Source organism: Chrysemys picta, chromosome 3 (assembly GCF_011386835.1).
Source record: "Chrysemys picta bellii isolate R12L10 chromosome 3, ASM1138683v2, whole genome shotgun sequence".
Classification (NCBI taxonomy): Eukaryota; Metazoa; Chordata; order Testudines; family Emydidae; genus Chrysemys; species Chrysemys picta.
Window position 1 is genome coordinate 128,845,737 of NC_088793.1, and position 272,472 is coordinate 129,118,208.

The following is a 272,472-nucleotide window of genomic DNA, read 5'->3' on the forward strand; positions in this document are numbered from 1 at the left end:
CAAGCTGCTAGCCTACCATATGCAACCTCACTCTGTCATCAATGACGACAGGGGCCCTGTGGATAAAATAATATGTGATCATGTAATTAAGGACTATATCATAATGCATCACACAAAGGGCCTAAATTAATGTTGCACGGGCAACGTCAATTCTGGCATTTTCTAACTTCTGAGTGCTTGATTTTGCAACCTTAATAGTGTTTGTTATTGTAGAGTGTTGTGTATATTATATATAATTTATTACGTCAGAGGAAGCTTCTAACTAGGTTGGTAAAAAATACATTCCTGCATATGCAGTGTCATTTTGTAAGAGCAAGACACAGTCAGCTCCCATTCTGCAGAATGTCCTACAAGCCTCCCGCTGTCTTGTGTATGTTTGAGCTGGATAGCTTGCCCTTGCTCTTGCCCTTCCCTGCCAGCAAACACTCCGTTTTTCTGCTCCTGTGTTCTCTCACTCTCTGTGTCTTTCTGAATCTTAGCAAATAATTAACAAAGAAAAACAATAAAAATATCGAGAGTGTTTTTCTGATTCTTCCAACAACCCCTGGCAGTCACACTCCCAGCTTACACACTAGGCTCTCCCTACAGTGCCACCCAAACCACTCATCTTGGCTTCCCCATCTGCTCCCCAACCCACTGTCCATGCACACCTCTGATGAAACAAAGCTAAAGGAAGGAGCACATGCAACTTTCCTCTCCAGCGATATGTGTGGAGCTTACAAAACTGTGTAGTGCTGCATTTCCCTCTTGGCAGAGACAGGAAGTCTGCAAACTGTCCATGGTGTCACGGTGTCTCACAACATAGAATCCTGCCTAGCAGGATTTATGACTTTGTTTGCCCTCTCCAGAAGAGTTGCAAGTCACTGAAGACTGGAAATGTTCATCAATTTATGTTTTCTTCTTTGTGGGTTGTTAGGCAGGGTTTGATGGGGGATTTTGCAGTAAATTTAGTGCTTGTGAATGAAGCAAGTTTAATAACCCTGAAGGTTGAAGGACTTTGGCCACAGAACAGATATGACATGGGCAGTGGCAGTGTAAGCTTCTTCACTGCCTCACCCGTGACCTGGAAGGACCACGTCTAAAGTTAAGAAGGTAGCTCATTCTCTATCTTCTCTCAGTCCTTTGCCTCTCTCTGATGAAGTGGGCTGCAGCCCACGAAAGCTTATGCTCAAATAAATTTGTTTGTCTCTAAGGTGACACAAGTACTCCTGTTCTTTCTGGTGAGACTGACTACAAAGGGGACAATGGGTGCAATTATAATGGTGGCTACAGAGATCCTGTCCAAGAAGAACCAGCTGAGACATCAATTCACTGTACATATATTACCAAGCAACAGTCAGCTGGTAATGACTTTTGGTTAGTCCTCAACTAGGCCAGATATAAACCAGTGCTCCAAGTTGCCCTAGAGAGAAAGGCTCCATACTCTATTACCAACCTGTTGAACACTGAGCCCTCTGATTGGATGGCTTTACTGATGTAATATGCCTCTTGTGTATAATGCCCCATGACATCAGAAAGCAAATATGTGTAAAGTGTAAGAAGTCATGATAGGAAAACATATTTAGACATCAAGCCTGCCATCTCATGAGGTCAGGATTTCTGGAACCTCCTGGTTATGGACAGGTTAGGGATAGTGTGACCACAAGAATAGCTTTTATTATTAATTATTATTATTATTTATTTGTATTACAGTACAGCCTAGGAACCCTAGTCATAGACCAGAACCCCATTGTGCTAGGTGCTATACAAACTTAACAGCATTTTATTTCAGCTTCTGGTCCTGGCCAGGGTTTGTGGAGGCATATGAGCATTGATAGCTGTGTATGGGGGAAGGAAATAGTTATCAAAACTTCCTGGAACTCCAGAAAGATTCAGCTACAGTTTTGCAAGAAGGCTTGGGCCATTCCTTATTTTATCTAAACTGATTTGCCATCCCTAATGTACAATATAGCATACCTTCACCAAGCTGCTACTCATTTCTCTCATGTTACTGCCATGTCCTTATCAGATGAGCAAGATCAAACTTGCTTGAGAGTTGCATTGCAATTCAGCTACTCTCACATGAACACTGGTAATATTAACCCCTCAAACGCCATCCACTTGATTCTTCACTTCATTGTTTTGCTTCTATTTGGGAGGAGGCAGGGATAAATCCTTGCTTTGAAATACAGTTTTAAATTATTTGTTCTTTCCTACTTCTTATTTCTGAAACAGAACATTTATCAGTAATAAATGGAAGAATCTGTCCAAGCTATCAGGAAGCTCAGTGTCTCCTGCTAGTTGTTTTTAGGATTTTAAAAACACTCATCTCTATAATCCTTATAATGGTTGTTGCACAATATAACCAAGTATGAACTGAATCCCTAACAAATCAAGGGACAAACCCACATGCCAGTGCTCAACCTGAATACCTGGGTTGGGTAATGGGGGAGGAACTCTTCCCATGCTGCAGAAAGCTGAAGACTGCTTTGGCCTGCTGGCTGACCTAACTCTCTGTGCCCCCACCACATCATGGAAGACAGGAATATCCATGCAGTGATGGATCCTCTGGCATCATGCTCATTCATTCTCCCACCCTATTGACCTCTTAAGCACTGCTACACAGGGAGGCAATGCAAAGTAGGGCTGTGTTATGCAAGGAGCACATGTCCCCTCCAGCCCATCCTTGGCCACTGAAACCAAACTAGCTCTGCTGCCAGCCAACCCTCCACAGCTCTTTCAGCAGGGACAGAATTTGCCTGGATATGAAGTTTCAAAGACAACTGTCCAGGGACAATGGCTCTCAGACTGTGGGCCATAGGCCAGTAGGAGTTCACATGGCCTTTTCTAGTAATCCACAAGACCATGAGAATAAGCACAGACCACCACGTGGAAGGTGGAGGACTAGGAGATGGAAGGTGAGCTGTGCAACTAGAGAATCTCTTTCCAATAAATGATCCAGTAAATGCAGTGTCTGAGGACCAATGACCTGGTCATCATCTGGTGCAAATCAACAAAGCACCAGTGAAGCTACACTGATTTACACCAACTCAAGATTTGGCCCTCAGGCTTACATTCAAATTTTGGACTGTATTACAACTACAGAGGGGAGAATAAACCAGCAGCCATAAGTACCCACAGGGGGAACAAAGATTTGATAATGGGCTCTTCATTCTAGCAGACAGAGGTATAACAAGACCCAATGGTTAGAAGCTGAAGCTAGACAAATTGAGACTGGAAATAAGGCATACATTTTTAACAGGGAGGTAATTAACCACTGGAACAATTTGCCAAGGGCCATGGTGGATTCTCTATCACTGGCAATTTTTAAATCAAGATTGAATGTTTTTCTAAAAGTCATGCTGTAGTTCAAACAGGAATGATTATGGGGAAGTTCTCTGGCCTGTGCTTTGCAGGAGATAAGACTGGATGATCACAATGGTCCCTCCTGGCCTTGGAATCTATTAATCTATAAACTGCCTTCCACGAATACACCCCCAGAGGCATCAGTCGGAGTTCAATGCTTGAAGAAGGGCATATTAAGATTTGGTTGCATCACTTTATCTTGGTTGCAGAACAGCACTGAGCAGAAAAGGTAAGTGGGGGTACTAGTTCTGATAAGTAAGAACTGACCCAAATTTGCACCTGAACTCAAACTGATACTTTTCTGTGGTCTAAAAACATTCCTTTATTATTTCATTTCAGTATTTTTGTCTTCTCCTGCACTTCCTAGTTTCAACAGGGACAGGAAATGAAGTATCGAAACATCACAACAGAGGCTAGTCTCATGCTCCTGTATTTCCAATCTGGCCAGAACCAGGGACTATTGGCATTCCTGTCCTCACGTGATTTCTGACCTGGTTTCAAGCAGATTCACCTAATACGCTTCAGATGGTTTATTTAAACCCTCCTGAGGTTTGCCCATCACTAGCTGTAAGCTGGTGTGACTCTCCCTAGATGGCTTAAAGCACCTCAAAGCCAGAAAGGTCATATTTGCTGTGTACTGTTTAATACAGTCCTGCTTGCTTTCTCATGAGTGTATTCTAAATTGCCAGAAGGAAAGAAATCTGGAGTGAAATGAAAGGACACGTTTATTTTTTATATTTATGACAGCAATAAAATCCCCTAAGGCAATGCCCTTTGCATTTAATATAGAGAGTACCAAGCGTGGCTGGATAATGGATATTTTATGAATGCAGCTTACCTTGAACAATTGATTGCTTAATTATGACGTAAAAGATTGAAGCATATAAAAGAGTCATGGTAAGAAAGTACAGAAATCATTAAGGGTCATGAGTGGTGTATGATTATATATCCGTTTCAATACGCTAGTAGCTAAACGATAATGTCTTGCATCTTCTGTGCACAGCCTCTTGCTTAAAAGTACAATTTTATAAAATTTCTTATTGTATCACATTTTCTGCTTATCCAGGACAAAAGGAGCCCTGTGCTCTACTTTGTAGTTTATCTTTAGGCCAGACCAGCGGGGGGGGGGGGGGGGGGGGAGGTCTTTGTATATTTCTGTTTCCGTGGATAATATTTTTCTTGCTGGAAGAAGGTAAAGGGTGTATGCAGGGAACTGTTTCCTCTAGGTCCTAGTGCACTTCCGATGTTAACCTCCTGTCAGCCTTTAAGCCATGAGAAAAAGTCAGTTGAACTGCAATTTCACAATGGAAAAGTGCAAACACTGTGTTTTCTTTCTGCTGCTATTTTCCAGCCCTGCCTGGCTTTGTCTGATTCAGTGTGATCATATAGCTTAAATGAAATGAATAAATAAACAAGAAGCAAAAAGAAAAATGAAATAGATGGGTCAGTTACTACTTAGTGATGTTTCCCCGGGTGTTCATATTTAGCTACTCAGTCCACTGTTATCAATAATAAATGTACAAGGCATATCAGTGCTTCAAGGAGAATGTTCTCACACTGGCCTGCTATGTGCCTGATCCTTAAACAGCCAAAACTCCCATGGAGAACTGGGACTAAAAGGCTAAATTCATCCTTGGTGTAAACTTACTGAAATCAATGAAGTCACATTAGGGATGAATCTGAGCATAGGCATGAGATCCTCAACTGGTGTAAATAGACATAGCTCCATTTAATTTCTGGGCCTGCATGGTTTTCTCCATGAAGGATACCATGGTTAGCCTCTTCAATCAAGGAAACTAATAATTTACTCATAGATACTATGGGCCTCATTCTCATTTATTTTGAGGCTATTTTACACCCCTCTGGCAATGATAGGAGGCCTCTAAGTGGGTGTAACTATCATTTGTACCCACCTTAGGGCCTCTTTACACTGCCAAAGAGACATAAAGTGGCCTTAGTGAAAATGAGAATCAGGCTCCATGTGACAAGAAATAACAGTCGGGGGAAATTGTATCCTTGAAACATTCTTTATATTATAGAGAAATTATCTACCCCTTTGCCCATACATGCCATGCTTCTGAAGTGCTTTGCATGGATGGTAGTCGCTAGTATTTGCAGCTTGATTTTAAGATGGTGCTGTTGATACTTAAAGCCCTTATCATAGAGGGACATGACAATATTCAAAATCTTATTGGGTCTGGTTCTCTGCTGCCTTGCCCTTTTGTAGCCATTTAAACTAGCATATAGTGGGCATATAATGCCACCATGATCTGACAGCATTTTACACCTACTTTGCACTCCCTTTGCACAGTTGCAAATGACTACACAAGATCCAGGGTCACGGAATCATAGAATCGCAGGACAGGAAGGAACCCCGTTCCATTTCAACCTGGCAGACATCTACTCACCGATGCCAGCGAAGGCATCGACTGGGCAGGACTGGGTCATGGACAGATGGGACCAGGAGCGACGGAAGCTCCCTAAAAGTGTGGGGGGGGTCACCGGCGCCTGGACCGTGGCCCCGCCCCCACACTGCCCCTTTCCCCCCGAGGCTCCTCCCTTGTGCCACCCCTTCTCCCCAAGATCTCGCCCTCATGCCACACATTGCCACCAAGGCCCCACCCCCAGTCGCTCCTCTCCACCTGCTCCCCCTATCTCTTGCCCTTACAGCCAGTAAAAAGTGATGGGGCCATGGCCCGCCTTGTTCCGGTGCCCCTGGGCTGGGAGGTGACAGAAGGGTCACACTTGAGGGGAATGGTCAGAAGAGTCTGTCCCCTCCTGAGCCTGGACTGGAACCCAAGATTCCTGGGTCTCACCATTCTTCTGGTGTCAGCAAATATCACACTAGCAACATGTGTGTCTCATCCCCCTCTAGTGCTAGTCTTCCACTACTGCTTTGAATTACTCCATTAGGTCAAGTGGCAGAGGTCTGTGTGTGGATCTAAAGTAGGGTGACCAGACAGCAAATGTGAAAAATCGGGACCGGGGATAGGGGGTAATAGGAGCCTATATAAGAAAAAAACCCAAAATCAGGACTGTCCCTATAAAATCAGGACATCTGGTCACCCCATCTAAAGGTTGACCCATGTGTGTCTCAGCATGATGCCACATGAGGGAATTTCTGTTTATCTGTTTGCTTTTTAAAACCTTAGGAAATTACACTCCAATAAAACTACATGGAAAGAAAATTATTAATGTTGCAAAGTCAAGCCCTTAGAAGTTAGGAAATGCCAGAATTAAGGTTGCCTCTGCAACCTTTATCCAGCCCATTTGTGCATCTTTAATTACATGATCACATCCTATTTATCTTATTAATTGTTCAGCTCTGCTGCAGCATGGCAAATATGATTGTGACAGAGTCCAGAAGACCTCCTTGTTTTCCAGCCAGCAAGGAGTCAATTCGCTGCTTGGACCTCAAGATGTGTACATGGTGGAGTAACAAGTCAGGGCAGAGGATTGATGGCTAGTTGGACTCTCAGAGGAAACTATAATAATCACTCTCTAGAAAGGAGGAAGGCCTTGAGAAAGGTTTGCTCCGCACGCAGTTAGCACAGGGCTGATCTATACACCAAGCTGGGAATTTCTGTCTGCTTTCTACCTATTATGTAGAACCATTGTTTTGATGTTCTTACAATCAATGTACTCTAAAATCTCAAGAATCCAACCTAGAAGAGGGCAGCTTGCTGAGTGGAAAGCTCTTCCTTCGCTATTGAGCCAGTTGATCCACTGCACCCACTTACACTGTTTGTTTTTATTTTTATATCCCCCTAGTATTTATTTTTCATGAGGAGGCGCAAAAGCAGGGCCAGCACACCAGATGGGCAGCAGGGGCACATGCCACAAGCCAGGCAGGAGTCGAACCTGCAATTTCCTGATCCGTAGTCAGACGCGTTATCCGTTGTGCCACTGGCCCTTGGGTGGGGGTGGAGCTTTGTTTCATTACACTCCCATTCTAGCAAGGTCACAGTCAACCTCAAACCCTTATGGCATCTAATATTATATTATCAAGTTGTCGGAACGAGATGATACATGTCTCTGTTGACGTTACTGGTGTCCACTCCATTAAGCCATGTCTTTTCTGCCTAGCTTTTTGCATGACCATACAAGGGAGTAGATGGCAGTGAGCATTCCCCTTTTTGTGGCTATGTCTCATCTTATGCTCTCTTAATACCCAAGGGTGTAGGTGAGTGATGCATGCAGAGACATTGGAAAGTGTAAATGTATGCCTCATCCAGAACTTCTTATCTGGATTAGCACCGCCCAAGAAGACTCATGTTTCCAATCATTTCATTGGCCTCACTGAGATGAGACGAGCATTCATTCAGCATAACATAAGAACATAAGCTTGGCCATACTGGGTCAGCCCAAAGGTCCATCTAGCCCAGTATCCTGTCTTCTGGGGGCATGTCTACATATATCTCTGGAGCGATAGATCCAGCGGGGGTTGATTTATCGCGTTTAGTGAAGACATAATAAATCAACTGCTGAGAGTGCTCTCCCATCGACTCCGGTACTCCACTGGAGCAAGAAGTGTAGGAGCGTCACCAGTCAACCTACCGCAGTGAAAACACCACGGTAAGTAGCTCTAAGTACGTTGACTTCAGCTACACTATTTTCGTAGCTGAAGTTGCGTAACTTAGACTGACTTAGCTTGCCCCCTCTCCCCCCCACAGAGTAGATCAGGCCTGACAGTGGCCAATGCCAGGTGCTTCAGAGGGAATGAACCAAACAGGTGATCATCAAATGATCCATCCCCTGTCAATGCTTCATCTAGGTCATTCCATGGGTGACCTAGATGAAGCTGGGGGATTAAAATCTTTCCAAATATTGCTAGATATATTACACGGATTCTTTAGGCAACATTTGCCAGAAGTGTTTATATTTGTGACACTGTATTAGATGAGTCTTATGTCTAGGAGGGAGTTCTCCCTGTTCCACTGAACTGCAGTCTGCTCAAGATGTCTAGGATCCCAGGTGCAGCAACATTTCACTAAAGTTGTGACAACTGGACCAAATTTTATTCAGCTAAAGAAGAGACAAAAGCATGCTGTTCCGAGACAAGGGACGGGAGAAATATGGTACTACTGTACTAAGGAATAAATGGTCAGAGGCAGCAATGCATGCTTGATTTGTTTTAAAATAATACATAGAACTTACTTGATCTTGTGTCAATTTCTAAAAATGGGTCTGTCTGATGCTTCAGATTTCCGGAGTGGATGTGGAAATAAAGGAACTGTCCTATACACATTATCAGGGTTTCCAAAGGCTTAGGACTGATTTATTTATTTTGGGATAAGCGTTCAATTTTGTAAATCTAGTGGTAATGAAAGAGATCACAGTAATTCCAGTGTTTGCTCCCTGGGTGTAGACAGAGGAGCTGTCAGTTCTGCAGAGGGGGAAAAATAGCTAGACTTTGCAACTTTATCTGAATCCTGTTGCGAGACACTGAGAGGTTAGTTAGATGGGCATCTATTTAAGGAATGGAAGAGCTTATGGGCACAAATGTTGTATCTAAAAGGCAAATTTACAGGGACAAGAGACAGGCTGACAGATCCAGTGAAATATGGGATCCATTTCTAAGAAAGTGGAAGGATACATAGTATAAAATCATTTAGGAGGACAGAAGAGTTTATTTAGGGAGAGTAATCATATGTTAGTAAGAAACAGGCACCATCAAAGATATAGTCACATTAACTGTGGCCAGCCAAGTTGCGTACAGAAGTAAACTGAATGCTGACCTGTTACAAACATATAACTTGTATTGTGAACAGATCTGAATATAGGGAGCCAATTTCTATTCTTAAGGTACGTCTACACTGCAATGTAAGACCAGGATTAGTGGGTCTTGAGTCAGCTGACCTGTGTTAGAGACCCTGGGGCTTGAGCGTCTACACAAATTCTTAACTCTATATTAACAATTTTCTAACCTGGGCTTGAACCTGGGGCCTTGGCACCCACACTGCAGCATACAGACCCAGGTGAAACCAACCATACTGCCCTCCTAAAATATGGCCACTCTAGCCCTTTGAACATGATGCATTGTGGGAAAACTTTACTCCCCACTCTGCACATTAGAGAAAGTTTTAACTGCCTGCCAACACAGCCTGCTGGAGAGTCATTTAGGTCTGCGCACTTCCAGCTACTGGAGCCAGCAACATGGAGGAGGTGCCTTTTAAAGAACTTGCTTGCACTTTCACACTTGTGTCAGAAAATGGGCAGAGCTTCCTTGAGGAGTTGATGGACATTTTGGCTGTATTTTCTGACCCACTGTAAGCACCTAAGGTAATTTATGCTGGAGCAGGAAGAGAAGGAGGAGGTACCAGAGGAAGAAGAGTACCCTGGCATGGCAGACTCACACTGGCTGATGCGGCTCAGTACTCTCAGCATAGACATTGATACCCCCAACGTAGACCAGTGCTTCTGGTGCAGGGCCACAAGAACAGACTATGGGATCGCACTGTCATGCAGACCTAGGATGACCAGCAGTGGGTCTAGAACTTTCCCATGAAGAAAACTACATTTCTGGAGCTCTGTGAGCAACTTGCCTTGACCCTCCAACGTAAAAACACACACATGAGGGCACCCTCCCTATCCAGAAGCAGGTTGCTGTAACTATCTGTCTGGGAGCTGGCAACCCCAGACTGCTACAGATTCGTTGCCAACCAGTTTGGTGTTGAAAAGTCAAACATAGGCAAAGTGGTGGCACAGGTTTCTGAGGCAATCAGGTGCATGGTTTACCCCAAGGTAGCCAGCATTAAAGATATTCCTGAAGTGACTGCTGGCTTTGAGAGAATGGGGTTTCCAAACTGCACCGAAGCCACTGATGGGATTTACATACTCATAGTTTGCCCTCCTTAAGGAGCACATGAATACATAAACTGCAGAGGGTACTACTTCATTGTTATGCAGGGCCTTGTGGACGACAGAGGCAGATTTATGAATGCCAGCATGGGCTGCACTGCAAAAGTTCATGATACCAGAGTTTTTTGCCGATTGGGAGTCTATATTCATGGGCAGGCTGGGACACTGTTCCCACCAAATGACATTGTCATAAACAAAGTTATTACTCCCACTTTAGTCTATATTGTTATAGGGATGCTTCAGTCCACAGAGGCTCCCTGGACACAGCCTGGTTAATCGCAGCTATAGAGTGCAGAGACAATGGAAAAATTTTAAATTATACGCTTTCTCTGTTTTATAAAAATTGCGTAACTACTTGGGTTGGGAGTGGTGGGGGAGCGGCAAGTGCTACAAGAGGCTTTTTCTATCATTTCAGGCCTTTCACATTTTGGAGGACATAACTGGTCTTCTGGTGCCCTATTGGCAAAGGGAGGTGTTACGCCATGGGAAACCACCAGTGTATGCAGCTGAAGGATTCAAACGGATAGTGACTGCATGGCACATCTATGAGTGGAGTGGGCTGGTCAGCTACCGAAGTGGTCCTGGAAAATAGACCCTTCCCTGCAATGTGACTGCCTATCTGGAGTTCCTGCTTCAGGAAAAGTTTGCAGCTATCAGCACCTGGGATTGGATCAGAATCTATGAGGAAATTAACAGGATGCTGCATTAGCATCCACATGGTTTATTTACCTTGATATGGCTACATGCAAACATGCAGAACTCCAGAGCCTTCCTACTCCCCACCCACAGCACATTTCTGGACAAAAGCTGACGCCCAAGTTGTACTTGGGACAAATGATTTTGTCACCTCTAGACTGCATGGACTATCTCTAACTGAAATGGACCAGATTTGGAAATTTTCCCAAATACACACACCAAGTTCACTCCATAGACAGTTGAGTGATTACAGAGCAGCAAACTGAAAGCCATTATTACTTTAAGGAAAACAGGAATGACTCTAGCAAACATTTGTGCCTTTTCAGTACAAATATTCTTTAAAGCTGTTCTTTGTTGTTTGCAATTCTCGGTCACCATCTTGAACGTGACATGGTGGAGAAGAGGGGAATGCCAAAGTGCTGGGATATAATCCACCATTAGCAGATGCACGTGGGAAGCCGGGGCTTCTCATAATTTTTGCACTGGTTCTTAAAGCGGAAACCCCTCCTATTACTGTAGTAATAAACTTTACACTGGAGTCAGAAACTTACCGGGCTCAGAGGAGGTTTCTGGCACCTCTCATTTTTTTGCAGGCTTGGCTGCAGAGTGTTCCTTGGGCAGGGCATCAAACAACTCCTCTGAGTATGGACCCAGCATTTGCTGTTGATCCTGTTCCACAGCCTGCTCTAGGACCGATTTTGGAAGCAGTCACTTCATGCTCCTCATGTGGAGCCGGCTGCTGGCTCCCATCATTCCTCATTCTGGATTCAGGGGACAGCAGGGCACCATCCCAGCTGATCAGGTCGTCATGCATCATGGATGGCTCTGTGCTAGGTGCAGTGCCTGGCACCTGGTCAAACTCCCCATAAAACGGGCATGAAGTCAGCCCCAGATGCAGTTCTGGTCCCTGGTCTTCCAGTACTTGTTTTTAAGCCTCCTATTCCACTCCCTCCACAGGTCACCAGTCTGGAAAATTTGCAGCACTGCCAGCTTTTTAGCTATCTACTGGTACACATGGTCATTCTGGGTACTTTTGCTAAAGTCCACAGGTCTACTGGTCTTGCACCAGAGAGTCACCAAAATTTGGCTGTGCTCCTGTGACCATGATGAAGTAGCACACTTTGCCAAAGGCTTGTTCTCTTTGGTCTCCGCTGCAATCACAGAATGCTCTCTGATGTGCGTTTGCAGCTCAGTGGTCAGAAGACATAGGAAGGGTTAACGCTGGCTCACTGAGTTGCTGAGTTGTACTCCAAGAGGGAGATAGGTTTCCATTTTTAGTTGAGTGGATTGGAGATTTTTGGAATAGAGAGGACAAAGGATGTTGGCCCATGGGATTGTGGGATACTTTTGGTGGACTCCCAGAACATGAGTTAAGCAGGGCTGTGTCATACTGCAGTGTCTATACTGTATATTTGTATATAAAGTATAGTGTATATTTGCAGTGTCTATACTGCAAAGCAATATAGTACAGCAACATCAGCACTCTGCTGCCAAGAAGAAAAGGCTGTGGTGGCTTGTGTACAGATCAAGTAAACCACCGATGAGAACGCTTGACATGTGTATAGTCTCCCTCACACCACTGGCTCATTTCAACCAATAGAGATGAAGCATGGAAATTAACTGGAGAGGAAGGGTAATGATTGGTTGAGTTATCTCAGATGTCACAAAGATGCATCTTCAACCTTAATGTTACTCTTAAGAGCTACCTGAGCTAATGACATGGCCCTGACTATAATCATAACAATTAGGTAGAACTATCATTGATAGTTTATCTTAATTATAATCTAATTTATTCAGATGTAGCCTATGCGTGAGATTACACTGAGATTCAATTATATATGAAAGTGTAAAGAGTCTGTGCAATTCCTTTATTAAGATCGAGGCACCATAAATGGTGAGACGCATGCTGAATTCAAAAAGTGATCATTTGCAAATGTTTATTCTGGAAAAGTAAGAAAGTATTTCATCCAGCAAATGACCTAGAAAATCCATTTGTCCCCTGAAGAACAGTTGTACCAGATTTGGAAACTAAATTCACTAATTAAATTCTGAAACACGGGAAGTTTAGTCGTCCTTCCCAAAGTACAAATCTCAACTCAGCCTTAACTGTGGAGGTACCACTGGCCAAATACACCACTTCATTGAGCTGAAATATTACTTTGGGGGAGGATGCTTCCTTTAAGATCCTTTATTTTTGACCATTTTCCTGCTGCTGTGCCCTGTTCCCCACATCACCAAGCAAGGGCCCCACGTCTCAGCAAACGATCTTATGGCAAGGCACTCCAGAGGAACTCTCTCTGAAGCCTGCCACTGCCTCTCGCTCATGTAGCCAGAAGTTATTACTTGATTCATTACAGGAAATGTCTTTCCCTTTGGGCTGTTCATGCTGGATCCACAGCCCTTCCTGCCCATGCTAGTCCTGCAAGCAAAGAATTAATTTTAAGATCCAAACTCAGACGTTCACAAATGGCAGCCATGTCATGCCAAGCTACTGCGGTCTGCCAAGTTCATATACTCTGTCATGAAGTATATAGTTAGGAGTTCTTCATTCAGGCCGTGTCTACAGTATAGGGACTAGAGTTGCATAACTTTGGCACCGTAGCTATTCTGGCATCACCCCGTAGTGCAGATGCAGCCTACAGCAATGGAAGGGTTTTTTCCACCAGCATAGGAACACCTCCACAAGCGACAGTAGCTAGGTCAATGGACGTATTCATCCATCAACCTAGCTGTGTCTACACTGGGGGTTAGTTTGGAACAGCTACAGCACTTGAGGTGAAGCTTATGTTGACCTAAATGTTAAGTGTAGACCAGGTCTAAGTCACCTTCACAGATGACTCGTTGACATAGCCTTGCCATGGATATAACATGGCTGTGCCCCAAAGCTTAGAAGGGCTGAAATATGTGATGGTTTGAAGGCAGGACGGGGGGAAGTGCTGGCAGTTCAAGATATTACTCTACAGGACTCACATGATCCACTTCAGCTACCTTACCACTATGCTTCAGTGCAGAAAGAGCTCTCCGCATAAAGCAGGAGTGGAGGACTGCAGTGTGCCCAAGGACGGCAGATGGAATCTCCAACAGACTAAAGAGAATGCTTGGCTCACCAGCAGAGCTCTGCTGATGTTGAGTGCTGATGAATCGCAAGCACCCATGTGAATTTCCTTAACAAACATACGCCCTTTTTACCAAATGTAGAAGAGATTTCACAGTGTGTGTGATCCAAACAGTAGCCAATACGCTTCTCATTATCTGCTCAAAGACTGCTCTGCTACATAGCACTAAATCTAGCCGATTTGACTGAATTCGGGTGCAGGCTGGAATATTAGTTGCCATATATGTATCATCTTTTACTAATCCCAGATACGGCCAGCCAGTCAGAACACAGCCACTCACCTGGACTGCAGTTTAGCCCATAAGCTGTGATGCAATTAACCCTTTAATTGCTGCAGCACACACATCTAACAACTTATGTAAGGATTCCCCAATCAGGATTGCACCAAGAAGTTTTAAAAGCTCTCCATTTAGGGTACAAAACAGCCTAAACATCAACGATTATATTCTCTCCAGAAGGACATTCTGGCTATTTCTGAATGGCTGCCTTAGCAGCATGAGGTGAAACCATAGTAGAAATGTGGGCACAACTGCCTGATGTTATTGATTCCAGTCAACAAACGGAGCAGTGTAATCTGTCTGCTTTTGTTCCGTTCACTTGGTGGTGTGTTCTCATTAGCCCCCCATGGATAGTCAACCTGTCAGGAGGTCTGCACTCCAACTGCCTGACCTCTGACTTCAACTCATTCTTCCACAAATTAATTTCCCAAATTGACAAATTAAAGTGCACAGAATGCCCAAGGTCACTAAATCACACTGGGTTCTGGTAAATGTCAACCAGCATTGGAAGAAAAAGAGGAGGGTCTGGGGGGGGCGGGGGGAGAAAGAAAAACAAAATGCTTTAATTGGAAAGAAATGAAAGAAAAATCAACATCTATATCTCTGATTTGAACATGTGACTGTTGGTTTGTCTCATTAAAAATAGATTTTGACAAATCAAAGCAAATGGACTAGGACAAAGCTAATTCCCCCTTGGGAAGGATGTCTTGTGAAGTGGGCACGACTGTGTGGTTTACCTTGTCCTTGGAGAATGATGGGCCCTATGTGTAGGCCTGAAATGCTTCTCCTAGGGCCCCTGCTTCTATGTGGTTGGTTAGGGTTTATAGATTGGAAGAGTTAAGTGAGACAATTTGGACTAGATTCTTGTACAGTTCCTCACACTGCCTAGTATCTTACTTCTGTGAATACACCATTTGAGATCAATGGAACTACTCATAGAATGAGGTACTACACAGCCCGAGTGTCAGGATCTAGTCCAGAAGTCCCGCAGTACGCAGCCCACACTACAGCGTGGCATATAGCTGTGTCACCCCAGGAGCACCCCACTGTGAACCACAGTTCTCTCTCTGCTTCCCCCTTGCTAAACTTAATTGCAGTAGCTTTTCATGATTTCTTTAAAATAAGAGTTTCTATGGAAATAGTGAAAAGTCTTTAAATGTAAGTCTGTCATCGAAGCAGCTGTAATCTAAACATTAGTGTAAGAGAATCACAACCTGAAATTGACTGAAGTCATTTATCATTTACTTCTGGCCTAGACCAGCAGTAAATTGGTACCTCTGCTCTAGCCACTGACTGGGGGGAGGTAGAACCAAGGCTCTGCCCATTCCCCACCTCTCTCCAATCACCGGCTCTGGGGAAGATGCTAGCAAATAAGCAGCTCCATTTATTCCTTCAGAGCCAAATGTAGTAGGAAGAGAGCCTGAGACATAAGCCCTTGTATCAGAGGCCTGGTATGAGGCAGGACCTGCTCACAGAATCTGGCAAGAACGGGGCTGATATTGCAGAAATACACATTCCTAAGAAGTTCTATGCGCAGAGTATTCACACAAACGCATCCTGATATTAAGTGGTACCAGAACATCTCAATATCAAGGATGGTACAAAAACATTCCCCAAGGATAACAGGAACACACTGATCCCTCCTAATAGATAAGGTCAGGTTGTCAGTATGTAATAGAGATGTTTTGATCAAACCAACATGTACAAGGTGATAACTAGCCACATCGGGGGCAGTAATTAACTATGTCAGAGGCAGTCCATAACTTGTCTGTATCAGGGTATAAAGATGTATCTTAGAGGGAGTATCTTTGTCCAGCCGAGGGGAGAATGGAAAGTCCCGCCATTGACTGAGCTGCATCCATTGTCACGGGCATACATGTCTTAGTGTCCTCGTAGAGTCTTCCAGATGCTATTACCGTGCTTTGTCAACAATAAACCTGGCCTGACACCTTCGTACCTTAACGGATCTTGTGGTCATTGGGCAGTTCACTTGAGGTCTGCTGTGCCAGCTGTCTGCACAGAGCTGGGACAGCACACAGGGAGAACACACACACGCAGCCAAACATCTGACCACAGCAAGGTACAGGTGGCACATGTAGGAGCGTTAGGAAGTGGGGATTCGTGCTCCCCAGACAGATGTATAATCCAAGTAACAGTGTAGCCCAGGGGACCAAATTCTGACACCCTTATGCATGTACTCAGCATGAGTAAGGGTCACCGAATCTGGCCCAGAAGTGATGAAAACAACACAAGCAATGGAGATGGAAACCTCTGGACTGGCATGGTTGTACAAAGATCAGCTCAATATGGGACTTTTTTTAAATTGTGAAATTCATTTCCATGCAATTGATTAGTTTTACATAGTGTTAGCTGGCACTACGGGGCCAGACTGGGTTCAATATAATAACAAATATCGTTTACCCACTGGCACTTACTGGTGTCACAAAATACCCCCACAGGAAATCATGTATCCTGAGCTGCCTGATGTCACAGAAAGTGCAAGGACCTGATTCTGATCTCTGTTACGCTCATATAAATCAGAAGTAAATAGTATAAGACACAAGTGTACTGCCAGTGCAAGTAAGATCAGATTCAGGTCCCAAAATTCAGAGATGCATAGGTTTTAAGGCCAGAAGAAACAGTTACGATCATCTCCTGAATAACGCAGGCCATGGAATTTCACCCAGTGATTCCTGCATCAAGCCCATAACTTATGGCTCAACAAGTGTGGATGGTGGGCTCAGTATATGGACTAATTCAATAAAAATGACTTGTCGAGGTTGGACAACATGGGTGATGCTCATCCCTCATTTACTCCCACTGGCTTTAACTGAATTGCACCAAGGATGAATTTTGCCCTACGTAGCCTATCAATACTCTGCATCAGTAACACTGCGTAAAAGCAAAGCACATCTGGGACATCAGAAAGATAAAGATGAACAAGAGCAATGGGAATTTAAAAATGCACTGAAACAGAACTTGGTTTTATATTGTAATGATGATACTCAGGGTATCACAAGGGTATTTTATACAGCACTGAATCATGATGGAAGTGCAGTGACTGCTGACACAAATGAAAGTGCAGTGTTATCTGTTAAGCAGTACCTTTCACCTGGGCACACCCCCCCCCCCCCAGGAAAAGTCTTAGTTTATGCCTCTTTGAAGGAGTAGCATGGTACAGTATCACCAGGCTTCCCACACTCCTGCCCCCCAACCTCTGTGCAGTTCTGAAGTGACAGTATTTGACACAATATGGGCCCAATGGTACCTGGTCTTGAACTGACAGGGCTACTAACTACTAGTGTCTACTATTTCTTAATTAAGGACTAGAATGTGGCGTTGCCACAAGCTCTATGTATGTAGCAATGCCACCCCAGAAGACGCACAGGGAAAGTGTCTAAGAGGCACAATTCCCTCTCTGCATCCCTTTTGCTCCAGGAAAATAGTAATCTGCTGCTAATCTAGATCAACAGCACCTCTGTACCTGCTTAGTTGCACTGGCTGGTGCCTAGTGGATGAACCCAAGGGATGATGCCCACATACCTTGTCCAGGGTGGGGAGCAGTCCATGTACAATGCCCACTTACTCCTGTGCACCTAGATCCAAGGACAGGGTGGCCTCCACATTACCATAAACAGGATTCTTCCTGACAGCAGATTGGGTCGTAGGCAGTCAGGCCCAATGGTTGGAGTGGGAATCATGCCTAATAGTCAGAATCCAAATGCCAGAGCCAAGAGTTGAGGAAGAGTCTGAGTCAGGAGCCAGAGCTGAAGGTTGGAACCAAAATATGGGGTGGATCTTCAGGGACTTGGGTAATTGCAAGGTTACTAGGTTGATCCATTTCTCAGTCTTGAAAGGGCCCAGATATTGGTGGTCCAGTATGGCTGAGGGGTGAGTAGATTTCAGATTATGGGTGGACAGCCAGACTTTGTCTCCTATGGCAAGGTCGAGGGCAGCCTGGTGGTCCCAGTCAGAATGATGTTTATACACTTCCTTGGCTGCTTGTAAGTGCTCTTTGAGTTCCTGGTGTGGCATTATTGTAAGCAAATGCAGCACATGGGAGCAGAGACGACCAATTGTCCTGGTAATAGTTCAAGAAGCAGTGCAGATATTGTTCAAGAATCCAGTTGACCTGCTCCACCTGTCCGTTAGTGTGCGGATGATAGGCAATTGAGAGGAGAGGCTCAATCTTCAGAAATTTTACAAATGCCTACCAGAACCGGGAAATGAACTGAGACCATGATCCAACATGATGCCTGATGGCAATCCTTGGAGCTGAAAAATGTTTTCCAAGAAGAGACAAGCCATTTCCTGAGCAGTAGGGATGGTACGGCGAAGTGTTCCATAGTTAAGAAGTCAACCACAACTGGGATTGTTGTATATCCCTGGGAAGGCGGCAGCTCCACAGTAAAGTCAACAGAAATGGTAGCACATGGTTGAGATGGAATGGACATGGGCTGGAGAAGGCTGAACAGTTTTGAGCAGGGACACTTGGTCCAAGCGCACAAGTCACAGGATCTTATGTAGCTCTTGATTGAGGTATGCAAGCCTGACCACCAGAAACTTCTTGTGATTAGACTCCAGGTCTTGAGGTGGCCAAAGTTCAGCCTTGATTGCCTCTTTGGGATGTAGATACGGTTCTGACGGTAGAGGACCCCTCTTGGAACCTACACCTGGAGGCATCAGGTTTCTCCAGAGTCTGGCAGATCTGAGTAGCGAAGGGGTCATTGGGTAACAAGGTACGAATTGACTCCATTAGGCTGTTGTCTACTGTCCCTGTAGGGGAGCGACCTGTATCTGCAGTGTAATGACCCATATCTCTGGCAGGGGAATATTGGCTGGGGAGGAATCCATACTAACCACTGATCTGGACCCCTTGTTAGCCTAGTCCCCCTCTGTTTACTTTGGGCTGCTCAAACTGTCAGTGGATTGGGTCATAGGCAGTCAGGCCTAGTGGCTGGAGCAGGAGTCAGCCTAGGGGCTGGAGCGGGAGTCAGGCCTAGGGGCCAGAGTCTAAAGTTGAGTCAGAGTCAGGAGTCAGAGCCAAGGGTTGGAACCAGATTACCAGGCGTGAGGAAAGGCAGAAGTAGGACTGGTTCTGAGGCAAGAGCTAGGCTGGAACAGGATGGGAACAAGGCTGGGTGCAGGGCAGAATCTGGGCCGGAGCAGTGGAAGAATAGAGCAGGAGCAGGGCTTGGAGAGATGAGCACAGGGAGGAAGAGTCCATGGGCATGTGTACTGAACAGCCAGCAAGCGATTGCTGCTGTTAAGTTTAAAAACCGGCCTGCTGGTTTCTTCAGCCAGTCAGGCAGGGCAATCCATCAGGCAGCCTCGCTGGCTGCTTAGGGCATCAGAAGTACTGAGCAGGCACAGCTAAGGGCCTTACTCCTGACACTTCCTTCCCTTTATTCCCTCCTCGCACATACAGCTCAAGTCAGAAGCTAATCCTTGTCTGGGAAGGAGAGAGGTGAGGACTGTAACATTACCTTTAATGGGGCATGGCCAGATTCTGTCACTTTTACTCACACTGAGTAGTACCTTACTCTCCCAGTAGCTCCATTGAAAAGAATGGCATTATTCATGGAGTGAGGTGCGACTCCTGGTTAAAGTGGCAGAATTGGGTTTAGTGGTTGCAATCTGCAATTGCATTACAGGTCTGAGCTTGTTATTTTATCAATATAACACTTTATCACATGTAACTCATATATGACAGAGACCAACAAATAGGAAAAGTTAATCCACCTTTATTGCTTATAAGAACATCCTTCCAATGAGTTATGTCTTCACTGGATTGCAGTGTAGTGCTATTCTGTAGTCATTGGCAAGGAGGGAATTGAAGGTTAACTCCTGCCTGTATTAAGACAAAACTATACTTTTGTGTAACGTGGGTTTGTATTCCCACTAATCTTCTGAGTCCTGCTGTATCATAGAAGAGCTAGGGGAGGTACTTACTGGCTAAGGGGACTAGAAATGGGAGAGAGAGTCTTGTTTCTTTAGGTCCCTGGTTTATATTTAACCCAGGTTGGTAGTTACCCAAAAGTTACCATCTGATGGCTGTGGTGTGACATTTGTTTGGTGGTCCAGCTCAGCGTGAAGCGAACAGGTGTCTACATCATGAAAAAGCATAGCACACTTGGCACCATTGTCAGCCTCAGCAGGAAGGCCGAAGAGAGCGACTGAGCTGCTTCTCTCTCTCCTCAAGATGCTCTTCACGGGTCAGGGTTCAGGTAGTACACTGGAGAAAATAGCATTGTCCCTCTGCATGCTATACCTCTTTTGTGACTAAATGCAGGCCTTAGGCCTCCAAAATAGCGCCATTCACCAGTGTTAAAATCACTTTGGGCCACACTCTGTAGCTTTATTCACACAACTCATGCAGAATAGTACCTTACTCCACAAATAGCCCCACTGAAGTTAATGGGAGCATTCAAGGAGTGTGGTGCTAAGAAACTGCAGTAAGGGTGTCAGAATGTGGGCCATTAAATCAAAACAGACTAGATTGTCTCATTAAGCCCAGCCCTGAGCAAGAGGTGGTATATCAGCTGTGCCAATCAAAGGGTGGCCAAAGGAGTAACTGTGACCCACAGACATACCTCTGGGTTACCATTCCTCCTTGGCTGCCTTCTTGCTCACAGAGGAGTAATTATTTATTGCTGCCCTGTACCAATAGTAAATTACTACACCCCCCACGCCCCCTGTACTGACTCAGCTACTCTGGCCAGCGAGTAAGGGGATGGAGCCAAGACGTCACCCATTCCCTGCCCATCCTCCACTCCTGGGAAATAGTAAAACAGTGAAATAGTCCCTCTTACTCTTATATGCCTGGACCTAAGCTCTGGGTAGCCCACATAGTCACACAAGGGGAATTCTTACTCCCTTGCACAGGCATGTAGCCAGAGTCACAGTCTAGCCCAAAGTAAATATCTAGGTAACCCTTCATGGTAGGATAATTTAGATATGAAATGGTGCGTATCTCCTTTAAACCGTTTGCTTTATTTTCCCTTCCTGTTCCCAATAGGTAGAATATAGCACTACAGCAAAGAATCATTCTGAGTGTTTTCTTATTTTTTTCCACCTAACATTTCATGTTATACCCTGCATTAATTATCCAGCACTTCCAACATCCAGCATTTCAACTCACAAAATTTGCTCCTCCAAAATGATCATGTCAACAAAAATGTCTTAATGTTACTTTTAAGACCACTAATTGATTCTGCTGCCCTGATATCCACTTGCAAGGCATTCCAGAGCCTAGGAACATTAACAAGCAAATGCTCTGGCACCAGCTGTCTTAAGCTTAACTCTAGTCTCCACCAAAAGGCTGGCATTAAATGTCTTCTCATTTTACATGTTTTCATTTTTACAACATTCCATAGTTTTGAAGCTACTGTAGGTTGAGTAAGGAGTGGATCTGGTGACCTAAAAATTTAATCTTACTTCAGTCTCTTCTTTTTGCGAGAGGGAGGGAGGTGACTATGATGGAAAAAAATTCTTTAATATGAAATTATATGCATAAGCTTCTGTAGAGAACAATGGGTACATGACATGGATTCATCTCACAAGACATATATATGAATCAGTGGGGTAACAAGATTTATTTCCCTTCCCCCAGGACCTCATCTAAACTAGGGAAAAGAGGTAAGTTTAGTGAATATGTTAGCTAAAATATATTAATTAACATTTATAAGCACTACTTAGCACCTAATATAGACAAAGACAGAGGTGTTTAAAAACCGTGATAGCTAAAGTTGATTAGACGAGCTAACATGTTTTTAAGCACCACTCTCTTCATCATAAGTGTTAATCAGTGTCTAAATCGTATTAGCTAGCATATTTGCTAAACTCATCTAATTTTCCTAAGCTAGAAGGGCCCAAGAGGGCCTAGAATAGTAGTGCAATTTTTAAAGCATTGCACTGACCATTTTGAAACATGCATACAAAATACTAACCCTTAATTTTAACATGTAATTCTTCCAGTTTCCTTGCTGTGCTAGGTTGTAGCAGTATTTTTATGAGTGTACCTGATATATTTTGGTAAGGATTTCAGATGAGTGTTCTGCAGCAAATATTTGGTATGTTATCAAAGTTGTTAAACAAACACAATTGAAACTCCCAGTGCCACTATCTAGCACTCACATTTAATTCCTCATTACATTCAGTGACTTCAAATAGAAATTCGGCCCCGCTCTATAACCCTGTTTCTTTCTGGAAAGCATGTAGTTTGCACATTAAGGTAAATACTACAAACCACAAAGAGAAATAAGAAAAATCCACTAGTTCACATTATTGGCTAGATCCTAGATACTGTAATTTATACCAATATAAATCTGGCGTAACCCCATTAGCTTCTGTAGTGCTACTTCAGATTTTATACTGGTGTAAATGAGATCGGAATCACTTTAGAGCAGACTGCTACTCACAATCTCTAATGTATGTTACACATGGGATATATTGTTTTCAGGGCCATAAACTAAACACTAAAAATCAAATAAAAAAACAAAAACACCAGAAAGTTAGAAAAGAAGGAAAGATCATTTATAATAACCAAAGATTTGTACTTCAAGTAACCCAGCAAACTTGTCAGGCTTACATGCATAGCCAAGAAAATCAACCCTAGACCCCAGAAATTATGCTACATATCATATAACCCACCGGCATGTTAATACCCTTTCCTTTTTAAATCTTTGGTCTCCCTTTGGAGTCTACCCTTTAAGTGAGGATCAGACTGACATGTTGCAGGCTCAACTTTCTTTTTGAGCTGGCAAGTCATCCAGGAAGGAATGGGTAGGATGTCAATCTTGGGGGATATGCAGAAAATTCCAGACTGGAATCTGCACATCGTCACTTTACAGTGAGATATAATAAATTAATATCTCACACTCACAGGGCAAGATCCTCATTGATTTCAGTCAGATATGCTAAAGGGCTATGTTGATTTATACGAAGTGAGGTCCTGGTCCATAATACTGAAGACTTAGGACCTGACTAACTCTGGACCAGATTCTTTTCCTTTCTTTCTTTCTTTCTTTCTTTCTTTCAGCAGCTATCATCATAGTACCTAAGGGTACATCTACACTACCCGCCAGATCGGCGGGTATCAATCGATCTATCGGGGATCGATTTATCACGTGTAGTGTAGACTCGATAAATAGATCCCCGATCACTCTCCCTTTGACTGCTGAACTCCAGCAGTGCTAGAGGCGGAAGCAAAGTCGACGAGGGAGCCACGGCCATCGATCCAGCGCCGCGAGGATGCGAAGTAAGTGATTTTAATTCGATCTAAGATACGTCAACTTCAGCTACGCTATTCTCATAGCTGAAGTTGCATATCTTAGATCAATCCCCTCCCCTAGTGTAGACCAGGCCAAAGTGCCAAAGTCAATAGTAACAAGGAGTCCGGTGGCACCTTAAAGACTAACAAATTTATTTGGGCATAAGCTTTCGCAAGTAAAAAAACCCGCTTCTTCAGATGCACTCCATGCATCCTCATTGTTTTTGTGGATACAGACTAACACAGCTACCCCTCTGATACTTAAATCAATAGTATTACTCTGGATTTACACCAGAATAACTGAGATCACAATCTGCCCTATATGCACAGCAATTAGTACTGAACAACCTCTTCATACTCTTTGCAGATGTGCAAACACAGAGACACTTGCTGAAGGGACAGCCACTTCCAGGCATGACTGTTTCTCTGTCCCCTGAGTCCATTGTGTACCTGTTTGTAAATTGTAAGTACGTGAATTTTCTCACATGAATCCAGTAATGGCAAATAGCTTCTTAAAAGACTCTCTACAAAAACCTCACTATTTTTCTCCACTGAATTTTACAATCAGAAATCAACAGAACATGGGAAAGGAGGTGGCAGACATTGCTAGTAGACAGACATTGACCCAATGAAAACTACCCCTGAAATTAGCACAGGTTGGCTACTTTCTCTTACTGGAAGTGTTAGGGCTGGTCTACACAGGGAAATTTACCAGCATAATTATACCAGTATAATTATACAACTGTAGTTATCGAGGTATAATTCCCCATGAGGACACTTATGGGCTTTGGAAATGGTATAAGCTAAACTGGAAAAAGGCATTCTTAGTCCAGAATCAGAGCATCCACACAGGGAGTTATACCCTTATAACTGCAGTGGTATAATTGTGTTGGTATAATTATGCCGGTAAATTTCCCTGTGTAGACCAACCCTTAGCACCAGAGGGGTATGAAGAATGAATTACCCTCTCCCATCTAGAAGTCGTCGGGCTAGCTGAGATGGGACATACTAGAAGTACAGTATGGAGAAGCTTGCACCATCACTTGACCATGCTATTGTTGTTCTGTAAATGAATACAGAGCTTTGATCTTCAGTCCTGTATCACTGACATGCACTAAATTGAGTCAAGAAAAAATATCAATAAGTTAACAGGGTCTGATTCAACTGAATCAGGCTATTAGGAGTTGACCCTGCAGTCCTTCATTACCCAAAACCTCTATCATAACATATCAATTACATTGAGTTTACCATTAGTCCTAAACTTAAGCCACTATCCTGGCCTGAATAGCCACAGCAGTACTAGAGAGATGTGAAGTGCACAGCAAGAATGGCAGTGGCTGGAGGTGTTCTGCCTGTAGAGGGAGACAGAATGTCTCCTGCCATGGCGGGGAACATCTTTTGCACCTCTTGAGTTTGAGGTGCAGCATACGCTGCATTCTGGGTTGACTGCTTTCCATAAAGAGGTGCAGAAAGGGTTGGGGGCATGGCTTTGTCATGCTCCAGAGCCCTCTGGATTTCTTGTCCCACTGATAACACAAGCATGTTAACACCCCTTGTCCTTAATGACAGCTGCCTCCTGTACAGATGTGGAAGATAGGGGATATTTGAGCTCTCTTCCCACCCTCACACTTCCCCATAAAGCCTGCCACAATATGGATCTTAGTGACTTACACAGCAATGATGTAATTGCAATGGCAAATGCCAGTTTTGCAAGGGGTGGACCTTATAAGGTTAAAAAAAGTGGAGAATTTGGGAAACTACCTACCTCCTGAGTTTATGTCATGATCTGTGTATACGTGCATCCAAGTAGTACACCATAAGTAGCACATTCCTACGGGGAGCAATTTAATACACTACACCATCCTCCATACAGTTACAGAACCCCAATGTGGCCCTCTGGCCAAAAAGTTTGCCCACTCCTGCAGTAAAGGATTATGTTTTTCCAAATAACACATAAATGAATCCTAAAAATGTTTACCTACACCATAATAAACCTCTTCTACTAGTGACTTGGCCCCACATTATCCTTTCCCCTTATAGACACAGAGGGATGCTGACCAGACAGATTTAACTAGGGGGCACAAAAGGTTGTGAGGAATCTCCACATCCATAGCATTGTTTCCCCACTCCATGGATCCCATGGAAGATCTTCTGAGGGAGGAAGCTTGTGGGCTTCACTTGTAAAGTGGGGTACCACTTCAGTCCCAGCTTAGATGGCATGGAGCTAGGACTCACAAGCAGAGCAACAATTGGGACAGGAGGTGATAAGCCTCTGAAGCAATAGCTCTTGGAACAGCAGCTGCTGTTGTATTTTCTAAGACAGCTGAAACAGCTGGTAAGCTGTGAACTGGGCTTGTTGCTATTAAAACAGCCGTATCAAGAAGACCCCCTATCTTCCCTCTCTTGTACAGAAGGTGGCCACCAGTGATTTCAAGTTTTAGCAGAACCAGCGAGGAATGGTAAGAGAGAAAAAGCTTTGAGAAATTGCACCTCTATGGGTTTCCTGGTGGATGGACCAAGAATGGAGCCATTTTCTGAGGTATACTCTCCCTGAGAAACATGCTTCAGTTACTGTTGACTGAAAAGCTCTCAAGAGCCATTGTGCCATTGATAAGTCACCTCATGCCTGCAGAAAATCTGCCTGTTTGAAAGGCACACTGGATATATAGTTCTTGCTGGGGAGGCGCTCCTGATGTGAGGGGGTACAGAGAAGTTGCATTGAGGGGTAATCCTGCCATGGGACAGGGGATTCCCTCACAGCAAATTGCACCCTGCTTCTTCCATCCCTCTCCAAATTCCTTCTCCTTGAGACAATTGGCAGGAAACATGAGATCTGGCTGTAGTTTCCTGGGCTCCATGAACCCTTTCTTGGGGTGTTTTCATTGGGGGGACAATCTGGTCCATGGTACTTTTTTGTGCTGTGACACCAATCAATGTTGATTTGTGTTTGGGGAGAGGTTCAGATTTCAATCAGGAAATCTTTGACCACTAACCAAACATTTTCAGCGTTTACTAGGGATGGCTCTGGTACACATGAATCATCCTAAAAAGAAAAGAAAAGAAAAGCTTGGTGTGGGCTGGAAATGAGTCCCCCCAGTGCTTTGAAATCTGCACTGTTTTGATTTTTAAAACACATGTTTAACAAACATAACTGTGATAATTAGGAACATGTCAAATGCTTGTGCTTCCTGTTCAAATTTCCGTTTTTATTTCTGAAGTTCAAGTACATCTTGATCGCAGTAGATAAAAGTGAGAAGTACAAAAGAGGTGTAGGGAGGAGAGATGGGGAGAACACAGAACAGAACTGAAAACTAGCATCACTGAAAAACATAGTGGGGCTCTGTTAAATAATGGGGCTGACTCGACAGCTCCCCCATCCCCAGGAGAAACTGATTACATTTAAGAACCTGGTTCCCATTTACACTATCAGGCCATTTTGCACTGCTCTGGCAGACCCATGTTGAAGTCATTTTTAATGGATTAATTTCTGATTGCTAGGAGGAGGAGTATTTTCATGACCCTGCCTCAACTCTCTACTTCCCTTCCCCTCCCCAGTTGTATTTAACAATGATATTATTTTTATTCATGCATTAAATAATACAAAAACTAGAGCTTGCTGTAAGTCGCAGCTTGCCAATGTCTGCTCTGCCTCCTGGCCTGGAGGTCTCTGCAGCCGCACACCACTATGACAACTGCTCCACACAGGGGCTGCGAGAGGCAGCTAATCTGTCCTGCCACTCCCCCCTTTTCTATGCACAAAGGAGGAAATTTGTGTGTGGAAGTGAACTACCCGCATCCAAAACAGTTTGTGTACAACACCCTAACACACCAACTTTGCCACCACTAACACCGACATAATTACACGTGTAGGAGGATGTCATTCTAACCCCTTCGCACCCTCTCAGAAATTGCACAGCTACAATACAGTTCGTTGCAGCTTGTCAATCCGGGTTTTGTTCAGCTGTTCCCCTGTGTAGCTGAGAGTAGCCAGCCTTATGGAATGAAAGGAACATATTGACTTGTTAATCTAATGTTATTGTATTCCCTGGAAAGCAATTGGAGCTTGTGAGTTGGTTCAAATTAACCCAACCTGACTATCCAGGGGTTTTTTTGTTTGTTTTTTGTGAGCATGTTTACCCTGAGAGAGACCATCTCTGCAAAATGTAAGTATAGAAATGATGAGAAACATAAAAATCCCCCAAAGAGGAAGTTAATTATCTAGTGTTACAAGATACCATGTTAGAGGTTTTAGAAATGTGGCTACCTTGCTTTCTGTGATGACTGGCATGTGTGTTGCCTTCCTGCTTATTGCTTTCTGCTCCCCGTTCCTGTTTGGTTCCTGGTTCCTGCTCCCTGAACTCAGTTGTCTAGTTCCCGTGTGTATGTGTACACAGTGTTGCGTGTTTGTAGTTACTTGGGGTCTGCTGCTACATACCTGCCTTTGGACTATTTTGTTCAGTCTGTTGATGACTTCACTGGTTCATGGTTATTACACATTTTGATTGACCACCTACCTGCATTTCTGCCTTTCAATTTCCTTGTGTTTTGGGATTGCTGTTCTGGGGTGCATCGGAGTGTAACAGTATAGCAATGAGTGCTTCTATTCTGTACCCCATGCTGACTGCATATCCTTCAGCTGTTGACTGACGATATTTTATTCAGAATGTTCAGAAATATGTACAGATCATGCAACTCTTCGATGCTACTAGGTTACCCTTGCTGCTGAACTGCTTGGGCTGTGATGGCATTGATATTTGTGATGGACTTCAGTAGCGCAAGTCCTTCTTTGACGGAGCTGTGCAGCACCTCATCAAGTATTTTGGGACTGGAGTTTCTCTTCTGCCAAAGAGGAAAACATTTTTTCAAGCTCGCCAGCAGCCCAACAAAACCTTCCATGAGTTTGCATATCATTTTCAGCAGTTGGCCCAGGACTGTGAATTTGGGGAGGTTATGATGATCGTGCTCAGGGATATTTTTGTGATTGGCGTAGCCAATGACCACCTGGGCGAATGGTTACTGGCTGAAGTTGCTAGAACTCTAACTTTGGATGCCGCGGTTGCTAAGAGTGAGGAGAGGGCTCTGGCTGAAAGGGGTTCTGTGTCTCAGATTGCTGCTACCTTTGTATCTACACTTGCTGCTCCTGCTTCCACCACCGAGAGTCATACAATGCTGCATCCCCCTGCTCCACAGCCTCAACAGTAAAAGTTGTCAGCTCCTTACTGTTTCCACTGTGGTAATATGGGTCACTTGGCCAATTTCCCTGCCTGTCCAGCTAGAACTGCAAGGTACCGAGCTTGTGGGAAGGAAGGACACTTGAAATTAGTGGGCCACATTACCCTGGTTCACCATGATGAGAAGCCTGAATGTTGAGCCTCTAAATGTGAAGCCGCATGAGACTACCTTTAGACCCTGATGTTTCCTTTAGTACAATATTCTCATGTGGCAAGGTGCTGGAACTGGTATTCTGTATCGTAGACATTAATGGTACACTGCTGAAGTGCATGGTACTGAGGGTAACGTTCTCCCTTCTGGGTTAGTTCATAATCTGGACATTTGCCCAGCTGCAGTGATTATACAAGATTGGAATTTGTAAGCTTTGCAGACAGTGGGTGAAGCTATATGCTCTTTGTTCTACAAAGGCATAGCCTTGACTACAAAGTTGGACATTGTAAAAGGTGTCACTGCGAATGCTGTTCCTTTATTGTGCTACAATTTGTGCTTACAGCTTGATATTATGCATGAATTCACACCAGACACCTCAGGTGTGGTTATGTCAACAGATCATTCAGAGACCCCATTATTTATTTAATGGTGATGGTGTCTTCGCATGAAATATGTGTACTCTCTGCAAACACCAAACTCTTTGCACTGCCTGCCTGTTGTGGACCTCCTGCATCAGTGGATAAGATCCAACCAGAACTGGTATCATTTGGGTGGTGGAAGGGCCTACATATCAGAGCTCTCCCCCCACCCACTTATCATACACAAGAATGGTGACATTTGACTGTGCACAGATTTTAGGGCACTTAATAAATATGTGAATCGTGAACAGTTCCAGTTGCCAACCTTCAAAGAGGTGACATGCCAGGTAAGTAGATCCCAGATTTTCTTTGTGTTGGATTACCAATCCGGTTATTGGCAAATACCTGTGGCTGAAAGTTACCAGTTTTTACTGACTTTCAGCTAGCCATTTGGGAGGTACTGCTATCAACAACTCCCCTTTGGGTTAGTTTCTGCTCCTGGGGTATTTCAGAAGGTGATGTCTTAGCTCCTTGATAATATCCAGGGTGCATTTTGCTATTTGGGTGACATTCTGATCTTTGCAAAGACCCTTCCTTAGCATAATGCTATTCTGGACCAGATGCCAACCCAACTCTAACAAGCTGGCATAAAGTTGAATGCAGCCAAGTGCAGTTTTGCAAAAGATGCTGTAGCATTTCTAGGGCGTTCTCTGTTGGTTGATGGTATGAAACTGACACCTGAATTGCCAGAGCCTCTCCATCCTCCACACAGAGGTTGGCACACATAGCTCAGAGGGATTCTATGGTGAACATAGGAACTGGCCTAATGGATCAGACTAATGGTTCCTTTAGCCCTGATTTCACGGGGGCTGTGAGCGCTCTGCACCTCTGAAAATCAGACCACTTGTATATGTCTAAATATGGATTTAGATACTTAACCCAAGTTTGGAAATTTTTTCCCTTAGGGGTATGTCTACACTGTGAAGAAAAACTCATGGTGCCGAGTCTCGTAGCCCAGGTCAATTGACTCTGGTTCATTGGACTCAGGCTGTAGGGCTAAAAATAGCAGCATAGACATTCAGGCTCAGGCAGGAGCCTGGGCTCTGAAACTGGGCAAGCGGGGAGGGTCTCGGAGCCCAGGCTTCAGCCCATGCAAGAACATCTACACTGCTATTTTAAACCCCACAGCCCAAGACCTGCAAGTCTGAGTCTGAGACTCAGTGCTTTGGGTTTGTCAGTGCTGTGTAGACATACTCTTAGATGCAAACATTTAAGCTGTCTAAAAAATCCCAACAATCTCAGAATAATCTTGTTCCACAAGGCACTACAAACCATGACAAAACATTTCCTCTAGGATATCCTAATGCTGTATGGTAAATAACTAAAGTGACCACTCAGGTCTTCCCCAAAGAAGGACTTGAAAAATTGACTCCATATAGAGCTAGAAGAAGGACTAAAGACAACTGCTGAATCTCAACAATGGGCCATTAAAACCTGGAACCAAATTTCATGACTTGAGCCCATCACCATTAAAAATGGATTTTTCCTTGTCAACTCTTTTAAATCTACGATATTACTACTAATGATCATTGATTAATGTATTAATGATAAATTTAATAATAATCTAGCAATTTTTTTCTGAAAAAAGAAAAAAATGTGTAGGTAGAAAAATATCAGAAAATATCAATTTCCAAGAGTGAGAATAATGCAGATTTGTTATTTATTTTATTCTAGAATGCTCAGTTCAGATGCTGCAGCATTTGGTTTTCAGTGGAGGTGCCTGCTGCTTTTTGCCTAAAATTGAGCTGACAAGAGATCAAGTGTCCCGCCCAAGATCACCCAGCAAGCCAGTGGCTCAGATGGGATTATAGCAATTCAAGATACTTTGTGGCTCATAGTCCATTCTTGTAAGCACCAGACCACATGGCTCCCCATCAAAATATGATCTGGTGGGATAAAAATATCCACTATTATTTAATTTTAGACCAACTGGAATACAGTCTACTAATAACTAAGGCTGTTTATGCCATATCCACTGCAAAGGGTCATACAGGCCTTCGGTAATGCCATTGATAAATTTCTACACCCTGATTCTACATAAGATTGGAGCTGTTGGTGTACAAAATAGTTAAAGATCAAAACTTGCAGGGTCAGCAAACACTTACATAACCCTACATCACCATGCAATCAGCACATTCAATAATGTGAAACAGACCAATCATTCCAGTTTTGATCATACAACTATTCTTCTATTCTACAAACATTATGAGCAAATGTACACAACTCTAATGAGCTTGATGTATTCTGGGATTACATTCCTTAAAAAAAAATATTATACAAGTTTAATAAACAATACATGAAATCAACAGTGTGCATTCAGCAGTGTTTTTATTGCAGAACAAAGCAAGTGGGCAAAGTTAAGTTTGGATAGATGACATAAACTGAGTGAGAATGAAGGAGGATTTTAAGGCATTTGCAAACCAATCAGTTCCTTTAACTAGAATTTTTAAATGTGTGTGCGCGTGGTGGTCTTTTGTTTTGCCTTTTTTTTCTTAATACATAGAACTTTAGTAAAGGAATTGTCTTTTTTGTTGTTGAAATAGACTCCACTGACACATACTTTTAGACTGAACTCTTCCATAAAGTCTTTTGTCTGGGACTAAAATATTAAATGCCATGAAGGACTAGTGAGGTATTCATTAACTTTACAATGCAGTTACTGTAGCTTGAACAAGCATTCTTCATTGTTGATGGGCCATTGTTTAATGTCCAGGGTTCAGTAGCATTCAGATTTAAAGGAAAGCAAAAGTCTAGGGACAGATACTGAACTTTGGTGCACCGTAAGTACTGTGTCCTCAAGAGATACTGCGTATTGACCACAGAAACAACCGATGTCATGCTGTTTATAAATATTTCACAAAGATCTTTAAAATGTGCATTGATCATGACTGTAATGCGCCCCACACATCATGGCAGTGACTTTCTGGAAATCAGGGATAGTCATGTCAACAAGAAGGTTAAAAAAATTAAAAAGTATCATCCTGCCCAGAGGGATTTTACAGGAAATGTGCATTATGGAAGCAGGAATGAGTGAACCTCCTTCACTGGAGCTGAGGGTGCTCATGATCTCTGAGAATCAAGCCCCTTACTTAGCAGCTTGAATATGGATTTAGGGATGGAATTTTCAAAGATGCCTAAGGGAATTAGGAGCAACAGCCACTTGACTTTCAGCTTTCTTGCCACCCTAGGAGCCCAACTTTAGGTGTCCTCTTTTCTCTCTGTGACTCAATTTCCTTGTCCAAAGAGGAATGACAATACTTGCATGCCTCACAGGGGTTGTTGGGAGGGTAGCTTCAAGTTCGTAAAGCAATTTGAAACCCTCAGATGGAAGGTGACATAGAAGCACAAAACATTATTATTATTACAAGATACTGTTTCCTGTGGTGAGGGTATTGTCCATCACATGAATAAAACCCTGCACTTTTCAGGTGTTGCTGCTTGAACATATTATGCAATTTGGGATTGTCAGTTCTTTCAGATTTAAGTTAAGGTATTATTGATGAGGTTTTCAAAGGCATTCTCATAATGGAAGAGTTACATACAACACATACACACATTAACAGAAGCTGTGATTGCATATAACGCCCTGCACACCAGGAAGAAAATCTACCTTATTATGTCATCACCTTAGACATGAGATTAAAGTAGTTTGGTGTTCAAACATGGAAGCAATGGATTTCTTTCTCCCCATTAGCGTTCCACACACTCCAGTGACAGGGAAGGTACGTGATGTGCAAAATGTCATAACTGTGCCTTCATTAGCTTCATTTTGCTGACAACACTTCCTGGGCTTTTGTGTTCGATGCAGTTTGGAAGTTGCTGTTGCTAACATAACAAAGTGGTATAGGCATATAAACAAAATATATACACAAACTAAATGTGTACAGAAACAGTGGGGAATATGTACACATACAGAGAGGACATTGAATGATTCAGACACTAGGGCATTCAAGATAGGGAAATGTAGTGTGTTGGGTGGAGGACACTGCTGGAAACGTTGCTACACAAAAATTTCATGTACAGTTACATACTCTTTCAGTACCTTTAAACCTTATGATGTCATTCATAGGTGTTCTAGCAAAGTTCTTGGTTCCTGGTCCCTGGGTGCCTGAAAACATATTGGGGTGCAGTATTGCTAACATTATGCAGATAGCAATATCTGTTAAAGTGTTGGTCTTGACATTTAGCCACCAATGCCATGAGGCAGTGTGCCTCAGTTTCCCCTTCCACACAGCAGTGTAGGCCTGTTATGCTTTTGCTGCTGTGCCAAGCTCTAAGCCTGTTTACAGGTATTAGCTGAGAAGCATCAGGTTTGTGGTACTGTCTTGTTACCACCCCTAGTATGTACAGAAGTTTTTTCCACAAATCAGAATGTCACACATCTTCAAAAGGCTTGTTATTAACATCAACTCCTTTGTCTTGACCCATAAATGAAGTAGCAGAAGACACAAGATTAACAGCCAATTTATGATGGACAGACTTTGTTCACACAGCCTGGCTTGCCCAGTGTCCACTGCATTTCCCAATCCTTTGTGTACCATGGTAGGTGCTCAGATACAGATTCTTCTGCCTTTTTGGAGAAGGCTCTTAATTCAGGCATGTGTTTGAAGATTTGGCAAGGAAAGGGTGCACTACAACCATGCCTGCCTTCATCCCCTCCCTCTGGAATCTCTTTGTGTTGGGCCCCACCCACTTGTGAAGCTTCCCAAATGCGAAGTTTTTCTTCCTCCTGCCATGAAGAGACAGTTTTATCTCTTACAAGCATAGCATGAACAACTTCTTTTAATGGAGGGCATTGGATTGGTAAGATCCCCTCGGTCACCCACTCTGTTTCCAAAAGGTCAGCTGGGTGGACTCTCCCCTCCAGGAGATCTGATCCCCAGTCTTCCCTTAGTGGCACCTTAGAGACTAACAAATTTATTAGAGCATAAGCTTTCGTGGACTACAGCCCACTTCTTCGGATGCATATGCATATGTCCACGAAAGCTTATGCTCTAATAAATTTGTTAGTCTCTAAGGTGCCACAAGTACTCCTGTTCTTCTTTTTGCGGATACAGACTAACACGGCTGCTACTCTGAAACCAGTCTTCCCTTAAAACTGATCCACAGGTGAGCGGTCTGGCATTTCAGATGCAGATCCTTCACCCTCGTCATGGGGAAAAGCCTTCCTACAAAAGGTGGGGAGACCCTCCTGTCCCCCCCCCACACACACCTTCTGTCTGGACTTCCCTCTCTGGGCTTCCCTCTGAGGCAGACACTCCTGGGTCCCCCAAAAGGGAATGTGACCCTGACCTAGTTGTGGGCTCACAGCTACCAGCTATGACAGATCCTTCACTGGCCAGCAAAATCCCCCTGCTTTCACTCGCTTGCTTCGATCTAGAGTCCTTGGGATCTGTTCCCATAGCAGCATTACCAGGACCCAAATTTCCACCTTCAGGATACATGTCTCTATGCACCTCTTCCACTCCCTTACAGCCAGTTCATGCTTTTGGGTCTCAATCTGTGCTTGTCCCTGGGCCTCAATTTCTTTGTCTTTTAAGTCCAGGGTTTGCTGGTGGGCAGCCTTTTTTTTTTCCCCCAGGGCAGCTTTTTGTGCTTCAATTTGAGCCTGTTTCTGGGCCTCAAGTTCTTTGTTTTTTAAGTGCAGTGCTTGCTGGCTCCCTCTTTCCTTCTTAGCAATTTGCAACCTGTGCAGTTCTAGCTTCTTCTGAGCTTCACTCTCACCTATTTTGCTAATTTTCTGCCTCTATTTCCCTTACCCAAAATAAGCAAACAGAAAATAACAAACCAGTAACCACTTTGTCTGTTCTCCAGCCTCCACACACAAAATTCACCTAAAATCACTACCAGTGTTTCAAAGCAATCAGCTGTGCACAGATCCTGCTGACTACACCACTGTGACGGGTTCGGTCACAGAGACCCCTTGGGACTGTAACCTGATGTGCTGGAATTACCTCTAAGCCCATTTTCTCTGCCAGATTGGGACTCCAGAACCCTGTCTTGTTGAGCCAGACATGCTAGTCTGCTGCAACACAGACCCAGGTCTGGTCCATGCCCCCAAAGCTGCAGAATTTAACCAAAAACTGCTCAGCAAGTTACTTATTTCCAGCACCCAAACACCCAGTTCCCAATGGGATCCAAACCCCAAATAAATCCGCTTTACTCTTTATAAAGCTTATACAGGGTAAACTCATAAATTGTCCACCCTCTATAACACCAATAAAGAGATATGCACAGCTGTTTGCTCCCCCACGTGTTAATCACTTACTCTGGGTTTGTTAATAAACAAAAGTGATTTTATTAAGTATAAAAAGTAGGATTTAAGTGGTTTCAAGTGATAACAGACAGAACAAAATAAGTTATCAAGCAAAACAAAACAATCAAGTCTAAGCCTCATACATTTAAGAAACTGAATACAGGTAAATCTCACCCTCAGAGATGTTCCAATAAGCTTCTTTCACAGACTAGACTCCTTCTTAGTCTGGGCCCAATCCTTTCCCCTGGTACAGTCTTTGTTAGTTCCAGCTCAGGTGGTAACTAGGGGATTTCTCATGACTGGCAGCCCCCTTTGTTCTGTTCCACCCCCTTTTATATCTTTGGCAGAAGGCAGGAATCCTTTGTCTCTCTCTGGGTTCCCACCCTTCCTTCTAAATGAAAAAGCACCAGGTTTAAGATGGATTCCAGTATCATGTGACATGTCCACATGTCCTGTGAGACTTCATTATTCATTGGCTGGCACCCACGTATACAGGAAGGCTTACAATTAAACAGAACCATTTATAAGTAATTGTCCTAGTTTATGGGAGCCATCAAGATTCCAAGCCACCATTAATGCCCACACTTTGCATAGTTACAATAGGACTTCAGAGTAATACTTCATATTTCTAGCTTCAGATACAATAATGATACATTCATACAAGTAGGATGAACACACTCAGTGGATTATAAGCTTTGTAATGATCCCTTACAAGAGACCTTTTGCATAAAGCATATTCCAGTTACATTATATTTACACTCATAAGCATAGTTTCCATAAACATATGGAGTGCAACATCACAACAGTATTGTTGTATTAAAGCAATTTCCATTAAAGAAAAATCTGGCTCAAAGACTTTAGTGGCAATGAGAACCACCTTAATTCCTAGAGTCGGGCTTGGGAAAGTTGGCACCAGGTGTCTTGGCCAGATCCTCAGCTGCTGGAAATCAGTGTCGCTCTCTGGCAGTCAGCTGATTTACACCAGCCGAGGATGCCACCAGGATTTCAAACCATCCTCCTCACGTCAACCACAAAGGGTCAGAACCGGCAGGACCACAGAGAGCCTCCCTCCAGCCCCCATGCTTTCCCTGATGATAAAGTCATCCTTTTTTTATGTATTTCAGGAACCCATTAAGTAATTATAGACACGCTCTGATGTTAAACTAAACAAATGGCCATTAACTGCCTTTTCTGAATACCAAGAAAAATAAGGGTTGGGGAACAATTGACGGAAGTTCACCAAACAGAAACTCTTGTTTAATGATCATCATTCATTCTGGGGTAGATGGCGAGGGGGGGGAGCACCTACACTTTAAAAATGGATCCTCCCCCCTCCACCCACACACACACACTTTAAGGTCTTATCCTACTGCCATTGTTCTCATTGGGAGCTTTGCCATTGACTTCAGTTGGAGCAGGATTGGGCCTTTAATTCCCATTTCCCCTTGGCCGAATGAACTGCAGCATATGCCAATGACAGCTAAATGAAGGACTCCTGTTTCCAGAGCACTGGCAGCAGCTCTTAACTCATAAACCCGAGGTAATCGACATTACAAACAGGCTTTGCCCACGGGGACCCTGAATTAGTCAATGATTGTGCTTTAATGGGTAGGAAGAGAGAAAAAATCCTTCAAAACTGTTGTAGAACAGTCTAAGAAAAGCTCTTTCCCTTTTCCAGGCAGGCAGTGATTAAAGTCTATGCACGAAAAACAGCAAGGAAGGATGTCTTGCTGAAAATGCTTTTCTTCCTGACTTTGCAGTGAAAAAGATAAGCAGAAAGAAAAACAAAAATGGTCATTGACACCTGCAAAGGATGGCACCAGCCTAATTACAGATTTTCCCAATAAAAAGGGAAGCCACTCTTCGATGAAATAGGTTAAGATTCCATATTTGTTAAGTGTTTATGTACACAAAGAACACATGTATAGCCATCTGGGGAACTGAGTCTAGCATTTAATGCAATCGATTGGCAGGGACTGCAGTAAATGTTCTAGCACTAATGTTATATAAGGGAAGATTGATGAGGTCGAGGATTCATTTTTCATATAGTCTCAGCCCTCCTACTCCTTCTCCCAGCATACATGAGAGAAGAAATGCAGATTTCCAAAGGGATTCTGATTGGGCAGGTCCTTCTTTTGAAAACTAAATAGAGGGTTGCAGACCCTGAAATCAGTTGGATTTGTACACATGCATTGGATGGGGAAATGAGGCTCTTAGCCATATATTGAGAGGGGAATAGAGCCATTTAAAAATAAGCTTGTGTTCATTTTTATAAAGAGCTACTTTATTTATTTATGTATTTGTATTGCTGTAGCCTAGAAGCTCCAGGACCCCATTGGACCAGGACCCCATTGTGCGAGGTGCTGTACAAGCACAATAAAAAGACAGTCTCTGTCTCAAAGAGTTTACATTATAAGACAGGAGACAACGGGTGGCTACAGACAGTCAGTCCATATTGATCAGACTGATAAGCTGTGGTCTCAGCACACCTGCAATCTAACTGTTGTCAAGTCTGTCTATTTAGATCATAAACACTTTGGTTGGAGACTCTCTTGGTATGTGTTGGTACAGCACCTAACACAATGGGGCCCTGATCTTGTCTGAGACATATGGGTGCTATAATAATAATAATAATAATAAATAATACCACCAAAGAATCATGTGACAGAAGGAGAAGATGAATGGGAGCCTGGAATAAAGCTAGAAAAGGAATGTGAGTGAGTGAAAGAGAGAGAAGCAGTGCAATGAATCTCATGTCATAGTTGTAAAGTGCAACACTGTAATGGTATGGTATAATGCTACATCGTTATTCATAGCCATTTTTATCTTGAATAATCCCTGACATGTCTCAGTGCATCTCATTCATGAAGGCGACACTGGCTGGGAGAAACACACTTGTATGTGCCTCAGGCGCTCTCATAACTGATGCCTGTCTAATGGTGGCTCCTGATCAATAGCATGCAGAAAGTCAGTGAGGCCAGGATTACATCTAATCTAGCTTTCCTGTCTGGTGGGGTTTAACAGTTCTCATCACTGAGGACAAGCCCCGTGGCCAAATCAGGCCAGAGCCAGAAGTCACATCATCAGTTTGCATCTCTAACACTACATAACCTGGCCACACTGGGGGCATGAGAACATTAAAGCATTGTGTCCTAGTGTTCCAAGGTATTGCACAAACTGACCTAGAATTCATACTGTATGCTGTTCATGGTGAAACAGTGAAACACATTTAAGCACACGGGGCCCTATCCTGCACCCATTGAAATTAATAGCAAAATTCACATTGACTTCAATAGAAAGAGAATCAGCCCCATCTTTTTAGGGTAGTCATTGAGCTCGTGAAGTATAGCTATTCTGCAGCATTGGAAACAGAAGGCCTCTATTGTACACACAAGACAGTCACTGAGTGTAGTCAGTCACAGTGCCAACTCTAGACTTCATAGCAGAACTGCCCTGTTCATTTGAGGTAACAGAGACCAATTTAACATCATGTCCTTGGTAGCATTGTTCAGATTCTGAGAAGTGTGTTGAACTTGCATGTGGCAAGGAAGGGGAGAATTTTACAAATCATGGAATATTGTTTACAAAACATTGCACTTGCTTGGACAGAAACCTTAACGTAATTTTGCTTGGGACTTGGAGCTGAACTCAAACCTTATTCCCAATTGTGAAACCACTAAGCCACCCAGCCTACTAGAATATCTTCTCCATGTTAATGCAAAAGGAAAGCACAAACCAGACTGCTCTGGGAGTTATGCCAAATCAGAACATACCGCAAGTAGTCCACAATGGGCAGGGTAATGTGCCACACCAGTGATTGGCAATTACAGGCAGGCACTGATATTTACAAACTATGCTTCAGTGACAGCAGTCTTTGTGCTGACAGCTTTTTTTTTTTTTTTTTTTTGGTAAACTGAACGTGTTTTTCCATCATTGTTACTTGTCACATAGCCGGTGCCTTTATGCTTCCTATTCAGAGGGGAAGGCAGAAACTAAGAATTTCCAGTCTAATTTATTTTACAGCAGAAACATTTGTAAGTCAGCCACTGAAATGTTGGACATCCATTTTGTTGATTTACTCTCCCTTATTTTTCACCAAGAGCTGTGTCATTAGAGAACTAAACTGAAAATGACAGCCATACAGACAAAAAAATTTTCCCAATCATATTTCTATTGCTATCTTCAGAGTCTATGATCCCTCCAGTCCCATGAGAACCAATGAAATTGCATGTGTTCTGAGATGGAAGTTTTCAGTTAGTTGATGCCAGAATCCACACACTGGAAGTCTTCACTAGCACATTCCATCCAAGGATCTAGCAGGGGATTGTGCTAAGGCTTCATTGTCTTATTCCTGACCAAGCCATGGGGCCATGTCCCGCCCTTAATCTGAAAACTCCCCATTGATATCAACAGGAATTGTGCCACGGACCGGCTATAGTATACTGCAAGTAGGATGTTGTCAGCGGTACTAATTCTTTTGGTTATTGGCTGAAAGTCTGCACAACTTTTGAGAGAAATGGCTTATTGAGAGGACAGGAAGGATGGTCTCATGCTTAACACTCAGGCTGGAGGCTTAGGAGACCTGTGTTCTAGTTCTGGTTCTGCCACGGATTTACGATGTGAGGGTTGGCAAATCATATGATAACTCCTCTGGGTCTCAGGTTCCTAATCTGTAAAATGGGGTTAATAATGTTTATCTACCTCAGCATTAGGTCTTGTGAGGATTAATGTATGCAAAGTGATTTGAGACCCTCACATGAATAATGGAATAGATATGCAAAGTAGTATTACTAAGGGGGAAATATTAAGCCCTCCCTGCAGTGCAACGTAAGGATCGCATGACAGTAGGCAAAAGTCAGCAGTCATCTTACCTCTGGTGACTAGCTGGGGAACAGTCTGAGAAGTTGTGATTCATTAAAAATGTGTTTCAGAAAGACTATATGGTCCTCTGCTTAAAGATGACTGAGCACATCAAAGAAGCCATCTCTATGGGTGGGAGTCTCCCAAACTCCTGTTTCAGAAGAGACAGACTGGTGCAGTTCTAAGCTATATCTGGAGGAACCCCAAAGTTAAATAATCATAGAGCTGAAGTGTTATCATGCCTGAAAATCCTTGTGCCCTTAAGCATAGCATAACGCTTGGCTAAGGACAGGGGGCCCAGCTGAAAATGAGCTCCTCACTTGTTGCACCAGAGCCCATCAGGTGGGTGGTGTAACCAGGGCCGGCTCCAGGCACCAGCTCAGCAAGCAGGTGCTTGGGGCGGCCAACAGAGAGGGGCGGCACATCCAGCTCTTTGGCGGCAATTCGGCCGTGGGTCCCTCACTCCCTCTCGGAGCAAAGGACCTGCCACCAAAGAATGAAGTGGCGGCGGTAGAGCTCCAGCCAAAGTGCCGCAGATCACGATGGCAGCTTTTTTTTTTGCTTTTGCTGCTTGGGGCAGCAAAAACCTTGGAGCCGGCCCTGGGTGTAACCTAATGGTCAGAGCCCAGAGTAGAATCAGGGTCATGGTAATGAGCTGAGACAAGGGTCGCAGCCAGAGTCGGAAGCCTCAGCCAGGTTAAACCAGTGCTGGAGTCAGAGTTGCACTAGTGATCAAGCCACAGTCAGAGTTAGAAACCACACCAAGAGCTAAACCAAGTCAAAGCCAGAAGCCCCGCCAGAGTCAGAGTTATGCCAAAGGTAAAGCTAGAGTCAATAACTGGAGTTAGGGCATGGGAGCAGGAACAAGGTATCATAGCAGGAACGAGGAGCAGGCACCTGCTGAGGAGGCAGGAGCTTGGTCTCAAAGGTCTGGCCGGCAACAGGTCTAGTAACTAGCTACTCAGACAGGGAATGTGGCAAGAACCAAAAGTTTTGTGCTAAAAGGCATCCAATCAACAGTCTGCTGCTAGTCAGCTGATCCCGCTGAGTCAGTGGGTGTAGCCCTTGTTTAAGGGATCTCAATAGGTGCAGTTTCCTTGCCTGATCTTGCAGCTTGGCAGCACAGAAGGAAACACTCTTGGTTGGCAACTCTGTGGGCCTGAGTTTGGGAGCAGTGGCTTCTCAGGGGTCATACAGTTCTTTCTCTGGGGATTTGTGCATTACCAAAAAGTTACATCAGCAAATTTTTAATAATGAAATGAGCCACCCAGTGAGAAGGAAGGAGGCCATCAGCAGTAGGTAGAAAGGCAAAGAACGGTCCTGGGAATGTTGTAAATACCTAGCTAGGTAACATGAGAGAAAGAGACTAGTTCAGATTGTGGAGAGTACTATAGTTCTGTTGTGTTTGCATATAATAAATTAGTTTTATATTTATATAGTGCCATTCATCACAGAGTGCTTGAAAGTTATACAAAATACCACACACAGCACATCTGGAAATGCAGCTGCCCCCCGCCTCCACACACACACACACACGGTGGAGAGCTGCAGCCAAATTGTGCACACCACACAAGTTCAGGGAAAGGGAAATCTGACTAGGAACAAACATCTATTTTTATAAGAAGTGCCATGGGATCTATGACATCCATGCACTGCAGACAGCATCTGTAGGGTCTCTTCTGAAAAACCTGCAACACGCTCAGAATAATAGATGGCAGAGTCAACTTTGCCAGGGTTTGAACCTGTAGCACCAGGATACACCAACCACCTTACTAGAGCCCAAGCGCAAGCCTGAGCCCTAACCTATCCTTGCAGCTGATTGCTAGGTTTCTGGTTTTTTTTAACCATTAAGCACAAATGCTTATAGGAAAAATGAGGGCACTAACTGAAAGGATAGAAAAGTAATCTTTTAGAAACAGTTAAAAGGCAAAACCACTAAGTGGTTAGTGTCATTACTCTAATATTTATGAGTTATGTGAAAACGTAAAGGTCACAAATCTTGGCTAGAATTTCTGAACATGGGAAGCTAAAGTTAGGCACCAAAAGCCATATTTAGTCACCTAAAGAATAGTCTGATTTTTCAGAGCTACTCTGTGACCTCAGCCCCAGCTGAAGTCAATGGGAGATGTATGGGCTCAACACCTTTGAAAATCAGGCCATTTATTTAGTATGGTTTTAGGCAGCTAGCTTTCGACATCCAAGTTTGGAAATGTTAGTTTTCCCCTGGTATTCAGAGAACTAAAAGGAGGGGCAAATAGAAAGTCAGAGGGAGTTTGAGCGGTTTGGCCCTTGGTGACTGGCCTGGAGATGGTTTATCAGTAATACAGAGTATAAAAAATTGATACAGACATTAGAGAAAAAGAGAATAGTTTAAACAAAGCACCTTCTGCTCAATTAGCCAAGCCAATGTGACCACATTATCCAGCCGTTACATCAGCCAGGACATGCATGTGCTGCCTGCTAAAATAACTACTGTTCTGAGAGATGAAATGAATAATTCCTTTGTCGATAACAAAAGGCCAAGTGTCTTTTTTTTTTTTTTTTTTTTTACACAAAGTAACCTGTTGAGAGTTTAGGATTCACCTCTGAACCTTCCCAGTGGGAAGGGACTTGGACTTAACCACACCAGCTACAGAATAGAATTATCCCCCCCAAAAGGGTTTAGGCGTGTTTTGTCAAACACAGTGGTTTGAATGAGCTTTCTTCTTGGCATAAGGACACTGGCAGCTTGGAGAGCACTGGTATAACCCACATACCTACTGGGTGTGTGGTGCTCTGTCCCCTCTAGTAGCACTGAGACCACTTAGAGATTAATAAATCTGCTACAGCCTTAACTAAGAATCAGGTGGTTTTTAGCTCATGCAGTAGAGGCTCATGCATTTAGCTTCAAAGGTCCCAGGTTCAATCCTGTCTGCCGCCAACAAGGGTCTGTTGGCATTACACTGGTGCTAAAAAACAGTATAACACCAGCTTTTCATTGGTACCACACAAAGTAAACAATACAAATTGTGTTTCAGGAACTTGACAATATCAAGTTGCTGTTTTACACTGGGATCAAACTTTGGTTAGTTAATTAATTACTCATATTTATTTGTAATGTCCAAGGTGGTGCAGGAGACAGACAGACATGTACAAGCAATCCTATATCTGAGAGCATTGTTCACTTTCTAATTTTCACTCTGTACCTCGCTAAACACCATCTGTATGAAACATGCTATACAAAAAAGGGACCCAGTCTTGCAGCTTTTACACATGGGAGCAGATTATGTGTAATAGTTAGAGCTACAGGAACTGTATATTTATATCTAAGGATACATTATTAGTTTGTTGTTATCTACTTGTATTATGGAAGCACCTAGGTCAGGGGTGGGCAAACTTTTCGGCCCGAGGGCCACATTGGGGTTGCAAAATTGTATGGAGGGCTGGGTAGGGAAAGCTGTGCCTCCCCAAAAAGCCTGGCCCCCGCCCCCATCTGACCCCTCCCACTTCCCGCCCCCTGACTGCCCCCCTTAGAACCCCCCACCCATCCAACCCCCCCTGCTCCTTGTCCCCTAACCGCCCCCTCCCAGGACCGCCCACCCCTAACCACCCTTGGGACCCCACCCCCTATCCAACCCCCCTGCTCTCAGTCCCCTGACTGCTCTGACCCCTATCCACACCCGCACCCCCTGACAGACCCCCCAGGACTCCCACGCTTATCCAACCCCCCCATCCCCTGACCGCCCCCCAGAACCTCCGCCCCATCCAACCAGCCCCTGATCCCTGTCCCCTGACTCCCCCCAGCCTCGGCCCCCTTACCATGCTGCTCAAAACAGCATGTCTGGCAGCCACGCCACCCAGCCGGAGCCAGACAAACTGCTGCGCTGCTCAGCAGGAGCGCACAACCCTGCTGTCCAGAGCGCTGCCTGCGTGGCGGCATGGCTGCAGGTGAGGGGAGACAGCGGGGAAAGGGCTGGGGCTAGCCTCCCCGGCCGGCAGCTCAAGGACCAGACAGGACAGTCCTGTGGGCCGGATGTGGCCTGTGGGCCGTAGTTTGCCCACCTCTGACCTAGAGACTTCAACCAAGTTCAAAGTCACATTGTGCTAGACACTGTACAAACGTAGTAAGAGACCGTCCTAACCCCAAAGCCCAAGCTAAGTAGACGAAGGAAGCATTACTATCCTTTTACAGATAGAGATCTGATGCCCAGGGCTAGTATGTGACTTACCCAAGGTTGCATAGGAAGTCTGTGGCAGAGCCAGGAAGTGATCCAGGGTATCTTGACTCCCAGTCCAGTGCCTTAATTACAAGACCATCCTTCCTTTTATGAGGACTCTTCTAATGTTGCCCAAACAATATTGTGCTGAGTGCCTTCCACTCCTGTGACTTCTGTGGGAGTTGGTGGGTGCTCAGAACCCCACAGGATTGGGCCCCTGGATTTAATCCTCCTCTTCCTCCACCCAGGGCAAACACACACATTTCTGTCTGAAGGCATTCAAGCCAGAAAGCTTTGAAGTGTTCTCTTTTGATCAGTTTCGTTTTTAGTTCTGCTCTAGGACAGCACAAGCAGAATCTTTCCCAGTAACCCTCAATGGGAGATGCAGGATTGATGCAGTGTGACACTGAACACTTCCGGCAGCAGCATACCTTCATCTTGTCTCAGAAAGAAGTAATCCCTCACACACTAACAAGCCATTAAGATTTCTTTTACTTTCAACTCTTTTTCTTACTCCAAAAATATTAGAATGATAAAACGAGCCTTGTAATTAATTGTTCTACATGTTACTATTGTCTGAGATTTTCAAAAGAGCCTAAGGGAGTTAGATACCTAAAATACCTTTGAAATTGAATGGAAAGTAGGAACCTTATCTCCCTTTGGAGCCTTTGTGAATCCCAGCCATTGGGCTTGTGATGTAAAAAGCTGAATGAAAATTGGGGAAGATCAATCACCTCGCTGAGTTCTACACTCAGTAAAGCTAGAGCAGACACAAGGGATTTGCTTTTAGGTGTTGGACATTTGTTTGGTAGGGTTTAGGGAAGATTTCTAGGGTCCATGGATATTAGATTTCCCTAGATTCTCCCATATCCTTTTACAGCATACATCCCATGCCCTCAGCTGTAGCTCTGGCCCAGGGGCAGACTGCCATGCTGCCTTTGGTGTTCCTCTCCTGTCACTGGGAAAGTTACAGTTGTTGCACTATTTAGGAGGCTGTCCTTGGGTTGGGGTCACAGCCGTTCTGAGGGGAGAATGGTGACCAGTTCTGGAGAAGGTTTCTACCAGCATGACCAGTGCTGAGCCAGTCTTCCTATTTGGGATGCCGGGCTGTTATCTTTACTAGTGGCTCTTCTTGTCAGAAGCCCTGGCTGCCATTTACCAGAGGCTTGTTGTCATGGCCTCAGGAACTGTTGTTCAGAATTTGACTGGTGCTGATACTTTAATGTGTGACATTCTGTCTGTGTAGGAGTTTCAATTTCTCCCCCAAATTCCCTATTTGGACACTGCTCTTCTGAGGCGTTCCCGTGTTTTCCTCAGGTAGGGAATTGGTCTCAGGGAAATCAGGAAGAAATTATTTCTAACGCATGGCACTTGTTTCTGCCTTGACCATCCAGCTCTGAGTGGATGTAGAAGAGCAGAGGCCAGTAGCACAAATCATCCCACGCAGTATACATCTGTGACACTGGAGAAGATGGAAATGGGAACCACTTCAGTGATCAAAGCTTTCAAAGTAAAATGATTTTCTTCTCCCCTGATTCTCATGTCTAGCAGTGAACATTAAGGGGTATTCACCTTAAAGCATAGGTACTGGTCGTTCACAGAGAGCAGATACCAGAGTTACCAAATTACATGGACTAATGGTCTCAGGCAGCATGGCAAATGCTATCTTCCCCCATGACAGTAACAGACTGTCACTTGATGGAATTTTGGGTGGTTGTTCTAAGGTCAGGGAAAGGTCACATATGGTCTGACCCTGCCAGGTGCCCAGCATCCTCAACTCTATTGAAGTTCAGTTCTTTGCCACTTCAGACCACACTGAGCCAGCACCACTTTTCACCAGGCAAAGTGAAACTTTTCTAAAATGAAATGTTTCAGAGTATCATCTCAAATATAATATTGCGCCTTATGGGCCCTACAGTGCTACACCTGCTTCTTATTTACATGATTTAATCTTTTAAAAACTTCTGATTTACTATGATCACATGATGTTCAATTCATAATTTGTTGCTTCATCATTCCTTTCATTTTGTGTTTTCTCGTGCCTTTGCCCTTGCAGTCCCTCTCGGGTGGAATGGTGCCTCTCCAGATGGATATTCACGTGGCCAGCTCTGTGCATGTTGTTTTAAATTCAAACTGAAGACCTAGCCCTTTGATCGTTAAATTTGTTTTGCCTTTGTTACCCTGCCACCTGATTTTAGACTCAGCTCTGCTTGCACAGTGCTGGGCTAAGTAAGGAATCGAGCTCTGTACATGACTGCATTAAAAATGAGAATCGTGCATGTCATTTAAAGTTTTGAAACAGAGATAATTCAGAGAAATAAATAATTAGAAGGGGAAAAAATCAATCCAGACGTAATGCCAAAGGGAAAAGACACAAAAATAATTGTCCTTTGAGCTGAGCTGGAATTTGGCAAACGTCATCATTCAAGCCGGCTGCGCTTTGTCTTCTCTTAAGATCTCCGTTAAGGTCTGATTGTCAACTTCCTAATTCCCTTGTTATTTCTCATAATTTATTATGACAAGCTGGGGGGGGGGGGTTAAACTGGACATCAAGCTATGATGAATTAAGTTTGCATCTTTCAAGCCTTAGTGGAAGAAAATGGAGACTAATTGGTGCTCCTTCGCAATATACTCTTTAGCTCCCAGCAGTCTAAATATGATATAACACACTAACCCACACCCCTGCCGCCCTCCCCTCCCCCCTGCAATGCATGTCTGTGCAATATCAATACTATAACGTGTTTGGTTTTAACAGCTGCTTGGCTATGCTGAACAGCACTCCAAAGATTATACGGTGTAGGGTAATATCAGACTCTCAAAAATTAAAGTAGAAACTATTCATAGCAGAAGTCGTTTTTTCATTGCGTTCCAAAGTATTGTCTATTGTAACTTACCCTCTTGAATGGTTGGAATGGCAAAGGAAAAGCAAGTATCATGACAGTTTGGTGCAGTAGTTTAATGAGTGTGCCCAAGTTGGTTAGATTTTCAGAAGTGTTCAGTACTCATCAGCTCCCACTGAAAACAATGGGAACTGGGGGGTGCTAAGCACTTTTTGAAAATCCTATTATATTTATACAGAACTAATCACTGTAGTATCTAGGCACTGAGATATGTACTACTTTCTTAGCTATGAGGCTTCTTAATTCTCAGGTCAGGTACTTGAAACCCCTCTACAAAATATTCAAGCAAAGGGTTGGCTTAATTTATTGGGAACTCTGTTTCCTCTTTGTAGAAAAGACAGGTGCGTCTATGCAGTAGAATGGTGAATAGGACCATTTAAGGGTTCAACTGTCAGTTTGAGTCAGTAGGGAGTTATTTTAAATACTAATTAAATGAAATATTTATTTTGGTGGAAAGAATGTAAAGAATAAAAAAAATGAAAAGAGGCTTTCTATTACACCACATGGCATGTGTACCAACTGCACCAATCTCTGGATGGCTGATCATCACTCAGAGATAAAAAGTTTTACAAACTAATTTCCTCCAGTCAGAAACCAGCTGATTATCAAAATATGATATGGGCTAAATTATATGGTGCACTCAATCCGACCCCCCACTGAAGCCAATGGCAAAACACTGTTCACTTAGGGATAGATTTTTAAAGGTATTTAGGCACCTAAAAATCCAGATACGTTCCTAATGGGATTTTCAAAAGCACTGACATGCTTAATTCCTATTGAAACCAATGGGAATTATGTACTTAGGTGCCTAGTGGGATTTTCAAAAGCCTCTATCTGCATCTTCAGGTGCCTAAATACCTTTAAAAATCTGGTCCCTAGGGCCTGATGTAAAGCCCAAGGAAGTCAATGGAAAGAACTCCCATTGACTTCCATGTGCTTTGGATTGGGACCTTAATGAGAGCACATCTGATCCCGGTTAAGAATAACTATAGATCAAAATACACACTTCGTTACTCTTGTGCACCTCTTTGAAGTCCGTGTGGTTGCAGGACTGTAACTGAGGACCAGGCCCGCCAAAAGGGGGGAGGGAAGAACGGGGCAATTGCCCAGGGGCCCAGGCAATTTAAAAGGGCCCAGGGGACCCCCGCCACTGCTGCTGTTGCGGTAGCAGTGGCGGCAGCCGGGAGCCCCGGGCCCTTTTAAATTGCCCAGGTGGGCCCAGGCCCTGTGGGCTGGCGTGATTGGCCAGCACGGTCGGTCCTGCAAGTGACAGCATCCCGGAAGTGACAATTCATCACTTCCACCCTAAGGGATGGCCCCGGCTATGATCCTGGGGCCCAAAATTGCTGTTGGCGGGCCTGCTGAGGACAGAATGTGCCCATTTATAAATACATACACTAGACGTTGATTAGATGAAGTACATCACAAATCTATCTTCTAAATGAGTCAGAATACAGCCAGTCAATAATGATAGGAAATCCAGTTTTCAGATTTGGATAACTAGAGTGTCCTCAAACCAACTCTTAAATTAGTAAAATGCATATTTAGTTACTTAATTGCCCGAGTGTCCAAATATAGCATTTGGGCATCTGACACAGAACCCGCATTTGAAAATTTGGCCCACAATGAGCAACTGTGACTCTCTTGAACCAGAATCCCTCAGTTTACTTTGCACCTATTATAGTCTATTATAACTACTTTAAAATCCACTATAATCTTCCACAAAGTGATGCAACAGAACTTTGCCACAGGGTTAATGTCCTGTGCAGCAAAAAAAACACAGGACCTCTCTAATTGAAAAGCCAGTCCCAAACTGCAGGTTTTCAGCAGCATTTATGGACATATACTGATTGGCTGGAAGATTTTTCTAGTAAAGAGAACTCATGTCTCTTTATGTGTTGAATAATTCCCATGTCCAGTAGCTGAATGAAGCTGTGGCAGGGTGCACCAGCATTACTTGGTCCCCAGTACACAAGGAATTAACATCTTAATTCTATCTTCATGTACAACTTCACTTGCACAGGTACTCAGGAGAAATATTATATGAAGCGCTGGACAGACATATGGAGGTGAGGGCAATACCTATGGAAAGGCAGGGCTTAGCACTCAAGTGCTCAGGGCTGGGTGAATATATTTTTTATATCAGTTTTGCTTATGGTCACTCATTTTAATTTATCCTGGTTAGGACTTGCTCTTGCGGATTGCTGTTCTGTTATTTCTGATGAGTTACCCCAGCATCTTATAGACTTGCCCTCATTCTACAAAAGTTTATATTGTTTATTTATTTAGATTCATAAACCACAGAAAACAGAAGCTCGGACCGCAAGCTCCAAGTGTCCTTTGTAAAAACTAAAATTCACAAAAATCACATTAACTTGCTTGGATCTCCTGCCCAGACAATCATCCTCAGATCTGGCCCCAAAGTTATATTATACCATGCCAATAAATAACTACAGCCAAGCCTCATCTCAATCCTCTCCCAAAGGCCTGAGAAAATGGATGAGATTTTCAGCAGGTGTCCAGAAGGTTAACAAACCTAGATTCTGTGGGTACATCTACACAGCAAAAAGAACCCCATGGCTGCAAATCTCAGAGCCTGGATCAACTGACTCCGGCTTGCAGGGTGCAAGTTGCAGGGCTGAAAATAGCAGTGCAAATGCTCAGGCTGGAGCCCAGGCTCTGAAACTTGGGAAGGTCTTGGAGCCTGGAGTCCAGCCCTGGCCTAAATGTCTACACTGATATTTTTAGCCCTGCAGCTCAAGCCATGCAAACCCAAGTCAGTTGACCAGGGCTCTCAGACTTGCTGTCACAGGGTTTTTGGTTTTGTTTTTTTGCTGTGTAACATACCCTGGCACACCAAGGTGAGGAAAGCAAATTTCAGAGTCAAGGGACCTTCATGGGAAACACTCTGGACTAGGTTAGGCTTCTGACTGGTCTCAAGGCATATTACCAAGTTAGGCCATTGCAGGGATTTACCCTGGGGATGACAGAGACCTGAATAAACAAAGCAAAGGCCACATCTGACACAAAAGGGCACAGTCTCCTAACTGAGCACAAATGGCAGAGAGTGCTCTTCAACATAGTTGCTCCCTGGGAATTCAATAGTACCCTGGTGTCTAATAACACCTTTCAAACATCATTCACAAACAATGGCTGCACGCACACCATCACTGGTGGAAGTGATATAATTCTATCCTGTTCCTCTGATTTTGACCTGCAACCTACTGTCATCATCTCTGTTTTGTCTGGAGTGAGCCCCAGCCAGACAGCCCTTATCCAAGCCCAAGTCTCCTGAAGACATTAGGTCACCTATTCTACTGCACTAGTGGTCAGGGAGTGGGTTGTAGCTCCTTGACTCTCAGGATCTATTCCATTCTAAGTCCCATCTCTGGTTACAGTAGCCTGGGGACTTCTCTAATTTACACCAGCAAACTATGGTACCTAAAGAGCCATACACCAGCTGAGCACAGCCTGCTCCACCCATGCCCCTTCCTACCCTGATATGCCCCATATACCAGGGCCTAGTGGGGGTGGCATAGAGCCCAGCTATGCCTGAGGAATTCTCATCTGGGCAGATCAGGATGTTTTCCAGCTCACCATGTAAATTTCTAATGAATACTGGAAAATAGAAATGAATAAATACCCCTTAACTGGTCACAAAGAGAGGCAGCTAAGAGGGGAGTTTTGAAGCTGAATAAACGTTAACAGTGAGGGTAATTAACCAGAGCAACAACTGCCAAGGGTTGGGGTAGAGTCTCCATCACTGGCAACTTTTAAATCAAGATGGGATGTTTTCCTAAAACATCTGCTCTAGCTCAAACAGGAATTATTCTGGGGATGTTCTCTGGCCTGTGTAATACAGAAGGTCAGACTAGACGAGAGGTGGGCAAACTACAGCCCACGGGCTACATCCCCCTGGCCCCGGCCCCTCCCCTGCTGTCCCTCTTCCCCCGCAGCCTCAGCTTGCTGTGCTGCCAGCGCTCTGGCCCGCCGCTCCTGCCGGGCAGTGCGGCGGCATGGCTGGCTCCAGCCAGACGGCGGGGCTGCGAGCTCCTGCTGCTCTGAGTGGCATAGTAAGGGGGTGGGGAGTGGGCCGGGAGGGTTGGATAAGCAGAAGAGGGTCCCGGGGGCCAGTCAGGGGACAGGGAGCAGGGGGCAGTTGGATGGGGCAGAGGTTCTGGGGGTGGCAGTCAGGGGATGGGGAGCAGGGGGGGTTGGATAGGTGTGGGAGTCCCAGGGGGCCTGTCAGCAGGCAGGGGTGTGGATAGGAGTTGGGGCAGTCAGGGGACAGGGAGAAGGGGGGGTTGGATAGGGGATGGGGTCACGGGGGACCATTAGGGGCGGGGGTTCTTGGAGGGGGAGGATAGGGGACAAGGAGGAGGGGGGATTGGATGGGTCAGGGTTTCTGAGTGGGGCAGTCAGGGGGCAGAAAGTGGGAGGGGGCGGATAGGGGGCAGGGGCTAGGCTGTTCGGGGAGGCACAGCCTTCCCTACCCAGCCCTCCATACAGTTTCTCAACCCCAATGTGGCCCTCAGGCCAAAAAGTTTGCCCACCCCTGGATTAGATGATCACATTGGTCCCTTCTGGCCTTGAGCTCTATGACTCAATGAACTGTATAGAACATGTAATACGTAGTCTTCAATTTTTTTTAACCTTATGCCTCTATATATAAAATGTTATTGCCCACTTATTTCATTTTCCTTTTTTCTTTTTGCTATTGCATTCGCTACTCCCTTAAAAAAAACCTCTGGAACCCGACCAAACTCCTTCAAAGTATTTATAGCAATAGAAACCAGGAGGCCGAGTTCAATTTCAGAATTCATGTGCTCAGAGCAGGTAGTGTGTGTGTGTGTGTGTGTGTGTGTGTGTGTGAGAGAGAGAGAGAGAGAGAGAGAGAGAGAGAATGTGTGTGTCCTTAGTTTAATTAGAAAATTTAATTGGATGGAGGTTGGGTCATTTTCTTCCCCTTTAGAGCTGGCTGCAATAAACAGACTTTTCTCTTTCCCTTTCATCCTTCACTGGTTTGTAGTTCTGCATCTGCTCTGCTGGCATTGTCTCCACTAACGGCCATACTGATCAGGAAGCCAGAGCCAGGAGGCAAATGAAGGGACTGCATTGATACCACTGATCACTCAGCCCCGCATAACTGGCAACTGTTTCTTTCTTTTACCTCTGGAGATGAGTTGAACAGATTGTGTAAAATTTGGTTGCTTCCAATAAACAAGGATACTGTACCATTGTGAGCCTTTTACTACCTGGTACCAATGAGGTAGATTAGGATTACATATTTACCACACCAAACAAAGGCAAAATTTCCATGGAAGCCAACAAATTCATTTATTTCAAGGAACATTTGTGTGAGAGAACTAGAGATTAAATACACTATTCCCTTCTCTTTTTCTCTCCCTCTCTCTCTCTCTCTGAGAGTGGGGATAACAGGTGTACGTACCACTACTGTAAATCTCCCAACCTATTGTCCAGTGTTACAGGTGGCAAGAGAGTGGCCAAGTCTATGTAAATTGCACAATTCCCCTAGGAAAATCCTTACATTGGAAGCTCCTCAGCACAGAGACCATTCTGCTTCAGTGTTTGGAAAGTGGACACTACTGTTAATAATAACAAGTCAAACATTCCAAAGACTGGGAGACGGGATGCTTCTCCTGTGCATGTTGCCCCAAGCCCAGTGCTGTGTCTCAGATGCTCCCATCCCAGCACACAAGCCAGTGTTATGAAGAAGACATAGACACCCACATCCAGGAAGAGTGGCTGGGGGAAACTGACCTCAATTGGGTACTCCCCTCCAAAAAGCATGAGTGCTGAGTGAGCATAAGTTAAAGCATCTCCTGGCAGTTTTAACTTAAAGTGCACAACAGTGCACTGTGACCAGATCCCTTATCAAGGATGTGGTACATTCTGGGGTGGGGGGGTTCATGTGGGTGTGTGAGCTTGCACATACATGTGTGTGTATCTATGTGCATGCTCTTACAGGGGATGGGTGTAGGGGAGAATATCTGCAGAATACCTCTGCACATCATTCCACCTTGCTGATAATTTGTTATTCTCCTGAGATGTGGCAGTCACCTACTGGTGACATTTGTGTATCCACAATACATTGTTATACATCTTTTCCTTTCTGGATTAGCACAGGGTGCTGTGGTGCCTTCCTTAGCAGGCCTTGTTACTGAGTTCTGTACTATTTCCTCCTGTAACCACTGAGTCTGCCATGTTTGCATAGCCTTTTAGAATGTTTATGATATCATCCATACACTCCTATATAGGTGAGCTACACACTGGGGATGATGAAAAAGTGAATGCTACATCCCTGCAAATTCTGATATAAATGATTTCCCTATGTGGATTTTTAAGGTGAAGGCCCCCAACATATAATTTTTCTTGCACCCCAGGTGGATCAGATACAGGCACAAGCATTTCATGCTCAGCATATCCTTCAATCTCTCTCTCTCTCTCTCTCCCTTACAACATTACAGAGTCAGCATGAGATCAAGTTCAGTTAACTTGAATGTATATCATTTCCAAGTTGAAGTCTAATCCGCAGCCTTGTCCCCAGTGAGATGCTCAGTTTACCAATCCTGTAACTAAAGCTCATTGTTATGGCCATAATAATCGAATGTATCATTTTTCTAACGGATACTTTTGGTCAACATTTCCCATTTTTTAAAAGCTCTTCCTAACCAAGGCTTAAATGCAGCTGGAGCTGCCTAGAGAAGAGCTCCAGTAAATATTTTCAGACCCACAGGGCAGAATGCCCAAGCCCGAGTCCCACCCATGGGGCTGAAGCCCCAAGCCCTGGCACCACCTGGGGAGCTGAAGCCCTGAGCCTTGGTGCCTCCTGCAGGGCAGAAACCCTAAGCCCCAGGACTCTGCAAAATACTCTGAGAATTTAAGCCCTGTCTTAAACCATCTGTTAGGTTACAATCAGGCTTCCTATGCCATTCAGCCTTCTTTAGTGCTTTTTGGGTTCCATACAAATGTGGGGGTGATTAAATTATATTTTGCCTGGCAAGATTCAAAACTTGTTCACGTCTATGAAAGAGTAATATCCTGAATGGTGGACTAAAGATCAATGTTATCCAGATCAGCACTTACATGGAAAATGCTTCACAGGAAAAATCTACTGTCCTTTCTACAGATAATGGAAACATCCCGTTACATTAGATAGAACAATTTATGTAGATAGATATATTAGGGTGACCAGATGTCCCGATTTTATAGGGATAGTCCCTATTTTTGGGTTCTTTTCTTATATAGGCTCCTATTACCCCCCACCCCCTGTCCTGATTTTTCACACTTGCTGTCTGGTCACCCTAAGATATATAGTTATATAGGTAAATATACACATGGGATATAAACCTTCATGCTTCAGGCATAAGACAGCTACTGACTAACATGGTTTAAGAAGCTTTCCCTATGGATAGTTAGTTCATAATTGTCCATTATGAGGTTTCTAACGCCTTCCAGTGAAGCATCAGATACTGACCGTTGTCAGAAACAGGATACTGCATTAGATGCACCACAAGTCTGATCCAGTCTAGCAACTCCTATGTTCTTTTAGTAACAGTTTTAACCTAATTGTTTAGTAGTAATAAAAGGAATACTGTCCCATACCATCCTGTGTCTTCATCATTCCCTTAGATTTAGCCCTGACTGAAATGTTGGGGCTGATTCTCCATTGCCCTGCACCTTATGGAGTCATTTACACCAGTGCAAAGTGAGTACAAAACACTACCATTCTGATCCAGTAGCGTTCCATACTCAATAGGCACTCACTTTGCAGTGATGTAAATGACTCCACAAGATTCAGGGCAATGGAGAGAATCAGGCCTACTGTTTCTGTCTCTTCAGCCACATTTATTTAATTGGCATTATAGGGATTTTTCTATAATGAGGGACAGATACAGTCTTCAAAGCCATGGCAGACTCAGCTCCCATTAACGTCAATAATAATACTTTCCCACTCGCCTTATGTACCTGCACAGGAAAGCAAGCTTCTGGGGATACTGCACACAGTTGTAATTCCTGTACCAGCCCCATCAGTCTTTCCAGAAGTGGACCAAATGGGGAGATAACTTGTCACCCAACCTCTCCTCCTGGCACCTTGGGGCCCTGTCCTCCATTTAGTTCTTGAAATTCCACCAGAATTTTTCACATAGTGAAAGAAGGGCTAAGTCACTGGACGTGGACTCAGGAAACATGTGGTTTAATACCTGGCTAAGCCACCGGCTTCTAAGTGACTTTGACTGAGTCATTTAATCTCTCTGTGCCTCAGCTTCCAATTCTGTAAAATGGGGATAACATTTCTGTCCATGTCGCCCATCATTACAGCATTTGAGCACCTCACAGTCTTTAAGGGATTTACTTTCACAACACCCAGGAGAGGTAGGGAAGTGCTATTATCCCCATTGTATAGATAGGGATGTGAGACACGGGCCAATTGAATGACTTGCCCGCACAGGAAGTCTGTGGTAGAGCAGGAAATTGAGCCCTGATCCCTTGGGGCCCAGGCTAGTGCCCAAACTACTGCATGATGCTTCCAGTCTTCCCAAGGTCACAGGCATGTAGTGAGACTGAATTCATAAATGTGCATCTGGTGCTAAAATACTGTGGTTTTGGGGGCCACAGAAGCAGGGGCTTCATTTGCTATGGGGCGACGTGGGCAATTGCCCCTCCCCCGACCTTGGTTCCCTTTACCAGCCTTTTCATAGGTCTATATGCTCCACTTCTACCCCACCCCAGACTTTGCAGGATATAACATGATCACATATAATGTTCTATATGCTGACACAACTTGCCCTCCCGCCCACCCAGAATTTTTTCTGAAATAATGCCCCTGCATAGACATACACAGCATTTGTATCACTGTCAGATTTTGCACATGAGGATGTTCCTCACAAGACCATTTATTTAACAGCCAGTGTGGCATCATCACTGCATGTGCACTCATTAAATTTTCAAAAAGGATACTATGTTACTTGCAGGTCACCGGCATAATTGCGGTAAAAGCTTTCCCCTGGACTCTGCTCACAAATAGTTCTGCTTCATTTGTCACTGCTCCATAGACAGAATGAGCCCTCTGTTTCAACCTACAGAATGATAACCAGCTGTATCCATGTATTACAGTTGGAGGATTCTCTCCTTCCCTCCTCAAAGGGCCTACATGGCAATTTTCACTCCAGTTAGCAGGAGTGGCTGTGGCTGCCTCTCCTGTTCCTTCAGTCAGCCAAAATAATGACAATGCATAACTGCTCTAGGATCTGAGGCTGCACTGCTGATTTGGATCAAGCCCTTAAAAGATTTGGTATATAGATCTCTAAGCACTTTACAAATAATGTATGTTTTACAGAGGGAGAAAAGATCACACAGCAACTCAGTAGCAGAACACTGGGTCTCCTGATTCTCTGTCCACTGCTTCATTCACTGCACCACATTTCCTGCTTCCAATTATGTTTACAGCAGTAAGACAATGTGGTAGAAAATCCAGCTGAGTTCTGTCTACACTACTGCTCCTCAGTTGCTACCACAGGTGGGAGGGACCCTCAATAGGTGCTACCACAGGTGGTAAATTGCAGGTTCTCATTCTGCACCTGAAGAGGCAGGTATGTAATGTTCTCCAAGCTCCCAAAGCAAGACCAAGAGTTCAGGTGCAATGGCTGAGAGCTGAAGCTTCTGGGGGTTTGATTCAAAGCCTGTTGAAGTCAATGGGAATCTTTCCATTGACTTCAATGGGCTTTGGATTGGGTCCTTGGAAAATAAATAGGGAACTCCTATCTCTGAAGCTGTCAATCCAACACATTTCATCAGCACTAAATTAATTTAAGCCTAATTTAATAAGGAAACATTGATTTAACCTTGTACCGATTATTTAGTTTACACAACACTGTATATATGGTGTCATGTTAGTTAGCATTTACAGGCACTCTAGATAGGTGCTAGAATGAACATGGTGATTGTTACACACATAACAGGTCACACTTTATATTAAGGTTCGCATTTATAAATAGTTAATAAATTATTAGAAAATATACTGATAAATGATTAATCAATTGTTATAGATTAGCAGAGTCCAATGATTCAACAAGTTGCTTATAACCATAGGTTATAAACATCAATTACACCTCTACTGATGTGCTTATAACTCCTACTATTCATGTGTGGCGCATACACATAACATTTCTTAACTATTTATAAAGCATTCATAAATGGAACCTTAATATACATAGTGTAACTCCTTAAAATCCATATCTGCTTTCCTCTTTCATTTAATCTCGTCAAGGCAGTCTTGATTTTGTCACTGCACCCATGATTTTGATGGGGGGTTTTATAGATATTAAAATGCCATCTAGAATTTGGAGTCATTAATTGATTTAGCTCTGCAATCTGAGGCTCCTATTGGTCCATGCTTTTTCTTTTTTAAACTGTTGTTTGGATGCAAGATTTGTTAATATCATACACTGCCAAAAGAGTGGAGTCACACGGCTGATTGATTTATTTTCCTAGACGTCTTGCGCAGGTCTTTAATAGCTACCCATGATTCAGAATGCAGCTAGCAGAGGACTTGCTTTCTCCAGATGTTTCTAAAGTCAGCCAAAATGGCAACACAGAGCCTGATCCTAGGTAGCTGAAGTCAGTGTGAGTCTTTTCTTTGACTTCAACAGGCTTTGGATCAAGTCCACGGTTGCCTGACTCTACTGGTTGGGGAGCTCATTACCAATTGCAATGAAGAATAGTCCAGTATTTGAGTCTCTGTTATGCAGAATTAAAAGTTGTTTATTCTGTTAAGCAATTTTTAAATTTCATTTAGAAACTTGCTAGTTTTGATTTATAACGATGGTAAAACAGTCTGGGCTGCTTGCAAGAAGAGTGCTATAGAAAATAAAGATTATATTGCATTGCTTCTATGACATATTTACCCTCATTACAAGTGTGAAATGCTCATTATCACAATTATTTTAGGTTTGAATGAAAGATGTGCCAAAAAGCTTGGCAGACAGTAAGCTAAAGTGTATATGAGCATAAGCCACCTGTTAACTCAAAGGGGAGCAGGTATTTGGAACCTGAATGTTAATTAAGTGCAACATTTCAGGTACTTAACCTTCAAGTTTCTGTGAGCCAGTAAGTTTCTTCAATATCTTTTGTTCTTTAAGGAAAGTAGGGCAACTTTGCCATGTTATGTTGCAGGCCTGAGTTTAAGGAGGATCTCTCGGAAACTCCTGCTCCCTAAGACAAAGACCAAAGGAAAGATGTGGAAATGAAAATGTTAGTCTCCAGAAAGGAGAATGCCAGCATGCCAGTATATTAGGAAGGGCCCAGAGAAATAAGATACGGCATATGTTGCTGCTAACAATGGGGCATGAGGTGGTAGGTGAAGATGAGGGCTGGAGACGGAGAAACGGTGATAAACTGTTGGCAGGCAATGCATCCCAAGTCTTCAGGGCAAATTAATCATTAAACACGCTTGCTTTTAAACCAGGAACAATATTTACAAAGGTACACCAGAGGTCCCTTCTCTGCCTTCTAGGTCCAGGAGCCCGCCTTCGGACCTAGAAGAAAGAAAGAAAGAAAGAAAGAAAGAAAGAAAGAAAGAAAGAAAGAACTTATGAAAGTTTTTTAGATTATGCATCGGTCATTTTGCAAGTGGACAGGTATCGGCATTATAGATTGGACACCAAAACTGTCTTATTACCTAGAAACATAAATGAACAGAAGGTATTAAAACTCAGCAATCCATAAACAGAAATGGATAAAACTTGAGGTTTTATTTCTCTCTAAAGCTTAGGACAAAATTGAACAGCTCAGTGGTATTGTATTTAAATTATTCCAATTATTGAAATTTTCTCTCATGTTTTTTATTATATTATCATTATTATTTATTTATTTATTTATTTATTTAAAGGCTTGGATGAAAACTGAGATCCAAGTAACTGAGGAATATTTATCAGAACTATTTTATTAATTTTTCTGATCAGATTACTTGGCCACTTTACCTATGTTTCAGTTAATATTGATTGATGTTTAAGTGAATTCATCTTCAATACTTTGCATTAAAAGTAAGTGTGGCACCAGAGTTTAATGTAATTTCCATTTTCAACACAGACCTTAACCTTTTTGGATCCATTGAGTCCTTTAATCTTTGTAGTCTCAAAAGTAATTACTATCTATTCTATCAAACTAGAGTCCTTGCTATTGTTTTCCTAAAGCAAAGGGACATTTTATATGTAAGAGTACGAAATCTTTCCCCATTGCACACACAATTTTAAACACTCAGATAAGGAAATTAAATATTGAGTGGTGTAGAATAGATTTAACCTTATTAATCTAACAGCAATTGAAACACAGGATTTCCCCTGAGGCCCTGGATTAATGACAAGCTAGGTGGAACTGGTGACATAAAGCACAGCCAAGTGCCATTAACCCCAGCCAGTCATTATTTAATCCCGTAGGAAATGCCCTGTGCAAAATTCGTTACTGCTTTTACAAAATGAAAAGAAATAACAGACATATGGAGTTGGTGCATGGATAACACCATGTCAGCTGGTATGTGTAGGGCATTTTTAAAGAATTAATGCCCTGCATATTAGCCAATCAGATTGCCTGCATCACCTCACAACATTCCACTCGTCTTACAACCTCTCCTACAATCGAAGCTGACCGGTGGACACATAATTAAAATGAATTAATGATCTGAAGCAGAAACTGTGTTTAATGAAGCCCCTCTCAGGCTTCTGAGCTGATGCCAAGGCTGTTTGCCTACAAATATTTACCAACCCTTTGTGCATAAAGGGCTTGGCCACCTGTTCTGTCCCCTCTTTAATTTCCCCTTCGCCCCCCCCCCCCCCGCCCCAAACCTGAAGGTAGCAATATCAGTTTAGACCTGCAGTTTCTGAACTGCTCAGACTTCTTGGAAGGGTTGCACAGTTCTAACAGAGATTAGGCCGATCTGCCAGTTAGTATTTGTTTCAACCTCTCTCTTTTTTAACGTCAGCAATTTTCACTTCCTGGATGTAAACTCATAACTAAATCCTGCTGCCCTTTTTATCATGAGAAGTAATTTCCCAGTTAAAGTTTCCCGCCAAAACCCTTTCAATTTGTTCATTCAAAAACTGTAGATCCTGTAAGCCACCTATATTGCTTTCAGCTACAAATAGATGCTCCAAAAAAACCCAGGAATAATAATAATAATAATAATTAATAATTAATAAAGTAAGGAACTTCTTGTGCTCTCATTGACGTGAATGGGAGTTTTTTTATTTACTTCAGTGGAGGCAGGGTAAGACCTTAAAAGGACAAGGGTTAAAAAATAAAAAAAGAGAGAAAATAAAGGAAAATAGGGAAAGATTACAGAGCTATAATGGAAATCAACAGGCAAAGGTTAAAAAGCAATCAAACACATGCACACACAAATATAGCACCAGTTAGTGGAGCCCTTACTCACACTCGTAGTCCCAATGCATCTACTCCTATGAGTAAGTGCTCGCCAATGTGAGTAAGGGCTCCACAATCTGGCCTTTTGAAAAGAATGAAGAAAATGCTTCACGTTTCATCTCTCCCCACTTCTTTGTTTATACTTTATCTAATACTGAACCGAGTCCCATGAGGTGCTAAGCATCCCATGCTAGGTTCCTCTCCCTTCCCAGCCCTACATGCCCATTCCCCAGGAATGAATCTTGGACCCTCCGTGATTCTGGGAAGAAAAGGATGGTGCTATGTAGGTGAGTGACTCCTCTCCTTCTCAGGGCCAGCTTTAGGAACTGCAGGGCCCGATTTGAATACCCGGCAGTGGTCCGGGTCTTTGGTGGCACTTTGGCGGCGGGGGGTCCTTCAGTCACTCCGGGTCTTCCGTGGCACTGAAGGACCCCCCCCACCGAAATGCCGCTGAAGACCCGGAGCGAGTGAAGGACCCTCCGCCGCCGAAGTGCCGCTGAAGACTTGGACCGGGTGAGTTAAAAAAATTAAAAAGGCGCCTAAGGCGCGGGGCCCGATTCTGGGCAATTGGGGGAATCGGCCTAAAGCCGGCCCTGCTCCTTCTCCACAAAGGCTGGTGCAGTTATGCATGGAGGACCCCTCAGTGGGCAAATTTGGGAGAACTATTGTGGCTTTAACATGTGCTACTCTAATTTGTAATAGGTGGAGTTTAATTTAATGGAATATATAGTTGTAACATTTTATATGCCATGAAAGTTCCTATAGTTCCGCAATCCGTGGGATATATTTACACTATAGAGACTATACTGGCATAGGTACATTGCCATAGCTATGCCAGCATAGCCCCATAGCGAAGACACAGCCTATACCCACAGAAGGGATTTTTCCATCACTGTAGGAATGCCACCTCCCCGAGCAATGGTTGCTATGTCAACAGAAGCATTCTTCCATTGACTCAGCTGCGTCTACACGAGGGGTTAGGATGGGATAGCTACGTCTGTCAAGGGTGAGGGTTTTTCACTTTTCACTGCCAACTTAACTTTTAAGCATAGACCAGGCCTTACACTGAGTAGCACTTGGTACTTGATATGCAAGTAAGGACTGCTGGAGCAGGTCCTGTAACTGAGATACATGAATTCTGCATTGCTGGTGATGGAGGAGGGTCTAAAACAGGCCCAATTGCTCTTTTCTATCTCTGCCTTCTATGATTCTACAGTCAGCTGTAAAGCATTTAGTCGTACTTTTCTGGGAATGGCACAACACAAAGCAAAACCGCATGGTATTACAAGGTCAAAACATGCCCATCTAACTGTACCCAAACATTCACAACTGATTGTTCTTTTGTAGATAGACAGCTTCTTCTAACTCTGACGTGTACAATGTTTTTTGGCCTCCCACCCCATGAAGCACAGGGTGAGAGGATGTACATCTGAAAGCTAGAATACATTTGAAAACCTCAGTCACAGGCTGTTATGGAGCTGAATTGAATATCAACAACATGTACAGGAAAGAATAATGTACAACTGAACTGGGGGAAGGTGGGTGGGTAACAAACATTTACGCAAAAAGAAGAACAGGAGGACTTGTGGCACCTTAGAGACTAACAAATTTATTAGAGCATAAGCTTTCGTGGACTACAGCCCACTTCTTCGGAGGCATAACACGGCTGCTACTCTGAAACATTTACGCGTGAACATATTAGATGACTCTCTCATTTCACAGTGACTTGAATGCAAAGTATTTATACGGTCATTTCCATTTATTTTCCCAAGAGGGTGCTGGGACTGGCATGGTTGTCAGAGGAGTGTGAGAAGATGCCAGCACAGGCAAGCAGTTTCCAAGGCAGAACTACAGCAATGTTTGATATTGTATTAATGGGAGTGCTGGCCATCTGGCCATTAGGGACAAGCTGCTGCCAGGGTGTCTCTCTTTTTCCATCTCATTTCAGGAGCTCTGGAGCCTAGGACAGAGACCCCCAGGGAGATTCTGGCTAAAGATCATTCCAGCATCCACTCAGATGTTTTAGAGAAAAGGACACAGAACTGATAAGGAAGGAGAATGTGCTCACACCCACACAGAGAAAAACAACAGAGAGCATAACACTCAAACGGGGGGTTAGAGACAGAAAGAAAATGAGAGCAGCTGAACAAGGGAATGGTTTAAATAAATAAGGGGGAGGAAATGGGCAAAGAAAAAGAAAAACAAGAGACACAGCACGTGATTCAAAGAAGTAAAGAGGCTGAATTGAGAAGGAACAGAGAAAAAAGGAGAGACAATAAAGGCTTCAGTGGGAATAAACTATAAAAATTAAGGATGAGAGTCAAAGACAAGAGGCTGAATTCATTAATAGAGGATTGTGGTAGACTGTGAACCTATTACTCACGTTGAATAGTACCTTACACCATTGAAGTCAATAGGTTTACATATGAAGTAAGGTACTACTCAATGTGAGTAAGAGTGCCACGCTTTGACCCTTGCTAAATAAATGCCATTCCTTTTTCATTATTCATAAAGGATGTTTAGCATAATCCCTGGGATTTTTTTAAAAAAATCTATAGAAAATTCATAGAAGGTACAAAAATAGAGTCACAATTTTGTGTAATTATGAGCTTTCCAGAAATACCAGCAAATGTAAAAGTTCACTGCTCTATCTGAAAATTGGAAAGAAGATAGAGGGTTCCCAATTTTTCTGTAAAAAAAAAATATAAACTACCTACCTATTATCCTATTCCTAAATCTAGTCTAATGAGGAAGGAAATCTCATAGGAGAGGGAGAGAGCTTTAACAAAATCGCAGCTCTTGTGATCTAATTTCCTATGTAAACTGCTCAAGAACTGGCACAACTTAATACACTGCAAAAACATTATTATTTTCCCATATTCTGACTACAATGCTTCCCTACAGCCCAACTTCCCGCTGGTGCAAATTATTTCAACCGCCTCAGGATGCCAACATGCCTTGAGGCATGGCCTTGCCATGGGCTTAGGAAAAATCAGAATCAGGTCAGAAAACAGACTCCATGGCAGGGTGAGTATGTTGGTAGTTTGGGTGTACATCTATGTACATTGGGCATCCAGAATTTGGAGCATTATCTCAGTTATGACTGGTGATAGGTGGCCCTCAAAAGGTTAGGAGTCTCATTTCAGTTTAGATAAAGTTCCAATACTTACATATAGCTTATCTGGACTTGAATGAACCTTTTTTGATCTGCAAACTGATCTGGAAGTCTAATGAGAATAGGATTTCTCTGTATATTTCTCAGACTTCCTGGTTTTACCTAATGTGTGTCCGATTATAACTGAGTATTGTTTTAGAAGGAGATGGTTCTGAAACAAAACACTGGACATTAACCTCAAACTTAACAGCCCAGGCCCATCTCTGTAGCAGGTCAAACTGGTAGTCCAAGCCTGAATACCAGTGAAATTTGGGGAATTTCAGATTTGGACAGTGAATCTTGTCGGAACTCCATAGGTTGCACATATCTCTTTCTTTAAACCATGTGGATTCCAAAACTCTTTCCATAAACTGATCTGTGCAGCCACATATTTTATAATACTAAATTGCAGACTAATGGGAAATCTCAGCATCCATCTTTATACAATGATACTTACTAAAACAGGCAATACATGTACAGAAGGCCAAATGACCAGAATATATGGAGGAACCTTTAAGCAGTAGTGCCAGAGAAACCAATTATTCTAAGCTTCATCAGGGGGTGAAGGTGGGGAGAATTCTGTTTATACCCCAAGTACCCAATTAAATTTAGGACAGCAGAAATGTCTAATGTCCATAATTAATTACATCCAACTGCTAATTAAGAAATGTCATAGACTTACTCTGGATATACTTCATTGTAACCAAGATCAGAAGGTAGGGTTGCATCCTGCATTTGTCACACAAGTAGACCTTATTCACTCTAGCAATCTCATTGAAGTCAATGGGATTGCTTGCACAAATAAGAGCGACTTCCCTGGGCAAGGGTCTGTAGGATTGTGTCCCTAATGATGTTCTTAGTGGTTTTTTAGAAACGATTTTAGCTATTCCTAGAAAAGTGGCAATGTCATAGCTTTCTGTAACAGTGATGTTGTCTTCGTATAGCACCTACTATATTATGCAAAAGAATGCTGAAGCATTACAAAGTCTGGGGCAGGCAGCAGGACGGGTCATCTCTCAGAGATACCCAAGAGTTACTGAACCTAGGGAGATGGTATTGCAAGAAGGTCTGACAAATCCAAAACTATGTGGGGGAGGAGAGCTGTGATGGTGAGTAACCCTCTGGTGTACATGAAGTGCAGACATGTGCTTTATCACACTTTTTTTTCTTCCTTGCATTTAAATGAGATTGTGTTACACTTTGCTTCCAAGAATCAGTGTGCACATTCTTTAAAAATACCCAGTCAAGTAGTAAAACTGAGGTTTCACTGAGAAAAAAATACCAAAACGTTACAATACCTATATTAATATGGTTATGATCTTATTAATTTCAGTGGAAAGTGGTTTGTTTGTATTTAAACAGTCCCCTTGCTGTGTTGGGAACCGCAGCACAATAACATTGTGCTGGTGCTTGAGAACAAGAGAGTGAAACACTCATATGCATTCAGATACTACAGAGATGAGTGTGCCATAAAATCATAGACAGATAAGAGAGAGAGTGTGAGAAACTGACAAAGGCAAAATTAATCAGTCTGGGTTCACTGTGCTGGAATAATAATTTTTTTAATGATGAAAAGGAAATTAGAAAATTTTAAGCTTTAATAATCTAAAGTGGGATTGGTAACATTGGTAAAGATTTGTATTAAATCTATATGATTTCTGTTATGAAAGAGTTTCTATAAGACTAACTAGGCAAAGCAAGTGAGAAAATACTGTAGGAAGGGGAACAATCCTGCATTCTCTCCTCAGGGAAGAACAAGATTACCTAAAATGTATTTTCAATTTCCGATTTCTAAGATTCAGCCTCTCTTTCTTACATCTTTCAAGCATTGAATTGTTTTTTTAAATAATTGTAGAAAGCTTGTGTTTACCAAAAAAACAGTTTTAAGTAATAAACATAGTTTTTGGTAAACAAAAAAAAAATCAAAAACAATTTGGATAAAAATATTAGAGAACATTTGGCAAAATAATAGAAAATTTGAATAGTAATAATTTTTTGCAAAAAAATGTTCCCTCATGGTGCCCCCATGTGTGCTAGCTCTTCAAAAAAGGGATGGAGGGGGCAGAGTCATGACCCTAACCCCCCACCTCCATATTGCACCCCAGAGTTGGCCAGGCCTGGAGTAGAGAGCACACTGCACTGCACCCTCTCCTTGAGTGGCAGACTACTTAGGGTAGCCAGATGTCCCGATTTTATAGGGACAGTCCCGATTTTGGGGTCTTTTTCTTATATAGGCTCCTATTACCCCCCCACCCCCGTCCCAATTTTTCACATTTGCTGTCTGGTTACCCTAAGACTACTGCTCTGGGGTGCACACTCCAGGAGGAATCCTCATTACCCAGTCAGAATTCTTCCTGAGGACTCCAGCCACAATACAGTCCCCACTGCATTTTCTCCAGTGCGTTTGAGAGCACCACGGATAGAATGTGGCTCATGAAATGTTAGAACTCAATCACGCAGCTGTCTCCAACATATACTTACTTTCTTCACGCAGCAGCTTGTGTTCTCTTAATTAGATGGGTAGATACATCTACAATACTTGAAGTTTAACGTAAAGAAAAAAGGCATTGAGGTGGGAGCACAAGAAGTAGAACAGAGAGGAGGAAGCAGGGGGGTTAAATAAGGGCATGAACCTGATTCTGTAGAAATGGGAGGTTTGCAACTGACTTCCGTGTAGGTTTCTTGACACAGAAGTTAAAACAAAAGAACTTCCTATTGGGTGGAAAGATTGATCCCAGACCTAAACAAATATAAGGGATTCAAAAGTCACCTTCTGCAGCTGGAAGTTACTGGCCTGCCCCGAAGACATTACTCAGGAGGACAGTGAAGTCAATAGGACTTTTCTGTGAATAAGCACTGTAGCATTTGGCCCCAAATAGAAACCATGGGCCTGCTCCCAGTGAAATCAGTGGCAAAGCTCCCTTTGATTTCAGTGATGCCAGGTCAGGCTCACAACTTCTAGGACAATTCTGGATAATTTTTGCAGTAAACTTTTACATTGCAATCCATACCAAGGCTACCACTCTCTAGATTCACTATGTATACTCTGTGATTCTGATTTCCACTGTTCAGAAAAAGAAAAAAAGAGGAAAGATGGATGATAGAGGCAGACACATCATTTTGTGCCCTCTTGTTAAGGAGGAAAGGTATTGTTATTGGATTTAGTGTCATATAATAATATGTTTTGTACCAAAAAAAATCAATCCAAGATTTAAACATAAATAAGACCTTATATGTAAAATGCACTTTGACACTAGGGGCCCAATTTTGTCATGTGATGAGTGTTTCTTGAGAGTCTGAGATCAATGGGAGCTGAAGGTTCTTGCTAGATCAGCCTGTAGCCTAGGTTTCAGCTTAAAGTTACTATGGAGCTTTCTCCCATTTTAGGTTTGTTTTTGTTTTTTAACCAAGTGCCAATTAGACGGGTTTTAAGTGAGGCTGGAGTACTTTTTGTTCAAATGAGAAATTTTTAGTCCCTTGAAGTGTAATGGATTTTAAACAGAAATTCTCTCCTGCTGTGCATTGATCAGCTATTGATTAGTGAGGGTTTGAACTAAATTATCACTGCCAAATAAAAGGCCTTCAGGATGAAGGAACTGAGCTGAGCGCAGTGTTATATGAAAAGTAAGCCAACCTTTTGTGGTGGGATCGAAAGGCCCTGGTCACTCTTGAGGGGAAAAAATGTTAATTGAAAAATTCCTTAAATAGGTAACAGCTCTGGAAGTCTGCTTTACATAAAAGGTATGAAATCCCAATCAGCCGATAAGAGAGAAAAGGAACCTTTAGTTCAAGTGGGAGTTTTCTCTCTCTAATGGTGCTGATTAATTTCCCATTCATGGATGACATAGAGTGATGGAAACGAGTCCTTTCAGAAGAAAGGACTAATGACAACTGGACCTGTGTAACCTGAGGGAAGTTTGAATTAATTGGCTCCTTGACACAGAAAGTTAAAACAAAAGAACTTCCTATTGGGTGGAAAGATTTATCCCAGATCTAGCAGGAAAACAAATATATTGGCTTGATTCAGCTTCAAAAGCCTGTCTCATTTTTTATTTTATACTTTCAGATCACTGCTCCAAAACTTTACAAAATGGGCAGTGCAACATAACTGAAATATGTTGACCACGTTCCAAAAGCTATTAATAAAAATATAAATGTTCTGAAACAATTCTTTTTCTTTCCAACCTGGAAATGAAAACTATGGTTGATGTTTTATTTTCAGATGAGTGCCTGATACAGGTTCCCCAATCCATATTTAAGAATTTAAATCAATGGCCTGCTTTGTGGAGGTGCTGAGCACCTGCAGGTACCATTGACTTCAATGTGAGATGCAGTTGCTTAGTACCTCTGAAAATCAGGCCAGAGCTTTTAGGTGCCTAACTTTAGACAACCACGTTTGAAAAGTTTGGCCCATGTCTAATACAAATAGTGATTAAATGCCCAGGAAATAAATTTGAAAATGAGATGATTTAAGTGTATAAGTACTTTCATGGGGAAAAAATACTGGGTACTAAAGGACTCTTTAATCTAGCATAAAAATGCCTAGTAAGAATCAATGGCTGGAAGTTACAGACAAACAAATTCAAATTCGAAATAAGGCACACATTTTTGTCAGTGAGGGTGATTAACCATTGGAACAAATTACTAAGGGAAGTGCTGAATTATCCATCTCTTGATGTCTTCAGATCAAGGCTGGATGCCTTTCTGGAAGACATGCTCTAGTCAAACACAAATTATTGAGCTCAATGCGGGATAACTGGGTGCAATTTAATGGCCTGTATTATACAGGAGATTAGATTAGATGATTGAATGGTCCCTTCTGGCCTTAAATGCTAAGACTCTATGTTGTTTAAAGAAGCATGTCCTTTCATTTATTTTAGGCTTTTTGCCTTTTAATTTAGAGTATCCCTCCTTTAATGTATTATGAGCAGGGTAAATCTTTAGGAGCATTAAACTGGTGTATTCTGCTTTTGAAGCACATGCATTATCCCTATTTCTGTTAGATAATTACATACAAGAATAAACTGGAGAAGAGCAGCCCAATCTTGCTCCCACCTAAGTCAACAGGAATCAATCAGGTTGTATCAGGCCCTGGACCAGGGGTCGGCAACGTTTGTCACGCGGCTCGCCAGGGTAAGCACCCTAGCGGGCCGGGCCAGTTTATTTACCTGCTGACGCGGCAGGTTCGGCCGATTGCGGCCCCCACTGGCCGCGGTTCACCATCCCAGGCCAATGGGGGCGGCAGGAAGCGATGCAGGCGAGGGATGTGCTGGCCGCGGCTTTCCGCCGCCCCCATTGGCCCGGGATGGCAAACCACGGCCAGTGTGGGCCGCGATCGGCCGAACCTGCCGCGTCAGCAGGTAAATAAACTGGCCCGGCCCGCTAGGGTGCTTACCCTGGCGAGCCATATGCCAAACATTGCTGACCCCTGCCCTGGACCCTGAAAACTATGAATCTGACAGTGCAGAAGATAACAATCTGGAAAAAAGAAAAACACACTCAAAAAAGGTCTGACAATACTTTTCACCCACTCCCAAAATATCTGCTTCATTTCTGCCTATCGAGGTTTATTTCTCCAACAAGCAGATTAACAAATTAACTACTGTATTTCTAATCTCTAGTTCGGGGGTCGGCAACGTTTGGCACGTGGCTCGCCAGGGTAAGCACCCTAGCGAGCCGGGCCAGTTTATTTACCTGCTGACACGGCAGGTTCGGCCAATCGCGGCCCCCACTGGCCGCGGTTCGCCGTTCCGGGCCAATGGGGGTGGTGGGAAGTGGCGCGGGCGAGGGACGTGCTGACCGCGGCTTCCTGCTGCCCCCATTGGCCCGGGATGGTGAACTGCGGCCAGTGGGGGCCGCGATCGGCCAAACCTGCCACGTCAGCAGGTAAATAAACTGGCCCGGCCCACTAGGGTGCTTACCCTGGCAAGCCGCGTGCCAAACATTGCCGACCCCTGCTCTAGTTTATCGTTGGGGTACGATAAACCTCAAATCTTTAGTCAGTGATGACAAGGACCAATTTTAGAATAAGAACCAAAAGAAAAAGCTCCTAAAGTTGGTTTAAAACTCTATCAGCCACACAGCAAATGCCCTAGAGTCAAGAAACTACTATCTGAGATCATGTCTACTGCTGTGATTATAGAACCTGGTTTTAAAGATAAAAATTGGACTAGCGTGTGGGATTTCCTGCCAGCTCTCTAGCCATCCAGGGTTTTGTGGGGACAGAGAGATCTACTCCTCCTTTCTGCCCATCCCTTAACCAGTCAGGCCCCCGGGGCAGTGCTGGCCTTCACATCACTGCTGATGACATGAGGAATGGGGCTCCATACAAGTCTAAGAGCAGAGTCTGAAGAAAGACTGAGTACAAGGTAGAGGGGCTGGTCTGAGTCCATGACTAGAGTGTGAGAAGCAGGAGATGCTGTCTGTAGAGGAATATCTTCTGGGTAGTGGATGAGCAACAATGGCATCTTCTGCAAAGAGGTGCAAACAACCTCACAAACGTTTCCTCAGGATCTTCCCAAGGACACAAAATAAGAAGCTGCATTTTAAATAATGTTGTGTGGTAGCTAATGATAACTTAGGTACCAAGCCACTCTTACATCATATATGAGGACATATGAGAAGTGCCTACAGGGGCATGAGTTGATCAGGAGAGCAGCCACCAAACAATTTATTTATGAGAAGAAGAAGGGATGCAAGAAGTTGCCCCATGCAAAGGCATATGTTTAATAGGGAGATGGCCAGCTCTACTTAGTTATTTTAAATGGCCCCCAAGACACTTGTACAGAATACTTTTTCCCCTTGAGGAGAGGGGAAGTCCTCTGTGTCCCTTTCAGAGCCCTGATGGTCCCTACATCTTATATATCAAAGCCTACATCGTGACCACATCCTTTCAAGCTTTGGAGTCTGTCGACTTCACTCCTCGCTGCACAACTAGTGGAGAGATTCAAGGCACTTTCCAAAAAAGCAGAGCACAATTTCACCCTGGCTGTTTATGCCTCACAACACCCATGTGAGGTAGGTATGGTAACAATATCTCTATTTTACAGATGGGGAACCTAAGGCACAGAGAGAGTAAATAACCTGCCCAAGGCCAGCAAGTCAGTGTCAGAACCAAGACTAGAAGCCAGGCCCCCAATTCCCATTCCATTGTTCTACCCACCAGATAATGCTGCCTCTCTAAGATCAGTATTATTGCACTTTTATGATGAGCCCTTTGATGATATGTTGGTATTTTAGAAATGACAGTGAGAATGTCTTTTTCATTTTTGAAAAATGAGCGTGAGAATATTGAAGTGTCCTCTCACAAAAGGATCTTTGTCTAACTGGAGCCAAAGATTTGGACCCACTCAAGACAAAATGAAGGACCCAAACACACACAAAACACACGTCTGAAAAGGAGTAGTCTATGTCACTATTTAAAATGTATTGTTCATTTACATTCCTTAATGGTTTTATTGAATTAGACCAAATTCACTGTGTAATGTACATAAGAGAGCTCATTCTAGCTTTTTTTTTTTTTTAAATCCAGGGTAGCTATATTATTCACATGAGTATTTCCTTCTGGGCCCTTAAGATGGCATAAAGATGGGAACTATAAGATAAATGTCCTCAGCAATAGATGGAAGATGAAATGTGACAAAATATATTCAAGCCAATAATAAACAGAGAGCATTTGTCTAGTAAGTGAAAACAACCAACTGGGCACAATTGTGTGATAGAGTCTGCAATCATGTTCAACTGAGACTTTTTAAATTTCCTGTTCAGGATTGGCTGGCTTATTAATTATTTAAACACACATTGAATTAACAAAATATTCAACATATGTTCTTTTAAAGTCTCTTAAATCTGACAGCATCACACAGGAGATCTGTGCAGCCATGTTCTTTGAAGTGGGAAGGGGAGGGGAGGTATTGGGGATGACTGGGTAAGTAAAACATAACCTGAAGGTGGTCGATTTAAAGCTGTGTTAGTGGCCTGAACTTTCAATTCCCAAAGGGAAAGGATGATTAATGCCACTACCAAATGTATACCCATACCTGACCCTGATCTCATCAAATCCTGCTGCCACCATCTGCTGTTTTTAATTCCTCTGCAATATTTGTATTTGCTACCTCCCTCCTACAAAGAAAGGGAGAAAAATGTCCCCTTCTTATGAATGGTGTGATCTGGTTGTACTGGCTGAACACTGGCCAGGAGGCATCTGTTGCTTATAGTCCTGACAGCATCTGCTACTATTTCTCACTTTTCCCAGCATGCTGTGAGATATGGTTTCTCCCAAAGGTGGCCTTTGTATGCACCATTGTCAATTCCATCATTGTCTGCCACAGCCTGTTCCCACGATGCAGTGGTTGTTATTACCACACTGCAAAACCTTTCTTGCTGGCTATCTGTAATCTAAGATATTGTGTGATTGAGTTATGCAGTTAACCCTTTGCCTATGCGTCAAGCCACTAAAATAAAGAAGAAATGGGACAGACCATTTTGGAAAGAAAATTTTGGGGGCTGACGATTGATAGAAACCTGAAACAGATTTTGTTTTTAAAATAATGATGGTTTGGCATTAGTAAAGTCCATGTTTTAAAATAAATAAATAAATAAAGCAAAAATGTTCTAACTATCCGTTTTAATTCATTTAAAAAAAAATTCCTATAAAGGATGCATTGTTTTTTTTACTGATTCCTGATACGGCTATTAAGCATTGTAACAAAATGTGTGTGAATGCTATTATTTATGTGTCTGATCTTTAAATACCCTCTGCTAGTGGGATACAGACTGAGGCTTCTGATAGACATAGGCGTCCCAAGCTGTCATCTTGCCTTGTCCTTCTGTCAAACAGTTAGTGTGTCAAGCGCTTCTCCTGGGAAGTTTTAGACTAAGAGACTGTAAGTGCAGAAAGGCCCAGTCTCCAGAGAGCTACTTTTAACTCATGACAATATCCTTGGTGTCAGCTCAGAATAGCCCACTATGGGGCAGGAAGAAAGAAGGCACAACAGATGTTACTAGTAAAACCACATTCACAATTCTGTAAAGTTATTGCCCCTATGCACTTATTGACCAAAAAGCTACTGAAAAGATGACCAGATTCCTAGAACTTCAATGTTAGTCAATTTTGTTCACATAAATCTCATTACATAGAATCAGTACAATTAAAATTGACATCCCATCTTTCACATGGGTATGCCCCTCCCACTCCTTCTGGTTCAGTTGTTATAGTTTGTCCTTTGAAGAGATGTATCGTTCCCTTTAAAAATATTTATTCCTAAAATAGGAAGTACATAAGAATGAGATTTGACCTCCCCAAACTCTAACTTATGCCCTCTCTCCTTTTTTTAAAAAAAGTAATTACACAGGGCTAGACTGTGAGCCACGTATAGACTCATACCTTCCTTAACAAATACTCCCAGAGATTTCAGTTAAAACTACTTGTGCAATAAAATACTACTTAGAGTGAGCAAGGGGTTGATGCTATGGTGCATAATAATTATTGGGTGACTTTCTCCACTCTATAAAATCCTTAAACAGGAAATATCATGGGGCACGTCTAAAATGCTGCAGAACCAACAACAAAAAATACAAGAGATGTGAGAAATATTACAAAATTAACTCCTCCATGAATTTGCACTGGGACCCAGTTCATCCCTTCTTGTGCTTGATTTCTGATTGTCACACTGAGGAGCATCAAAAGGTGCAAGCAGGGCACACTCTGAAAGGGGAAAATTCACCACAGGATTCAAAATACCTCATCTTGCTACAATAGACGTAGCACAGGACCATGGGTATTTCCACTGCTGGTCTCATATGAGGTATATATTTTTGGTTCCTTGGGAAAGGACCTGAGGTTTTTGGTTGCAACTTGCTTCATGTCTTGTGATTCCTGTTTTAAGCAGGAACCTGTAATTTTTTTTTTTTTACTGTGTTTTCATCCCCAGATGACAACAGCAGTGCAACCACTCTGCTCAGCTGATGAGGACCAGGGGCGAGAATGCATGAGACCTGCAGCCAAACTGAGGATGACATAAACAGGATAGTAAAGAGTTAGGGGTGGGAGTAGGCTTCCCTCACTCTCATAATGGCTGCACTGATGTCACAATAAAATGTGTATGTGTGGGCAAAGATTATAAGGGAGAGTTACTGTACAGACACACTATATATACTCTTTGGTTCTGATTCTTCATTACCTCACATCTTGGACAGTCATTTAAACCTGTGCAAAGTGAGTGTAAAACATTACCACCAATGTAAGCAAGTGGGGAATTCTGATCTGGTACCATTTTACACTCAAGCTGCACAGCTGTAAGGCTGTGTAGAATCAAGCCCTTCATAGACTGAATTGAATCTCATGATGTTAGATCAAAATTCTTCTACTGAGCTGCTATTGGGTCAGGGCAGTAATGCTAAATTGCTAAATCTCAGAGAGGGTTCCCTCTCTGTTCTCCGAAACCATGCCTGAGGTGTTTCCAGAGACAGTGGCTCATAGGAGGGAAACCCATAGTAGTATGGCTCAGTTGAAGCCATGCTACCATGGAGGCATGGTGGAATGGGAAAATTAGGATGCAGCACAGAGTCCGAGGAGTCAATCCTCTGTCCAGGAGACTCTCAGCCTCTTGTAGATACCTAAGATCCATGTAGAGATCTAGTGGGATCCACAAATTCCAAGAAACTGAGCACCTTGGCAAGGGTGTAAACAGCTTGAGTGTAAAATGGTACCAGATCAGAATTCCCCACTTTCCAGTTTCCAGTGCCTTGGGTAGAATTGTAGAAACGTGATAACGTAACCCACTTTTGTAAAACACCTAAAGATCCACTGGTGAAAAGTGGATCCACAGACAAAAAGGTGCTAAGTGCTAAGAGTAACCCACCCAAGGGTCAAACTGACCCTTGATGGATCTCTTGAGGTGGGTCAGGCTGTCCAAATGACCCAAGCTGTTGGGTTGAAGCTGAAGATTTCTCTGGAGTTTGGTGTGCAGATCCAATTGCTAACAACCTGTCTGCTTTTTCTGAGACGACTACTCATTGATGCAACGCAGAGTGCACTGAATCATTTCCACTGTAGTGTGGAATAGTATTCCTGGGTTTTTATACTGACAGCTTTTTTTCATAGACAATACTGAGCTTTTTCTATCCATTTTGTATGCAGCAAGGCAAAGGCCATATAAATGAATGCTACTATGAAAGGGTCTGTTTAGTTACTGAACTCTCATTGAGGATACAATTGATGGGCCAAACTCAGACCTGGAGTAAGGAGGCACAACTGCACTGACTTCAACAGAGAGATGTATCCTCACATCAGGTCTGAATTTTTCCCTTTGAGTGGTGACAGCCTCTACTAGACAGTTTTTCCTTAGTCCATCTCAGACTAATATTCTAAGCATTATGGGCCAGATTCTGCTACCCTTCCTCATTTTGAATAGCACTCATTTCCACATGTAGTCCTACTGAAGTCAATGGAACAGCTCGTGGAGTACATAGGAGGCAGGATTTGGCCCTATGATGATGACAGGCCCAATCCACAAAAGCATTTAAGCACATAATTCACTTTCAACATATGAGTAGCCCTCACTGAAATCAATGGAACTATTCACATGCTCAATGTTAAGCATATGCACAAATGCTTTGCTAGATCAGGGCCTATAAGAGAATATTTCGCAGCAAGCGACAATGTAATATTTTTGTGTTTTGTTTGGCAGTAGAAACATATATAGACAAGATACTGTTGACACAGGTTACACCTTTGTTTCAATGCAATTTGGACTGAGGTCTGCTGTGTCTTCCTCTCACTCTGACATTGTTTTCAGCAGCTCCATGCTCTAGCCAGACAAAAATACTACAAACATGTGCATGTAGCATTCAGTTACAAATGTGACCGGGGGCTGTTTTAGATCAAGCATTGCACTGAAAAGAAAAGGATGTACAAAGAGCTTTTCGCAAAATTGTTAAGGCTCCCATTGTACAAAAGTAAAATTACCATAAAACTACATTGAGGCGTGAGTGGCATTTATTTCCATCAGAAAGCTAGTTCAGCCACACACACAAGAGAAGGCTGACCATGATGGCTAAAGGCAAAGTGTTACGTTTTACCCAGGGTCAGGCCAGGGGAGAGAGTCTGTATGAAGGACAGTGAAACGTCACCAGACTAATTCAACAGTATTATCTTCTTTTTTTGCCGCAGAAGTCGACCACTACTAAGTACTCTCTCTTTCTCTCTCTCTCTCTCTCTCTCTCTTGTTAACAGGAAACTTTAACCTGATCGTGTGCCATGATGGTTTTCCCCCAGCTGGGGAATTTTCACAAGACAATGCTGGGTATCAAGCATTGTTAGCAAGCCAAGCACTGTTTGCGGCACAAAAACAAACTTTTCGGGGTTTCGTGAATTTTTGCCCTTTGGCAGTTTTCTTTACCCTCTTAGAACTTTTTATTATTATTATTATGTTTCCTGCTAAGGATGCAGCATGTGGTCTTCATCAGACCTGGCCTCAGGTCCTTAGCACTGCAGTGACCCTCCTTTGTCATTCCTTTGCATTTTAATTGTGCTGATTTTCTCTCCCTCCCCACACACACACTTCCCCCACCATCCCTTTTCAGGGGTGGAGATGCTGGGGGGGGGGGGGAGAGAGTTTTGCTAGGTTGTTGTTTTTCCCAGGGCTTCCCCGGCAACAACTCAAACATGGTCTTAGCCAATCAGAAAGGTTTTCAAAGGTCAGGTTGAATCAGGAAAGGAGGGGGTGGGGCTCATGCATTGTGCTCTATGGCAGGTGACCACTATGTGAGAACAAAGAGTGGGTCAGGGCTGGAGCCAGATCCCTTTTCTCAGGCCCATGTTCTCCACTCCTCACAATCTGTCTAAATTTAACTTGCCATTGAGGGCCTCGGCTGCAGAAAACAGCTTTATGTCGACTAATCCAGGCAGAAGTAAGAGTAGACACAGAGACAGGTTTGAAGGCGGGGAAACTGCTATTCTGCTCCTTTTTTTTTTTTTTTTAGTTCCCCTCTGCCTCCAATGAAAAGTTTTCTGAACAAAAAAAAATTGGTGACAAGATTAATCAGCCCGTGGAGCTGAAACACATGCTTGACTTAAACAACCTCTTTGCTGTTATTAACAACTGCTCTAGCATTTCTCTTGTTATGCTAATGTTACAGATTAGAGTAAAATCTATTCCTTCTTTGCTGAACAGGCCAATTGATAGAGGCTGATCTATTTTTTTCTCCCCTTTTAATTCTTTTTTTTTTTTCTCCAGGCACAAGTGTTTTCGGCAGCAAGAACAACAGAACGTGTAAAAACAAAACTGCACACAAAAGTGACTAGCCCTCACGTACGCTAAAATCATTAATACATACAAATATATATCAGGCTCAGCTATCACCTTGAAATAATGTTCTGGGTGTTGTAACACAGACTGACAACAAAAGACAGGAAATTCAGAGTAGCGGCCAATGTCCTACCTTTAACTCATTTATTTAACCTGCAGACACACAACAGTAAATGGGTTAAAGGAAACCTGCCATGATTCGCTTTAATAACTCGGCTGAATGAAAACGTGTTGAAGAACTCAGCATTGTTTTAGGGCTCTATCTAGTGCAATGGACTAGAGACCAACATATGTTTCTGGGGTCTTAAGAGTTAGGGATGAAGGAACTGATCCGGCTCCCAATTAAGTCAATAGGACTTTCTGTTCACAGGGAGCAGGATTGGTCCCAAAGTGTCAGCCAGGGCTTTGAATTTTGTCTTTTGTTAGTTTCTATCACAACCCTGATGTTATTTAAATATTTCTTTTTTATTTAATTTCCTCTGTCTTTTTCTTCAACCAAAAAGAAAAGGAAAGAGACACATCTTTTATAGATAGCTACGAAACTTGGATATTTTTTCAACCTAAGAGACCATAAGATTGAGTAGTATTTTGTAGGGTTGCCAACCCTCCAGGATTGGCCTGAAGTCTCCAGTAATTAAAGATTAATCTTTAATTAAAGATTATGTCATGTGATGAAATCTCCGACCAAAATTGGCAACCCTCGTATTTTGGCTTTTTCAAAACCATGATGTATGTGACACATTTATTAATTTACATGTACAGCATGCACACATTTGCACTATCACATACCCTTCACACCAGAATTGCTCAGACAGAAAGAAGTGGAAACATAAAGGGCCCGATCCTACAAACCCTTCCTTACATAAGTAGCCCATGACCAAACATATTCTCAGCCTGCTCCTATTGATATCTAAGTGAATTTGTTACGTAGAGCCGGAGCAGGTCCAATAATATAATCTCAATGACATCAGTGGGACTGAGTAAGAATACTACTCATAAAAGGGTCGCACTCATCTAGCTCTGTATTACAAAACATACCATACCATTAAAATACCTATAATGTACTGCAAGTCTAATCGGTTATATTATCCGTATTATATTATTCAGCTATGTGGCTGTCAATATAACATTGATTGATGTCAATGGACTTTAAGCACATATTTCAATTTAACCATATGCGCGCACACACACACACGAGCTTTGAGTGTCAGGAAGGTCATGATCAGGTTGCACAAACAGTCTTAATCCTGAGCCTATGATAATGCCCACTGATATACTTATAATTCCTTTCCATCCAATTACTGTATCGCCAAACTACCTTTCCTAACCCACATCCAGATGAAGCTATAGAACCTCAGCTACCAAACCCAATATAAAGAATCATAGCTATTGGGATTACCTCTGTGTCATAGGTACCTTGTTTTGGTTTTGGATGATCCTGAAAATACCATCAAACTACCATATGCAGCTCTATAAATCTCATCTCCATCACATATGGGCCACGAATCCCAGCAGATTCTCCTGTTGATCGCAAAAATAAATCAACAGTTAGTCTTATGACCCTGCATGCACCAACTGAAACAGACCTATAGCAAGTTAAGCAGCTTGTCATGCTTTCCTTAAAGGAAAATTGCATTTATTACTTAAAATATCTTAGTTGGCTAAATAAATAGTTATCAGATAGCATAGCTCTCAACATCCTAAACAGCCACTGTGTGACACAATGCAGAAAAAATGTCTAAAATACACATTTTGTGTATAAAATGAAGCCTTATTTGTCAATCGAACTATCTAGGTTCTTATAACTGTTGTAGCAGAGTGCCTACCAAAGTGATTAACTTCCTATGTCTCCTGGTTTTTCTTCTGTATTTCCCCTCCTCTTTTTCCTTGTATATTTGTATATAGGAACATAGGACTTGCCAGACAGGATCAAACCAAAGATCCATCTAGCCCAAAATCCTGCCTTAGCATGGAGTAATGGATCATTAGACGATCTCTTGAGATCCCTTCCCGACTTACATTTCTATGATTATATTGTTATGAGTTGGGTGAAACCTTGATATGGGTTGAGTTAAAAACCTCATTCAAACTGAGATGTGAATGTGCCCTTCATTTAAGATAGTTGTCAGAGACAGCTAAGGGGTCACATGTAAAACAAAGCCTAATAGTCTGCCTCGATACTAGCTCCATATGAGTATTGTGACCAGGTGGGTGGTGGGTGAGAGAATATATCAAAACTGAGAACAGACAAGAGCAGAGAGAGAGATGCAGAGGCAAAAAGGAAGAAAGCCAAGCAATTGCTTGCAAAAATCAACAGAGAGAGCTTTGGGGTCTGGTGTTGTCTAAAGAGACTGGGAGTTGTAAGCAAAGAAGCTTCTCCTTTACTTCTTGCTTCATCCTGCATTTGGAGAAGCAGGACTTTGTACATTCCTTGTAAATAAACAAGTCTGCATCAAAGAAAATACCAGACTCTATCCAGGGCCGGCATAACCCATTAGGCGACCTAGGCAGTCGTCTAGGGTTCTAACATTTGGGGGGCGGCGACCCCGGCGGCCGTCGTCGGTATTTTGGGGGCGGGACCTTCTGTTGCCTAGGGCGGCAAAAAAGCTGGCGGCGCTCCTGACTCTATCCATTTCTACTTCCAACTGGAACATACTTATAGGGTGACCAGATGTCCTGATTTTATAGGGACAGTCCCAATTTTGGGGTCTTTTTCTTATATAGGCTCCTATTACTCCCCACCCCCGTCCCAATTTTTCACACTTGCTGTCTGGTCACCCTACATACTTAGGGCCCTGAATTTTATCTCAAGTCATAAAGGGCAACAGTATGAGTCTATAAATTTCCAAATCCTCTTTGAGTCTGGCAAAGTTCTTGGCCTCAATTATATCATGTGGCTGTGAGTTTCACAAACTAATTATGTGCTATGTGAAAAAAATATTTCCTTTTACCAGTTTCTCTTCAGCTTTCTCTACTCTCCTACCCTTTGCGTTTTATTCTTCTGTGTTTTTATTTCAGCACTTTCATTTTATTTCTTTATTTGCTATTGTTTCTTTTGCCTTATGCCTCTTTGCTCCCCTCTGCTAAACCTCTTCTTCTTGGAAGCACAGGCTTTCTTTAGTCACAACAAGGAAAAAGTTTAGAGAAAATGCTGCAGCTGGACCTATGCTTAAAACTGGATTCAGTTACAAATTTAAAGGCTTATTGTTATTTTAATTACTATTTATTAGTTGCATTGCCTTATTATCAAGAAGCTCCAGTCAACATTGTGCTAGGTGCTGTACAAACAGCTATCAAAAGAGCCCCAAAGAGCTTGCGATCTAAGTATAAGGCTATAAACAACCGGTGGATACACAAAACAGATGGGGAGCACAAGATAACCCAGGAGTCAATCCATACATGGTTATGGTTGTGGATGGTGCACAGACTAGGCAAAAACATTCCATCCCCAATGTATAAAGATGTCCATGTGCCTCTCTGAGCCAGATCGCCTATGCTTCGCTGACCCCGATTTTAAAAGGGGGAATTCGACTACATTTTCTCCCAAGTGCGGGGCCCCCTCAGTCCCTCACCCCACAATCTCTCTCTTTCCTTTCTACTGTCGCACAGAGTTAGTCTTACCTGCTTCTCTATTCTTCCCTTCCACTCATCGCTTTTCTTCTACTTCTCTCTCCTAAGTCCCAGATTCCCCCCCTCCCAAGGTATGGTCCCCTCCAGATTTCCTTAAATTAGTTCCCAGATTTCCCTGCCCTGTTCCCCCAAGGTTTTCTCCCTCTGGCCTCAACCCATCTAGTGGCCCTCAAATGTACCTGCCTCCTCCCCACTACCCCTCAACTCCAAGGCCCTCCATACTTGCAGCCTCATGCCATGCACTGCTCCCCCTCTCCAGGATGGCAACATAGTCCTTCCATTGGCTGTGCTGTGCACCGCCACCTAGGAGAAAAGGCAACACAGAAGGGAAGGCAAGTGCTGTCTAACAGACAGGCAATGGTTTCCTCTGCTGGGTCTGTGCAGACTCAGCCGGGGAATCCACAAAAGGAAACTCCACTTGGGGAATCCAAGAAATTCCTAAGAAACAGCTAAAAATCTGTGACTGTGTAGGAGAGCTGTGCATCTTGAGAAGTCTGTTAGATAAACTAGGGTCAGATTTTTAAAGGTATTTAGGCGCCCAATGGAAGTTAGGTGTCTGAATACCTTTTAAAATCTGGTGCTAGATTCTTATCCTATCATACTTACGCCTCATTTAGGCAAAACTCTGATTGACATCAATGGGAATTTTGCTTAAGACCTAAGTAAAAACCAAACAAATATTTCAGAATTTCACCCACATACTTTAAAATTGTGAATTTTCGAAGTGGCTTTTCAGCAAAATGTTTCTGTCAGTGGATGAAATTCCCCTGCGCACAGCACAAGGGCCTACACACCATTTTATTACCTATCCAACATTCCAACTAGGGGAGAAGCAAATTAATACAATGGGTTAGAACAATTATTATCCAGAGCTTGAAAACTCCTTGTAACCAACCACAGTATAGAGAAGCATAGAGAAGCAAACTTGTGTGTTTGTCTTCAGAGAGGATTGTAACAAACTTGCAGCACCATAGGAATTAAATTCAGCTTTTCTCGATTTCAGGATCAATATTTTCATTATTGCACTACTTCACCTATCTAAGCCCTAACATTCACCTTCTGTGCTCACTGCTTAGATGTTCACTCCATTTGGGCTAGATTGTTGCGTTACAATCTGTCTTAAGTAAGGGGCAGTGCCTAGTTGTACTTGCTCTAGGACTGGAGTAAGGGCTAGTTGACATGGGGAAATTTCCCAGCTTAGCCATACTGGAATAATTATTCCACTATAGTTCTACCACTATAAATCCAAGCGTGGACACTATTCTGGAATAAAAATGCACCCAGACAGCTACTCTGGCTGAAGAATAAAGGGTGGAGGGCCAGGGCTCCTCCCACTCCCCACTGGCTTGCAGCTGGGAGTATTGGGTAAGTGACTGCCTCTTCTCTGCACTCTGCTGGAGTCACAGTCTGAGCAGGACCATGTAGAGGAATCATAGGAATCTTACTTCTCTTTACTTCCTGTGCAATCAAATAAGGCCTGAGACAGTCTAGCTCTAGCCAAATAACACACCACTAAGAGTACGTGTCTGCAATGGTATTATCCTTATATAAAATTGGGGCAATTTAGCCCTCTACTACATTTGTTCCCAACAACTGATACATATACCAATCATTTGTAACTGGCATCCTAGGCTTCTCCTTACCTTCACAATGATCCCTTTCGCTGGGTCACATTACAGTACATCATAGTGGCCAGGCCACTTCAACCTGCTCCAGTCTTGCAATTCTCAGAATTGGAGAAGCTTAGGTTGCAATGAGTTTTAGAGCACATACATTTAATTGGGTGTCAATAATGGTGCTTAGGACAGCCTGGACCTTAGGGCTGGTCTACCCTTAGCAATTAGATCAACCTAGCTACATTGCTCAGGGCTGTGAAAATATTCATGTCCTGAGCTCTGTAGTTAGGTCAACTTAACCCCCGGTGTAGATGTGGCTAGTCAATGAAGAATTCTTCCGTCAACCTAGCTACCACCTCTTGGAGAGATGGATTAACTACAACCATGGAAAAACCCCTTCTGTCAATGCAGGAGGCATTTACACTACAGGTTCTACAAATAAATTGGTTGCCCCAAAACGATTGGGAGCCACTCTTCCGCAACACCTATATGACTCCATTAATGAGCAGTGGGAGTTCTGTCACATTGTAGACTGATCAGTTGCTCAGATGCCACTCCCATGCACAGACACAAGAGTACTCCAAACATCAATGGACTCCGTCAGATGTCATCAGCATAGGCCTCTTTCCCTACATGGCACATGTAAGATGGCATTACTTCTTGCTCCAGTTTAGCCTTGGGGATGGAGGATGTTGGAAGATGTTGCCAAATCTCTGAGTCTAAACTCTGTGAGAACAGTGCCCCAAGATCAGGGTTAGGTGCTGCGGGAACCAATATCGGTAAAGCTCTACAGAGACTTGGGGTCAAAAGATTTAGTGCAAATACTGCCCAAACAGATGAACCAATCAGTTTTTAAAGAGAGCCACCATATTATCTGATATGTCACTAATGTTGTCAATTAATCCAATAACTATAATACCTAAAGGAGTGTGGTACAAAGGGCAGAAGCCAACTACTCTCATAAGCCAAGGACGATAGAACAAAAAATGGGTTTACAATGCATCAGAGAATATCAAAGACTATTTAGGCAAAATATTAAGAAAATCTTTATGGACCTGACCTACTGCAATTAACTGGTGTGTTACTCCAGTGTTATGTGGTGTAACTCTACTGAACTGAATGATATTACATCATTGTACAACTGGAATAGTGCAGTGGTGAATCAGGGCCATTCGGCATCAGAACATTTAAGCAACAGAACTGATTATTAAAGGAGATAATGAAATCATTTAATTAGTGATATACAAGCTGGCTGAATGAGACTGTTGTTTCAGTTCCCAAGGATTAATAAGATTTGGGGGGGGTCATATAATGTTTTGACATCATGTAGTGTCTTTGTTTTGTGTAGGTATAGCCTTAGTCAGCAATTACACCTAGGAAATGACTCAGTCAGAGAGACTTAACGCAACCATAAACTGATTTTGCTGATGATATAAGCAGTTTCTGAGAAGAATTGCACCACATCTAACAATAAGCCTTTCTCCAAGGTTTAACTAACAACACACTGGCCTTACTGTCATGCTCTGCCACTGCTGTCACCCCTCTACTAAGTGTTGGTAGATTTTTGGGTCCTTCCAAGACAATTTCCTGTTGGAGGAGAAATCAATGACACAGAGTCTGGATATTTTTGTAGTGTAGCTTGTTTCATTTACACTACATACACCAGTCCTTAAACAGAGGTGGTCAAGCAGCATGGCGGCAAACCCTCTTTCAGGATTCTCAGCAAAAACATCACTGCCCAATTCCCAGGGAGTAATTCTATCTCAAGTGTTGACTCTAGTTAGGCAGATTAAAGCAAAGAACAAATTCTCTTGATGCTTGCAGTAGCTCTCCCCAGTAAGATATGCATCACAAAAATAACACTGCAGTATTTCTTCAAAGACTAAATAGTGCTCACATACTAAGAAAAAGAACTTGCAATACTATGTCTAAGAACACCTCCTGGAAACCCTGGCCATAACCATATTAAAGAATCTAACCAATGAGAGAAAACGGTATGAGCTAGCAGTCCCAGAACAGAGTGGGAGTCAGGAACTCCTAATTTCTCCTACCAGTTATAACAAGGACTTCCTTCATGGTCTCAGGCACCCATACCCAACTAATTTCCCCTCTCTCTCACAGCACTGTTGTAATGATTGTTTAGATAGGGCTAGATCATGACTGGTTCACCACCCTTGTGCACAGGGCCTGCCTAAGGATCTGGGGGAAGTTTAGTGAGACAATTTTATGGGATACACCTAGGGTGACCAGATGTCCCAATTTTATAGGGACAGTCCTGATTTTTGGGTCTTTTTCTTATATTGGCTCCTATTACCCCCCCCACCCCCATCCCAATTTTTCACACTTGCTGTCTGGTCGCCCTAGATACACCACAAGCTTAACTGACTTATTCTACATAAAGGGTGTGGAAGCGGAGTTCAGCCACTTGTCTCTTTCAACCCTAATGTATGCTGATTTGGGTTATTGAGGATATCAACACAAGGAAAAGAGCTAAAAGCCTATTTCCTCTTAAAATGAAAGCTGAGCTTCTCCCTCACAGGGCCCAAAGGCTGGCTCTGATAGCAATGAGCCCGCCCTAGCCTGTTCCAACTCTTCTGTGGTAAGAGCTGTAGGATCAGGCCTTGTATCTGCAGTCTTTGAAGGGCTAAATGAAAGAATTATATTGTTAAGATGCACTGTATATAGATCAGCTTGCAGATTTGGTTCCTCCCACTGGCTGCTTCTGATCTTCCACTGTAGCCCATGTATTGGCAGTGCAACTCTGGCCAATATTATAAAGAAACAATTATCTCAAAGAAATTAGTTATTACCAGCAATTCATATGGTAATGATAGTGATGAGGATGATGATGATACCCAAGTGTATTACCATTCTAACTGTAGTAATAATGATACTAATCTATGTTTCAGGGGAAGGATTACAGGTTTAATCATAATGAATTGTTTATCACAGATAATGAATTTCCAAAATTGTGTCTGAAGGGGAATACAGTCCCTTGGAAAATGCATTATTCTGAATGTTTGACAATTACATTGATTTAAGTGGCTGGGCACCATATTTGCACTATTCATCTAGGAGCAGGGGGAAATATACCACTTTTATTTAGATATTCTTTAATACCTTTAAAAAAATTGGGGTGGATTTAGCAGTCCTGAAAGTGAGAGACATCACAGAAGCCTTAGTTATTAACCTGTGAAAGGACATTAATAGTTATTAACCTGTGAAAGGACATAAGAGGTTACTCCTGGATTTAATTAGTTGTGCTAGTGAGAGAGAAAGGGGAAATGTCCTGTACTAAAGAGGAACTAATGGAACTAAAGTCATCTTGGCAAATTGATTCAGGATAGCACTTAAACACATGCTTAACTTTAACCTTATGTTTAAGTCCCATTGACTTCCATTGGACTTAACCACAAATGTAAATGCTGTGCGGAATAGAGAGGCTTCAATGAATAAAAGCCCAAATGAAGATGACCTGGTACAGTATGTTATCACTAAAACGTTCATGAAACAGTACATTTTTCTAAGCAAGAGTTAAAGGCTTAATTTAATTCTCATAGAGACAGACTGGAAAAAAAGAGAAGGGATGTGATGGGGGAGAGGAAATAGAAGAGCTGCCCAGATGGGCATAGAAATCTTAATATTTCAAAGTCTGAAGAATATAGCATCCCCAAAAGAAGAAATAGATAAGTGCTACAAATATCTCTCTACTACTATGCTTAAAACTTTTCCTTCTGTTCATTGAATTTGTTTAAATCCCAGTGAGACATTCCTGGTCTTGTCGATGCTCATATGCTTTTGGGATTGATTTAAAAGCAGACTCTGCTTTGCTTCACAAAGTCCCCTCCAAAATCTATCAGGCTGCAGAAAGGCTGAAGTCAATACATGCCCTTGAAAGATAAATCTTTTGTAACACAAAGGAGAGAGTGACTAATAGATTACTGGGGCCATAACAAAAACTCAACTGATCCCCATATGGCACATTGCAATTAAAAGAGCAGGGGATGGATTGATAATTTTGGGGGGGGGGGAGAGAACAAGGGCTTTAGACAAGGAAACAAGTGAAGTGGAGACAGAAGTGATGTGTGACCATACACAAAATAGAACCCATTCCCTCTGAGCTATTCATCCCTGGGTCACTATTTCCAGTAACCCAGGTGGACCATGAACAAAGATCATTTTCACCTGATAGCTGTTTGCTGGCCTATGTGAAATGAGCTGGTCATATTAGTCCACTTCCCAGTTAACAACTGTTCCCATCATCCAAACCATCACTACAAGTGGCAATTACCAAACTACTCTCTCATCCTCTTGAACTGATACGTCCAGTTACATGTTGACAGACCAATGTAAGGACACTATGGGGAATCTTGCACTGTCATTGCCCATGCTATATCTTCTCTGTGGACAGAGAACTTCAGAGGTCCAAAGAAGTCAGTCTAGCACCTCTCATGAGCAAAATGCTGGCAAATGTCTTGTGGAAAAAATAAACCTAAGACCTCAATCCTGCCATTGGCTTGGTGAGGTTGGACTCTTATGTCTGTTTGCACCCCCATTGGTCAATGGGGCTCTATGTAAGCACAGAAGTCTGTCTATATAAAGTAACTTGTGGGATCAAGGCCTACCGTTATAATTCTGCCTATAAAAGATGAGCAAAGAGGACCAAATCCAACTTCTATTAAAGTCAATGGAATGACTCCCATCCAAACTCAAAAAATAAAATAAAAATAAAAAGCATTTAATAATATTTTCAGCCAGTTTCATTTTTAATGAAACAGGCTTATGGGGGGGCGGGAGGGGAGGCCATTGCCTGAGAAAGCAAGTGGAGTCCTAGATGTTCATATAATAGAGGAAGAAATAAAAGATGCGTTTGGAGAGGTTAATAAAGGTTGATGCCCTGGAGAGGACAGCTTTAATTATGAATTTTATCAAAGTTTCCAGAAGCAGCTGATACCTTCCCTATTAGAGATTCTCCATTATTTGTTAAGAGTCAGACACTCTGCCCCCATCAATAGACAGACACATAGAAGTGTAGATATTTCCGTGCCGGGTCAAGCCAAAGGTTTATCTAGCCTAGTATCCTGTCTTTGACAGTAGTCAGTACCAGATGCCTCAGCCAAAGGTGCAAGAACCTAGGCTCAGTCTTAACCCTATAGCTGAAAACAACAAGGAAAGAGCCACTGTTGGGTGAAAGCTATAGGATCCAGATGGCTAACTGTGTAGTGGCATCTCACAAGCTGGGAAATATCAGCCATTCTGGGATGTACCTGGAAATGCAACTGAGTAACATCCTATCAAGGAGTCACAAAACTGAGAAACACATCCAGTGAGTGGCTCTCCTGACACTGGGTGGGTGCAGATAGCTCCAGCACTTATGTGAAAAAGCCTCTTTCTGCAGCCCAACCCAAGTAAACCTAATGTTTGGGAGATGGGGTGTTATGGGCTACAGCTTGAGCGCCTCCCTTCTCATTGGGGCTGAGAGGCAGAGGCAAGGAAAAGACAAGAGGTTCTGTGAAACAGCAGATCCTTTGGTCCCACCCACAGTGCTTACTGTGATTCCTTCTTGGTCAGAAAGATACTTTGATTCAGTATCATATCTAACACCAATATGAAACACAGGCCAGTTAATGATCAATAGACAGAAAGTCACAATCAGGAAAACCCACTGAAATTAAAATGCCACAAATTTAAAAGTGATAAAAAGAAAAACTTTTTATATCAATATGAAATTGATCTGTGGAACTCACTGCCACAAGATGTTATGGAACAAAAATCTTAGGAGTCAGGAAAGGATTAGAAATTCTATTGATAATAGGAATAGCATTCATGTGAATACTAAGAATATTATCTGTGATTACAGTAACTAAGATACAGATTTATAAGCTATATCAACCTTCATCCTTTAGGATACAAGTCAAAAACCGATTGCCCAGATCAGGCAGAAACCTTCACCAGATGAGGGTAAATGTCCATTATTACAGTATTATTATCATTGTTATTGTAGTAGTGCCTAGGAGCCCTAGTCAAGGACCAAGACCATATTGTGCTGGGTGCTGTACAAACACAGAACAAAAAGACAGTCCCTGTCCCAAAATGCTTTTAAGATTTTACACCATCTTCTGAAGCATTGGTATTGGCCCCTGTCATTGATGGGATACTGAACTAGATGGACCACAGGCAGAAGTGCCCAGTCTCAGTTAGAAACAGAAGAATTTCCATATTGGATCAGACTGATGGTCCATCTAATTCAGTATCCCATCTCCAACAGGGGTCACTACCAGATGATTTAGAGGAAGGCGTGAAGCCCTCATAAAGGATAATTATGCAATAACATGTCTAGAGAGGATTTTTTTTTCCACAACCGCTGGTAATTATTGTGACACTTTGAACTGTACAGAATTTGAGTGAGTCACAATAAATTTTTGTGACTTTTAAGTTACAACTTTTTTCTAATTAGGATTTACATGAGACCACCTAGTTCATTAAAACAAAATGAAAGCCAGATTCAAACCCAGGCCTTCAGAGGTAAACAATGCATGAATTCACTGCCTCTATACTTAAAGTCTTCAAAGACTTCTACTTAAAATCCTTTTCCGCTCTGGAGCTCAGCATGAGTCTGGCTGCAGGGAGGTTTTGTGTGGTGGCCTGTCAGCTTACATCTCAAACAGTGAAATTCAACTAATTGTAAGTGTGCATTGCTCCAGCTGTATGCTACGCAGTGCTACTCATTTCACACTGGCTGCATGATTCCAACCACCTATTACAAAATACGATATCTATTTTTGGTTACTTGCAATTTTTGAGAAATGACAGACCAGGGCAAGGAGGCTTAGCTCTATTCCTGATGCATCTAGGAGGACTTTGGTACAAAAAGTTTTAGTTCACCCTCACCTACTGCATATGTGCCAGAAATAGCAGAAATCATTTGACTGTACCTCTTTTAATAAAGAGAACTAGTCTGAGAGAGCAGTATGAGGGGTATATTTGCCTTCTGACATTGATTTTATCAGCTGTAGATAACTATGCCATCAAGTCATGTTATGTGCATCTGAATATCAGAATCAGCTAGAAAAAAAGGAATAGGAACAAAAAAGAGGAATAACTCATATTTAAAGGCCCTATCTGACCCAAAATAGCCTCTGTTAGTGCTAATCCTCAGAAGCTTGTTGGGCTTTGAAAGGTCAGTAGCCAGGGAAGCTTAATTTATTCATTATGCAAAACTATTTGACTTACACTTTTCATCATCGTATTTGAGCTACAGATTGTTGTTCATAGCAAGTATTCAGCCAATTATTCAGAAGTCACAATCTGAGCTTTATGACTGTTCAACATCACATAATTTGCCTTCTGTTCCCTGATTGGATGAGCCAAGCCTTATCAATTACTTCTGTTTCTACCCAAAATACATTTTGTTTTGTCACTAAATTGAATTACCGTATATAGTATTGGGGGTAGCCGTGTTAATCTGTATCCACAAAAACAATAAGGAGTCTGGTGGCACCTTAAAGATTACTGAAGAAGTGAGGTTTTTTACCCACGAAAGTTTATTCCAAATAAATCTGTTAGTCTTTAAGGTGCCACCGGACTCCTTGTTGTTTTTACCGTATATACTCGATCATAAGCCAGTTCATTTATAAGCCAACCCCCTCAAGATGGATAAGTAAAAATGGAAAATTTTTATGACCCATTCATAAGCCAACCCTATAATTCAGGAGTTAGCAAACTTTGGCTCCCGGGCCATCAGGATAAGCCGCTGGTGGGCCGAGATGGTTTGTTTCCCTCAAGCGTCCACAGGCACGGAGGTAAACCTAAGTAAACAAAGTGTCCCAGCGCACCAGCTGCTTACCCTGATGGGCAGGGACAGCAACCGGTCGGGAAATGGTTTTTTTGGGGCCAGCGGGCCAGACCGGACGACGCGGCCGCAGCATGTTCCAGTGGGCTGGGCCGGGCGGCACAGTCGCAGCGTGCTCCGGTGGGCTGGGTGGTGCCGCCACAGCCTGCTCTGGGGGGCAGGGCCAAGCGACACAGCTGCAGCCTGCCAGCCCCGGAGCTGAAGCTGCTTCGGAAGCTGGGGGGAGAGCAGCATGGCCAGAAGTGGAGAGACTCCAGCCCTGCCTCTTCCCTTCTGGCTCTGCTGCCTCTCCTTGCTCCCTCTGTTGGGGGGAGGGGCTGTGTCCCACCTCTCCCTCTCTATACCCGCTCATAAGCTGACCCCCTTCTGTGGTGCCTCCCTTTTTTACTAAAAAAATACGGCTTATGAACGAGTATATATGGTAGTTTCTTTGTTAAACTAACATTGGTTAAGCTCAACTGTCTGTCCATGCAAATATTTGTATGAACAAAATATCGGTTGCATGAATGTTTGCAAACATGCTGAATCAAAAACCATATTCTAATTCAGTAAACTGTTCATGAACATGCTTATAAGCTTTTCAAATAGCATTGATGCAAAGCACTGCAGCTCTAGAGTTGCAGTACAAATGCACCACAGGTTGTAATGCTGAAATCATTGCCACCTGAAAGCGGTTTGGTGGCCTATGTGACAAGAGACCATAACCCAATCAATCTTCAAAAACAGCATCTCTGTTGGCTATCTAAACAGAGAGACTAATGATTTGCTAGCTATAGAGACTGAACTGCCCTCTTTTGGAGGTAATCCCTCCAGTACAGGGTTAGCCTCTACTTAGATCACCAACAACGATTCATATTGTGAAGGTAGTGAGGGAGAAGACTTCAGTCTTCAGGGCTGTGATTCTGTCATGCTTAAAAATTCAGAGAGAAAAAATGTATCAGTTCATGATTTCATATTGATCCCTTTGAACTTCAAATCCCTCCTTAAGACTCACCTTTACCATAATACCTACAAAACAATGACATCAGACAATGGCTAGGCAGGTGGTGATCTGAGACATCTATTATAATTCAGAAAAAACATGCTCATTCTATCATCTGCCCACCCCCACCCCCCAGCATTTGTCATTCACCTGTTGTGTCTTGTCACAATTGTAGATTGAAAGCTCTTTGCAGCAGAGACTAACTCACCACTGCTTGCAGTCTGAGGTTTTCTCTCTCCTTTCAGGACCCACAGTAAGGCCAGCCCCACAAAGTCAAAATCATGTGTCAGACCTCAAAAAATCATGAAATTGGCTTAAAAATCACAAGATTTTTTTAAAATAAAAAAAAATCATCTCTTTTTATTTGCCTTCTGACTTCTGAACCTTTAGGATTTATGTTTTCAACTTTTATCTGTAAACATGAGGGCTAGAAATTAATTCTATTTTTTTAATGGAAGTTGAGATTCTCACATAATCACATGACTCCAAGAACTGAGATTTTGTGAAAACCATCAAATATTACAAATCTTCCAATAAAATTGTAACACTTGGCCACACTAGATTTTCCCACTGTTGTGTGACCAGAAACCCAACATACTCCATGTGCTTAAGCAGAGAACTGAACTAGAGACTGACCTCCTACCTGGAAGTCACTCACTGTTACTCCTATAACATATCTTGGTCCACTCTGGGAACTGGCTGACCAAGAACACTATGTGTTTAACTTATCTCCCAAGAGACTGTGTTTTTACTGTGTTTTTGTACAGTGCTTTGCACAATGTGGCCCTGATCCTTGATGGGGGTTTGTAGGTGCTACTGTTATATAAAATAATATCAATGAAAATAATAATTGGTAAATCACTAGCACATCTGTCAGACTGGTATTCATCTACAGAGTCTGCACTCTCCAGCTGACTAGATGGATATTGAATAACCTTCTAGTGGTGATCAACTTGTTTTTAAGAACTCCCGTGCAGGCAGAAATGTTTCTGTTCCTTCAGATCCACTGCTGGCCCTCCTCTCAGATTAAACCAATATCACCCAATATATCAACAGTGCTTCAATAAGGTGGACATAATATTGGAAGAGAACAACAATTTAAATAAACAGTTCTGCCTGCTCACAAAGAATTCATTGTCCGAAGGCTTTTAAGCTCCCTGAAAACAGACCCTGCAACTTACTCTGCCCTCATCATGCAACACTGTTTTTCAAAGCCACTTCATTTGAAGTTGCTGATCATGCTGTATGTTGTAGATTGTGTGATCCCTTAAGTGGTGTGAGTAATATGTATTGAGTTTCCACTCTCAAGAGCTCAGTGTAATCGTGATCCTGCTACTATAACCATATACCAGGTTTTAGAGGCAGTGGTGTTTGGGATTCAAAAGCAGAAACAGTTCCAGGACTAAATGCAGTCCTCATTCTTGGGCCTCATTCTGACCCCCATCCGAAGTCCACTGAAGTCAATAGAAAGACTCCCCTTGATTCCAATGGACTTTGGATCAGGTCTTCTCTGTGGGAGGAAAGTGTCACCTGAACTGCTGCCCTTCACTCCATAATTCTGCCTTGCCAATCCATGGTGGTAGTATCCAAACTAAGCTTGCAGGAGAATTTGATGGAAGGAGGCCCAGTTGCCTCTGTTAAATTAAAAAATGAAATATATATATCTGAGAGAGGGTGAGTATTGAAAGAGAACAGAATGGAAGTATTGTTAAGAATACTTTGCACTTCCATGGTACCTTTCATCAAAGGATCTGAAAGCAATATACAGATATTGATTAACTAAGCATCACAACAGCCCACGAAGTAGGAAAGAGTTATTATACCTATTTTACAGATGGGGAAACTGCAGTTAAGTAAGATACCCAAAATCTCACAGTCATCCATTGATAGGGTGACCAGATGTCCCGATTTTGGGGGGTTTTTCTTATACAGGCACCTATTACCCCCTACCCCCGTCCCGATTTTTTACACTTGCTATCTGGTCATCCTATACACTGACAATACTGAGAATGGAATCCAGGAGTCTCAGCTCCCAGTCTCCTACCCTAACTACTAGACCACATTCCCCTGTTGGTAAATGTTTACAGTTTGCACCCAGGGTAGACTTTTACTGTAGCTATTTTAGGTATTGATATGATACAAGTAAGAGTAGTCCTCACAACTATCTATAGAAATGATCATAGAATAGAAATTCTATTTCACTGAATGAAACATTATCATCCATCTTCAGCCTAGTTGATTAAGGAGGGAAGTGACAGAAAGATGCTATATTCTCTGTCCTTTCAAGTAGCCGTGTAACAGTCTCATGAGTTTTGCTGCTACATTAAATTATATACTTTATTGTATGGTGTTTTTATAAATTAAGGGATTGATCCAAAGCCCGTTGAACCCAAGAAGATCATGGGTATGCCCTTTTGATATTGTTTCAAAGTGTATTGAACTTTTCTAATCAGGTGAATATCACCTTTTTGCAGAGGGCCAGCACAATCTCAATGCACCACTTCAATGCCAATGAAGCCCTGTTTTGAGGGCTCAAATGGTACATAGGCCTTGTGCTGGTATTCTGCAAGGGGTGAATACCCCTGTTTACAAAGTAATATGTGATGCTATAGCAAATTGAAGATGAACAGAGTAAAAACATCTTCAACTCTCCTACATTTGCCTTGAACAGCTCACACTTTTTTACATTCCCATTTCCTAGTAAAGATTATTAAAATTAGCTAATGCTAGATTACACAGAATCAGATGGATCCTGACCCTAATGTTCTGAAGAGGGTTTGTGTTTCTGAAAATGGCATCTTCAGGAAAGTTAGGGCCCCCTTGCTTCAGCAGAGACTCTAGGCTTATTCTACCTTATGTGATGGTCACATAGCACCCGGTGCATCAAGAAGCCTCATGTGTATGCAGCCAGTCTCTAATAGCATTGCCACATAGACCATGCAAGTTTGGTGGGAGGGCAATTACAAGTGAAGAAGGAACTGAACGGGGTCAGTCCTAAGTGATAAGGGAAATGGATGGGTTCTCACATCTTTCTTTACATAGTGTCTCATGAAACCTAAGGCGGGCCTGCAGTTCTTCCAGATTTCTAGCAGCTGCCATACCTTAGTCCCATTCCAATGCATAGGAAGGCCCAAGTTTCAGACCACTGCCACCACACAAACCTCTACTTCAGTGCAAAGGGACACCAAATTTCTGACTGCCAACAACCTCTGGCATGAAAGGCTCTCCAATCTTCTGGCTACCTGCAGCTGTATTGATGCTCTGAAATGAAGGACTTCCCAAATTTCTGACTTTAACCATTACTACCATCTATCTCTATGACCAAAGACCTGTATTTCTCCTTGATCAAAGCCACAACAAGCTTCAAAACATTCTTGATAATAGGACAAAGTATTATCTCCAAGAAGGCTATTTACCTTGTCTTTACCCCCCTGCAGTAATTGAAATCTACTATAAGTGCACAGTAGAAAACAGTAATATTCTATGTAAGTTCACAACACCAACGGACTGATTTTGCTGTCATTTACACCTGTTTATCGCAGGAGTTGAGTTACATGATGTAAACCTAGCATGACTAGAGAATCATGCTCCAAATATCTACCTGTGCACTCAAACTGTGCATGCTTAAGTAACATGCTCTATAGGCCAGATTTTCAGATGGGGCAAACTGGCATAACTCCATGAGTTATTACAATTTAAGAACAAAAAACTGCCATGCTGGGTCAGACCAATGGTTCATCTAGCCCAGTATCCTGTCTCCGACAGTGGCCAATACCAGAGCTTCAGAGGAAGTGTACAGAACAGAGCAATTTTGGAGAGATCCACCCTTGTCTTCCCCTCCTGGGTTCTGGCAGTCAGAAGTTTAGGATCACCCCAAGCATGGAGTTATATCCCTGACCACCTTGGCTAATAGCCATTGATGCTCCTCCATCACAGGTTAAATGTGCATTGTGTGACAAAGTACTTCCTCTTGTTTGTACTAAACTGCTGCCTACTAATTTCATCGGGTGACCCCTGGTTCTTGTATTCTGAGAAAGGATAGAGAACACTTCTCTATTCACTTTTTCCACACCATTCATGTTTTCATAGAGCTCTATCATATCCTCCCTTAATCATCTCTTTTCTAAGATGAACAATCCTAACGGTTTAGTCCTCTCATATGGAAGCCATTCCATACCCTTGATCACCTTTGTTCCCCTTCTTTGAACTTTTTCCAGTTCCACTATATCCTTTTTGAGATGGGGCGATCAAAACTGAACACAGTATGCAAGGTGTGTGTGCAGCATGGATTTGCATAGGGGCATTATAATATTTTCTGCCGTATTTTCTATCCCTTTCCTAATAGTTCCTAACGTTCTGTTAGCCTTTCTGAATACTGCTGCACATTGAGGTAAAGTTTTCAGAGAACTATCCACGAAGACTCCAAGATCTCTTTATTGAGTGGTAACAGCTAATTTAGAACCCATCATTATATATGTTTTTTAATATATTTTATATGTTTTATTATATATGGTTTTTCCAATGTGCATTATTTTGCACTTATCAGTGTTGAATTTCATCTGCCTTTTGGTTGCCCAGTTACCAAGTTTTGTCAGATCCCTCTGTAACTTTTAGCAGGCAGCTTTGGACTTAACTATCTTGAATCATTTTGTACATCTGCAAACTTTGTCACTTCATTGTTCACTCCCTTTTCCAGATCATTAATGACTATGTTGAACAGCACTGGTTCCAGTACAGATCCTTACCTTTACACCAATATATGTCCTGTATAGCTTCACTGTACCAAATATTACCCTGTGAACTTCCATCTATCTTTGTATATTTGATGCAAATACAAATAATTAAAAATTTTAATTCTATTTTGTATTTGTAAAGCATGCTTCCTCACCCATCCTCGTCTCCCTTGCTGCAGTGCTTCAGGCACTGCACAAGTACATTAAAACACAGTACAATTAAAAACAACAGAGATTAATAAAGCAATACAGTATTATTAGCGAATGCACAAAAGATACAATAAAGATGAGGAAAGTTGAAAATATAAAATAGGGAGATAAAACAGAGATGTATAAGTCAAAAAAAGAAAAAAATGGCAAAAGGGCTTAGGTAGGCATCACACATTTTAGCAACTTAATAGCCTCAGGGTCAGCAGTGTGGAGTCTGGAAAATCCTCCTGACTGATGATCACAAGATGAGCAGCCATTTCAGTAGGTGTGCAGCATCCTCATCCGCACTGCAGCTACACAGAGGGCTGCAGGAGCTATTAGTCTGAGGTGCAGCTCAAGGTCATTAACCCTCAGCCCCTCCTTAATCTCCAGGAAATGCCCTCACTGAGGTCATTATTGCTATTAGGGTGAAAAGCGTTGTATAAGAGCCAAGTATTATTATGAGAAGAGAATTAAAAGGGGAAAAGTGTGAAGATTTTTTTGTTGTAAATAGGTGACTTTGATCTGTTTCTTAAAGATGCCACATTCCAGGTGAATGAACATTGAGTTGTTTTAAACCGCTTCTTCCCCCGCTACAATCAGAACTCACTGATTTTGCAATTTGATTTGCACAGGGATTTTTTTTTTCTGAATACTGTTTATTTAAGTAATTGTCGGCTCTTTTCCTGTCCTTTTTTGACCCCAGGAAACAACTTTTTTTTTTATATGTTTCCATTCTGGGACTTCTATTATCTACTGAATAGAGCTGCATGTACTTCCGTGGAAAGACCCAGAAGAGAGAGAGTTGAACTTACTCTTGAACTAAAGTCAACTTATCTTCCATTATAAACCCCAAAAAGTCAGCTCTTAAAGCAATGCATTTAAAAGACAGTTAAAAAAAACTTCCCTTAAACCATCAGAATAAAACCAGAATGGAACTAATTAAATTAAAGGAAGGGATTTTACCGTTTGGAGGAAAGAATTCAGGCCATTATTTTGTGACATTTACTCAACATGATTTACCCAAAAAAGGAAGGAGGGGGAAAGGAAGAGAGGAGGGCAAACCAGAGCAGAAGGGAAAAAATCTTTAGGGGCAGTAAAACACTGCTGAGCAGGATGAAGGAACAAAAGGAGGGCTTTATGCCTGTCTTTTGATATTTTCCAACTCAGCAAAAAAATCCATTGTGTGGCATGAAAGAAAATAAGTTAGAGGCTTAGTGTGTGAAAGCAACTGCTTATCCATTGTTTAATAGGGGCTAATGTAATGTCACCATTTCCCCATTATGTAAGTTGTAATTTTTGTTACAGTCGCCTTGGTCAAAGTTCTCACTTTCACTTTTCAAAAGAGGGGAATACTTGTAGATGATGTTTCTTGTTATCCCCACTGTCTACCCATACTGAAACAAATACTTCTGTTAGGAAATATCAGTGCTGACCAGATGTCACTGACTTTTTTTTTTTCCTGCATGTGTCCTTAACAGCTGGCAAGAATATCAGCTCAAATTATTCACCACAAGCACAGTCTTTCTGTTTGTCTCCAGATAAAGGGATTTGAAATCCTCCTTGTCAGAAAGGGATGCTGAAAACTGTGGAATGGATTTCCACTGACAGAAGAAATACTTCTTTAATATAATTAACAAATCTGCAATAATTGCCATAGTGATCAGAAGTAATTAATGGCAAAAACAGCCAGGGGATCGGTTTGACATCTAATGTCCCCAGGAAATTTCTTAGCCAAGAACATTCTCTTAGATCCACTATTGAGTGACTCACTAATAGAGCTAACAAATCTTCGATCACACAAATACTTTTGATTTTGGTCATGTCACCTGAAAAGAAAAATCTTGGATGCGCTTACAGATAAGGGATGTCATGGAAGGGGTGGTGAGGATAGAATGCATTGGCATGAGCCATGATCTTCAGTTGCTATGGTGCTTACCCATGTATTTATACCCCCTTGTGCTGTAATCTCTTTAGATCTCACAGGTGCAGCAAGGTCAGGCCTACTCTATATTTGAATAGACGCCCTCCAAGGAAAGCCCAGGTATTACAGGCTGCATGAAGTGACACTGGTGATTAAATATGTGGCACTGTTCCCACTGAGTCAATGTTGGAACTGAGCTGCTGGAGATACCACCTTATGCATTATGCTTATCAGAATCCCTGGCTGCTTGTGGTTATTAAATATCTTATAGTACTTGTCACAAATTTCAGCTTGAGTCGTTAAAATCTGCCTACCTATATTCCCACTGTACTTACAATTATATATGTTGTTCTCCACTTCCTCTCCTCAGAACTGTTGTGTAATACTAGTGGTGCATAATGACAGCTGTGTTCTTCCCCAGAGACAGCTGCATTTCAATGGTGGGTACGTTGTCCTTCTACAGACAAAGAGTTTTGGGAGGTCTCTTTGGTTATTACTACTATTATTATCATATTAATGAAAAATTAAGATTCAGCTAGAGATTCAGCTTGGATCTGAAAACTCCCAGACTTTGGGGAAGTCAATCTGAAGTCTTCTGCTCAGTCCTAACTCAGAGTGGGATCATATCAGTGGTTCATCTAGTACAATATCCTGTCTTTGACAATGGTCAGTATCAGATGTTTCAGAGGAAGCTGCAAGGAACTCCATTATGAATTACTATATAACATGGTCCATGTAGTCAGTGGTTGGTTTATGCCCTGACGTAGGAAGGTTTATATTCCTTTATACTTTTTTTATCCTCGCTAATGTAACTGTAGCCATCCTCATTATCAATATAAACATCTAATCCTTTTATAAATCCTGCTAAGGTCTTGGAATAATATCCGTGATATTATGAGGCAGTAAATTGCCCAGGTTAATAACGCATTGTGTAAAGAACTATTTCCACTTTAAAAGTATTGCCCTTCAATTTTATTTAATGTCCCCTTATTTTTTGTATTATGAGATAGTAAATAGGAGCACTCTATTCTCTGTACCATTCATTGTTTAATATACCATTACCATGTTCTCTTTTATTTGTGACCTCTCCGTACCAAGCAGTCCCAGTCTTTTCAATTTCATACAGAAGTCTTTCTATACCTGTGTTCATTTCCATTGCCCACCTCCCAACCTCTTCAGCTATATATTTTTTGAAATGCAGAGAGCAGAACTGACAATGGTATGCCACCAATTTAGAGAGGTAGAACCGGGTAGTGGATAAGGCTCTGGACTAAAAGCTGGGAGACCTCAGCTCTGTGTGACTTTGAGCAAGTTACTTAACCTCTCTGGGTATGGCTAGATTACAATCAGAAGTGTGATTGCAGCTTGGCTAGGCATACCAGTGCTAGCTTTAAGCCAGCCAGCATGGCTAAAAAACTCAGTGAAGACAGTGGTGCGAACTAGCAACATGAATAGCTATCCCGGGTGGGTTGATACAGCCTGTGCTAAAGCTTGTACTGCATCTTCACTACTATTTTTAGCCACATTACCTAAACTAAAGCTTGATCACACTTTCGACTGCAGTGTAGACATGCCCTCTGGATGAATTCATGGACCCAATGAAGTCAATCAGATTTTTGCCATTGACTTCAGTGGGGCTAGAATTTCACCCTCAGCATCTCAATTTCCCTATTGGTAAAAAATGGGGATGGTGATACTTGCCCTCTTTTGTAAAGTAGTTTGAGCTTTATATATAGATGAAAAGTGCTATATAAAAACTAATTTGAATTATTATCCTATTTTCTGTATTATTTTCTATTCCATTCTTTATACACACCACCATTTTGTTTGCTTCTTTGCCATCTTCTGGACACTAAGTCGATATTTTCACTGAGCAGTCCTCGATGACTTAAAAATTAATAAATCATTGAAAAACGGCACTGGTTCACTGCATTGCCAGCTTTTTACCATGATATTTAATCTTGTCATCTATGCACCCACACCTGCATGTTGGGTTACTAGTTGTATCACAACCAATATGTCATAATAGAACCTGCAAAGAAGGTGAAATGGAATAATGTTTCTTTAAAATCCAAAGAAACATGGACATGTGCATGAGATCTGAGTTCAGAACATTTGGATTTTGCTAAAGTTTTGCTGCCCTGAGCCTCAAATGTTAATTTGGCGTGGCTATTTTGACTTAGAAATAATAACTGATTTCTTCATTAAAAAACTAATAAAACACATTCCCTGAATATCTGACAATGGAACATTACTGAAAACTTTTGATTCCCCCAACAGAAACCCTATTTAAAAAAAGAAGAGTCATGAATCAGTAACAGCTGCTCCCAGCACCTGTTATTTATTCCCGTCACTAACACTTCCTATAACATTTCTGAAAGAAATGGGTATCTTTCCCATATGACTGCACCAAGTTCTTTGGTACATCAATGGCATTTGGTGGTTAAATTTGATCTACAAGGTGCATTTACAGACTGCCACTTGATGGAATTTTGCAGTTATCTTGCAAATAAGATTCCTTCCCTCTCATCCCTGGATTATTTTTCTCTTAATCTAAAGACACCTTTAAAGCAAATAGACACCATACCTCTTGTTAAATATGTATTCTGTACCTATTTCTGAATGTGTACTTGCAACTAAGTCTCAAAGACATACACACTAATTGTATATAGAATATACATGATAACAGTATCAAAAGCCTTGCAATTTGTCAGATTAAGAGAAGAAGGGTGGATCAGCCATTAGAGAACTATGCTGGGACATGGGAGACCCACATATAATTACTGGCTCTGCCACAGACCCAGTGTGGGACCATAAAGTAATTCATTTAGGGCCAGATATTTTAATCTATTTATTTATTTAGGAAGTATTAGCAGATCATTACAACAGGGAGCTTTTGTTTAGGGAAACATTTTACATTGATATAATCCTCAGATCTCGCTATTTAACAGAGTGTCACCATATTGCAGAGGGAGCCTCTTTACACTATCCAGGATATATTGAAAGGTTTTTAGGCACCTCACCTCCATGAGGTAGCAAAGTGCTATTATCTCCATTGTACAGATAGAAATTTGAGGCACAGAGAGACTAAGGGAGAGATTTTTAAAGGATTATGAGGCACAGAGAGACTCGGGTATGTCTTCACTACCCGCCGGGTAGCAATCGATCCAGCGGGGATAGATTTATCGTGTCTAGTCTAGACGCGATAAATCGACCCCTGAGCGCACTCCCGTCAACTCCTGTACTCCAGCGCTGTGAGAGGCACAAGCAGAGTCGATGGGGGAGCGGCAGCAGTTGACTCACCACAGTGAAGACACCATGGTAAATCGATCTAAGTACGTCGACTTCAGCTACATTATTCACGTAGCTGAAGTTGCATAACTTAGATCGATCTCATCCCCCCCCCCCCAGTGTAGACCAGGGCTAAAGGATGCAGAGAGTTGCCTAGTGGGATTTTCAAAAGTTCCTAGCATCTAAGGTTCTTCTGGAAATCTCACTAGGCACCTCTCTGTGCCTTTAGGCACAAAGGACCTCTAAAAATCTGGCCCTTAATCTCGCTATGCCTCAATTCCCTAACTGTAAAATCAAGATAATAGCACTTTGCTACCTCACAGGGGATTTGTGAGGATAAATACATTAAAGATATTGAGGTGCTCAGATACTATAGTGATGGTGGCCATAAAATTACCTTAGATAGATATCACGTGCTGATAAGTATGGTGGGGGTGGTTATGTCCATGTGATAAATTGCAGGGCCATGAGCTAATGTATAATGTGTCATTGATTGCCTCAGCAACACTAATACATCACTCCCCACCCTGCCCCTCCTGAGAGATATTCTAATTTTCCAAACCTATTAGCAGCTTCTGATAGCCACCAGCTTTTATATTCAGCCTGTCACAAAAATGTTTCATTCTTTTGTCCCAATTAGGAATTCCACCCCCTTCAAAATAATAATTATTATGCTGGTCAGAGGCATAGGGAGCTAACATTCAGTCCTGGACCAGCACCAGATCTGATAGCTTATCACCAGGATGGGTCAGAAATGGAAGCTTTATAACCTTAAGAAAGAGAGACTCACGGCTTTCAATGGGGCACAAAGTATTTTCTTCTAGCCCCGGAAGGTCATGAGCTATAAGACTTAAAAGCTGTGACATAAAATCATAGAACTCAAAGGAACCTCAAGAGGTTATCTAGTCCAGTCCCCTGCACTCATGGCAGGACCAAGTATTATCTGGACCATTCCTGACAGGTGTTTGTCTAACCTGCTCTTAATGTTCATGTCTAGAAAAGCTGTAGGTCATTTCTAGAGGTGTTTTTAATGTGCTTGTTATTTTGCCTTCCCTCTGACCACTGTACTGTTCAGTTCATGCTAACTACCTATACAACTCAAGGTTAAACAAAATAATCTGAAAACCTTGGGAATACTTTAAAGTGATTGCCTATTGGAGATGGTCCTTGTTCAAGTTTCACTGTATATATATCATTTTTATATGTAAGCTTAAATTTCAGAAACACATGAATCTGCTCAACTCTTAACAATCTTGTGTCTATCATTTGGTTTAATTCTCATTTGATTAAAGGGATGCTGTCAATTTAAAAATTGTATGTCGCAAACAAATATCTTTACATATATTACTAATGAAATGCTAGATTATTAAAAGTGAGAGAATTTTAAACAATCAGTATGCTTGTCACTATTTATGTTCTTCATTTACTTTTTCCATTTCTCTGAGCTTGGATAACAAGAATGGATCAAGTCTGTGTTTATAGTCAGTGTCACTTTCAGATCTGGAGTGGGTTTCAAACATTGCAAGGTTATGTTTGTTTATTTTAAAACTACTGTTTTCACTGATTTTTTTTTAAGCTTATGGAAACATTTCCACTGGTCTTAGGTTTTATAAAAACTTGTTTTTATGAAATATTTATGTCAGGCCAAATTTAAGAGGAGGTTGTGCCTTTAATATAGACAGTTAAAGAATGCAATGTAGTGCATTTATCAAAAGGAAATGTCAGCAAAACTTGATAGTCTGGTAATTAGATAACCCAGATAAATCTGCCCAGTTCTGTATGCTCACAACTGCTAGCCTAGATAACACTTCCTGAAGAGAATTAGAAGCACCCTACACAACATGATACATTTGGTATAATTCAAGTTCCATTGCTTTTGCTTTCCTTGGACTTGCAGAGGGAAGGGAAACTAAGATCCAGCCTAGCACAAGCCTTCTGTGACGTGTTTCCCTATTGCTTGCTGCTCTGAACAGAGCAGCTAATGTTCACTGACAACATCGGCTATCCGCTTTTTTCAAAGAAGCTCAGAATCAGATCAGCAGCTGTGCCAAATCGTCACAATTACTGGACAATGAAGAATTCCACAATCCCTTTGATTTAAAATAAATTAAGGTAAAAGCAGTCTGTAACAAAAAGTCTGAGGGGATAACATCTGTCAGTCAGGTGACCTTTGTAAACAGATGTATTGTATATAGGAACCATCTCTTAAAGGAGCCTCGAAAAGGAAAACATTGAAGTGAGAGCCAGGTTATATTGTGATAAATACCTTTAAGGCCTGATTCTCAGTTTGACTAAAGCTCCTCTGCACAATTCGGGCAAGAGTCGTAGTGTAAATGAGAATCAGGCCCTTTGATTTTCATGGTTGCTGAAGAAGACCTGGAGGGATTATTAATAATAAACATGGGCCTTGTTCAAGGAGTCTGATTCTCTATGGCCTTGGTAATCATTTATACCAGCGCAAAGTGGATATAAAACATTACCAATCAGTTGCACCCATTTTGCACAAGTATAAATAGAGCTGGTCAAAACAAGGAACACATTTTTCATTAAATTTGTGTGAAAAAAATGTGTACTTTTTTTCATCAAAAAATTTTGAAACTGGAAATGTTTTGACCAAGTTTAGGTGTAAATGATTGCACACGGTGCAAGGTAGGGGAGAATCAGAACCGAGGACAACTTTGCTGCTAGGGAAGAATAAAAAACATGGCACTATTGGCCACCCTGTTTGGCTCAAATGGCAGCCTATGCTAGAGGGTGGCCCATGCCACTTGGGTTTGAGAAAATTGGCTAGAAAGTTCATATTACTGGTGCTCACTAAGCATGACCTATGGGTAAAGTGGAGGCAATTCAGTATTCCCAGCTTTTGTGATTTTATCATGAGTCTCACAAGATTGGTGAGGGTCAGGGGAAGGTTAATGTTTCATGATGACCTCACTATTCCTGGCTTCAAAACTCATGAAATTTCTCTTATTCAAAATGGCCACCATCTCTCATTACTTTCCATATGTCTGAAACCAACCTGCCCTCAGCCAGTATGATCACCATTCCCTACAAGCTTTGCATGTAGATCTGAGACTGCCCCTAGCAGAGAGGGTGCAAGTGGTTAGGAGATGATAAAGGAAGTCACCTTCCAAGCAGCCAGTGAGGATGCCCTCATTTTTGCAGGTGCATTTCAGGTTGAACTTGGAACCTGAAATGCACACACACAATGAAAGTAGGCAGCTTTCCCCAAAGGCTCAAAAAACAAAAGGCAATTTGTTAGATAGATAGATAGATAGATAGATAGATAGATAGATAGATCAGTACAATTTGCACCAATATAACTGCCTCCACAGTTATACCAGCATAACTATGACAGTAAAAACTCACACCTCTAACCAACCCTTATGCTGGTACAAAAACTGTGTAAACCACACCTTCATGTAGACAATAACATGTTTTGCATACCTCCTCCCAGCTGGCACTATGATAAATATTATATGCCTTGCCTACACTAGGTTGTGTCTAAATTGTGCTAGTTAAGGCATTGTGACAATACAAGATTTGCTAATGCAGACAAACAATCAATGGGATTGCCAGTGTCTTTCAGTTTAGAATTCATTTGTGTACTTTCTGAATCTTTTACTTTTTCTTTCACTTTTTGTCCCAAACCAAGCTCAGTCTGTATCTCTGCCTACAGGATGCATTCTAAATAGAACAACAGTATTCTTGGAGGGGAGTCTGCTATAATCACATTGTCTGTGCACTTATTTGACAGTATATTGTATGTATATCCTCTGCAGAATGATGTATGCTTCCATTTTGTCATGGAATGTTATTCCATCCAAGATCCATAAAATGATTTGCAAAGCAGGTTGTCATCTTGCAGATGGGCAAATTGAAATACAGGGCTTTTTTTATGTTCCCCCACACCATAGCATCAGAGCACCTCCCAAACATTCATACAACTATCCTCATAACACTACTATGAGGTAGGGAAGTATTATTATCCCCCATTTTATGGAGGCAGAGCGAGATTAATTGACATAGGTCCAAGGTCCCTCAGGAAGTCTGAGGGGAGAGCTGGAAATAGAATGCAGTTCTTCTGAATCCCACTGCAGTCCCTTAACCGCATGACCATCCTTCCCCTCCCAAGGTTACACATGAAGTCTGTGGTAGAGCCAGGAATAGAACCCCAGTTTCCTGACGCCCAGACCATCCTCCCTCCCTGTGTGCAACGTAAACACAATACCTCTTTAAAACAACTTTTAAAACTATTTTTTGCAATTAAAACTAGGACACACTCTCCATGCCCAAGACTTAATATATTTTCTATTGCTGTTGATGCTCACTGTTTACAAAATTCCTTAAACTAACAAGGTGGTGCATACTTCTCTGCTAATTATTTCATATTGTGTCAGTGCCCTTCACTTTTGAACAGTACTTATTAGTACTAACCCTATTAAACATGTAGGCGGGTGAGGCCCCTGAATATCACCATGTCTCATAAAGAAATTGCATCTAGAGTCACCCAAGCTGGTACATAAAGTAAAATATACCTTCCTGCACTAACTAATCCCCCAGAGGAGATTAACCCTGAGAGAGGGCAGTTAAACTTGCTTCCACTGATCTCTCTTTTAGGCTTTGTCACCTGGCGGGAGCAGCTTTATGTTGTTGTGGTCCATAGGCCCCATGCAGATGGAGGCAGATCAGTCGATATGCTGATTAAGGAGGGTCCTGATTCAATGCCATATTAAAATCAATTTCAATCAATTTCAATGGGCATTGGATCAGGCCCTGAATTCCCAGGTGTTCTAGCTACATTGCGCCCTTGAGCCTGTGCCTCGCACCTTGTAGGCAGAAGTGGACCCTTTGAAGCCCTAGTGGAGAGAAGGTTTCTCCCACTTTCTGGAAAAGGAGCCTTATGTTTTATCAATAGGGCACATAAAGATACATTAAAATAATTCTCGTCAGCCTCCCGTTATCTTTAAGGATGTATGGTTTATCACTCCACCAGCAATGATGGTAAGAAATAATGACACTTCTTTTTGTGAGCATTCATTCATTATTACTATTGGTATTAAGGTAGCACCTAGAGGCCCCAACAGTTGGGGCCCCTGCCCTCAGTGTGTTCGGTGCTGTACAAACCCACAATGAGAGAGAATTCCCATCCCCAAAATCTTAGGGTGGGAAGGGAAACAGAGGCACAGAGAGGTGAAGTGACTGGCCCAAGATTTTACAGGACAGCTGTGACTAGAACCCAGGTTTTCTAATTGCTAGTTTAGTGTCTGAGCCATGAGACTACACTGCCTCAAGCCAGCCTCTCTCCATACATTCAGTCAATGGTGGGTCAAATTAATAACAGATTAATTTTGTCATTAGCAGAGTTCCATGTATGTTATTGCTTATTTAGAAGCCATGTTCCTTACACTGACATTTGCAGACTGTTTTTCTGTTGTGGTATATTACTCATCTCAGGAAAATCTCCAATTAAATGGATTATATGTGGGAATCAATCCACTTAAAGTTAAGTCAAAGTATCTCATTTAATGATAGGTTTGAGGAGGAGGCTTCATAATTTAGTGTTACAGATCACCACTTGCAATGATACATTGACTATTTGTGTTCTGGACATGTTCTTCTTTGCTAATAGGGGCTGATCCGATCCCATTGAAGTCAATGGGAGTATCTCCATTGTCTTCAGTGGACTTTGAATCAGGCCAGTAATGATCAGCCACAGTCTGTTATAAAAGATCAGAATGGAAATTATTTCTTAGAGTTTTCAAAAGCGCATTGCAGCTTGCAGGCATGCCAGTTAGTATAAACTGTAACTCAGTTAAGCTGCCTTGGCATTAAAGGCCAAATTCACCACTGGCACAATGGGGGTTTGACTCCATTGTGCTCAGATATCATAGAGATAAGTATAGTGCATGTATTTTGAAACAGTAATAGATTTGATAGATAGATATACATTAAAGTCATTGGAGTTGCAATCACTTATACCATCAATCAATTTAGTCTCATATGCCTAATAGAACTCCCTCTTATTCTAAGATGGACATTTTGCTTTTATTCAGGTTTAATTTGTGAAGCTCACTTTTTATGGCTACACATGAAGGATTTGGCCACAGATGCCCATTCTGGCATGCCTGGTGCACCCAAAATTCCCATTGACTCCAAGGAGAATTTGGGGATGTAGAAATAACAGCCTGAGTCCTTAAAGGTTCCATGTATCGAACAGGAGGATGCTTGAATTGATCCTTATAAGAGAATTATATGGTATTTGTTTATATACACTACAAAATGACTGTACAGATATTACTCAGACTTTCCACAGAAGTTCACTTTTGAGGTAAGACAAGCATATGTTGTGTCAACCTCAAAGGTCAATCATTCAGAAAGGTAAGAGGGAATGAAAAGTGTAAGGAGGGATTTACATCAGAGAAGTTCTTTTCCAACCTTTCTTGCAACTTTGAGTCCTATCCCTGGTCCCCCTAATCACCTACAGAAGTATGTCAGATCTTTGATTGGCCATTGATGGCAAAATTGGATCATACATTTTTTTTGAAAGTAAAGATATCTTTTTCGTTATCATTAATAATATTTATTTTGGAAAAATATTTTAAAAATGAATTTCTTCATTAACAAAACAGTAAAAAAAACTCAAATAACATTTGCACAATATTCCATAAATACATTTATATACAAAAAATATAGTCACATAGACCCGAAGTGCCTTTGTACATATTTACCAAAAAAATTAAATTATAAAAAAATGAACATCACAAAATACTCAAGCTTTACAATTATCATGAAAATATTTTTACAGATTCAAAAAAATAACACACTTTTTTTCACCTAGTAAAAACACATTTTAGTATCAAAAAAGACATTAAAGGCAGTGTTTGTGTCTCTAATTCAAGAAAAGACTGGCTCGTAAGAATCCAAAATATACACTTCACGCAGTGCATGCTTCTTATGTAGTAATTAAGTCCCTTCATTTAAATATATATAGAAAAGCAACTGACCATAGTGCAATGATAAAATTCATAAAGGCAGTGCAACAGTTATTCTTGAACACAGATCCTTGCCTAGTGTCCATCTTGTTTTTTTGCAGTCACTTTGCTAACTTCAGTAGAGAACCAGCTCAGCCTGAATTTAGTTTCTCAGCAGCAGTCAGTGAAGGAATCTATCTCCCTTTCCTCTTTCAGCAGCATTCATTGGGGCATATCTCCTTTGAAATTGTTTGAACAACAACTTTGCCATATCACTTCCGTTTACACCTGTAGAGAGTTGAGAGAAGCCAAGAACAGAGAGAAGCAGAGTTTAGTAAAACATATAGAGGATCTCAGTGATTAAGAGATGGACAGAGATCAAGAGATCATCGGTGTGCTAGGGCAGAAAAGACGCCACAAATAAGGGATGACTCATAAATTAAAATTATACTGCAGCTGTGTCCCAATCCTGCAAGCTCTCTGTGTGTGGAACTCCCACTGAAGCGAATCATTTGCAGGATTAGGCTTTATCTTAAAAAAAGTTATCAGTTTTACAACCTCCACGCGAAAATAAACCCACAGGGCCAGATCTCACCGAGTGTAAATTGGTATAGCTCCATTAAAGGCAACGGAGCTGTGCTGATCTACACTAGCTCAAGATCTGGCTCAATTATTTTTATTTTCTTTTACAACCATTAGGCACTGTACTAACCTCAGTTGCTATGATGCATTCATCTTTCTCTTCTGATATGACATACACCGACTGGTACTTTGTGTCCTTTGAAGTGGAATATACTGATTCTGGTCGTTTTCTTTCAGAAGTATCACTATTGAAGATAAAACCAACAACAACAAAAATCAGATGGCTGCTACTAGTACCAACTAGGAAACATATACACCCTTTACAGTAAACTGTTGCCCCAGAGCTGTTATCTGAACCGTACCTCTTTAGTGGTACTGCACTTTTCTCCTCTGCCTCTGAATCGTATGTTTCACACTTGGCTTCGCATTTGCTGTGTTCCTCTTTAACAGAGTCCTCATTCTTAAGTTCATGCACCAAATTGTAATCCACTGATGGGTATCTAACTTTGTAGCCATTTTTATCAGAGTTATCACTGTGAAAGTCTACTTTCTTATTTGTGTTTTTAATCTGAGTGGCACCAATGACACTTATTGAAATGTCCTTTTCGCGTTGGCAGTTGGCCAAGTTGTTCATGGTCTCTGTTTCACTCCTGCATGCATCAGGCTGATGGTGCCTCTTTTGCATTTTGAGTCTGACACAGACAACAATAGCAGCGCACCCCAGCAATAGCATCAGGACCAGAATAATCCCAGCACATACTGCAATCCAAGGAAACTGTGCATTCTGACCTTCAGTGTACTTCTCAGTGAAGTCAACAATTACAGGTCCCTGAGGCTGTTCAGGGAGCAAAAACTGGCAGTTGAGTCCACCATATCCCCGAGCACACTCACACACATAACGGTTGTTTCTTTCATGGCAAGTAGCCCCATTGTGACAAGGGTTGTGTTCACATTTGCTGACTGGAGCACTACAGTTCTTTCCATTGTATCCTGGGGGACAGGTGCAAGAATAGTCATTAATTCCATCTTGGCAGGTTCCACCATTCAAACAAGGAAAGGAGGCACAGTCATCCAAATTATCATCACAGTGTCTTCCAGTAAAACCAGCCTGGCATTGGCATATGTAGGAATTTCCAAGATCAACACACTGGGCTCCTGCAATATTAAATATGACAAATAATAGGTAAGTGTTTTTTATAATATCAAGTAACAACTCTTCAGCTTCACAATGTACTTAAAATGATGAAAATCAAGGCCAAGACTTTAAAAAAATGGATGCCTAGAGACAAATATGGAATTAGGACACCATTTCTGAACATCCTAGCTCACTCTTACAGTTTTTACCTCTGTTACCAGTAACAAAACTTTTATTAATTTTCTAAACCTTATTTATTTTTCACCACTTATTCTGTTTACTTTTTTTGTGTTTTACTCAGCTTCATCGGTGAAACTAGACTGAATCAATTTCACACCTTGGTTTTCATGAATTGGCACAATGTTGCAGAGTTTGGATTGCAACCAATGTGGAGGAATATTTTTAAAAAACACTTTTTTTTTTAAACAAAAACAGCTTTATTACTGCTAAATAATAAAAATGTTTAGCATTTTGATGGCACATTTCATCCATAGAGCTCAAAACAATTTTACAAAGGCATTTTTAAAGTATTGCTATCCTCATTTTTTACAAATGTGGAATCTGAGGCACAAGAAGGCCAAATGCCAGATCCAAGGTCATATTGAAAGACAATACTATTTATACTGTGGAGCCATATCATGCCATCAACTTTTAAGCAGAACTCCTCAGTTTAGTCAATGGAGGAGTTCTAGATAAAAATTAATGGCACAACTCGATGCGGAGTTCTGATTAAAAACAATTGATTGACCTGGCCTATGATTTGCAATTTTATTTTTATACAAACCCTCAACTACATGACAATGTCCCTTTAAGAGACAAAGGTATATAGTTTGCCTTACCATTAGCACAAGGACTGGAGCTGCAATAATCAATTTTCTTTTCACAGTTAAACCCAGAGTAACCCAATGGGCAGCGACAGCTGTATCCACCATCAGGGTTGTCTGTGCATCGCCCTCCATTGAAGCATGGGCCATCAGCACAAGTCATAGCACTCAGCTCACAGTTTTTACCATAGAAGCCAGGTGGACAGGTACAGGAATAGCTGTTTTCAAGATCCTGTCGAAGAGAAAAGATGTATTCAATTTAAGTAATTTAAAAATCAAAATGACTGTAAAACTGTCTTTAGCTGATCAGATGTTTAAAATATCATTAACTCCTTTAACTTACAGTGCAGCTTCCACCATTCTTGCAGGGGTTGGCATCACATTCGTTGATTTCAATCTCACAGTTGGAACCAGTGTACCCAGGACGGCAAGAACAAGTGTAGCTTCCCTGGCCAGTATTGGTGCAAGTGGCACCATTCTTGCAAGGCTTATGATGGGTACAGTAATTAAGATCTGAAAAAGATTTAAAAGGAGAGACAGATCCATAAAGATATGTGCTAGTTTGCAACTGTTGCATGGCTTGAATGAGGGGTACTCTAGAAAATGCTGTTATTTTCTAAAAGACAATCATACGCAATGATCAAGAACTTACCTTGGTTACAGAAAAGGCCACCCCAGCCTTCCTGACAGTTGCATTGCCACGGTTGTTGACAGGTACCATGAAGGCAACCTGGGTATCGGATGCACTCATCACAATAACGCCCTTGCCACCCAACCCTACATCTGAAAAACAAACAAAGGATTGTCAGATTTGTACTTCCAACAGTTAGAAATCCTATCTCAAACTCTGCAAACACACTGAAGCAAAAACCAGGAATCAAGTTTCCTAAAAAGCCTTCCGTGATCCTTCATGTGGGAAAGTCACTGAGTCTAACTGTAGCATCAGTTTTCATCAGTCCCAGCTACCCCTTTCATTACCTTAAACAGAGCTATTGTTCTAGATACTTATTTTGTTTACTATCATAACAAACAGCTAACCTTACATATACTACTGTAAACTCATTAAGTTAATATTAATGACACTCATGTTTGACTTCTAGATTAATACTTTGATCTGGTATTATCTGGATTTCTCAGGTTACCATCTCCTATGAAGAAAAACACTTAAACTAACCCTCAAATGACAAATGTCTTATCTAAGTCTAGAGCATCAATTTGACATTACGGACCAAAAAAAAAAAAAAAGAAAAACCTCTGAAAACTTACTTGCATTCTCCAGGTTTGTCACAAAACCCATGTTGTTCATCACATCCAGGCAAGCAAATTGCTGCAGACAAATAAAATATATAGATACATAAGCTCCAGAGTCAAATACATCCCTTCTGAAAATACAGTTTTGAAGTGTCTTCTGGGTTGGGACAAACCCTCTTTCACTAGTTCAGTCAGTTAATAGCAGCTGAGTTAATCTCTGAAGGCTGGTGGAGTATTGATCTTGCTTAGTAACTGGGTACTTTACTTATCACTAGGGATGAGCATTCTTCTTAATACAGTTGCACACAGACAAAAGAGGACTCACAATTGCTCTCTTCCCTACAGCCCCTCACCCCCCTTTCCTTCCCAGTGAGGGTCAGAAGTCCTTTTTTCCAATTCTATGCACACAGCTCCACCTCTTAATATCCCCAGAAAGTGTGTGTGTAGATAAGAGTGGACAGCTGGTGTGCAGGGTGCCAGTGCAGGACAGCTGCTCTATTGTCTATTCTCTCCCAGCAGCTGCCCCACTGCAACAATACCCCCAACCCCTTGCAGCCAATCGGGGCTAAGACATGCTTCCCCAGCAGCCTATCCCTGCCCAGATCTAATCTATGGCACGCGCGTGATTTCTCTGCAAAAACTTTTTTTCTTATTCAAATAAATAAGTCTAAAGTTCTTCCTCCCCCCTGCAAAAAAGGGGGCGGGTGGGCACAAACATAGTAAAGAGGTAAGCAGGCCAGAAGGAGGGAGGGTGGGGGAAAAAGAGACTTCTGCTCATTATTTCGCCTGGTTATGGAACTCATTAAGCAGGCACTGCAAAGTTTTAATTCAACAAAGCTAGCTGGAGACAATGACATGCGAAAGAAAGAAAGAAAGAAAGAAAGAAAGAAAGAAAGAAAGAAAGAAAGAAAGAAAGAAAGAAAGGGAAAGGCAGTGCTGATAATCAGATTGTCTCAAAACTGGAATGAAAGGAGATGAAAAGGGGTATAAGGGAAGCAATCTGGAGCCTGGAAACCTCACTTGCTAACCAGAAAACATTCTTTTTGCACAAACACACACACACTGCTGCCTAATAAATATGTTATTTCATATATTTTAGCTGATTTTTCATAAGACACTGAGTAGACTGTACAGCAGGCATACACAATGATTCAGAAAAGAGAGGAAATAATCCGCTTGGTTACTGAAGAAGCAGCAATATACAAATATCAATAGGTGTTGACATCCCTAAACAGTTCATCAAAGAAATGTTTCCTCTCCCTCCACCCCCTAACCCTTTTGCAATAGAAACCTTTAATCCAGGGGCACTACAACCATTTAAAGCCTTACCAGGGGAAATTCAAGTCCCCAGTTTACTATGCAAAATTGTGCCACATAGGGCTGTAATCACCTTACTAGTCCCTAACACTAAGAATAAACTGATACTGTTTAATATCAGTCCATCTGAATTCACAATTTAGCTCATTTTTTTTTAACAAGGCAAACAGATAGGCTGTCTTGCACCCTACCACATCCAAATTGTTTTCTTCCTGTTACTCATCCTGATTTGTGAGGTTTGGAGGGGGGAATTCAGATGGTGAGTTATCTGCCAATATATTATTATAGACATACACACAAATTAGAATATTAGTATATACTAGAGTGTAGTAGAGTGGGGATGTGCACTAAATTTATCTTCAATTTATCTGACTTCTTTGACCACCTCAGCTGCAATCTGCTCCATCTCTGCCAGGGCTACTTCTAACATTCCAAACCTGCCAGCAGGGTCAAGCTTAGCCCTCATTTAAAGCTTACAGTCCTTCATGCAACACAAAACAAAAACACAACCTGCCTCCGTAATGTTTCCTTGTTTCCCATAAATGTGTTTTTTTCTCCTCCCAAATTACACTGATCTGGGGTATAGGGCAATGTTCAGCCTCAACCAGCCCTCAGGCTTATGATCCAGTATATCATGATCTGACAGGATTAGAAATATGTTCTTTATATCTCTAGAGAGCATCTTGGACTCCTCCTTTCCAATGGGTGACAGCACTTGTTTTGAGCCCTGTTAGGTTACAAGGCTGCATGATATCAAACCATACAGTCTTGACTTTATGATTGATGGATAAGCTACTTCAGCATTGTAGAAGTTCTATTAGTTATAATTCCTCTTTCTAAGGCCTGTACCTCTTGACTCATGGCTTGAAGATACCTTGGCTTCCTGGTAGAAGGATACCATAAATAGCCCACATATGTTTTCTTTTAAACTTCCTAAAACATTTCTAGAATAACTTTTCTATACAATGTTTGGTATAAACAAAATATGTGATGGTGTAATATGGCATCAAGATGTCATTGGTGTAAGATTGGATCATTTCAGATAACTCACTTATGGTTTTGGTACTTCTGAGTAATGAGGTCATCCCATGGCTCATGCCAATAAAACCTTTACATAGCAGCACCATACCATCATATATTCCTTCTTCCTTGGTTTTTATTCTCATCTGGGACCTGAACCAATGCACAGGGAAATCAATGGAATGTCTTCCATTGACTTCAGTGGGCATCATAATGCATGTGACTGTAGCCAGGAGAAATTCAATAGTCTTTCTTTGTGGACACTCACGATCGGTGCAGTACTGTCCCTTCCAGCCTGGGTTGCAGACCTTCTCTCCACGCTCTCCACAAGTGAAGTGGCCAAAGGCATCATCCCTGGGCCGGCAGAAGACAGAGCAGCCCTCTCCATAGTAGTGTTCATCACACACAAAGCGGTAGGAGTACTTGAGGTCAGTGCGGACGCTGCTGTGCAGGTCCTGGGACCACTCCTCCCCCACTGTCAAATGCCTCTGTGTGGCCAGCCGACTGATAAGGCGCTCTGGGTTCTCTGCAAGGAGAGGGAAGGAAGAAATGCAATTAACTAACTGTGAGTCACGAGGGTGCAATGGGAATAACTGCAATAGATTACCTAGAGGAGTTCACAGGAGGGGAGAATTGTAAGTGCAGAAATGTTAAAGCCATGTGCAAACAGGGCTCTCTTTCTTATAACATTCTTATGAAGAACAGTAGAGTGAGAAAGGGCAGGGAGAGGCTACATTAATTGAGAAAGTAAGGAAAGTGAGCCTGAGAAGTAGCAGGTTTGGATTTAATCCTGGATTTGCACCAGGGTATTTACCTGTGTTGAGGTCATCGGGAGAATCTGTATGAAGAGCCTCAATGATGAGAGAGAAAGTGCCCTGGAAAATTAAAATTAAAAAAAAAATGCGCACAAAATGAGAATCAAAAGTCAGCAAAAAAATGTGATCACAGGCAGCAGCAGCAGCCCCAGAAATATATGTGCCCAGTCAGTGAAACCCTCTAATCCCTCACTCCAGCCTGTTCTCACTTTTCTCAAGGGATTGGAAGAGCTTTTTGAAGAGTTGTTTCCTGGCCTGTTTTTTCAGCCAGTTAGTACAGGATATGGTGTAAAAAAGGGGGGGTCAGGGAGGCAGTGGGTAGGATGTGAGGGCAGTTGCCATTAATCTTCGCACTTAATTTCCCCAGTTTCACACATTGGGAGGATGACTGGAAGATCCTTTGGGAATTTCACGCAGGGCTGACAATTTCTACAGCCTGCTCCGGGCACAGAAGTGGGCAAGGGGGGATGGGAAGGGGGGAGAATCAGGACTTCCCCACACTGGTGGGACCATACTTGTGTTGGCCAGGGACAGGAGCAAGGGAACCGCAGAAAATCAAACACACCCTACGGCTCCCACCGCCGTCCATTCATCTAACCGGCTCGCCGGTTCCATAGCAAGACACAAGCTCGCTGCAGCATGAGTCTCCCTCCGACCGGCTGTCCAGAGGCAGTCAGTACCTCCTGCCATCACCCCCACCCCCCAGCCCGCTCCCTGCGCTCAGGGCACCCCGCCCCTGAGCCCACCCTGTGCTGCTGTGACGCACCCAGCCCAGCCCGTCCTTTGGATACAGACCCTTAGCCACCCCCCGCGCGCTGCTCCGCGCTCCCCGGCGCTCGCGCAGCCCCTGGTCCGTGGCGGGGCCGGCGCGGGAGCCGCCCGGGGTGGAACTTACGGGCCAGGTGAAGCCGAAGGGGAAGCGGATGGGGTTGCTGAAGGCGGGCTCGGCGCCGCCGGCGCTGTCGGGCACGCTGAAGGAGTTGGCTCCCAGCACCGGGGTGATGGCGCTGCCGTAGGTGCAGGGCGGCTCGGGGGACACGCTGGCCTGATAGTGCTTGAGGCACACGCGGAAGAAGGTCTTGCAGTCGCACTGCTGCAACCCGGCGCCAGGGCCGCCGCTCCCCGCGCGGCAGCAGTTGCGATTCCCCAGCAGCCCCTTCTTATTGACAAACTCCTGCAGCTTCAGCTCGAACACCCCGGAGCACCGCACCTGCGGGGGACAAGAGGAGCCATTCAAAAGGCGCCCGCCAACCGGGGGGGGGGGAGCATCAAAGCGGGTGCAGCCGCTGCCCTGCTGGGGCAAGCCCGCAGACCCCACACGCTCCGGCTCCGCTCCCTTAGGAGACACGCGCCCCGAGCCAGGGCCAGCTCCCCCTGGGGCTGGGGGACAAGCCTCCGCCAGAGAGGAGGCTCAACAGTTTGCCAGTCTTTGCAGCATCCCTCCCAGGTTTCCAGAGGGCCCCCACCCCACTGGTTAGCTTGGCAGTTGATATTAGCAGTTGCACTGAACAGCGCCCGGAATACAGACCCCAAGATCCACTTACCTGGCAATGGCAAAGCAGCACAGAGAGGATGGCAAGAGTCAGCATGGACTGACCTCCCATTTTGGAGAGTAGGGTTTTTCTTCTTGTCCCTTTTCTTTCCTTTCTTTCTTTCACAGGCAAAAAAAAATGTCTCTCAAGAAGCCTGGGCTGGGCAGGAGAAGCCTCTTGTCCCAGTGGAGTTGGTGTTAAAGTTTACCTCTTTCAAGAGTCTCTCTCTCTCTTTCTCTAACTCTTTTCTGGTGATGCTTTTAGGGACGCCTTTTGGGGAACTGACAGCTCTTCTGGCTGGCAAAAAAGGGGGACAGACTGTTTTTAAGACTGATATTCTAAACAACTTTTTCCTCTCTTTCTCTTCCAAGCCACGATTTTTCTCCTTTCGCCTAAAGCTTCTTCCCCCACCAGCCAAAACGGAGAAGAAGAAAAAAGCCACTTAATTCCCAACGGAGGCAGAATAAAGGCTTCCCGTGGAAGATTAAAAATCAGCGATCTGGAAATCCCTGTAGACTAGGAGGAGGAAGCGATAATTCCCGTTGCCTTCAAATGAGCAGAGCGAGAGAGGGGGTTTGTGTGTTATCTGCGTGTGTGGAGCTGGCCCCTCGCAGATCAGGGACTGGGAAGTGTCAAACAGCAGCAGCAATTTGCAGATCACGTTGGACTCTTATCCCCTTCTCGCAAGATGCAAAGATCGGTCTCGTTATTTCTTGTCGTCTTTTTTTAAGGGATCCAAGCCAAAACCAACAATAATAATAATAATCAGATAATGTCTTAATGGAAGCGAACTGAGCGCGCCTGTGTGTGCTCCTGGGTCTCTCCTTGCGTGTGTGTGATCTTTGCTGTGCCTCTCTCCGAATGTAAAGCACTATGGATCTGCCTCTCATCAGGCGCCTGCCTCCCTTATATCCCGCCGGCCGCCTGCATGGCTAATGAGATGCAAATGAGCAGCCCCCCAATCTGGCTAGAGCTGTCACAAAGGAGCCACTTTTCCAAACCGTCCTCTCAATGGATCGCCAAATGGTCAGTGAGCTGTAAAATGTGCAATCCTCCTCCTCCTCCTTTACCCCTTTCCCCTCCTGCTCTCACCAAACGCGCTCATTTACATTCCTGCAAATTTGGTAACCGCAAGAATCCCCCTTCTGCTCTGGGGAGATGGTAACACCCTCTCGCAACATGCACAGAAAGGGAGAGAGCAACACACCCCAGCAAGAAAACGAGCTCCAAGCATTGAGATCTATAATTACCTCTTGAAATGTGTAAAGCACCACTGTGCCCCCAAAAAGTAAGTTGTGGGTGATAATGTACATTTCCAGAGATATCCTTTAGCTTAAAGGGGGAGGGCGGGGGTCAGCTTGACACACAGGAGAAATCTGATCCCTTTAAATTCACACCATCTTCCCCATGGTATAAGCTGGATCATTTAAAAAAAGAAAAAGGTCACGAATATATTTGTGGGACCAGAGAAGGGCTTTGGTGTTCTCCTTCCGGTTTCTTAAAACCAGGCTACATTCGGGGAGTAGCCGGGGCAGGGGGAGAGAATCTGGTGTTTCAAAGTTTGCAAACTGGAAGGGGCAGGATGCTTACAGACTGATCATTATTCTGGATACACTATAGATATTTTCGTAGCGAAGAAAAACTGGGAAGAGCCATGTGTTAAGTTTCAGGGGGTGGGCAAACATTTGGGCTTTTACATATATATATATATATATATATATATATCTCCTCGCTGAGAATGGTTTGCGAAGTGCTGAAGGAAGCAGTTAGCAAAGCCCATTTGAGTCCCATATCCCTATATTATTATTATCAGCCTCCTCATCAACCTCTCTCCCTTTTTTCCCCTCCTTCAGCTTAGTAAAAAGTGAGTTTGGTGTGTGTCGTTCGCGTGGCTGTCATTAAGGCAGTTTGTTATTGTGTGAGGGCTGAATCAGTTGGCTCTTTGTGCTCTCAGCTGTATGGTAATGTAGACAGCACCTGCTCTCTGCACAATGCAAGGGAGAGAAAGAGCTCCCCTCGGCGCACGCTACTGCCTCTACAACAATGTCCGCACATTTTTTTAAAGAAATCCCGTCCAGCAACATCCCCCCCCCCCATATTAAAAAAACAACAACTTTACACCAACAGCCAACTTCTTATTTTTTTACACATCCATCGGACACTAGAACTTTTGTTCCGGTTTTAAAAACAAGGCCAGGAGTTTACTGGTGGGGGGAGGGCCTCTCACTGCGAGATTTCTTAATTATGGCTGAAAGTGAAAGATAAAAAGTTTGCAGGCGACTTTGGGATATAACTTGGAGATGGGTTTTCACTTTGTTTTGGGCCCTTTTCAAGCACCTAGATAGGCGCAGACGGATTCATTAGGATGCAAGGTGTAACTGTCTGTGTAAATGTCATTTTAATTGTAACACAGCATTTCAGCACAGATTAAGCTTGTGTGCAAAGGAGAGGATTTGGCTACAATAACCTCACTGTAGGTATGCCGTGCTAAAAGCCTTATTATGGCTACTTTATTGGGTTGAAACGTGCATTTGCATGGCAAAATGTGACTTTCATTGAAGCAGATGTCTTGATCACAAATTATCTTACAATGCACTGGAAAAAATTCTCAAACACTTCTTAAAGTAAAATCACTGGTTAATACCAATTAAAAGAAAATCACTAATGAATGCATTCAGCCTAGCACATCCTGGCTATTACACGACTGTAACTGTATACTTCCCAGTGCAGCATAGCCTTTTTTTCCTCTGCTGGCACCCAAACTTTCCAAGTATCTGTGTCATTTAAACAAGTATCAAAATATTCGCAACCTTTCACCTTTTAAATCTTCTTTGTTTAAATATAATTTTGGTCAAAAGTATAATTTATACCCAAATATTCCCCCTCCCCTCCCCGATAATAAAATCTTATGTGCACAGGAATGTTTGCTTTTAAACTACAGGTACTTCTGGGATAACCATTTTTAAACGTAGGATCTCATCCTGCAGTCTCCTATTAACACCAATGGGAATTTTGCCTGAGTAAAGACGGCCGGATCGGACCCATTAAGCATGTTCATGCCTAAAGAGTAAAAATCCACCTACACTTTCACCTCCTTTAAGTAAGGAACATGTGGATATGTTAACAGAAGATACTGAAGAGCAAGCGCTAGATTTAACTTGTAAATTACTCTTGCCACCTAGCGTCAATATCTTTTTTAATGGCTTGCCACTGCTTCTGAAACTTTGCTGCAGCCTCTTTTCCTTAGGAAAGCAAATCTGGTTCATATAGGTTTTCCGGGCACGTGAGAGGGGAAAATATGTTTAAAGTTGAGGTCGTCTGTAGACTGAGGTTAGAAGTGATATATCACCACAAATCTTTTAATCTGGGAGAGATAGAAAGTTCTTTCATTTGCATCGCTGTTTAAAAAACTGTAAATAAAAAGTTACACGCGCAAGGGCTTAAACCTACACACACACACAAAACTTGCCCCGAATCTTTAACATCACCCTTCAGTATCAAGTATTTGTTAAATTGACGTGGCACAGATTTCTCGATTACTGCTGCAAAGCGTAACTGAAAGGCGTCGTAAAATCCATCAGAATCCTGCCCAATGCACTTATTCTTTTCCAACTTAATTTATGCCACGCGATTCTGTGTTGGGGAAATCAAGCAGAAAGCTCCTTTTTTGCTTCTTTTCCCCCCTCTCCCTCTCTCTTTCAGATGCTGGGCTAACGGGGAGACTGTTTAACTTAAGTGTTTCTATAGGAGGCTGTTGTAGTTTAACTCCTGCCCACCAGTAGCTGGGACGAACAAAGGAGGGACTCGAGGTCTAACTATTCATCCTTTCTCTGCACTTTAATTTTCATTGATTTTAAAGACAAGGGGAGCCCTTAGGGATTCGAGCTGAAGGGGGATGACACGCCTTTAGACGCGATCAACCCCCTAGCCAGCCATCTGCTCCTAACCAAATGGCGTTTTTTCACTCCCAACTGCATGTCTCTATACTCCTCTCACACTTACATACCCAAACCAGAGCCCCCCAAATGCAGAGGCAGCTTACGTTGAAGTATGTTAAACAGACTATCGGTGGCATGGCCACAGCAGCCAAAGTCCTGAGGTTGGAGGGAGGTAATAAATCCTCACCTTCCTCGTTAAGAAAATGCTGAAACCCCCTTTTAAATACTTTTTGATAACTCAGCAAATATACAGTACAAAGTCGGACTCATTAAGGAGCGGAAGACATCCCAGACGTTGGCAATGGGGATGGAAGGGAAAATTTCCCTGCGAATGGGATTTTGTTAATTCATGAGAATCTCGTGTAGGCATCTTGCTTTTTCCAATGACCTATTAGAAAAAGAGTTCAATAAGGTAGAGAACAGAATACATTTACTCGGTTTAAACATGTAGGACTAAAAGGTTGAGCCTTATAGTTAAACAATTCTCTAGAGCTGGGATCTTGCATTGTCTCAGGCGGGCTGAAAACTGTATATTTTAATTTATAGCATCCTGTAATGACAGGCTCCCTCTTCCCTTGAAAGAATTACAGCCCAACCACAGAACAACAAAGCTGAAAACTTCCAATCAGTCAAATAATCTTTTATTTATAACCATGCCAGATTATAGACATAGTCATTGCATGTGTCTATTAATTAGGCTTAGTAACACGCATCAGTTTCTACAGGATACTGCTTATTCACCCGCTATTGGCTTGTATTTTTCTAGAAATGTATAACGCATAGCCATATGGTGCATGTCGACATATGCATGCATACGTGTATGTGTGTAGTTATGTGAAGCTGATTGGATATAATATTTTAATTGGGTAAATATTATTTACCTAAGTGTGTGTAGATGATATGTATACTACATATCAGATGACGTGCTAATACACAGAAATATTTAACATCCAAGTATATTTATAATGCATCTGAAGGTCCAGAATGGTTAGATGCGGTGAAGCAGATGCAATAGAACATAAGATCGTCTTCATACTTTATGGCAATGGAGATAAGGGTAAGTGGATGTGATTGAAAATAGTCCCACATAAACCACTGGCCTCAACGCACTTCGATGGTACTTTTTCTGATATGGCAATCAGGACGTAATGAGTATTATATCTATCCTTCTACACTTTTCTGATCTGGAAAACTGAAACTCAGCCGCCTCCTCGCTAGGAAGTGGCAGACCAAACGCTGGTGTGGGAAAAAGATTGTTTTCCCCCTGAGTGTTACGTAATGTAAGCTTTTCCTGTAACCCAGTCCTGTGTAAAAAATAGGGTGGGGAGGAGAAGGGAATGTATTACAATAAAACAATTATGGGGGTAATATGATTGTTCTGTATTTTCTGCTGGATATTCGCATGTTTTTATGTGTGAGGGGGATTAAGAAGTTTAGCATGAAGGTTTGTAGAAAGTTGCAAAGGCATGTGCTGATTAGAATAAGAAAGGGCAGTCGCGTGGCTCAGCTGGCACACAGAGAGGCCAGATGATAGATAAGCAGCTCGGTGGCTTCTCCCCCTCTTCCCCCATCCCCCTTTTTCAAATCGCAAATCATCTGCTCTAGCCCTCTCCTAGCCCCTCATTTTCATAACAAAGGTTGTGTGTTTACCTGTGATCCTAGAACCGACGGGGCATTCCTTTGTCTCCAGATCAGATTACTGCAGCCAGCTGCTCTTCAGCCCTTTCCTGTGAAAATCCGAAAGTGGCCCCTATATATGTTTTACTGACTGAACATGGGGGGAAACCTTTTTCCTTGGCTCTGGCTGTTTGTTTGGTTGTTGGCTTGTGTCCGACTCTATTTTGGTTGTGGGAAACTGTGGTGAGGAAAGTTGGTGACTATTCTTTGTGTGTGTGTGCGTGCGTGCTGTTGCTGTTATTTCAAAATGGCAAGGATTATTGGTTGAATATTCTTGCAAGGGTTGAGGTCAGTCGCGTGCCGATGTCTGCCAGGGGAACATCTGCCGGTTCCTTAGGGCAAATTTAGCAAATGTGGTGTGCTCAGGATTACACATACCTCCGGGCCATAGAAGGAACAAAACCAAACACACACAAAAAGGCACGACAATAGACTGGCCCATCTCCCCCACCAACAGATTGCCATCGATCCCCCCAAAAGAGAAGCCAGTGTGACCTGCTCCGAACATCTCTCTCTCTCTCTCTGTGTCTCTCTGTGTGTCTGTGTGTGTGTGTGTGTGTGTGTGTGAGAGAGAGAGAGAGAGAGAGAGAGAGAGCATAGCTGCACATTCAATATCTTCTGAGGCTAAACTCCAGAATCTCATAATTGTTCTTAGATGTCAGATTGCCTTTCTAAATTAAAAATAACATATAAAATGTACCGAAAGGCGTCTGTGTATATTATATATGCATCCCAACATAATTATATAAAACACACATGATCTTATAGAATACATCTCTTACATTTTCCTTTGTGTCCATGTATTTTATGCAATTTTAGTAACAATTTTAGTTGTTAATGATAACTCAGTATCAGATGAGAGAGAATTTTGCTGGGAAAGACAAATATGGACACAGGTTCTTTCTGGAAATTCAATTAGATTTTTGTTTTGTTTTGTTTTGTTTTGTTTTTGCTTAGCGCCTTTTCTTTTTATTTCTATTTTAAACGACTGGGTCAATGGTTAGAAATTATGTAAAAGGATTCTACACACAGGTTTGATAACCTGAGTCATTATATGTGACCTATTATACTTATCAATAATGGCCCAAGTTTTACAGTCCTTACTCGGGAAATCATAGGGAGTTTTGACGAAGTAAAAGACTCTAAAGTTTGACCCATCGGATAGTTCTCCAATTCTTCTTTCGAGAGAATACAAGAAGGAGGAAAGGGTTAAACGTTTCTCCTCCCTCTCCCTACTTCTTTTTAATTAACTCTAAACATCTCATCTATTTTACTCTCTAAAGCTTACTTTAAATAAAAAAAATATGAAAATGGTTTCATCTTGTTGGAAGAACTGCGGATAGGATCATTTTATTCTGATTATACCAATGGCGGGCTGTATGCACCAAAATCTCGTTACAGATCAAGTAGTGTACAAGAAACACTTGGTCATTACAAATGTCATCGCTTTAGCGCTATTTTTGGGTGGACTCAAACCATTAAAATAATTTAATTTATATTTTCCCTTTCCATTTTAGCTCCGCATTTGACTTCATGAGCACGATCATTACTTAACACATTCTGATAGAAATAGCATTTTTACTGGAACAAATCTTGCTCTCCTTACTCATGCAACACTCCCATTCACTTGAAAGGGAGTTCTGCGTGAATAAAAGGAGCAAAGTTAGGATTCCTATCAATGATTTATTTGCCATAGATCTCCTTGTGAAGTCACAGAATATGTTAAATCCTAAAGTCATGATTATGGACCGGATACTGAATGTCCAGTGGCATCGACTTCAGTAGGTACATGAATGTGATTCTAGACATTTTAGTTAGATAAGACCATTCTCTTTTTCTATCATAGTGGCTGAATCCATGGAGGGGGAGTCAGGGAAACCTTCTGTTCTTGTTGTTTGTTTGTTTTTTGCTTGAGCAAAGAGTGCAAAATCCAGCTCATAGTTACTTCAGTCTAATCTGTCTACTTGGCACATGAAGAAATCCAGAGATTGTGGCTCCTGGTTAGTTTCAATATGTGCTAGAAAAATATGATTTATTCACTGGTTATGAATTTTCAGAGAGTGGATCTAAATATTCCCATCACTGTAGCCCAATTTTAGTAACAATGTCATGTGTTCACTCACTACTATAGGGAAAGTGACCTCTTCCATGTTCCAAGTTTAATTATTCACTGTCATAAGCCCTAACATTTTAAACTCCAAATATTAACTTCATACATTTATTTCTTTATTACTGTAATTATAGCAATCTATACTATACTATACTATACTATACTATACTAAGGTTGAGAATAGTCTTTTCCTGTTATACGTATGGCCTAGTAATAAAGCCAGTTTTATACTGCAGTTTCAAAACCTGGAAGTAATAATGCTTTGGGGTTGTTAATGCTTTGGGGTTTTTTGGTTGGTTTGTTTTCTTTGCACTTTCAAAACTTCCTCCAGTTTCCATGAGGTTATTTTTATTTTCTTTGTGGATCTCTCTACGTGTCTCACACACACACACAGAGAGAGAGAGAGAGAGAGAGAGAGACTACTTTGCAGAAGGTGATTGTGAAAAGAGGATGGGTTTGGACGGGGCGGATCGGAGCTTTTGGAAATGCTCTCCCCTTTTCTGTGAGCATCTGCCTGGAGAAGAACAGATGTGGGCACCTGCGGTGACAGGCTGCATATGTTCCATCCTATTCACAGTCATTCAGACGTAGCGACAATGGTAAGCCTTTGTGTATGCAGAGTCACTAAATATATTAATCTCTACTCCCTTGAGCACTACTCTGTTTAATTTTTCACTGGCAATAACATCTGATCTAATCCTGAAATCGGTTCCCCAAAGTCCCTTCTTCTCCCCTGAAAATATGTGAAGTTATTTAAGCTTGCACCTGTTGCCTATGGGTTGGAGTAGGTTATGTGAGCATCTTGTGGGTTGAGAAAGGAGAGCTTCAGTGTTAGTATGCTGTTTGCACACACAAAGAGGGCCCTGGCATTTTTATAACGATATTATGTGTGGTCCACTGCTAGGAGAATAACCTGATAGAAACAAATGATATATGGAATGTATATGTAAAATATATGCAAGCACAAAACAATAATTATTAAATAAAACAACCAACACCTCCACTATTTCTACTCAGTGCCTTTAAAAATGGCACATAAAGTTCCCATGTATCGCTTTGTTTATTAAACTCTAGTGATTATTATAAACATCGGTCAATAGGCCACGCAGCCAAAAGGTAACATAAATCTCAGATGTAAGACTTAGATTTTTTGAACAATTTTGTTGCATGACTCTTTTATCTTATCATCTCTTATTCTATTTTGATTTGTTTTCGACCACAATGAGTCCTTTAGTCCCATTGTAGCCAGCACAATACGCATGGATATCAGGCTGTGAATGAAGACAGAAGCAGTTTAAACAAACCAGGCTCTTTCTTTCCTCTCTGCCCATTGTAATATGAATGGGCCTTCTGCATTCTGCTGCTAGGAAACGCTTTTTTTAAAGTCCAAGTCCAATAAATGGACATAGAGAAAGAGACCCCAATAAAAAAACCTAAAGTATTAGAAAAGGGAGAAGACATATTTAAGCAAATCCTTTTCACGTCAGCAAATTCTGAAATCCTAAAATGTCCAAGAAAACAAATACATCTTTTATAACGTTACCCCTTCCCTCTGCCCCACACATGTGAGGGGTAGAGCAAGCAAACAGGATCACTAGTAAGAACTGTTTTGAAACACAATGCTGCCTTTCAAAAGAAAGAGAGGCGTGCACACTGGGGTTTTATAATTTGGGATAACAGTAAAGCATATTTAGGGGGTACAGTTGGGGATAACAGCGGGACAACAGAAAAATAATAAAATACATCTTTATGCTAGGGTTACCACGAGAAGGTAATGTACCGATCTGGGGTAATAGACCTACTGTAGGCAGTGGGACGCAGTATATATACCATTGGGGAGGATATAGCGAGATGTAACAGATTAGAGCTAAGAGGTATACTGTATCGGAGTACCATGTGTATATGAAATAATAGACACTGCGATGTACCGTAAACTCCCCAGGACAGGGTGCTCTGGTATGTCTGAACAGCACCAGGTGCAATGATGCTACATATACATAAATATTGGTATCACATGACAGCAATAGGTGGGATTTACACTGGGGGAGGAGGTGCCTTGCAGTTTACAGTGTGTGTCTGGGTGTTTCTCCGCATGCGTGTGGGAGCCCCCGCCCGCGCCAGTCTCCGCAGGTCCCTGACTATCTGCGGCTCTGGGAGGCGGGGGCCGAGCATCTGGCTGGTGGGAGAGTCACGTGCTCCTCCGCAGCACTTTCCTCTGTCAATCAGCGGCGAGGCACGTGCAAGCTGCGCGGCGGGGGCAGTGCGCGTGCGCAGTCCCGCCCTTTGGGCGGAAGCGGAAGCGTGGGTGGTGCGCGGCGGGGTCTCCGGTGTGTCGCTAGGTAGGGCCCTGGGAGCAGGTGTCCCTCCTCCCCTCCCCCCGTCCCAGCGGGCCTCTCCACAGCCGGCGGAAGAGTCCGTCCTGCAGCCATAGGGGGCAGGGGCCCACCCCCCGAGCGGGCAGAGCCGTCCCGGGGCGGGCGGGCGGGCGGGTGTCTCCCACCGCCCCCGGGGCCAGCCAGAGCCAGGACACCCCCCCGCCCCCACCCACTTACCCACACTTACGGCCTGTGCCCTCGCCGCGGGGAACGCAGACAGGCAGCGCTTCCACGCTGCCCCCATCGCTCCCCGCCAGCCCCGCCCGCAGGGAGCAGCTCGCGGGGAGGGCAGAGAAGCGCTCGCCACCTGGTGTGTGTTTCCTGGCCGTTGTGCCCCGGGACCGGCCCCAGGTTAAAAGGCCTGTACCGGGCCGTGCGGACTTGGCGACAGGTGTGTTTAGATACAGTGGTGTGGGTCCGTGTGTAGACACTCTCATTTCAGGGGTTCAGCGTGGTTTGGCTTCAGCTGGAACAAGACTGTCTAGGTACAGACTTACGCCTGAATGAAATCAGTGCCAGTGTAAGCACTGCTGACACCACAGAGTTCAGGGAACAGCAAGAAACAGTTGGGGCCTGAGTCTCTGTTTTGCTGCACCTGACTCGTTATTAACTAAGTGCAGACTGAGTGTAAGTGATTACCATTCTGCTGTGGTCATGGTTTACACCTATTTTTTGCTAGTGTAAATGACCACACAATATGCAGGACAGTATAGACTGGCTGCCTATTCCCTCAGGCCTGATCTGCTCTTAAAATGTAGATGATGTAAGTGTGTCACTCCGGGGTGGTGAAAGATTCATGTCCCCAAGTGCTGTAGCTATCCCAACCTAACCCCCGGTGTCAATGTGGCTAGGTTGATAGAAGACCACTCAGGGACCTGGATTACCTATAGCAGTGGTTCTCAACTTTTCCAGACTACTGTATCCCTTTCAGGAGTCTGATTTGTCTTGCATACCTCACTTCACTTAAAAACTTGGGCTTTGGCTTCAGCCCCCTGCAGCAAAGCTCGGGCTTCGGCTTTCTGCCCTGGGCTCCAGTGAGTCTAACACTCGCCTGGTGACCCTATTAAAACAAACTTACTCATGGTTTGAGAACTGCTGATATCGTATATAGAACAGTATAAACAAATCATTGTCTATATGAAATTTTAGTTTGTACTGAGTTTGTTAGTGCTTTTTATGTAGCCTGTTGTAAAACCAGGAAATATCTAGATGAGCTGATGTATCCCCTGGAAGACCTCTGCAAACTTCCAGGGGCACATATACCTCTGGTTCAGAACCACTGACCTACGGTGGTGGAAAACCCCCTTCCGTCACTGTAAGAAGAGTCTATACTGTGATGCTATAGAGGCATAGCTGCCATAGTGCCCGTAGTGTAGACAAGGCCTCATTCCGTGTGCCTTGGATGGAGGAGTCTGATGGGGGCTGGAAATACATATTTTAAATATTTTTGCCACCTAGCAGAATAGTGTCTAATTGTTGAATGGCAGGCTTTTCTCAGCTCCTGACAGACTGCACTTTAGCTATGAGTCTAATAAAATTTTCATAATGATAGGTTAACTGTTTGGTGCTGACATACATGTAGAAAGCAACAGAGGGTCCTGTGGCACCTTTAAGACTAACAGAAGTATTGGGAGCATAAGCTTTCGTGGGTAAGAACCTCACTTCTTGCATCTGAAGAAGTGAGGTTCTTACCCACGAAAGCTTATGCTCCCAATACTTCTGTTAGTCTTAAAGGTGCCACAGGACCCTCTGTTGCTTTTTACAGATTCAGACTAACACGGCTACCCCTCTGATACTTGACATACATGTAGGTTATATCTGACCACTGATTTTCCACCATGCCAAAATAAGGGTGGGCCACGCACATCTGTTTCTATATACAAAACTTGAAGCAAAAAGTAGTTCTGGTTATATAGCTCCTTGGAGAATAGGAGAGCTTCCATGCAGGTGTACACACTTGATATTTTGGTAATCAGGACACCATGATAGGCTGAAAATTGTATTTTGTTAGCAGTTAACTTGTTAGTTACCCAAGGAAATAATGTTAAAAATAAATGTTTAGCTTTTTTGTGTGTTAGATGTAAACAAATGATATTTGTGTATATATTTTCTGTGTTAAAGATGGAAAGGCTGTTAGAAATCTACCCAGAATTTTAGAACAAAGCATTTGTGGCCCAATTCTGCTACATTTATTCAGGTTAAATAGCCTTGCAGTTAGTGGGTCTGCTTGTCTAATAATCTGCTACTGAACCTGAATAACCTACAGATTCAGGATCCGTTTTCTTGTTTTGTAGGGGGACTAGTGGCTCACAACATTGGCGATAGAATATAGAAACTAAGAGAAAATCTCTTAGTTGTAAGTTAGCCTAGGTCATTAATGTTCAAAAAGTATTTAAAAGTGAGAGCTATCTGAACTACATAAAATAATTTAGTGGTCTCAGCCCAGATCCCAGAATCCTCAGAAAAAACATCATATCACTAAGTTTTTTGTCTACATTGCAAAATGTTACATTTAAACATGATTGTAAATGATTGAGTTAGATTTTGACTATAATTTAGTGTTTAGGGTAGCCCTGGAAAAAACAGGTTCAGTATCCTTTTGTTTGATGTGAATTTGAGCATGATTTGTCCTGGTCTACACTGATGACTTAGTCATGGTCATAATCATATCTTATTTTATTGTTCACAGTTGTGTTCAAACATGATCAAATTTTGTTATGTAGACCAGCGGTTCTCAACCAGGGGTCTGTGAGGCCCCATGACTGAAACCTGGAGCTCTGAGCTCTGGTGCCCCCTATGGGGCTGAAGCCCAGAGTCCTAGCGCCCCCAGTGGGGCTGAAGCCCAGAGCTGTGGGGCTGAAGCTCGGAAACATGAGCCCCGGTGCTCCGTGAGGCAGAAGCCTGGTGCTGCGAGGCTGAAACCCAGAGTCCCAAGCCCCGGAATCTCTCTCCCCCATCCCCACCCCGGTGCTAAAAGCCAGAAGCTCTGAGCCTCACTGCCCCCCGTGGGGCTGAAATCCAGAGCCACAAACCCTGGTGTCCTACAGGTCTGAAGCCCTGGTGACTGGAGCCCCCAGCCCCGCCTGACTAAAGGCTCCCCTCCCCCCAGCTGAGTCCCCTGTTTTGGTGGCTGAAGCCCAGAGGGTCTCTCTCCCCCTGCTCCCTCTCACTGGGCCCTGGAGTTTTTATAGCATGTTGCGGGGGGCCTCAGAAAGAAAATGGTTGAGAATCTCTGATGTAGACAACCCCAAATTGGTACCCTTGTCAGTCTCAGCAGGGAGTTTGAGGACTGAATGCACCTGGAGACTGAACTGTCTCACCTCTTAGAGGTGGTCTGTCAGGTCATGGTTAAGGCCCATTGGAGAGGTGGGGCAATGCAGGAATCTTGCACTGCTGCTGTTGCTCAGGCTGTAGCTGTTCTGTGGTTAAAAAGACTTAAACCTCCAGTACTGTCTGTTATCTTTCACCAGCACTAAATTTAATGCACAAAAAGTAGCATTGTGTTGATTACACCTGCTTTGAGCCGGGGTTCTCAGACTTTTGTACTGGTGGCCCCTTTCACATAGCAAGCCTCTGAGTGTGACCTCCCCCTTATACATTAAAAACACTTTTTTATATATTTAACACCATTATAAATGCTGGAGGCAAAGCGGGGTTTGGGGTGGAGGCTGACAGCTCGCGATCCCCCCCATGTAATAACATGGTGACCCCCTGAGGGGTTCCGACCCCCAGTTCGAGAACGCCGGACTTTGAGTATGGTTAAATGACAGTGTTGAAAATACTTATGGCAGCCAGCAGTCTGTCTATGCTAGGTTCCCCAGCATTGCTGTTATTAACATTACTGAACTAGTACTGGCAATAGTGGGAAGTTTTCTGAAAATGTCCCTAGTATAGCTTGGCCTTAGTTATGTGAGAGAATATTTCAGATATTGATATAGCCATGAAGGCTGGAGAGTATTTGCATGACCTTTAGACAGTGCTGCTTCTAGATTATTTAGTGCAGCTTCTTACTTCAGCACCTGGATGGGGAGAGAGTGTCTCCTTTTCCTGGATCTTCATAGCTAAAACTGTTGCTTGGACCCAGTGCATTTCTGCAGAAACCATGTGGGTTCCTTTCAAAAACCCAGTGGCAGACCTCACCACATCACTTGGTGTAACTGCAAACAACAGTACCTGGGTGATGGAGGGGTTCTCTCAGTTCACAGGTCCAACTGTTGCTGGGTCTCCATGAAAATGTGATAACTTCCTTTTAAGGAACTCTTTATGGTGCAATTGTATACACCAGTACTCAAACTAAAGAGATGTGTAACTCCTCTTGTGATCACAGGTGCAGCTGTGAGTGAAAACCTCTGTTTTATGATACACACAGCTGGAATTTGAAGGACACCCACATGGCCCTAGAAATAGTGCTTGGGAAAGCAACACTATACTTTATATACCTGTGCAATAGTGATGGGGATAAATATTTCTATTTTTACAAAAGGTAATATCCACAGTGTAGTTCTAGATTGCTTAAACATTTAATCTCACTTCACACTGAAGAGGGTGTTTGAAAACTGCATGTGAAGGGTGTTACAACTCTGAGGAGGAAGAAAGGCTCATAGGCACCTTTTAGAGTTGTAAATTCATGATACTTTTCGTATTCAATTTCTTTTTTTTTAAACACTCCTGAGGTAGTTTGTAAGTCAAAATGTGAGAAATGAGCAGTGTGAAAGACAGGAATACTTGTACTTGCTTAATTAAAACATGCAGTGAATTTCCTCACTGTTTGTGTGAGAAAGGAGGGGACAATTTTGAATAAAGTCAAAGTAAAAAGAAAAATGAGTTTATCTTGCTGCATAAAAAATTCAGTATCGTCACCAGCAGGTTTCGGTAGAAAATCCTTTGAAATAAAAAGCCTTTGTATTAGTAGAAAAAGACAGCTGTCATTAAAGCTATGTAAATCATTTACTATGAGCAGGGATTTCTATAAACAAAAATGGTTGTAGGTTTTAATTTTAACCCTTCTCCCATACTTATTTTCACAATATATAACTTGGGTTCCTTTGCATGTTTTTAAACACAGAAAATGATGGGGGAATCCATATTTCTATTATTGTTTGGCAGTTTTTAATACAGAAAAATCTGATTTCATCCCTTCCTTGTATTAAGATTGTAGTCAGTATGTATATTTTTTTCTATTCAGGTTAATTGATTCAAAATGAGCACGCATTATAGTGACCACTTTAAAGTGTTAATCCTTTTAACAGTCAAGTTATCATAAACTTACTACATATAAATAGGGACATAATTATTTAAATGTGTTCTGAAATTTAGCTTTTGAGTCTTGAAAATACATGATAGTAAAATGCATAAGATTTTAAAATCAAAATACAACTGAAGCAACATGCAGAAATATGGGTCTCAGTCTTGCAGTTGGATTCATGAGGATGAACCATTGACTATATTGAAGCTTCAAGTAGGCATGGAGGTTTGCCTGCGTGGATCCAATTGCAGGATCAAGGCTGTGGGCTGCTTTTCATAGTTGTTGAGCCCCTGTTTCCACTGACTTCAGTTAGAGCTGTGGGTGCTGAGGGCCTCTGAAAGTCAAGCTAGTTGTCTCTACGTTGTAAACCCCCTTGGCAAAGGAAAAGTTACACACTGTTTACTCTTGGTATCTGTTTGAGTCCCTATAGACAAACACTCTGAATTTTTAAAGTAGACTTTGTGTTTTTGTGTTAAAAATAAATCTGTTTATTTGAGCTTTGTTCATCTTGATTTTTCAAATTAATACTTTTAGCATAGTTATAATGTTTTGTGCTGATATAGTAAGAACTAAAGATGGAAGACAAAGTGCATCACAAAGATGGATAGGTTTTATCCCCCAGTTTAGAGATGGAAAAACAAGTTTAGAGAGTTAAGGCCTAAGATAACACAAGGAATCATTAGCAAAACTAGAAACAGAACCCCATTCGTTGAACTCCCAGTTCCCTTGACTAATCATTGAGTGTTGCTTCTCTCTTAATATTGTGGTTTAGAACATTTTTGTTTTTTGTTTCCCTTTTCAGATTGCTCCGAGAATTCGGCTTAAAAAGAGCAACTATGGGCATTAAAGGTTTGCAGTGGTTTGTGGCAAACGCTTGCCCTGATGCATGTACAATGGTAAATCTGAAGGAAATGGCAGAAAAACATCACATCAGTCATCCTGACTCCCCTCCTGTAATTGTGGTAGATGCCATGGGTTGTATTCGACACTGGTACACACCAGAATCCTGGGTCTGTGGTGGCCAGTGGCAAGAGTACCTTGCTAATTTGCAGGATTTTATTAAAGCTTTTATGGCAGTTGATATCAAGCTGGTGTTCTGCTTTGATGGTGTTGTAGAGCAGAAAAAGAGAGATGAATGGGTCAAACGAAGATTGAAGAACAACAAAGAAATAGCCAGAATCTTTCAGTTCCTCAAGTCCTATAGACAACAACCAGGGAGAGGGATGTTCTTTATTCCTTCAGGGTTGGCAACTTTTACACGCTTTGCCTTAAAGTCTCTTGGTCAAGAAACAATATGTTCATTGCAAGAGGCAGACTATGAGGTGGCCTCTTATGGGCTGCAAAATAATTGCATGGGAATTCTTGGACAAGATACCGACTACCTCATCTATAACACCTCTCCCTATTTTTCTATTAATAAGCTCTGCTTGGACAGGATGGTCACTGTTATGTACTCTAGAGAGAACCTCTGTCATGCACTGGGCCTCAACATAACAGACCTCCCTCTTTTTGCTTGCCTGCTTGGGAATGATATAGTTCCAGAAGACATTTTGGAGGGTTTCTGGTGGAAATGTGTAGCTTCATGTCCTCCAAAGAGCCAGAGCTATGACAAAAGGGCTAACATAATTCTAGCTGTAGCAAGCTACATATCAAGAGTTCCATGCTCATATAGTAGCCTGAAAGACTTGGAAGAAATGCTACCTTTGGCATCAGACAAGAAATTACTTTACAGGGGAGTGGAGTCCTATCTCTTGCCTGGCCAACAGTCTCCATGGCTTCCTCCCAGTGTATCAAATTCTCAAATTCTCAAGCAAGAAACAGCCATATGTCCAGATCAGGAGATCTTTCAGGTATCTCATCTCTTAAAGCTTTGCCATCACCCTTTTGCTGTAAACGTTTACGGACACATGATAATGAGTGAACTCAAATATATCTTTTTTTCCGAGCAAAATATTCTTTTCCTTACAGAATGCTAAGGATGATCCAGAAATGGTCGGGAATTTTACAGGCAATGGTACTTCAGGATCAAGCTAAGAATAGTCTTTTTCCTTAAATGTACCAAGTCTTTTTTTTGGTAACCAGAAACACAGAGATTTGTTAATTCTCTAATATATTTTGTGAGACTTTTTGTTTACATGACAATGTTAAATCTATGACAGTTTATTAAGAGAAAACTTTGAGACTTCAAGAAAATGTCCTTTTAGAAATTGTGTGTAGGATGTAATTTAAGAGCCATATTTTGTTAGGTGCCCATAGGCTTTGAACATAGATAGGATCTCTCTGTCTACCTCTCTTAGTTATCTTAAAAAAGAAATCTGAGTATAATTTGAAAGTATATTTTATATTTATATTATGATTTCCATCCCAAAAGATTCCAAAGCACTTACAAACTGAAATAAAAACTACACAGTATTCACTTAGTCCACTTTTAAATGCAGCCATCACTCAGATAAAATATAGCAACTGTTTAAAGATACACATCCACATATAATTGATTGTAATGACTCCTGTTAGAGTGGTAAGGCCAAAATGAAGAAGAATATTGTTTCTGATTGAAAGTGCAAAGGAAGTTTAGGTAGGTAAAATTTAATTATCTAGAGCTATGTCTACACTACAGCCTATGTCGACAACACTTATGTTGCTCAGGGGTGTGAATATTCCACCCCTGTGAGCGACGTAAGTTACACCGACATAAACGTTCATGTGCACAGCACTATGTTTGCAGGAGAAGCTCTCTCCCGCTTGCGGAGGTGATTTTTTTTATGCCAACAGGAGAGCTCTCTCCGGTCAGCATAGAACGTCTTCAGCAGATGCGCTGCAGCCGTGCAGCTGCATCGGTACAGCTGTGCCGCTGTAGTGCTGTACATATAGACATGCCCTAAGTTGGAATATGGCCAGGACACCAGAGTTAACATCCCTTCTGTTACGGAACATATCATGAATCGTAGAAGTGTAGGGCTGGAAGGAACCTTGAGATGTCATCATGGTCATTACCTCGGTTTGATCTTTAATCTAAAAGGTTGCAGTTTCCTAAGATGATGAGGTAGTGTAATAAAATCAATTAATAAAAGATAATGTCTGGATGCTCCACTTAAGATTGTGGCCCTGTTGTACTTGTTTCTTTATAAGTAAAGAAGTCCCTACCCCAAAGAACTTAGTCTAATTTGTAGATCTATGGTTTGTTTTTCCATCCTTAAACATTGACAAAGCAAATACAAGTGCTCACATTTTGGAACGAACACAACTCTGCTATCTTAAATGTAAACAAGTCTACATATATACCTCAATTCCAGCCTTGCATACACTGGCTCTCAATGCTGCTTGTCTTGAAAAGTTTGCACCTTTTGTGTCTGCCTATTTATATACAGTAGAAACATTTTTCAAGATGCAGTGTCAATTACACTTGTATCCATGGTTAGTATGGAGCCCAACTTGTGTTTTTACTTTTCAGTGTATTGTAAATCATGGATTTCTGGTACATTGTGGCAACCAAACTTGCAATTTCATAAAATTTGTGAACTCACATCTATGCAAGCTATATGCATAAAATAAAATGAAATTAAGTATATTATTAGTGTGGCATATTTTGTATCAAGTCCGAATCCAATTTTGTAGCATCTAAAATGGACTATTGGGATAAAATTTATTACTTCATTGAGGATATAAATTGGTAAAATAGCTATAAACACCTCTTCTGGAGTAGCCGTCAGCACTATGCTAATGGGTGCTGCAGATAACTGCTAGAGCAATGAGTGCTATAAAAAAACCTGATACAAGTCCTTCATTTATTAACTTAATATAGAGTTGATTTAGTAAACTGAAACCCTGTTTACTTTGTTTGGACAGTAAAGATTTTGATGTCTTTTATGCTTATCCCAAAATTTTCCTCCCTCGCTCCCCGCTGTTGTGCGGTGTGCTGTGCACTGATTGATTGCCAGCGTGTTCCTTTTAGATAGCTGCATCTCAGTGGTGGTTTGTGGATCCTTTGGGATGAGAGATGCTATATAAATGTGAAATATTGCTATTGATAGGTTTCACTGTGGCATTTATGGCCTTGTAATTTACATAGCTATTTTCTGAGTGTACAAATCAGGGGAAAATCATGAAAGCCTGAAATGATTTTTGTAAAACAAGCTATGCTGGTCCCCTAGTCTAGCATCAGCAAAGCTTGCTTCCAAATGTGGGCTCCTGAGCTCCTAGGTAGAGGCTGGAAATGTTGCAGAAATAATGAGCTTGTCCCCTTGTTGTATGTTGCTTTCCAGTGACAGTCTTTAGGCCTTGTCTTCTCTGCTAAAAAAGGTGAGGTCAGTACTGTATCCCTGTCTGGGGTTGACCTCACCCGGTTTACCCCACAGTAAAACTAAAGTACTTTGTCTTCGCTGTGTTTTCACCTTGGGATAGCTGACATGTTAATTACCCCAAATTTAAAAAAATACACCTTTTTTAGCAGTGAAGACAAGGCCTCAGCTGACTGAAAGAGTAGCACTGATTTTCTCTGATGGGAGTTACTGGTAGCAAAGACATTGCCACTAATCGCCATTGAGAATGGTGAGTGGGGGAATAATAGGAAGAGAATGATGGGAATCCTGGGGACTCCTCCTCTTCACAAAAAAATTACACACCAATGAGATTATATTATTTCCCTTGTCCTTAAGGCAAAATGTAGGATTCTGATATTTTGAAATATCAGTTGTTTCCTTTCTGGGCATCATTTCACCAAGATCAGAGGAAATGTTTATTTTAAAAATAAGTTAATTTTGTCGTCGTTTGTTTTCTTAATTTTAAAGTAGAAAATAAATGACTTCTTCCCCATTTGAACAGCTAGCTAAAGAACAACACGTCAGAGCTGAAAATTATATGGTGTACAATGTCCTCAGTAAGGGAGAGGTTGAATGCAGCAATACATTGGAAGATGAACTTGATACAGAACTTCCTGGACAGGCACTTATCTACCGTCCAGTTCGACAACATATTTATTCTGTTCTGCTGGAGTCTGGAAAAGGTAAGGGTTATCCATGTATTCACTGCTCAGTGTCAGAGACAAGTAGTCTTAGGGCATGCAGATTGGACCACGTACTTTAATTATTTAAGAGACATGGTGAGTGAGGTAATATCTTTTATTGGACCAACTTCTGTTGGTGAGAGAGACAAGCTTTCGAGCCACAGAGAGCTCTTCTTCAGGTTTGGGAAAGGTGCTCCCAGCCTCTCAGCAAAATGCAAGGCGGAATATTACAAACATTGAATCTATCTCCCCTTGTAAGTATTCTCACACTTCTTATCAAACTGTCTGTACTGGGCTATCTTGATTATCACTTCAAAAGTTTTTTTTCTCTTACTTAATTGGCCTCTCAGAGTTGGTAAGACAATTCCCACCTGTTTATGCTCTCTGTATGTGTGTATATATATCTCCTCAATATTTATTCCACTCTATATGCATCCGAAGAAGTGGGCTGTAGTCCACGAAAGCTTATGCTCTAATAAATTTGTTAGTCTCTAAGGTGCCACAAGTACTCCTGTTCTTTTTGTAGAATAAGTAGTTAGCATATATTGTAAGGGACTATTCAAGGTAGAGTGGCCCGTTAACACCTCTGCAGTCATAGGACAAAAAGAGCGGTTTAGTGGTTTACAGATTGTTGTAATAAGCCATAAATCTAGTGTCACTGTTCAGTCCATGGTTTTTAGTGTCTAGCAGAGTGATGAATTTAAGCTTCCAGGCATGTCTTTTGAAAATGTTGTGCAGATTTCCTTTGAGGATAGGTCAGCTAGAGCATGATTGCTTTGTGAGAAGTGTTCACCCACAGATGATAGGGTGTTTCTGTCTTTTATAATTTTCCTGTGTATGTTCATTTGAGAGCGTAGTGATAGTTGTTATTGGGGCATTTAGTGCACTGGATGATGTGTACCCAGAGGTGAGCTGGAGCCGGTTCCCACCTGTTTGTGGGAACCGGTTGTTAAATTTAGAAGCCCTTTTAGAACCGGTTGTCCCACAAGGGACAACTGGTTCTAAAAGGGCTTCTAAATTTAACAAAAGCTCCAGCAGCTCCCTGCCCTTCCCCCGGCCCCAGCTCACCTTGCTCCGCCTCCGCCTCCTCCCCCGAACGCTCCCCCGGCTTCTCCTCCCCCTCCCCGGCTTCCCGCGAATCAGCTGTTTGCCTGGGAAGCCTCGGAGGGCTGAGAAGGAAGCAGCGGCTTCCCGGGCTCCGGCCCGGCCCCCGACCCTGGTTGGCATGGCTCCGACCCCGGTTGGCCGGGCGGCGTGGCTCTAGCCCGGGCCTGGCCCCAGCCGTCCGGCAGCGAGTCTCCGGCCCGCCCCCGACCCCAGGCGGCGCGGCTCTGGCCCAGCCCCGGGCGGCGTGGCTTGGCTCCGGCCTGGCTCCGACCCCGGACAGCGCGGCTCCGGCCCGACCCCGGATGGCCGAGTGCCCTGGCCCTGGCCCTGGCCGAGTGCCCCGGCTCCGGCCCCAACCTCAGCCCAGGCTGAGCGGCTCCGGCCCAGCGGCCCCAGCCTGGCCCCCACCTCCAGGCAGCGTGGTAAGGGGGCAGGGAGCAGGGAGGGGGTGTTGGATATAGAGGGCAGGGGAGTTGGGGTGTGCGGATTAGGGTCGGGGCGGTCAGAGGGCAGGGAACAGGGGGATTGAATGGGGGCAAGGGTCCCGGAGGGCAGTCAGGAAGGAGCAGGGGTTGGATGGGGCAGTGGGGGGCAGTCAGGGGACAGAGAGAAGGGGTGGTTGGATGGGGCAGGGGTCCCGGGGGGCCATCAGGAATGAGAGGAGGGGTTGGATGGGGCGGCAGGGGGCAGTCAGGGGACAGGGAAGGGGGGTGGATGGGGCAGGAGTCCCAGGGGGGGCTGTCTAGGAACGTGGGGGGTTGGATGGGGCAGGAGTCCTGGAGGACAGGGGGGCACGACCCCCTCGTGGGGTGAGGAGGAGGGAACCGGTTGTTAATATTTTGGCAGCTCATCACTGTGTGTACCACATGTTGTGATAGGCATGTGTAGGATCCAGTGATCTTGAAAGGTGTGTGGTGGGGGGTGTTGATCTGTAGCAATGGAGATATGTCTGCAGGTTTTGCATCTTTGTTCTGGCAGGGTTTGGTGTTACTTTGATGTGTCCTGGTCTGTGGGGAGCTTGCTTCTAATGACGATCTTGGAGAGGTTGGGGGGTTGTCTAAAGGCCAGAAGTGTGGGGTTCAGAAAAGATTTCTTTCTGGATGGGGTTCCCATCAAGTATGGGTTGTAGTTGTTTGATGATACTCTGTACGGGTTTCAGTGTCGGGTGGTATGTGACAGCTAGGGCTTGTGGTCAGAGGGGGTTTCATTTTTGTATTGAAGGAGATTCTCTTGGGGTATTTGTGTGGCCCATTCCATGATGTGATCTACTTCTCTAGTGAAGCGTCCTTGTTTGGTGAAGGCAGTTTTGAGTGTGTTAAGGCGTATATCCCGGACTTTCATCTTGGAGCATATTCTGTGGTGTGTGAGTGCCTGGCTGAAGATAACAGATTTCTTGATGTGTTTGGGGAGATTATTGGATCTATGAAGGTAGGTGTGGTGATCTGTGGATTTCTTTTGTATGGTTGCCTGTAGGGTTCCATTGTTGAAGCTGATTGTGGTGTCTAGGAAGTTGATGCTAGTGTGGGAGTGTTCCAGAGAGAGTTTAATGGACAGATGGTAGTTGTTGAAGTTGTGGTAGAAATCTATGAGGAACATTAAGCCGTCTGTCCGGAGAATGAAAATATCATCCATGGACCTCGGGTTTTGTGGTGCATTAGTCCAGCAGTTCTTCAGGATGGCCCATGAAGAGGTTTGTATATTGGGGAGCCAATTGATTAATGAAATTAAATTAACAAGCAGCAGGTTTAAAGCAAAAAAAGAAGTACTTCTTCACACAATGTACAGTCAACCTGTGGAACTTGTTGCTGGGGATGTTGTGAAGGCCAAAACTATAATGGGTTTCAAAAAGAATAGATAAGTTCATGGGGGATAGGTCCACCAATGACTATTAATCAAGATGGACTGTGATGCAACCTCATTCTCTGAGTGTCCCTTAACTCAGATTGCCAGAAGCTGGGAGTGGGTGACTGAGGATCACTCAATGATTGCCTGCTCTGTTCATTCCTTCTGAAGTACCTGGCATTGGCCACTGTTGGAAGACAGGATACTGGGCTAGGTGGACCCACTGGTCTGACCTGGTATGGCTGTTCTTATATTCTTACGTTCTTATGAATACCTTTCCCAGACCAGAAGAAGACCTCTGTGTGGCTTGAATGCTTGTCTCTCCCACCAAAAGAAGTTGGTCCAATAAAAGATGTTACCTCACCCACTTTATCTTTCTAATGTCCTGGGACCAACACTGCTACAACTACACTTTGAGGATATTTTAAACTATTTTTGAAATCTAAATTCTTTCATTCCAAATTTCAGTGGCTCACATCTGCATCACATTTAGGATAAATGCTGTGGACAATACACATGTAATTAGTAAGGAATCAATCAGAAATCATGAAAATTAGAATGTTGTAATGTTTCTACATACTGTTGAATTTTAGTACCTTTTAAGTTTAAGTTAAAAAAATAACTCCGTGTTTTTTCGTTTATTGTTAAAAGAATACATGTGAAAGTTATTAATGATCAGAAGACTGAGCAAAATCATTTAAGTTTAGAGTGTTCTAATAGGTTAAGAAATGGGAACATTCTTTTGCTTCCACGATAGTCCTAAGTCTTAATACAAGGCTTCTTCGGAGGTTAAAGTAACAATCATTTACGTACTTTAAAAAAATAGTTATGAAATTTAATAATTTTACTCTAATTTTTTGTTTGCAAATAGGAGGTTTTAAGCAATTCTTGTTATTGAGCTAACTATAAATACAAATAAATGGAAGCACTTTTGAGAATTATATTTATTTTATCCAGTTGTGAGTGAGAAAATATTATTTCTTTCCCCACTGATTTGGACCCAATTCTGTAACTGGATCTGCCTATGTGGAATCTACTTGTACAGATCCGAGTGGAAAATTCATGATCTTAAGTTTTCTGTTTCATACATGTACTATTTTTACGTGTCTTTTGCCTCAAACTTCCAAAGGTTTTTAGACAATGGATTGAAAATGAAAAACTGTTGTTGCACTTTTATTGTGTTTTGTAATGTTTTCTCATACTATTTACTTTGTATGGTTAGCCATGGAAGTTCGACATCAGTTAAACTAATGTTTTTATTACATACTAAGAAATCATGTAATTGGGCACCTGACTTCCTTTGTCTACTGAAGATTGAAGTCTTACAGTAAAAGGAAAAAAATAGGAAAAAGTGACTCAGAGTTTAAAAGGCACATGGAGAGAACAAAATAGGTTTCAGCAAAAATAATGCGCAACAGCCATTTTTCATTTTTCAGCCCATCGTGTCTCAGTTTTTGAGGACAATTACAGCCTGGTTGGCTTTTGTTTACTCCTCTGAGCAGCAGGACTTCAGTGCGGTCTGCAGAAACACACACAACTAAGGGCTTGTCTACACTGGCACTTTACAGCGCTGCAACTTTCTCGCTCGGGGTGTGAAAAAACACTGCCCTGAGCGCTGCAAGTTTCAGCGCTGTAAAGTGCCAGTGTAGACAGTGCACCAGCAATGGGAACCGCGCCGCTCGTGGAGGTGGTTTTTTTAGAGCGCTGGGAGAGAGCTGTACCGTGACTACACAAGCCACATTAAAGCGCTGCTGCGGCAGCACTTTAACTTTGCCAGTGTAGACAAGCCCTAAGACTAGTGTCTTTAGTTAACAGTTGTAGCTGCAGAATGGCAGACTGTTATCATATAGATTTTTGTGTGTCAAGCCAAGACAAATTTGGGGCTAGTCTACACTAGAAGCACTACATTGTCACAGCTGCACTATGCTGCTGAAGTGTGTCTGGTGAAGACTGTCTATGGGAGAGAGTTCTCCTGCCAGTGTAATAAATCCATCTCCCACCGACATACCACTGTCCACAGCAGCGCTTAGGTCGCCGGGGTAACTTACGTTGCTCAGAGGGGTGGCTTATTCACACCCCTTATTGACATAAGTTTTACCGATATAAGTGGTAGTGTGTACAAGCTGTTGGTGTGGCAATTCATAATTAAAATAAGAACATAAGAACGGCCATACTGGGTCAGACCAAAGGTCCATCTAGCCCAGTATCCTGTCTTCCAACAATGGCCAATGCCAGGTGCCCCAGAGGGAATGAACAGAACAGGTAATCACCAAGTGATCCATCCCCTGTCGTCCATTCCCAGCTTCTGGCAAACAGAGGCTAGGGACACCATCCCCGTCCATCCAAGCTAATAGCCATTGATGGACCAGTCCTCCATGAACATATCTAATTCTTTTTTGAACCCTGTTATAGACAATACTGCATTGTTTTTCCAGAAATTATTCTTAGAACTTTAAGGAAAGATTGTTGGTGTTCATCACTTACCAATTTCTCCCTCAAACAATGCAATCAGATGGTCTGTTCTGTAAACGTGATTTTTCTTAAAACCTCTCAGTTTAAAAAGAGAAGTGGGAAGGGAGCAAGTGAAATCATTTAGCTAGTATTATATTTTTATTAAATATTGTACTAATTTTTTTGAATCCTTAAAATCCATCAGGTTGACATTCCTGTCATAGAAATTGGCCTTTTCTTTTTGCAGTCATCTGACATGCTTTGGTTTCTTTTAGTCGCTAGATATTTTTGAAAAAACAGTTAGCTCAGAATAGATGAAAATGTCACACAAACTGCTGCCTCAGGACTCCTCCCCCCCAGAAGCTCCTCAGGATTGAGAATTTAGGCTGTGTTTTTCAAAGGTGCCTAAGGGAATTGAGAATTCAGTAGTAGTTGGGGGCCTAGCTACCTTTAGATCCTTTAATCCCCACCTTAATAAACCATGACGTTTTCCCCTCAGGCTCTGATCTTGTAAACACTTAAGCACGTGCGCACCTTTACTAATGTGGCTGCTCATGAGTAAAGTCAGTCACACAAGTCCTGACGTGTTTGCAAGATAGAGGCCATATTTTGAGACTCATTAAAAAGTACGGGCTTGATTGTGGTCTTGCCCATGACAGCAGGTATTGGCTAAAGTTTTAAAATAAAGGTGTTTCATTTGGCTACATTAGTTCCTTAAATATAATTTAGCAGACATACTACCTATACAGCACTGAGCTTTTATCATCTTTCTTTTAATAATACTTTAATAATACTACTGGAAAAAGTATTTTAGACAGAGAAAAAGTTAATAGTGGATAATGTTTCTGTTAACCCCACCTCCATAACCCAAACAGATTATTTTTTGTAATAATTCTGAATAAAGTTGGCAGTTATGTTTTAGAATTCGCTCATTACATGGAAATGTCTGCACCTGTATTGCTATTGTTAATTTTAAAAGTATGTAATGTATCATAAATACTTGGCTGACTCCTAGAGATCATGGAATTACTCCCAGTTCTAAGCTTAGTCTGCCAAACTGACCCTCGCTTTGACACTGCCAAAAGACATCTGTGTGGAGGATTCTGTGCTTGTTGTCACCAATATGCACTCAGTAGGGCTGAAGTGTTCGCAGATGTGAAGGAGTATATGTAACATAACATAATTTATATAAGTCTAAAGTTATGCATGTTGCACACGGGTCCTATCCAATTTGGAATTTTGTTTATACTAATAGACAATAGTAATTCACAGATCATTCACAAAAATGTTTATTTTTTTTAAAATAGCTGCCATTTTTCACTCCAGATGTGTCTGGATTTCAGTGGTGATTTCTGTATATATCGTGCAGAAGTACTTTGAAAATGTAGTTTGGGATTATCAAAAGTTTCTAAGGGAGTTGGGAATTTAATGGGATCCCTCAGGATCGAAGGAGCAGTCATTTTAGATTATGGTATAAGATTTGAGGTGAATATGAGGTCACTATTCACATTGAGTTCTTCCATGAAAATCTCTCTTTATTAATTCTTAACTTGGTGTATTTTGGAATCATACCCAAAAGAGAAGCACTAATGCACAATTTCAGTGGACGTTTTACTTGATCAAAGAGAAATCAGCAGGGTGGTTTTTTCCTTCAAATGTCACTCAGGTGTTACATTTTGATCTTTGAATGGTAAAGAATTTAAAATATATTCCTTTGAATGGCTCACTTCCTGGCATCCCGGGAGCCATGCTGCTTAAAAAGATTTGTCATCAGTGTTTTGCCAGGATATGTAGTAGATGTGAATAAAGGTAATACAAATGTCTTGTTGGCAGGCAGAGGCTTTCTGTCTTGTGGCATTTAAGGAGTTTGTCTAATTAGTGCAGCAGGTTTTATTATGCCACCTGAGCTGTAGCCAGGATTGACCCTTGTTTCCAGTATTGGGGAGAGACTGAATTCGGCATTCACAGCCCTGTTCTGTTCTTGTTGCATTTCTATGTTGTCAGTTGTATAGAATCATGCTTTTAACAGTCATTGTTTGTTTGACTACCTCACTTGAATAATCGTGTATTTATATAATTGATGGATTGTCGTCACCAAGATGTTGTGATGTTTTGTAAATATATATATATACACACACAAGTATATACAGATACACACACATACATAAATATAATAATAATAAAGGTTTACTATGACTACCCTCTCCATTTTGGTATGTAATGCTTGAGCAGCGTAAGTACCAGAAAAATGTTTAGTGTAAAAATAGTTTATTTCACCCAAATTTAGAACCCAATGACACTTTATAATCTCAATTATAACATTTTTATAACCCAGCATCTCAATTTTTATTAAAGTATCCTGACTTGCTCAGAAGTCTTTTTTTTTAAAAGACAAATACAAATTTCAGAACTCTTTCCAAAAAATGACACTAGAATACTGACGCTAGAATACTAGTGATAAAAAATTATCACTCCAAAACATTATTATTCCAAAACAGGATGTTAGACTGTTCAGCAATTCAATTGCTATACAATTTCAGGGTATCTTTTTCATGTCGGATTTTTTTTATCCTCTAGCATCTGCCTGGAGATTGACAAATTTATTTTCTTCATATTGCATATTGGAACACAGAAGTGAAAATTCAGGGCATGCTCCACTGAGCTGTATGAGATGGTTGTGATGCAAGCAAATTCTGGACCAAAAGGGAGAGCACCATGTACAGGGGGAATAATACTAATTTTAGTATTTTTTCACAATGATGGGAGGTGATCTGAAAAAGTTTCTATAAATCAAATTACAACATGAAGATGATATGTTGAATATGCCAAATAGAATTAGGATACTTTTCAAAATACTTAATTATTCTATTGTTTTAAAAAAAGCTTCAAGTAGCTAGAGCATGAAAATAGCAAATTTAACATTTAAATGCTTTTAGGGGAAAAAATGGTTATAACTATTTCCATATCAGAAGAAAAGGGCAAGCCTGCCAGGTAATAACAACTAACAAATCTAGTCAAATATGTAGGAATGTGTGCTGGGCAAAAGAGGCTTTTGGGACCTCCAACAACATCAGGAAAGCATGGACATGCCCAATACTACTAAGGTAAAAAATAAGCAAGAAAAAAAACTTTATTTTATTGGGGGGGGGGAGGAGACTTTTCAGACCTTCTTTATACAACATAATTCAAAAAGGACAAATGGCCATTTCCCCCCTCTCCTCACAAATGATTTGCCTTTAAACTGGGATTTTGAAAGGATCTTGAGAGAGTTAGGCATCCAGCTCCCATTAGATTTCATTGTTAGCTGGGAATAAAAGTCAATGGGAAATGACAGGTTTCAGAGTAGCAGCCGTGTTAGTCTGTATCCGCAAAAAGAAGAACAGGAGTACTTGTGGCACCTTAGAGACTAACAAATTTATTAGAGCATAAGCTTTCGTGGACTACAGCCCACTTCTTCGGATGCATATAGCTGCATAATGGATATGCATATGGATGCATAATGGGAAATGGGGGCCCTAATTCCCTTAGGCCCTTTTTGAAAATCTCAGCCTCAGTTGCTAGCTACCTTAATCATTACATCAAGCATTTTTGAAAAATATACTTTGGGATGAGATCCTCAGCCCCCATGCTGGTCCCTTTACACCAGGTGAGAGGACTGGAGTGGTATAAAGGGACCCTAAAAGCCGTGGTTCTAGCCATAGGAGGATTCCCCTGGTGCAGATAGCTGTATAGGCTGCCCTGTAATGACCCCTTGCAAGACATAACATAGCATGTATGCCAGAGTCAGGTCTGGGAGCAGGCAGGGAATGTTAGGGGCAGGGCTAGAGCATGCAGCACAGTGGAGAGTCTGGGCTGCATTGTGGTCTATCAGGCAGCCTTGGGAGGCTGACATAACATAGGTTCCCAAGACTGGCTAAGTTACACTGAAGGGCAGCCCAGGATGAGAAGGGCACAAAAAGCTAACTTAGCCCCTCCTCCTCATTGCTACAGGCACAGCTCAAAATTTTGCCTTGAGTTTTCAGTTGCAGTTCCAATGCTGAACTCTTGTCATAATGTATAACTAAACCTATAGCCATTTGTTCTGATCACTTGTGAAAAGATGCTCTAAACTGTTTCTTGTATTTTTAAAGTATATGAGCAACCAGTTGTAATGCGGTGCTTACTAATGCTTTGCAATCTCCTCCCACCACTCTTCTCAACCCTTACGTGAACACTTGTATTTGGTTTATTGATCAAATTGTCTATTCTTTAGACACCTGTGGAGCCTATCCTATAGTAAAGGAGTGGTTTGTGTACTTTGGGAATCCAATGGAGCAACCAGACCTTGTACAACCTATACCGCTTGACATCCCAGGTAGAATAAAATCTCATCTTTATATTTAACTCTGAACTGATTAATGATATTATTTGAATATTTGGTTACAAATCTGTTTAGAAAATCTTTCATCAGGTATTTGGTTGTGCAGTCAAAGAAAACTATGAAAGACCAGTTGTTAAAATGTTAGTGCTGTATCTCCAGAACTGCTTGGAATTGCACTGTGTTTAACAGTTTTAATCTCAGAATTTTATATTATACTGTATTAAATTAAAATGTCACACAGTACTTGAGAAATTGACATTTGAAACAGATGTGAACAATTATTTAAAGAGTTTCAAAGATATATTGCATTTGAGGACAAGGAAGCAAAAAGAGGCTGTTATACCAAACCATACGTAAATCTAAAAATTGTCCCATTTTCAAAAAAATGTAATTGGACCTCCTATGTGGTGCCTGTGAGTTTTTTTCTACTATTTGTGGCCCATACACTGTCTGCTTTCGATGTTTGCACTGCTTTGTTTCTTCTCTGTCTTTATTTTGCTTTAAGAAAAGGGACACATGCACCACCAGCATTTCAGCTATTTCATTGTGATTGTAATATTAAGAGGACCGTTTTACATTTATAAAACATTTTTCATCCAAATGTTTTACACTTGATTGGTAACTACATGATTGAATATATACTAATTCATATACTACTGTATATGAATTGCCTGTCTACCACCGCAGTGCAATCACCCCTGGGATTGAATGTGACATCTTTTTAATAGCACACAGCTGCACTGTAATAGTTTAGGATGGGAAGTGAGCAATACCATATCCAGTTGCACTCTCAGAGGGCATTCAGATTGGCCAAAAGCAGTTACCTAGCTGAAATTTATCCAAAATATTTTTAGTGTAACACCTTTACCCTTATAACAGGTGTGTCAGGAACTCAGTTTTATCCCACTCAGAATGTGGCATCCCCTAATAAAATACCAAACTTTGGTCCCAACCCCCAATCCTTTGCCAGTGAGCTACGTACAAAGGGACCCCTGCAGAGCTTATTACATGACTGAGGCCTATGTTGTAACAATAAAGCTGTGACAAAAATGACCAAATGCTAGTAAGTTGGCCCTTTGGTCCAATTTCGGACCTGAAATGAGCAGGTGCAATTCCCATTGACTTTAATAGAAGTTGTCTGCTTACCTCATGGATAATTTGGTCCTTAATTCTTAGTTCACATAATGGAGGGAAAAAATGCACAGCTATCATGAGTTAAGGAGGGGATTATGAGTCATTGACTAGTGTGCCATTTTTTCCTATTTGTATCATTATTTTAAAACACAGAATATTTATAATAGCTCTCCTGCCTTGCCTCTTTCTGGAATTAGCAAGTGCTCCCATGAGCTGTTTGGCACCACAAACTGCTGTTACTTTTCTGGTTGCATGTGTGTAATTGGTTGTGTTTATTTTTTCTATTTTGGTTCTTTTTAAAATAAATAGTATATAGAAATGTGCCTCTGAGCTTTCTTGACTATCACACAATCCAGTAAAGGAAATAATTGGTAAGACCTACCTACCTTCCTTGATCCCTCAAGTCCTTTTAAGATGATATAAGAAGACGCCCATTAAATCTGGTGACCTTTCTATTTGTTCCAGCACCCCTAGTCCCAAATCCACATTTTCCCTGCTGCCACTGCACTCCTAAACATGCAGAATTTGAAAAGCATGTGCTACCTGTATGCCCTTCTTCTTCAAAGTATCTGGACACCTCAAAATCATGAATGTATTTTATTCTTACAACACACCTGTGAGGTAGCAAAGTATCCCTATTTTACAGGTGGATAACTGAGGCAAAGGATATTAAATGACTTGCCCAAGGCTACAAAGGAAGTTTGTAGCTGGGCTATCAACTGAACCCAGGTTTCCTGAGTCCAAATCCAGTATTCTGTCCTGGAGACTGTCCTTCCTACTCTAGGAATCTAGTGATGTAATGATTGCACATTCAAATACAGATGATAGGGAAATTCAGGAGGAGGGCAGCTGGCTGGGGTCTGAGATGGATCCGGAGATGCCTAGGAGAATATGAAGCCATGGTATAAAAATCAGTTGGTCTGTCTTATACAGCTTTCACTTTATTTCCTTTGAGTATGCATTTACAGAGCACCACATCTTCACATGTTGGTTTTAAAAATTTGTTTTTAAAAGGCAGGGGGAGAGTAAAATCTTAGACCCAAATCTGTCCTGAACACTTAGTCTGAGTACTATGGTTAAATCTTCCCTTCCAGGTGGTAGAGTGGGGGAAGGACTTACATAAAATGGCAGGTGCTCTGGCTATCCCATTCACCTTTGTGTTGAGAATAAGCATGAATAATTTAAGTCCAAAATATAGTTTTAAAAGTATGTGCAACCTAAAAATGGAAGTTTATTCATCTCTAATAACTACTAACTTACAGAGCAGACTATTACAGAAAGGGAGAATGATTTCTGGTGTTTATTTTTAGTGCTCTGTTTTCATTCCTTCAGAGAACAAATAGTTTTCTAAATTTTTTGCAGTCCATATTTGTATGACTTAAATTCTCTCATGCAGTTTTTATTTTCCACTGCATGACTGATTCACCAAATAAGGATGTCAGCAGCACATCACAGTTTTCAAATGGGAATCTTATTTGGAGATAAATGTAAAGATGATGTTATAGGAAGTTAGAATTCAAATCTGAAAATCAAAGTCAGACCAACAAAAAAGAAGAAATCTTGATAGAAGATATTATTTGAACCACAGGCATTTGTAATATGTGTGATGGGTTTTGGTCTTTTGTTTGTTTGGTTTTGGTTTTCTGCTGCAGATTCTGATAAAAATATGTATCTTTCTGGAAATTTTTATATTATATAAATATTTCATCACTTTCTCTAAAAGAAGAGTACTAAGAGATTATGGATGAAATCCTGCCCCTGTTGAAATCAGTGTGAGTTTTGCTATTGACTTCACTACGGATAAGTTTTCACCTGTATCTTTTCAGGTTTCTTAATTTGTTGAAGTGGTTAAAGAAAAAGGTTATATTTTGACATACTTTTTAAACTTTAATCTGGATCATTGCAGATTTCAGAAATCTTCAAAAAAAAACCAGGAAAAACACTACTAAAATATACTTGTTATGGGACATAAGAAAGTACGATGCCTTAAAATCTGAAAATCTTACGGCTGATAGAAGATGGAATATTAGATTATAAAATAACTGGTGTTAAGGCTTCAAGAACAATAATTTAAGATCTAGTGTGTGTGTGCAGGTATACAAACACATCCTTATATGACCCAGCCCTCTGAAAGAGTCCCATCTGAAATTTTGGCGTGTCCCCTTCCATTTGAATGACTAGGGTATGGATTTTCCTTTACTCTCCCTCACACATCTAACAGACCAAAATTAAATTTAAACCTTAGATGACTTTTGTTTTCTTTAATTTATTGGTTAAGCAAAGATGGACATAAAAACTTAAAAGACCTATTAGACCATCTTGTCCATCCCCCATGCTATTGATGGGGATATACTAGGGTGACCAGATGTCTGGTTTTCGACCGGAACACCTGGTCGAAAAGGGATCCCGGCGGCTCCGGTCAGCACTGCTGACCGGGCCGTTGACTGTCCAGTTGGCGGTGCCGCGCGGCTGGCAGGCTCCCTGCTAGCCTCTGCGCCGCACGGCTCCCTGGAAGCAGCTGGCATGTCCCCCCTCCGGCTCCTATGCGTAGGGACAGCCGTGGGGCCCCATACGTTGCCCCTACCCCAAGTGCCACCCCCGCAGTTCCATTGGCCAGGAACCATGGCCAATGGGAACTGCGTGGGCGGTGCATGCGGACGGGGCAGCACGCAGAGCCATCTCTCCGTGCCTCCACATAGGAGCCAGAGGGGGGATGTGCCGCTGCTTCTGGGAGCTGCTTGAGGTAAGCGCTGCCTGGAGCCTGCACCCCTGACTCCCTCCTGCGCCCCAACCCTCTGCCCCAGCCCTGATCCCCCTCCCACCCACTGAACCCCTTATTGCCACCCCAAAGCACCCTCCTACACCCCAAATCCCTCATCCCCAGCCCCAGCCCAGAGTCTGCACCCCCAGCCAGAGCCGTCACCGCCGCCGCATGCCAACCCCCTGCCCCAGCCCAGAGTCCCCTTCTGCCCTCCGAACCCCTCAGCCCAAGCCCCCTCCTGCAGCCCAAACCCCTCATCCCTGGCCACACCCCAGAGCCTGCACCCTCATCTGGAGCCCTCACCCCCTCTTGCTAGGGTGACCAGATGTCCCGATTTTGTAGGGACAGTCCTGATTTTTGGGTCTTTTTCTTATATAGGCTCCTATTATCCTCCACCCCCGTCCCGATTTTTCACACTTGCTGTCTGGTCACCCTACCTCTCGCATCCCAACCCACTCCCTCAGCCTGGAGCCCCTTCCCACACTCTGAACTCCTCATTTCTGCCCCCATCCCCCACCCCGGAGCCCACACCCCCAGCTGGAGCCATCACCCCCTCCTGCACCCCAGCCCCCTGAGCCAGCCTGCTGAAAATGAGTGAGGGTGGGGAGAGTGAGTGACGGGGGTGGGGGGATGGAGTGAGCGGGAGACAGGACCTCAGAGCAGGGGCAGGGCAAGGGTGTTTGGTTTTGTGTGACTAGAAAGTTGGCAACCCTAGAATATACAAATCTGTTTAAGGAAAATGCATATATATTTAATCTATATATTCTGGCTTCCAGAAGTAATCTAGCAAACAAGATGCTGATAAAACATTTGTAACGGAGATTAGATTTGATAACAGATAAGTGAAGTGTATTAGGAATGTACCGTTTAATGAGTTTGAAAATATCCTTATCTCCTGAAGATAGCTGATCCATTTGATGTATTCAGGGTCTGTAGTTTACTGTCACAAACATATTCTGATGCTGCTTTTCATTTTGTTGCCAAAAAATCTCAGATACTGTAGGTGAATTTAAATATAAGTCACTTCATATTGGAGGAGCCTGGATGTACTGTACTTTCATTGTTCCAATCATTGGTTACTACAGGCATATGTAATGGATATACTTGGTTTCAGAAGAAGGTATTCAAAGATTTATTTTAAAGACTCAGATTTAACAAGTATTCTGGCTTGCAGTAGTAAACCTTTAAAAGTGGCCAAGATGATTGACAGGTTAATGTTAAGCATTCCTGATAAGCAGTCTTCTAAATCCCTTCTTATAGTTGTTTCTTCATATACATGTTAAAACAGCTCAAATGTTTGTTTTATATTTTTATAATTATATTTATATCATTCTTTACTATAAAGCCACATCTCAACTCTCATTATTTATTTATTCAGGTTGAGAAGCTGTATTTTTTTCTTTTAAACTGTGCAGCTCGTATATTGCACCTGCAGTGCTTGTACCATGTGGTGACGTGACTTAGGTTGGTGTAAATTTATACAGCAGCTTCATGTAAACCTAGAGTTTAATGACACTGAGGTGTTAATGCATTCCACCAGTTTGTGTCTGAATGCATTACTTGCTTATTATAAATCAATTATTGAAGCTCAGCCAACCAAAATAAAGACTTACTATGCATGTGAGGTTTTCTTGTTTTTTATTCATACATGATCATATTTAAATACAACATTTATTCTAGCACATGAATTAAAAGGAAAAATTAATTTGATCAATGATCTTTTCACATGTTGACTAAAAAGTATCTTTCTTGTTAGAAAAGTATCACTTCATAACCCTGTGGTGACCAGACCACTCATTTTGGTGATATTCTCACTCTAGGAATGCACAAGGAGTATAAGCATGAGTACTCCTAAATTTAGTTCTTCACACAATTTTATTGCATAATAAAGGAAGACTGAAAATGACAAAAATCTTGTAGAGTTATAGGGCATCTTTCTTTGATTACATAAACTTGTAATTGTTAAATCTCAGATAAGACAGTTAATTTCCCCCTGAATAATCCAGCTAGTAGCAACTGCCCAAGTAGCAATTCTGATTTTTTTCCCATTTTGTTTCTTAAATAACTTTTCCAAAAGTGAATCAAAGGATTTGTCTACATGGCACTGCAGTCCAAATTACAGGAGTGTGAATTGTAGAGCTCTCCAATATGTTGAATTCTAACTGTCCAATCTGGATTTCGCTGGCACAAACTAAAAGGTCCCTAGTTTGTGTTGCTGTAGTCCCATTTCTAACATGTTGTGCTCTAAGTGCCCCATGTAGATCCTGCTGGACAGACTAAAAGGTACCTCGTGCACATTAACGTCGTCCTTTTTCAAATGGGACTACGTCAACGCAAACTAGGTATCTTTTAGTTCACACTAGCACGGTCTACATGGGGTAGTTAGAGCATGGTACGCTCAAGTGCACTACAGTTCACACTCTTGTAATTCAGATTGTGGCACCGTGTAGATAAGCCCTTAATAAGAATAAAGAATATCCAGAAGTATTAGAAGAAAAATGTATTTTTCTTCCATATCCAAGTAAACCTCTCTCTTTCCTCAGGAATGTATTATAGTTATTGTTAAATCTAGCAGAGAGGCAGCATAGTCTAGTGGTTAGAACAAAGAACTGGAAATCAGGATTTCGATGTACTAATCTTGGCTTGCCATAAATTGTTGGTGAGACCTTAGGCAAGTCATTAAACTTTGCTGCATTTCAATTTACTTGTCTGTCAAATGAGGGTTATATAATAGCAAACTCCTAAGAGCATTGTGAGTTTAATTACTTGTAAAATACTTGGAGATCCTTGGATGGAAGCATTATTATTGGTTGGTAGGTTCAGTTAGAAGATAGAATTATGTTTCCTTTACAAGTACAAATAACTCATAATTCACAAGTCCCTCTTCTTCCCACCGCACATGTGGATTTTAAATTAATGATGGAATCAGCAATCTTTTACAGAGGAGATATATTGATTTTTCTGCTGAGATTTTTTCAGCATACCTGCATGCATGTACATTGTACTTGTTCAAGAGATGTATTGTGGAGGAGCCAGTCCTTGGATCTTCATTTCTGTCTCATATAACATGATTTCCATGATCACTGCAGTTGTTAAGCAGTGTTGTTTTGAAAATAATAAAATTATTATCTAAGCTCTTGAAATAAAATTCACTTATAAAATCTTAGAAATTAGAGATGAAAGAGATTACTTCTATTAACTGACTCTTGGAGTGTCTCTGCCTATCCAGAGGGCAGTTGCATAACTATTTCATCTTTATTTTTTCTCCCCCACAAGTTACTCTCTCTGGTTGCTCTTCTGAACTCTCTCCAGCTTGTCGACTTTTTTCTGATGCAGCGATTCCCAGAATTGGACTCAATATTCTAGGTCTCATCAATACTGTATAAAGTGACACTATCACTTCTGTTGTCTGTGATGGTATAATAGTCTTATTTTTAGCACAGATTATTATTCTTTTTGCTAATTAATGTCAAACTATTAATGTTTTCCTGAAGAGTATATATATTTTTCCTACAAAGTGATTGAAGACTGAAAAATCACCATTTATTTGGTACGGTAAAAGCAAATAACTTTGTCAAAGTTGCATGAACAGTTCTTTTTCCTGTGATTGACATCTGTTGATGGGAACCATAATCTTGAGACTATTAAAGTAAACATTCTGGAGAGTGAGGGAGGAAAATATTTAAGGATTTGCTTTTTAACTTCTCTTTCTCTGGGCACAGTACCATTTGGTTAATGGCTTTCTTTGCTAAATAAACACGTCAGCCATCTAGATCTCAGCACCTTGACACTTTAATCGCTTGTTGCCAAGTGGCCCTAATTGTAGAATGCAGCTGCTGCTCATCATAAAGGAAGATGTGTTACCAAATGTAGCTTTGTCTGTCCAGTCTTAAAACTAGCACCTCTCTGTTTATTCAACAACAAAAGCAACATTGCTTTACAGTAGGTGTGTATCATTAATTGGGATTTTTCGGTGCAGCTGTCTAGATATCCACCTGGCATTTCACCCACAATATTATTTATTTTGACAGTGGATTAAATGTAATGTAAGTGGAGAGCTCCAAAATTCCATTGAAAATAATAGGAGTTAGGAGCCTTTGTGGATCTCCCTAGTTACCATACTGAAGAGTCCACTAAAAATGCCTCGATTGATATAACGTGATACATAATTAGTCTCATAACGCATGTGTGTTTCTTAGTAGTGACATTGTCATACTGTAGTCTGGGGGAATAAATAAGCCCTGGTGGGTTTGATTTAGCTCTGGACTATGCCACTGGACCTAATGCAGGGGGCTGACAGTAGTGGACTGCTCAAGAGGAGTTGCTGTGGCAGAAGTTACCTACAACCTCTACTCTGCCAGGGGAATACCAGTGTCATTCCTAAAAGTAGGTGCTGGCCCAGAGAGGGGCACTGATTTACCCCCTGGGGGACATGCTGATTCCTATCAAACCCCTGTTTCAGGTTAATACTGACCTCTCCTTGCGCACTGGAGCTCTTACGGGAAGGGCAGTAATGCAGACAAAGCCTGCTGTCCCAAGGGATGAATCCCCTTTGGCTCAGAGGTGCCTCCACTACCCGGGTATAAAAGTTATAAAAGTGTAACTCTCTTCAATGAAACTTGTTTAGATTGCAGCCCCCTTCCTCCCCCCCCCAAACCAAACTTTGTTACAAATGTAAATTCAGTTAATTTTCACATTTTGTTCCTTGCAAACTTAAAGAGCAGAACAAGTATTTCCTCTTAATGTTTAATTCAGTGGTTCTCAGCCCATGGGCCACTTGCGGCACAATCAGCACACAGCTGCGGCCCATGTGACATCTTCAGGTTTCATACGGTTAGTATATATATTGTGTGGACGTGGCCCACACAACACACAGAGAGCTGCATTTGTGTCCCACAATGATAAATAGATTGAGAACCACTTGTTTAATTTAATAGGCAAAGCTTGTCTTATCTTCCTATTGCAAAGATAAAATAATGGATTTCTTTTGTAGGTGGAACACCTAGTTTGAGAACATTGTGGCTTACTAAAGGACCAGAGGTGCAAACACTACGGTATAGCATGTTTCTGGCATGCTTTCACCTTCAGGACATGGTGGAGGAGTTCCAGTTGCTGGACGCACCTGTTGCGGCTGTCTGCTGTCTGCTGATTTACCTTACCCTGCAGGTAAAGTGAATGGTTACTATGTAACCAGCACTTGCTGCTCACACTTGTGTCAATTTATCTCTCCATCTTTAGCTCAAGCATAGTTGATTACATTAATAGTACTAAATTACAGTATTTTTTATTACTCCAGTTAACTCGTGTCATCCTGTCTGAGAAAATACTGTTTCCTAAATTATACATCTTAATTTTTGAATGCCTCTGGCGAAAGACCTTTGCGCATCCTAACAAAAAATAACTAAAAATGTAATCTTAGGATTTTCTCCCTATACCTGGCTCTATTTGCAAATTATGTCTCTTCTTTTTGTGTTTCTTTCATGTCATGATATTTGAAAAAAGGAAAAAAAAAACCAAAAAACCTTAACAGCGACTATCTGTTTCTATGGCTACTCTAGGCCTTCTCATCAGCTCCCATGACTTCTTCACACCACCCCTTGTCAGCTCCCCCAGTTCAAAGCCAGGATGAATGGCCATAGCAATTCTCACATGCAAATACAAATTCTTATCTGACTGTAATAAGAAGTGATGTACGTATTTCTGCTGTTACTCTAAAATATTTGCTGCTTATGTACCTAAAACAATGAAAACCAAAAGAAATTTAGAACTGAATATATGAATTCATTGTTTCCATTTCTAAGAGATTTTTAACACATTCTTCACAATTTTAGTCACCTTTTAAAATAGTGAACTCACAAATATATCTTGCTTTATTAGTGCAACAAGAAAATATTGGCTTAATCTAATTTGATTAGATTTTCTGTTATTTCCTGTTACTGTGAACTCTCTTTTGATTAAAATATTTGTTTTCTCTGACTTTCATTTTCTTAGCAGTGGGCTTTTATTTGTATGTGAAAATAGGATCTTCCTAATTTTCTTGTACTCTCCTCAGCCACATGAATTAACCCAAACTAAGATTTCTTCACTTGGAAAGAATATGTGGGAATTGTACAAATGTGTGCCATAGCCACTTTCCCCTCCCTTTAACTGGTTGCATTTACAGTACAGATTCTTAATGAGAAAGTACAAAGGCACATGCTTAAGTGCTTTGCTGAATTGGGGCTGACATGATTTTGACTGTGTTAACTATGTATCACGCTATCCTGGATACCCTTCATACATTGCATACTAATATCCGTAGGGTTTTTTTTGGGTAGGACTAAGGGACGGGATAGCAAAATAATCTCTGAAGAAACTTAGGCTCCCCTTCCTCTTGGTCAGGAAACACAATTTTTAAAAAAAATCCTGTGTCACAATTTTGCTATTAACTGCACCTTTGACCCCCCCACTTCTGGGTCTTCTCTGAGGGCAACCTCTTTAGGTTTCCAGGTCCCAGCTGTTCACCTCTTTTGGGCAGAGACCTGTGTCTCCTTCCCTCCAGACTGAAGGTTTAGGCTTATAGTCCCTCTGCACCTCACTGTGGTTTCCCCACCAGGTCTAACTGAGGCCTGGCACCTCTGGTTAACCTCTCTCCAGGGGCTATAACAGTATATACAGTTTATCAAAAAACCTTAATGAAGCAAGCACATTTATTCTTAAAGTAAAAGTATTACAGAGAAAACAAAAAAAAATGTTCCCATGCACACGCTAAAAGCTTATCAGAGGTCATTCGTCATTTATGGGGCCCTACTAGACCAAAGTCTTTCCAACCCTTCTCTAAGGGTTGGGGCCCTTGGTTAGGAGGGCCTGTCCGTTTGCTGGATCAGAAAGAAGCCCTGAGTCAGTGTTAACCCAGCTTTTTATCCAAAAGTCTTTTCTTTGTCTGATGGTCTCTAGGCAGTTCAGTTTGAATCAGTATATGTGAACCTCCCCAGGTGGTGGTATCTCTCTGGAGGTGTTACAACCTGAGTGATTTGTCTTAATCACATCCCGGTGGTTTTGGTTTCTGGAGAAGTTGTAACCTTCTCCTCGTAGTTGCATACACATACAATCCCTAACTCACAGTGATACGTAAACTCAATATAATATTGTGTCCCACTGGGTTTGCAGTATCTGTCACATCTCCCTTATAACGAGGTTTGTGTAGCAGGGCTGCTTGACCAGCATCCTTGGAAAACACATGGACTTATTCCTTGGATGGCGTTTCTGCCATTACCTTGCCTAATTTCATTTTTCAACTATTCATATAATAAACATTCTGCTAACAAGCCAGTATACATCATTCATAAATCTGTACAGTCATTTCACAACAATACCATATATTTTCTTTCTTTGGAACCTATGGGGCTGTACTATAGGTGGAACTCTCTCACACACCTTTTTACCTCTGTCACCCCAAAACCTGGTCCTCCCACTCCCACCTCCTATCTGGTTTCTAGGGAGTGCATGTGGTGTGTCCCTTTGTCTCCCAAGGGTGGGACAAAAATGGGTGACCTGGTGGTGAGTGGACATTCTCCACCCCCCTTTGGAATATTCCAGGAAGCAACTCTTTGGCTAGAAGGGAGAAATAAAGCAGGGCTGGCTCCCTGTGAAGCAGCTCATGCACTGTTTTTAACAGCTGAGGGGTCAGGCAAGGGAGATTTTTCAAACCTCCCCCATTCCCTGCCCCACCTCCTTGGAGGTCAGGACCTGGGGATCCCTTTCGCCTGACTTCAACTTCTATGACAAGAGGGGAAAGAGTATTGATGCCCCACCCAGCTGCGTTGGCCTTTTGATCCCCACACATTGAGTCAAGGTGAACAGCAGTTCTTCTCCCCTCCTCTTCCCCACCCCCCAACCAGGCTCAGTGTCATTTACATTTTCACAAACCATCAGGCAGTCATAGACTGGGGAGGGAGGGGAGAGGTTCCCCCTTTTCCTGGCTGTAGTTACTTCCATCATCCCCCAAGTACGCTTTACTTGGGCATTTCCCATGTCTGGATGGGTGTCATAGATTAGCCAGTGTATTGCAGCTGGCTCAGTGGTCTCACTTTTGGCTGGAGACCCTGCACATGCAGTGTACTGCCTCTGGTTCGTTGATAAGGGTGGGCAGAGAGCGTATTTCCCTGGGCTGGGCATCAGGACTCAGTTTCCCTTCAGGTCAGTAGGACTCCTTGCTCCGCTGGAGCAAGAGGTTGTCTCAATTCCCCCTCCCCCCCTTCCTTCAGCCCCAGGTATTTGAGTTGCATATGCTGGGGAGGTATCACAGGGTTTCCTCTCCAATACTCCAAAACCCCTTCTCCCTGTCAGCTACTTTGGGGGAGTACTCCATTTGCATTTTGGCTCACACAGTCTCTGGGATGTTTGGATCTAATTGAGTGGGTCTGAGTCATCCTTTCTGCTTTTAAATCCAAAATATCATTCCCTAAAAAAAAAAGAAATGGAATGTCTGCTAAGACACCTACAGCCAACACCCAGACCCTTCCGGGTCTGTATAGAACTCTGTGCTGTAGGTAGAGTGAAGGCTTTTACCCTGGGAAGGCAACTTTTACCTGGATTTGGCACCTTGCAAGCATTTGATTGAGTTTCACAATGTGGGGTTTATCTATAGCAGGGCTGGGCAAACCTTTTGGGCCGAGGGCCACATCTGGGTGGGGAAATTTTATGCAGGGCCTGGGCAGGGGGTTGGGGTGCGGGAGGGAATGTGAGATGTGGAAGGAGGTGCGGTGTGCAGGAAGGGGCTCAGGGCAAGGGATTGGGGCAGAGGAGGGGTGCAGGGTGTATGATGGAGCTCAGGGCAGGGGGTTGGGGTGCAGAAGGGGTGCGGGGCGTACGAGGGGGCTCAGGGCAGGGATTTGGGGTGCAGGAGGGGTGGGAGGTGCAGGCAGGGGGCTTAGGGCAGGGAGTTGGGGGGCGGGGTGCAGGCAAGGTTCGGGCTCTGGCCCGGTACCGCTTACCTAAAGCGGCTCCGGGGTGGCAGCCGCGCACACCGGGGCCAGCTCCCTGCCTGCCCTGTCTCCGGCCCTGCGCCGCTCCAGGAAGCACTGTGGCCCCTGGGGGCGGAGGGCTCCTCGTGCGCTGCCCTTGCCGCCCCGCCAGGTACCTCCCCCAAAGCTCCCATTGGCCGCGGTTCCCCGTTCCCAGCCAATGGGAGCTGCAGAGGGTGGTGCCTGGAGGCAAGGGTAACACACAAAGCCCTCTGCCCCTCCGCCTGGGGGCCGCAGGGATGTGGAGCCGGCCGCTTCTGAGAGTGGCGCGGGGCTCACAGCGCCACTGGGGGCAATCCTGCAGGCCGGATCCAAAGCCCTGATGGGCCAGCTCCAGCCCGCAGTTTGCCCACCCCGATCTTTAGTCTTCACAGTCCCAGTATCTCCATCCACTGAATGTTTCGCCATTAACTGTCACCTTCTGCTCCCACTGGGGATCAGATGGATCTGCACCCATGAGGGTTCAGTATAACACCCTGACCTATATGTTTTAAGGCATATAACTGCTTAGAAGTTGTTTTTAGTTATATTTGAAAGTTAATTTTAAAGAGAGAAAAAAAGACACCAGTTTCCCAACTGTGTATCTCCAATGCCTGCAGCAAGAAAGGCAACAGAAGGAAATTGCTTATGGTCACCTGTGCCTTTGTTCATGCTTGTAACTTTAACTTTTGTAAGCACCAGCATATGGATTGACTGACTGGCTTTCTCAATATTTATTTTTCATGTATTTAATGAAAACTTTAAGAAGGCTGTTTTAAGCAAGAGCAAAAAGAATCTGTCAAAGACTGAAGCTTCACTGCATAAATCAACAGTGTAACGGTCCACTCAGATACCCCGAGACAACTTTCTTCAATACTGGAGGGAGGGGGAACCCTCCGATTGCACGCCCCTCATTGTCACCTACCACCCCACCTTGGAACTCATATGGTGTATCGTTAAACAATTAATACCCATGCTCTATGGGCACCACATGCTGAAATAAATCTTTCTCAAATCTCCTCTTCTGGCATTCAAACAATCCCCTAACATGTTGACATGTTCATCATCAGAAGCAAGCTCCGCACAGACCAGGCAACACCAACTCAAAGTGGCCCAGACCCTGCCAGAACAACTGTCAGTAGGTTTTGTATCTATCTCCATTGCTATGGTGATCTGTACCCCTCACCACATACCTTTCAAGATCCATGGGTCCTAAACACACCTATGTGTGGTGTACATCATCCAGTGCACTTAATGCCCCAATAACAACAGTGTGGGTGAAATGAGATGACCATTACACTCTCAAATGAAGTCACACACAAAAATGATGATAGACTGTCAAGGCTGATTCCCCACTCTGGCACTTCAAGAGCAGAAGGTGGGAGCCCACAAAGATTCTAAAAATTAATATGCATCCGAAGAAGTGGGCTGTAGTCCACGAAAGCTTATGCTCTAATAAATTTGTTAGTCTCTAAGGTGCCACAAGTACTCCTGTTCTTCTTTTTGCGGATACAGACTAACACGGCTGCTACTCTGAAACCTAAAAATTAATACTGGCCACTCCAGGCTTGTATTAAACTCCCAAGGTTACAGCTTTTCTCTGACCTTGGATGGGTAGATGCTGCCACCACCCAAATGCACGAATTCTTATATAACGCAGTAAAGCAGTGCTCCGGGAGGGTGGGGGGAGCTGCGCACTCTGGCGGATCAAAGCAAGTTCGATATAACGCGGTTTCATCTATAAAGCGGTAAGATTTTTTGGCTCCCAAGGACAGCGTTATATCGAGGTAGAGGTGTACAAGGATTAAGCATCAAGAAGAGCTTTCTTGAGGACCAGCTTAAAGGTTACAAGCAAAACAAAAGCACCGGGGGTTAGTACAGAGGAGTCCAGAGCCATAAAGAAATAAAGAGAGAGAAACCTAATTGTGTCTTCCTAGACATTTCCTGATCTACTTACATATCTGAGGTTTCAAATGAGTAGTTTCTAGGTATGATGCCTGCCCCAAGCTTTTTACAACATAGATGTTGCCCTGTTCTGCTCTCCCCGGGAGAACACCCACAGACATATAAAAGGGGAGTCTTGTTTCAATTTTTTAAAGTTCTAGCCTTCTCATTAATTTTTTTGGCCAGGTGCCCACTCACTTTCTTTTACCTCTGCATAGCAGAGAGACTTTTTAATCCTTTACAGGTAGAGCAATTAGAGAACAGCTACTAAGAGGGATTTTAGCTGCTGGCTGGCTGGATGTCCGTAAAAGGGAGCAACCCCCCCCCCCCCCCCCCTTCATTTGTCACACAGACAAAAACACCATATCACTTGTGGTGAACATGGTTCTCAGAACATTCACTCCTTATCTGACCTCTCAGTCCTCATCCTCAAAGAAAATCTGCACAACACCTTCAAAAGACAAGCCTGGGAATTTAAATTCATAACTTTGCTAGAAACTAAAAATCATGGACTCAATAAAGACACTGGATTTAAGGCTCACTACAACAATCTGTAATCCACTGACCCCCCTCATTTGTCCTACGACTGCAGAGGTGTTAACCGCCCATTTCATCTTGAATGGTTTATTGCAATATGTATTTACTCATTATGCTAAACAATCTGTTCCACTTAGTATTTAGCTGTGCCACTAGTACCTTTCCCAAATCTGAAGAAGAGTTCTGCATAAACTCAAAAGTTTGTCTCTTTCACCAACAAAAGTTGGCCCAATAAAAGATGATATCTGACCCACCTTGTCTCTCTAAATCAACAGTACCAGTTTAGAAAACAAAGTGCAGCACTCCTCTGTGTGTGAGCGAGCACTAATTAAACGTCTCTGAATTAAGAATAAAATGTTAAAAAATAAAGATCCAAGTGATAAATCTACTCTTAAAAATCTGAATAGGACAAATGAGATTAAGTCATGAACAGTCTTTGGGGTAGGTGAAGCCAGACTTAGTTTTGAGGCTATTAAGAAATTATAAATGCTCTGATACTGGGTGTGTGATAAATGCTTGATCAAATCAGGAGGAAATGCTAAATAAAGTGTTTCTTAGAAATGAGTATTTTGACATTTGAATAAGCTCTTAAGTTCTTTGGCTGATTGTGTGTATCACAATAAAAAATACAGCCACCGAAAAGCAAAATAGAGAGGTTTATTGAGGGGGCTCCTTTTTTTAGAACAAAATTAATAAATGTTCTGTAGTTAAAAATCACTCTTTTTGTTGGCTGCACATACTAGGGTTTTCAGGTTTAGTAATTTTCCCTTGCTGCTGTTTACATAAAGGTATCACCTGCCTTGAAAATAAAAATAGGGGAGGGTGAATTTGGGGTTGGTAAGATTATTATCAGATTTTAGCAGCCAATCAATAACTTACGCTTGAGTGGAGTTAATGAATGGCAGGAGTACTTTGCACTGTTACACTATTCTGATATCTATTACCCAATCCTGCTCTGTGCAAGGTTTAAAAGACCTTCCAAAGAAAGAGGGTTTTGAATGGGGAAAGGGGGGTTCAACAGAAGTCCCTAATGCAAAGTCTTCCAGATTTATGATGGTGTCATTTTTATCTAGGGTGGGTGGATTAAACGTTTTTTTATCATCTAAGAAGAGTAAATGAAGTTACAGTAGAAGACTTCTCTCTGTGTTTCTCCTCTTCCCTGGTTCTTTCCCATTGACCTGTCTGCCCTTTTCCCCCTCTTGCACTTCTCTCTGAAATTTAATAAAACAGTATTAATTCCATAAACAAACTCTTTGTTTAAAATGGATCGTGGTTGGATAAGTGTAACGTCCCCCTCCCCCAAAGAAAACCCTTAAAAGCAAGGAAATGCCAAGTTATGGAATACCTCTTAACTTTACCTGAACCTCTAATCAGCATGTTTGCACTGACAATGCAGGTTCCATATATTCACAGAAAACTTCCTTCTGTTTCCAGCTGATAAGGAGAAACATTGTACATACCACATGGATCTCCTTCACAGTATAATCAAAACCTTATTACAACCGCAACAATATTAGCAAATATTCAGCATTGACATATATGCACAGGTTAAGTCTGCATTCTTTTTGGGGGAGAAGTAGGAGATAATAACTTAGTTGGATCCATGCTGCAGAAAGAGCACAGGGGGTGTGGGGGAGCAGTTGCTGGTGCAAAACCATAGAGCTTCCACACAGATGGCCCTTTGCCTCTGTCAGATTCCAGAGACCCATGGATTTCAGGGAGTCACACCGTCTGCTTCTTCCAGAGGGGGCAGACCCCACCTCTCCTTCCCTTATAGAAACATCTGATGAAAACAACTAGATGAAACTCAGAGTTTTCCTCTATTGTTTGGGTTGTTTTTCATAAGAGGGTGATTTTCCCCAATTTTCTTCAAAAATTTAAATTCCTTCCACAAAAAGAATCCAATCCTGCCCCTCCCTCCCCACCAAAAAACCAACCAAGGATTAATCTAACCTGGAAATTTACTTTGAAGTAAGAAATTTTTGTTCTAAATTATCTTGTCATTTTTACTGACACACCCATTTCTTAAAGATGTAGCTAATTTTTTATATCTTTCTACTGATGGTCAGTAGAGCATTTGTACTGAAGATAAATCTTCATAGCCATCAACTATGCTGGTTCAATTAGTCTTCATTTTGGGATCCTAGTGGTAGAGTGTTTTTGTATTGTAAAGATATTTTATACCTCTGAAGTAGCATCATTATTGGAACACTCTTGGTATTGTGGTTACTGGTAGATATCCTGTTGGTACTACTTATAAAGGTCCTAAAAGAAAAAGAAGAGGGAGAATGTGAAAGTTAGCTTTTGGGTAGAGTTGTGGAGAGTGGAGATAATGGTTTTTCTTCCATAGCTCACAGCTCAGATTTTTTTTATCTCTGTTTCAGGTGGACAGTCTCTCTCTGGAGGACTTGAATGCATTTGTGGCTCACACTCTGTGCCTTCAGGGGAAGTCAGCTGCTCAGCTAGCAGGTTTGCAGGTAAAGACATGACTGATCTACTAACACAATGCTGATAACCAGGGTAAACAAAGTGTGGTTTTCTTTTTGAGCATTCTTCTCTTATAGTTACTCGCTCAAGGGTTGGGAATTGAGTGTCAGTGTAACATTTACAGGCATTTCATTTTCTATAATTTGTCGGTTCATTTGTGTTCATTAATGACATACAGTGTTAAATGTAAAAGGGCATTTTCTAGAGATTTGAAACCAGGACTGGGCATCTGAAGATCTAGATTTTGTTCCTAGCTCTGCCACTGATTTGCCATGTGATCTTAGGCAAATGACTTAACCTCTTTTAGTTTACCCATCTTAGGCCTTGTCTACACTACAGAGTTTTGTCAACAAAAATTATATCGACACTCAAAAAGCGCTGTAATAAAAATTGGTAATGCATGTTCACACTCACTCCCTCTGTCAGCAGAGCATGTCCACACTTAGGGTATGTCTATACTTACCTCCGGGTCCGGCGGTAAGCAATCGATCTTCTGGGTTCGATTTATCGCGTCTTGTCTAGACGCGATAAATCGATCCCAGATCGATCCCGGAAGTGCTCGCCGTCGACACCGGTACTCCTGCTCTGCGAGAGGAGTATGCAGAGTCGACGGGGGAGCCTGCCTGCCGCGTCTGGACCCGCGGTAAGTTCGAACTAAGGTACTTCGACTTCAGCTATGTTATTCACGTAGCTGAAGTTGCGTATCTTAGTTTGAAGTGGGGGGTTAGTGTGGACCAGGCCTTAGGGCACTAGCATCAACAGTGTGAGCAGTTCACTGTGGGTACCTATCCCACAGTCCTGCTCGACACCTTCTGTCGCTAGGTGTTGTGGGAAGGCGGAGCAGATCGTGGCACATCTTGCGACAGGGCTGAATGTCCCATGATGCATTGCTTTCTGTCTCAGCATTCCATGGGCTTCTGGCTTTCTTTCATGGCGTTTTTCGATGTTCCTTCTTTGTTGTGCATGCTGGCATCTTTGTGAGAAGGGATGGATCCTGCACTGCTCTGATAACTGTCATGAGGACATCGTGGATGATAGCGCAGTTAATCACGAAGTTCCTAACTGAAGAAGACTCCCAGTTGCCTGACAGGCTGTGTGATATGGATAGGAGCAACTTTCAATTGCTTTTGGCATTCACAGAACAGCTGCAGAGAGTGGACCATCGCTGTTGGGCTCGGGAAACAAGCACTGAATGGTGAGATTGTATCGTCATGCAGGTTACAGGAATACATCAATAAGAAGGGGTACTTCTCCATGGTGTTGCAGGCGCTTATGGGTCACCGTAGGCGTTTCACTGACATCAATGCGGGATGGTCCAGGAAGGTGCATGATGCACGTATCTTCAGGAACACTGGCCTATATAGAAAGCTACAAGCGGGGACTTTCTTTCCAGACCAGAAGATTACAGTGGGGGATATTGAAATGCACATAGTGATCCTGGGAGACCCGGCATACCCCTTATAGCTGTGGCTCATGAAAGCTTACACTGGAAACCTGGACAGCACTAAGGAGCTGTTCAACAACAGGCTGAGTAGGTGCTGGATGACAGTGGAAAATGCCTTTGGCAGATTAAAGGCGCGCTGGCGATGCCTTTATGGCAGGTTAGACCTCAGTGAGGATAATATTCCCATGGTCATAGGCACATGTTGTACATTGCGTAATCTCTTGGTGGGCGGGGGGATGTTCTTGAAGGCCACATCTGCCAAAGCAGAAGGAACAATTCACAGAAGCATGATTATTAAATTAATGCACAGCATTGAAACATTTCAGTAAAATACACCTCTGGTAACATAACAATCACTTTCTCACTGAGCCTTGGAAAGCACACATCTCTGCGAACACCCAAAGCATGGTGAGTGTTGGTTGGGGTGGGGGGCGCTCTACGTGGGGAAAAGAGCACTCTGCAAGGGTTGCAGTGCAACCAACTAGGGGAAAAAAAATTAAAATTCTCCCACACTTTTCCACAGGCAGGGGTCATTGTAGCAGATATCTCACTTCTGAGGTAAGCAGGGAAGCGAGGGTACATCTACTACATGCTTGTTGTTTCTGCTCTGGTCCCTATGCTACTCACCTCTATGCCGCTTTGGTACCTGCACAAGTGATTGCTGAATGGTGCGGGAAAGTTTCTTACAATGAGGGGAGGAACAAGGCAGCTCTGCCAATGAACCTTCGGCAGAGGATTACCAAGTACCTCCAGGAAACTTTCCTAGAGATCTCTCTGGAGGATTCCAGTGAGATTTGGCGTGCATCAACACCTTGTTCTGCCATACTGATTAGCTTCACAGGAAAATGTTCAGCACACAGAAACACAGCCAGCCTTGTACCTTTCTATACCCTGAACCCATCTCCGCACTACACAAACCACAGCCAGGCATCTCCTCTCCTGCTTCTTGCTCACTGGAGAACAACTGCTGAGACTAGCTAGACACCTCTGGAGTGGTGAACAGTTCCTGGATGCCTGCCCCACCGGGTGACCCCGCTGGGAGCTCCACATCGTCGTCTAACTCCACCTCTTCATCAATGACTTCATCCTCCGGATTAGGTCCTTTTTCTGCTGCCTCCAGGCCTGCCAAAGTATCTACAGGGCTCTTGGTGGTGGAGGTGGGTCGCCACCAAGGATAGTATCCGGCTCCTTATAAAATTGGCATGTCTTAGGTGCAGCACTGGAGTGACAGTTTGCCTCCCTCACCTTATGGTACATCTGCCTTAGCTCCTTTATTTTTGCTCTGCACTGCAGCATGTCCCAATCACAGCCCTTTTTGCACAAGCCTCGAGAAATCTACCTGTAGGTATCAAAATTCTTACAGCTCAAGCATAGCTGGGACTGCACAGCCTCCTCTCCCCATATACTGAGCAGCTCCGCAGTGGTCCAAGCGGGAGAGCGTTTGCACCAATAACTTGCCGTGGTCACCTGGGAAGATGCGATGAAACCTCTCCATGCCGAGCAAACAGGAAATGAAATTTCAAAAATTCCCAGGGCTTCTAAGGGGGAGGGGTGGATGGTTGTTTACCTGGCTGCAGGGCAGTGGAGTTCAAACTGCTGACCAGAATGGTCACAAGTGGCATTGTGGGACACCTGAAGGCCAATTAAAGCGATAAAATCTACATTGGCACTATGTCAACAAAAATTGTGTGCAAAAAGCCTTATGTCTCTTGTCGGGGTAGTTTTCTTTTGTCGCCAAAACAGGGCGTTTTTGCTGCCAAAAGTCACATCGCAGTGTGTACGCATCCACTGTTTTTACGACAAAAAACTTTGTAGTATAGACAAGGCCTAAAAGATAGTGCTAATACATATCTGTTTCACATGAATGTTGCAAGGGTACTGTAATTAAATAACAATGGTAAAATAGTTGGAGATTATTGGATGAAAGGGTTAGGGTTAGGGTGCCAAGTACCATCATAGCCAGTGTTGCAGTTAAGATTGAATTGTTTCTGTAATAGTCCCACGTTTCCAGTTGCTCATAACTTTCTCAAAAAAGTTCCTTTCAGGTTGAAATTTTCCATGCTAGGTCTAAATATAAAGATGAATTTGGTTGACTAGTGCAGAAGGAGGGGTGAACACATGCGGTCAGTTGCAGGATTGGGGGCCTTTGTATGGAATTTTGAAAAAAATCAGCTGAGCTTTTATGAGATACCTGAGATGAAAAATAAAATCACTATTCCCATAAGTTGCAGTCAGAAATAACTAAGTTCTCTTTCTATACTTTGAATTGGGGATGGTAGCGTCTAGTCTATTTCAGATCATGTTAGACAGAAAATTGTTTCATTCCACATGCCATGTTAAAAAATTATTTTTTTAATATCTAAAGGAAATGTTTGAATGCACATTCCTGTCTAACAAGAGAGTCTGTTTTTCTGAGAACTATAACACATTTGCGAATACAAATTGTATGAAAGACGCGGTACAAAATAATGCATTGTTACACCATTTGTACTAAAGTGTTAGCCTACTTGTAAAGAATCACATGTTGTTTTACATTTTCCAGTGTTGTAAAGACCCTCATTTGGGATCCAATAGTGCAGTATCTAGGGAAACAGGACAGTGTTTGAGGTGTTGTGGAATCCTTTAGACACAAGTTCTGTTTTTGTGATTTGTGGGCAGGGCCTTTACTGTAATCAGAAAAATCCACAAAAGTGCTTTAAAGTACTTGTTTGACTTTATTAGTTAAAATTTGGAAGAGAGAATGAAAGTATAAACTAACACTGAAAATATGTCCTGCAATGATTGTTTTTTTTATTCAAATCTGCCTGAGATGTACTAATACTATATGGAGATATACCTATCTCATAGAGCTGGAAGGGACCCTGAAAGGTCATCGAGTCCAGTCCCCTGCCTTCACTAGCAGGACCAAGTACTGATTTTGCCCCAGATCCCTAGGCGGCCCCCTCTAGGATTGAACTACAACCCTGAGTTTAGCAGGCCGATACTCAAACCACTGAGCTATCCCTCCCTGGAGTGTGTCTGTATGCAACACTTAACCAATGGTAGATGAAGTACTGAGGTCAAATTGTATATTATTAGCAGAGCAATAGCAGTTCCTATAGTTAAGATTTCCTAATATTTATAGAGGTGACCATCAGGATCAGAGCCCTGTTATGCTAAGCACTACAAACATATGAAGTATGGGTTATAGTCTAGAATTTTGTGTTGAAATATTGGTTTGATATCCTGTGGTAGTGTGGTCACATAGGAAAAACAGTCAGTAATATACAGTATACATTGCAAGGAACTGGATGGTAAACATATGGATTTTCAGGTTCCTTTCTCAGCTGTGCCACTGATTACTTGTGCCATTTCTGTATCATATCAACCATGGCTTGTCTTCACTTTCAAGGCCCTTCATAGCCTGTCCCCACTCTGCCTATCATCTCTCATTTAGTAGTGAAAGGCTGAGACCTGCCTCCAGTTGGTCAGTTGGCCTGTGATGCCAGCCTCTATCACCCTCTTGTTAAATTTTCAAACAAGCACCGTTGTGCTCTCTACAATGCTGTCCCTTACGCTTGGGAGGGTACTCCCTGTAAACATCTGCAAAGCCAGTTCATTGTTCTCCTTCAGATCCCTCCTTTAAACTCCTTTGCAGTGATGTCTACAAAAAAATTGACAGAAGTTAGACTGCTGGTTTGTTAAGACCAGAGCTTATCTTGCTGACCAATATTATCTCATTGTTTTCTTGTACTAGTCTGTCTATCCATCTGTTGTTTCTCATATTGTACTTAAACTGTAAGCTTTTTGGTGCAGGGACCATCCTTTTGTTCATTGTTTGTACAGCACCTTGCACATGGTGGTGTCCTGGTTCACGACTGGGGCTTATAGACCCTATGGTAACAGAAATAGTAAATAATAATTTTGTGCAAGTCATTTAATCTCTCCATGCCTCAGCTTCCCTATTTGCAAAATGATTGTCACAATATTTATTTAACTCACATGAGTATTGTTAAATTTAATTAATAAATGTTTGTAAAGTGCTTTGAGATCCTTCAGTAAAAGGCATATAGACGTGCAAAGTATTATTAATACTTATATTTATGGCAAAAGACCTTAATGAATAACTGAGTTTTGGAGACTCAAGTGAGCTGTTAAGAATCAAATCAATAACACTTATGAAACCTGTAACCTGGAATCACTGAGACATTCTTTATAAAAGCAAATAGGTAACTTTTATTTTTTCTCATATTTTTCAATCAACATGTATAAAAACAGTTTACCAGATGTTAACCTTGATATATTGTAATGGAGTAACATGAATTATGCCTCTTTCATATGTGAGATACAAGGTGGGTGAGGTAATATCTTTTATGGGACCAGCTTCTGTTGGTGAAGGAGGCATGCATTTGAGCTACACAGACCTCTTCTTCAGGTCTCTTTCATATGTGATAATGTAAGAACTTTAAAGCTAATTGCAAAGAATTTTAAAGGTACTTGATGTTGTAACATGCCCTGTGGCACAGTCAGAGTATTTGTGTCTATTATTTTCTAATCACTCTGGAGTTTGGGTTTTATTTAGAGGTAAACAGGGTGTGTCTTGGGTCTTCCTATTTAGGAGGTTTGGATACAGATAAAATGCAAGGGGAGGAGGCATGGGAGTGGGTGGAGCCTTATTCCAGATCCTGATAATCTGTTCACACCCCTGTGGAATGCTTTGTTACTTTGAACAGGCCAGGGCACACTTTTGAAAACGCCTTCTCTTGATAACAAAGTAAATGAGCCACTTGTGTGTAGTGTGCCTTGTGTCATTGCCCATTGATCACTGGTGTATTTGAGTTGGAATTCCAAAAATGCTCAGTTTGCCCTGTATCCTGTCATTATTTGTCTGTCCTAACTGCTGAAGTCCAAACTTTTAAAAATTCATTTCTGCTGAGTTCATCAAGGAATTGTTGTATTGTAGAGCAAACGTTAAATTTACATAACATAAGAGAGAAAGCATACAATGAGTTAAAAGCAGTGTGGCTCCTAGCAAAAATAAAGCATTTCTTCCCATGTAGAAATCCTATTACATATAGTATAGTACTTAACATTTGGAATTTTGATGTGCTCTGAAGCCTAATATTATCTATCACAGTCATTCAATAAAAACATAAAGCAAATAGAGCATGAACATAAAGTGTTGACTTTTTTATGTTTATAGGGATGCTTAGGAGTACTTTTATATACTTTTGTAAACTGCTCTCACATTACTTCTGTTTGAATTAGATGTTACTTTGTGTGAGCAGTTTAATCTTTTGGGACAAATACTGCTCTTGGATGTTGTACATGGCTCCCATTGTGGTCAGGACACAGGGAAGAATTTTGTCATTTTGCTATGGAACCACACAGTGCAGCTGCACAGTTCTATTCTGATGTTTGGAGCCATGACTGAGACCATATTAATTCCTACAGAGACTGACCATGGGGCGAGTTTATAAATGTATTGTCTTGTGCTCCTACAAGTGTACTTAAAAATATATACCGGCTCAGTAACAAGTCAGCACTATGTCCCAGTGCTTTCTTTTCTTTCCCTTCCCCCATCTTCATACAGCAGGGGTTCTCAAACAGGGGGTTGGGACCCCTTAGAGGGTCATAAGGTTTTACATGGGGGGTTGTGAGCTGTCAGCCTCCACCCCAAACCCTACTTTGCCTCCAGCATTTATAATGGTGTTAAATATATAAACAAGTGTTTTTAATTTATAAGGGGGAGGGCACACTCAGAGGCTTGCTATGTGAAAGGGGTCACCAGTACAATAGTTTAAGACCACTGTCATACAGAGAATGGTGTGTTACAAACATTGTTCCACTGTGAGAGGCACCCTCTACTCAAAATAAGAGGGGTCTGGAATTTTCATCTGGAACTTGATTATGGAAGAGTTTTCTCTTCCTTTGGGAACTGCAGAGCTGAACAGAATCTGGAAAACCCTGCCAACTCTGAGGCCTGGTGTACACTAGGAAATTAGAGAAGTATAACTACATTGCTCAGGGTGTGAAAAATCCACACCCCGGACCGACTCAATTAAGCTGACCTAACTCCCAGTGTAAACAGAGCTAAATCTACAGGACAGTTCTCCTATTAACCTAGCTACCGCCTCTCGGGGAGGTGGATTGTCTATGCCAACGGGAGAACCCCTCCCATTAGCATCGGTAGCATCTTCACTGAAGCACTACAGCAGCACAGCTACAGTGGTGCTGCTGTGCCACTGCAGCGTTTAAGTGTAGACAGGCCCTGAGCATTGTGACATTGAAATTAAATTTTTCTCCTACATATGTGAGTCCTTAACCAGTAGCCTTGCTGTTAGACAAATGGCTGAAGTCTTGAGCACTAATGATATACAGTCCTTTATTAGCAGCTACCAAATAGAGATATGTTGCCTTGCATGTTTAAATCCTTGCCAGACTAACAGCCAATTAATAGTTCTCATGTAGCATTTTAAAACAATGTCATTTTTCCCTAATCTTGTGCTGGACTTGGACTTTTCCTAAATTGGAAGCTGCTGGAATGTTCCTCCATTTCTTCTAGCATCCTCAGGCTCTGCATATTCCTGTTTGTGGGATGCATCAGCCATTGCAGCTCAAATGATGTGACCTTCTCATAGCAGTGCCTGTTCGAGTACTTACTCATCCCTCCTACCTCTGCCCTCTGTGTTCCTGAATGTTCTGAGGGTGAGGGTATAAAAGGAGGCAGGGTGATGCCACTGCTGTCTCAGATCCTTGTTCTAATCGCAGCAGCAGCTGGCTGTAAATCTCTGTCTCTCTCTCTGGTTCTTCCTTGATAATCCTGCCATCCTTTTTTCCTTTAATACCATCCCCTCTCACAGACTGTAACTCTCTCCATCAATCACAAAACCTCTTACAGAAAAAATCCTCATGTTATGTATGATTGTGTTGCATTTTACTGGATGAATATGGTCTTGGTCTTTGTGTGTTTAAATGTCAGAACTGCTTAGCCTTGCTTCACTAAATCTTCCATTTAAAATACTCATGAAATAACATTCTTTTTCACTCAGGTGGACTACAGCCATAGCGTAATTGTTAAAAATAGTACTTCTTACATAAAGTCATAATCTATGGATTGACATGTGAGAGAAGAAGGGTAGTCTTGTGCACTGTATTGTGACTCAGGTGATCTGGGTTCAGTTCCTGAGTATCACAAATTTCCTGTGTGAATTTGGGAATGTCACTTAATTTTCCTGTGCCTCAATTCTCTATCTGTAAAATGAGGCTACAATTACAAAGCTGGTGTGAAGATAGACTCATTAATGTTTGTGAATTGCTCAAATACTGTGGTGATGGAGGCCATGTTCGTACCTAGATAGATAGAATAACTTAGAATTATTTGTAAAGTATTCATAATTGTCAGTAACATGAGCATTCTGGGAATTGTAGTTCAAGTGACTTTCATGTTAAAGCACTTTACTTTGAGAGTAACTGCAATTGCTTTTCTAGTATATTAATGTAATAGTTTCAATACATTTTAATGTAGCTTTTACAGTAATAAATATGTTAATTTTAAATATCTTATAAATTAAAATCAGGTGGTGGTTTTAAAAGCAATGAATATACCACAATGTCTAACATGGAAGTAATTTGAATTTAAGGTTTTGGTAACAAGATACACCATGGGAGCAGAGCTCAAGTGGTTTATCATAGTGACATAACTTCAGTGGGAAAGCGAAAGTTAAATATGGACTCTAAAACACAACAAAGAGCCTTCTAAGAACTGAAGCCAAACTTCCTTTCTTCAGCTCATAGGAAATTTTATGAGAATGCTATAGAATCATTTAGTACAGTGTTTCTCGAACTGGGGTCCGTGGACCCCTGGGAGTCTGCGAAGGTACTCCCTGAGGCCCGCAGGCCCTGCTGATCAACTCCTTCCCCTCCCTCCCAGCACCTCTTGCACACTGCAGAACATCTTCCGTAGTGTGCAGGAGGTGCTAGGAGGGAGGGAGCAGGGCTTGGGGCCTGCGCTGAGCGGGGGAGGGGGGAGCTTGGGGATCCAGGAAAATTTTAAAATCAACAGGGGTCCTCGGGTTGCTAAAGTTTGAGAACCGCTGATTTAGGGCTTGCCTACACTTGCCTACATTTACAGCCCTGCAACTTTCTCGCTCGGGGTGTGAAAAAAGCAGCGCAGCAAAGAGCCAGTGTAAGCCGAGCACCAGCGCTGGGATCTACGCCCCTCGTGGAGGTGGTTTTTTCTAGACTGCTGGGAGAGCTCTCTCCCAGCGCTCTGCCGCGACCACACAAGCCACGTTAAAGCGCTGCCAGTGTAGACTAGCCCTAAGTGTGTGAAAGATTTATATCTATGATGCCAGTATTTTACTATAAAATTTTGTGACATGTATTTAATTTATTAAAATCATTTACCTGGGGATTAATTTCTGAGCAACTTGTATCCTCTGGACTGAACAAATCATTTGGCCCAATTCTGAAGGCTGTGCAAGAGTCTCAGTCCATTATTTTTAGTAGAAGAAAACCCTTTGTTAAGCACAGGAGTAAGTAAGCAGGCTACATCTTTGATATGGTAAATATATGTTCTCAACTCCCACCCTGAATTTGCTTATTATGCTAATAGGTCATCTATTTTTAATATTTAATTAGAGTAATAACTCTATAAGTTTATGTAACATATCCATCGTTTGACTAAAATAAGTTAAATCCAGTCAAAATATAGTTTGTCTGAAGTTGAGAGTAACCAGGCTGTGGATACGGAACTAACAAACACATTAAATTGTTACTTTCTTAGAACTAATGGAATGTTTATAAGTGCTGATTTGATTATTTTTCATGATTGATGGCTTCAAAATACTGAAAAGTGCACTTCATATACAGGATTTTTTGATTCATTCTTTTTCCATAAGATTGTTCCAGCTTCCCCCTTTCCCCTTATATGGTATATAAACATTATGTTTTGCGCAGGCCTCCCATGGAGCTGTACATAAGGTCAGAATTAAGATTTTGGACCCCAGGTTGCCTATTTCCATTCTTTCTATTTTAATCTGGTGTGTGGTTTTGGCAAAGAGCCCAGAGAGCCAACATTACAAGTTTTCAGGCATTGCAGAGAAAGAGAGGCACCAGTAGTCATGTTTGCAGTGTCCTTTCTAACCCTGTGCCATTCACAGTTGTTTTGCAGTAAGTGCAGCCATAATTTATCTTTCACACAATGTATGTAGAATACTATCCAAACAAAGGTGGCTGTAATAAGTTGTAAAAAGGGGCACCCTATAATACTGTCCCTTCAAGCTGAGAGGCAGTTCTTGTAAGATTTCTGTAAAGTATAGGAGGGGAAAGATTCACACTGGAGACAAAAAGCTTCTTAAAGTTGAGGTTAAAAATCAGTAGAGGAAATCTGGTACTATGTTCAAAGTAAATATACTTGGGCTGACATTTGAGTCCTATGCAATGTGCAGAGTGTGTTTTAAAGTGAACTGCATGCAAGCAAGTATGAATCAGATTTGACAGACTCTCAGCACTCTCTTCTGTTTTTTTCTCACTTTTAGAGCAAGTTTGTTTAGTACAATGTCTCTGACTTCATGCAGAAATATACAACAATTGGGATGAATTTAAGTTTTATAATAGGAGCGGATGGCATATGTAGAAATACCGAGTACTTATAGTGGCACCATTTCCAGCATTAATATTTTTCAGAGCTTTATAACTCTGTTGTTAATGTGATGGGACTTTTTTTTTTAATGTGCTTTAGAACAATATACCTTTTTGGTCCTATGTTAAAATGATCAGTTTGGCTATTTAGAATGTACCAGAAAGTCAAACACTGAAATGTACTTGTTTGAATATACTTTTGTTTTGAGTGCTCTTGTTGAAAACAATTACATATTGACATGAAATAATTCAGTTTGGTACAATTATTTTAGAATATTATGCTAAAAAGTTTGAAAAAATAAATACAACAAAGTGAATTATAAAAGCTGCTTTCAGCTCAACTCCATAGGTATTCAGATAAAAACTCTTTTTTAGTAAATAATTGCTTTATCACCTCTTGGAAGAGAATATTTTCTTACCAAGAAAATGTAATCGCAACCACAGTCGCAGTTTACCTGGGTGTTCCCAGAATTCTGTGCCATACAGAGCCATGGATGCTGTTAAATGAATTTGTGTACTTGTGATAGGTTTGTAATACCATAAAATCAACATAAAACAGGGCATTTTTTTTCTGTGAATATATTTCTAGGACATGCCTTGTTGATCCTACCAATATCCACATAAACCAAGTGATACGTCTTAAAACAGCTTGTAGTGTGTGTGTTTGTAGATGGGAAAAGTGGCCTGAGTTAGGTGATTGGCTTCAAATATCAGGCAAGGCAAAATACCATAGAGTACAGAATACTCTCCTTTTGAGCACCACTAGATTTACCCCCCTACGGTCAACCAGAGAAGGAAGGAAAAAATAGCTAATTCTGAACATACCAGAACTGCAGAGTCCTTTGACCCATTCATCTGTCAACACTCATAGACATAATGTTTTTTTGACAGATTCCAAGCAGTCTCTGTGAACTAGCTACATTATTCAAAATAGAATTAATTGCTGTTCAAAAATTCACTCTCCATCCATGGAAAATAAACAAAGCTCTTTGTTGACTGTGCCTATGCGATTTTTGTTGTTACTAATAAAATTTTGCCTGAAGCCCGAACAAAATAAAAAAAACCACAAAGTGCAAATAAAAATGTAAGATGTCCTGGTTAAGCTTCTATTGCTCACTTAGGACCTGATTCAGTAAAGCACTTAAGCATTGACTGCAATGGGATTTAAACGTATTCTTATGCTCCAGCTAGGTTTGGTTCTGCCAAAAGTCTTCTAAAACCTGTGAGTAAGACTGCAAATATGAGGGAGTAGGAAGGATTTAGTGGTCTTGTGATCCTTTCCCCTCAGCCTGTTCTCTCATCTGTGGTCTTTAGTCTTTCTCAATGCTTTGGACTAACTGGACCAAAAGTGGAGATAACACCCTAGGGGAAGAGATAGTGTCAAGCCCCTCCATGTCCTCAGAAGCTTAGATGTATTTTACCTTTTCTTGAGATGGCCCAAAGTGAATTATCTCCAAAATAGTCCAAGTCCTAATGGATCTAAAGTAAGAATAAAAAATTGAGTCAAACCAATGATAAATTATTTATGAAGAATAAATTCTATCAAACACATTTAGTTCTGAGGGCATTTGGTCTTGCCAAAGTATGTCAAAACCTTTGGCATTACACGACAGAAAACCAGAGAATTAAAAAGATTCTCTTTAGGTATCCTAATTAATAGCCTGGTAGATTTAATATAAATAATGTCAGTTTCTGTTTCTCTGACAAGCTGTGTTTCAGCCTCTCAATTCAGCATGCCCACTTGCATGTGTCTCTTTTGTACTGCAGGACTGTTTGTTTATATTGTAGTCTGGGGACTTTTAAGTGGTCAGGTATGATGTCCCTATGTCATTATTAGCCATGGAATCCTGTGTTGTACTCACATAGATAAAATGATGTTTGCACAGGTGCCATAGCTTAGGAACTGAAATTACCCATTGTTTACTATATTTAATGAAAAAACCCTTCTAGAACTGTAGCCATTTTTCTGATTTTATCTTTTGCTAGTATTTAAAAATCTCCTTTGATCCTGTTGCATAGACAATCACTTGCCTTCCCCAAACAGCGCCTTCCCCAGCTGACAATGGCCCATTAACATGTAAATATTCGTTAGCCCAATCTGATACATTAATCTTTAAAGGTACATTAGCATTCTCTCTCTCCACCTTGTTGCTTTCTGTCAAATGCCTCTGCTTTTTCTGATTTAATGTAATCAGAGTATGCCATCCGCACACATTCTTATATCATTTATTTACAGATATAAAATAATTTCTTGATGGACAGTATCCAGTCTGTCATAGGTCCAGATATCAGCATTGAAATATTTATACTCCCTGGAAGCACAGGTACAAATCTTAGCAGGGTGGACTCAGCCCTTCATCATTTTGAGGTAGATGTATTTAGTTCTGTGCAGTGTACCAGTGTGCCAATTTTTGGAGCAAGTCCTTAAAAGTGAGGATTTGTCTTCCCTTTGTGGACCTTAAATATATTTTTGTATTTTTCATAGGGGAATGCATTTTCCCTGAAATCGTGGGCCAAAATATTTTCTTCCTCTACTATGATGTAGCTGCTTGTTTCCTGGTTGTTCACCTGGCTAATAGCAGCGTTTCAGTTGTGAAGTATTTCCATTCTGTGAATAATTTGGTAAATGTTTTTTAGGATCTTTCAGGATAAAAGACATGGAAATGTTAGATAGGATCATTATTGCTACTTTCATGTGGATGCAAGCCATACTCTGTAACAGTATGGAACATTATATATAGGAAAAGTCTTCCTGATTCCTGCTGGCAAAGCACCAGAGAAAGGAGAATAAAACCCCTCCCAAAAGGTTGCTTAACAGAAACTGACAACTATAGAAGTGACAAAGTGGGTGAAGTAATATTTTTTATTGGACCAACTTCTGTTGGTGAGAGAGATTAGCTTTCAAGTTTACACAGAGCTGCTCTTGTCTTAGAAGAAGAGCTCTGTATCAGCTTGAAAGCTTGTCTCTCATACCAGCAAAAGTTGGTCCAATAAAATATATTACTTCACCCAGCTTGTGTCTCTAATATCATGCACCAACATGGCTACAACATCACTGAATACAACTATAAAAGAATCAGGGGTAACTTTTAACATGGAAGGGAAATACTAATTTCTGGTGTGGACTGACATGATCCAGCCAGTTTTATATTGATCATAGTCTACATTTGTTCATAATAAGAAAGAGTTTTGTTGTCTTGAAAGGTGATTGTTAAAGGAGAGGAGAAATGTATGAAGGTTGGAGATAACGTGTTTGCCTGGCTCAGGTGTGGCTGCACTCCATCATGTTTAAGAGCTGACCTGTGTCCTTAAGTGGCACGTGTTGCCCAGAGGGCGGAGCCTCTGAAGGAGAAGGGAGCCTGTATTAAGTAAGCAGTGGCACGCGCAAATGCCTGTCATCTTCTTTTCCTTGCACCCGTCAGCATGTCCATTGTTTTGCATGACCAGGAATGCTAGTTTCATATCTGCCCAGGATTTCACTGCAAAAGCAGATGGTTGTGTGAAGCTGAGGAGAACCAAAAATGTTTTGCATAACATCGTAACAAGTCATTTGTAGGTGGATGGCAAAGATAAAATAAATTGTAATGCCTACAGTTGCAGTGCTTTGTAGGATGTGCTGGAATGTGTTTCATGGACCTGTTACCTTAAAGATGTCAAAGACAGCCAGAATAACCATGAACATCTTTGCTCACCTTTTCTCTGTGAAATATGTTGCTAGTTGGGAGTATTATTTACTAGGTAATAGTACAGAGCTGGGAAACAAAACTTTTGTGTTCTCTTTCTGTTTCTGACTTGATTTGTGACTTTGGGTAAGTCATTTAACTTCTCTTTTCCTCTGTTGGCCCATTTGAAATGGTTATAATATTTATTGGTATTAATTAATAATCTGATCTTGGACTTGAAAAATGCCAAGTATTATTAATATTAAATAACTTTAAAATGGGTTTTCTTTACATTGCTATTTTCCCCTCTTTATTTTGTGACTGTTTTATTTGATGTTTGCCTGTACTATGGGACTTCGGTTTTGCAAGAAGAGTAAAATGGCTCTTTCCATATATGAGGGTGAAAACTGAAATTATCTATCTATTTTAGGTACTTATATGCCCCTGCCTCTTGCCATAGTATCTGAGTCCCTGACAATCTTTCATGTATTTATCCCCACAAAACTCCCGGGAGATAGGGAATTGCTATTATGAGGCACAGAGAGACTAAGTTACTTGTCCAAGATCACACAGGAAATCTGTGTCAGAGAAGGGATTCAAACCTAGGTCTCCCAAATCTTAGGCTAGTGCTCTAACCACTGGACAATCCTTTTTAGTGGGTGTCATCTCTTCCAACGATCCATGGCCACATCTACATTACAGTTAACAGCTTAATTGAGTTTGACATTGGTTTTTTTTATCTGACATCATTACAATGAACACAATTCAGCACCTCCACATAATGATGCATTTTTAAGTTATAGCAAGGTCACCTAATGTGTGGATAGGCATTCTTTCTAGAATATGTTATAAATATATAACAGTTTCCCCAGGACATCTGTATATAATCAGTCAAGCAATTCCTTAGGCTTGAATGTAGGTGAGACACTTAGATTTGAGGTGTAAACCAGGCCTCAGTCAACCTAGCTAAGTCACTCAGTTAAGCCAACCCTGTACCCCAGTATTGACACCGCTGCAGCGACAGAAGAATTCTTCCATCAACTTGGCTACCGCCTCTTGAGGGGTAGATTTACTACAGGGGCAGAAAAACCCCTTTGGTTGTTATAGCAAGTGTCTACACTGCAGTGCTAGAGTGGAATAGCTGCAGCGCTACAGTAGTGCATCTATAGTGCTTGTAGTGTGGTCATAGTCTTAGGCCTGGTCTACACTAGGCGTTTATGTCGAAGTTAGCGCCGTTACATCGAATTAACCCTGCACCCGTCCACACTGCGATGCTATTTAGTTCGACATAGAGGTCTCTTTAATTCGACTTCTGTACTCCTCCCTGACGAGGGGAGTAGCGTTAAATTCGACATGGCCATGTCGAATTAGGCTAGGTGTGGATGGAAATCGACGCTAATAGCTCCGGGAGCTATCCCACAGTGCACCACTCTGTTGACGCTCTGGACAGCAGTGCGAGCTCGGATGCTCTGACCAGCCACACAGGAAAAGCCCCGGGAAAATTTGAATTTGAATTCCTTTTCCTGTCTGGCCAGTTTGAATCTCATTTCCTGTCTGGACATCGTGGCGAGCACAGCAGCACTGGCAACGATGCAGAGCTCTCCAGCAGTGATGGCCGTGCAGTCTGTGAATAGAAAGAGGGCCCCAGCATGGACTGATCGGGAAGTCTTGGATCTCAACGCTGTGTGGGGCGATGAGTCCGTGCTTTCCGAGCTGCGATCCAAAAGAAGGAATGCAAAGATCTACGAGAAGATCTCTAAAGACATGTCAGAGAGAGGATACAGCCGGGATGCAACGCAGTGCCGCGTGAAAATCAAGGAGCTGAGACAAGGCTACCAGAAGACCAAAGAGGCAAACGGACGCTCCGGATCCCATCCCCAGACATCCCGTTTCTACGAGGCACTGCATTCCATCCTCGGTGCGGCCGCCACCACTACCCCACCAGTGACCGTGGACTCTGAGGATGGGATAGTGTCCACGGCCGGTTCCTCGGACATGTTAGGGGACGGGGAAGATGAGGAAGGAGATGAGGAGGGCGAGGCAGTCGGCAGCGCTCACAACGCTGATTTCCCCGACAGCCAGGATCTCTTCATCACCCTTACAGAGATCCCCTACGAAGCGTCCCCAGCCGTTACCCCGGACACAGAATCTGGGGAAGGATCAGCCAGTAAGTGTTGTAAACATCTAAACATTTATTTTTAACAAAACAGGAATATTAACAATTAAAAGAATGGGTTGTTCATGATTAGTGTGCTCTAGGCGCTTAACGGTTTAGTCATGGGCAGTGCAAGTTTTGAAAAAAAATCTAGCAATGTCCGGTTTTCCGTGATTGTCCTGCACAAGCCGCTCTACTGTTTATTCCCTGCTACTGCAGCTACAGTAAAATGCGGTCTATATGTCCGGGGATAGAGCAGTAATCCTCCTGGGACATCTCGATGAAGCTCTCCTGGAGGTAATTTGAAAGCCGTTGCATGAGGTTCCTGGGGAGAGCGGCCTTATTGGGTCCTCCGAAGTACGACACGTTGCCGCGCCACGAGACTATCAAGTACTCGGGAATCATTGCTCTGCACAGCAGGGCGGCATACGGCCCTGGTCTTTGGAGGCTTTCCCGGAGCATTCTCTCTCTCTCGCTCTCAGAGATCCTCATCAGGGTGATGTCGCCCATGGTGACCTGCTTTGAATTAGATAGGGGAATGTTAGTGTTGGGACTGCTTTCCCGTTCCTTTACAGAACTGTAACCGCTGGTTTGTAGCCATGCGGTGGAGGCGGGAGAGGGGCAGCCGAAAGGGATCGTTCCCGGGGACAGCCGCGAGGGGGTGGGACAGGGGCAGAGTTCCCGCTTGCCGGATTGCTGGCAGCAGGAACTGACATTGCTTTAAATGTGAAATGAGGCCAGTGGTAATATAAAAGTTTTAAACTGCCACAAGTGTACGGCTTACCATGTCTGCCTGCAACAGAAATTCCGTTGTGCTGCCCCGCTTCTCAAATGTGCTGTGCAAGACCCCAGGCACTGAATGCGAAGGCCAAGAATTTGACCTTGTGCTGAGTGCGCATGTGATAGGTGCTGTGCATGGTCTTGTTCACAGAGAAAGACTATGTTCTTTGTTCACAACTACATTTATCTTTCTGAGGAATTCACTCCCTTTTTCCCATTTCCACAGCCCCATCTGCGACTGTCTCACAACCTAGCCTGGCATCACACTCCCAGGGCTAGCGCGGATTAGGCGTAGGAAGAAGAGGACACGGGAGGACATGTTCTCTGAGCTTATGGCCTGTTCCCAAGCCCAGGCAGCACAGCAGACCCAGTGGCGGGAGAACTTGACCCGAATGCACCAAGCAAACATGGATCGGGAGGAGAGGTGGCGGCAGGAAGACCAGCAGGCGACTCAAATGCTGCTTGGACTACTGAGGGAGCAAACGGACACGCTCCGGCGCCTTGTGGATGTTCTGCAGGAACGGAGGCAGGAGGACAGAGCCCCGCTGCAGTCCATCTCTAACTGCCCTCCCCCGCCACCAAGTCCCATACCCACCTCACCCAAAGTGCAAAGAAGGAGAGGCGGCAGAGTCCCTGCTAACTCTCACTCCACCCCTGCAGAGAGCTCTAGTAGCAGAAGGCTCTCATTCCCCAAAATTTGAAAAGTTCTTTCCTTCCCGCCTGACACAAGCCCCCGTCCAAGTTTCACCTCCCAGTGCCTTGTGTAGTTGATAATAAAAAATACGTTTCTGTTAACTACTGTTTCAATCATGTTCTTTTGGAGGAGAAGGGGAAAGGGGGTTGGTAATTGGACAGGACAGTCACCTTTGGCAGGGTACATAGTCGGGGGCAGGCACAGCAGCAGGGCACATACACAGTGCAGTGATGCAGTGACTAGTTACCCTGGTTAGTCTGGGAGGTTGTTTTCATGTTATGTGGTGGGGGATGGGTTGCTCTGTGACTTTGTGGCGGGGGAGGGCAGTTACAGATCTTAAGCGGCGGTCCTTAGGCAGGATCACAGAGCCACACAGCAGGGGATCTGTAACCGTCCTCCCCCTGCCACAAAGTCACATAGACCCCCCATACACACAGTCCCGATCAGGAGGGGTGACAGGCTCCGTTGAAACAACCATCCCACCGCAGCGGAGCCTGTCAATCCTTGAGTTTAGAAGCTGCATTCGTGTTACTACACTACACCCGCTCCGCACCACAGTCTGCGTCCCAGTTTTAAAAAATTCCCGCGAAAACAGTATTAAAGAAAACGGTGTGCTTTAACAAAGTTGAACTATTTTTATTTCGAAACGTGTGTTGGAAGGGGGTGAAGGGGGTATGTAACTGGATAGGATAGTCAACATTACCTGGGTAAAGAAACGGGGGCAGGTTTAGCTTCTCAGTACACAAACTTTAAAGTCACAGGTTACCCTGCTCACTCAGGAACTTTGCTTTCAAAGCCTCCCGGATGCACAGCGCTTCCCGCTGGTCTCTTCTAATCGCCCGGCTGTCTGGCTGTGAGTAATCAGCAGCCAGGCTATTTTCCTCAACCTCCCACCCCGCCATAAAGGTCTCCCCCTTGCTCTCACAGAGATTGTGGAGCACACAGCAAGCTGCTATAACAATGGGGATATTGGTTTCGCTGAGATCAGAGTGAGTCAGTAAGCTTCTCCATCTCCCCTTGAGACGGCCAAAAGCACACTCCACCACCATTCTGCACTTGCTCAGCCGGTAGTTGAAGAGTTCCTTTTCAGTGTCCAGGGCGCCAGTATAGGGCTTCATGAGCCAGGGCATTAGCGGGTAGGCTGGGTCCCCGAGGATGACTATAGGCATCTCCACATCCCCAACAGTTATTTTGTGGTCCGGGAAGTAAATACCTTGTTGCAGCCGTCTAAACAGACCAGAGTTCCTGAAAACACGAGCGTCATGAACCTTGCCCGGCCATCCCACGTAGATGTTGGTAAAACGTCCCCTGTGGTCCACCAGTGCTTGCAGCACCATGGAAAAGTATCCCTTTCGGTTAATGTACTGGGTGGCCTGGTGGTCCGGTGCCAGGATAGGGATGTGAGTTCCATCTATGGCCCCACCGCAGTTTGGGAATCCCATCGCTGCGAAGCCATCTATGATCGCCTCCACGTTTCCCAGGGTCACTACCTTTGGCAGCAGTACATCAACAATTGCCTTCGCTACTTGCATCACAACAACCCCCACGGTAGATTTGCCCACCCCAAACTGGTTCGCGACTGACCGGTAGCTGTCTGGCGTTGCAAGCTTCCAGAGGGCTATGGCCACTCGCTTCTGTACACTCAGTGCAGCTCGCAACCGGGTGTCACTGCGCTTCAGGGCAGGGGACAGCAACTCACAAAGTTCCAGGAAAGTTCCCTTCCGCATGCGAAAGTTTCGCAGCCACTGGGATTCATCCCAGACCTGCAGCACTATGCGGTCCCACCACTCAGTGCTTGTTTCCCGTGCCCAGAATCGCCGTTCCACGGCATCAACATGACCCATTGCCACCGTGATGTCCTCGGCGCTGGGTCCCCTGCTTTCTGAGAGGTCTGTGCTACTCTCAGACTTCGGGACATCACCGCGGTGCCGTAGCCTCCTCGCCTGACTTTTCTGCATCTGCCTCAGGGAAACCTTTATGATAAGCTGCGAGGTGTTGAGAGCGGCCACAACTGCAGCGATGGTCGCAGCGTGCTCCATGCTCGCAGTGCTGTGGCGTCCGCGCTGTCAATGACTGGAAAAGTGCGCGAACTGATTTCCCGCCGGCGCTTTCGGGGAGGGAGGGCGGGAGTGATGGATGGATGACGACAGTTACCCAAAAGCACCCTCGACACATTTTGTTACCCAGAAGGCATTGCCGGCTACACCCAGAATTCCAATGGGCAGAGGGGACTGCGGGAACTGTGGGATAGCTGACCACAGCGCACCGCTTCGAATGTCGACGCTTTCACTGTTAGTGTGGACACACAAAGTCGAATTACTGTCCTTAGTGTGGACACACACGTTCGACTTTGCAATATCGATTCCAAAAATTCGATGCAAGTAAAATCGAACTACTCTCGTAGTGTAGACAAGGCCTTATTTCCTCAGCAAAGTTCCTAAGGAGCCAAACACTGGCTCAAAGTTCCACCCATTGCAGTGTGGTTTTTGCTTTGAAGAGCCACACCAATCCATGTTAAGGGAAGTCTTTAAAATTATGAATGAGGAAGAAGTCCAAGTTAACCTCTTTCCTATTTGCACTTGTATTTTTAACTCATACTAACATACTGGTGACACTGCAGAACATTTAAAAAAGCCATATTTAAATCACAGCATTAATTTCCTTGCATTTTCTGTTTATGGTCACTTCTCTGAGAGCTGATGTAGTCTTCCTTACTCCAAACATCCTATGTGGAGTTTTTTTCTCCAGTTCCTTGCCCCAAACAGGTGAGGGTTCGCCAATATGGTTGTTTTAGATCAGGGGTAGGCAACCTGCGGCACGCCAGATGATTTTTTCAGTGGCACTCTCACTGCCAGGTTCTGGCCACCAGTCTGGGGGCTCTGCATTTTAATTTTAATTTTAAATGAAGCTTCTTAAACATTTTAAAAACCTTATTTACTTTACATACAACAATAGTTTACTTATATATTATAGACTTATAGAAAGAGACCTTCTAAGAACGTTAGAATGTATTACTGGCACGCAAAATCTTAAGTTAGAGTGAATAAATGAAGACTTGGCACACCACTTCTGAAAGGTTGCCGACCCCTGTTTTAGATGTTTAATTAAAATATATAAAAACACACACACAGAGACCAATATTCATTCCTAAATTTGCTACTTTTCCATTCAATATTGGGCCGTATAGCATATGTATCATACATTCAATATAATTCATTTTTGTAGAAGGCACATATGAATCATTTTACACTGAGAGTAAACTAGAGAGTGAGCTCTGTATTAAGGTACAGCAATTTATACATGCACAAAAGGACAATAAGTATAGAGACAGAGAAAAAGAAGTGACATTTTAAAATGGCTGTATTATAAGTAAGCAATAGTGCATGCTATTTCCAGGAAGAAAAGAATGAATGGAAGCAGTAAATATTTACTTCTAGATTTGCATAGAGAGAGTGAATCATGGGGTAGCAGAGAGTTCATCACGAGCAACACAAGTGAGGCAACAACTTCTAGCTATAGAAAATAGGGTTACCATACGTCCTCTTTTTCCCGGACATGTCCGGCTTTTCGGCAGTCAAACCCCCGTCCGGGGGGAATTGCCAAAAAGCCGAACATGTCCGGGAAAATGGCGGCTCTGCTCCTCCCCGACTCTTTGGCTCTGTTTAAGAGCCGGGCTGCCTGAACGCTACCGGCTTCGGGCAGCCCCGTGCCTCCAGACCCTGCGCCGCCGGAGCCCAGGATGGGAAGTGCCCGGCTGGGGGCGCAGGGTCTGGAGGCAGGGGGGCTGCCCGAAGCCGGTAGCGCTCGGGCAGCCCGGCTCTTAAACAGAGCCGAAGAGTCGGGGAGGAGCAGAGCCGCGGGGGCTGGAGCCTCCAGCCGCCGGGGCTCTGTGTAACTGACACTGTGACACTGTGACACAGAGCCAAAGAGGAGAAAAGCCTCCAGCCGCAGGGGCTCTGTGTAACTGACACAGTGTCAGTTACACAGAGCCCCAGCCGCTGGAGGCTCTGTTTAAGAACCGGGCTGCCCGAGAGCTACCGGCTTCGGGCAGCCCCCTTGCCTCTGGACCCTGCGCCCCCAGCTGAGCACTTCCCCTCCCGGGCTCCGGCGGCGCAGGGTCCGGAGGCACGGGGGCTGCCCGAAGCCGGTAGCGCTGGGGCAGCCCGGCTCTTAAACAGAGCCTAAGAGGAGCAGAGCCTCCAGCTGCGGGGGCTCTGCTCCTCTTCGGCTTTGTGTAACTTATACAGTGTAAGTTACGCAGAGCCGCCGGAGCCCCGGAGGGGAAGTGCCCGGCTGGGGGCACAGGGTCCGGAGGCATAGGGGCTGCCCAAAGCCTGAGCGCTACCAGCTTCACGGTTTGCTGGGCAGCCTCCAGACCCTGCGCCCCCGGCTGGGCGCTTCCCCTCCCGGGCTCCAGCTGCGCTGGGGAAGCGCCGGCTGGGGGCGCAGGGTCTGGGGGCTGCCCGGGAAACCGTGAAGCTGGTAGCACTGGGGCAGCCCTTTCCCCCTGGCTGGGAGTGGGAGGGAGGAGGGGGCGGAGTTAGGGTGGGGAAGGGGCGGAGTTGGGGCGGGGCTAGGGGGTGGGGAAATGGGCGGGGCCATGGCCCGTGGAGGGTCCTCTTTTTTTATTTATGAGATATGGTAACCATATAGAAAACATCTGAGGAGAAGATGTTGTAGAGTCCAAGGTTGAAGAAGTGGGGTAGTAGAGGAGAAAGTGGTATATGAGGTCAGCAATGTAGGTGGAAGCAAGATGGTGGAGAAATAATAAAAACTAAGATGCAGTTATGAATTGAATTCAGCGACAGGAATTCAGAGCATAGAAGTGCTGTAGCTCCTTTGCCAAGGAGATTTTGCAAGTAGGTTTCCCGTTGGAGGAGAAATTGGTGATATGGAGTCAGGTGTTTTCTGTTGTAATTTATTTACAAAATGTACACAAGTCTTGATTTCTTGAACAGAGGTGGTCAAAAGCTGTACACAGGCAACTCCCTTTTGCAGATACTTCATCTAAGACACCACTGCCCTGTCCCAAGGAGCAGTTGTCTTGGGCCTCTAGATTCTCCTGGAATCTGGGATCTCACAGCATGAACACAGTTTCCTTTTCCTCCTTCAACTCATGGACATGTCTTCTGGGAAATCAACTAGCCCAAAGCTGCTAATTTTGGACAACGTAGCCTAGAAAGGTGAGCCTGGGTGTCAACCCTCCTTTTGTGTAGGTGCTTTGCAATACAAACAAACTTCAGAAAAAGTTTGACATCCTAGGCAAGGGGTGCTTTACCTCATGCAATCCCCTTCACAACGGGTTGGGTGCAAGGAGAGTTTCATCTTGACAGCTTAGACATCAGCCATTTCATAACACACATGACATTAGCACCAGTTGCCAAAACAATATGATTCAGTTTTCTGGAGTTGTAGATCTTCCTGGATGTCCAGTTAGTGTTTGATCCAGCTCACTTTGAAGTCAAGGGGTGCTGGAGCCTTAGAAAGTAGATTTTTAAAAACATAGAAAAGAGAATTGTAATATGTTGAGACACTTAATCATAAGCATAGGTAGGCATGAGAGAAACCATAGCTTGCTAGGTTCCAATCTTGGTTACATATTATTACTTGGTCTAAACTGGAAAGTTTTATCAGCAAATCCCAAATTCCCACAATTCCCTGAAAGCACTGATGGCATCCCACAATACATGGCAGCAGCCTCACTATACACTGCAACAGGGCCGGCTTTATGAACTGCGGGGCCCGATTCGAATACCTGGTGGCGGTCCGGGGCTTCGGCGGCACCGAAGGACCCCCCCGCCGCCTAAATGTTGCCGAAGACCCCCGGAGCGGACCGCCGCCGGATTAATTACAAAAATAATTAAAAAGGCACCTAAGGCGCGGGGCCCTGGCGCAGGGCGCGATTCTGGGGAATTGGCCTATAGCTTGACCTGCACTGCAAAAATTTCCCACAACTCAGTGCATCAGATAGTGGTGCTGGGGGACACTGGGATGCATACCTACAGGGCCTTGTCTTTTCCCAATACGATGATGTAAGGTCATACTGTACCATTAAAAACAGCCAAATGTGAACATCCAAATCGCTATGCCAGTAGAACTGCTGCTGGTAAAATATTCTAGTGTAGACAAGGCCTATGATTGAGCAAGACAAAAACTGTTAAAATAAGGCATGAAAAAGAATTTCAGAAGGGGAGGAAGAGTCAAGATACAATATTGGCACAGGCAGCCTCTAGTTTTAGAAGTGATGAGATACGGTCTTGAATACAAGGGAGATGCTGAAGAAAACAAAATTTTCAGTATAAAAGATGACTGCAGAGTCTCCAAGGCCTTATGATGAAAGTTATGGTTTGAATTAAGGAGTGCGATACCTGTGTTTGGAAGGTATAGCAAAGAAAATACTTTACTTTGAGGGGAGAATGTTAGTCTTTGAAGCATGTAGTAGGACGTTATTGGAGCTGAAAAAAAGAGGAGATAGTGGATGTTTTTATAGTGGGAAAAGGGGTGTCGTGTTTTTTGTTTCTCCCGTGTTTTCATGACTCAGAAAGGGACAAATGAATTTTTTGCAGTCAAAACAAAACAGAACCAAACTTTGGGCTGAGACCAAGCATTGAAAAAAGGAAAAAAAATCATAACATATAGAACATGGGGCAGGGAAGGTTATAATGAAAGCCCCAGTAAAATATTAACTGTAATTTTTGTTAGCAAGCAGGTGCAATAAGGTGTGTATAGTGGGTGAGGGTGTTCCATGATAAGCTTTCAGAAGGTACAGAAGAGTGCCCATTGAGAGAGAGTGTAAAATACATTAAATACGGAGTGAATCTGCTCTTTTTTATGGGTATGGATTCTGGGTGTGTGACAGTTAAACAGATGGTTTGCCTATTTAAGTTATCTGTGAAAGTTTATGCAAATATTATATAGATGTGTTTTGTACTATCACTAACCCAATACAAATTCTGGATCAGAGCTGAGCAAGATTTGATTCTACAATTATAATACAAGTGGAAAAGGAAAAGAACCCATATTTATATCTTTTCTGATAAAAGCTCTGAAAGCCCTGATATTGTCCATTACATAACTATATTATCACATTGAGTTTCTAGAGTTGAACTGGGTACTAGCAAAAAGAACAGGAGTACTTGTGGCACCTTAGAGACTAACAAATTTATTAGAGCATAAGCTTTCGTGGACTACAGCCCACTTCTTCGGATGCATATAGAGTGGAACATATATTGAGGAGATATATATACACACATACAGAGAGCATGAACAGGTGGGAGTTAGTCTTACTAACTCTGAGAGGCCAATTAAGTAAGAGAAAAAAAACTTCTGAAGTGATAATCAAGATAGCCCAGTAAACATCTTCCTTTTTTGGGAACTAGTAAACATCTTCCTTTTTCAACTGCAGTAAATTCTATTTATAATAAGTACTTATGGTATATCTGAGAGGGAGCTCTCTGAGGAAGATATATTTTTGATCATGAAATCAGAAACTAAAAGCAAAGTTTTTATGAACTCTAGAATTAATTTTAACTGGTTGTTTTTAATAAACAGTACCATATTTGTAGTGTGTTTCTTGCTTTGTTTTGATATTCATTTTTTATAGAACACCCAAAGGTAAAGCAATATTTGAAGCTTTGTTTAGGTTCACTTCTGTGTTTTTTGGCTTAATGTAAATAGCAGTTTTGTTCAACAGAAGTATCCATTTACACCAACCTGCCAGTAAATAAACCTTCCTTAGAATATAAACACCAAACAGTTGGGCTGTTTACTGTTAAATATTTACTGGGAAGTATTAGGAACATTTAAGAACTGGTTTTTCTAGCTTTCTGTCCCACCAGATGCCTGCACAGGGACCTCCTTCTCTTTTCAGTCACGCTGCCTTTGCACCCACCTTGTCTAAGCAGGAAGAGCTTAGCTTAAGCTGTAGTCTTTTATCAGAACACACCATAAGCGTGTTTCCAAAATACTGGCTTTTTTCACTCAGCCAAGCCAAGGAAGCAGGTGAAATATAACTCTTTCAACAATCTGTTGCATAAAGCTGATTGATGCCAACTAAAGTTACTACCTTAACTAGGCTGTGTCTACGCTAAAATTTCCCACCATTGCTATCCCTGGTTCAGTTTTATCAGTGCTCCCACTGGTATAGACAAGGCTCCAGGCAGCCATTGGTGTTTAAAGTGCCATGAGCCAGATCCTCAGATGGTGTAAATTGGCATCATTCCATTGACTTCAATGGAGTTACATCAGTTTTCATCAGTTGAGGACCTGGCCATGGGTCATCAGACTCTGCTCAGACCAGCTTTACATGTCATGGTACTGTTCTGGTGGCCACAGGAGTCTTGTCTGCTTCTACTGTGGAGCTGATTCAATGGAAACAACAGTAGAATATCTTAACCAAAAATAAATAAATAAATAAATAAATAAAACAACCTTGTGTAGATAAGGCCGTAGATACTCAGATCTGAAGTTCCCTTGTGCCATCTTTATCTCCGTTACCAAGTGATTTGCAGTTGCAGTAGAATTTTTTCAGGTGGAGAGTGGCTACTTGACTCTCTCATACCTGTCTTCGTGGAATTTCAGCCCTGGGTTGCCAACCAGTATTGTAACACAGCACTGATGTAAACCCCTAGTGTAGATAGGGCAAACCGCCATGCACACCATTGTAGCTTCTCTCTGCTTGAAAACAAGGCAAGTTGCCTCATCACAGGTGTTGGTTATTTCAGCTATGCCAGTCTACACTAGGGATTTGCGCTGATGGGAACTAGGATGAATTCCAAGTGCAAATAAAGCCTCTGTCAGGGGAAGATTAACTTCATATTGACACTCATAAAATTTGTTCTCTGTGGTGTTTTCCAGTGTTGAGACTTTAACTATAGTAAGGGTTGTCTCCTTGGTATCAGTTGGTAGAGTTTGTTTATCTGTACTTTAAACATGATTTGTGTTTATCCTCCCAGCAATTTCCATGAAGAGCAAAGCTAAGTTTTGCTTTTCTTTAATGCAAGTTTTAAGATATAATCTACTTCACTGTATTTGTTGCCTGAGCATATTTTCAGTACAGTTAAATATAGAATGACTTATGTTAGAGATGAGCTGGAAACATAGGATAGGAGGTAATCTTTCATAAGTGGCAAAATAGAACGGAAACTCTAGTACAGTGGTTTTCAGTCTTGTTTCATTTGTGGACCTCTTAAAATTTTTGAATGGAGGTTCAGACCCCTTCAGAAATCTTGGACATAGTCTGTGGATCCCCAGGGGTCCGCAGATCACAGGTTGAAAATCACTGCTCTAATAGTATACTGGTCGAGCACAGATTAATCTAAAAGAACCAGTTTGTTTAGATTCCGATCATCATCATTTGGTTTGAGTTCCAGCAGTTTAAGCTACTTGGATCAGATTTCATTTGTTTTAATTACTGCTCTTGTATTGATTGATTTAATCAGGAATTAGCAAGTACTAACCTGTCCTGGAATCTGTTTGAATTATGTCTTTTGTTGAATTTTCTTTTGTATATAGACAGAAGCATGCTGCTTTATGGGCAATGCTTTCGTGTCCCTAAAATATGAATAAAAGCTACAGACTATTCAGGTAATTTTGTAATCTCTTGTTTATTTAAATGTATATTTAATTTTAAAAATAGTGTATAGGCAACATGTGGCCTATACCCTACCAAGCCAAGAGGAAGAAAACACAAGATAAGGAAAAGATAAATGCACTAAATCAAATACTAGACCTCTGCTTGTTTCAGTGTAGAAAATAAACCATAATTTATTCTTATACCACCATGATGGATATAGTATAAACCTGAATAGAATAAAATGTTACAATCCCATTAAAGTAGCCAATCAACATGCACAATTACATAACATTAATATGTATGCAATGAAGTTCTGTTAAACAGTTCATTAAGTCAGGTAAATGAGTGTAAAATAATTAAATATTCCCATCATATCTTCTTGGTCTCAGCTAGGACTCTTTCCAGCCTCACTTACGTGATCATACATGCAGCCACATTGTGCATGTTCAACTTGCCCTTGCACTTTAAAAATGCTAAAATCTGCACACGCATGTGTTAGAATTTGCATCAACAGAACCCATAAAGTAAATGCATTTTGTGAGTTCATATTTTATAACTTGTATGCACACATATAGTAGTTTTTGAAGTGCATGGGCAAGAATTTGCACCTGCAGAATATGGTTGCGTATATCCAGGTAAGAAGAAGCTGAGAGCTGAAAATCTGGCCCCAAAAATCTAAAGCCATGTTTGCATCCTCAAAATCTGAATAAGAAAATATTGACCACCATCTAAAAACTACTTTTAACTTGGCTGGATGAAAATATTGCTATGTCTGCACTACATTTAATAAACTAATTCTGTTTTGTTTCCTTAATTGAGTTGATCTAGACATGTCAATCACATATGGATGAATTTCCTTACACATGTGACTATTTTTCTGAGCTCGAACTTCAAGAGTAATGAGCTCCACATTGATCAGCAGATTTCTGTCCCCTCCCCCAGACAATCTCATTATCAGTAGTTACCTTTGTGACACTAGCACTTGGTTCAGGAATTCAATAGGCTGATACAGTTTGAATTGGAAGTATACATTCCAAATCAAAGACTCTCCCCTCCTCCCCAAACAGGTTGGGCAAATCAGCCAAAAAATCTTTAGAATAACTTCAGAAAGATCTACAATCTATGGCTCTCAGCCCACAACCTGCTCAATGTGAGCACCCCTGCTCCTATGCAGATCCCAGTTCTGAAGTCTGTGGCGCTCCAGATGGACACTGGTATCTGCCCACGCCAACAATTTGTAGGATCAAGGCTTGTGTCTGTAGATCAGAAAAAGATCTGAGATGGCGACAGAGATCAGATTTCTCAAGTTGACCAAGAGTGTTCCATCTTACTGATCCTGGGTATCATAATATTTTCTTATCTCTTTTTAAAGTTAGATTATATATACAGCATGGCTCAGGAATAGGCCCCCTAAGAGCAGTGTCAACAACCTCAATTACAGTGATTAAAAAAAGTGAATGAACTCTAAGTTCACTTTTAAATCTTCAATTAATGTTGGTAAATTGGGAAAATAATCTTTTCCCCAAAATGTTATGGGGTGGGACGCTGCTGCTGGTAAGAGCAGTGGCAAGAGTACAGCACAAGCAGCTGGGGCAGGAGGAGCAGTTCTCACACACTTCCCCTGTCCTTCCTACAAATGCTATCAGTTGGTGGTAGGCGCAGCAGCAGAATCCTAGTACTCTGTCTCACATCATGCTTGGGAGTCCTGTGTTTATAAAAATAACAAAAAGGACAAATGCAATTTCCAATAAGAAGTAATCTGTAGGGTGTAATGCCCTCAAAGGCAAGCCTGTCTTTTCTTTTGGAATTTTCCATTTATCCTCGTTGTGACATCTTTGCATTGCTGACACCAAGCAGCTGTGAGCATCCCCATGGGTTTGCCATGTGTGTTGACTCGTTGCAGGCTCACTGTGCTTTCATTTTATTTGTTAGTTTCCAGACATGGGGAAAAAAACTCTACTCTTGAGTGACTGCATTTCCTGCTTATTAAAATAAAGAACTCACTGTGCTAACTGTAGTCCTCATTCTTGTCAATATTGATTTCTATTTGTAATTTTTAAAAAAGCCCCAAACAATTATTTTTAACATGCAAGAAAGGTGCTGGATTGACATCCCTTGAGAGTGAAGTCCTCTACCTTCAAAACAGGTCCACCTGCATCAACAGCAGCATGAACTTCCTTTAACCTTTCCAACAGTGTGTCTGAGCCATGGTGAGGACAGGTTCAGCTTGGGTTACAAGGTAGTTCTCTCATTAATAGATTCCAAGGCCAGGAGGGACCGTTGTGATGATCTAGTCTGACGTCTTGTGTAACATAAGCCATAGAACTTCCCCAAAATAATTTCTAGAGCAGATCTTTTAGAAAAATGTCCAATCTTGATTTTAAAATTGCTGGTGATGGAGAATCCACCAACACCCTTGTTCCAACGATTAATTACTCTCACTGTTAAAAATGTGTGCCTTATTTCCAGTCTAAACTTGCCTAACTTCAACTTCCAGCCACTGTATGATGTTATAGCTAGACTGAAGAGCCCATTATTAAATATTTGTTTCTCATGTAGTACTTACAGACTGTAATCAAATCACCCCTTAACCTTCTCTCTTTGCTAAGCTAAATAGATTGAGCTAATTAAGTCTATCACTCTAAGACATGTTTTCTAATCCTTTAATCATTCTCGTGGCATTTTGCTGGACCCTTTCCAATTTATCAACATTCTTCTTGAGTTTTGGACACCCGAAATGGACACAGTATTCCAGCAGCGGTTGCAGCAGTGCCAAATACAAAGGTAAAATAACCTCTCAACTCCAACTTGAGATTCATCTGTTTGTGTATCTAAAGATTGAATTAACCCCTTTGGCCACAGCCTCACACTGGAAGCTCATGTCCAGCTGATTATCCACCAGACCCCCAAATCTTTTTCAGTCCCTACTTCCCAGGATAGAGTCCCCCATTGTATGAGTATGGCCTACTTTCTTTGTTCCGACATATATACATTTACTTGTATCCATATTAAAACTCGTATGATTTGCTTGAGCCCATCTTGTGAAGCAGTGCAGATTGCTTTGTATCAGTGATCTGTCCTCTTTGCTGTTAACCACTCCTCCAATTTTGCCATCTGCAGACTTGATACTTGTGCAGTCCTTGTCTCTCTGAGACTGTCAACACTGCTATCAGTAACGATGATGGTTCTCTGTTCCCAAACTGCTGACACAATAAATCTCTTTACTTGTTGTCCTCTATGTACAGTGACATGCAAGATTTATACTATTGAAAAATACATTTAAAACCAAAGGGGTTTTTTTCCTGACATAATCTGTGGGTCTGCTTTCTACCTTGACTATGAGATCCAAACGCTTAGTTATTAATCTTTTAAATATTGAAAGCCAATCTGTAGTTTTATCAAATAGGTAATATTGCAGCACTATTAATTCAGGGATCTCAAAGCATTTTGTAGACACTGATTCTCACAACATCCTTCTGAGAAGGATGGGTAGTATTTGTACTAGGAGCCAACAAACAGAGCTGAAAACAGAGGAGTTTGAGTGGAGAGCTGTTGGAGGAGAAGGGAGCAAGCCCCTGTTCCTTAGGCACAGTGAACAGGAGCTTAGGAGGGAAGGCTATGACAGCTACAGAGGCAGCAGTAGTAGAGACCTGAGGAATGGAAGAGACAATGAAGATCACTGGATGCGGAAGCTGCAGGATGTACATTATTCTGGAGAGGATGCCTGACAGGTACTTCATTTGTCTGAAATGTCACCTGTTAGATCTGACGGAAGAGAAGATCCAAGGTTTGGAGAGGCAGCTACAAATTATGGTTGAGTTACGAAGGGGATTTAAGTGGATGATAGCAGGGGAGGAGAGAGGACGCTGAAGGGGAAACCTCAAGACTTACAGAAACATAACCAAGTAATTCCAAGCTTCCGTCACATTCATATCCTTGAGTTCTTCAGTTCAGCCACTTATCTAATTAATTCCCTTAATTTCTTAAAGTTTGACCTTTTGAAATTAAGGACTTCAGTTGCAGGCCTATTTTTGTTTATCCTTCCACTTATTTTAAACTGAATTAACTCATGATCACTCAAGCCAAGGTTGTCCTCTACAACCAGATATTCTATGAGGTCCTTGCTGTTTACCAATACTAAATCTAAAATGACATCACCTCTTGCTGGTTTGGTGACTATTTGGGATAGAAATTTATTGGCTATCTCATCCAGAAATATCTGGGCTCTACCATTATTAGTTGTCTTCCAATCTATAGCTAGGAAATGAAAGTCCACCACAAATCACACAATTCCCAGCAGTATTTCTTTCATTAAAATATTAAAAAGAGGTCTTCAGCCATTTGCAAATCAGACTGTGGGGGTCTGTAGCAGACCCCAAACACTATCCCAGTGGAGCCTTTGTAACCTTTCTTCCCAGAAGTGATTTTGACTGAAACAGATTTCCTTGTATCCATTCCATCACTTCTAATTTGCAGTCAACCTTGTCATTAATATACAGTGCTACTCTACTACCTTTACCTTTATTTCTGTCTTTCCTGAAAGCAAATACCATTCAATATCTGTATTTCAGTCATGACTACTATTCTACCATGTTTTTGTTATCCCTATAATATCTGGTTTCACTTCGTGCACCAGTAGTTCTAGTGCCTCCATTTTGTTCTCCAGGTACCCTTACACTGGTGTACAAAGATCTTTAATTCTACTTGGCTTCACCCAGATTCCTCACCCAATTAGGTACTGTCATTTTATTGCCATTATCACATACCTGACTGTTAGTGTCATTAGTTTTGGCACTACCTTTCCTCTTGATGTCCATTCTTCTATCCTCTGTTGTTTCTTTCTCCATTGTTGTATCTTCTCTTACTTGATTTTCCTCCCATCCAATATTAGAATCAGGCATGGAGATTACTTGAGAATCTCGCCGCCATCTCCCCTGAATTCCTAGTTTAAAGTTATTTCAATCAATTGTGCCATCCTCCATCTCAGAAGTCTATTTCCTTGCCCATTCAGGTGGAGTCCATCCCGTGACAACAGTGCTCTGTCTGTGAATGCCTCCCAAAGCCCTACTTATAGCACCATAGCCTGACCCACCTGTTGATCACTATAATATTGTCTCACCTTCACTCTCCTCCTCTAGGGAGGTATAGAATCCCACTGAAGATCATCTGTGCTTACAATCTGTGCAGAAACAATCTGAAGCCTACATCCCAAGGAGTGGGGGGGAATTGTAGGGAAAGTATGCAGAGCAAACTGAATGAACAAGCATCTCAAACAGGTTATTAAGAGAAAGGAGAAGGCCAAAAAGGGATGGATCAGCAAGGAATGCTACCTCTTTGAGGTCAGAAGGTGTAGGGAAAAAGTGAGAATTGCCAAAAGCCAAGCAGAGTTGGATCTTCCAAAAGAAATTGAAACTAACGGTAAAAGGTTCTTTAGCCATATAAATAAAAAGAAAACAAAGAAAGAAGAAGTGGGGCCGCTAAACATTGAGGATGGATGGAGATTAAAGATAATCTAGGTTTGGCCCGACATGTAAATGAATGCTTTCCCTCTGTTGTTAAGAAGGGTAATGATGAGCCTGGGGTCAGTGGTAGGGTGGCTAATGGGAAGAAGGATATGGAAGTAGAAATTACCACATCCAAGGTGGAAGCCAAACTCAAACAGCTTAATGGGATCAAATCAACAATCCTGGATAATCTCCATCTAAAAATCTTAAAGGAACTGACACATGAAATTGCAAGCCCAATAGCAAAGATTTTTAATGAATTCATAAACTCAAGGGTTGTACCCTCTGAACTGGAAGATTTTAAATATAGTACCTGTATTTAAGAATGGGGGTGAGGGGAAGTGATCCAAGAAACTACAGTTTAACTTACATACATGAATTAATGAAGCCATTAATTTGACTTAAGCTATATTCAAGGTTTTAGAAGAAATTTTGAAAGAGAGAGTAGTTGAGGACATAGAGGTAAACAATAATTAGGATAAAATACAACAGTTTTACAAAAGGCAGTTTGTGCCATGTGATCTCTTTCTTTGAGACAATAACTGATTTTATAGAAAATAGAAATGCAGTCAATATAATCTACCTGGATTTCAGTAAAGAATTTGATACAGTTCCACATGGAAAATTATTAGTTAAATTGGAGAAAATGAGGATTAATAAATGAACTGAAAGGTGGGTAAGGAACTGGTTAAAGGGGAGACTACAATGGGTCATGCTGAAGGATGAACTGTCAGGCTGAAGGGAGATTACTAGTAGAATTCCTTAAGAATCAGTCTTGGGACCAGTCTTATTTAACATTTTCATTAATAATCTTGGTACAAAAAGTGGGAGTGTGCTAATAAAATTTGTGGATGGTATAAAGTTGGGAGGTACTGCTACTATGGAGAAAGACTGGAATATTATACAAGAAGATTTGTGCAACCTTAAAAACGAGTTATAGAAATGAGATGAAATTTAATAGTGCCAAGTGCTAGGTCATGAACTTAGGGACTAACAAGAAGAATTTTTCTTATAAACTGGGAACGTATCAGTTGGAAGTGACAGAAGAGGAGAAAGATCTAAGTATGTTGATTGATCACAAGATGTCTGTGAGCTGCCAATGTGATGTGGCCATGTAAAAGGCTAATGCAGTCTTAGGATGCATCAGCTGAGGTATTTCCAGTAGAGATACGGAAGTTTTATTACCATTATACAAGGCACTGGTGAGATTTCATTTGGAATACTGAGTGCAGTTATGGTCCCTCATGTTTAAGAAAGATTAATTCAAACTGGAACAGGAGAAGGGCTATGAGGATGATCAGAGGAATGGAGAACCTACCGTACGAGAGGAGACACAAGGAGCTTGGCTTGTTTCACCTAACAAAATGAAGGATGAGAAGAGAGATGATTGCTTTCTGTAAGTACATCAGAGGGGAAAACACCAGGGAGGGAGAGGAGTTATTTAAGTTAAGGACAATGTAGGCACAAGAAGAAATGGATACAAACTGGTCATCAGTAAGTTTAGACTTGAAATTAGATGAAGGTTTCTAGCCATCAGAGGAGTGAAGTTCTGGAACAGCCTTCCAAGGAGAGTAGTGGGGGCAAAAAAACCTAACTTATTTTAAGACTAAGCTTGATAAATTTACGGAAGGGATGGTATGATGAGATTACCTACTATGGCATATGGCCTATCGGTGACTTAGCAAATCTATCCAATGGCCAGAGATGGGACACTAACTGGGGAGGGCTCTGAGTTTCCCAAGTGTCAGGCTGGTGGGTCCTGCCCACATGCTCAGGATCTAACTGATTGCCATATTTGGGGTCAAGAAGGAATTTTCCCCCAGGTCAGATTGGCAGAAGTCCTAGGGGTTTTTTGCCTTCCTCTGCAGCATAAGGCATTGGTCACTTACTGATTTGAACGTGAATAAATGGTGGATTCTATGCAATGTAAAGTTTTTAAATCAAGATTTGAGGACTTCAGTAACTCAGCCAGAGGTTAGGGGTCTATTACAGGAGTGGGTAGGTGAGGTTCTATGGCCCGCAATGTACAGGAAGTCAGACTAGATGATCATGCTTGTCCCTTCTGACCTTAAAGTCCTTGAGTCTATCTACTCTAATCACTAGATTAGATTATAAACATTTTGGGGCAAGCACTGTCTTTTAGGTATCCACAATGGGATCCTGGTCCATAACTGAGGTAATACAAATAACTAATAGTAGTAATTATTATTAATAATTAATGATTCACTGCTTCTGGTGCAATAAATACATTATGAACATTTACTCAGTCTTCAGGTTAGTGAACTTGTCATTTTATTCTCCTCTCCATGTTTGTAAAACAGACAAAATAGGAGGGTTGGATTAGGAAGGGAAAAGATGAGTTCTCTGAGAGCAATGGATGTGAATGAATCATACCAGAAAAGCAATAAGTATGCTGCAGGTACCCCATTTTAGTTCAGAAAACGAACAAAAAAAATCTCAGACGTAAAATCCTCATACAATAAAAATCACATTTAATATAGGATACTTTCTTATTACTAAGATTGTAAACTGCTGGTTTATAGTGAGAACCATGGACAGGTATTGAAGGCTATTTTCATTGTGCTTTGTGAAAATTTTTGTGTTCCACAGTTAAATTCCTGAACATTAGTACTGGGAAGTCTTCTAGGGAAGATGGCATTTCAGAATCTGTCTGAAATATACTGTATCTTTCTTTTCTTTTCCTTTTTTTTTGTTGGCATTAATCTAAAATTAATAGAACAACTATGTAGGGCATGTGTCATTATAAATTTTGGTAATGTTATTGTAGTTGGTTGGAGTAAAGTGTATTACAATGTTAGCCTTTGGGATTCAGCTAATTTGGTTCAATATTCCCATTCTGTTTATAACTCGGGTTCTAGGAATTTGATTTATGCTCACACTTAGCCTTCTGTAATACAAAATAATTGTATTTAAGGGGCTTAAAAGCTTGTTGAAGGATGATAGAATTCTGGGAGGTTCCCCCAGCAGGAATTACGTTGACCCCAGAAGGAGTCCTGAAGATTCCCATCAGTGTTTTTTCTCTGTTTGTACTCCCTCTTACTAAATCTTATTTAATAATCACAAATCAAGCAAGTTTCATTTTGAAGATGACAAGGTGCATCTCATTAAGTACAATTATATATAGTGCAAAAAAATTACAAGGAGCTATACTCATTTCCTTGGCATGTCACTGAGAGAACTTTAGTTCTAAATGATCCAGATTTGTATGTTTTTTTTTCTTCATCTTGAATATGGTATTAGAATTGGGTAAACTTCTATTTCATCTAATTGAATTACACAACATCCTTCAGTTTAGTGAATAACAATAGGGATTACTTAGAAATTCTTCGCTCTAGGGAGCTAGATACATTATGTTTCTTATACTTTACTGTGTGTTGATCCTTTGGATGAGACCTTAAAATTTGAGGCCTGGTTTGCTCCAAGTGACCGGTAAAGAGTCTATGCCTCTTTGGTTTTGCTATGCTGTCCCTTGGTAAAAATCAAATGCGGTTCAGTGTTCTGTATACTGTTATCTTCACTCTGTAGGTGCTTTTCAGAAGTGCTGTATATACATAGTTTCTGAATCTCCTTGGGATCCTTCAAGCTATAAGTTGCTGTTATTGTTAGTGATAAATGCTGCGATTCTATGTTACACCTTGAGCAGAGAACTCACAGCCCTATGGAATAGAGGGTAGACAAAGGAGGCTTTAAGCCACCTTTCTGCCCTCCCTAATATGGGCTACTCTCAGAGCCAGTGCAGCCCCTGATGTAACTTATGCAGCTGGGGCACTTGCCTTAATTTATGGCAACCTCCATGGGCTGTTCTATCAAGGGTGGCATTGCCAAGAATGAAGCCCTCCTGCACCTGGCAGACTCCTGTACCAGGGCCTGTGGAAGTGGCATTGCTCAGAAGGCAGCCTCGACCTGCCCATGTGATGCCTACATCAGGGGAATTGTCCCCTTGCTGGCTCCAGAGCTTTTATGGCTTTTGTACTCTGGCATGGCAGCCGGTTAAATCCCTTGCCTGGCTGCAAGGTTTTAGGTTCATTTTGTATTTTTAGATGATGTCGCTACCATTCCAGTATTTCTTCTGAAGAAATCCACATTGAAGAGAAATTATTTGACCTTTGGACTGCTGGCAGAGGAAGTCTTACAGTGTTTAACATATTTCTACAATTTGAACACAATTAACCCTGCTCCTTCAAATCTTATAGCTTGTATGGTCTCCATCAAGTGTGGTAACATTTCTCATTTGACCCAGTTATGAAAAGTCTATGAATCAATTAATCATTTCAGTTAAAGTTTTAAATTACACCAAAAGAATCCCTATAGGGAACTGCTAATATTTAAGGAGTATTGTAGAGATCATAATTTACTTTACTTGTTTCTTTGGTCTTTCACTGAGCCAATTTTTAGTTTTAAGTATATCAATTTTTTAAACTCGAGTGCGTTATTGAACTCCTTATTTCTTGTAAACAAATTTCACAAATTCCTTTACTTCAGTGAATTAAAACCGCAATATACAAATAAACATGATGATGCTACAAAGCTCTTTTGCACCTGTGGGGGTAGAGGACAGAAATATCAGAGTTCCCCAGGCCTAAAGCCAGCATCAAGAATCATTCTTATTGTTTGGTGCAGAGATGGCCTGTGCTTGGTATAGTTTGTGTTATGGTGGAATCATCACTCAGAAGTTCATTTAGATCCTCTGGTGTCTGTGTTTTTAATTTCAACAGCTTGCCCAGGTTGATTCCAGAGCTGTACACCTTGGTTCTCTCTTCATTCGTGGGCTTACAACTTTGATTATGGCCAATAGTGCCTGTGGCTTTCCAATGAATATGGATGATTTGATGCCCTGGAAGGTGTTTGATGGAAAACTTTTTCAAGAGAAATATCATCAGTCACACAGAGGGTGTTCTTTGGAGGAGCTCTTGGAGGGCAATGTGAGTATATACACATCCCTTTCAAAAGTCACACATTCTTACTTGAAAAACTGTACCCATCAATATTTTTTATTTTAAAATGGAGGTTTTCATTGGTCTCATTTCAACCTTTTCCCCTCCCCCCCTTCCCCAGTTGATCTCCTCTGCCTGTGGCCCCCATACAAGTAAAATTAATGTTGAGGCTATTGGAGAGGTTAGTTTTATTTTTATTATAGTTTTTTGCTGCTTCAAAAACAATAAGAAAATACAAAATTGGTCGTCTGTTTAAAAAATGAGAATTACAAAATGTGTTGCAGTTTCTGATATTAAAGTGTTTCTGAGAACTTCTGCCATAAACATTTCAGAGGAATTCATAAAGGTTCCTTAATAAAGATATTAGAGAAATTATTTTACTGCTTTTTCAGTTTGCTTACTTAGTACATTTGACAGCATTTTGTGTATAGTCAGTTTAACTGTTTTTCCTTTGTAGCCAATTAGGCCCCAATCCTGGAACTGATTATGTGAGTGGACCCCTCCTGTCTTAAGCATGATCCCATACGGGCGTAGGGATTTTACCAAGCTGAGTCAGTTGCAGGAGTGGTATACACAGCCTTATCCAAATCGGCCATTGAAGTCAATGAGAATCTCTTTTTATTTCAAAATAAAGGGTTTTGGGTTAGGCTGAGAGTTTCTCCTGTTGTTTGCGTGCACCTTTCCCACAGCAACAGGGGAGATTAAAGAAATACATTTATATTTTCCTATTTAATTTAAAACCGCAAAAGATTGGCAGGTCACAGACAGGTTGTGGACTAACTAACATATCTACAGTAGGTTTTTTTTAAGACACCTTTTATTGTAGTCTAAACATTCCTTAGGCGAACAGTTCTGTTGTGGAAAAATAGTCAGTCTGTACTCTTGAATATTTAGAGTAGTTTGAATATCTTTTTCTTTTTTTAGTTATGCTACATATATGGCAGAGAGAGCTCCCAGACTAATAAAATAGTTTTCCAACTTTTCAGTTTGAAAGGCAAGGATTCGGACGCATTCCCTAGAGATGCCAGTTTAGCTGTGGACATTGGCAACCCAACAAACTTACGTGATTGGTTGTTGCTGCTATTATAAAGTTAGCTTTATAGATACAATTAGTACTTATTTCCTGGCACAACTTGATGTAGTGCTGGGAGCCAAGATCTTTCAGTATTTATTTCTTAGCAGTCTTCCCATAAGCATCATAAATCTCATCTACTGAGAGTTACAGCATTGTATTCAGAAAATTACTCTATGGGTGATGTTCTGCTATTGAAAAGGTGAAAAAATTGCTCCTTTCTTCATAAGCACTTTCTGAGCTTCTTCTCCCAAAAATGCCTGGGGAGGATTTTAGCATTAATGGGATCTATCTATAGAAATTTGACAGAAAAATAAAGCTACAAATTGTGAACAAAATTGTATCAATAATCAGGTTTGTCAATGCAGAAACTTTGTTAGGAAAATTAACTGAAGCTTTGGGTGAGTTGAACTCCATCAGGAGCTAGTTAAACCTCTCTAGTTAGTCAGTGACCATCTTGTCAACCTTTCAACCTTATCAAGTAGCCATTTGGGTCTCCTCTTAGTTACTGAAGGAATTGTTGTCCCAATGAAAATCAGTTCGGTTTGTGAGAATCAGCAGACTAGCTTGTAGGCAGAGAATCCCCACCCTTGCACTCTCTCCTAACCTCTACCACCATTCCAAAAATTTTTAAAAATGGGTAAGTTATTAGGACCTGATCATGTCAAGGTAATTAGTGTCTGAAAAATCCCATTTGAATCAGTGGAAGTTCAGGAAATGCAGCACCTTGCTATATTGGGACCTTAGTTAAATGACTTCTATTTGTCCTCTGGACAACTGGACTTTTCCATCAAAACAGGATTCCATAGGATCAAAACAAATCAAGTCTTTTGACTTATATTTCTCCTTTTATCTTTAGTCTAGGTTATATTCTATCAATCAACAAATATCTAAAATATGGCTGAAGTTATTCTGTCAAGTGTTTCTTGGGGTATATGAAGTAAAATGCACAGACTTGATTCTCACTGATTCAGTTTCCATCACTGTAATAAACACAGGCATCTATGCATCAGTCCTTATCAAGTTGCCTTAGCCATCGTTGCCTAAGGTAATGGTTCGGTAGGTCTAGTCAGGTCTGTCTGCAGAGGCAAGACAGTGTAATAGAAAGCAAGGGATGCAAAGCAATTTACAGAGATGAGTGGAGCAAGAAAAGCAAACTTTATTAAGAAAAGGGAGGAAACAAATACCTCCTTCCTCCCCCTCCCCCCAAGAATCCTCCTTCATTATGGAATATTTTTAGCTTTGGTTCGTGAAGAAGACAAACCAAAAGATGCTATGAGGCAGGACTAGCCAAATTCTTTTGATTGCTATTTAGGTGTTATAGTGGTGCTACTCTTGAAAAGAGAAAAAGAACCTACCACAGTCATTGATTTAAGCCCACTGTCTGCAGGGATCTTTGCACACGCAGTTCCAGAATCTGAAGTCATTCATTTGCAAGGCTTGCGTGGTAAAGAAAAGAACAATTCAGAGCAGACGGCGAGGGAATGGATTTATCACAGGTTGGCATCATGTTAATTTTACCAGTAACGCCACTATATTGATGATATCTATTACCTTTCAACAATTCCCCAGGCAATTTGTCAATTAAGTAAATCCTGGGAGAACTTGCTGACACTAACTGAAGGAAGAATTTGAGTCAAAGCTTCCTGATTTTAGAAAATTTCATGATTTCCCAAACTTAGATGAAATAATATTTACATACAGTTACACAGCTAATAAAATGTATGTATGCAGTAAATACAATAATGATTACTGTCAGAATAATGACTGTTCTTGTACTTACTGACTAAAGCTATTTTGGTTCTGTAGCAATTAGATGACTCAGGATTTCCCATTCTGCTTTCAGGAAGTGTTCTTCAGGATTAACAGCATTGAAGGGTTTTGAACACACATTTATATTTTTTCACAGCTCAGTCTGTGAATGCTGATGCTTCAAAATACTTTGTAATTATTCTCAATTTAAAGTTTGAGTCAGCATCAGTTCTAATGACAATTGATGCATTTTAAAATACTTTTACTGCACAATTACTTAGCCTTTGTGCCTATTTGTTGATGAAATGCAGATAATAGAAATGGGCATGGTTCTCTTGATTTTATATGTTATCCACACAACAAGAGGAAAGATTTAATCAAGTCTCAGGCTTTTGATCATATTTATACACAAATGTAAAAAGAATCCTTTCTTTTCCTCCCCGCCCTTTGTTTTGTGTTGTTTATGTAAGTGGATGGAAGCTTCTTGATAACCTTGATAAGTGTATGGAGTCTTAAGATATATGTCATGTCCTCTGTACTGGGTGCTTTGGGTTTTTTATTGGTACATCTCTTTTTTCCATTGCCACATTGTTTGGCATTTGGGGGTACATGCTTTTCGAAGACCTGATACTGGATATGCAAAAAAGGATGCATGAAAATGGATTAAGATGTCCCTATAAGATCCTCTCATCAATGGCGCAGCAAACCACATTAGCATCTACCATGATTTGTGGATTCATGTTTAACTGTTTCCAATATGATTTAAAGGCTCCAATGTGGACAAAGATTTTTTTTAGACATAGCTGTGTTAACCAAAACTGTGCTATTGACTACCACCATAATAGATTTTCAGCATGGTTTCTAAACACTCTTGTACAGCTTGTAACTATGATGTGTGTGGATAGAAATTGAGCTTTGAGCACATGAACAGAACCATAGTTAATTATGTCAACTGTGAGAGGGAGGGTGCTAACTAGTTTGGAGAAATTAAAATCACACATGAATATTGTGGCGCTTCTCTTATAAAATGTTATTTCCAAAAAATGCAGAATATGATTTCTCTTTTGTTCATAGAATTGTGTATATAATCAATATCAACTGATAAATATTGTTCCTTAGAAATGCAAGAAGGAGGAAGGGAATGTAGCTTCCAGCAAGCACAAACAACTTCTTTTGTTCCACAGTATCATAGTCAGAACAGAGGATTCCAGTGGAGAGGCCCTCAACCTTACTTTTATAGGTCTGAGGCCCAACCTTCAGGTAAAAAATCAATATAAAAATAAATAGAATTGGCACTGCCAAAGGTATATGACTGTGTCTGTGCCTAAACTTACATCATGTATTTGTACATTATGGTTATGATCCTGTACCCATAGTAATAAATGGCAAAACTCCATTGCATCAATGAGATTTGTGTATTAGTATTAGCTGAAGCTAAACCTACATGTTACATATAGAATTTCGTTATGACCCAGTGTTTTCACTCCTTGTAACTTTTGGAAAAATTCTTCTGTGGGCTGAAAATTCTCATGTTTGGTCTCAGTTGAATTGTTTTAGAAAGTTTTAGTAATTTTCAGTTACCACAATAGCATAGAAGTGTCTAGCTAGTGCCTATAGTTTCAGATCCTAACTCATACCACAATCGAGAAAAGCCCTTGAGCACATGCCTAATGTTAAGATTTAAAGGCAAGCTATGCTCTTTCTTGGTAAGAGTTGACCATAAATCACTTACCAGCAACACCTGTTGGTTGAACACCAGAGGCATTTAAAAGAAGCTAAGGTCAATGCCCCTGGTAGGAAACAGGTTGGGGTGACATTACAAAAAGGAGGGAAAATGTTATCAGGATAAATAATGTGATACCTATTATTAAACCCACAAATAAAATAACAGGTTTCAGAGTAGCAGCCGTGTTAGTTTGTATCCGCAAAAAGAACAGGAGTACTTGTGGCACCTTAGAGACTAACAAATTTATTTGAGCATAAGTTTTCGTGGGCTACATCCGATGAAGTGGGCTGTAGCCCACAAAAGCTTTTGCTCAAATAAATTTACAAATAAAATGGTTTGGCATGGCCTGCGTGGATGAGGCCAAAACATACGACCTTGCTGAGTAATTTGGTTATAAACAGAATCAAAACTGACCCTCTGTCTTAATGATTCTGTTCTAGGAAGCATGTAATTCAGGGTCCAGCCACACAGGGATCTTATTGCAAAATGTATTCCATAATAACAGCACTGGGTCATGTAAAAACCTGATGCAGTAGCGTTATTAAAACCCAGTTTGGCCTTTTCTACAGAGGTGAAACCAAACCATGTTATAACACTCTCAGGAGACTATTATAACATGATTCTCCAATGTGATCAAATTTCCTATGTATATGTAAAATAGGTTTACTAGAGAAATGAGTCAGGGGTCCTGTGGAAAAAATAGTATGAGATTATGTAAATAAAGACTCAAAATGCATGTTCAAAAGTGGGGGGTGGGAACAGAATTAAGGTTGCTTGTTTCCTAACTTTTCAGTTTCCAACTTGATAATGTTCTTTTTTAGCTGTGTGTGTGTGTGTGTTGTGACAGACCCAGACCAGTGGGGTACAGGAGTCTGGTAGAGGGCAAATATACTGGTCACTGGATGAGTAGTTTTCTGTTCCCTGAGAGACCAGAGCAGGGGCTGCATTAGAGTAATCAGGAACCTGCTAGAACCAGTTAAGGCAGGCAGGCTAATTAGGACACCTGGAGCCAATTAAGAAGAAGCTTCTAGAATCAATTAAGGCAGGCTAATCAGGGCATCTGGGTTTTAAAAAGGAGCTCACTTCAGTTTGTGGTGGGAGTGTGAGGAGCTGGGAGCAAGAGGCGCAAGGAGCTGAGAGTGAGAGGGTGTGCTGCTGGAGGACTGAGGAGCACAATGGTTATCAGACACCAGGAGGAAGGTCCTGTGATGAGAATAAGGAAGGTGTTTGGAGGAGGCCATGGGGAAGTAGCCCAGGGAGTTGTAGCTGTCATGCAGCGGTTACAGGAGGCACTATAGACAGCTGCAGTTCACAGGGCCCTGGGCTGGAACCCGGAGTAGAGGGCGGGCCCGGGTTCCCCCCAAACCTCTCAATTGACCTGGATTGTGAGTTCTCCCAGAGGGGAAGGTCTCTGGGCTGTTCCCCAACCCACATGGTGAATGTCTGAGGCAAGAAAATCCGCCAATAAGCGCAGGACCCACCAAGATAGAGGAGGAACTTTGTCACACTGGTGTCAAGAGTGGGATCTTGGGGTGCACAGCGCGGCGGAAGAAGGAGGGTGATTTAAACAAAAAACAAAAAAAAAAGGGAGAGAGTTTATTTTTTTTCACCACAATGAATGACGTAGTGCGGGCACTGATACAAGCTACGGCGGCCCAGCAGGAGGCTACCCGTGTCCAGGCAGCTGCCCAACAGGAGGCAGTGTGGCTGCAGCAAGAGACTAATCGCCTGCTGATGGACCAGGCTGCTCAAGACCGAGCTATGTTGCGGGAACTGGTAAACCAGGTAAAGTCCCTTACAGCGCTGAATCGCGGCCATGATGGGACACGGCTCATACGGGCCAGCCATTGGCTGCAGAAAATGACACGGGAGGATGATGTAGAGGCATACCTTCTGGCCTTTGAGAGGACAGCCCTACGGGAGGCCTGGCCTCGAGATCAGTGGTCTGGCATCCTTGCCCCATTCCTGTGTGGGGAGGCCCAGTAGGCCTACCATGATCTGCCTGAAGAGGCTGCGGCAGACTACCCCCAACTGAAAGCAGAGATCCTGGCCAGATCTGGGGTAACGACAGCAGTGCGAGCCCAGCAGTATCACGGTTGGAGGTTCCAGGAAGACAAAATCCCGTGGTCCCAATTGTATGACCTCATCCATCTCGCACGAAAGTGGTTGCAAACAGAGTCCCGGAGTCCGGAAGAGATACTAGCAGTTCTGGTCATCGACCAATACATGAGGGTACTACCACCAGACCTTCATGCCTGGGTAAGCCAGAACGAACCCTCCACCTATGATGAGGTTGTCGCCCTGGTAGAGAGGCGAAGGACAGCGAGGGAGCTGACCCAACCAGTTAAGGAAGAGGCACCCCGGGTTAAACTAGCAGCACCAAGCCCTAAAGTTTGGGTGACTGGGCCACGAGGAGGGCCCAGGTGGAAAAAGAGAGAGGCTGAAGGCCCATTAGAGGCCACAAAAAGTCGGAGCACTGAGGGAGAAGAGGATCGTGATGTTAGACTGCCCAAACCAAGAGACCGGGGAATGCCTAGGGCTCCATACAGATGTTATGCCTGCGGGGAGTGGGGACACATAGCTGCACAGTGTCCCAATGATGAGGAGCCTATGCAGTGTAACCTGGGGAACTGGGCAGATCCATGCTCCCTAATCCACCTTGTGGGGGTCTCACTAACCCCACATATGTATACCAGACCAGTGAAACTAAATGGGGTAGGGACCACGGCACTGGTTGATTCGGGGAGTGCTATCACGCTTATCTCAGGAAGCTCGTGAAGCGCAGTCAGCTGCTGCAGGCTAAACGTACGGGGATAACATGTGTCCATGGGACAGTTAGTTATTACCCCACCATCCCAGTAAAAATCGAGATCCGAGGGAACACTATTGAGGTAGCAGCAGGTGTAGTCCCTAAACTCCCATACCCGCTGCTCATAGGGAGGGACTTCCCAGGGTTTGGAAACTTACTCCCAGTAGGGGGATTGGATAAAGATGGGGACCCTAAAATTGATGAGGCATCCACAGCAGACTGTTAACCCCCAATCTTCTCTGAAATATCCCCAGATTTGTTCTCCACTCCCAGACAGGGTAGAAAGACAAAAAGGGAAAGAAGGGCAGCTAAGGCCTTGGGAACCCGAATACTGACCCAAAGCCAGAGGGTCGCTCTTGTAGGTAGGTGGACCCGCGCAGCTGAAAAGGAGGCCATGCAGGAGGGAGAAGCACCTGAGTCTGACCCCCACCCTAATGCTTCTGAACCAGTAGAGGCAACAGAGACTGGGCCCATAGATCTTGGGCAGATTAGCCCCGGGAGAGGAAATTTTGGACGGGACTAGGCAGAAGACCCAATGTATGACAACATTAGGAAGGAGGTGACTGAAATAGATGGGGTTCCCGTGGAAGGAAAAACCCAGGGACCAGGAGCCTACTTCATAATGAAGAAGGATCTCTTATACCGGGTTGCACCAGTACAGGGGCAGAAGGTACAGCAGATCCTAGTACCTCAAAAACACCAGAACGCTGTATTAAGTCTTGCTCATAGTCATCTTTTTGGGGGACATTTGGGGGTAGAGAAGACCCTGGCACGAGTCCTGCGACAGTTCTTCTGGCCCGGAGTACATGAAGAAGTGCGGAGGTACTGTGCCTCCAGCCCGGAGTGTCAGCTGCACAGTTCCCGTCCCCACTTGAGGGCACCTTTAGTACCCCTTCCCATCATAGAGGTCCTCTTCGAGCGAATAGCCATGGACCTAGTGGGACCCCTGGAGAAGACGGCTCGGGGTCACCAATATATACTTGTTGTTTTGGACTATGCTACTCGCTACCCAGAAGCCGTCCCCCTGTGGAACATGGCCTCTAAAACTATAGCCAAAGAGCTGGTGGGGATCTTTGCCCGAATGGGGCTACCGAAGGAGATATTAACCGACCAAGGAACCCCATTTATGTCAAAGCTAATGAAGGACCTCTGTACGCTGCTCCATATACATATCCTGAGAACTTTGGTCTACCATCCACAGACTGATGGGTTGGTAGAAAGGTTTAACCGAACCCTCAAGGCTATGATAAGGAAGGTGGTAAGTCGGGACGGGAAAGATTGGGACACCCTACTACCCTACCTTATGTTCACTATCCGGGAGGTACCACAGGCCTCAACTGGGTTTTCCCTCTTCGAGTTATTATAAGGGCATCATCCCCGTGGCATACTAGATATCGCCAAAGAGATCTGGGAAGAGGAACCCAATGAGGGGAGAAATATAATAGAGCATGTAATGCAGATGTGAGACCGTATAGCCCGGGTTACCTCTATTGTACAGGAACATTTGGAGAAGGCACAGGAGGCCCAGCGAACCCATTACAATCGCCAGGCAAAAGTGCGACAGTTCCAACCAGGGGATCGGGTTATGGTGTTGGTACCCACGGCAGAAAGCAAGCTTCTGGCCCAATGGCAGGGGCCCTATGAGGTGGTTGAACCCGTGGGGGAAGTAACCTACAAGGTGCGGCAGCCAGGACGCAGAAAACAAGAACAGATTTATCACATTAACCTTGGCATGCACAAGAGGCATGCACAACGGTCCAAAAAGACCTAACCCAGGAAAACAAGCCTTCCAAACAGGTGAGAGTGTCTCCCGATTTAACACCAGACCAGAAGAATGAGGTGTCTGAGATGATCTTCCGGAACCAAGATGTGTTCTCGACAAAACCGGGTCGAACAACCAAGACATATCACTACATCATCACGAACCCTGGGGCCAGAGTAACAATGAGGCCCTATCGGGTGCCAGCAGCAAAAAGGGAGGAAATAAAAGCGGAAGTAAAAAAAATGCTGGAGTTGGGGATCATCGAAGAATCCCATAGTCAGTGGTCCAGCCCAATCATGCTGGTGCCCAAACCTGATGGCACCACAAGATTTTGCAACGACTTCCGGCGACTAAATGAAATATCCCAGTTCGACGCATACCCCATACCTCGCATAGATGAGCTAGTAGACCGTCTGGGTAATGTCCGATACTTGACTACCCTAGACTTGACAAAGGGGTACTGGCAGATTCCCCTTGCAGAAGACGCAAAGGAAAAGACTGCGTTCTCTACACCAGAGGGTCTTTTTCAATATACTGTCCTCCCTTTTGGACTATATGGGGCCCCAGCTACCTTCCAGCGCCTCATGGACAAGCTTTTACGCCCGCATAACAGTTATGCTGTTGCCTACTTGGATGATGTGGTCATTCATACCCCAGACTGGGAAACCCACGTGGAGAAGGTGGAGGCAGTCCTCGATACCTTCAGGCGAGCTGGCCTTACAGCAAACCCTGCCAAGTGCGCTGTAGGGTTTACAGAGGCCAAATATCTTGGCTACATTGTGGGAAAAGGTCTGGTAAAACCCCAAGTGAACAAGTTAGAGGCCATCCAAAATTGGCCCCGACCAAGTCGCAAGAAACAAGCCCGGGCATTCCTAGGTGTGGTGGGGTATTACTGACGATTTATCCCCCACTTTGCCACAAGGGCAAGCCCCCTGACAGACCTAGTGAAAGCCCATGGACCTGATCTGGTGAGATGGTCTGACGCAGCAGAGGAAGCATTCACAGACCTACGGACTGCCCTCTGCAATAACCCCGTACAGATAGCCCCTGATTTCACCAAGGAGTTTATCCTGCAGATGGATGCATCGGAAGTAGGGTTGGGGGCCGTTCTATCACAGATGGTCGGGGAGGAGGAACACCCAATTCTATACCTCAGTTGGAAACTCCTTCCAAGGGAACAAAAATATGCAGTGGTAGAGAGAATGCCTCGCTGTAAAATGGGCTATGGAAACATTGCGCTACTACCTGCTCGGGCGCAGATTTGTCCTCGTGACCGACCATGCCCCTCTTCAATGGATGCAGCGGAACAAGGAGAAGAACACAAGGGTGACCAGATGGTTCTTATCCCTCCAATCTTTCCAGTTCCATGTGCAACACAGAGCAGGGAGCTGTCATGGCAACGCCGATGGCTTGTCACGTGTGCACTGTCTGGCGTCCCAAGCTGCCCAATCCCTTGGCGTTGAGCAGGGGGGAGGGATATGTGACAGACCCAGACCAGTGAGGTACAGGAGTCTGGTAGAGGGCAAATATACTGGTCACTGGATGAGTAGTTTTCTGTTCCCTGAGTGACCAGAGCAGGGGCTGCACTAGCGTAATCAGGACCCTGCTAGAACTAGTTAAGGCAGGCAGGCTAACTAGGACACCTGGAGCCAATTAAAAAGAAGCTTCTAGAATCAATTAAGGCAGGCTAATCAGGGCACCTGGGTTTTAAAAAGGAGCTCACTTCAGTTTGTGGTGGGAATGTGAGGAGCTGGGAGCAAGAGGCGCAAGGAGCTGAGAGTGAGAGGGTGTGCTGCTGGAGGACTGAAGAGCACAATGGTTATCAGACACCAGGAGGAAGGTCCTGTGATGAGAATAAGGAAGGTGTTTGGAGGAGGCCATGGGGAAGTAGCCCAGGGAGTTGTAGCTGTCATGCAGCTGTTACAGGAGGCACTATAGACAGCTGCAGTCCACAGGGCCCTGGGCTGGAACCCGGAGTAGAGGGCGGGCCCGGGTTCCCCCCAAACCTCCCAATTGACCTGGACTGTGGGTTCTCCCAGAGGGGAAGGTCTCTGGGCTGTTCCCCATCCCACATGGTGAATCTCTGAGGCAAGAAAATCTGCCAATAAGCGCAGGACCCACCAAGATAGAGGAGGAACTTTGTCACAGTGTGTAATGTCATAATTTAAAAAAAAAACTGCAAACAACAAAAAATCCATCATGTGGCAACATATAGACACCCTCGTGGGTCATCAGCAGAGTTGGAACCTTTAGTTCCACCACTCACACCTCTGCCTCTTGAGCTAATGGCATATCTGATAGGACAAATCATAGAATATCAGGATTGGAAGGGACCTCAGGAGATCATCTAGTCCAACCCCCTGCTCAAAGCAGGACCAATCCCCAACTAAATCATCCCAGCCAGGGCTTTGTCAAGCCTGACCTTAAAAACCTCTAAGGAAGGAGATGGGCTCTCAGGCTGGTGCCCCACCTCCCTAGCTAACACATTCCAGTGCTTCACCACCTTCCTAGTGAAAAAGTTTTTCCTAATATCCAACCTAAACTTCCCCCATTGCAACTTGAGACCATTACTCCTTTTTCTGTCATCTTGTACCGCTGAGAACAGTCTAGATCCATCCTCCTTGGAATCCCCTTTCAGGTAGTTGAAAGCAGCTATCAAATCCCCCCTCATTCTTCTCTTCTGCAGACTAAATAATCCAAGTTCCATCAGCCTCTCCTCAAAAGTCATGTGCTCCAGCCCCCTAATCATTTTTGTTGCCCTCCGCTGGATTCTTTCCAATTTTTCCACATCCTTCTTGTAGTGAGGGGCCCAAAACTGGACACAGTACTCCAGATGAGGCCTCACCAATGCTGAGTAGAAGGGAATGATCACGTCCCTCAATCTGCTGGCAGTGCTCCTACTTATACAACCCAAAATGCCATTAGCTTTCTTGGCAACCCTTGGGGCACTTTGCTTGATACCGGCTGCCAACTAGACATCGAGCTGTTGATCACTACCCATTGAGCCCGACAATCTAGCCAGCTTTCTGTCCACCTTATAGTCCATTCATCCAATCCATACTTTAACTTCCTGGCAAGAATACTGTGGGAGACCGTAGCAAAAGCCTTTGCTAAAATCAAGGTATATTGCGTCCACTGCTTTCCCCATATCCAGAGAGTCAGTTTTCTCATCATAGAAGGCAATTAGGTTACTCAGGTATGATTTGCTCTTGGTGAATCCATCCTGACTGTTTCTGATCACTTTCGTCTCCTCTAAGTGCTTCAAAATTGATTCCTTGAGGACCTGCTCCATGATTTTTCCAGGGACTGAGGTGAGGCTGACTGGTCTGCAGTTCCCCGGATCCTCCTCCTTCCCTTTTCTAAAGAGCAGGTTGTCATCCTCTGTGTGGAACAGCACTAGGGGGATGAGATATACATTTTGCCAGTGGGTTTCGCAGATATTTGCTGACAGCAGAGAAATGGTGAGACTCAAGAATGCTGGGTGCCATTCCAGGCTCTGGAGAGAGGGGAGAGTGCTCCTGTTCCTCCCCATCCAGGCTTCTTGTCCCATTCTCCTTACCTACCCAGTCCCAGTCCTCGGCCTTCTTTTCCCTGTCTTTTTGCCTAGCCAGTTCTTCCTCTCCAAACTCACTGTCTGAGTCCGAATCTCCCTCTCACTTCCAGTCTTTCCTCCTCCCCACACCCAGTCCTAGTCTCCTTGCCCAATCAATCCCAGTCTCCCTTCCCCTGATATTCCTAGCCTTTCCTCCCAGCCTTCTAGCTAAGACAATCACAGTTCTCACCCTTTCATGCCCCCCAAATCCCAGGCTCACCAGACTCCTTATCTCAATCTACTCCTGTCCATCCCTCTGTCTGACTTTTGTCTATTCGGTGTTTGAATAATCATCTGCGTTCCCTCTCCACGCTGTCTGGGTGGCAACAGGAGAGACAGACTCCCTGCTCTCAGGCTAGTGCCCCACTCCTGGCTCAGGGCAGCCATTACGGGGAAAGTCGAGCTTTGCCCCTGTAGTCCTAGGCTGGAGGAAGCATGCTCAGTTGCTCTGTGGGGATGGCACATGCACAGTTTGGTCACCTTAATTCAGCTCCCTTGTGTGCATGTATTATAGTACAGTCTTTAATTACATAATCACATTAGAAATTAGAGATGGAGGAAGTAGCTTTTTCCATACAGCCCTTGTGCATGGAACACCCATTTTTAGCTAATACACTATTATTGTCTCTTCATTCAAATGCTCCTGAAGACCCATTTCTGCCTACAATAAGTCAATAAAGTTATTAAGCATAGCATAGAAGTGCCTCATAGTCTTTAATCTCAAAACACCCCTGTATTATCCCACCTGTAAAATGAACTAAGGCACAGAGAGACTAAATGGCTTGTCCAAGGTCACACAGGGAGTCAGTAATGGAGCATGGATTTGAACCCAGGTCTCCCAAAGGCACAGGCTAGCACCCAAACCACAGCACCATCTTTCCTCTATATAATACCTATTGAATCCATTCAGTCTCTCTTCCTACACGTAGGGGTTTTCCCTGCAGTACATGTTCTATTGCAGGGGTCGGCAACCTTCCAGAAGTTGTGTGCCAAGTCTTCATTTATTCACTCTAATTTAAGATTTCGCGTGCCAGTAATACATTTTAACCTTTTTAGAAGGTCTCTTTCTATAAGTCTATAAAATATAACTAACCTATTGTTGTATTTAAAGTAAATAAGGTTTTTAAAATGTTTAAGAAGCTTCATTTAAAATTAAATTAAAATGTAGAACCCTCCGGACTGGTGGCCAGGACCCTGGCAGTCTGAGTGCCACTGAAAATCAACTCGCGTGCTGCCTTCGGCACGCGTGCCATAGGTCTATTGTATTGTCCAGTCTAGTTTTAGATCCCATATTTGCAGATTTGTGTTGGCCATACAGTTATACATAAGTATAATTCAGGTGCTAAAATTGCAGCTCACAGGATATGTCTACACATCAATTAAACATCCGCAGCTGGCCTGTGCCAGCTGACTCAGGCTCACGGGGCTCAGTCTCCAGGGATGTTTCACTGCTGTGTAGACTTCTGTGCCTGCGCTGGAGCCTGAGCTCTGGAACCCTCCCACCTCAGAAGGTCCTAGAGCCTGGGCTCCAGTCCGAGCCCAAAGGCTACACAGCAATGAAACAGCCCCGCAGCCTGAGCCCCATGAGTCAGAGGTACCGAGTTCTGCTGGCGTTGGTGGGTGCTTGACCCCCCTCTGTCCCCAGTGTCACCCCGACTCCACCCCTGCCCCGCCCCCATTCCAACCCCTTCCCCAAAGTCCCCGCCCCAACTCTGCCACCTCCTTGCCCCTATTCCAACCCCTTCTCCAAATCCCCACCCCAGCCCCGCCTCTTCCCCGCCTCCTCCCATGAGCGCACCACGTTCCCGCTCCTCCTCCTCCCTCCCAGAGATTGTTACGCCACGAAACAGTTGTTTTGCGGCGGCAAGCACTGGGAGGTAGGTGGGGACGCGGCGCACTCAGGGGAGGAGGCGGAGGCGGGGAGGGGAGCTTGGCTGCCGGTGGGTGCAGAGCACCCACTAATTTTTCCCCGTGGGTGCTCCAGCCCCAGAGCACCCACGGAGTCGGCGCCTATGTCACAAGCCCGAGTCAGCGGGCACGGGCCAGCAGCTGGTGTCTAATTGCTGTGTAAGCATACCCATAGAGTCCTGAACTGAAGGTAGCTAACTGCCCTCCTCTTTAATTTAGAGATGTAGCTAACGGAGACTATGGGTCCCAGCAAGCAATGCACCATCCTGATCTCAGGGCAATCATTCAGTTTAAGAGAGAATGTTGCATGATGGTAGTAATAGTCTCAGTGGATCACACCTCCATACTAAAGTCAGCCACAGGCTACTCTGTTTTTCACATATTTGGTGTGAGCTGCAGGCTCCCAAGGTGTACACAAAGCAGTATTTAGTTGAACAAATCTTGGGCACCCTAGATATGGTCTCCATCTACTCTGGGTTGGGAATTGTGCTACCTGTATTGTTTTGTTGTTGTTGAGTTTACTGTTTAAAAACACACAGTTTAAAACTGAAGCTGTTGCTAAATTTGCTTTAAAGATAGTTTGACCCCATTCAACTAAGTTAGCCTAAACCAGTTTTAAACTATGTATAAAACCATTTTAGGTACCAGAGTTTCTAGTTTCATGTAGACAGAGCCACATGGCATGTTTCCAAACAAAACTTCATTAATTGTTAAGATTGCAAATGTGATTCAAAACAGGACACACTGTACCTTTCCACACATCACTAAAAATAAACAAAACATTGAGAACTATAGAAATCACAAGCGAAGGATACATGAACAATTCTGTCACTAACCTCAGTACTCTTGGACCACAGCCTACTAATAAACAGAAAAATTCTCATTGATCAGCATGCAAACCACTATTCAAACAACCTTAATTCTATCCCTGTGCAAAACACAATTAACAAAATCTAAATCAAACTTATCTGTCCATTACTCAACTCTTTCGTAACAGCATATACAGTCTTCAGTAGCTTCCTTTTATTCATACAAGGGTTATACACAGTCTGACCTTTTATGCATTCACTACAGTTTTCTGTCTTATTTGTGTCTCGCCCTGACTGTACAATTTTATTATGTATAGTGACTCTTGCACTGGTATTGGGAAGCTTGTCTAAAGAAATAGAAAAGGCCATTGCCTCAGTGAGCCAAAGATGTGGGAAAGGGAATTGAGAGTAGAGCTGGACAACATTTTTCACCTCAATAGTTTATTCACTGAAAAATGCAGTTTCAGGTCAACCAAAGGAATTCTTTGCAAATTTGTGTCAAGTTCATCAAATAGTTTTGACCTAACCAAAAACATCAAAACTTTTTGTTAATGTTGAAAAATTTTGCTGTGACTGTCAGACATTTTGACAAAAGCAAGCCAAGGATCACAAAATGAGGAAGTGCCCACTTCCCTCGTAAGCTTTAGCCCAGTGGTTATTAACCAGCACTCACCTGGGATGTGGGAGACCCAGGTACAGTTCCCCCCTTTGCCTGCTGTGGAGAAGGAATTTGAACTTGGGTCTTTCCTCATTGTAGGAGAGTGTGCTAGCCACTAGGTTATGGGATATTCTAGCATGGACCTTTCTCATTCTCTTGAAGTTGTTCCACTTTTTATAAATAATTAAGTAGTCTTTGGAGCAGGGACTTGAACTTGGGTCTGCCACATCCTAGGTGAATGGCTGAATTGCCACTATGAACGCAGTGGATCGTTATTGGGCCAGGGAAAGAGAGTGAGAATGAGTCTATAGCCTGGTAGTTAAGACACTCACCTGTGCAATCTCAACAAATCACATTCCAGAACATGCAACAGCTGTACTGCAGGTCCTTAGTTTATAGCATGATTTTGTAAAATGTTTTATGACGTAGTTAAATTTTGTCAACATTAGCCAAGGCCACCACCATGGTAATGTCTTGCTCACAAGAATTGTTTAAACATTCTTCCGGCTAACACAGTTTGAACTGTAGTGACAACGAGATCTGATTGTACTTCATTACTGAAGTAAGGGCTGGTCTTCACACAGTTTTTATACTGTTTTGCCTACAGAAGCCTATATAGTTTAAGTAGTACAGTCCCCTACAGTGGGTGCAGTTGTACGGATATAAAGGTGCTTATTATGTCAGTATTACTCACATTTAGGATAAAATTGAGATGTAGATTAAAGGAATACAAAAACTGTAGATAAGTCCTAAGTATCACATTGTCCTTTCCTTAACTGGTACAACCTAGTCTGCGGACCGTACTGTATGTCCATCTACAGTTCCAAGTAATTGGTTGTATTAGTATTAAAAGTGAAGATTTATGCAGATAGCTGGCATAGTGTCTTTAAGAAGAGCAAGTCCACCATTAACTTTAGCCACCTAAATTTAAAAAATGTTGGCCTTCATTGAATACCAACTGAATTATTTTGAAATGGAGGTAGAATAAGAAATAGTGAGGGGTTGTGGCAGCAACAGAGGGGAAAATGTTCTTTTTTCAAAATGGACCTCAATGGGTTATTTCTTAAATACTATCATCAGTAAGTTATTTTCCTGCTTGAATGTTAAGAGGAAAATATTTTATTTCCCCTTCCACACTCCAGGTAGAGGACATCGAGACCAGAGGAGACATCGAGGCCAGAGGAGAAGGTTCCAGCTTGCTCCCCGGTAAATAATAGAACTACAATGATTGCAGAAGGTCTACAATGAGTTTGAATGAGAGGATAATATTCCTCACACAGATAGCATCTTTACCTACAAAAGCCAGGATTCAAGGGGCTTTACAGAGTGGCTGAGCAACTGCAGCTTCCAATGATTTCACCCAAGCTGTGGGTGCTCAGCCCATTATGTCCTTTCCACACTAAGATTGAGCTAACTTTATTTGCAGAATGGTTTCACTAAGTACTGTAAAATCAGTGTTGGGGGACCTGGTTACTGCTTGGCACTATCCAATTATGGTTAAAAAAACACACAATCCCATTTACACAGGAAAGTCCAAATCAAGTTTTAACAGTGCTAGAGCACTCATATAATGTAAGTAGATCTTTCCAATATAGTTTTACATTGCAGACGAGAACATAGTGTGCCCTCATTAAGGACAGTGTACAGTACATATGCTGTGTCAGTTCTTGAATTAGGAGGCTACTGTTGGTTATGCCATACTCTTCTTACTGTAGCCCGCTGAAAAAGTTGGAACATGACATCACTTTTTTTAAACTTCACTTACCAGTGAAATACTGGTACTTACTTCCCTGCTGGAATGCATTGCTGACTTATAAGTGCCAACAGCACTTCCTTGCCGCTTAGGAGGACAACAACTCTGCATATGCAGGCTATTTCCAAATCTTATCATGTCTGCTTCCTAAGTATTTCTGAGATCATCCATTTCTTTCTGTCTAGACAACTAAAATTCTCATCCAGGCCCTTATTAACTTCAGAATTAGAGTTCTTCAAGTGATGGTACCTCTATCGTATTCCTCTGTAGGGTTACACACATGCACCATGTGCCCAGAGCCAGAGAATTTGAAAGTAGTGTCTGTTGGTCTGGGCTTGCACCCTGGTTCACCTCTTGCCTCCATCCGAGGGGATAGAGGGCAGGGTGGACCAACCATCCTTCCATTTCCTTCTAACAACCACATGGTCCCGGTCAGAACCTCCAGTGTCTGTAGCTTTAGCTTCGTCCTCCATAATAAAAAGAAGTAGATTTAGCTTTGTAAATAGTTTTAACAGGTTTTTATAGTTTAGCGTTTTATATATCTCTTAGTGTTTAGATGTAGTCTCTTTAGGGTACAAGGGGGTAGGGAGGTTTCCCTATTCGGGTACTGGACCATGCCCAGGAATCCAGACTTCAAACCCTGCGCTTCCTGCCTGTGATCCTTCTCGGTGAGTAATGACCACCAGCGTGGCCTCTACTGCCTTGGGGAATCCCACATTGCAGCAAGGTGCAGTATCTGCCTATCGTTCCCCAGCCATACCTGAGAAGGACGGAACTTTGTCTCTGCAAATGCAGATATATTTTATTTTATTTTACAGCACAGTTTCAGTGATGGAAATGTAAGCCATGCATGCTCAGTGTGGCACTCTGTCCCCCTTGGGTGGTGGCCCTGCGCAACTACATGCAGGACGCCAAATCATCACATTAGACAGCACCAAATCCCCATTTTTTGTTTTTTGCTTGACAAGTTTGTTTGTTGTTTTTATTTTGATTTTTGCTTGTGTCTTTGGGGCAGGGAGGGAGGACCAAAAGCATTTTCCATCCTAGGTGACAAAACACATAGGACTGGCTCTGGCTAAGACAGCTGAGGTTTTTTTAGACCAGGCAGTAGAGGCTGATGCATGAAGATCCAGAGACCCACCCAAGGACATCAGTGTTACGTAAATATTTCTTTTAACAACCAAATGAATTAATTTTGGATAGAGCAATACCAGTAATTACTAAATAAATATATAATGACGGAGCACATAAGTGTTACCAACACCATAAGGTTGTATACTGGTTAACTGATATTGCAAGTACTATCCTGAAGCTTTTTTTTTTTTTTTTCAATTTATGGAAGAAAATGTTTGTTTTGGAATTCACATAAACATATTTTCTTAAATTTTCCACTTGCCTACCCAGTCAGTGTAAAACAGTTGGGGGTACTTTACTTAATTGCTGCCTTCAGGGAAAAACATTAAGTAGTAACCATAAAAATTCTTCATTAAAAAATGAAGCATACAAATTGTATCCAGAAGCAAAAATGCCTTAAGTGTCAACAACACTGTGGTCATATAGAAAATGGGTGAAGAGTTAAAAACTGGTTATCTCATTGATGGTCTGTAGCCCAATAACTTATCTGAAAATTGTCTTCATCCATGTCATCTTCAACTGCTTGATATTTTCCTTAGCTTTCTCATAATCTTTGGATTACATTGGCTCAAGAGGATGTTTATTAAACTAACTGATAATCATTCTTTTCCATTTATATATTTTGGAACCACTCTGTCTTTATTTTTGTATTGGAACATTTTCAGTACATTAAGATGTATAGTAATCTCCCTTTGCGTTAATGAAGAGGCTGTTGCAGTTACTTGGATATTCCTTGATGATCCATATCACAAATTTTGTTGAGAAGTTTTCCATCCATCAAGCAAAGGAGTTCCCTTCCTATGTTTTAGGTCTTATAAGAATTAATAATTTAGTCACTGACCATATTAAACACAGCAGTCCTTGACCTGACTCTTGATAAACAGCCATTGATTCGGAGACCGAGAATGCATAGCTCAAGGTTCTGTCCTGTTTTCAATCCCTATCTAGCATTGAAATAAGAACAATATTTTTTCCAAATTGTTTATCACTGGTATCTTCCCAAATTCTATGAAGCAGCATGAAAATATCTTGCTTACAGTTCTGACAGTTTTGTATTTTTGTCATATGTATATTTAGCTACTGCCACAGCTTCCATGTATTATTTTAGGCCCCAATCCAGAAGTAGACTTTGCAGGGTCAGACTTCCAATGAAGTCAGTGGGATACCCTATGGGCAGACCCTTGCACCTGCACGGAGTCAATTGCAAGACCAGGGTCTTAATGTTAATCATTTGTATGGAAAGCTCTGGACCCAGATTATTTTCTCTTTAATTTCTGTTAGCTTTTTACCTATCTTGTTCTTATCTCCTTTGATGCCAGTATTTTCTTACTATCATCATCAACACTGCTTTTACTAGCAAAGCCACTGCATCTGATATGTGTTTCTTGTTTTAAGTATAATTTTGCAGATAGTTTTTATATCCAGGATCTGTTTTGCAGATGATGATAAAAATAAATGTTTAGTTAACCTAAGCTCCCAAAGCAGGGACCAGATTCTATAGTATTTACTCTGGTGCTGAAGCCAAGAGAAGTTTTGCCTGGGTAAGGATTGGATGACAGATAGTTAACTGGATTAATGATACATAGATTTTTAAGGCCAGAAGTGACCATTATGATCATTTAGTCTAACCCGTTCATAACATAGACCATAAAATTTCATTCTGCATTAAAAGCATAATTTCTGGCTGAGATAGGACATTTTATTTTATTTTTAAAAATGATGTCCAGTCTTGATTTAAAGACTTCAAGAGATGAAGAATTCACCATGTTCCTAGGTAAATTGCTCTACTGATTAATTATCCTCATTGTTAAAAATGTGTGCTTTTTTCCCAGTCTGAATTTGTCTAGTTTCAGCTAGAACTTGTTAAACCTTTTTCTGCTAGAATAAAAAGCCCCCTACCATCTATGTAATCTCTCCATGTATTTATTTATAAACTGTGATCAAGTTACCTCTTCATTTTTTTGCTAAGCTAAATAAAGCTAAAGATCCTGTTGATACTCTTAATATCATCATACCTTTATTCATCTAATCCCTGAGGAAATACAGTTTCTCCTTTAAGCAGTAATGGTATAGCCATAGAATCATGGAAATGTAGGTCTGGAAGGAACCTCAAGAGGTCATCTAGTCAATCCTCCTGAAGCTGAGGCAGGATCAAGTATACCTAGACCATCCCTGACAGGTGTTTGTCTAACCTGTTCTTAAAAACCTCCAATGATGGGGATTTCACAGCCTGCCTTGGTAAACTATTCCAGTATTTAACTATCCTTATCATTAGAAAGGTTTTCATAATAGCTAACCTAAATCTCCCTTGCTGCAGATTAAGCCCATTATTTCTTGCTTTACCTTCAGTGAACGTGGAGAACAATTGATCACCATCCTCTTTATAACAGCCCTTAATATATTTGAAGACTGTTATCAGGTCCCTGCTCTGTCGTCTTTTCTCAAGATTAAACATACCCAGTTTTTTTATGCCTCATAGCTCAGGTTTTCTAAATCTTTTATCATTTTGTTGCTCTCCTCTGGACATATTTCCTAAAGTGCAGCACCTGAAACTGGACAACGAACTCCAGCTGAGGCCTCCCCAGTACCGAGGGGAGGAGAATTACCTCCTTTGTCTTACATGCGACACTCCTGTTAATGCATTCCAGAATGATACTAACCTTTTCCGCAACCGCATCACATTGCTGTCTCCTGTTCAGTTTGTGCTCCACTATGCCCCCCAGATCCTGTTCAGCAGTACTACCACCTAGTCAGTTATTCCCTGTTTTGTATTTGTTCGTTTGATTTTTTCCTTCCGGAGTGTAGTACTTTGCACTTGTCTTCATTGAATGTCGTCTTGTTGATTTCAGACCAATTCTCCAATTTATCAAGGTTGATTTCAATTCTAATCCTGTCCTTCAAAGTGCTAGCAACCCCTCCTTGCTTGGTGTCATCCACAGATTTTAGAAGCATAATCTCCACTCCATTATCCATGTTATTTTTAATGAAAGTATTGAATAATACCAAACACAGGACAGATGCCTGTGGATCCCACTAGATACATCATCCCAGTTTGACAGCGAACCATTGATAGTTACTCTTTGAATTTTCCAAACAGTTGTGCGCTCACTATATAGTAATTTCATCTAGACCACATTTCCGTAGTTGAGAACATCATGTGGCACTGTGTTAGAAGACTTACTAAATTCAAGATAAATCACGTCTACTGCTCCGCTGCGTCCACTAGGCCAGTAACTCTGGCAAAGAAGGAAATTAAGGTGATTTGGCATGATTTCCTCTTGACAAATCCATGTTGGCTGTTGCTTTTCACCCTATTATTCTCTAGGTGCTTACAAATTGATTGATTGATAATTTGTCCCGGTATCGTCCCAGGTATGGAAGTTAGTCTTACGCCTTGTCTGCACTTAATATTTGGATTGAGATACCTACGGCATCAGGAGGTGTGAAAAATCCATACCCTTGAGCACTGAAGCTGTGCTGACCTAACCCGCAGTGTAAACACAGCAAGGTCAATGGAAGAATGGTTCCGTTGACCTTGCTACTATCGCCTGGGGAGGTGGCTTTACCTACCGTGGCAGAGAACCCCCTTCTATTGCTGTATGCTCCCTCTACCTACAGGATTATGCTGGCCTAGCTATGCCACTATAGTCCCCATAATGTAGACATGGCCTGACTAGTCTATTATTCCCTAGCATCTCTTTGTTCCCCTTTTTAAAGATAGCTACTATGTTTGCCCTTCTCCAGTCCTCTGGGACCTCATCCTTCCTCCATGAGATCTTGAAGATAATTGGTTCTGAGATTGCTTCAGCTAGTTCCTTAAATTTCCTCGTGTTAATTTGGTCAGACCTTGATGACTTGAATACAACTAACTTATTAAAATATTCTCTAATGTGTTCTTTCCCTGTTCTGGCTTGTGTTCCTTCCCCTTTGTTGTTATTAATTGTGTTAGGTGTCTGGTCACAATTAATCTTTTTAGTAAACACTGAAGCAAAATAGCCATTAAACACCTCAACCTCCTTGGATTTGTCTGTTATTAGCTCTCCTTCCACTAAATAGTGGTTCTTCACTTTCCTTTGTCTTTTTTGCTCCTTATGTATTTATAGAACCTCTTCATATTGCCTTTTATGTCCCTTGCCAGGTGTAACTCATTTTGTACCTTAGCCTTTCTGTTCTTTTGTCATCATCTTTAGCAATTTGTCCATGTCTTCAATTTTTATAGGATTCCTTTTTCATTTTCAGGTCATTAAAGAGCTCCTGATAGAGCTATATTGACCTCTTCTTCCCATCTTTCCTTTGCTTTGGGGTAGTTTGCTGTTGTTCCTTTAATAATGTCTCTTGAGAAGCTGCCTGAACTCCTTTTCTCCTTAGATTTTCTTCCCATGGGATCTTACCTACCAGTTCTCTGAATTTGTTAAAGACTGTTTTTTTTAAGTTCATTGTATTTATTCTACTGCTCTCATTCCTTCATTTCTTTAGAATAATAACATCTATTGTTTTATGACCACTTTCAGCCAAATGGCCTTCAACCATCAGATTCTCAACCAATTCCTCTGTTAGTCAGAATCAACTCTAAAATGGCTGCCCCCCAGTTACTTCCTCCTTCTTCTAAAATATGACGTCCTCAGCACATGCCAAGAAATTTGTGTATTGCTGTATGTTTTCCAACAGAACTCTGGTTAGTCAAAATCCTCCATTACAACCAGGTCTTGTGTTTTGGATATTTCTGTTACTTGTTCTAGAAATGTCTCGGCCACCTCCTCCTGATTTGATGGTCTATGGTAGACCCCCACCCTACCGGGACATCACCCCTGTTTTTTCCCCCTTTTATCTTGACCCAGAGACTTTCAATTGGTCTGTTTTAAAGCAAAAGAAATGATAATATCCAGTAAGTACGATAACAATGAGAGCAACATTTTCCTATGGATGTTTGAAAAATCTTTGGGAAGTTATAGAACATCCTGAATCCGCTGTTGTTGTTGTTGTTGTTATTAATAATAATATTTATATTTAAGTCCCGTAGACTGTCACTAAAATCCAGGCAATAATTACATAAAACTGATCACCTAACATGACTTTTACATTAGTCATATAATGCTTGTTGGTATTGGAGAGACTTATGCTTCTCCTTTCCTTTCTCCAAATATACTACAGTTTATTTAGAACAGTTTGAGAGAATCAAGGTAATTGCTAATCAGCCATTAGATGCTTTTCTGATTACATGTGGCCTAGTCATCTTCTTTTATGAAAACCTCTCTATATAATGTCATCACTGAAGGATGAATAAAAATATTAAACTCATAGTCAGACTAATGATTATACCATAGATGTCAGTAAAAACTGCCACAAGGAATCTTACATTAATCCACTCTAGTCTGTAAATACTGTAGGTTGTATTTTAAGGAAACGGCCCAGCTGTGTGCTAAAGGCCGCCCAGTCCCCCACCCAGAGCTCTGCTCTGGGCCCAACTCTGTGGAGGGGTCTCTGAGTGGGCAGTGTTGGGTATAGGGTCTGTGGGGGGGGGGGAGGAGAGGGTTAGAGGGGAACGTGCTGTGGTTTTCAACCTGCGGCCCAGGTAACACAGTTGAGAACCACTGCACTAGTGGGATTTCTAAATCCTATCTGCTTCTTTAAGCACCTAAGTACCTTTGAAATTCTGGGTCCAAAACCCTTTTGAAAAAGAGACTAAGGGCTTGTCTACATTTAAAACGCTACAATGGTACAGCTGTGCCACTGTAGCGCTACAGTGTAGATACTACCTTTGCCAACGAGAGGGATTCTCCCATTGACAGAGAGGTGATAGGTAGGTCGGTGAAAGAAGTCAACCTAGCACCGTCTACACGGGGATTTAGGTCGGCTTAACAACGCCACTCAGTGGGGTGGATTTTTCATACCCCTGACCAACTTAGTTAAACCAACCTAATTTTCTTCTATAGACCAGGCCTTAAGCTCCTAAGCATTTTTGAAAAATTTACCCTAAATACTCTTTGGAATTTTAAATACACTTTTATTCATTTTGTATGGCCACAGGAGCAGTTTGTTTGCTATGTCTTTTCACAGGGATTTTTATTATTTGAAATTGTTTACATGTTGATACTTGTGTCTTGCTTAGTCCATCACAGGCTGTTTGTATTTTAGATGGCCCAGATGACTTTGTCCTTGACTGGAACTGAATGAAAAGTGATAAGAAGACAAGATATGTTTTTATAAAATACTATACATTGAATATAATAAAAATCATTTCAGTATTGCTATTGTACCATCAAAAAAATGATGTCAAATTGAATACAGATTTTAAAATTGGTGGTGGGAAGGATTTAATTACAAACACATTACCCTGACTTCACTCAGAATTTCCAATCCCATTTAATTTTGTACCTCTGATACTTCTTTTTTCATTACTAATTTAATGTTTATAAGAGTATGTGTTTGTGTTCTGAGGCAAATTTTGAATTATTTAATTCCCAGTACCACAGTGATGGGCACTTTACAAAAGTCTAAGGTAGACAGTTATGAAGTCTAATAGTAAAGGAAATGTGTACAGAAACAGATGCCACCTTTATGTGGTGAAGGAGCTAGAGGAAATCTAAAGTAGTAAAGATGTGAGTGAGCCTAAGAGTATGTCTATACTGCGATTAGACACCTGCGGCTGGCCTGTGCCAGCTGACTCGAGCTTGGGCTAAGGGTTGTTTAACTGTGCTGTAGACATGTGGACACAGGCTGCAGCCCAAGCTCTGGGGCCCTCCCACCTTACAGGCTCAAGCCCAAGCCCGAACGTCTACACTGCTATTAAACAGCCCTTAGCCCGAGCCTCGCAAGCCCACATCAACTGGCATGGGCCAGCTGTGGGCTTTTAATTGCAGCATAGACATACCCTAAAAAGTCATCCCAACCAAGTGTGGATAAACCTTTATGCCACATATACACACATTCTATGTATGCCACTTCTTTTACAGAAAAAGTATTTTAGAAGTATTTAAGATAGCTTTAAATACAAAAAATGTGTTTTTTAAAGTATCTATCTGCCTGTAAAGTCAGGTGGCTCAAAGGAAGAGGAAAATTATAGCTAATACATTTCAGAAATCTTTAAAAATACCTTTAAGTTCACTCATGTCTTTTCTAGACACAAAACTGTTCACAGCTTTAAAGTCTCATTCTTAGATCTTCCAGAGCAAAAATGAGTGCTGTGTCTCTATTGGGAAACCTAGTATTTCCCTTTTCAGTTGTGTAATGGTCCCATTTCTAGCCCTTTGCAGTACTATATATCAAACCTTAAACCAGTCATTGACCGAGAAGAAAATATTGCTCATCCTGGGCCTGGGGCCTCTGTAGTTTTGGAGGACATTCCAAACGGGGGGGGGGGAGGGGACAAAACAAATATTTCTCATATAAATTCATTTTTTTGTCAGCTATTTGAAGCACAACAGTTGAAATGATTTTACCACATGTGTGTAGAATGCTCAAAATGGTCCAACCAGATATAGATTAGTGGACAGTGCACAGGTGTGGCAACCAATCATGTACCATAAATTAATTTCTCACAGGCCTACAATTTGTCATATGGATTTCCCTATTACATAAAGGGTAGTGCACATAGAATGTGTGGGCGTATATTGTAGATTAAATCTGTGTGTACAAATATTTGACATGAAGAAAAACATACATTCTTCTTGTATCTCAAAGAATAGGTTTATTTCTAACGTTAAGGATTATTAACAAATTAATTCCATAGCTACTGTAGAAGTTTGTTATCCTTATGGTATAATGATTACAGATTAGTAGTTGCTAGTTTTTAGTTAATTCTAGTACTAGTTAGCTCTGTTGCTGTCATGCCTTAGGTCTTGTGCAGATGTCTACTTTTGAGCCAACTATCCATCGAGTTTTTCCCATCTAATCTCTGAATTCTCTAAACATAAACATGCTATCATTTGTACATAATGTGGTACTATGATTTTCTCATATGTATTTTATTGTCTGAAATACAATAAATGTACTGTGACATAAATACAACGCAGCTAAATAAATAATTGACAATAGCCCAGCATTTTTAATTCTATTAAAAAAAACCTGATGCTGATTTCACTTAGTTTAAATATGACACTATTTTTGTCCAATTTGCTTCCTGAGGATGATATGATTATGGGTGGGGCAGTCCTGCCATATTTTCCTACCAGCTATTCACTTTCTTTTTAAATGTACTACCTGCTGTTTATTCAAACCTTTTGGGAGAATGTAGAAATGTGGGCATATTCAAAGATCACTAGTTTCAGGAACCTCATTATAGGCAATGGTGCTTTAAAAAAAAATCTAATTGTGTGTCAGTATTTTGTAGCTATTCTTACATCAGGATCTTCCAGGACTTCTAGTGGCCTCAAGAGATGAAGTGGTTGTAAACTAAAATTAAACATGAATTTAGTGGGAGCTTTTGCTGTGCTAAGATTGGGCACTTTTTAAGAATTGCCAATGAGATGTAAAGGCACTCTCTGTTGACATTTTTCTTCTTATGCTGGACCATAGCCAGAAGCTGCTGATTATCCAGACTTCTAAGCAAAAGATTTTTTTTCTCCTTAGTAATCATGGGTTTGGATCAGGAGTTCCATGCAGGTGCTGTGCTCCTGTCCAAAGAGGATTAGCTTGTGTTAGAGTGCTTTGTTTCTGCCCTCCTAACCAAGGCTAGTCATAGCTATGTGAGGCCCGTGGACAAGAAAAGGTAATCACACAAGAGAAAAATGGCCTTCCTGAAGATACACATTTGACTGCCCCCCTCAATGCCTGGACGACAGATTTTGTAACCTGACAGTGTTGCCCACCTGGGATGCCTTGAGCCTTGGGAGGAAGAAGGAGCTGTACCACAGGTGAAAGACATAGAATTGTAGAAATATAGGACTGGAAGGGACCTCAGTAGGTCATCTAATCCAGTCCCCTGCACTGATGCAAGACTAAGTATTATCTATTCTAGACCATCCCTGACATAGCAGTTTGGAACTGGAATTGAAGAGGTGTAATTCTGGAGGAGAAAAATACAAGGAAAAAAATTCTTATTCCACAAACTGTTAAATTGCTAATTACTTGAACAAGTCTAAAATATGCAGCTGTATTTTAAGAAATAAACAAATCATTCACTGATATTGTTTGCTTATATGTCTGCTGTCCTTTTAATGGCAAATGGGAGAAGAATATACCACTGATCATCAGTGACTGAGTCAGCTTGTACCAGTGTAGTCTTTAATAGAGAGGAGGTCTTGTCATTGATAGTGACAGACAGACAGACTGGCATGAATTCATTGGCCATCGCTCACTTTACCTAGGTGATTTCTATTTTATTACATTACTTGGAATCTGAGTGTTGTAAAACATTGAGTTTAGCCCTCACCCCACCATTGTCCGATAGGTGTGCATTATTCCCATTTTACAAATTGTGAAACTCCCACTCAGAGATACGAAGCACCTACGGTCACACTGGAGAAGAGCTAAGAATAGACCCAGATCTGATTCCCAGTCACGCAATTCAGCACCAAGTTCATCTTAACTTGAAGTCGCTCAACTTATTAACATTATTGCTTTTAAGGAGGTAAATAACCGAACAGTTACCACAATTTACCTTCACTCAAAATACAAGCATTTTAAAAGCTTTTGTTTGTTGGTTGCCCATCATAAACTATGTGGCATTTGAACACTCTTAAGCACCAGCAGATGGCACCCAGTTTATTTATGTGTCAGGGGTTCTCAAACTTCATTGCACTGTGACCCCCTTTTGACAACAAAAATTACTACATGACCCCAGGAGGGGGGAATGAAGCCTGAGCCCTGCTACCCTGGGCCAGAGGGGCACCAAAGCCCAAGCCCCACTGCCCTGGGCGGAGCGGGGGGGGAGCTGAAGCCCAAGGGCTTCAGCCCCAGGCAAGGGGCCTGTAACCTGAGCCCTGGCAACCAGGTCAGAAGCCCTTGGGCTTTGGCCCCGGGCAGTGGGGCTCAGGCTTTGGCTTTGGCCCCAGGTGCCAGCAAGTCTAACGCCAGCCCTGGCAACATGTTATTGAGAAGGGTCCATTTTTTTAATTAATTTTTCATCTTGACTTCAAGCAGTTTAAGAATTTTTTGTCATCATAATGGAGATTGTGTGATCTGTAAGGCTTCCTACTCCTCTCTCTCACTCCTCTGCATAGCAAATTGGATAGATTGGGCCTGATTCACCAAAACTTTTCTCCACTTTTATGCCAGTTAGATGGAGTTATACCAGCATAAAAATGGTCTAACACAGTGGTGAATTGGGTCCATTAGGTATAAGGAGAGTAGGCACTTAGGACCCAATTCTGCAACAGATAGCACGTGTGTGAACTGCTGCGCCAGTGCTATATCAATTGCACAATAAGAGCCCTGGTTTGTTTTGCTGGGTAGGTTCGCCTTCTTTAAGGCAGTGTTGCCTAATACCTATTGGCTTCCGCCCGCCCACTGCTAAAGGATCCCCCCGCAGCCTAAGGGGAGGATCTACAGGACCTGAAAACCAACTGATTTCGGGGGACAACTAATGAAATAACAGGGACAGGAGTGCGGTCAGAGGGTCAAAAGAAGGGAACCTGATGGGGACACCGAGCAGAGAACCCCAGACAGCACCCACTGCTCCTCGAAGGCGTCAAGGGAGCCAGTGGATGCCGCCCAAAGGAACTCTGCCCAGATACGTGAACGGACAGAGGATCGGAAACAGGCCCCACAGTCACAGGAGTCTCCATCGGCCAATCTTCTCTCCCTGGTTTGACAGATGGCCATTTTAGCCAGGGCCAGGAGGAGGTTGACCAGGAGGTCCCGTGACTTTGTGGGGCCACGGATAGGGAGTGCATAGAAAAGGAGGTGAGGGGAAAAGTAGATAGGCACCAGGCTATGACTCAGGAGATTTGGGTTCAATTCCTGGCTCTGCCACTACTTTGCTGGGTGACCTTAGGCAAGTCACTTTCCTCCTGGTGCCTGTTTCCCCATCTGTAAAACGGGGATAATGAATCTGGCCACCTTTGTAAAGCACTTTGAGATTGATGGATGAAAAGCACTATAGAAGAGCTAGATACTACTGTCATGCTGTCTCCGTTTATATTCATCAACAATTTCTGCTGCCTCCAAAACCGTGGAAAGTTTTTTGTCACAGATGGCCACTTGTAGCTCATCAGTGACTATCCACAGCAATTGTTCTTGCACCTTCGTATCAAACAGTTTTTCATAGTTACCTTCAGCCTCACTCCATTAGTCATTTACTCATAAAATTATACATCTTATGCACATATTCAGCATGACTGATTTTGTCAAACATCTTAAAATTTTTATATTTCAATCAATAGGACTCGGGTAATCTTAAACCTTTTCAATACATTTCCTTTAACTGTCTTATACACCTTAGCATCACTCTCCTCCATATAATTAAAAACTTGTCTTGCCTTCCCAGTTAATCTGGTCAGAAGGATTGGCATGCACTTATCCTCTGGAATCTTGTGGCCCCCACATGGTCTCTCAAAGGTCTCTTACAATACAGTCAGTCTCTTGATAAATGGGGCAAGCTTTCTCCCACTCCCTGGTGCTGGGTGGGGATGGACTCACTGGTTGAGGCTGCTGCTTTTGCTGCTCCAGTATTTGAGCTGCAATGCGTGAGTTCTCTCCTCAGCCTAGGGTGACCAGACAGCAAATGTGAAAAATCGGGACAGGGGTTGGGGGGTAATAGGAGCCTATATAAGAAAAAGACCCCAAAATCAGGACTGTCCCTATAAAATCGGGATATCTAGTCACTCTATCTCAGCCACTAATTGTTCCATGCATCTTTGGTGTTGTGGGCTTTCTTCTTCATTTCAGCCTTGGCTTTGACTGCTGCCATATGTTCCATGTGTCATTGGTTGGCTTTCTCCTCAGCCACAGTTCCCAGATCCACAGCTCTGCCATCATTATTTCATGTTCACATTCTTTCTAGGCTTCCAGGTGTTCCAGTCTGGCCAGTTTCCTTCCAGTGTCTGGGGCTGCAGGGCTTTTGGATGTTTGGTCAAAGCTTATGAGCAAATCTCTCAGTTCCTGATGTGGGGTTTGCCTTTTAAAGGATAGTCCTCTGTGCAAGCACAAATGCTCCATGGCTTTTGTATCAAGACCCTCATATGACTGTGATTCACTCATTGGGACTAACCTTTAACCCTTAAAAACCCTCACTATCAAATCTATACTTTTAACAGCTCTGGGGTTATGCACTATAAACCCAACTGACCCTGAGGCATGTGAATCCTGCCAAGACTAGGCAATTGTCTGAAATGGCTTATGACAGTGAGTGCCTACCTCAGGGCAGACTGTCAAAAACATGCCAGACAACCCAAACTGGTGGTATGTACCATAATTAGATTTCACCAAGCCAGTAACAATGTGAACTCCTGGATCACTATAACAGTCTTACCATGGAGTCACAGACAGTTCTCTTCGACTCTCCAGTCTATCTTGCTACCCAGGTAAGCTGTAGTTAGTGACAAATGATCCCTTACACAAAAAAATCACAAAATATTCAGGTTGCCTCCAGTCCCGAGAGATCAGTTTATTTACCCCAGATCAAGTGGTACCCTAGTTCTTACATCAAAGATAATGCCTGTAACCAATCCTGGCTAAACAGTCATATGTCCCTTCATGCTTCAGCCAACATTCCAAAGGACATGCTTCTATGCTGATGACGCTCGTTAAAAAATATGTTAATTAAATTTGTGACTGAACTCCTTGGGGGAGAATTGTATGTCTCCTGCTCTGTGGTTTTACCCGCATTCTGCCATGTATTTCATGTTAGGACAGTCTCAGATGACGATCCAGCACATGTTGTTCAATTTAAGAACATTTTTCACTGCAGATTTGACAAAACTCAAAGAAGGAACCAATACGAGATTTCTAAAGATAGCTACAGCACTTGACAAGGTTTAAGAATCTGAAGTGCCTTCCAAAATCTGAGAGGGACGAGGTATGAAACATGCTATCAGAAGTCTTAAGAGGCAACACTCCGATGCAGAAACTACAGAACCTGAACCATCAAAAAAGAAAATCAACATTCTGATGGTGGCATCTGATTCAGATGTTGAAAATGAACATGCGTCAGTCTGCACTGCTTTGGATCATTATCAAGCAGAACCCGTCATCAGCATGGATGCATGTCTTCTGGAATGGTGGTCGAAGCATGAAGGGACATACAAATGTTTAGTATCTCTGGTACGTAAATATCTTGCAACGCCGGCTACAACCTGTTTTCACTTTCAGATGACGTAAATAAGAAGAGGGCAGCATTATCTCCGATCAATGTAAACAAACTTGTTTGTTTTAGTGATTGGCTGAACAAGAAGTAGGACTGAGTGGGCTTGTAGGCTCTTTCAGTGCAGTTATATAATTTTTTTTAATAATTTAACATTTGTAAGATGCACTTTCACGATAAAGAGATTGCACTACAGTACTTGTATGAGGTGAATTGAAAAATACTATTTCTTTTGTTTATCTTTTTTTTACAATGAAAATATTTGTAATAAAAAATAACAGTGAGCACTATACACTTTGTATTCTGTGTTGTAATTGAAATCAATATATTTGAAAATGGAGAAAACATCCAAAAATATTTAAATAAACGGTATTCTATTATTGTTTAACAGTGCGATTAAAACGGCCATTAATCGTGATTATTTTTATCTTGCAACTAATTGTGATTTTTTTAAATCGTTTGACAGCTCTAATTTCAAAAATTAGGTTTAGAAAAATACATCCAGTGCTGCTGGCTTACGGCAGCAGCTAATACTTCATCCAGCTCTGTTCCTCAGGCCCTGAAAAAGGTCCATTGCATCTAAATCTCACTACATGTGAACCTGTTAACTATGACTGTCTCTAAACTCTTGGATTTATTCAATTTTATATAAACAAGATTCCTTTGAATAAGACAAACTTTTCTCTTGCTCTCTAATATCACTCCCTGTGTTTGGCGTGAGCTCCCCTGCCATTTGTGGAGCAGGTGTGCAATCTAAGAGATTGGTTGGACTCCCAGCTTCTATTAGAAGATCAGGTAGCAGCTACAGATAGATCAGCTTTTTTTCATCTCTGTATGGCCAGGAGATTGCATTAATTTCTTTCAGATATGAAATGTGCAACTGTCATCCACACCTTTGTCACCTCCAGATTAGGCTACTGAAGTGCACTCTATGTGGCACTACACTTCAAATCTATTGAGAAACTGAAGGAACTGAAATGTTACAGGTTACATCTTTAGGGGATACCATTAAACTAGTGCTTTTGGATCTGTACTGGCTGCCTATTAATTCTCAGGCCTGCTCTACACCTAAAACTTAGGTCAACCTAACTATGTCAAATCTCCCCCCCCCCCCCCCCGAGAGATGTAGTTAAACCGACCTAAGCTCTAGTGTAGGCACCACTAGGTCTATCGGAGAATTCGATACCTTAGCTACCACCTCTTGAGGGGGTGGATTAACTACAGCAATGGAAAAATGCTTTCCATCACTGTAGCAAGAATCTACACTACAGTACAGGGATGCTGGAACAATTTATACATTGGGGGTGTGCTAAAAGCTGTTGAACCAAACAGTAAATCCTGTATATGATGGAAACCACTTCAAGCCAGGAGGTGCTGTTGCACCCCCAGTACTCCTAGTTCCGGGATCTATGCTACAATAATGTGGCTGTAATGTTGTAGCTGTGCTGCAGTAGCATAGACATACTTCCAGGACACGTCTACAGACTTTGCAGACACAAATTACATGGGCATAAAACCTCCACAGTTAGTATGTCGCTTGTGCGCATGTATACTTCTCTCTTTGCTTCGATGCTGCACATACTCACCAGTAGTGCTTGTTTTGAAGCACAGTGCAGTGCACCATGGATAGATATCCCAATGTGCAACTCGTCACCATCCAGCGTACTGCCTTTTTGGAAGTTTTGGCAATGTGTGATGGGCCAGAAATGAGTGGTGCTGGGACTGTGAGGTCAAGTTCCCATCATGCAACTTTCTCCACCCCATAATGACATTCCTACCCCATAATTTTTGCACCTATTTTTAAAATCCCATGAACTCATGCAGGACTTGTCGCTGTCTGCCATCTCTGACAAAAGCATGGAACCCAGACAGCTATGCACTATTGCCATGAGCGTTGCAAGCACGGGACACACAATCCTGTAGTATGTTCAGAGCTGCAAGAAGAGCCGTGGAATATGACGATTTCCTGGAGGGAGATTGCTGTGGGACGTAGGGAGGAACAATTCAAGTTGTTGGTGTTTCCGGAGCAGCTGCAAATAGTAGAGCTCTGCTTCTGGGCCCGTGGTGGGATCGCATTGTAATGCAAGGTTGGGATGACAAGCAGTGTATGCAGAACTTTTGGATGCACAAGGCCACGTTCCTGGTCTGTGTACTTAGCTCGCCCCAGCCCGCCAGCACAAGGACAACAAAATGATTGATGCACTGTCAGTGGAAAAGCAAGTGGTGATTATACTGTGGAAACTTGCAACACCATATTGCTACTGATTATTTTGGAGTTGGAAAATCCACTGTAGGAGCCATTGTCTGGCCCAAGTGTGCAGGGCCAGTAATCATCTCTTGCTATGCAGGACTATGACTCTCAGCAATGTGCAGAACATAATGGATAGATTTGCAGCAATGGGGTTCCTAAGATATGGTGGAGCAATAGATAGCACGCATATCTCTATTTTGGCACCAGACCACCTTGCCACAGAGTACGTCAACAGAAAACTATTTTTTCTATATTTATGAAGCACTCAGCAGGAACGTGCTGCTCACAGGAGATGTATGACACTTGCATCTTTAAGAACCTAGGACTGTTTAGAAAGTTGCAAGCAGGGACTTTCTTTCCCAACCAGCGGATTACATTGGCAATGTTGAAATGCCAGTAGTGATCCTGGGGCACCCAGCCTATCCCTTGTTCTCTTGGCTCATGAAGCTGTACAACAACCACCTCGACAGCACCAAGGAAAAAGTCAACTACAGTCTGAGCAGGGACAGAATGACAGTTGAATGTGCTTTTGGTAGATTTACTCACAAGATTGGAGTTCTGAACCAAAGCTGCCCAGACCCATATCCTGCTAGCCTGTGTACTCTAATGGTACCTGCTGAAGTTATTGCTGACTGGCATGGGGAAATTGTCTTACCACAGAGGAAGAAATAAGGCTGCCATCCATAGAAACCTTTGGGAGGGGATTGCAGAGTACGTCCATGAAAATTTCATCGAGATCTCTCAGAAGCATTCAAGGGACATCCCTGTGTACATAAACAAACTGCTCCGTATGACCCCCCCCTTGCCTAACTCCACAGGGGAATGAAAAGCAAATAACACTACCTGTCTTTGTTGTACAGCTACTTCTTCTAATACAAGTAAATTAATGAAAAGTGTCCTGCAGTCATCATCAATACATCATTGTAATGGGAAATACAATAACGCACTTACCAGAGGGTCCTTCCCCTGCATCAGGCTCTCCCGTACTCGACAGCCGGGACTGACTGGACTGCACTGGAATCTCAAACAGGTCCTGGCTCACGGCACAGCTGCAGTCCACAGTCGCATGTCCCCCATCCTCCTCCTTTTCCTCCTCCTTGCTGTTCACGGCAGGGACCTGTGACTTGGGCTCCTCAGAGGTATCAATGGTGGTCTGTGGGGTCTCTGCCAAGTATGGTATGCAGCTCTTTGTAACAGCAGCAGGTCTGAGGCTTGGCGGTGGATTGACTGTTGGGCCTCCCCGGCCTCCTTCGCTTTTATGCGGCACTGCTGCTGATCCCTGTCAGACCCTTCTTCTGCATACCCTGTGCAATCTGCTCATAGATGCCTATGTTGCTATGGCTGGTCCATAGCTCCGCTTGCACTGCCTGTTCTCCCCACGGGCCCAGGAGAGCCAATATCTCCCGTCCAGTCTGGAAAGCATCTGGAACATGTAGCCAGCATGGTGAGGTGCATAGTTGCACACAACAGTGGAGAGCTGCTAGGTTGCTCCCCAACATGAACAATCGGGAAAAAGCATTTCAAAAATTCACAGGGGGGTTTAAAATGGGGGTTTACTTCCTGTCTCCATGGGCAGTGGAATTCACAATTGTGACAGAACAGTCACTGTCGGGCATTGTGGGACAGCTGCTGGAGGACTGTTAAGGTTGACATAGGTAGGATCTTCTACATTCACACCTCAGTGTTGACCTCAGTATATCAACCGTGGCTCAATGCTGCTCTGGGAAGTGGTGTTACTGTGTCAGTGTAGTGGAGAGCTTACATCAGTGGCAGACAAATTTAAGTGTAGACACAAGCACAACTAGGTCAATGCAACCTAAACAGCCTGGAACCTACTTATCTAGAAGACCACCTCTCTTCCTGGACCATACTGCCACAATTATGATCAGCAGAGGGATGTGTGCTGGAGCCCCACTTGTATAAGAGAGATTGGCCGCTAGCAGGACATTCTCTATGAGCTTTGTAACTCACTCCGTACTGGTGTGAAATAGTCCTGCCTTACTAACTTTCAGGGCATATTGCAAGGCCTGTTTGTTTTCCCTGGCTGTGTGGGATTATGAGGACTCTGGTGAGAGGTCATAAAGATCTTCAGTATGCATTCAGCTGCTGGGTTTTGCTGTATGTAAATAATTGAGCAGAGTGCTGTTATTGAAGTAGTTTGTTTCTATAACTGTATTTTTTAATGAGTGAAGGAATACCCAGAGTAAAGGCAGGTGGTTCCATTTTATGAAATGAGTGTATACATCAAAGTAAATGAATGAGTAATAAATATATCTTTGTCTAGTTTACACAGGTAAAACCACATGCTGCTCTGATCCTGCAACGAGTTCCACATGAGTGCAGGGATTTGCCTGCATAGAACTCGTTGCGAGAGTCTGTGTTATAGCATGGTTAGGGCTCAACAGTGTTATAACTAGGTACTCTAACATGATTGCAGTTGTAGTGTGGAGAGGACCTCAATTGTAGTAATCTCAACAGGGCCGGCTCTGGCTTTTTTGCCACCCAAAGCAAAAAACGCCCGTCTGGCCGGAGCAGCCGGGGGGAGGGGGCGGGGCGGCAAACAAACCTGCCCCCAGCCGGAGGAGGGGGGAGACAACAAACCGGCCGGAGCGGCAAAAGGGGGGGCCCGGGAAACAAACCTGCCCCCGGCCAGAGCGGCGAGGGGGGAGAACAAACTGGCCGGCCGGAGCAGCAAAGGGAAGGGGGACAAACTGGCAGGCTGGAGCAGCAAAGGAGTGGGGGGGAAACAAACCTGCCCCTGGACGGAGCGGCGGGCGGGGGGGACAACAAACTGGCCCGCCTGCCGGAGCGGTGAAGAAAAAAAAAAAAAAACGTACGGGGCAGTGGGTGCAGGGAGTCTCCTGGCCCTGCAGACTCCCGGCAGTGGAGTTCACACCCCGGCTAGCGGTGGGGGGGAGAGAGAAGGGGGGTGGCCAGGGCTTCCTTAAGCGGTGCGCTTGCCACAAGGCCCCTCCTGCTGCGCCGCCTGCTGGGAGGGCTCCGTGCCGCTCCGTTCGGCAGGTAGGGAAGGACACGGGCTGCCCTACCGGGCTTGATGCAGGGTGCTCCCCTCCTCCGCCTCCTACAGGGTGGCGGGAGCAGTAAACCAAAAAGAAAAAAACCTGCAGGGGCAGCCAAAGCGGTGAAGCACAAAACAAAACAAAACCAAAAATAAAAGAAGAGAGGATTAGATGGAATGGCGCCCTTTGAAATCTGCCGCCCCAAGCACGAGCTTGCTCGGCTGGTGCCTGGAGCCGGCCCTGAATCTCAACTTCTGTTTTATGCTTTGTTTATTTCAATATGGTACAAACATTGCAGGAAATGAGAAGATAGTGTGTTCCCCTGTACAGGATTGAGTATCTCTGATGGTAAAGCTTGAACTTAAACTGACTATAAGTTTGCTGTTAGTCACGTTTCACTAGTCGGTAAGGTGTGTTTTGTATAAACATCATCAATAAAATCTCATCTCCTCTTTTACTGTTATCATACTTGTTTTGCAGTAGCACCTAAAGGTGCCATCAGGGCTGGGGGCTCATTGTGCTGGGCCAGTGCACATATAGAAGGATATGGTCCCTGACCTGAAGAGCATACAGGTCAAAGAGAAAAGAGGAAATCAAAGGGGATGAGGGTAGGGATACATACAATTTTTATGTACATTTCCTCTTTTGTATTGTTGTGTCAGTTATTCCCATCTGTCCCTAATTAGCCATTATGCCATTAATTGGCTGATTTTATATGAAAGCTATTAGTACTAGTGTTCACAAAGGAGCAGAGCAAATAAAATACCATTTTAAGGGAGTCTGATTCAGTATGTTACTACTGAATAGGTGTGAATCGTCATATAAAATACATTTAGTTTCATTTCCAAGCCAGCCATTTTAACTTCTATCAAAGTTGATATTTAAGATGTATGGATCTCCATTTCTCTCTGCTGGGTTGCACAGGAAATGCCCCTCTGGCTTGTGAAAAATGTAAAACACAAAAAACAGCTTGGATACATGCCATTTGGCAATGCCCAGTGATCAAACGCTTTTGGATGTCTGGAAGACTATGGAGGCAGCACCCAGCATCCAACTGCTGCCTGACCTTTTGACTCTTTTACTAGGAGATCAAAACTGGAATGTAAAAGCAGCGTTGCCCCCAGTTGTGACTTTAAGATATTACATTATCGGTGGCTCAGCACTGCATAATATCTTAATGTTTTGGTAAAATCATCCCTAATTTTTAAAACTCGGCTATGAAATGTTGCTACTCTTTATCCCCTTTTGAACACTGATGGTTGAACTCAAAGTAACCACAGAGGAGTTAAGTTTATCAGATCCGAACTCCTTTTATTCAAGAGTCCCAGCTGGCTCTGTATTTACATTGAGGACATTTAATTTTCATTTGTGTTTAAGATGCAGCTCATCTAGTAGGATTTAAATGTAGATGATGATGTCTTTTGATATTCATCGTTGCCTTCTGGTTTAATTGCCCATTGATGCCTTTCTTTATCATCTGATCTACATTCCACTCTGGGGGTGAAGGGGGTGTTATTTTTTGTAAAGTTTATTCAGTGTTTGAGGTATGCCTGTATTAAAACTATACCTACATTGTACATTTGTATAGAAAAACATCACATATAATTATACAGCTTGCTGAGCACAATAAGAAGACCGACACAGTCTGACCATCTTGAGGAAATGTTGCACAGCCTTCCTCTCTGAGAAAGTCTTTCCACCCTAAGTGACACTTGCAATTCAAACACTCCTTTTACTCCCAACCTGCCTTATCAAAAATTCCCCCCTAGCCTACACAGAGTTTTCACCTCATAAAGCAATGCCAGAGACTCTTTGAAATCCACTAGGAACTTTGTTATTGTGTTTATTTTATATGGAAGGCACTCGGATAGTATGGTGATGAGCAGCAGTATACAACTTTAAGACATAAATAATAAGCTTAGACCAAGGTTTCCATATTTCAAAAATAATTCAGGAATCTTTCAAGATCTGCTGACTGTCAGAAGTTTTACAATATATTTGCTCCAATCATTCTTTCTGTGTTGACCTTAGGTTTATTAAATATGATTTCACAAGTAAAACTAGCACATTAAGTGATATGTGTTTAATTCCTTTGCTAAGTTTTGCTTGCTTTCCTAAAGTGGCTGCTTTAGTTTACACTTTTCACTGAAGTTACATTTTGATTATTTCTACAGATTTCTACAAACAAACAACCAAAAAAAATATTGGAGCGTTTTTAGAACACGAGGAAAATAAAATCCTCCAAATTCACCAGGCTTAGCAAGACTCAGGCAGGCTTCTATTGCTTTCCACCATTGAGTGACGCATCAGTTCTTGACATTGGATACGGTGGTGTGAAACTATTGCTTCTGGTAAGTTAAAAAAAAAAATCAAAGAGAAAAAATATTAAGTACTTACTAGAGCCATCGTGAGTCTCATAAAATGGCTAAAGTGAGAACAAAACAATATTCATCAATTTGTGGTCATGGATTTATAGATATGAATATTTTACTGCTCTATCAATGTACCTCTCTCTCCCCCTGTCTGGTGATCATCTTCTTCTTCTCTGTTATTTTATGGTCTCATCCAAAGCCCAAGGGAGTCTTTTTGTTGACTTCAGTGGCCTTTGGGGAAGGAAAAAAGGCAACTTGAGCTTCAGTAAATTCGTGCTGAATAGAAATCAATTGAAAAAAGTTTCAACTGTTATGCAAGAAAAGGAATGAGAGGACATAGGGCTATGGTCATATAAAAAATAGAGATCAGGAGCTATATGTTTTGCATGATGGTAGGGGAGTTATCTGCAAAACTCTGATTTAATGTTAACCACTTCCTTCATACTAGCAATGAAGAGCTGGAAAATGAACCTAGGCCTCCTGACTTCCAGTCAGTTCCCTACCTGCTGGACCACAGATATCCTGACACAATGTATCTAGCAGACTAGGCAGCAGAAAATGATTAATGGAAAATCTTTTGCTTGACCTCTGATGTTCACCTCCTCTGCTCCTTTACTTCCTGCACAGGCCAAACACCTACGACTTCCGTATAGGGTTGCCAACAGTCCCTTACTACAAGGAACGTCCCTTATTTTTTCATCTCTGTATATAGGTTCTGGAACTGGGGGTGCTACCGCACCCCTGGCTTGAAGTGGTTTTCATCATATACAGGGTTTACAGCTGAGTTCAATGGCTCTCAGCACCCCCACTATAAAAATTCTTCCAGCACCCCTGTGACTCCGTATAACAAGATCGGGAGTTGTTGAGTGCTGCAAAAAGCATCAAGAAATACCCCTGGCATATGTAGGTCAGTACTGTGTATTATTATTAATATTATTAATGATAATGGGAGGCGGGTGGGGTGGGAGTTCTAAGAAAAGAGTCCCTTATATTTTAAATACAGTATTGGCAACCCTAGGAGTTTCCCTTTCTAAAGACTTTTGAGAGATTCCTATATTTCTACACTTGTTTTCTGAAACGTATGTTGCTTCATTCCTACGTTAAACATAAATATCTTTGAAGTGACACCAAGCCAAGTTTTTTGAAGTGAGTTGTGATTTTGGGTACCTAAACTGAGATGCCTTAAAAGGGGGCCGTATTTCTTAAAAATTGCTGAGCATCTGCCCTCTGAAAATCAGGCACCTTTAAAGCATTTCAAGTTGGGCACCCAAAAATTGAGTAACCCAAAATTACTAGTGCCTTTTGAAAACCTCAGCCCCAGTTTTCAGGGAGGTGTTGAAGCAGTGCACCTTAGAAAGCAGGCTTTAAAAATCAGCACATACAGTAACATAATCAGCTGTGATTAGAAATCTTAACAATGACCTGTTAATTTCTGACTGCTTAAAAGCAGGCCTGGGGAAATGCTCTGCTTAGAAATTCTGAAATCCCTTTTGCAGCCCTGGAAAGTGCAGCTGGCCCATGGGCTTTATTTTGAAAAGCAAGGATCATTCCCATTTTGCAGTAACACTGCCATTTACTGGGCCGTACCAGCAGCAATTTGCAACAATGGGGGGAGGGGCTACCATTTGACCTAGAATGCAATTTTCAACTAATTAATAAAGTGACCATTAGTGCCTGAGGGGATAATAACAGGAATAAGAACAAATTACTGTGGGGTGCAAAGGAGACACAGGCATTGTATTGCAAATTTCTTATGCCACTATTCTTTTTTTCACTGATACTTTTAAAGTACCCCCACTCAACACTTGCTTCTTCTAGAATCCTTGCAAACCACATAAGAATTAGCCCTTCAAAGATCAATCAGGATCTGATTGTTGTTAACAAAGTGCCACCTGGAGAGAAATGTTACAATATACCTTCATTACAAAGCATTCAATCTCTCTCATGCTCACAAGCCCTGCCTACACTAGAGGGGAAAAAAGCAGTTGTCAGCACTGGGCCAGGCACCTGCAATTGCTTATAAAACTCTCCATCTCCATGCACAAATGTGCTCCTAATAATTTCAGGGAACAACAAATAAAAAATAGTGATGGGAGTGAGGGTCACAGGCATAAAGTCAAGGGATTCAGAGGGGGACACTGAGCAGAGAATTCTGGACAGTGCCCACTGCCCTTGAAAGTGTCCAGGGAAGCAGTGGACATGGCCCAGAGGAACTCTGCCCGGAGATGTAACTTGAGGGAGGATAGGAAATAGGCCCCGCACTTGCAGAGTACTCCCCCCGTCAAGCTTCCTCCTCTTGGTATGGTGGAAGGCCACCTTGTGCTCCTAACGTTGCATGAGCATCACTAGTTCCGTTATGATTATGTTTCAGAGTAGCAGCCGTGTTAGTCTGTAGCCGCAAAAAGAACAGGAGTACTTGTGGCACCTTAGAGACTAACAAATTTATTTGAGCATAAGCTTTCGTGGGCTACAGCCCACTTCTTCAGATGCTGTCTCCAAGCACATCTTGACAGTGCCCCCACTCACAGGAGTTTGATTAACACCATTGCAGCTGTAATAGTGATAGGGACTGCAGGCAAGGCAGCTGCACCAATGCAGTGAGCTCTCCCAGCTCAGTCCTGTCGTGCTTCAGGAACTGCTCTGAACAAGGATCCCACTCTCTCTGTTTTCTACCCCAGGCCCTGAGCAGCCCAGGGGACAAATGCTCAGGAAGTCCCTTAATTGTCTTTGCTAATTATGGCTGTATCCGTGCTGGGATTTTTATCCCCTGGTGTAGCTGCACTGGTGTAAATCTTTCTGTCTGATGTAAATCATGTCTACATAAGATCTGTACATCAGTTCAGCTGCATTGGCTACAATCCTTCTGCAAACAAGGCCTGTGTCTCCCGGTCACCAACATCCATTTCCATGAGATCATTGAGATAACCCTCCAAAAGTGAACAAAGCACTATTTGCCAGCATACAGAGTCAATTGGCGGGGTCATCATTATCAGCATTGCCATTCCCAGCTGCATCATTGGCAAAGTAATAGCAGAGGGCATGCTGTTAATGCTAGCTTATCCAGTAGTGGCAGCAGCTCAGATATACTGGACCCTGAGGGTTTCTGTTTGCTAATATGTGCCCTTCTGCACTCACTCTGCCTACCATGAAACACTTCCACTTCGCTTGCGCAGATGTGCAGAATGCAGCATGCCAAAATAATATAGAGGATAGAAGCAACAGCAGGATTATTCCCCTTCAGAAGGCATCTCCATCTTGCTTCAAGGCACAGTCAACCACCAGTCTGCTCCAGTTTAGGTGATCTTTGAAGTGATGTTCATCACTGTTGGTGTATAGACATAGCCTCTGGGGCAGATGAGGGAGGTGTTTCCTGCTCAATTATTTCCAGAGTCTCAGTGGGGACAGACACCCCTTTAATACATGTTGAACTTTGTCCATTCCCTTCATTGATTCGGTGAGGCCAGGGATTCAGTCAGATATGTGGTTTCATTAGTAGATCTTGGAGTGCTTTACAAAGGAATGCAGTATTGTTATCCCCGTTTTACAGATGGGCAAACTGAGGGACAGCGGTGACGTGACATGTCCAAGGTCATGTAAAATGGCAGCAATTCCTGGGGAATTCTAGGATAATCAGAGCCGTCTCACAGAACACTCTTCTAATCCCACAATATTGTAAAAAATTTCCTGTAAGCGCCACACTGAATAGATGTGCTGGGAAATGTACCCTGTTTCCCCGAAAATAAGACAGTGTCTTATATTAATTTTTGCTCCCAAAGATGCGCTAGGTCTTATTTTCAGGGGATGTCTTATTTTTCAGAAATGAAAAATGCCTTATTATCGGTGGATGCCTTATTATCGGGGAGGTCTTATTATCGGGGGGATGCCTTATATTACAACGAGAGGCAAAACTGTAAGTAGGCCTTATTTTCGGAGGATGTCTTCTTTTCGGGGAAACAGGGTAGGATCGGTGCCTCAATCACATGTCCCACAACACGCTAGCACAGCAGCGGCTGGTGGGAGTGTACAAATATTGGTCAGATTTACAGAACTGGAAAAGGTGGTGTGCCAGCTCTACTGGCTCCGTTCAAACTCTGCTAATATGAATAGTTCATATATACTTAAGGTTGGCCCAAGAAAAAGTGTTGTGGGAACTATAACTGAATTTCCGGACATTTTTGTATGTCAGACATAACACATCATGAAGTAGCTTATTGCATTTTGGGGGGATAAATCTTAGTTTCTCAAAGTTGGAACCATAGGAAAGAGTTCCCCCCTCCCCCCGACCTGGTAGCTCATGATACCCGCACAGTGAGCAGACATGGACCTAAGATACAAAACAGTTCAGGATCACTGCGGCCAATGGGAGCTGCAGGGGTGGTGCCTGCAGGCAGGGGCAGCGCATGGAGCCCCCTGCCGTGCCCTGGGGCCACAGGAATCCTGCCACGCCCCAGGGGCCACAGGGATGTACTGTCTGCTTCTTGGAGTGGCATGGGGCCAGGGAAGGCAGGGAGTCTGCCTTAGCCGTCGCCCGGCCAGAGCCCGCACCCCTTACCCCCTCTTGCACCCCAACCCCCTGCCCAACCTGAGCCCCGTCCTGCACCCAAACTCCCTCCCAGAGCCCGCAACCCCACCTGCGCCCCAGCCCGGAGCCCCCTCCGGCACCCAATCTCCCTCCCAGAACCTGCATCCCAACACCCTGCCCCAGCCTGGAGCCACCTCCTGCACCCAATCTCCCTCCCAGAGTTTGCGCCCTGCACCCCTACCCCACGCTCAGCCTGGAGCCCCCTCCCACACTCCAAACACCTCAGCCCCAGCCCAGCGCCCACACCCCCTCCCGCACCCCCGCCCCAGCCCAGTGAAAGTGAGTGAGGGTGCGGGGATGGAATGAGTGGGGCAGGACAGAGGCGGGGCAAGGGTGTTTGGGTTCGTGTGATTAGACAGTTGACACCTCCTAGCCATGTGCCACCTCCCTCTCTCCCTCCTTCGCCTAGCACCAGCCGCAGTCTTGGGCCATGCGCCACTGCCACCCCCCCAGCACCAGCGGTGCCCCTAGGCTGCCCCCTGCCTCAGAGCACCTGCGGTGCCCTCAGAGCCCCCCCTCCAGAGCACCTGTGGTGCCCCCGGAACCTCCCCCTCAGAGCACCCAAGATTTAGTCGTGTATATAGTACAAGTCATGGATAGGTCATGGCTGTGAATTTTTGTTTACTGCCCATGACCTGTCCATGACTTTTATTATAAATATCCATGACTAAATCTTAACCTTACCCATCAGTTCCTGCTAGACTAGTGGTTTTCAACCTTTTTTCATTTGTGGACCCCTAAAAAATTTCAAATGGAAGTGCAGGCCCCTTTGGAAATCTCAGACATAGTCTGCAGACCCCCAGAGATGTGTGGCCCACAGGTTGAAAACTACTACACTAGACCATGAAAGCAATACGTGTGTGGCTGAACATGAAGCTGTGAAGTGTGAGGAAGGCTGGTGTTTAAAAGATAAATGTTTATTGGAACCTTCAAACTCCCCTCTGGTTTAAACAAAGCTTGGGAAATTGTCATGAAAATGTATCGGTCTGGACACAAATCTCCTTGCCTGTTCTTTACTATGAATGATGATGATAAAAGTACCATTTTGTAAGGCTGCTTTATAACATTTATCCCAAATCCATGTGTACCTAGGGCAAGAAGATTAATTTTTGTAAATGGGGTGACTTGTGCTAAGAGCCAGAGGGATGACTGTAAAAAAACAAAAACAAACAAATCAGCGGTTACTAATATGAGGAGAGGGTCAGGGAAATCATTTTGGCTTTTGGCAAAGATGCATGTGCTTGTTTTCTGCTTTTGCAGTGAGGAACTGGAAGTCAGGATTGGGGCTTTGCAGGGTAGGGAAGGGACAGGAGGAGGAAGATTGCTTGGATAGGTCATAGCACGTGGCTGATCTGGGGAGGGAATGGGGAGAGAAAGAAGGAGAGAAAGAGAAGAAATAATAATTTATTCTGCCCCCTATAAAATGAAGGGAATATTGAAATTAGGCCAGTTGAAGTAATTAGTACTGCACATAATACTGTTAAGTATGGATATGATAATCTGATGGAAAACCATGCACCAGCTTCAAGATATCTACTGTAGATTCCATTGAAGAAGCTCATCTCTGTTCAGATTTAAGGCTCACTGCTTGTCCCGTTGGCTAGCTTGTCTCCTATGAAAATAAACATTTGGTACACAAATTGTGCAAATACGCACACAAAAGGTATTTTTCAGATACCGAGTACATTATACAGCATGACCAGTTCTCTTGGACGCTAAGGAGTCTGCCTAGTAGACATCGCTATGAAATGTGTTTGACTGCAAGATGCCTACTGCATATACACAGCAGCTGTTTTATAGGCCAATTCACTTTGTTGTTCTGGTAATCCAGCCCTTCAATTTTTAATTTCAAATTGTTATAGCTGAGCTTGAAATGCCTGAAAACAAAAGGGGCCAGATCCTCAGCTGGTGTCTACCAACACAGCTACGTTGATGGCAATGAAGCAACACTGATTTACATCAGGTGATAATTTGGCCCACAGGGTTTAATGTGATGCAGCTTTAAGCATATACCAATCAGCGTAATTGGTGCAGCTACAATGCATGTTCTGTACAGAAAGCGTATTTCCACAGAGGGTTTGCTCATAACTGTTCATTGATTGTTATACTGACATTGGAGGAAAGGAGTAAGACGTCTCTAATGACTGGAGGAAAGACTTGAATTCTAAAGCCCCAAAGATTAACACTGAAGGAGGTGGTTCCTGTTGTGTGTCCCCACATTCACTTTGAGTTTCTGGGTAAAATTCAAGGTATTGGTTTTAACCTTAAGGGTGTGTCTACATTGCAGCTGGGAGCGGGCCTCCCAGCCTGGGTAGACAGACTTGTGCTAGCTTTCCTCAAGCTAGGATGCTAAAAATAGTGTGGACAGTGTGGCTCTGGCTACCCAACTGAGCTCAGGCCCAGAGGGTTGCATGGGCCTGAGAATCTGAACTGCCGACCGAGCCACAATGTCCACTCAGCTATTTTTAGCATGCCAAATCCAGCGGAACTAGCGCAAGTCTGTCTCCTCGGGCTGGAAGGCTCACTCACAGTTGCAGTGTAGACATCCCCTTCAAGTCCTAAACGGTTCAGGCCATAGTTTCTTGTTCCCTAAATGTTTGAAGAAGAGAATTCAATGTTAAAAATTGTAAAGAAGCCCAGAGCATGGAATGGGCACTTTTTAAGTGATTGACATGATTTTCTAAGTCAAAATAAATCAAATAATTCAGCTACACTCAATCAGTCCTCCACCGCTGTGTCCCTAGAAGCCTTTCCTCTCAGTCTAATGTTTGCATGTCGGGTCTAGCAGTTAGAGCAATGGCGTGGGAGAGTCCTGGGATTCAGGCGGTTTTGAAGTTAACTCAGACAAGTCCCAGAGGGCAAAGTTTTCAAACTTGAATGCCTAAAGTTGGGCACATAAGGCCCAAAAATTATAAAATGTCCACAGATTTGGGTTGGCCCAGTGCTCAACTTGAGACACTTAGAGTCTCGTTTTCAGTGAGCACCCATAACTCCACTTGGAGTCCAGAGGGACTACAGGAATTCAACACCTCTAAAAATAAGGCCCCTTGGGTATAGGGCTGGATTTCCAATTAGGTACAGTAGGCACGTGCCTAGGGGCGCCGACATTCTAGGGGTGCCTAAAAGTTAAAAGTGGGTTAAAAGTTAAAAAGTTAATACATACAGCTGCCCTGCGGGTGGCCGGGCTCCTGGTGCGGGTTGGTGGCCGCCCAGCTTGTGGGACTGAAGCAGGGTGAGCGTCCAAATCAGCCTGGGGGTGCTGTGAGCTGTGGCTGGGCGGGGCGGCTGCTGAACGTGCTGGGAGCATCCCTTTCCCAATCTCGGCCGCCCTGCTGCCTCTGTCCCGTGCTGGGGAGGGAGAAGAAGGGGTGTGGTTGGCATCCCATTCACTTGCCCAGGCAGAGCTGGAGCGCAGGTAGGGATGGAAGACACCTGGGGACAGCTCTCTGTGGGGAGAGGTACAATCCCCCCTTTGTGCCTCTCCTGGGGCTGGTGGGCTGTGCTCCGGCTCAGGCTGGGTGCACCGTGCGTGGTGGAGAAATGTGCCTTCCAGGGGAAGTTGTGTTTATATTTATTTTCGTTTCATTTTGTTGGAAAACATGAAGATCAGCTGCAGGCAGGCAGGGCGCAGAAGATGCTGTGCCTAGGGGCGCATAAGGTGTAAATCTGGCCCTGCTTGGGTAGTGGTCTTGTGAGTAGGGCACTGGACTAGAAGTCAGGAAACCTGAGTTTTATTCCCAGCTGTGTCAGTGACCTGCTGTGTGACCTTAGGGAAGTCACCTCACTTCCTTGGGCTTCAGCTTCCTCTCACACTCTTTGCCATTCTTGTCTATTTAGACTGTAAGCTCTTGGGCGCAGGGACTGTCTCTCACTAGGTGTTTGTACAGTGCCTGGGACAATAGGCTCCTGCTCTCAGCTTGGGCCTCTAGTTGCTACTGTAATATACAGAATAACAATAGCTGTCTAAAGCTGAGATTAAAATATTGAGACAACAAAATTAGAGGCCACTTGCAAATGTGGGCCTTAGACTCCCTGAGCTGCTCTCTCCTTATCTGTAAAATGGGGTTCAGCAATGTCTACCTCGGAGTAGGGTGACCAGATGTCCCGATTTTATAGGGGCAGTTCCAATTTTTGGGTCTTTTTCTTATATAGGCTCCTATTACCCCCCCATCCCTGTCCCGATTTTTCACACTTGCTGTCTGGTCACCCTGACCTCGGAGAGGTGGTGTGAGAATTAATTAATGTTGAAAAAGAGGCTTGAGGAGCCTCAGATGAAAAGTGCTGTAGAAGTGCTAAGTATTTACTCTTGTAAAGCTTCAAAGGAGCTGCCACCGGAATTGGTGTTGGGGTTTCTGGGGCTGTCTTGGCATCTGAGGGGGACAGTGACCAGTGTCTGAGCAAATATATTTCAGCAAAAGACCTGCAACTGAGAACTGGCTGTGGGGACAGGACATCCCTAAAACAGCTTGGCAGCCCGCTCGGGGTTTGCAATCCACAGGTTGAGAATGGTTGTGCTGAAGCGTCTATTCTCCTACTGACACAAGAGATGGATGTACCTACAAGTCCTATTAGCATTAAAGGGAGGCGCCTGTGAAAATCTCACTCACATCAGTGGAAGAAGGGCGCCCTAAAGCTATTATGACATATCAGAAGGCTTCTGTGCATGATCAATTTATTTATTTATTATTTGTACACATTTTAGCCATGTGTATACAAAACTCTCCTCTACATGAGGCACAATCTAGTCATTACCTTGCCATCTGTCGTGCAAAGGTGTTTGGGAGCTAAGGATGAAGGCAGAAGGGGGCATCCTCACACAACCTGCCAGCTGACCCAGGCATAAGTACATAAATATAAAATGGGATCCCTGCCTATAACTTATTTACTTACTGATTCCTGAGTCCTTTAGTCCCACTTGAAGCCCAGCTTTGCCTGAGCTCCCACCAGCAGGGATATGTGCCTGATTTTCTTCTATGACTATAGGCTTTTTGTCTTTTGTAGCAATCTTTAAACTTTATTTATGTGGTGAGTAAAGTTATATCCTTCTCACAATGTGTTTTTGGGGTTTTGTTTAATCCTGTACAGGTTTTGGTTGCACTCTGTTTTTTTAAAGCTGAAATAATCAGTAGAACTGGAGATCTAGACACCTAGAAGGTGGCAATCCCTGTTAATTAGTGTTCTTGGGAAAACCTGCCTGTGATGAAAATAAAGCCCCTGTCGTTAAAACCCACTGCATTTTCCTTTGTGCCACTGAATGTTGTTAACAATGTTGCACTCTGGTTAAGTAAAAATCTAAAACTGCAGTGAAGTGTTAGTAATCGGTTCTTGAGCAGATTCCCTAATGCTATTCACTTTTCCCTGCTAATCTTCCTGTGTGAGCTATAACAATGCAGCACCAAATGAGAAGGAAATGTCAGGTTATGTTTCAGGGCCAGCCTCCTGCCCACCCTCCATCTGTGCTGATGTCAGTGCTTATTGGAACATATGCTGCCTGTTGCTCACTAGCCATCTGTTAGCTGAGCTGATGAAGTGTTCCTGTTACTGTGGCAACGGAAACCTTGATTGCCAGTGGCACCGCAAACATTTTCTGCTCAAGTTTCACTTTTATCTGTGCTCTGGAATGGCAGCCCAAGGGTGGTGTGGGTTAGGCTGCCAGAGCCTTTCTTTGAGCTTTCAGGTCAAAGTGGTTATGGTGGGAATTCACGTTACAAATCTTAGGCCAAGTGTAAAAGACTGTAGCCTTGTTAATGGGCACGTGATACCCATGTTAAAGTGTCCAAATTAAAAGGCTGGCTTCTAAGATCTAAGGATGGGCACTCGAGTCATAGGCAGGAGTTCAGATTATCAACGGTGGCAGTGGGGTTGCAGTGCCACAAAGCTAGAGGGACATTTTTGAAATTGGGGCAAGGATTAGAAGAGGGCAGCCTTCCCTGTAGAAGAGATTAATTTTTTCTGTAATCACTATATCTTGGGGAAGGAAGATCTGGTCAATCACAAACATTTCAGGGACAGTTAAATTATTTATTTAACTTAATTATCTCTACCTTTTTATATTCACTTGCGGAATGATGGCGATTTCAAGCAATAGCAACAATAATAGTGTATCTCTTATGCAGAACTTTCTCTCCTTAAAACTCTCAACAAACATTAATCAGCCATCTTCCCCGTCAGGGTGGCAGGTGTTATTTCCATTTTACAGGCTGAGAAACTGAGGCGGTTACATCTGCCCAAGATTGCAGAGAGAGTCAGTGTCGGAGCTTGGATTAGAACCCAAAAGTTCCTTGCTTCCCACCTGTGCTGAAATCACAAGACCACATCTCCCCCTCCTCACCTGGAGAGCCCCCCACCCCATCACCAACAAGAGTTGCACACACAGAATGACGTAGATTAGACTATGTCCTGTAGTTACTTTATTATTATTTATTGCATGTTTGTATTGCCGTAGTGCCTAGGGGCCTCAGGCATGAACCTGGAATCCATTTTGCTGGGCGCTGCACAAACACAGAACAAAAAGACAGTTCCTGTGAGAAGAGAGAGACGTGTCTGATTAATGAGCCTTAGCTGTTAATGTGGGATGGCTGTTGGGCTCAATACATGGGTAACTGAGTGAAATTTAAGGGCCTGTGATATACAAGTGGTCACACTAGATGATCTAATGGTCCCTTCTGGCCTTACACTCCATGAATCTCTGAGCTATCCAGGGCCTTCTGTGAGAAGCAGATACTCAAAGTTCACCCTCTGTGTTGGTGTTCCTGAGGGCCTTCAGCCCCTTCCCTTTCCACCCTTGCTCTTTTGCCTGTGGCTGACTTCATTTGCTCTCATGATCTCATACCACCTTTATGCTGATGTCTCTCAATGTATCTGTCCACCCCTGGCCTCTCCCCCTGTGTCCAGACTTGCATCTCTTCCTGTTTTTCCGTTATCTCCTCTTGGATGTCCCCTCGCTTTTTCAATCTACAGATTGCTACAGGTGAACTTCTGTCCTTCCTATTTCCTCCACCACAGCTGACAGCTCCACTATCCTCCCTGTCAGTCGTACTCACAACCTTGGGTTTAACTCTCACGGGCACCTTTTCTTCTCTGCTCACTTCCAGGTTCCCACCAAATCTTGTCACTTCTCCCTGTAACACATTTCTAAACTTCAACTCTTCCATTTATTTCTACCACTAAAACCCTGGTTCGAGCTATAGTTCTCTCTCTCTCTGACCATGATTTCAGCCTTCCCTGTGTTTGTCTGTCTTAGGGCCCTTGGACTGTAAATTCTTCAGGATAGGGACTGTCCCTTTTTTACCCTGGGAAAGTGCCATGCAAATGTATGGTGTTAAATAAATATTAAATAGTAATACTGTGTGCTCAGAGGCTGATAATGTGTGTGGTTGGATTGGATTAGATTAGATATGATACATATTGGAATTATCCTAGGTAATAATAATAATTTAAGACTTCAGCACATAGATATGAACTTTTTATTCCTAGACCTTGACACAATGAGCCTGATTTTCAGTTATACTAATGCCTTTTATGCCCACATTAAGGCCCCTTTACACGGCCAGAGTAGTATAAAAGGGACCTAGTGTAAAATGAGAATCAGGCCCAGTATCTAATTTTTTCCACATGTGTTGCGCGATTACACGCCTTAAACATGGCAACTCTTATCTAAATGTTTTCAGAACCACAGGGCACTTCTCTAAAGGATCCCGTGAACAAAGATCCCCCTGATAGCTCCTGGAATTTCCTAAGGAAGTCCATGTTCTTACATCCCACTCTATTCCAGATTCTTCTAAATGCAAGGATCTGCTACATCCTACCCAGGGACCTAATCAGGGGTTAATGACCAGATTTCTTTTCCATCCATTATTTTTCTTCTTGAAACTAATACTTCACCATCTCCTCCACTTCCAGCACTATAGGCACAAAAGATAGAAAGTCAAATTCAGCCCCAGCAAACAATTACAGTGGAGTTATGCCTGCAATACTGAGGCTAAATTTGGTGCATATTTCCTAACTGCGCTACTTGAAGATAGTGCTAGTAAACTTGCTTTGTTTCACTACAAACGTAAATTCAGCCTGGGTTCATAGAAGATTTTGCAGACTTGGGCCAGTTTATGGTTTCAAGTCACAATTGTGCAAAACTCAACATTTTGCTTTGAGAGTTAGGATTCAGTTGGATCAAAAAAAATGAAATAAAAAGTGAGAATCAACTTGTATCCAATCCAAAGGAAAGATTTGCAGGACAGAATTGAAAACACTGAATTTTGCACACAGATCTCTTTGCACGAGACCTAAATTAAACACTTGTACATACCTCTTCGTTTGGTTGAAATGTTAAATTATCCTAAGTCATGGAAAGAAAACACAGAATGGAATTAACGAATGGCGTTTGAACTAAAGGAATTGTTGATTAGAAGTTTTGGTGAGACTACAAAACTTTCTTAACATTAGATGAAGCCTCTATATGTGGATTATCAGAAACTTGTTTTGATTGGACATTTCTGGGAGCATCTGGCAATTTATGCAGGATGGCATCAAAGGTTTGCGCGGCATTATCCTCCCTGCATTGATCAGCATCATTAAAATGGTTGTCACTGCCACCATATGCTGGTGTTGCTCTCTATCCATGTCCTCTGGGCATGGTGGCCCTCTGAAGAACTGTAGGTTAAACTGCACAGATTTTCTCAGAACGTACTCATAGAAATGTGATGTGGGAGGTGTGGAAACAGACTTAGCTGATGGTTGTATAAAGCTGCTGGGTGGACATAAATCAATGATGTTCATTGTTAACTGGATCAGATGAGAGTGTCACAACCTGGTTACAAAAATACACTTGTACTTGTGAGGCCAGATCCTTAGTTTTGTAAGTCAGCATTGCTGTATTAGCTCCGTTGTGGAAGCACTGATTTACACAAGCTAAGGATCTGGTCTCTAGTGAAGGTGGGGTCTTTGAGGCTGGGTTAGTTGGAGCTATATTTAAATGTAGTTTTAAAACAATTCCTGAACTGGTATAGTTGGATTCTTTAAAAAATACACAATTAATCCACAAGAAGCATAAGAGCAAATAAGCAATATCTATAAAGTATGGCTATTGTGTATGCTTTTGTGGAATAATCCTGGCCTCCCTGCAGTCCATGGGAATTTTACCACTAACTTCAATGAAACCAGGGTTTGCCCCATACTGCCTATATACTGGAGCTCCCCCCACCACACAAATTAATTAAAAGGTACTTCGGGTAGGTGTGCAGGAGGCATAAAAGAACCCAGCTCTCTTTTACATTCTTCAGTCCCCAGTTTTCCAGCTGTCACGATGTAATACGGTCTCCCCTCACGTAATTCCGTCCTATGTGCCAATAGAAGTCCCTTTAAAAAAAAAAAATAGAGGAGCAACAAGCAAGTAATCCTGTCATACGATCTGCGCCAGTAGTTTGGGGCCTGTTTCTCTTTCAGGGGCTGTGAGCATGCTTTGAGGTGCACAATAGAGATGCCTTCTCCATTGACTATAGAGCTCATTGAGCTAGACTCAGCAACAGTCCCAATAACAGCAGTAGCAGTAGCAGCAGCACAGTAATGGGCCCAACTGTTAACTGATTTAACACTCTGCCAGCTGCAGTCCCTGAGTTCAGAGAGGAGCAGCGGGCCTGTGTCTCTTTTGAATATTACCTTTCAGCCAATTAGACATATGTCACTTTCATAAAATGTTTCACATCAGGGAGAGGGTTCTCGTGGGGGAATAAAGGGGGTTATGTTACCTGCCTTGCTCTCTAATAAGAGTAAAGTTTAGTTTTGGTGGTGTCAGTAGCATTATTATGTGTTCACATGAAAAATGTTGATGAATCTGCTTGTAGAAAATACAGAGCACCTTCCAGGCTCCAGAGGGCTTTCAATCAGCATAACAAAGGATGCAGTTTGGCATTTACTGTTTGGGACGGTTTTGCTTTTGTTTAGTTTTAACTAAAGATGGGACAGAAACACAAGCACCCATCAAACGTGCTCCCTCTCCTCTCCTGAACTTTGGGCAGGTTTAGATTCAGATCTGAATTGCTTTGAGCTGGAATCCCACATTGCAACACCCCCAAACTGTGGGAGAGTTTGGACTTGGATCCAAATCCAGAACTGAGACCACATTCTCAGCTGGTGTAAATCAGCATCACTTCATTGACTTCAGTAGAGCGATGCTGACTTACACCATCAGAGGATGTAGTCCCAGATCTGGATTTCGATACAAGTCCAAACACTGAATTTGCCCTCGCAGTTTAAAAGCTTGGGCCCATCATTAGGTTTTATAAGGAAGTGAAAAGTAAAATCTCTATAAAAGGAACAAGAGCCCAGATAAACCCTTTGGAAGGTTTAGTTCATCTGGTGGATCAGCAGCAGCCTGATATAATCTGACTGAGTCTCATCAGATCTGAAGTATCACTCAGTTGGTCCAGAGCCAATTTTTAGAGGCAGTACTAGAGCTGGTCTAATACTGGAATTTCCATTCTGCAGGAAATTCCATAAATTTGAATTGGAACCAAAAAAAAAAAAAAGACATTTTGAAATTTCCTGCAGAATGGAAATTCTCAAAAACTTTCATTCTGAGCTATCAAATCATTTAATTGTGATAATGTCAACATGTTTCATTTAAAGTCAATTAATTTTGTTTCAGCTTGTATACCGTATTAAAATATTAAATAGCATATACATAATATTAAATATATAAATATAATGCATTGTTAAAACATTAATATATTGTATTGTATTAATATAAATATAAATATTCTATGTAATATACAAGTTGAATTGAAATTAATCAAAATGATAATGTTGAAACAAAACATTTTACCTTATCAAAATTAAACAAGAAAGATAAAATAAAACTTTTTTCAAAAATGTTATCGGAATCAACATGATCCTATGAAATGTTTAGATTTCAATCAAACTGTATTTTCCAGTGGAAAACTTTCAGCCGGCTCTAGGTAGCAATGACAAGGCAATGGATTGATAATATTCAAGCTGAAATGAGGAAATGTTTGGATGGTCTCAGAGTCAGTGAGGAGATCTTGCTTGAGACGATGAAGCTGCCTTTAGTAATGAGACAGAACATCAGCAAAAGATGGGGCACTCAGGCAGTCCCTGCACAGTACAAATGAGTGCTGTTGTCCAGCCAGAGGGGAAAGTATTCTGAATCCCTTCTTTAGCAAGTACCCAGACAGTAATGGGAAAGGAAGGGCAGGTATTCCTCATGCTACCCCAGCCTCATGTTAGCCAAGAGGAAGCTAAAAGAACACGGATCAGGTGAACAAGGTCACCTGAAGAAGAGCTCTGTGTAAACTTGAAAGCTTGTCTCTTTCACAAATAGAAATTGGTTCAATAAAAGATATTACCTCCCCACCTTTTCTCTCTAAGGATCAGGTGAGTAATTTGAGATGGAGGGCAGAAATAAACAGCTCAGTAGGACACAGAGATGGCAGGGAGACTCCAGTTGTAAGATTGCTGATACAAGAATGGGGCAGTGTAGTAAAGAAGGACTCCTCTATAGACAAGTAGAATTCAAAAACCAATTTGTGTAACCATTGATTTACCAATAATTACATGAGCACCTTGCTCCCTTCAGGCCCAAATGGACATTTCATTTGGCACAAAAGAGATTCTGTTGGCTGCAAATGAAGGAAGAAAATGATCATTCTCTCAGGAACAGAGCTAGCTGGAAGACGACCTTTGATTTCACAGCAACTTTCAAACTTTCAAAATTTGTTTTCGTTTCTTGGAACAAAACCAAAACCATTCAAATGTTTTCAGTAAATGGAATTGTGTCAAAGCATTTATTTTCAGATTAAAAAATTGAGATTTTTTTATTCATAACACACACACCCTAACTAATCAGAACTGACCAGAGAGCCCTGAACCAAAAAGAACCTTTGCAATGAAGATTTTGTCAAAATCGATATGTTTCAGTGAAACATTTCCGCTTTGACAAAATGGCATAATTTAAGTGAAATTTCATTTCCGCTCCAGTCAGCAGTGTTTGTCTGTGTGTTAAATAAAATAGACCTACTATTCAGAAATTAATTACCCTTGTAGAACATTACTACCATGATCCCCTTCCCATGCATCTGTGTGATCACTTGCTTTTAGACAAGTGAGAGGGAAGGGCTGTGAATATGTTTTAGTAGTGGAAATAGACCACTTCACTAGCTTTTCACAGCTGTACCCAACAACCAGTAAAACAGGCAGAACAGCTGCTGATAAAATATTCAGAGACTTTATTCTTTGCTTTGGATTTTCTAAAATGATCTATCATGACCAGGGTAGGGAATTTGAGAATCAACTGCTCAAGAGAATTTGTCCAAGATTTTTAAAATCGGTGCCTAAAGTAAAAAGAACAGGAGTACTTGTGGCACCTTAGAGACTAACAAATTTATTAGAGCATAAGCTTTCGTGGACTACAGCCCACTTCTTCGGATGCATACAGGTTTCAGAGTAGCAGCCGTGTTAGTCTGTATCCGCAAAAAGAACAGGAGTACTTGTGGCACCTTAGAGACTAACAAATTTATTAGCGCATAAGCTTTCGTGGACTACAGCCCACTTCTTCGGATGCATACGGGTTTCAGAGTAGCAGCCGTGTTAGTCTGTATCCGCAAAAAGAACAGGAGTACTTGTGGCACCTTAGAGACTAACAAATTTATTAGAGCATAAGCTTTTGATGCATCCGAAGAAGTGGGCTGTAGCCCATGAAAGCTTATGCTCTAATAAATTTGTTAGTCTCTAAGGTGCCACAAGTACTCCTGTTCTTTTTGTGGATACAGACTAACAGGGCTGCTACTCTGAAACCTAACTCTTAGTGGTTGCCTTGCAACTGATAATTTAGTTGGAATACTAACCCAAAGGGACAAAGCTTATGCACAGGGACAAGGACAAAAAAGTACTAGGACCATGGAATCCAGTATAGTGATCAGATGAAGACCCCTGTATCTGGATACAGACACAGCCTTTAGGAGATTGTCCTGTAAATAAATTACAATTGCCATCAGAGAGCAGAACTGCCTAGCACACAGGTTAATAATAATTCCAATGCCCAGGAGATAGAACTACACTTACAGAAGACTGAACAATCTATCAGTGATGAGTCATCAGAGAAAGAAGAAAGGACATTCAGAGACAAACACCACCCCGTCTGGATCCATCAATCACAGTGAGTGAAATGACCAAGGGATGTATTCACCTGTGGCTATGTAGATTATCAGCCATGATGCTCCCAAACGGGGACAGCAGCTATGGGACATCTGCCACTAGTGACTTGCACATCCACATATGAGATTTGGTCTGCCAATGGAGAATACAAACATGGCACTGAAAACGAGTTGCCTTGAGTGTTTAAAAATAAGTGGATAAAGTGCCTGAGATATTTAACTTTGAAAAGAGGCTATGTAAAGAATAACTAAGGTAAAGATAAAAACTCCAGGTCACTATAGTTGCTCAGCCAAACTGTCTCTCCTAGTCCCGTGTTTAATGTATTTATTATTAATTATTTTTATTTATTTATCTGTTTGTTTGTTTGTATTGTGATAGCATCTAGAGGCCCCAATCTGGGATCAGGGTCCCATTGTGCTTGATGTTGTTCACACACATTTTATTGCCCTTCAATTTAAGGAACATTGGAAATTCCACTTTGCACTTAGGTTGTCAACCATTCAAGGTATTCACATTTGCTGTCCCATACTCTGGCTTCTGGGACTCACTGGCATTGTCAATAATATGCTGCTAATACCTTATGAAAGGTCCCAACCTGTGAGAATCCCCTTGTTCTAGAGGTGCATGTGCTTGCAGGTGGGGAGAGGGGAATAGTAGTAATTGTTTTCCCATTGGAACACAAATAAGAACATAAGCACGGTCATACTGGGTCAGACCAAAGGTCCATCTAGCCCAGTATCCTGTCTTCCGACAGTGGCCAATGTCAGGTGCCCCAGAGAGAATGAACAGAACAAGTAATCATCAAGTGATCCATTCCCTGTCGCTCATTCCCAGCTTTTGGTTATGTCTTCTCATAACCACAATCAAGGGGAGGAGGTGACAAAACTATATGAAGCCCTTTGCTGGAAAATGTGTACACTTTGGTCCTGAAAAATATACTGATATATTGGTACTGTAGCACAGTGTCCAGTTTATGTAATCTGAAAAAGGGGGTTGGAATGAAGACCCTGGAGGGAGGGATTGACAAGACATACTCTATCCCTGGGAATTTTTTGAAAATATCTGCCATTCAGTGCAATCTGGCCCATTTGATAGGCAAACAGGGCTCTCTGTAACTCATCTGATGCTCAGATGATTTCATATTATTTGGGAGGATGGCTGAACATCATCAGAACTAGATGATCCCAACCTTCCCTTCAGCTGGGGGGCAGATTTTTTTTTTTTAACAACTATTTATTTAGGAAGTTTTAACAAATTTACAAATCCTTGCCCTGTAAATATCAGAAACAAAAAATCATTACAACAGTTACCTTTTGTTTAAAGAGATATTATACGGGATTATAGTTATCAGATCTTTCTATTTCACAGGCCGTTACCATATAAGCATCATTACAACACCTATGTCATTTCTAGTGATTTTATTAAATTGAGGGAAATCTTGTTATACACATTTAACAGACCAGGCATGTCTTTCAAATGTTGTTATTTTAAAAAATTGGACAGGTGTGCTGAGTTTGTTGTGGGTGAATGTACTTTGAGTATTGAATAAAAGGTAACCAAATATCTAAGTATCTATCCGTCCTCTGTCTATTTTGCTGGGTAAGTAATTGGTGTGTCAATTTTTCCATAACCACAACCTCCCATAATTTTTTGAACCTATGGTTAGGCTGTTTTCCTTTTTCTAAAGAGTGGCTACCAATAGCCAAACAGCTACTAGCAGATGAGAGATTGATTCTTCATCTCTTTTTGTGTGACCATTTCCACTAGGAAACAGTGGGAGGATTACCAAAGGATGATTTGGTAATAAATATCCAACCACTTGTGATATTCGGTTATGGACCACAGCCCAATATCCTCTAATGTCCACCAGATGTGCATAAAATCTCCTCTTTCTCCACAATTTCGCCAACATTTATTGGGGGGCAGAATTTTAACAAGGGACTCCTGGGAGCCCCTTGCATCAAACCAGTGCGTGCTCTGTACCTTCTCACCCATCTATGCACATGCACTCAGGAAGAGGGTGATCAGATGTCCCGATTTTATAGAGACAGTACCAATATTCAGGGCTTTTTCTTATATAGGCGCCTATTACCTCCCACCCCTTGTCCCGATTTTTCACATTTGCTATCTGGTCACCCTACTTAGGAAGCAGAGGAGGTCTAGACTTTTGATTTCCATAACTTGTTTCCCCCCTGATAACTGTGCATGTGTTTCAGCTTAGGAATGGTTATTATTGAATCTCAATGTGCCTCTCTGACTAATTCTTCAGGTGAAATGGAAAGCAAAGATCCTGACCATTTGATGTTATTAAAGACCGCATGGCACTTTTCACAACTGTCAAGGTGTTAGCTCTGGCGTCATAGTCAAATTTCAACTTTAGGTCATTAGAATTTACTCCCCTATATTCCCCCAGCAGTTTAAATTTTTCCTTCATTTCCTGTTCTAAACTGTTGAGTAATATTGCTATTGAATTGCTACCCTGTGTCATTCTTGCCAGAGATGGCCACATCTCAATGGGGAGTGTAGCATATACAGATTGTCAGTTTATGGGCCAAATCCTGCAGTTGGTATGCAGGCCATAACTCCCCTTGAGTTCAATGGGAGTTTTGCCTAGGAAGACTTGAGTAAGGACTGCTGAATTTGGCCCGAGGGCCTCGTCCTGGAACTGGATCCATGCAGTGGATGCTTGTGCTAATACAGAACTTTATTGACTTTAGTTAGCCTCCATGTGGGTGAAAGTGTCTGTCTGTGTCGAGCCATATGCAGAATTGGGGTTTGAGTTTGTAAGTCTTTCAGGGTAAAAGGGGCATATAATGGACCCTTTTAAAGGATTGCATTTATTATTATCATCATCATATTCTGTCTGCAAAAAGGACCCTGTGTGTCACTGTTGGATACAACTTTAATAGGCTAGTAACAACACCAGTGAGATAAATGCTGTTGATTACACTGCTCTACAGCCAAAATGCTTCTGAAATAAATGTAATCAAACTTTACTAATTCTGGGTCACTGAGAACAAAAATGATGCTTAAAATTGTTGATTAGCTCTAGTTTTCAAGATATGCTATTGGGTCAGTATATACGACCCTTGACTTGGGAATGGCGGAGGATAAGTGAGTTATAAAGGGAAGGGATCTCAATTTAAACCAGAAATGACTAAAATACATCTTTGACTGGATCTATGAATAAATCTATGACTGGGTTTGGACAGTACTTGCTTTTTAGGCAAAACAATGAATGATGCAATCTGAAGCTGGTATTGCGTCATACATGATATGAATTGCATCATGTTATTCCTAGAAGTCATGGATGATGCAATCATAACGAAGCTTACATCACTCTGCTGAACAAATTGCCCTATATCAGCTCTAGAAATCATACAGTGTCGTGCTCTCTTATTTGTCAGTGTTTGATTTTGCAAAGGGACACATTTCTGTTTAGCCAAAGTGAGCAGAAATGCCTCGTACTTGTGTGAACAGTGCAGATAACTTCTGCTATGTTTGTGGTGAAGTGACTTTTGCATCACAAAAGTGCAGTATAACCACTATGGTTAAGGAAGCCTATCACCTTTATTTTGGCTGCAAAACTGGAGATCAGGACAAGAGGTGGGCCCCACACATATGCAGCAACACTTGTGCAACAAATCTTCACCAGTGGTTGAACAGGAAAAGGAAATCTATGCCTTTTGCAGTGCCAATGATTTGGAGAGAGCCAACAGATCATACCAGCAATTGTTACTTCTGCATGGTGCCTCCAGTTGGGAAAGGTATGTCAAAGAAGAAAAAGTAGACTGTGCATTATCCAAACATTCCATCAGCTATACGCCCAGTACCCCACGGAGAAGGACTGCCGGTTCCTGATGCACCAGAATCATTCTCACTTGAGTCAGACGAGGAAGAGGATGAAACTTCTGGTCCTGAACCATCAATGTCACAGGACTCATATTTTCTCCCATCCTCCTCTTCTGAACCACACCTCATAACACAAGGTGAACTGAATGACCTTGTCAGGGATTTGGAACTACCCAAGAGTAAGGCAGAGCTGTTGGGCTCCAGACTACAGCAGTGGAATCTCCTGGCAGGTGATGTGAGGGTTTCCATGTTCCGTGACCGTCAAAAGGATCTTGTCCCATTCTTCTTCATGGAAGGTGATCTTGTAGCCTGTAACAACATCGATGGTGTGATGGCAGCCCTCAACATCGTTCACGATCCAGATGAGTGGAGACTGTTCATTGATTCATCGAAGATGAGTCTTAAAGCTGTTTTACTGCATAATGGCAATGTTTTGCCATCAATTCCAGTTGGTCATGCAGTCCATATGAAGGAAACCTATGACAACATGAAACAACTTTTGAGGTGCATAAACTATGACCAACATCAGTGGCAGCTTTGTGGCCTTTTGAAGGTTGTTGCTGTCTTGCTCGGTCTGCAGATTGGATACACAAAGTACTGCTGTTTTCTCTGCGAATAGGATAGTCATGCAAGAGATTCCCACTACATCAAGAAAGATTGGCCACTCCAACAGTCATTGGAGCCTGAGAGGAAAAGTGTTCAGCATCCACCACTTGTTGAATCAAGGAAGATTTTGTTACCACCTTTACACATCAAGTTGGGTCTGATGAAGAACTTTGTCAAGGCCATTGACAAAACACAAGCAGCTTTCAAGTACCTCCGTGGAAAATTTCCAAGTTTAAGTGAAGCTAAGATAAAGGAAGGTGTCTGTGTTGGTCCTCAGATTCGTGAACTTCTTTGAGATGATGCATTTGACCATGCACTGCGTGGCAAGGAAAAGACGGCATGGAAAGCCTTCCAGTTAGTGGCAATAAATTTTCTCGGAAACAACAAGGCAGACAACTACAGGTTGTTGATGGAAAACTTCCTCAAGGCATATAAAAGCCTTGGTTGCAACATGTCACTAAAGATACATTTTTTGCCCTCTCATCTAGATTTTTTTCCACCGAACTGCGGAGCAGTGAGCGACGAGCATGGCGAGCGATTTCACCAGGACATTGCAACAATGGAGAAACGCTATCAGGGCAAATGGAGCCCATCAATGCTTGCAAACTATTGCTGGACAGTGACAAGAGATGCTCCATTTAATGAATACAAGAGACAAGCCAAGAAGCGCCGACTAGACACTGAATAGGACTAAACTATGTACATAATAGTTTTTTGCCTTTTGTTTCATAATAAATTTTATTTCTATAACCCTTTTGCTGATTTTTAAAGTGTTACATAAACAGGACAGGTGAAATATTATCATGTAAAGCAACCATAAACACATGAGAAGACCTAGGTTTACAATTTATGATTAAAACTCTACTATCTACACAATATACATAGACATAAAATGTAAAAACTTAAATATCTTAGAAACAGTAGCCAATCAGTTGTTTTAATTGTCATATTTGAATTCAGCACATCAAAATACACAATAAATAGCACATTTTCTCTCTGAAGCAGACGACTTCTCAAAAATTGTAGACCAGTGTTATTAATGACCAATAAATCAATTTTTAAAATTCTTTCTTGTGTTTGAGAGACGTCAGTAAAAGTCCCAAAAGACACTGGAGACAGAGAAACTTCTGAGGATTCCTAGGCATCAAGCCCATAAGATTTTAATATACTGAAGAAGAATCTTACACAGTTTGTCTCTTATGAAGCTACCTTGCAAATGTCATTACAAATGGAACAGGAGTTGAAAAAAGCCAACAGGTCAGCACTGTCTGTCTTTGTCTAGTTTTTTGGTTAATAACATACTCTAGATGCAGATTTATTATTTACCTAGTGAAAGTCTCATATAATAAGAATGCATAAAACATACACAAGATGCACAGAGGTCACTTGGCAGAGTCTAATATCTTAATAGTCTACTTTTTCCTACCAATACATCTCAAATTACCTTGGGGAACATCAAAAATATCTGCCTAAATGAGGTTTGGGTAATTAAAGAAGTTACTAAATAAAGTTGTTATTATGAGTCATGACAGAGGACACAACTGAGATTTAGGTAAGAAAAAGTTTCCAGTGAAAAGTGATGATCTGAATGAAAATGTAAATAATTTGATTAGGAAATTTCTTTTTGTTCTTAAAAATCACTGTCATGTATTAACCATATGAGAAAGGGAAAGCAATCCAAACTGGTGTTTTTACTAACACATTTTATTAGTTTAGTTAGCAACGTTTTGAAAAATGTATTTTCACAATTGTATTACCGTTTTGCCATAAAATTTTACATCATGTACAACATTTATTAAGCTTAATAAATGTCGTACATGATGTAACATCTTATGGCACAATTCAGCTGATGTGATTTATGGACACTATCATACAAAAGGTGATAGGGGATGTGAATATATGTAAATGAACATGGGGATAATAAGGTCTCTGCATCAAAGAGTTGGGGATCGAAGAAGATGAGCAACAAACAGAGTGTGTGAGAGAGAAGGCATCTATCTCTGAAAAAGGGGCAGGGCATAAAATATACCCCTTGCCTTGGCATGTTCCATTGGCTAACTTAGGCCAGGTCTACACTATCACTTTCTTCAGTATAACTTACTTCACTCAGAAGTGTGAATAGGCCACCCCCCTGAGCGACATAAGTTACACTGACCTAAGCACCAGTGTGGATAGCACTATGTCTCGCAGAGGTGGGTTTATTATGCCAGTGGGGGCACTCTAGTGGCACAGCTACATCAGTGTAGCTTCTACTTCTAGTGTAGACTAGCCCCTAGGCAGGAAGCCACTTAGGTTGCTGGCTTTTGTGAATCCCATTGTGAGATACCTATCTCTCTCCATTCATTGTGTAGAGAGCCTAAATTCCTAACCCAGACTTTGTGAATTCCACTGATTCTCTAGGCACCTAAAAGTTGAGCGTGGTGAGAATCAGTGTTGACACACTTAAGTTTCTTTGTGAATCTATCCTTTGGTCTTTTTCGGTATATCAGCCCACTCCCAAGTCCCAAAATCAAATGGAGCCTGAAACCCTCAAATGCAATGAAATCATCTCACAGTGCCAATACAAAGAAGCAAGCAGTCCAGCACTGCCTTTCCCTGCAAAACCAATCAAATAAACAGAGCTGTTACTGACTCCCTTCTTCTCTAATCTTTTAGCAGTGTGAGATGCCTTTTCTTGGGGCGGTAGCTCAGATTGCAATGAGCCAATCATTTAATTACAGCCCCAGACTCTGGAGAATGTGGGCTCAACCATCACAGGGCTGCTTTTCAAGAAGGCATCTGTGCTTAGCATATGGCAACTATTTATTATAGCTGTTGCACTGCGAAACAACAATTCCCATGATAATTATTTCTCGTATAGCAAGATGCTTCAATCTCTGTTTCCCACAACATTCTGCTTGTCTGGTATGTGTGTGCCAATGTCACCACAGTCCTAGCAGACAGTTGTCTACATTTTGTCATTACCGAGGGTAAACAGACATGACTTGCGATGGGGGAGGGGAGCTGCTAATTTAGCCTGTCTTTAATACTGAACCGTGAAAGGAGAATTGAATAATTTGTGGGCAATATTTACAATTCTCCCTCCTCCTGCAATCCTTTTCTTCAAACACACATTGTTTCAGACCATTAATGCCTATTTGCCAAAATGCGGTACAGACCATCCTCTGTTTTGCTTTCATTCTTGTTATTTTGGCAATTAATTTTGCATTGATTTTTCCAAAGGGAAATATATGTATTTATTTACAGAATGATACTGACCTCCTTTGGAAAGTGCCTTGAGACCTATGGTTGAAAAGCACTATATAAGAGCTAGGTATTATCTATATCTATAGATTCTCCCTCCCACCCTGCATATATATTGATATAGATAGCAGTCAAGGATTCTAGCAATAGTTTTATATCGTAAAATGAAGCCTTAAAATATCCATATGTAGTGTCACACAGATTGAGAAATGTAAGGGCTGCCAGACCTTCGATAAAGAAAACCCCAATAGCAAGAACATTCATAAAGACAAAACAAATGAAGAACCAAATAAAAAAATCAGCTCCCCAATGCAGCTTCCCACTCTACTGCAAGAAATCCTGTAAAATGAAATTAGCTCTGGCAGGACATCCGCGTTACCCTGTTTTATTTGAGTGATGCTCAGTTGCTTGGTTCCAAATTTTAGAGAATATTTTGGATCTATTTTCTTTACCTTAATAGTGTTTACAACCATAAAAAGGCTAGATTCTCAGCTGATGTAAATCAATGTAGCTCCATTGACTTCAGTGGAACACTTTGGTTTACACAAGCAGGGGATCAGTCTCCCAATGTCAAATGGTGTATTTTCCCAAGCCATTCCCATGAGAGCCTGTGTACTCTTCTTTTTGGCCACCTTTAATATGATAAGTGGAGGCAGGTGACATCTGAAAGTGAAAAGGAAAACCATCCCATAAAGGGTGATGCTCAGAGCAGGGTGTAAAGATCACACTCTTTGATTCAAGGAGTCAAAGCTTCTCCTGAAAAGCCATAGGAATTAAAAATTAATAGGATTTAATCTAAATGCAGCAACCAAAGCTGAAATAGGGAAGGTGTTAGCCTTTTACCATGGTCAGTATCATCGCTGAGGCTGTGCTACTAAAAATGTACTTAGGCAAAAGCAAGAATTGCTCTTACTGAGCCTCTCTTGCAGCTCACTCTGTATGCACTAAGTGGGTTTTAACTTTCCAAGGCAGAGGGGAAAATCTACTACTCTTTGAAAAATTAGATTCATTTTGAAATATAGGGCCAGATCTTCAACTGGTGTAAATTGGGAGAGCTCCCAGTGGAGCGTTGCTGATTTATACCAGTTGAGGATCTGGCCCTTATGGGCTTTTGTTTAGCACATTTGTTTGTACATCTATAAACACACAGAGCACCATAGTACATGTAAGTTAGAAGAAGAACAGGAGGACTTGTGGCACCTTAGAGACTAACAAATTTATTAGAGCATAAGCTTTCGTGGACTACAGCCCACTTCTTCGGATGCATATAGAATGGACTGATCTTAGCTATCTAGCTAATATTGTGCTAATATAATACTGCATATGGGCCAAATTCAGCCCTTGAGCAAGCAGGCACAACTCCCATTGACTTCATGGGAAGCAACACCTCCTTTACGCCATGGCTGAATTTGGTCCCATATTTGCACTTAAAAGTTGGGTTTCATAATACCGCTTTTATATTTGGCTTTATGCAAACAGTTTCCAGTTGAATCAGTAGTAAAACTGCTCCTTAAGGCAGATGAATATGTAATTAGTAGAAATAATGGAGCAGTAGTCAGTCAGCTGCAAAGCTGATGCTTCATCTAAATGTGTGTGAGGCACTTTATTTAGCTGGCATGTTGCTAAAGTCTATTAAGTTAAATTATGAGAAGTGTTTTGAGGCCTTTCACACAGAATGCAAAGCTTTTTATTCCTTATTTACATATGAGAATGTATATGCATGAAAGATTTTCAACCCATGAATTAACTCCAGAGGAAAACAAACCACCAGATAGACACAAAACCTGGGTTTGTGTTTGTGTTTATGTTTTTTGAAAACAAAGAAACATCCTTACAAAATTTTCTGATTAATTTATTCAAAGAACTTAATTGATGTATCACAACACAGTGGTATAATTTACATGGCATTAGACGATGGAAGTGCTGAGTTTTTCACACTGACAGGCAGCCAGCTGAGAGAGCATCAAACAAGTTAGCCCTGCTGGTCATTTTTGTGAAGTAGAAACGTGTTGTTATTTAAATCTCACTCCATACTGTTATTTTTAATAGTATAAGTAAACATGAAGCAGTGTTTGAATAGAATATAATGTTTCATTATGTATCTCTCTCTCTAGAGAGAGATAAATATCTCCAAATCCTGTTATCAATCACGAAATACCCATCGGCTTTTGCGAAACAACTGCTTGATGGGGCAAATTGTTACTAATCAGAAACTAGTTTTGTTTTTAAATGCATTTCACTTCTGGGGGGCAAGTGTGGAAAGAAACACTTTATCCCAAGTTCAAAAATCCCAACTGAATAAGTAGTGCCGGGTGCTATATGTATGAACAGTGTCACCAGTGGACATTCTATGTGGATGTTTTCAACATGAGCCCAGTTGGCCAGCAAGGTTTTGGAACAGGACAGTGAGATTTATAAGTTCTTAGGGCCAGGGCCGGCTCCAGGCACCAACTTCTCAAGCAGGTGCTTGGGGCGGCCGCTCCGGAGAGGGGCGGCAGGTCCAGGTATTCGGCGGCAATTCGGCGGACGGTCCCTCACTCTGCCTGGGAGTGAAGGACCTCCCGCCAAATTGTCGCCGCAGATCGCGATCACGGCTTTGTTTTTTTGTTTTTTTGTTTTGGCTGCTTGGAGCGGCCAAAACCCTGGAGCCGGCCCTGTAGCTTAGGGCTATGTGTTACGCTGTCCATTCAAATCAAGCACATTCAACCTGGATATGTGACTTTTACTTTAGATTAAGGAAAACAACAAAACCAAAAGTGAATGAACGTAAAATCTCCATGAAAGAGAAAGCAGAATGTGCCTTTCACCCTGTAAGAGCCTCCATCCTGAGTCCTCTCACAGCACTGCTCTCTACCAGATAGGTACAAAGACTTCTTATGTACCTAGAAAACAAGAGTCACACTGCTGATTCTGGGGGTTATAATATTGGTCCTCCAAGCAAAACCAACAGAGGCAAGCTGAAGGATTTTTAAAGTGTTGACTGGAATTTCCCATAGCCATACCATGTAAGTACAGTGAAACTAGGGTGACCAGATGTCCCGATTTTATAGGGACAGTCCTGATTTTGGGGGCTTTTTCTTATATAGGCTCCTATTACCTCCCACCCCCATCCCGATTTTTTTACACTTGCTGTCTGGTCACCCTAAGTGAAACCCATTTATAATGAACTCAGGTATAGTGGAACTCCATTTATCAGTGATTCTCAAACTTTTGTACTGGTGACCCCTTTCACATAGGAAGCCTCTGAGTGCAACCCGCCCTTATACATTAAAACCACTTTTTAATATATTTAACACCATTATAAATGCTGGTGGCAAAGCGGGGTTTGGGGTGGAAGTTGACAGCTCGCGACTGTCCATGTAATAATCTTGCAACCCCCTGAGGGGTCCCGACCCTCAGTTTGAGAACCTCTGATATAGATAATGAAGGAAAATAAAAGCCCCAGGTTGTTTCACTGCATTTCAATGTGCAAATTGTAATTCCAGTTATAGTGAAACTCTGCTTCACCCCTCACCTTCCCCAACCACCCACAAAGCTAGTCTTACAAAGCTTGAACAGGGCATGGGAGAACTACTTCGGAGTGGACTCTTCCCCCACTCCAAACCCGTAGGAGAGCTCAAGGTTACAGACTAGCTGCACCTCAGTCCCATTTCTGGCCTCTTTGAGTG

At 42.4% G+C, this 272,472-nt stretch overlaps 2 protein-coding genes across 22 annotated transcripts; one reads left to right on the forward strand and one right to left on the reverse strand.

The window, feature by feature from the left end:
- Nucleotides 1–108,260: 108,260 nt before the first annotated feature.
- On the reverse strand, nucleotides 108,261–118,034 carry DLL1 (delta like canonical Notch ligand 1). Of its 2 annotated transcripts, XM_005303969.5 has the most exons (11): nucleotides 117,163–118,034; nucleotides 116,514–116,828; nucleotides 115,618–115,678; nucleotides 115,072–115,329; nucleotides 112,482–112,542; nucleotides 111,868–111,998; nucleotides 111,559–111,728; nucleotides 111,231–111,447; nucleotides 109,619–110,411; nucleotides 109,387–109,501; nucleotides 108,261–108,962 (listed from the first exon to the last, which is right to left on the reverse strand). In XM_005303969.5, the coding sequence occupies exons 1-11, from the start codon at nucleotides 117,220–117,222 to the stop codon at nucleotides 108,957–108,959; spliced, it is 2,187 nt and encodes a 728-aa protein (XP_005304026.1). In that variant the 5' UTR covers nucleotides 117,223–118,034; the 3' UTR covers nucleotides 108,261–108,956. The 2 variants fall into 2 exon arrangements, with proteins under 2 accessions (XP_005304026.1, XP_065446540.1); XM_065590468.1 differs by lacking the exon at nucleotides 108,261–108,962 and having other exon boundaries at nucleotides 109,297–109,501; nucleotides 117,163–118,031.
- A 209-nt stretch (nucleotides 118,035–118,243) lies between these two features.
- Nucleotides 118,244–230,502, forward strand: FAM120B (family with sequence similarity 120 member B). 20 transcript variants are annotated; one of them, XM_042848318.2, is made up of 11 exons: nucleotides 118,244–118,438; nucleotides 133,298–134,345; nucleotides 137,317–137,497; nucleotides 147,150–147,251; nucleotides 156,146–156,318; nucleotides 165,002–165,094; nucleotides 203,278–203,484; nucleotides 205,959–206,067; nucleotides 207,440–207,580; nucleotides 220,727–220,790; nucleotides 228,591–228,718. In XM_042848318.2, exons 2-11 carry the CDS (start codon nucleotides 133,332–133,334, stop codon nucleotides 228,604–228,606), a joined length of 2,100 nt encoding a protein of 699 aa, XP_042704252.2. In that variant the 5' UTR covers nucleotides 118,244–118,438; nucleotides 133,298–133,331; the 3' UTR covers nucleotides 228,607–228,718. The 20 variants fall into 20 exon arrangements, 18 of the variants coding, with proteins under 18 accessions (XP_042704252.2, XP_065446549.1, XP_042704260.2 ...); XM_065590477.1 differs by lacking the exon at nucleotides 118,244–118,438 and adding an exon at nucleotides 127,018–127,214 and having other exon boundaries at nucleotides 133,298–133,391; nucleotides 228,607–230,502; XM_042848326.2 differs by lacking the exon at nucleotides 118,244–118,438 and adding an exon at nucleotides 127,071–127,214.
- The last annotated feature ends 41,970 nt before the right edge of the window (nucleotides 230,503–272,472 follow it).

What these genes read in the sequence shown, in the direction of transcription:
- DLL1 (XM_065590468.1), bottom strand. Translation starts at nt 117,222, where the DNA reads ATGGGAGGTCAGTCCATGCTGACTCTTGCCATCCTCTCTGTGCTGCTT. An exon ending in CCTTCGGCTTCACCTGGCCC is followed by an intron (nt 115,679 to 116,513) that starts GTAAGTTCCACC and finishes TTAATTTTCCAG; the next exon opens with GGCACTTTCTCTCTCATCAT. An exon ending in AGAATGGTGGAAGCTGCACT is followed by an intron (nt 111,448 to 111,558) that starts GTAAGTTAAAGG and finishes TCTCTTCGACAG; the next exon opens with GATCTTGAAAACAGCTATTC.
- FAM120B (XM_042848318.2), top strand. Translation starts at nt 133,332, where the DNA reads ATGGGCATTAAAGGTTTGCAGTGGTTTGTGGCAAACGCTTGCCCTGAT. An exon ending in CAGATCAGGAGATCTTTCAG is followed by an intron (nt 134,346 to 137,316) that starts GTATCTCATCTC and finishes CCATTTGAACAG; the next exon opens with CTAGCTAAAGAACAACACGT. An exon ending in AGGAGCTCTTGGAGGGCAAT is followed by an intron (nt 203,485 to 205,958) that starts GTGAGTATATAC and finishes CACTGTCTGCAG; the next exon opens with GGATCTTTGCACACGCAGTT.